The sequence below is a fragment of the Ambystoma mexicanum genome, chromosome 5p (genome assembly GCF_040938575.1).
Source record: "Ambystoma mexicanum isolate Mex_15411 chromosome 5p, UKY_AmexF1_1, whole genome shotgun sequence".
Lineage (NCBI taxonomy): Eukaryota > Metazoa > Chordata > Amphibia > Caudata > Ambystomatidae > Ambystoma > Ambystoma mexicanum.
Window position 1 is genome coordinate 266,141,028 of NC_090930.1, and position 288,358 is coordinate 266,429,385.

The window sequence follows — 288,358 nt, forward strand, 5'->3', positions numbered from 1 at the left end:
GAAGGGAGGGAGAGACACACACGGGCCTGAGTGGGGGGTGGGCGGGAGGGATAGAGACACATGGGGCATGATCGGGGGGTGGGTGATAGTGATAGAGACACACGGGGCATGAGCGGGGGGTGGGTGGGATAGAGACAAACGGGGCATGAGCGGGGGGTGGGTGGGAGGGCTAGGGGCATGAGCGGGGGTGGGTGGGAGGGCTAGAGACACACGGGGCATGAGTAGGGGGTGAGGAGAGAGACACACGGGGCATGAGCGTGGGTCGGGGGAGGGATAGAGACACACGGGGCATGAGCGGGGGTGGGCGGGAGGGATAGAGACACATGGGGCATGAGCGGGGGTGGGCGTCAGGGATAGAGACACATGGGGCATGAGCGGGGGGTGGGCGAGAGGGATAGAGACACACGGGGGCATGAGCGGGGGGTGGGCGGGAGGGATAGAGACACACAGGGCATGAGCGGGGGTGGGCGGGAGGGATAGAGACACACGGGGCATGAGCGGGGGTAGGGGGGAGGGATAGAGACACACGGGGCATGAACGGGGGGTAGGGAGGAGGGATAGAGACACACAGGGCATGAGCGGGGGGTGGGTGGGAGGGATAGAGACACACCGGGCATGAGCGGGTGGTGGGTGGCAAGGGATAGAGACACACGGGGCATGAGCGGGGGGTGGGTGGGAGGGAAAGAGACACATGGGGCATGAGTGGGGGGTGGGTGGGAGGGATAGAGACACACGGGGCATGAGTGGGGGTGGGTGGGAGGGCTAGAGACACACGGGGCATGAGCGGGGGGTGGGTGGGAGGGATAGGGGCATGAGCGGGGAGTGGGTGGGAGGGCTAGAGACACACGGGGCATGAGTGGGGGGTGAGGGGAGAGACACACGGGGCATGAGCGGGGGGTGGGTGGGAGGGATAGAGACACACGGCGCATGAGCGGTGGGTGGGAGGAATTCATAGAGACACACGGGGCATGAGTGGGGGGTGGGTGGGAGGGATAGAGACACACGGGGCATGAGCGGGGGGTGGGTTGGAGGGCTAGGGGCATGAGCGGGGGTGGGTGGGAGGGCTAGAGACACACGGGGCATGAGCGGGGGTTGTGGGGAGAGAGACACACGGGGCATGAGCGGGGGTGGGGGAAGGGAGAGAGACACACGGGGCATGAGCGGGCGTGGTGGGAGGGAGAGAGACACACGGGGCATGAGCGGGGGGTGGGTGGGAGGGATCGAGACACACGGGGCATGAGTGGGGGTGGGTGGTCGGGCTAGAGACACACGGGGCATGAGCGCGGGGTGGGTGGGAGCGCTAGAGACACACGGGGCATGAGCGCGGGATGGGTGGGAGGGCTAGAGACACACGGGGCATGAGCGGGGGGTGGGAAGGCTAGAGACACACGGGGCATGAGCGGGGGGTGGGTGGGAGGGCTAGAGACACACGAGGCAGGAGCGCGGGGTGGGTGGGAGGGCTAGAGACACACGGGGCATGAGCCGGGGGTAGGCGGGAGGGATAGGGGCATGAGCGGGGGGTGGGCGGGAGATATAGAGACACACGGGGCATGAGCGGGGGGTGGGTGGGTTAGAGAAACACGGGGCATGAGCGGGGGGGTGGGAGGGGAGAGACACACGGGGCATGACCGGGGGTGGGTGGGAGTTGAGAGACACATGGGGCATGAGTGGGGGTGGGTGCGAGGCTAGAGACAAATAGGGCGTCAGCGGGGGTGGGTGGGAGGGGAGAGACACACGGGGCATGAGCGGGGGGTGGGGGGAGGGGAGAGACACACGGGGGGTGGGGAGAGACACACGGGGCATGAGTGGGGGGTGGGGGGAGGGGAGAGACACGGGGCATGAGCGGGGGGTGGGAGGGAGTGGAGAGACACACTGGGCATGAGCAGGGGGTGGGTGGGAGGGCTAGAGACACGGGGCATGAGCGGGGGGTGGGGGAGAGGGATAGAGACACACGGGGCATGAGCGGGGGGTGGGTGGGAGGGATAGAGACACACAGGGCATGAGCGGGGGGTGGGAGGGATAGAGACACAGGGGGCATGAGCGGGGGGCGGGTGGGAATGATAGAGACACACGGGGCATGAGCGGGGGGTGGGTGGGAGGGGAGAGACACAAGGGGCATGAGCGGGGGGTGGGTGGGAGGGATAGAGACACACGGGGCATGAGCGGGGGTGGGTGGGAGGGGTAGAGACACACGGGGCATGAGCGGGGATGGGTGGGAGGGATAGAGACACACGGGGATGAGCAGGGGGTGGGGCGAGGGAAGAGACACACGGGGCATGAGCGGGGGGTGGGTGGGAGGGATAGAGACACACTGGGCATGAGCGGGGGGTGGGTGGGAGGGATAGAGACACATGGGGCATGAGCGGGGGTTGGTGGGAGGGATAGAGACAAATGGCGCATGAGCGGGGGGTGGGTGTGAGGGATAGAGACACACAGCACATGAGCGGGGGTGGGTGGGAGGGATAGGGGCATGAGCGGGGGGTGGGCGGGAGGGATAGGGGCATGAGCGGGGGGTGGGCGGGAGGGATAGAGACACATGGGGCATGAGCGGGGAGTTGGGAGGAGGGGAGAGACACGGGGCATGAGCAGGGGGTGGGTGGGAGGGATAGAGACACACAGGGCATGAGCGGGGGGTGGGTGGTCGGGATAGAGACACACAGGGCATGAGCGAGGGGGTGGGAGTGATAGAGACACAGGGGGCATGAGCAGGGGGCGGGTGGGAATGATAGAGACACACGGGGCATGAGCGGGGGGTGGGTGGGAGGGATAGAGACACACGGGGCATGAGCGGGGGTGGGTGGGAGGGATAGAGACACGGGGATGAGCAGGGGGTGGGGCGAGGGAAGAGACACACGGGGCATGAGCGGGGGGTTGGTGGGAGGGATAGAGACACACTGGGCATGAGCGGGGGGTGGGTGGGAGGGATAGAGACACATGGGGCATGAGCGGGGGTTGGTGGGAGGGATAGAGACACGGGGCATGAGCGGGGGGTGGGTGGGAGGGATAGAGACACACGGCACATGAGCGGGGGTGGGAGGGATAGGGCATGAGCAGGGGGTGGGCGGGAGGAATAGGGGCATGAGCGGGGGGTGGGCGGGAGGGATAGGGTCATGAACGGGGTGTGGGCGGGAGGGATAGAGACACATGGGGCATGAGCGGGGAGTTGGGAGGAGGGGAGAGACACGGGGCATGAGCGGGGGGGTGGGTGGGAGGGATAGAGACACACGGGGCATGAGCGGGGGGTGGGTGGGAGGGCTAGAGACACACGGGGCATGAGCGGGGAGTGGGTGGGAGGACTAGAGACACACGGGGCATGAGCGGGGGGTGGGAGGGCTACAGACACACGGGGCATGAGCAGGGGGTGAGCGGGAAGGAGAGAGACACACGGGGCATGAGCGGGGGTGGGGGGAGGGAGAGACACACACGGGGCATGAGCGGGTGTGGGGGGAGTTAGAGAGACACACGTGGCATGAGCGGGGGTGAGCGGGAGGGATAGAGACACACGGGGCATGAGCGGGGGGTGAGCGGGAGGGATAGAGACACACAGGGCATGAGCGGGGGGTGGGCGGGAGGGATAGAGACACACGGGGCATGAGCGGGGCATGGGCGGGAGGGATAGAGACACACAGGGCATGAGCGGGGTTGGGGGGGATGGAGAGAGACACACGGGGCATGAGCGGGGGGTGGGTGGGAGGGATAGAGACATGAGCGGGGGTGGGTGGGAGGGATAGAGGCACACGGGGCATGAGTGGGGGGTGGGTGGGAGGGATAGAGGCATGAGCGGGGGGTGGGTCGGAGGGCTAGAGGCACACGGGGCATGAGTAGGGGGTGAGGGGAGAGACACACGGGGCATGAGCAGGGGGTGGGGGGAGGGAGAGACACGGGGCATGAACGGGGGTGGGTGGGAGGGATGGAGACACACGGGGCATGAGCGGGGGGTGGGTGGGAGGGAACGAGACACACGGGGCATGAGCGGGGGGTGGGTGGGAGGGATAGAGACACACGGGGCATGAGCCTGGGGTGGGAGGGATTTATAGAGACACATGGGGCATGTGAGCGGGGGGGGTGGGTGGGAGGGATAGAGACACAGGGGGAATGAGCGGGGGGTGGGTGGGAGGGCCTGGGGCATGAGCGGAGGGTGGGTGGGAGCTCTAGAGACACACGGGGCATGGGTAGGGGGTGAGCGGAGAGACACACAGGGCATGAGCAAGGGGTGAAGGGGAGGGAGAGACACACACGGGCCTGAGTGGGGGGTGGGCGGGAGGGATAGAGACACATGGGGCATGATCGGGGGGTGGGTGATAGTGATAGAGACACACGGGGCTTGAGCGGGGGGTGGGTGGGAGGGATAGAGACAAACGGGGCATGAGCGGGGGGTGGGTGGGAGGGCTAGGGGCATGAGCGGGGGGTGGGTGGGAGGGCTAGGGGCATGAGCGGGGGTGGGTGGGAGGGCTAGAGACACACGGGGCATGAGTAGGGGGTGAGGGGAGAGACACACGGGGCATGAGCGTGGGTCGGGGGAGGGATAGAGACACACGGGGCATGAGCGGGGGTGGGCGGGAGGGATAGAGACACATGGGGCATGAGCGGGGGGTGGGCGTCAGGGATAGAGACACATGGGGCATGAGCGGAATGTGGGCGAGAGGGATAGAGACACACGGGGCATGAGCGGGGGGTGGGCGGGAGGGATAGAGACACACAGGGCATGAGCGGGGGGTGGGCGGGAGGGATAGAGACACACGGGGCATGAGCGAGGGGTAGGGGGGAGGGATAGAGACACACTGGGCATGAGCGGGGGGTGGGTGGGAGGGATAGAGACACATGGGGCATGAGCGGGGGTTGGTGGGAGGGATAGAGACACACGGGGCATGAGCGGGGGGTGGGTGGGAGGGATAGAGACACACGGCACATGAGCGGGGGTGGGAGGGATAGGGCATGAGCAGGGGGTGGGCGGGAGGAATAGGGGCATGAGCGGGGGGTGGGCGGTAGGGATAGGGTCATGAACGGGGTGTGGGCGGGAGGGATAGAGACACATGGGGCATGAGCGGGGAGTTGGGAGGAGGGGAGAGACACGGGGCATGAGCGGGGGGGTGGGTGGGAGGGATAGAGACACGGGGCATGAGCGGGTGGGAGGGGAGAGACACACGGGGCATGAGCGGGGGGTGGGTGGGAGGGGAGAGACACACGGGGCATGAGCGGGGGGTGGGTGGGAGGGGAGAGACACACGGGGCATGAGCGGGGGTGGGTGGGAGGGGAGAGACAAAGGGGGCATGAGTGGGGGGTGGGTGGTAGGGGAGAGACAAACGGGCATGAGCGGGGGGTGGGTGGGAGGGGAGAGACAAACGGGGCATGAGCGGGGGGTGGCTGGGAGGGGTGAAACACACGGGTCATGAGCAGGGGGTGGGTGGGAGGGGAGAGACACACGGGGCATGAGCGGGGGGTGGGGGGAGGGGAGAGACACACGGGGCATGAGTGGGGGGTGGGGGGAGGGGAGAGACACACGGGGCATGAGCGGGGGGTGGGAGGGAGGGGAGAGACATGGGGCATGAGCAGGGGTTGGGTGGGAGGCCATAGGGGCATGAGCAGGGGGTGGGTCGGAGGGCTAGAGACACACGAGGCATGAGCGGGGGGTGGGTGGGAGGGGAGAGACAAACGGGGCATGAGCGGGGGGTGGCTGGGAGGGGTGAAACACACGGGTCATGAGCAGCAGGTGGGTGGGAGGGGAGAGACACACGGGGCATGAGCGAGGGGTGGGGGGAGGGGAGAGACAAACGGGGCATGAGTGGGGGGTGGGGGGAGGGGAGAGACACACGGGGCATGAGCGGGGGGTGGGAGGGAGGGGAGAGACACATGGGGCATGAGCAGGGGGTGGGTCGGAGGGCTAGAGACACACGGGGCATGAGCGGGGGGTGGGGGGAGGGGAGAGACACACGGGGCATGAGCAGGGGTGGGTGGGAGGGGAGAGACACACGGGGCATGAGCAGGGGGCGGGGGAGAGACACACGGGGCATGAGCGGGGGGCAGGTGGGAGGGCTAGGGGCATGAGCAGGGGGTGGGTCGGAGGGCTAGAGACACACGAGGCATGAGCGGGGGTGAGGGGGAGGGAGAGACACACGGGGCATGAGCGGGGGGCAGGTGGGAGGGCTAGGGGAATGAGCAGGGTGTGGGTCGGAGGGCTAGAGACACACGAGGCATGAGCGGGGGAGAGAGGGAGGGAGAGACACAAACGGAGCATGAGCGGGGGTGGGTTGAACGGGCTAGAGACACACGGGGCATGAGCGGGGGGTGGGTGGGAAGGCTAGAGATTCACGGGGCATGAGCGGGGGATGGGTGCGAGGGCTAGAGACACACGGGGCATGAGCGGGCGGTGGGTGGGATTACTAGAGACACATGGGGCATGAGCGGGGGTGGGTGGGAGGGATAGAGACACACTGGGCATGAGCGGGGGGTGGGTGGGAGGGATAGAGACACACGGGGCATGAGCCGGGGGTAGGCGGGAGGGATAGGGGCATGAGCGGGGGGTGGGCGGGAGATATAGAGACACACGGGCATGAGCGGGGGGTGGGGAGAGACACACGGGGCATGAGCGGGGGGTGGGTGGGAGGGATAGAGACACACGGGGCAAAAGCGGGGGGTGGGTGGGAGGGATAGAGACACACGGGACATGAGCGGGGGGTGGGTGGAAGGGTTAGAGAAACACGGGACATGAGCGGGGGGTGGGTGGGAGGGATAGAGACACACGGGGCGAAAGCGGGGGGTGGGTGGGAGGGATACAGACACACGGGGCATGAGCGGGGGGTGGGTGGCTTAGAGAAACACGGGGCATGAGCGGGGGGGTGGGAGGGGAGAGAAACACGGTGCATGAGCGGGGGGGTGGGAGGGGAGAGACACACGGGGCATGACCGGGGGTGGGTGGGAGTTGAGAGACACACGGGGCATGAGCGGGGGTGGGTGCGAGGCTAGAGACAAATAGGGCATGAGCGTGGGTGGGTGGGAGGGGAGAGACACACGGGGCATGAGCGGGGGGTGGGGGGAGGGGAGAGACACACGGGGCATGAGCGGGGGGTGGGGGGAGGGAGGAGAGAGACACACGGGGCATGAGCGGGGGGTGGGAGGGAGTGGAGAGACACACTGGGCATGAGCAGCGGGTGGGAGGGCTAGAGACACGGGGCATGAGCAAGGGGTGGGGGGAGGACTAGAGACACACGGGGCATGAGTGGGGGGTGGGTGGGAGGGCTAGCTAGAGACACACGGGGCATGAGCGGGGAGTGGGGGAGAGACACACGGGGCATGAGCGGGGGTAGGGGGGCAGGGAGAGACACACACGGGGCATGAGCGGGGGGTGGGTGGGAGGGATGAGACACACACGGGGCATGAGCGGCGGGTGGGAGGAATTAGAGACACACGGGGCATGAGCGGGGGTGGGAGGGCTAGAGACACACGGGGCATGAGCGGGGGGTGGGTGGGAGGGCTAGAGACACACGGGGCATGAGCGGGGAGTGGGTGGGAGGACTAGAGACACACGGGGCATGAGCGGGGGGTGGGAGGGCTAGAGACACACGGGGCATGAGCAGGGGGTGAGCGGGAAGGAGAGAGACACACGGGGCATGAGCGGGGGTGGGGGGGAGGGAGAGACACACACGGGGCATGAGCGGGTGTGGGGGGAGTTAGAGAGACACGTGGCATGAGCGGGGGTGAGCGGGAGGGATAGAGACACACGGGGCATGAGCGGGGGGTCAGTGGGAGGGATAGAGACACACAGGGCATGAGCGGGGGGTGGGCGGGAGGGATAGAGACACACGGGGCATGAGCGGGGCATGGGCGGGAGGGATAGAGACACACAGGGCATGAGCGGGGTTGGGGGGGATGGAGAGAGACACACGGGGCATGAGCGGGGGGTGGGTGGGAGGGATAGAGACATGAGCGGGGGGTGGGTGGGAGGGATAGAGACACACGGGGCATGAGTGGGGGGTGGGTGGGAGGGATAGAGGCATGAGCGGGGGGTGGGTCGGAGGGCTAGAGGCACACGGGGCATGAGTAGGGGGTGAGGGGAGAGACACACGGGGCATGAGCAGGGGGTGGGGGGAGGGAGAGACACGGGGCATGAACGGGGGTGGGTGGGAGGGATGGAGACACACGGGGCATGAGCGGGGGGTGGGTGGGAGGGATAGAGACACACGGGGCATGAGCGGGGGGTGGGTGGGAGGGATAGAGACACACGGGGCATGAGCCTGGGGTGGGAGGGATTTATAGAGACACATGGGGCATGTGAGCGGGGGGGGTGGGTGGGAGGGATAGAGACACAGGGGGAATGAGCGGGGGGTGGGTGGGAGGGCCTGGGGCATGAGCGGAGGGTGGGTGGGAGCTCTAGAGACACACGGGGCATGGGTAGGGGGTGAGCGGAGAGACACACAGGGCATGAGCAAGGGGTGAAGGGGAGGGAGAGACACACACGGGCCTGAGTGGGGGGTGGGCGGGAGGGATAGAGACACATGGGGCATGATCGGGGGGTGGGTGATAGTGATAGAGACACACGGGGCATGAGCGGGGGGTGGGTGGGATAGAGACAAACGGGGCATGAGCGGGGGGTGGGTGGGAGGGCTAGGGGCATGAGCGGGGGGTGGGTGGGAGGGCTAGAGACACACGGGGCATGAGTAGGGGGTGAGGGGAGAGACACACGGGGCATGAGCGTGGGTCGGGGGAGGGATAGAGACACACGGGGCATGAGCGGGGGTGGGCGGGAGGGATAGAGACACACGGGGCATGAGCGGGGGGTGGGCGTCAGGGATAGAGACACATGGGGCATGAGCGGGGGGTGGGCGAGAGGGATAGAGACACACAGGGCATGAGCGGGGGGTGGGCGGGAGGGATAGAGACACACAGGGCATGAGCGGGGCTGGGCGGGAGGGATAGAGACACACGGGGCATGAGCGGGGGGTAGGGGGGAGGGATAGAGACACACGGGGCATGAACGGGGGGTAGGGGGGAGGGATAGAGACACACGGGGCATGAGCGGGGGGTGGGTGGGAGGGATAGAGACACACCGGGCATGAGCGGGTGGTGGGTGGCAAGGGATAGAGACACACGGGGCATGAGCGGGGGGTGGGTGGGAGGGAAAGAGACACATGGGGCATGAGTGGGGGGTGGGTGGGAGGGATAGAGACACACGGGGCATGAGTGGGGGGTGGGTGGGAGGGCTAGAGACACACGGGGCATGAGCGGGGGGTGGGTGGGAGGGATAGGGGCATGAGCGGGGAGTGGGTGGGAGGGCTAGAGACACACGGGGCATGAGTGGGGGGTGAGGGGAGAGACACACGGGGCATGAGCGGGGGGTGGGTGGGAGGGATAGAAACACACGGCGCATGAGCGGTGGGTGGGAGGGATTCATAGAGACACACGGGGCATGAGTGGGGGGTGGGTGGGAGGGATAGAGACACACGGGGCATGAGCGGGGGGTGGGTGGGAGGGCTAGGGGCATGAGCGGGGGTGGGTGGGAGGGCTAGAGACACACGGGGCATGAGCGGGGGTTGTGGGGAGAGAGACACACGGGGCATGAGCGGGGGTGGGGGAAGGGAGAGAGACACACGGGGCATGAGCGGGCGTGGTGGGAGGGAGAGAGACACACGGGGCATGAGCGGGGGGTGGATGGGAGGGATCGAGACACACGGGGCATGAGTGGGGGTGGGTGGTCGGGCTAGAGACACACGGGGCATGAGCGCGGTGTGGGTGGGAGCGCTAGAGACACACGGGGCATGAGCGCGGGATGGGTGGGAGGGCTAGAGACACACGGGGCATGAGCGGGGGGTGGGAAGGCTAGAGACACACGGGGCATGAGCGGGGGGTGGGTGGGAGGGCTAGAGACACACGAGGCAGGAGCGCGGGGTGGGTGGGAGGGCTAGAGACACACGGGGCATGAGCCGGGGGTAGGCGGGAGGGATAGGGGCATGAGCGGGGGGTGGGCGGGAGATATAGAGACACACGGGGCATGAGCGGGGGGTGGGTGGGTTAGAGAAACACGGGGCATGAGGGGGGGGGGGTGGGAGGGGAGAGACACACGGGGCATGACCGGGGGTGGGTGGGAGTTGAGAGACACACGGGGCATGAGTGGGGGTGGGTGCGAGGCTAGAGACAAATAGGGCGTCAGCGGGGGTGGGTGGGAGGGGAGAGACACACGGGGCATGAGCGGGGGGTGGGGGGAGGGGAGAGACACACGGGGCATGAGCGGGGGGTGGGGGGAGGGGAGAGACACACGGGGCATGAGTGGGGGGTGGGGGGAGGGGAGAGACACGGGGCATGAGCGGGGGGTGGGAGGGAGTGGAGAGACACACTGGGCATGAGCAGGGGGTGGGTGGGAGGGCTAGAGACACGGGGCATGAGCAAGGGGTGGGGGGAGGACTAGAGACACACGGGGGGTGGGTGGGAGGGCTAGCTAGAGACACACGGGGCATGAGCGGGGAGTGGGGGAGAGACACACGGGGCATGAGCGGGGGTAGGGGGGCAGGGAGAGACACACACGGGGCATGAGCGGGGGGTGGGTGGGAGGGATGAGACACACACGGGGCATGAGCGGCGGGTGGGTGGGAGGAATTAGAGACACACGGGGCATGAGCGGGGGTGGGAGGGCTAGAGACACACGGGGCATGAGCGGGGGGTGGGTGGGAGGGCTAGAGACACACGGGGCATGAGCGGGGAGTGGGTGGGAGGACTAGAGACACACGGGGCATGAGCGGGGGTGGGAGGGCTAGAGACACACGGGGCATGAGCAGGGGGTGAGCGGGAAGGAGAGAGACACACGGGGCATGAGCGGGGGTGGGGGGGAGGGAGAGACACACACGGGGCATGAGCGGGTGTGGGGGGAGGGAGAGAGACACATGGGGCATGAGCGGGGGTGGGGGGAGGGAGAGAGACACACGGGGCATGAGCGGGGGGTGAGCGGGAGGGATAGAGACACACGGGGCATGAGCGGGGCTTGGGGGGGAGGGAGAGAGACACACGGGGCATGAGCGGGGTTCGGGGGGAGGCAGAGAGACACACGGGGCATGAGCGGGGGATGGGTGGGAGGGGGGGATAGAGACACACGGGGCATGAGTAGGGGGTGAGGGGAGAGACACACGGGGCATGAGCAGGGGGTGGGGGGAGGGAGAGACACGGGGCATGAACGGGGGTGGGTGGGAGGGATGGAGACACATGGGGCATGAGCGGGGGGTGGGTGGGAGGGATAGAGACACACGGGGCATGAGCAGGGGGTGGGTGGGAGGGATAGAGACACACGGGGCATGAGCCTGGGGTGGGAGGGATTTATAGAGACACATGGGGCATGTGAGCGGGGGGGTGGGTGGGAGGGATAGAGACACAGGGGGAATGAGCGGGGGATGGGTGGGAGGGCCTGGGGCATGAGCGGAGGGTGGGTGGGAGCTCTAGAGACAGACGGGGCATGAGTAGGGAGTGAGGAGAGAGACACACAGGGCATGAGCAAGGGGTGAAGGGGAGGGAGAGACACACACGGGCCTGAGTGGGGGGTGGGCGGGAGGGATAGAGACACACGAGGCAGGAGCGCGGGGTGGGTGGGAGGGCTAGAGACACACGGGGCATGAGCCGGGGGTAGGCGGGAGGGATAGGGGCATGAGCGGGGGGTGGGCGGGAGATATAGAGACACACGGGGCATGAGCGGGGGGTGGGTGGGTTAGAGAAACACGGGGCATGAGCGGGGGGGGGTGGGAGGGGAGAGACACACGGGGCATGACCGGGGGTGGGTGGGAGTTGAGAGACACACGGGGCATGAGTGGGGGTGGGTGCGAGGCTAGAGACAAATAGGGCGTCAGCGGGGGTGGGTGGGAGGGGAGAGACACACGGGGCATGAGCGGGGGGTGGGGGGAGGGGAGAGACACACGGGGCATGAGCGGGGGGTGGGGGGAGGGGAGAGACACACGGGGCATGAGTGGGGTGTGGGGGGAGGGGAGAGACACGGGGCATGAGCGGGGGGTGGGAGGGAGTGGAGAGACACACTGGGCATGAGCAGGGGGTGGGTGGGAGGGCTAGAGACACGGGGCATGAGCAAGGGGTGGGGGGAGGACTAGAGACACACGGGGCATGAGCGGGGGGTGGGTGGGAGGGCTAGCTAGAGACACACGGGGCATGAGCGGGGAGTGGGGGAGAGACACACGGGGCATGAGCGGGGGTAGGGGGGCAGGGAGAGACACACACGGGGCATGAGCGGGGGGTGGGTGGGAGGGATGAGACACACACGGGGCATGAGCGGCGGGTGGGTGGGAGGAATTAGAGACACACGGGGCATGAGCGGGGGTGGGAGGGCTAGAGACACACGGGGCATGAGCGGGGGGTGGGAGGGAGGGCTAGAGACACACGGGGCATGAGCGGGGAGTGGGTGGGAGGACTAGAGACACACGGGGCATGAGCGGGGGTGGGAGGGCTAGAGACACACGGGGCATGAGCAGGGGGTGAGCGGGAAGGAGAGAGACACACGGGGCATGAGCGGGGGTGGGGGGGAGGGAGAGACACACACGGGGCATGAGCGGGTGTGGGGGGAGGGAGAGAGACACACGGGGCATGAGCGGGGGTGGGGGGAGGGAGAGAGACACACGGGCATGAGCGGGGGGTGAGCGGGAGGGATAGAGACACACGGGGCATGAGCGGGGGGTGGGCGGGAGGGATAGAGACACACGGGGCATGAGCGGGGCTTGGGGGGGAGGGAGAGAGACACACGGGGCATGAGCGGGGTTCGGGGGGAGGGAGAGAGACACACGGGGCATGAGCGGGGGATGGGTGGGAGGGGGGGATAGAGACACACGGGGCATGAGTAGGGGGTGAGGGGAGAGACACACGGGGCATGAGCAGGGGGTGGGGGGAGGGAGAGACACGGGGCATGAACGGGGGTGGGTGGGAGGGATGGAGACACATGGGGCATGAGCGGGGGGTGGGTGGGAGGGATAGAGACACACGGGGCATGAGCGGGGGGTGGGTGGGAGGGATAGAGACACACGGGGCATGAGCCTGGGGTGGGAGGGATTTATAGAGACACATGGGGCATGTGAGCGGGGGGGTGGGTGGGAGGGATAGAGACACAGGGGGAATGAGCGGGGGGTGGGTGGGAGGGCCTGGGGCATGAGCGGAGGGTGGGTGGGAGCTCTAGAGACACACGGGGCATGAGTAGGGGGTGAGGAGCGAGACACACAGGGCATGAGCAAGGGGTGAAGGGGAGGGAGAGACACACACGGGCCTGAGTGGGGGGTGGGCGGGAGGGATAGAGACACATGGGGCATGATCGGGGGGTGGATGGGAGTGATAGAGACACATGGGGCATGAGCGGGGGGTGGGTGGGAGGGATAGAGACAAACGGGGCATGAGCGGGGGGTGGGTGGGACAGCTAGGGTCATGAGCGGGGGTGGGTGGGAGGTCTAGAGACACACGGGGCATGAGTAGGGGGTGAGGGGAGAGACACACGGGGCATGAGCATGGGTCGGGGGAGTTAGAGACACACACGGGGCGTGAGCGGGGGTGGGGGGAGGGATAGAGACACACGGGGCATGAGCGGGGGTGGGCGGGAGGGATAGAGACACATGGGGCATGAGCGGGGGGTGGGCGTCAGGGATAGAGACACATGGGGCATGAGCGGGGGGTGGGCGAGAGGGATAGAGACACACGGGGCATGAGCGTGGGGTGGGCGGGAGGGATAGAGACACACGGGGCATGAGCGGGGGGTGGGCGGGTGGGATAGAGACACACGGGGCATGAGCGGGGGGTGGGCGGGAGGGATAAAGACACACGGGGCATGAGCGGGGGGTAGGGGGAAGGGATAGAGACACACGGGGCATGAACGGGGGGTGGGCGGGAGGGATAGAGACACACGGGGCATGAGCTCGGGGTGGGTGGGAGGGATAGAGACACACAGGGCATGAGCGGGTGGTGGGTGGCAAGGGATAGAGACACACGGGGCATGAGCGGGGGGTGGGTGGGAGGGAAAGAGACACATGGGGCATGAGTGGGGGGTGGGTGGGAGGGATAGAGACACACGGGGCATGAGTTGGGGGTGGGTGGGAGGGCTAGAGACACACGGGGCATGAGCGGGGGGTGGGTGGGAGGGATAGGGGCATGAGCGGGGAGTGGGTGGGAGGGCTAGAGACACACGGGGCATGAGTAGGGGGTGAGGGGAGAGAGACACACGGGGCATGAGCGGGGTGGGGGAAGGGAGAGAGACACACGGGGCATGAGCGGGCGTGGGGGGGAGGGAGAGAGACACACGGGGCATGAGCGGGGGGTGGGTGGGAGGGATTGAGACACATGGGGCATGAGTGGGGGTGGGAGGGCTAGAGACACACGGGGCATGAGCGGGGGGTGGGTGGGAGAGCTAGAGACACACGGGGCATGAGCGGGAGGTGGGTGGGAGAGCTAGAGACACACGGGGCATGAGCGCGGGGTGGGTGGGAGGGCTAGAGACACACGGGGCATGAGCGGGGGATGGGAAGGCTAGAGACACACGGGGCATGAGCGGGAGGTGGGTGGGAGGGCTAGAGACACACGAGGCAGGAGCGCGGGGTGGGTGGGAGGGCTAGAGACACACGGGGCATGAGCGGGGGGTGGGAAGGTTAGAGACACACGGGGCATGAGCGGGGGGGTGGGTGGGAGGGCTAGAGACACACGGGGCATAAGCGTGGGTGGGGGGAGGGAGAGAGACACACGGGGCGTGAGCGGGGGGATGGATAGAGACACACGGGGCATGAGCGGGGTTGGGGGGAGGGAGAGAGACACACAGGGCATGAGCGGGGGTGGGGGGAGGGAGAGAGACACACAGGGCATGAGCGGGGGTGGGGGGGAGGGAGAGAGACACACGGGGCATGAGCGGGGTTGGGGTCGGGAGAGAGACACAGGGGGCATGAGCGGGGGGTGTGCGGGAGGGATAGACACACGGGGCATGAGCAGGGGGTGGGCAGGAGGGATAGAGACACACGGGGCATGAGCGGGGGTGGGGGGGAGGGAGAGACACACACGGGGCTTGAGCGGAGTGTGGGCAGGAGGATAGAGACACACACGGGGCGTGAGCGGGGGGTGGGCGGGAGGGCTAGAGACACACGGGGCATGAGCCGGGGGTGGGCAGGAGGGATAGAGACACACGGGGCATGAGCGGGGGAGGGGTGGACAAACAAAAACACGGACATGCCGCACGGACATGAGTTTGTGCGGCAGATCCCGCTCCTCGGCCCTCCACTGGCCACCGACACGGGGCATGAGCGGGGGTGGGGGGAGGGATAGAGACACACGGGGCATGAGCGGGGGGTGGGCAGGAGGGATAGAGACACACGTGGGCATGAGCGGGGGTGGGAGGGAGGGAGAGACACACACGGGGCATGAGCGGGGGTTGGGCGGGAGGGATAGACACACACAGGGCATGAGCGGGGGTTTGGGGGGACAAACAAAAACACGGACATGCCGCACGGACATGAGTTCGTGTGGCAGATCCCGCTCCTCGGCCCTCCGCTGGCCACCGTGTGCGATGGCGTGAGTGGGGGGCTGGAGGAACAGGGGACACACGGAGCATGAGTGGAGGTGGGGAGACAGGAAGGACACACGGGGCATGAGCGGGGGGTGGGCAGGAGCGATAGAGACACACGTGGGCATGAGCGGGGGTGGGAGGGAGGGAGAGACACACACGGGGCATGAGCGGGGGTTGGGCGGGAGGGATAGACACACACAGGGCATGAGCGGGGGTTTGGGGGGACAAACAAAAACACGGACATGCCGCACGGACATGAGTTCGTGTGGCAGATCCCGCTCCTCGGCCCTCCGCTGGCCACCGTGTGCGATGGCGTGAGTGGGGGGCTGGAGGAACAGGGGACACACGGAGCATGAGTGGAGGTGGGGAGACAGGAAGGACACACGGGGCATGAGCGGGGGTGGGGCAGACACGGGCATGAGCGGGGTGGAATGAACAAGAGACAGACACGCTCCTGCTGACCTGACAAAGCCTCTCTTGCGGCTAAGAAAGATGGTGGGCGTCTCTGAAGCCAGACGCACTGCACGCTTTCACTGCATCCAATGAGAGAGCACGTCAGATGTCCGTGGACATCACGCAAGGTGCTGGCCCAATCACCGTCCTGTCCGTGGAGCGAACAGGGAAGTCCGTCCGCGGAGCGAACACAGATAACACTCATTTTTTTTACCTACTTTTTGGTCATTTTAAAAAAAAACTACTGGACGGATTTTCACCAAATTTGCAAAAGCACGCTTTCGGGACCATCCCGCTGCTCCTGGTCCAAATTTGGTGAAAATCCATCCAGCGGTTTGGGCTGTAGACGCGAGCAAAAAAAAATTCCCATTCAGTCTATGGGAAAAAAAAAAGTTTTGGGACCCCCCTATAACTTTGCCCCCCCCTGGACGAATCCTCACCAAACTTTGCAAAACAATTCAGTGTGACCCAAATACTTTTTTTGCAAAGTTTGGTGAGGATTCCTCCAGGGAGAGCCAAGTTATAAGCCGCCCAAAAAGTGCTCTTCCTATGGAAACAGCAACTTAACCATAACTACATGGCCACTACCGTGGCCATGGAATATATATATATATATATATATATATATATATATATATATATATATATATATATATATATATATATAGAGAGAGAGAGAGAGAAAGAGAGAGAGAGAGAGAGAAAGAGAAAGAAAGAGAGAAAGAGAGAGAAAGAGAGAGAAAGAGAGAGAGAGAGAGAGAGAGAGAGAGAGAGAAAGAGAGAGAGAGAGAGAGAGAGAGAGAGAGAGAGAATACACACTACGATTGGCGGGCTGGGCAGCTCAGTGATTTGAAATGATGTATTGTTTTATTCAGTTCATGTGTAATGTGCCTCCTGCCACCAGACGCGAGCTTCATATTACAAAGGGGAAACATGCAAAGAGGAAAAATAACAGCTACATGAATCCCTAGAAAAATAGATGTTCCAACGTGGATGAACAGTCTTTGATAAGACACGCCATAGAGAATAGGAAAGGTTTGATTAAAGGCTTTTCTACACTTCCGGTGTTCAGGCAGCAGGTGGCAATGGGATGGAAGGAAGTAATGATTGTGTCCCCGGAGTGCACTGACTTCTCTGGCCGGTTTGCTGCTCTCACTGTGTGTAGCTGTGGTCTGTGGTACAATCTGCCGCCTGCGCTCCAATATGTGTTGCTGCACAGGGTGCCGGTGATAGTAGAGGGGTGCCAGTAACCAGGGGCGTTGCTAGGGGGGGGCTAAGGGGGCTATAGCCCCTGATCTTTTGGTTGTAGCCCCGGATAGAATCTCAGGAGCTACAGCCAAAAGACTAGCTAGCCCCCAGTCCCAACAGTTCCGACATCAGCTTAGCCCCGGGTCTTTTCCAGACCTAGCAACTTCCCTGCCAGTAACAGGGGCTGGTGATGAAGCTGCTTTACACACGTGCGTTATCAATGTGGTGTGGCCCCAGCCTTGTTGAGTTCACACTAAAGCGATTGGGAGCGGACCTCTGATTCGAACTGGTGGTGAAGAGTCATGCAGCGCTCAGACCCCAGGAAAACAGTGCAGCAGCAGTATTTAGGGTGACTGTAAGTACACACTCCGCTCCATCCAGGACCGGCTTTCCGATCAGTTTAAAGGTGGTGCCTCGAAACACCATTTTGTTGTATAGGCGCCTAACAAATGCTCAATAAATAAATAAATGGTGAGGTGGAGCACTGATGCCTGCATACTGAAGTAGGGTTGTGGCCGCAGAGTGAAGCTTTATTTAAAATGTCCTCATACTTGCATTATTATGCTGCTCAGTGGGTGCGCCCTGCACTGCTATACTCATGTGACCTTTCTCCAGTTGTTCTTGTTACCTCACATTTATTTTCATATTACTGCCTCAACAGATGTGATCTTCTAGTGGCGATCCCTCTAATTTAATTTTCGGTGTTGGCGAATCTGTGTGGTGCAAGCCACACATTTGCCAAAACCATTGTTACAAAAGAGAGAGGGAGGGAAATGGGGTTCTCAACTGAGAATATCTGGTTGGCATAGCAACCACTAATGCCACGGAATGAAATGGCCATCTCAATAAAAAGTCTTTTTGCAAACTCTGCTGTACTACAAAATGATGATCTCCCTAACAAGATTTGTTCAAATCAGCAGCTTTGTAAGAAACAAGTTGGCCGGGCTTTCCATTTCCATTTCCCAGTTGCGTAGTTGCCTCTTGGGCTACTTTGGGCTATTTTGAGTACAATTGGGCTATTTTGTCTACTTTCAGCAACACTCTTGTTTGGGTTCTAAGTTCTTTTAAGCACCATTGCCAAAACATAGGGTGAGTTTTTAGGTTTGTGATGCTGATACTTCTGGCTTACCATTCAGCAGGGGGAAAGAAAAAATGATTCCATGTCATTTCATCGTGAATGTTTTTTCAGTTTTTTACTGCATATTTTTTTATGAAAAAACATCGAATGTTCCCACCTCAAAACCCCCATCCCCTTTAATTTTTATTCCCGAACACCCACACCCCAAATATATATTTTTCTAAACCCCCTAAAAATGTAAATGAGTTTTTTTCATTAAAAAATGTGTGGTAAAAAATCCAGGGAAAAAACAAAGAACGTTGAACCGAAAAAACTACAGTCATATGCTTTTTGCTTAACATGTTTCTATAACGACGCCCACTTCACTCTCCGACCGATGAGGAGTCAATCACTTTGAGGAATAACAGAAGACGTGGATTTGTGAGGCACGCAGCCACTTTCCTGCTACCCTCTCTGCAAAACAACAGAGTCTACTGAAATAATGATCGCTTTGCTCTGCTTGGTTTGCAATGGCACAGCTGTCACATTTGGAAAACATGACACTATCTGGAGTTAAGGCCGCCTCCGAAGCGGGGAGTATATTGTGTTTTTGGAGTGGCATTGGTTGGCTTTTTTCATTTGTGTGTGTTATTTGTTAGCTTTTGTGAGCCCTGTGGTAGAATTAAGAGATCTGTAAGAGAAGGGGCGAGGAGGAGCCGTTCCACTCTTCTCATAATCTTGTAAAACAGCTCAGTGGGTTAGTGCATCAGCTTCAGATATGTATACAGACTGCACGTCCAAATCCCTGCAAGGTAGGGGATAGGTGGGGTCGCGAGCAAAATAAGTTCATCCTTACGAGGTTGTTAACTAATGCATCATCATATGCTAGTTATATCAGTACAAAAACACAGAACCACACCCACCCACCCTACCCCCAATCGATCTACAATCACCGACCATACCTGCCTACATTTGAAAATAAAAAACCCTGAGATGTATGCCCCACCCACAAAAGATGCCGCCCATTTACACACGGCCCCGCCCACCTGTCAAAAAAGTAAACTTGGTTGTTGTAGCCATCATTAGGAACACGTGTGCAGTTTGTACTTTACATTGCAATGCAATAAATGTGAATGTCCAAGGACATGAATAACCACCCAAATTGCATAGGACAAATGGCATTTCGCCTTCCGTAAAAGCAACTCACACACAAAACCAAGAGAGGATATTTTCTTCAAATAGTGTTTTTGAAAACGTTAACATGTGTACATGTTGGTTTTTCCTGGGATTTGTAGTACCGAAATGGGATATTTCACCTTAGTTGTTTGTTATTTTTCATGAGGTCATATAGTGCGGTGGTGAGCTGTTCAGACTTCAAACCTGATGGCTGTGGTTGAATCCCTAAGGTCGGCTAATTCATCAATTCAAAGAAGACCTTCAATGTTTCTCATTTTATCTGGGGGGTCCGAGTGCACCCTCTGCAGAAGACCGCTGCTGGTGGCCAATCGGATGGAGGACTGGACGGGACCCGAAAACCCACAGACTCCAGGGTCTTCACCAGAGACCCGGAGAAATGGCTAAAAACCCTGAGCCTCCGGGGAACACCCAGAGGTTAGGCAGGTATGCCACCGACCTTACCCCACTCTCTCTACTCACATCCACCCACCCTACCCCCACTCTCTCTAAATCACCCCATTAACCCTATCTCTCTACTAAACCCACCCACCCCACCTCCCCTCTACCTGCCCAACCACTCTATCCCCTCACTTTCTACCCCCACCTGCCCTACCCCTATCAACTCAACCCTCACTCTCTCTTCATACACCCAACCACCCTACCGCCACTCTCTCTAACCCCCACTCACCCCGAAACCCATCCTACCCCCACTCTCTCTACTTCCCACCCACCCAACTCCCACACCCTCCCACTCCCTCTACCCAACCCACCCTACTTCCACTCCCTCTACACCCGCCCATCCTACCCCCACACTCTCCCACCCTACCCCCTCACTTTCTACCCCATCTGCCGTACCCCACACACCCAACCCCCACTCTCTCCATACACCCACCCACCCTACTCCCACTCCCTCTATCCCCACCCACCCCACTGCTTCTACCCCACCCCACCCACTCCTTATAACCCACTGACCATACACCCAACCACTCTCTCTTCCACCACTCTCTACACCATCCAACTTACCCCCACCCACCTAACCTACCCACACTCACCCACCATATCTTCACTCTCTGTACCAAAACCCACCCATCATACTCCAACTCTGTGCCCCCACTCTCTCTAACCCCACCCCACCCACCCTAGCCCACTCTCTCTACACCCACTCTGTCTAGTCCCACAAACCTCCACTCTCTCTACTCTGACCCACCCTAGCCCCTCTCTCTCTACCACCAAACACCCACCCTGCCCAACTCTCTCTAGCCCACCTGCTCACACTATCCCCCTCTCTCTATCCCCACCCACCCTGCCCCAACTCTCTACACCCACCAGCCCACCCTACCCACTGAAAACTTGGTTATTCAATAAATATTAATCGCTTGAGTCCCAGAGCTATACAGCTAGTGGTCACCCTCAGAACTGCAAGTAGTGCTGAAACAAATTGAGAGTGGCTACCTGCCTAAATGTAACTCTATATAAATAATTTGTCTATTTGCTTGTGTAACCTTAGCTTAAAAATGTTTGATATGACTGTACTACAACATTGTATAAATTGTGACAACTCACCTGTATTTTCGCAGTGATACCCTCGGGTCTGGGCGAGTAACCAATGTAATAAATAAATACCCAAAACACCCTACCCATTCTCCCTGACTCCCTATCTCGCTACCTCCATCCACCCAGCCTACCACCTCTCTCTCTATCCCCCACCCTACCCCTACTCTCTTCCACCATCCATCCTACCCCTTTTCTCTACTCAACCATACCCCCTCTCTCCTTTCTCTCTTTAGAGACACCATGGGCCCTACCCCCCTCTCTGTAGCCCCATTAAACCCTATGCCCTTTATTCCCCCACCCACCCTATCCCATCCACAAAAGAACCCAACTCTCTACCATCACCCACCTACCCTAAACTCACTCTCTCAACCCCCACACACCCACCCTTCCACCTCTCTCTCTATCATCCACCCTACCCCCACTCTCTACCACCACCCATCCTACCCCCTTTTATATATTCAACCATACCCCCTCTCTCTTTACCCCCACCATGGGCCCTGCCCCCCTCTCTCTAGCCCCATTAAACCCTACACCCTGTATTCCCCCACCAACCCTAACCCATCCACAAAAACCCAAACTCTCTATAGCAACACCCACCACAACCCACTCTCTCTACCCCATCCACCCACCCTACTCCCACTCTCTCTACCTAAAGCCATCCACCCAACCCCGCTCTCTCTACCCTCACCTGCCCTACCCCACCAACCCAACCTACTCCCACTCTCTCTACCCCACCCTCCCTACGTCCACTCTCTCTACATACTGCCACCCATCCTACCCCCACTCTCTCTACCACCACCCATCCTACACCCTCTTTCTTTACTCAACCCTACCATTCTCTTTACCCCCTGCTATGAACTCACCCTCTCTCTCTCTCTCTAGCGCCACCCACCCTACACCCTTTTCCCCCACCCACCCTACCACCTCTCCCTATCCCCTCTCATCTTTCTTCTCACACTCTCACTTCATGAAAAATGCAAAGAACAGCAGCAAATGCCAAAACTATTGCCAATGCTTGTTTAGTTAGCTTTTAGATCCGCTCAGTGAATCATGTGAAAACACGACATGTCAGAGGCTCAGGTTACATTTGACAAGGGTGCCCACCCCAAAGCCAGTGACGTAATTTCACCAAAATGCCAGGGGCAGCGGAACTGACATCACACAACCCTTGATCTAGCACTTACTCTTAAGTTATTTACATAAAACAAATACACATACAATATCACCCAACCTGTGCACTATTCTTTCTTATTTAGGGTCACTGCTCAGAGGTTTTTTAGGGGTAGCAATGGAGACCACAGGGGTAGCAAGGGAGACCTCAGGGTCACAGGAGCGACCCTTGGTGACCCCCAAATTTTCTCAGAGATTGACTGGCCTTTCATCAAAAAGAAAGACATGCTATTTATCAATCCGAAAACACTATGCCCACTTATCTTGTCTTTTTTTATTGCAACATTTAGTTTATGACAAACCTTTTATATACGACACACATTTAGCTTCAAATCCTATATACTATCCGTTACTTCTTTTTTAAATTTCACCAACTCCCCCCTGGTCCAACATCAATGTCACAGACTCCATATTATCTTATTTACACAGTGATCAATATCGCGTCCATAAAGTCAATTACAGCACAGGTTAGCTTGTTGTTTCTGCCCACTAACATCAAAAACCACCACTCCTCCATGTTACCACTTATGGGTGCAAATTTACTTAGGTGCATGGATCGTTTTGAGTTTAACTCCAGACATTCGGTAATTAAGTGCTTAGATGATTCAACTGAGACATAGCAAAATCTACATATATTATTGATATTGAGAGTTTCTTTGTCATGTTTCAGAAACAACATTTCCTTGGTTTTGTATAACTTCAGTCTTAATCTCAAGAACTGGTCCCTGTGGTAGCGTGATGGAAATTTAGTTAAATAATGCAGTAACTGGGTAATTCTGCATGCTGCAATTCCAAGGTCGATTGATGATGCTAATTTGCTGCGTTATTTTGAATCCAATTCCACCTTTTAAACTTTTTTCTTTGCGGCTTGAGGATTAAAAAGGAATATGGGGGTCATTCCGACTCTGGCGGTAAGGGTTTAATGCCGCCGGTAAAGGTGTCGGAGCTATCAACCCCTTACCACCTCATTACGAGTTCTGCTCGCGGGGCACGCTAAGGACGCCTGGTTTTACCAGGCGGCCTTAGCGGGTCCCGCGAGCAGCCCAGCATGCTAACAACGGGCCCGTTGCTCCCCATTCCCATTGAGCCCCATGGGGGCTCGAATGGAAATGGGGATGTACCGGGTCCAGGTTCCTTGAATGAGGAATTACCGGGCCCTCCAAGGTCAGAGTGGCCCGGTAATTCCTCATTCAAGGAACCCGGACCCGGTACCCGGTAAGGGGGAAGCCATGCTGCTAATAGCGGCATGGTTACCTCCTACCTCGTAATGACCTCCTATGTCTATGTCAACATACGCATGTTTCAAGATCTTATCAATTTTATCAGCCCAGGTTTTTAGTAGCCCAGAATGAGGTAACTAATTAGATGAGGCCAAGATATGATAAGGAGAGGCTGTGTTGGTTGAGTGCATTTTCCTCAATGCAGCAACCGTTCTCCACAGCACAGTCCCTTAAAGCGGTTCCAAACACAGCTCATGTCGAATGGGTGTCATAGAGACATTGGCAGGCAGTTTAAGAATTTTTCGCCAGAAAAGGCCTTCTAAATAGGTCCAAAAGTCTTGACTTATATTCCAGCCTCCTTCACTTCCAAAGGTAATTGATGGAACAACCTTTTGCAGGTAAAACAACAGCACAGGTTTCAAAGTGAATTTCCCATATGCCGCATGAAGCTTCGCTCCTTGTAGTGACAAGTTTCTCATGCGGAGTGTCAACTCTTGGGTCCAATCCCATTCATGGATCGACTTATTGAACAGAACTCCCAAGCAGCATATACAATGTGTAGACTCAAGAATTTCACCAGCAACTTTCCATTTAAAGGTCTTGTCTCTTTTTCTGGGTATTGAGCCGAAGTCCACGAATTTTGATTTTTGTACATTTATTACAAGGTCATTTCGATGGAGATAGACTTGGAGATCAGCTAAAAGTCTTTGCAGCCCAATCTGAGTGGGGCCCATCAACACCAGATCATCGGCATAAATGGCCCAACTAATTTGCTGGCCATTTATTCGAGGTGGAAAGGATTTCGTTTCACTAAAGGTGGTCAATGAATAATTAAAAATGTAAAGCCACTAATGGGCATCCCTGTTTTATTCCCTTTTTTGTATGTATTTCGTCCATAAGGTTTCCCTTTGCATTGACACACTCTAATCAAGGTATTTGAATGCAAGGCCATCAATGGATGAAGGAGGTCGACAGGGCACGACCAGGACTGTAACTTCCACCAAAGCAAGGCTCTATTTATGCTATGAAAAGCTTGCTTCAGATCTATGAATGCAAGGAATAGTTTTTTCGCCCCTTTTAGCGCTTCCAGTTTTAGTATATTTAATAAGATTTAATTTAATTCAGTGCCGACTCCCCTTGTGAATCCGGTTTGGCGGGGAACAAAAATTCCGGCACCAGTTGCCCATGTTGACCATTTTCTCTGAAGGAATGTTGCAAAAATCTTCCCAATGGTATAAAGAGAGGCAATCGGGCGATAGTTGGAAGGGTCGTCCCGATTGGCCTTTTTGAAAATTGGTACAACCACCGCAGAGGACCAAGACACAGCATGTTTCTTTGTTATTGCAATGCTTTGAAAGAGCGTTTCTATAAATAGTGACCAATGAATCTTGTTAGATTTTATCCTAATGTTTGTGAGGCCGTCTGGCCCCAGCAGTGCTTGAGTTTTTCAATTTTTCAATTGCCAAGATGATATTGGCAGATGACACAGACGTCCCATTATGTAGGACTCTCAATGTCACTTGATATAACCATTATGGTTAGATTTTGAAATACCTGTGTAAAGTGAGACACCCATTGATTTGCGTTTACTCCGTTTGCCATCATAGCATTTTGATTCAGCAATCCCTTATTTAATATTGCGCATATGTGTCTGGTGTTATGTTTAGCAATTAGACTCAGAATTACTTCAGCTCTTTCTTGATCGCGGATTTGAGAAAATGATTTTAACCAATTCCGGTATTTCTGTCGCCTTTTCCTCATATCTTCACGTGTATTGGCTGAAGCCAGTTTTTTAAAGAGTTTTATATCATGATGCAGGGCCTTTTTTGCATCGCTGACCTTCACACTGAAAGTGTATTTGTTAATTTGTGAACTGATTTTACATCCACATTTCCCAGTTTTAAATTGTGCAAGAAGTGGTGCATAATTTACTTGAGTATACAAGGGTGCCGCCTTTGAGAAGATGTCCGCAGTTAAAGTGGCAATTTGATGTTTATTGATCCATATTCTATTTCCCCCTTGGTTGATTGCTAAATCACCAGCATATATTTTAGAGGAATGTCCCACAGTCATATGCCATGTTAACTTAAGGGCATCATGATCACTGTTAATTGATTTTAGAGTGGTCAGCTGACTTATTCTGGGTAAACATTTTTTTGAATACCAGATGTAATCTAAAGTCTTGTGAGACTGATTCCGATGCCACGTATAAGCTTGGGGAATGTCACCCCTAGTTTGACCATTTAACATTGAGCAGTTCCTCATTTTAAGTTCAGAAAACCAAAGCTGCCCCCTGTTTGACTTCGTATTGGGTGGTTTCCATCGCAAGTTATTGGTTTCCTGTTATTATCGTGCCAAGAAAAGTTCATATCACCACACATGATAATAGTGGGATTGTCGTAGTGAATCATACAGTCGGCTATAATGGTAGTCACAGATTTGATATACTTTCCAGATTAAATCATCGCCGGGTTCCAGTATGTGTTTAGCATAAGTATTTATTTACACACATTGGAATCTGGTGTTGTGTATTGCAGTGTGTGGCTTGTACAAATAAATTTGGATTGTCCGCTTTAACCACTTTCCAACCATTGATAATCCGTATCATTGTTAGAAGGCCAGAGTAAGGGCGTCATGTACGGTTTTTCCTGGCTCCATTTGACAAAATTAAATATCCATCTCGAATAGGAGCTTCTCGAAGACAAGTTTCCTGGAGGCAGGTCACAAAATTACCTTTGATGTCATGGCAAGGTTCATGAAATAAATGTTTAAACCTGTGTGTATTCCAGGAAATCAATGAATATAGGTCGTCTTGTTGTTGGCATTTTAGCTAATGTCTAGTAATTTGTCGATTGGAGGCAATGGTCAATTTGTTTTGGCATGGAAAAGCACTGGTCTGTTGAGTTGCTGTCTGGGTGCTTAGATTTCATAAGATTCCGCAAGGTATTCTGCCTTTGTTCATTTGGTGGATGAATGTCAACAACTTGCCTGGAATTCAAACAATGGGTTTCTTTTCCCTCAGTTACAGAAGAAAGCTCAAAACCAAAGAACAGCAATTCGTCTTTTGCCTCTCTTAGTGTTTTTATAATAAATTGGGATTTAATGTGAAAGAACACCCAATCAGAGTGGGTTTCGGTAGCATATTCCACACTTGCGATGTCTTCTGAGGTTATTATTCGCAACGAAGGAACACAATGTATCAATTTCATTGTATTGTGTCTATTCCGATTAACTTCGTTTTTGTCTTGGAGAATAAACAGTCTTCGAATGTGACAATTGTGGAACAGATCAAGCCTCTTGTTTTTGAAGTTGTCCTGTGGTCAGTTTTGGATTTAAATTCAAAATCAAAGTTTTATTGTAGATTTAAGTGAATCAGACCGCTCTTTGTCAAGCAGGCGGTTGCAGGAAAAGATCTCTGTTTGATGACTTCTTCTTGAGTCAACTTCGCCTTTTGGAGTGTCAACCAGGATCCTCGTCAAGGATTTCTGTTGTGTGGCAGTTTTAGGTGGTGAGTTGTTGTCAATGCTTGAGTCAACGTCCGCTGTAGTATCCGCAGCAGATTCGTCTTCTTCATCAACTGAATAAGTGGACAAGTCACATAAGTCAACAGAGGATTCGAGAGTCTCAGGTCAATGAATCCTCAAAATCAACTCTCAGTCTTTTGTATCAGCTAAGGGTTGGTCCACTAGGCTGATGATTTTGATGGAGCTTTTTGTTTTGCCCTGTTGGCTTTTGCGGGCATACGATTAACCCAAGTTGGGGAGGAGTGCATACGTTTCTAATACATTTTTTGGAGTTGTTTGATCGAGCCTTTGGTCCAACATGCTTCTTGTCCTCTCTTGGTTTTAATAGTCTTTTAGATTTGTGTTGGGTTGCCACACTTGTTATATTTGCCAAGGTTTTCGACGTACCTGAGAAAATTCCAAATGATGGAATTTGAGTCGCATTAGGTAAGGATGAGGATTCTTGGTTATTGGAATTGCATTCAGAAGTTAGAATCTCATCAACTAAATTAAGATCCCCGACAACTTCAGAGTTTCGGATTATTTCATTTACTGTGCTCAAAGCTGTAGATGGCAATGCCGAAAAGATTGGGGCTGTAGGTGTATACTCTTTGCAGTTTTTGGGAGGTATTTTGACTGAGCCACTTTCCTCAGTGATTACCAAAACCACATCTGCAGCATCAGAACTTATGACCTGCAGAGACTGCCATGGACTTCGCGTCTACAATTGGAGCTGCAATCAATGTCACCGCCTTGGAGCTGGCCCTTACAGGCACACAATTTTGATGTTGGTTATTTGTGCCGAATGGGAATGACACCTCTGAGGAGCTCTTAAAGTTATGTCTCATCCATTTTGTACAGTCCAGTACAGCTTCTATCAAGTCAGATTTTTCGGCTAGTTCACTCCGCGCAAGATCACTTAAGCAACTTTGCCATTTTGCTGACTGTTCCGCTTCTCCATCAAGTCGCTGTTGCAACTTTAAAGTGAAGTTTTCCAACAAGGAACATTTTGAGTTGAGAGTGGCTAGCAGCGACCCTTGATCTTTCATCGCCTCATGGAGCGATTCATATAATTTCATGAATGGGGTTAGCGCTATAGAAGCGGCCGCTAATACATTATTATGTATTTGGATGCCGGCGGCTATTGGCAAGTTGCTTTTATCGCTTACTCTGCTGTTGTTATACAATTGAAGCGCCGTTGTAGGCTAGCAGTTTACATTAGACTCCAAAGTCACGTACTTTGTTGCAAAATTCCGGGTCGTGAGACAACAGTAGCTTTACTCTTTGAGGTGGCTGACATTTTTTGTAACAAACTATTTTCCTTGGCGGGCATCACAGTAAAAACCGACTTTATTTGCGGCGTACTTGTCATCGCTTTACGTGTGCAAGTTGACACAGGGGCATGTTTTGGCACCACCACATGATTATAAGATAACGCTTCTTTAGTTCTCCCAGGCGTATAGCCTTTTGTTGTAAAGCTACTTTCATTTAACCAATCTCGTAGCATTAAAAACAAATCTGATTTTAAACGCTCTGTTACGCGAGCTTCTCGCGCTGCAGGATCAAATGTGGTTACATTTGGTTAATTGTATGTCTGCGTAGCTGGTGTCGTCGAGCGCATCATTGCAGGCAAGGAAAGTGCCGGGACATGTAGTGCATTTTCAACAATGTTATTTTCTTCAGGTGTTTTGGTTTCAGCGTGTTCCCTGTAGCTCTAAGCATGGATGGGAACACGCTGATCAAACCGGGCACTCATTGCCTCAGTGATTTTCTTACTGTGTACTCCTACAGGAATGGAGGTACCGGGAGTTGGTTGCGTTGCGAGAGTGGATTGCTCTATCTCACGAGTCACGGAATATTGGTTGAAGGAAAGTTGAAAGCAGTTGGACGAATCGGCGTGCGCGAGTCAGTTTGATTTATATTTCCTGCATGATTTGTCAGCAATTTATGACCATTGTGTCCAATAGCCTCCTCACTTTGAAATACAATAGGCATATGAACTTCCAATCGTTCCGTTTCAGTGATGTCAAACGAAGATTGGAACAAATCAGTATTTATATCTACTGACTGCAGGCGCACCTTTCCCTTTACAGCATTCATTACAGGTGAAATGTCTACAATGGTAGGAGACTTTGAAAGTTCAGTTAAAAGTAAATCTTGGCACGCATTCAAGTCTGCCAGCTCAGCTAGTTGAGCTGCTGCTAGCACCGATAGGGACGATACCGGTAAGCAAGTAGCAACCATTTTCTCAACAGTTCGATCTTTTGAATTGCTTACCTCCGTTGCAAAAACTTGAGAGTTATTGTTTCCCATTTGCCGCCGATGCAGAAAAAGCTTCTTATGGGTCAGCAGGTGCGGGGCATCCGCCATCGCAGGAAGTAACTCAAGGGTCTCTGAAGCAGACTGGACTCTGCTCGGGACTCCGCGCTGTGCTCTGCGCTTGGTGTCAACTTTTAAAGGTGGAGTTACAAATTAAAGGAACAGCACCACAGTGTTCCAAATAAAGGACAATGTAGCTGCAGCTCCTCTCGGCTCAAACTCGCTGTAAGGACTGAAGCAGACTGGACTCTACTCGGGACTCCGTGCCCACTTATCGACATTAAAAGGCTATAAGGCAGTATCTCATGGTGTGCATAGATACTGGAAGATCCAACCTTATTTGCTATTATGCCCGGCTCCTGAAGTAAGGCAAAACATTTTAAGGTTGCATATGAATCAACTTCGGGTACTTGCAGTTACTAGCCCCGGTTTGAGGGTGGCATCAGAACATAGGTATCTGTTGTATTTGTGGCAGAGTAGCATCTTTACAGCCAGCCAGACATCTCCTCACTCATTGCGTTAAACTGGGACCGGTGTACATGTGTATGCTTGGCAAATTGGTACACAGGTATGGGGGTATCATTAGTGATTCCTTTTGGGATTTCAGTCTTAAATCCGATACCATCTCATTACAGCGTGCTCTATTTAGGGTCTGGACACAAGTTAAGACCTACCTTACTGACAAATGGACATCAGGAACCCCATTTTTATAGTACCCGTTGGTCTGTTTGTTTGTGACATCTTGGCAAGCTTTAGGCCTCACTGCAATATTGGGGTTTCATTGTGTCCCTTTTTGCATATATAACTGAATGTGTTCAAACGAATTATGGGTTGTGTGGTTGATGAACCTGGATCTGGATAGAAGTTATGCACACATCTTAGAGATTGTACTTTGAATTGAATTTTGCGTTACCAACATTGCTAAGTTTTATGATTACTGTGTTTTACTGTGTTACAATGTGTTTTATGTTTGTGTAAAGTCCCAATTTTGGACTACATCACAATAAATGTATTATTATTATATAGCACTTACTCTTAAGTGATTTATATAGAACAAATATACATACACTATCACCCAACCTGGGTACTATTCTTTCTTATTTAGGGTCACTGCTCAGAGGGTTCCACTTGTGGAACCCCTGTTTTATAAGAGGCCTGAAGAAGAAAGCCAGCCACTACAGAAACAAAGAGCCACATGGTACTGGCCACAGCCCAGGAACTTCCATTTAGGGAAAAAGTATTTTTTCTTTTTTAGGGGTAGCAATGGAGACCACAGGGATTGCAAGGAAGACCTCAGGGGTTGCAGGAGCGACCCTTTGTGACCCCCAATTGACGTCCCTGCCCAAAGCAAGTGATAACCAGATAGTACCACTCTGGCAGTCTTCATCCAATCCCTCATCTACTTGAGCTGCTACAGTAGAAATCAGGGGCATGTTTTCCAGAATTAAAGTTGGATGTGAAGGTCTGATTCCAAATTAGAATACTTAACGAGTTAAATAGATTTACTGCTAGTTAGGGTGACTAAACAAAGCTCCCATTTGTCAGAGGCTGGGAAGAGAATTTTCAACCGAGGGTAAGCAAACTTCTCCTGAGTCAGTGCTGAAGAAACATGAGTCCACAGTTAAAATACTTAAATCACTTCTGCCCAAGAATGAGGATATGGAGTGAGGTTGAGAAGAGCTAATATATGCATAGTGGGGCTGCCTTAATTGTCTCTTCTGAGCCAGCGATGAAGAAACATGAGTCCACCATTAAAATAATTAAAATATTTCTGACCAAAAATGAGGATGTGGTTGGGGGTTGAGAGTGGGCCTGCCGGAGTTGGGTGGGACAAAGAACACTGAAATGTTTTTGGGATACCATGATCCTGGAACTACTCAGCAAGCAGCAGAGTTCCTACTTTTTCGTAGTGGAATGTGCTCACAGGTTGTTAGGCCCTATACTTGTTCCTGGAGTTCCTCCATTCCCTATCATTGCAGAAATGCTCAATTACAAGGACCACAACTTAATTCTTTGCCTTTCTCCAGGAAAGGACAGCCTATAGTAGCAAGGAGCATATATGTTACTAAATTCCCAGATTTCACCGTTGCCGTGCAGGCTTCCTGCAAGTTACTTAGCGTTTTGAAGATGATTCTTAGGGACAGGAATCTTCAGTATTCCAAGCTTTATCTAGATAGACTTCATGTTACTTTTTAGAGCAAGCTTAATTTAGTTTCAGTCTCCAGAAGAAGCAGCTGACTTTTAGGAAAGGCACCACACGCAAAAGAAATGTGTCATCCCTCAAGCCATCTGGATGGTCCAGAGTTACCTTTGCCTACTACTTTGCATATGACCAGAGGGTGAAGGTTTGCATCTGGCATGGCGATGTGGAATTTGTACCTTTTGGCCTAAGCTACAACTTTGGAGCTCAGGCTTCTTTGGGCTGAACAATATATGTTTCCATGCTGCACTGGCCCACAGATGAACTTGTTGCTCGTTATTTTTCATGCATGTAGTAGGACCGGGTCTAGGAATGGCAGCTTGTTTGAGTCTTTCAGGTGATAGCCACTCATTGTTGTGAGGGTTTTGTTTGAGGTTTGGGGATAGGCTTGCATTTACTAGAATGGTTTTTCGCAAGTGGGGGTGGGTTAGAGTGGGTGGCTTGTGCTTTTTTGTTGTTGTTCTGAGATCCAAGCTATGGGATGGATAATCATCTAATTTTATTTTGAGTAGCTAGTACTTCTTTCATCATGGGCAGCCCAGGTGAACTGGGACTTAAGTCACTATCATTGACTGTCTGGGGCCTTGCACATCCAATAACGATCAGGAAGATGATGGCTTAACTCTCAAGACATGCCAACAGTACAATTGGCAGTTCGGACAGTTCAGACTGGAGTGCCTTGCACAGTGGTAGGTGGTCCCCACCAATTTCTTTCCAGATTTACAGTTAGACCTGGGTTTCGAGGGACCCAGTTTAATACACTTCTTGTTCAATTATACATTCTCTAAAATAGTCTCTGTCTGTTATGGGACCGTCTTGCTGGTGGAGGGGAGCACTTGGGAAAGTCAATGTGATATTGTTCATTATTGATGGTCGTAATTTCGATGACCCTGTGCTTTTTGGTAGTCTTTTTGGGCATATGCATGATCTACCGACGGAGATTGAGCTTAAAGTCAAATTCAACTGATTGTTGTTTTCTGGTCGACATTTCCAACTTATAAAGATGTCATGTTCATAGCAACCTCTACACTGGCTTACCTGCCATAACTGCATTGTATTCACTGCATATTGTATTAACAAATTATACCAAGGCCTCCCATTCTTATTAGTCGGTTTATATATAACGTGGACTCAAGAGAAACAAACATATGTGATTTTTTTTTAACTATTATTCCGTTATTTGTAATTTTTCTGTTTGGATATTTACCCTCAATCTGTTTGTATCTTTATGGATTATGTTGGCATTTGTTATCGTGCTGTAGCCACAGAACCAAGATTACCTTTTAATTTGATGTATTTATAATGCAAGATTGAAGGCCGCTTTGTCAATTTATTCCACATGTCGACCATGATGGCCATCCTTAATCACAGTTTATTGTTTTTGGCTAATGTCAAGCAGTTTGTGTGATCACTTTATATCGAACATTTGGATTTTCAGCCTTTAACTGGGGATCAACAGACATGCAACCGAATTTGCAGATACACAAATTACACGATGGGGCGGGGGGGGGAGTTCAACCTGTCCCTCATCCCCACTATGAAAAGATCTGCCAGGTTGGTCAGGCAAGTCTCTCAATCTTTGGGCCTGAGGGATGCATGTTGGGATACTCACCCTCAGGAACTTGTGCTTTCCTTCTATTGTTCAGCCGATGATAGATTTTCTAAGATATTGGCTCGGTGGGTGGGTGATTCTAGGTCTCTTCCTCCCACTCTCTCAAACCACTCATCAGTTCTGGCTGACATTATCCTTTTGGATGCATTCTCTAACAGACGTTGGAGGTTTAAGGGGGACAGTGTCAACGAGTCCATCTTTTACAATGCCTGAACAAATAAATCAGATTGCTGTTTTATAAGAATCTGTGGAAGTTCTATAGGGTTCAGTGGAATCCCATAGGACTTTCTGAAGGACATTTAGGGTGTATGCACAAGGGTCTGCATTGCTAGAGGTACATTGGATGGCTTTGCGTGGAAGGCCCTAGGATGGGAGGATGTGTATGAGGCTTTGCAGGGTGGTAGATTCCTTGAAAAAGTTGGGATTAGCTGCTGACACGGATATGTGGCTCCATGATAGGGAGGCTTCGTCCAGGAGGTGTCTGGAAGGGCATTGGTCAGGTTATTGAGCATCTTGGATACTCTAATGCAAGCAGGGGTTTCCAGATAGTCAAAGAATCAGGAATGAGAATGGGGTACACCCAGGAGGAGGGGTTACATGAGGAATTTGCCTCATTTGAGAAACATTTGTAGCATAGCTAGACTTCTACTAGGATCAGATGCTTGCTTTCTTTTATAGGGCTGTGATTAATAGGTTGCAGGTGCATCCCTTTATATGGGGGCTAGTAATCATACGAGAGAGGAGGGGATCTCCCTGTCATCTCAGGTCCCCCCCTTCTGTGGCCATCAAAAGATCTCTGTTCCCTCATGCATAGTTTCAGGGTCCCAAAGTATCGACCACTCCATCCATGGCAGGCATTCTGTGCCACCTTCAGAAGGATAATAGTTCTGAAGCATGTTTCCTATTCGGAACATTTGTCTGACAGAGAGCACATTTTCCTTGATTCGCAGGGGGCGCACCCGCACAAAACAAGGGATGTCCTATTTTATAATACTAATTTGGCAGCTGATATTCTGTTTTCCGAGCAGTGAGGCTTGATGCTGTAAGGTTCTGGCTTCGCTCCGTGAGAGGAGGACGGGCACAGTGGAGCTATGCAGTAGCGGCAGAGCTCTGCCAAAACATTGCAGAGCTGAGTAACCACAGCGGACAACTTTGTACCGTGTCTTAAGGACACTGTTGAACTGCTGTGCTGAGGTGATGCTCTGCCACAGAGGAACTCCTGCTGCCATGATGGAATGGCTTAATGTAGGTCACTCTCAGCTTTTTCTTTTTGACACCACAGGTTTGTGGCCTCCTTTGCTTTTTGAACTGTCTGTATTCTGTAGTTAGTCTTCGAGCAGCTTTGTAACCCCCACCCCATTAGTATGCATTAGGAGCGTTTAGTGCTTAAGCAGACTGCTGGCTGAATGCCACAGAGTACCGCTTTGTAGTTTTGCAGTGGTAGCACTTTAATTGTTCTACTGAGGAGTGACTTCAGAACACGTACTATTGCTGAGTTTTCACTTTTCTTCTTCATTGGTTTAAGTGAGTGAAGCCATGAGGGCTGTAGGCTGAGACATTCTACGAAGCAGGCCTGTGTCCCACAAGTACACGCTGGGAGCGTTTAGTGTTCGCGCCGAGTGTTGGCTGATTGTCACAAAGCACTGCTTTATAGTTGCAACAGTGGTAGCACGTTAATTTTGGGTTCTGCTGAGCAGTGTGTCCAGAACACATACTATTGCCGAGTTTTCACTTTAAAAGAAAATTGGTATAAGTGTGCAAAATGCAAAGCGCCGCAAGGAGTGCAACATAGAGTACTGTCTCCTGAAGTCGATGGGTGCGAATTGCTAATAACTCCCTTTGACAATGAGTAAGTGTGGTGCTTTCAGCTTCTGCCTTTCTGGAAAAAAAGAGAAAAAGGGGAAAAAAATGTTTTCTCCCTGCTCTGCTCCTCTGTTCTTGTTATTGAATGTATGCTCTTCAGAGTGAAATAACTTCACTCCAAGCAACACTTGTGGATCCACCTTTGTCAGCATCTGACTCAGGAAGCATGTCAGTGGAAAAGTCCACGACGTCCCCTAAAATGCCAGGTGTTGCAAAAATGACCCAAGGGAAAATTACAAATGTCCTAACGAACCTGGGAGACAACTCAATCTTATTGGCGGCGGAAGTTTGTTATCAACTATTATCAGCACCTCAGACCTGTGTGGCTGAAATGGCTAGTGAAGCATTTTTTGTGCTTGATTCACAATTGTCGTGGCAAATGATGACCACTCAGGACTGTGGTGGATTGATTAACCCTTTATTAGTAAAGCAGTGAGCAAACAAATGACCAACGGCAACATGAGACTTCGGTGCAAGTGAACCCCCCCTTCCTGTGTCCAGATCTCATGAGTTCAACGGAAGGGGGTGTCTCCGTCTAGCAAGGTCACACCTTGCAACTTTATTGCTGACTGATTCAAGCCCTCATTACACGGTCTTTCGATGCCAGCTGCGCCCAGCATTGCTTGTTAGTGTTATCCGTCAAGGCTGCATAGGGAAATACAGTTCTGCAAGGTGAATATACTCCCTAAAGCTTCAGAATCACTCTGAGGCAGGCAAGAGTCCTTGTAATATGATGACATCTGCCAGCTAAAGCCTCCTTTCATTAAAGGGTGAGAGCAAAGAACACGCTTAGCTATGCCAAAACCGACATATGTCAGAAGCGTGAACAGTGAAGGCAAGCGTTCTCTAATGGCGGGCGAAGCCCTGTTCTAAGGGTGACATGCACAGTGCAATGAATGTATCATCTTGCTTCATGCAGGTTGGAGACAGTGGTTTAAACATTACGAATGGCAAACAGAATATAATGGTGCTCTTTTAACAGGGGGTACATAAATGTGTATACCTTATTGTTTCTTTTTTTCCTCCACAGTCCCCTCCTATGAGACCTTCACTCCAGTCTCATTACACCCATTTTTAATGGAACAGACTTCACATCCGGGCACGTCATAGCAAATGGTGCCTTCAGTAACCTGCAAAACATTAATTTAACAGTTTGAGAAACATCAGAGCAAGAGGTGATTGTACATTGACAGAGGCCTTTACAAACCATTGACGGGCAGGACAACCCTAAGAGCACGTCCACAGGCTCTAGCCAATGGATGCGCCTAGAGGTCCTAATAATCCTACAATCCAGGACCCCAAGGACTAGGTGGACTCATCACTGCTGTATAGGAGGCTAAGTGTATGTCGAATGTGAGTGCTGATGTCAGTGATATTGCCCACAGGCTCTAGCCAATAGATGCGCCTAGAGGTCCTAATAATCCTACAATCCAGGACCCCAAGGACTAGGTGGACTCATCACTGCTGTATAGGAGGCTAAGTGTATGTCGAATGTGAGTGCTGATGTCAGTGATATTGCTAGCGCAATTTGGTATAATAGTGCAGCACTCGCTTTTAGATGCCCCCCTGCGAGGCTAGCATACTATCATGAGACATACGGTTCTGGAGTATCATAGTTCAGATGGCCAGCTGTTCACGAGACAGCAGGGACAATGCTGCAGTATTGCATTGGCAATGTCCTCAAACAGCCGGGACTACTGAGTCGATGATTCCTGTTTATTTTTACCCAAAGTGCTGGTATCAGGTACCCAACTTCCGTGACAAAAGACTCCCAAGCAGTGTTTCTCTTTGAGCAGGGTGGAGCTCGGGCGGTGGGGGTGTAGCACACTGCAGGCAAGATATATCCCATGTAACAGCTCCTTCCCCAGTTGATGGGCAACCATAGATAAGCCTCATCCCTGCAGATGAAGTAAGCTGGGTAATAAATTGACTTCACGGATTTAGTGAATGAGAATCCAGCGTCAAAGGAAAAAGTGACATTGTTGATTACTACATTAGAGTGGGTGGACATGTAATACTGACATTTTCTTGGTACCATATATAGGGATCCTTGATTGATATAGCAGAGGAGATCAGTTGCAGCAGAGGACAGGTGGAGCATGGCTGGTTTGACCTGTACCCCGACTGGGGTGGGGATCTTTAGGGGCCCAGTGAACCCTATGTGCGACCGGGCATCCCTTCATGGCACTGGGCCTATGGACTGGGTTGTTAACTTAAGATCCAGAGACAGAGTTCTCCCCTCTGGAAGGGAATGGGTGTGATTGGGAACTGGGATGATAGATCATGGGGCATTTGAGTACACACCCAGCAATCGGTCAGGTTGAAAAAGCAGGCATACTGCCAAGAGAGGTGCACATAGGTATTTGCGCTGAGTCCAGGGGTGCGCAGCGGGACCCTCATTCATGGCAGGTGGTGCAAAATGAATCAGACACAATTACAGAGGAGAACATTATTAAACTTACTATCACTATAATGACAGATAGGTATCCAGACATGGTGGCCTCAGTGAGGCTTCCCATGAGCTCTTCTGACTTTGAGGTTCTTTAGGTTTTCCCAAGAGGACAGTTCAAGGTATCTGGACACTGTTCACCTCAGTCAGTCATGGCCAATGAGATGCAGGAGGAGAAGCTTTGGTATGGCTGGTCCTTTCAATCAGGGTAATGGAGGTAGTTGCTGAGAGTGAAGCAAAGTTCAAAAGTTCCAGAGTTCACACGTTCTTAAATTTCCAGGTTCCTGTCACTACAACATTCACAAGTACCAGAGCCAAATGAATATGAGGGTCATGGTCACAAACAGAAAGACCAACAAATGATAGCAGCAGAGACAGAAACACATAGATGCCGATCAACAGATTCATTATCTCTGGTGAGCTAGATCTAGTGGTGAGTAACTAGACCAGTCATCACTTTGTTCAAAGCCTTGATACCTCTGGTATACTTCCTTGGGATCGCAGAGTGTACCTCAGGCTGGTTGCGTTGTGAGTTTCCGGGGTGTCAGACTCCGTAGATGTTGGGTAAGCAGGGGAACTTGGTGGTTCCCTCTGGTGCTGTGAAGAAGCTTTAGCAGTAGCAGGGCCCTCACACTGGTGACAAGACTTAGCAGCAGCAGGTTTTGTCTTAGCACATGATTGTATTGGCTGAATGAGGGTTGGGTCCTTTCCTTCTGGTATAGTTCGGTCTGATCTAGAAACACAGGATTATTGTGGCACTGACACAGGGATGGAGGTGTCACAGACGGTGGTGTTAGTGGCCTCAGCAGCTCCGGAGCATGTCTGAGGAAGATCTGTGGGTCTGATGATTATGTAATCAAATGGAGCGGACACCTTGTGGCAATGCGATGCATGAATCCAGGCTCGGATCCTGTCACACTTCACATCAGAGTCTGTAGTGAGCAGTACTTGAAATGGGCTGCACCACCTCGGCTGAAGCAATATCTTTCGTTGATGGACCTTCACCAGGAACCAGTGCCCTGGCTGCAGAGGGTAGCATGTCCCAAGGCTGGTTTGGGCAAGGCCTCATGGACCTCTGCATGGAGAGATCGAACAGTTTTAATCAACAGCGACAATACTGGATCAATGTGTTATCCTCAAGCATGAAACTTTGGGCTATGGGAACTGTGGGTGGAGCAGTTCCCATTCTCATTGGGCGTTCTGTCAGGATTTCAAGAGCGGACAATCTATGTTTGCCCTGCAGATTGTCTTCCATGGCTAAAAATACTAGCAGGAAGGCCTGGGGTCACTTCAGCCTGGTTTCTTTGCACACTTTAGACAATCGTACCTTAAGGTCGCTGTTGCAGCATCCTACGTGCGCTTGAGCGCAGGTGGTAAGCACAATTAAACTGTTTGACTATTCTTAGTGCCTTGCAGATTTCCCTGACAACCCAACAAGTGAAGTGGGTACCTCAGTCACCGTCTATACAGAGGGGCAGTCCAAAGTGAGGTATAATTTAGCAACCAGTGTCTAGCCTATGGTGACTGCATCTGCCTTTCTACACGGGTAAGCCTCCACCCACCCTGAAAACACATCTACTTCCACCAGTCAGTAAAGATAGGTCAGACAAATAGGGAGCTGTATGAACTCTATCTGCAGCTACAAAAACAGACCTTCCGGTCTGGAATGTGCATATAGCTTTGTAGGCACTGCTCTTCTGATATTGTACAACAAACTTTATGCAAGGGAGAATATAGACAGATTAGTGCCACAGATGAAGAAGATCTTTCATAAACTTTGCAAATTCTCTATCAAACCTTTGCTTAAATTCTATGTTGCAAAAATAGTGCCAGTGATCCTGTATGGCCTGGAGGCCAAACCAGCACTTTGGGAAATGGACTGGCAAAAGATGGAAGGATTGATCTGGAAGGGGTCCCTTGGATTGCCAACAAGCCTCCCTATGTCAGGCTTCAGGTTTGAATTAGACACTGGCAGCTGGAGGCTACTTTCCTTGTATAGGTTAATTGTAGTGCCTCAAAAAGACTCCCTCTATGAAGACATCAATCTACCTCTGTTAACTCACAAATCAAAGATATTAACACATCTGGAACAAAAGGTTTCAAGAGTTCTGAAGGAGGCAGACATCACCATTGAAGCTCTGATTACCAACCGATTGAAAGCTAAAAAAGACATTGAAATTAGGGATTGAATCAGAACTGTTGGGAAATTGTGACAAATTAAACCCTGGAACAGCTTCTTAGTAGTGGACAAGAAATTAGGTCAACTACCAAATTACCTGACGAAATGTCCAGACTGGGAAACAAGAAATACATTTTTAAGAGTGCACCTCAATATTACCCATACAGAGGAAATACTGAATACTAGAGATCAAAGACAAAACGCAATTAAACTGTGCATCATTTGTGAAAATCCAGCCAAACAAAACCTGAGCCATCTGCTTAGGATCTGCGAGGGCACATGGGACATAAGAGTAAAATATTTCTCCAAATTTGTGGAGAGAGAAGAATGGTTGCTCTCAGAAAACCTTTGGAACATGCTGATCTCGGGGCACAATACAGCTATAACAATAGCAGTTGTTCGGGTTCTTCTAAGGGCTGGAATTATCTATGACTATCAATTACAGAGCCCAGACAATGACCTAGAAGCAAGCCAAAGAGGAAAAGCAGTAGATACTAACTCTTATAGTTAAATGAACATTGAGCTGAAGAAAGGTGACTGGAAAGTATGAAAAAAATCTGGCTGCAAGAGGATGACAGCCAACAATAAGGATTTGATGGCTCATATTACTATTGACCAATTCTTCTGTTTTATCCATCACTTCTTCTTTCTTCTGCTATTTGTTAACCATCAATTATCGCCCCTGAATATATTGTAAAATTTTATGATTTGAATATTGTAATCAAAAGTATTTTATTTATTTTAACGTCATCATTTTGTAAAGGTCGTGCAAGACCATAAACAAATTTAAATAAATAAATAAATAAAAAATATTGTACAACAAACAAGTTATACAGTTCTCACAGTAGTGCTGGCCAGGGAAACTAAACCAGGGGTTATCTAGTCTCTCTGCAGTAATGTGGTCATGGCATTTTTACCTGAATGGACCAAAACATTAGCTTCAGGGACCAAGTAAGGGAGAAGCACATTGGGCACCACCAGATAGCAGTCTGGCGAATGCCATAGGGAGTTTACTCCCAGGCAATAACTGCGCTGAGTCCAGGTCACCTTCACAGTCTCTGGAGCTTGATCTTAGGGGATCACCAGATTGGCAAGAGATGGGATTGGTGACTGTGGAACTGCAACACAAACAAGAAATTCATTAGGAGCCAGGGGCCCATTCAGGGCGGCTGAGCAAGCTGCACCATAAGATAAAGCATTTTCTAGGGTAGTAAAGGATGTAAGGGGTCATGCCGTTGGCACTTCACTATAGCTATGGCTGCAGGGAGTAGCAACATGCCTAATGGATTTGCCACTTATTTCCCATTTTGGATTGGGGTACCAGTGAAGGTTAAGTATTGACGCTTGCTCCATAGGACGGCAAAGTTGTGGACCACCCCATGGCCATACCTGGAGTCGATGTAGATTGTTACTGATCTACCTCGAGCTAGAGCACACGCATGTGGGCGTGCCATGAGCTCAGCTATCTGGGCCAACGTCACTGTGGGCAATCTGTAGCTTCTAGTACTGAGTGAGGTATACACACGGCATACCCAGAAACCAGTTCTCCCTTCTCCAGGGCCCAGATGCAAGAGACATCTGTGAAGATAATGAGCTTTGGATTCAACAGGGGCGCATCAACCAAATCAACATGAGGAGACAGAAGCGTTTCTACAACCATCTGACAGTCAGGTGGCTTCACATCTTCAGGCATTGGTAACAATGATGCAGGGTTAAGGACAGGACAGCAATTTAGGGTCACATTGGCAGCAGAAATGTGCAGTTTCTCATGCCTTGTAGGGCGGGAATTCGGTGCATGCTGGGTTTTAACTTTCAACAATAATAACAGAATGCCATGGGGCACAGCAATAGTGATGAGATGCCCTTGGACCAGGGAGTCAGTTTTTTCAATCAATAGGGCAGCAGCAGCGACAGCCCACAGACAAGCTGGGAGCCCTGATGCCCCTGGGTCCAGAGCTACGCTATGGTAGGATACAGGTCGAAGCTTATCACTGTGTAACTGAGTCAACACACCTTGAGCAAACCCGCTGCACTCACTGGAAAATAAGACAAAGGGCTTGCTATAATCCGGCATACCTAAAGAAGGAGCCATTCCAAGCGGCTCCTTAATGGTGACAAAGGCATCTTCTGCTTCCTGGGACAATGGCAGGAGTGTGGGGGTCGAATCATGTGTGAAGTTCTAAAGGTGTTTCATGATAGCTACAAACCTTGGGACCCATTGCCCACAGTAACTAACCATCCTGATTAAACCTCTCATCTGCTTCTTGGTCTGGGGTTTAGGGACTTTCTGGATCATGAAAATTCAATCCTGGGACACGTGTCTTTCCCCAGAGGAAATCTCATGGCCCAAGTATCTCACACGGGGCAGACATAACTGTAACTTGTCTGTAGATGCCTTGTGACCCTTTTCGGCAAGCACTTTCAGCCGAACCAGTGTGTCTTCCTTGCATGCTTCCAAGGAGGGGGAGGCTATGAGCAGATCATCTAATTGTACTGAATCCAGATCTCCTTTCAAAATTTGGAAGAACAGTGTAGGACTCCCTATGTACCCCATTGGGAGATGACTGAAACGTATACTGAGTCATTTTATGGGTGAACATGAAGAGATACTGGCTCTACGGGTGTATGGGTATAGAGAAGAATACTCAACACAAGTCCATGATAGTGAAGTATTTGGCAGTATAGGGAATACGGTATTACCCAAGTTGACCTTTTACAATTGACCTTTTGCACAATTGACCTAATTATTGTGGTCTTAATTGACCTTCTGCACAATTGACCTTTATATTATTTGAGTTATTTTATGTATGTATTGGGCTGGTTTTGGATTTTAAATAATATAAAGGGATTGGGTGGTGGGTTGCGGAGGAGTTTTGGACTGGGTGGAGGGTTGCAGGGGTATCCCCCCCGCATAAATGTCCTAATTGACCTTCTAAATTAGGTCAGTTCTCCCGAGGTCAATTCTCCCAAAGTCAATTGTGAAAAGGTCAATTAGTATAGAACCGAGGAATACACAATAAAATAGTAGCTGGGTTGGGTACCACAGGAAAGGATGGCAATGCAGCGGCATTCACCGAGCGCAGGTACTGAATACATTGATGCACCTCTTTACAGATGGGAGCATTACAGGGGCTGCAGGTAGTTACAATGATACCTTGTTGGAGCAGGGACTCTATCACAGGGCAAATTACTTCTTATGCTGGTCAGAAAATAGGGTGCTGGAGTACATAGGGCAGGGGTTTGGCAGGATTCACTGTGATCTTAATTGGTTCAGCACTTAAAATGTACCCAGTATCATTTGGATGGTATGACCTTAAACATCTAAGGACCTGGTCCAACAGCCAACTGCTGCAGACACAGTGAGTCGGCCTGGTCTTCAGGGTTTAAGTAGGCTACTTCTTGTAACACAGCTAGCACCTCATGCTCTCTATGAGCGGGGACATTCAAATACACACCATCAGGGTAGCAGCGAATGGAGGAACTTAGTTTACACAACAAATCTAGTCCAAACAAATTCACAGACCAGGGGCTTAACAAAAATGCATGCTGTTCGGAAACAGGACCGATTGTGACCATCATAGGGGTGGACGCTGGGTGAGGTATCATGTTCCTTCTAGGCTTCAGTTGTTTTCTTTTACCTTTCAAACTTTTCATGAAAATGTTGTGCTGACAGCAAACCTCGACCAACCCCTTTCCTTCCCATCCTATCATCACAGTTTTAATCCCTTCTGTTACCTTGGGTTGTAACACCATAACAAACTGTGCCACTGCCGACTGTAGTGTGGTAGGCATGGCATCCACAATCCCTGAATGTTGTTCTAAACATCGTTTTAGACGTTCAAGGTACTTCCTTGGCCTGTTTGAACAAATTTATTTTGGCCCAATCAGTTTTTCGAGGACAAATTGCAAGAATAGATTGTACCAGTTTATCAGTAAAGGTTTTTAAAACTCTGGTCACAGCTGGTTCTTCGGTCAGTGAATATGCATGTTTCCTTAAGTAAAGCAAATTTGTCCGGGGCAAACACTGCTTGCAGTAACTCATTTAAATCAATACAAGTGGGGTGAGAGCTGTCTATAATTACTTGGAACTCCTCCTGAAATTTGCCTGGATCTTCTCTTGGGGAATCTCTGGACCATGTTAAATAAGTCAGTGGCGCTCCATGGGGCATGTTCTGTGACTACGGTGTCACCACCCCCCCCCTACCAGGAGTTGCCTGAGTGGGACTACGCCAGTCGAGTTCAGGAAACCGTTAAACATGCTTGAGGACAGTAAACACAATTTCAAAATCTGAGCTTGCATTTTTGGAGTGAACTGCCTTCCCTTTGTTTTTTGGGTGTAGATTGGCAGTAGGTAGGTGGTTGTGAGGAATCAGGGCTATCGGCTCGCTGGTTGGGCAGGTTATTCAAGATGGCTGGGTTATATGTGTCTGAGATATCTTCGGGCCTTCTTTCAATGGGGGTTCCCCTTGGAGGACAGGATATAATCATTTGTGCCTAGTTTTGTGGGTCGGTGCCTGCAGGATTGTGCACTCATTTTTCATGGATTTTACTTGCTACTGGAGCTTTATTTGAGAGTCTTTTAGTGTCTGGGTCTTAGATTGGGTCACTCTCTCAGTGGCTTTGTTAGAACCAGTCGAGGTAGCTGTCCCACTAGCATTGGTGTACATTTGAGCCCTTTTTCTCTAAAGTCATTCATAAATTCGTTATTTTGTCTAGATCTAATGTGCCTTCCTGAAGAAATTATCTAGGTGAGATCGGTCTGTGTAAATTTGTGCCTTTGTTCCAGATACTTATATGTTTTTGGTGAGTAGTGAGTAAACATGAAGTGTGCTGACTCACCTCAGGAGGAAGCAGCACTTGTCTAGATTGCCCTGAACCCATTCTCTCGGGGGCGGTGGGCAGTGGTGAAAACAAGGTATGGCTTATTTTGGATGTAGGTCCGTTGCTAACCCTGTCTGCATCAGAACTCCATTAAGTCCCGTAGCTGGTGGTGTGGGTAAAGCTCATGAACTTAACTTCTATGCCATGTCTATTTGGCAGCTCAAGTATCACCTGGGACCCGTTCCTCCACAGGTGTTTGTCAGATTCAGATGACTGCTGTTTCACTGTATGTATCCCCCATTATTCTACCCACAATGCGGAGCAGTATACATTTGTGCAAAGGCAGGGCTAGGCAAGAGTCAAAGACAGGACACATAAATAAAAAAGAAATACAGCCTGTTACAGCTCACTGAACTAGAATAGAGGAAAGTGTTAAAGCAGGGTTGCAACTTGTGTTGCACATTGAAGGTATCAAGTAACAAGGTCTGGGTTGAGACAAGACAATCACAGGGTTCTCATCCAAAATGTTTTCACTGCACACATGCAGAACACATTCTTCCTCGTCCCTATTCCTACACTACTCTGACCGACATCACAGTCTCGTGTCTTCTTAAGTGAGGAGGGAACATGGATGAGCTCTTTTTAAACTGCAGTGGCCAACCCCTCTACTCTTTCTTACTTCAGATAGCCAGTTGTGTTAGGCAGGGTACCTTCCCTCCTATTACTCCATTCAGATTCTATACTTGAAATCAAAACACAGATATGTTGACCAGTTTCAGACAACACGACTCATGACACCAGAGTACATTGATGCTGTTACCTGTGTTCATCAACTCAAGATTATTTCGATCACCTCTTGCTTCCTCATCTGCTCTGTCTGCCTCCCTCGGGTCTCTGGGTGCTCCACCTCCAACAAAATCGTCCTTTTTGGGCTCAATCATATCACCCATGTCTAGCCACAGAACAGCAGGTTCTGACATCTCAGGCACCAGATTGGCATGGCAAATAATTACCACTCAGGAATCTGGTGGCTTGATGAACACTTTATTAGTACAGCAGTGAGCAGGCAAATAACCAACAGCAACACTAGAGTTGGGCAAATGTGAACCCCCCACCCCTCTGCCACCTCTGACTAGGTCTCCCATACCCACAGGAATAACTGTGTTTCAATGGAAGGGGCTGGTCTCAGCCTGACAAGGTCACACCTTGCTACTTTATTTCTGACGGAGAAAAACCCCCATTATATGGTCTTTCAGCAGTGCTTGTTAGTGTTAAAAGTAAAGGCTACATAGTATAATACAGTTCTTCAAGGTGAATATACTCCCTAAAGACTCACACTCGTTTTGAGGCAGGAGAGAATCCCTGGATTACATCCACCACCTAAAGTAAAAAGTGAGAGCAGAGAACATGCTTAGCTATGCCAAAACGAATATATGTCAGAAGCATAAACAGTGAAGACAATCGTTATTTAGTAGTGTGCAAAGCGATGTTCTTAGGGTGACATGCACAGTACAGTGTACCATCTTGCTTTATGCAGGCTTGGACAGTGGTTTAAACATGGAGAGTGGCAAACAGAATGTAATGGTTCATGGTGCTCTTAAAGCAGGGGGGACATAAATGTGTATACCTTATTGTTTATTTTTTTCCTCCACACAACCAATGCCTAATTCTTTGGATTCCCAATGAGTTATGGACGCACTTTCATCAATGTCACCACAGCTTATAGAATCCCAAAGTAATGTGTCTGATCAAGACTCCTCGATAGAAAGTTCTCCTCTCTTAACTAGCAGAGATTCGTCAAAAGGTTGTGAGCCATCAAGATTTTCCTAGTATCCTTCCCTTATGCCGCTAAACACACCAGCCCTGTTTGCAGATTCTACTCAGCCTAAATCTATGGACCATTCCACCATTTTTGCTCTGAATTTTTGTTTTAAATTCTTTAGTGAAACTCTATGGGAACATTCACTCTGATTTTTATTGAACAAAAAGATACTCTCAACCTGACGAACTTGGAGTTGATATTTCTGGAAGGCTATATCTTTGCCAATACAAAGGGGCCAGATGCTGATTCTCTGAATACATTATCGCCCCTATCAAACTCAAGTTGGGTTAATCAACCCTATTGATCCCTTAATCTCTCCCTCTCTAAGGGGCCAGTTACTTTACCTGTAATTAATTTATCAATTGATATCATTGATATCTTCAATGGCTGTTGCAGTCACATTATTAATACCTGTGCAACTGTGTGACTAGTTCTGCAGTTCCCCTGTCTACAGTCACCAAAAAACAATCCAGAAATTAAAAATAATCTAACAATATGAAAAACATAACTAAGAATACAGGGTGGAGAACTTTTCTAATAAAATTCTGGAACTGCATGAATCGCCTGCAGAACGTATGAAGACATCTACGTTGGCACCTAAGAAAGAACAAGAATAATTAAATCTTTCTAACCTATGTGTTGAATCACCTCATCTGCCTCTGCCCTCAGTGATCCTGGAAATTCCTAGCTCAACCTCGAGGGGCACAATTATGCATTTTTTTAACCTCCTGCCCCTCTTTCTCAGTCATCAAAAACCTAAATAATCTAGATAATCTGCCAACCTATAGCGATGATTCCCCTCCAAACTTGCCATTGTTTGATGAGGGAAAGGGTTACTAACCTGAAGTCATAAACACGGTTTTGGAATCTAAGATCGCTTTTATGACTCTTGAGGAAAAGTGAAAAATAATATTTAAACCTTCCTCAAAGACTGCAAGCTCTAATGTTTATGGTCATAAACCTGTTAATACTTCTAAATGATTTTCATCATCACACAGTGTTTTCCTGGAATGTTTGTTTAACTCTGGTGATAACATTCCTTTAAACAGATAGAATGTGTTTCATCTATTTCAAGATATTCGACGATTGTGAATGATTGACTCAGTAGACATTGACCAGATACAATTTGTAGATGATCATTGAAGGGACCGTGTTCTTAAACACTTAAACTCAAGATTGACTGCTGAAACTCTTATGGAAGAAGCCTGATCACTCCTTTATTTAGGGTTTGATATTTGTAAAAGCAGGCCCGCCTTTTCTGATGAGAGGCCATTGCAGTCTAATGTTATGAGATCAGTGAGAGCCTCTCCTGCCGAAGAATAGACACTTACTGTCACCGTGACGGAGGATCTAGCTTGCGCTAGAAAAGTAGTATGCCGGAAGTCATTTGTCAGCAAAATAACAGCCTTCGGAACATGACTGGTCTAGTCTGCAGCTTTACATAGCTAAAATGTGAGACCTAGACAACCATGTTGAATCTCAGAGTCACATCAATTATCACTACTCTCTTGGAACACAAGAGGGCATGCCCACCATTTTAATTTAAACTCATGTATATTTAATGTTCTACACAGTAACATATTTTACTTCCCAGAAACCTGACTAATGAGCAAACTAATTTTGGATGGCTATATTTTATTTCATAATGCCGCACAAGGGGGTTTAATGGGACGCCCATTTGGAGGTCTTTTTAATTGGTACAAAATCTACCCTAAAAGTGCTATTTGTACAGTGGTTAGAAGACCTAAATTACTGTTTCCTGGAAATCCAGTGCTATGGGCAACGATTCTTTGAGATCCATATTGGAGAGTCATCAGAACATGATGACCTCAAACCCACCCTCCTTGAAGTCCTCAATTCTCATGTTTCAGGTTACAACCACTCAGTGCACAACCAACCTGAATAATACCACAACTGCCATCTTCAAACCATTGACACCCATGCCCAACTCAAACCAAGGTCCCCAAACCTCAAAAAACGAATAACACCTGGTTTGTAAAGGATCTGGTTGTACTACATAGAGAAAAGAGAGCCTTCAAACATATCTGTAAAAATAACTCTTCTCCTGAAATATGCCTGGCCCTCGCAACCCTGGCCCAAAAATATAAAAAGCTACCCCCACCAACAAATCCAATAGCTGCAACGACAGGACGTCCAATGTCAGCTCCAACAGTAAAAAACGTTTTGCCATTCTCAGAGAACTAGAAACACCCGTCCCCCTTGCAGTAACCTCACGAGTCGATAAAGACTGGTGCAATATCATACAAAAGGCCCTCTCCAAAAAGATTGAGACCCTAGAATCCAGAATCAATGCCAAAAAAATCCTGCTTGCAGGCAAATCGCACAAGACAGACATCTACGCCCCACAGTTGAATGCCCACGTCCCCATTAGCCCCATGTTCACGTTCAGCCCAGTCTATCCAGAACTAGTCATTGCTACCCTCAGTACCCTCAAGCCATCTAAATGTAAGGGAGACTCCGGTCCCACACATATTTTGAAACTCTGTGCCCCCATCCTTGCCCCCATAATCTCTGACTTTGCCAATGCATCCTTTGCAACCAGCACGGTCCTCACCTTGATCAAATCAGCATGAGTCAACCCCTCCTAAAAAATACCTCCCTTGACCCCGCTACACCCACCAACTATTGCCCCATCAGAACTGTCCCTTTCCTCCTAAAAATCCTGGATCGCCTAGCCTACCTGCGAATCCAACAAGTCCTTGAAAGTAACTACCTCCTTGGTAAAAGACAATCAGGCTTCCGTCTGAGGCACAGTACTGAAACGGCCCTCCTCGACCTAAAAATACAAATGGACTCTATCTGTGACTCAGGCAACCTAGTAATCCTCCTTCTCTTTCATCTCTCCACGGCTTTTGACTTGGTCGACCACAGCATACTCTGCCAACAACTCCAACAATATTTTCACTTCTCCCTGGAAGCTACTACCTGGATTAAATCCTTCCTAACAGTCGCACCACTCGAGTGTTCATAGGAGACTCGGCGGCAGACGCCATCCCAGCCCCTCTTGGTGCACCACAAAGCTCCTGCCTGTCGCTTACCCTCTATAACATGTACACCAAGCCTCTCTTTGATCACATGGATGCTAATGGCATCACTTACACTAACTTTGCTGATGACACTCAGCTCCTCATCCCGCTCTCTGGTGACCATGTTAGCGATTCTATTAGAATTAATGAAGTCTATAGCACCATTCAAGACTGGATGGCTACTCACAACCTATGACTGAATGATGAGAAAACAGAGCTCTTCATCATCGGCTCCCACATACGCTCCGAAATCTTGACCCTGCATTCTCCTCCTTCCTCATTGACGGTACTCCCATTCCAGTATCTAAGCAAATAAAAACTGTAGGGGTTTACCTAGAAGCCGACCTTAGTATGAACAGACAGGTTGATGCCCTTGCATCCTCCACCCCCTACACAGCTAGACTAATATCTCTGTGCAGACAGTTCCTTTCACCAAGCAACTGCATTACTCTGGCACAATCCTTAATTCTCTCCAAACTTGATTATTGCAATGTCTTACTCACGAACACCTCCAAAACCAATCTGCAAAAATTACAACTGCTCCAGAATAAAGCCTTGAGGGCTGCCCTTGGTCTCAAATGATCTGACCATATTTCCATAGTAAGACGTGAAGCCCAGTGGTTAACCATCAAAGCCCAGCTAGAATTCAAAACCCTTGCTATCAAACATCACTATATTCACAATAAAGTGCCCCAGTACCTAACCAATTGCACCACTGTAAAGGCACCCACCTTTAACTCCAGTACTTACTGTTCACCCCACGCTTTAAGAAAAGTAAAGCTGGTGGAGTCAGCATTAGGGTCACCGTTCCCGCCTCATGGAACACACTTCAATGCCATATCCAAGCCATATCCGGAATGAGCCATCCTTCTTTACCTTAAGAAAATTACCCAAAACATGGCTGTTCAACAAATATGATTAGTATTGTCACTGTACATAATCCTTTTTCTTGTACTTTGTACTACGGCTGTGATTCCCCCGGGTCTGGGTGTTGTCAAAAATGTAAAAATAAAATAAAATAAAATAAAATAAAATAAATCACCTCCCTATTCATAGAAACAGTCACACATAGTGCCCTTATATTAGAAAGGGCTGCGATCTGAACCATCTAACTTTCCGACGATAGCCTTACTTGACGCTTCAAGTAAGATCTTCACTGCCCTTGTTCTCAGGTAGGGCAATAGTTGGGCCCTGCAGAGTGGAGTTTGGGATCAATGACAAACGGGTTTTAAAAACCGTATTTGTATTGCATCGAATGGCTTTATACTATAATTGCTGCATTCCCAAGCTAACCTTCAACAGTACACCATATTTATGATATGTGTTGATCTTTTAATGGCTTTTGTTAGTGTAAATCGGGAGAACCTGTGAAGAACATTGCAAAACTGGAATTGTTCAACTAGCCTGCTAAGCATTCTGACCTATCTACATACAGATAAGCAAATTAAATTCAAATTCGTCTTGATAAGCATGGACATTTTACAGACCCGATTTTTACCCACCCTGGGCAGCACCAAGGATGTGCCTTGGTGCCAACCCTTGTTTAATCTTTATATCGCAAGGCATTTGTTAAAACCAGCAGCTTTCCACAACATCTGGGTCCTATTTGGTTCAATATATCTTATGTGCAGATGATATAATCATTTTAGCTCGGATTGGTCTTCAGCGTTCCATTAATCCCTTGTTTATTACCTGAGAAGTCGTGATCTTGAGATTAACACGTCTAAAACCAAGGTCCTGATCTTCAATTTTGTCAAGGCAAGGAAAAAAGACATTTCAATGGTATTTAGATTCTACCAAACACAACGTGGTTGAAAAGTGGAAGTATTTAGGCTCTTATTCCAACAAAGCAGAAATTGCTGGGATGAATATTTGAAACTAGGTTTGACTTTAACATCTTATTCAGCACAACTTTAAAAAAAATATTGTAACTTTGGGCTCTTTTAAATCCTGCAATTTATTAAATATTACAAAGCCAAAATTATTCCATGCTTATTGTATGGACTGGAATTTAATAATTTAAGGGTTGATTGGTGCAGAATTGAAGGTAAACTGTTGCAGCATTGTTTACACGTCCAAAATTGTGTCCCCTTAAATATAATAAGATATGAATTGGGGCTCAATTAATAACAATCTTTAGTTGAATGGTAAAATCTTTCCTTACTTGAGAAAATCTTTAATCCTCCTCATTCCTTATTTGTAATGCAGTAAGATTTAATTTTCACTAATTCATGTATGGTTTTAGCTGAATGGGTCAATTCCAATATAGATCTTTTGCCACTGATAGATCTTGACCCTATGGTTCTCACCACCAATCCTAATTATGTGGACAAAAGTGTGCATATTGCATTAGTATAGATGATGCCATGCAGCACTATAAACTGTTCACTTATTCCATCAAGACGTCTAGACCCCTAACTTGTATTGAGAAATATTTGCTCAAATGTGCTCATCATCGAGAGTGGCAATTCTTCATAAAACTACGTTTTAATTTATTGCCTTCTCGAGAATTTTTGGGTGCTAAATCTAACATCCCAAGAGACCAGGGACAGTGTAGATATTGTTGACAACATGGCACAGTTGAGTCATTAGAACATCTCTTCATTAGATGCCAAAGGATCCAACCCCAGCATGAACACTATCTGGGCCATTTTGTTCATGACGCTTTTATATTAGCCAATATATCCTTTTGGGACCAAATTCTTTGTGGTAATTACGCACCTTAAAGTGCCATTAGCTTTAGCTGCCATTAATGTGTTTTAGGTCGAGTTCTGTCTTTGTAGCCCCCTACCCCAAGCAAAATGATTCCAGGAACTGCCTTGATTTGTCAAAATGAAATTCAGAATTTTTAGGCATGAAGTTTTATTTTATATTTTTGGAAAGTACCTTATTTATATGGTGTTGTAACGTCATTGTGCTGTGATTCTATTACGATAGTTTCGTTTTTTCTATATATGTATAACGCTTTTGATAAACCATAAATACAATCATAAATGAAAAATATATATATTTTGGTTCTGTATGTACCATACAAAGATTCTTCCAATTTCTAAGCGCTGTAATAATCAGTCTCCCTTGATATCCACTCATGGTACTTATATAGTCTTCAATTTACTGGCCTTGGGAGAATGACGGGCTTAGTTCACTCAACCGTAGAATGTAACCCATGCCACTTGGACTTGTCCGGTTCTCAAGGCAAACACAATGCGCTTGAGCTATCCACCCTGCCAATGTACTGCTTCACTGCCCGCACACATTCAAAAATAAGGCTCTAGATCTTCATACCTAGATAGCTTCTATTGCATCCTGGGCAATTCGGTCCAATGCAAAATTGAAGCCCATTCATATCCGGCTTGCACCTGCAGCCCATCTAAAACATGTTTTGACTAGACCCTAAAGCTCTAGACCAGTCTTGCCTCCAGTGTTTGTTTTAACAATATTAACTGCTAAAATGGTGGAAATGCGTATATAAAATTAAGCATTGTGGGTATCAATCTGGGTAAGACACCTGCTACAAATGTACAACACTGAATTAAGATGACATGAGACTCATGATTGTGTCCAAAAATGTACAGGTACAAACCAATCCACTGTTTCCTAACAAAATGGCCTATCTCTGCAGTCACATCCGGAAATGCTTTGAAATGCTTTCAGGTACAACGCAAATGGCATGTATTACAAATAATAACGCTATGGGAGTTTAATTGTAACTGCTGTTTCATTTCTCAGTGCGTCCCACAGTGACTAAATTAGCAATATATGTCACGAACAGCATAGGGAAACTCTGCAACATCTGTGAATTCACCTTTTTCGGATGTAAGTCCTTTGGTCATATCTAGCTCAGAAAGACGGAGCAGAATCCGAGAGAGAATACAACCTCGTAGACCAGCCCCCCTAAAAAAAAACACCAACTCCCCACCAATATTGCACTTTTACAGTACTGTTGTCACATCTACTCAGAGGCGTTGCTAGGGGGGAGCTAAGGGGGCCATAGCCCCTGGTCTTTTGGTTGTAGCCCCGGATAGAATCTCAGGAGCTACAGCCAAAAGACTAGCTAGCCCCCAGTCCCAACAGTACCGACATCAGCTTAGTCCCGGGTCTTTTCCAGACCTAGCAACACCCCTGCATCTACTGCAACAAAGTGCCTCCTTGGCTCAGGTTCATGCATGTCAGGCTGCAACAGTGGTTAGTCTTTCTTAAAGGCTCGTACGATGCAGTGTAAATACAACAAGGAAAGTGCAATGGGCCTCAATTCCCGCGTGGTCGCTGCATCAAAGTTACAGCCATCCTTCTGTCCAATGGGAATCCTTTCCCAGGTCATGTGCCCCAGCAGTGCTAGCGAGGTGAGTCTAGAGTCCAAGTTTTCAACTCCATGCTTTATAGCTCTTGACAGGGATTACTGTTTCTATCCTGAAGAAAGTAAACTCTCGAGCAGCTTTAGTGGATTTCCTTTAAGAGTACTTTGGGGGTCATTTGAGGGCATTTTATGGTTCTTGACAAGAACTGTGTTCCCTGTGTAAATGTCATGTTTCTGGACATCGACAATAGTTTCTCGACCTTATATTTCATATTGAAAGTCTCAGTGTTATGGTCAATAGTAGTTTGTGCTTAAATATGCATGACTATATATATTAGCTATATCGCCCAGTGCGTTTGGGTGCTATTGCTACTATGACCAGCTGCTGTGCCTCTCTCGAAGAAGGATTGCCCACTGTGGCGTATTTTGCAGGACTTTCCCATTTTCATTGGGTTTGTCCCGTAATCCGCACAAAGCCTGTGCAGGGGGGTGAACGCCCAGCATTGTTCCTCTGAAGCAGTGTTAGCTGTTGAATGTTTTCGCAGCTCAACAAGGCAGGTATTCGACAGGGAAGCACTGTGCGGCTGGCCCTGCCCAGCTTTGTGTCAACAAACCATTACAATAAGAGAGATGAGGGGGTTAATGGCCCAGCACAGGGGCGTCTGCTGAAGGACTATCTTCCTTTAAGAGGTGCGAATGGTGGCTGATAAATGGGAGGGAAGCACAATGCCTGAAGCAGGTTCCCTCAAACTGCTCTGCATGTTATCTTCATAGCAAACCGTTTTAAAACACTAACGATAATGAAGAGCACAGTTTGAAACCCATTTCAGAAGTGTTTAGGCTTACATACCTTGGAGGCTGTTATTGTGTATCTTGCATTGAGGATGCGAAAAATAAAGCTGCACGCATTTGCTAGACATGTTTCGATAACAATATATACAGTCAGTTTAGTTTCTTATGAGATTTCGTTCACTTTTCAAGGCATTGCTATACAACTATTATTTCATCTCTTGAATCCCAAACCCGAACAAATTCTTATAATCATAATAACTGTGAACTGTGGTCAAGTACAAATTGCCGACTGGGCCCTATTCCTAGTTTCAGCACTTAAGCAATGTGTGTGATCCTGGGCAAATAATGTAATCCCTCATTGCCTGATCTGCCGCAATTGGGAGTCCCTATAAGTAATTTGGTTGGATATTGAAAAAATCCTTTGTCATGTAAGTATGGTCACAAATGCATACCATGAGCTTATTTTTATCTTGGCTAATACACGGTCTATCAACGTCATTACTAATCAAGTTGGGGCTCGGTCTGAAAAGGTTTACCACTGCTCTAGAATGTCAAAGATTGACGCTCCTGCAATATTATTTTCCATTGTCACTGATGTTACAACAGATCCCGATTAGTGGCCCTGCTTGTCTTTTGTTGCACAGGTCCGTGGACATTTCCAAAACAGGCCTTGAAGAGAAATCTAATCGGTCAGTCCCTTCATTCATAAGAGTCCTATAGTATTTTTATTTTTTGTGCTATGCTTATATCAAAAAGGCTTTTGCAATTAAAGTTACCATTAAAGTGGAGGGGGATGGAGGATATGCAGGGGGCGCAAATGATTACGGCACCAACTACTTCTGATAACCCGGGCATCTGTCCATTACTATGCCAACATACATTACTCTTGCTCATTCCTCTTGGCCCCTTCCTTTTCCCAACCAGTAAGGTGCATTAAAAAGGCAGCAGATTTATTTTCACACACATAATAAAAAACACATCAAACAATTGTGAATATAGTTCCGAATGTGCGGCGACTGCTCTGTGTCCAAAACTTGCTTCCCCCTTTTCCCAACAAAGTCCATAGTAGGCACAACTCCCCCAACCCTTCGTGTCTGAGACCCGCCTGCCCCTGCAGGTGTTCCTGGGCTGATAGAGCGCCGTTTGTTCGGGGGAAGCTGAGCCCTCCTTGCTACCACCAGACGCCCCTGCTGCTTAGGCTCCCAAGAGGAGGCGGTCCGAGAAGAGCGAAGACCCTTCCGGCTTTCCCATGGCTCATTCGAAGTCTGTCTCTTGTCACTGGTCGCCAAAACACTGCCTCGCCGTCCCGCAACGTCAACGGCCAGGCCTTGCCGTGGCTGTCCCTTATGCAGGGTGGGTGGGTCTAAAACGAAAATCCTTTTCTGCTGCGGCGGGCATCCTTCTGCTGGGGGCTGGATGTTTCCTGCAGCCAGACGCCTGCCGCTTATATGGGGCTTGAACCGCCCCCTTCCTTTGTTGCTCTTCGATGGCTTTCCAAGCGCTTTGGCGCGCTTCGCATTATCCCTCCCCCTTACCCAGGGAGGAGGGAGGAGGAGAACCCTGCCCGAGTTATCGGGGTGCCTCCGACCATTTTGTATTTTCTTCTGTCGTCTCCTTCATAACCCGGGCATTTGTCCATTACTTTGCCAACATACATTACTCTTGCTCATTCTTCTTGGCCCCTTCCTTTTCACATCCAGTAAGGTGCAGAAGGAGACATGTCTTCCTTTTGGCATAAAAAGGCCGCAGATTTATTTTCACACACATAATAAAAAACACAGCAAACAATTGTGAAAATCGTTCTGAAGGTGCAGCGACTGCTCCGTGTCCAAATCTTGCTTCTCCCCTTTCCCAACAAAGTCCATAGTAGACACAACTCCCTCAACCCTTCGTGTTTGAGACCCGCCTGCCCCTGCAGGTGTTCCTAGGCTGAGAGAGCGCCGTTTGTTCGGGGGAAGCTGAGCCCTCATTTTTACCACCGGATGCCCCCGCCGCTTAGTCTCCCAAGAGGCGCTGGTCCGAGAAGAGCAAAGACACTTCCGGCTTTCTCCTGGCTCATTCAGAGTCTGTCTCTTGTCACTGGTCGCCAAAACACTGCCACACCGAAAGTGGGTTACCGCCCACCGCGGCTCCTTCCTTTCCTATTTCATATTTCCAGGAGCTTTGTGCACACATTCCAATAAAACAGCTTCATCTCAGATGCCGACAAATGCGTTCCATCTTTCAAGTAATACTGTGGTGATTTCAAATTGATCAAGCCGTGCCTGATCTGGGGAAAACCTCTGACCCTGCAGAATTTTGTCATTGCGCAATTCAATTTCCATCGCAACTTCTCCACCGCTGAGTGACTCTCAGCGCCCCTCCATTCCTTCCTCGGAATGATTTCTGACCACAAAATCTCAGTCTCCCCCAGCTGCGATGACAACTCCTGTAGGGAAAACATCATCTCCCTCATCAGGTTCCCCCTCCACAAGCTCCTCAGAATGTTGCCCCCAAGGTGTATGATCAAGACATCCAGCTTCTGCTGCTTACCCAACAGTTTGCGAATGTGCTACTGCAGCGGTGCCCATCTCATCCCGGGCACTCCGTGCCACCATATCCGGTACTCGCCAGCCGTCAGCTGCTCCTGCTCGGCTGTCCAGCTTGCCCCGGCCCTTGACACAAAGGAATGCCCTACCACCCAGACGGACCGCCTCCTCCTCTGTACTGCTGCTACTAAGAAGAAGATGAGAAGGAAGCTGTTAACTTTACAATTTTTCAGGCCTGATGTATCTCCTGAAACACCCCGACTTTCATCCTCCTATTTGCTTGATTGCCTCTGCACCCAGGCCCATTTCTCCTGCTGATGTGGCTGCCCCTATCCTAAAGGAATGAGTCCCAAACACCCCCTCCATCACCCCAATCTTCTGTAGTGCCATGTCCATGACCCTCTTGAATTGGAAACAGCTCAAGCCCGACCCATCACTGTGCAGGAGAAGGGGGCACCCTGTAAGCAGTCATTGCTGGATATAAGCAGCCACACTCACTACTGGGCATACCGTGCTCCCGAATGCTGAGGAGTGTAACTGTCCTCCCTTTCCTCTTCCGATCGGTCTTGGATCTTCTCAGAAAAATGCTTAACCAACCCTCTGCCAGGTGAAAGTCTCCCAGCCTCAAAAACCCAGAGCCCCTGCCGTTCCTACTCTCTGGCACCAGCTCACTTACTCTGAATGCCCCAAAGAAAGCTAATGTGAAGGCTGCTGTGAACAAAACCCTTTCAGACTCATTGTGGTAAACCCCCCTAAGCATCCAATCAGACTGTGCAATTTCACAACATCAATAGGCCACCTTGAATCTGGCTTCCTTTCAGCCTTCTTGGCCCAACCTCTCATTGCCATCACAATGTAATGCTCTTTGGTGGGGTCTGCTTTGCCCCCAGTTTGCAATAATGGGCTATTGCTGCCAAGTGATAAGCCATCCAGGATATGGTTTTCCCAGACCTCCAACAACATCCGACAAAGGCCCGTACTTGCAAACCCCTCTGCTCTTCTGTTAAAACCTTGTTCTGGAAGGCCAAGAACCGCTCCCAGCACACCTTGTATCTTCTCGCTGTGCCAGGTACTAGCGCGGTATGGATTAAGGAACTTAGATCCGCCAAATCATGCCCCACCACTGAGCCTTGACTGGGGTCATCATCTTGCTTGCTTCCGGACAGTTCCCCCAAAACTTCTCCCACTGTAAACGAGAGAGAGTGTCAGCAGCCATGTTTTTCACTCCTGGGATATGCCGAGCCCTAACCTTGGTGTTCAATGTTAGCAAGCTTTTAGTGAGCTCTCTAAGCAGATTCAAAACACTGGGATTGCTGCACACCCCCTGATTGATGATCTATACCACTGCCAAGTTGTCATACCAGAGCAACACCTCCTTGTTCCTCAACCGCTTGCCTACAATTTAAATGCCACCGCAATGGGGAATAGCTCTAGCGAGAGTGATGTCTCTCGTAATCCCCTCATGATGCCAAGCTGCTGGCCACACCTGACCACACCAATTGCTCCCAAATATGGCCTGAAACCGTGTGAACCTGAGGAGTCAGTGAATAGTTTGAGCCTCTTGCTGCTGGCCCACTCCTCTCTCCACAGCAACACCCCATTAAAGTCATCCGAAAAACCGTCCCACATTCTGAGATCCTCTTTTACCTCTGACCTCAGCCCGACATGTTGTGGTGCGTGCTGTAAACTCACAGTTTTGAGCTCAATGCTCCTAGTGAACACCCTACCAGCCGGGATGACCTTACCAGAGAAATTGAGGTTTCCCGACAATGATTGAAGCTCCCTCAAAGTAGCCTTTCTCCTGCCCCTTAAACTTTGATTGGTTCCTTCAATTTCAGCACTTTGTCACAAGGTAGCCTGCACTCCCCTGCTACTGAATCAATCTCGATCACCAGGAATGTTAGCGTCGTGACCGTGCCAACTGTCTTCCCCCTGGCTAGCGGGACCCCCATTTCCTCCATCAATCCTTTAAATGAGCTCACGAGCGACCTGCACTCCCCCGTCCCCACTTTTCCGATAAACAAGAAGTCATCGAGGTAGTGCAGGATCCCACCCCCTTGAACCCTCTGCTTCAATGCAAATTCCAAAAAGGTGCTGAATTTTTCAAAGTATGCACAAGAAATAGCACAACCCATTGGCAAACATTTGTCATAAAAGTACTCCTCTTGCACCTTGAAGCCCAGCAAATGGTAACTCTCCTTGTGGATAGGTAATAACTCTATGTCAGCATTCCCCATAAGAGCGCCCCTCCCGGCAGCCTTCACCCTCTCCACCGCATCATCAAATGATGAATAGTGCACCCTGCACAGCTCTTTGGATATGCTATCATTTATAGATTCCCCCCCCAGGGAAGGAAAGGTGCTGCATTAAATGGTACTGCCCCTCCTCCTTCTATGGGACCAGCCCCAATGGTGATACAACAACATTTTCCAGTGGTGGGGAGGTGAAAGGGCACGCCACCCTCCAGAGTTTGATTTCCTTTTCTACTTTCTGTGTCACCACTTCCTGCATCCCCAATGCTGACTTCAAGTTGTTGGCTTCCCCGCCAACCTTAGTCCCAGAGAAAGGAATCCTGAACCCCCACCTGAAACCTTCCCAGAGAATCTTTGCATCCATACTATTGTGGTACACATTTAGAAAAGGAACCAGTGCATGCAGTTGAACTGGTGTGGGTAAATGGGTTTTAATCACTGTTTGTCTATCCTTCAGGTTAGTATGCCGATGAACCATTATGGGTAACTGTGTTTCAATCCCGCTCCTTGGGTTTGGCATTGCTTCTCTGCTTCCCTTCTCCTGACAAGGAGCTGCGCTCCCCTGAGCTTTTGCCCTTGAGTGCTTGAATGTACAAGCTTTGCCGAAGGCACAGTTCCCCTCTGCAAATTTCCAGCAATCAGCCTGCTCCCCCTGGTAGCTGGAAAGACTGACTGTTCCAGGAGGAGTTCCTGTGAAAGGACCCCCTACCTCGGTGTGAGTAAGACGCCTGCTTTTCCAGTACTGAGGCTTCTCCCCTTATGCCCTGTCACCAGATTCTCTGGCAGGTACCATCTTTTCTATCTACCACCGCCATCCTAAAGGCCGTCAGCCAATTGTGGATAGTCGCCTCCAACTTAGGTCTCTCCCTGTCCTTCTTTTCCCTCTCTTTTTCAGATAACTCCCTTAACCCTTCACCCTCAGGTTCTATTCCCACCAAATCTAGGATTTTCAGAAACTCTTTTTGCCATACCCTCTCTTTATAGGCCCTTGGTATGTACCAAACTAATGAGTTCCCTGCCACCCTTGCTGGGGCAAAAACTGGCATCGGCCTCCCGTACTGTGTGACATTGCACAATACTCCACCCTGCACCTGGCTGCCTGTTGAAGTCGGCACTGGTTGAGCCCCCTGGCTGTCCCCACCAACAGGGGTGACCCCGGGAACTGCCGCCCCTTGCCCCCGCCATGCTGGCCCTTGGCCCTGAGAGCATGCTGGTGATGAATTGACCTGTGGTAAGTGCCCAACCGCTACTACCGGGCCAGCGCTAGGCAAGACAAAGGCTTGATTTACCACAGAAGCCAAGCCCATTGACCTCAGGTTCTCCACTTGATGGTGAACCACCTCAGCATTTCTCCCCAATTGATTAAATGCATTAACATTCCCACATAACATTTGACCATTGCCACCATTCCCCCATGCTTGCATACACTGCATGACAATATCTTTTACCACCTCCAAGGATGTGTGTCCCCCCGCTGCTACCACCGAGTTGGCTACAGGAACGCTGGGTGCACTAACACGATTCCTCGGAGCCTCACAGGCACTGTCGAGGCTACAGGCTCCTGCGCCCGCCACCTTCCTTTTGTGCCAGTCGATCTGTGCTTATTGGCAGCTTCTGCTTGCTGCTTGCTGGCCTTGGCCCTCTCGGTCATGTTCCTCTTCCTCTTAGATGCCGGCTCCTCTTCCTCTCTGTGTCCATCTTCTTCCTCCTCTCCTTCCTCCATTTCCTGGATCTCCCGCAAGGCCTCATTGCTGGACGTGTTTGTAAACATTATAGGAGAATCTGCCCTCTGGCTGGGGCCAGCTGCATCGCCCCCCATTTGTGAGGCTACCAGATTCATCCAGCCTGGCCCATGCCTGGCGGCTGCCAACCGGGCCGTAGACAAGAAGGCCTCCAGGTCCTTCTGGGGCAAGAAAACCCTGTAGCACCCTGGCCTTGTGTGGCCATCCTAGCTGTCACCCAGGCAGCCTGGAAATTATTCAACAAAGTCCACTTGCCCTGCTTGCCCACCGTATCTCACAGTAAATATGCCTTCAAAGCAAAGACAATCAGCCCGCTCGTCTCCCCGGATGCAGATTTCTGTTTTCTCCAAGTGTTCTTTTCTTTCTCTGGACGGCTGTTCGCTTACTTCGTGTTTCACTATGGAAACAATAGAGGAACGTCCCTAGCTACGCGGCCGGCGAGATGACGTGTCCGGAAGGATTGCACGGGAATTCAAAGAAGCAGTCAATTTCCGATGGTTGTCCTGTGAGGTGTGGCGTTGCCCCGTGAGGGAGACGCGCACGCGGCGACGTGACGTTGCACGTCGCCGCGTGCGTCTTAAATAAACGGGGCGTTCCCGGCCGCGGCAGAGCGACCGGGGAGCCCGAAACACACAGACGTGCCTGGTCTGAGTCTGTGGGTGGATGGGCTCACGGGCACGTGTGGGGGCACCCAGAGACCCCCAACAGTGGCGACGAAGGTGGGATGCCCGGGCCCGGCGGTGAGAGCGATCCCGGATAATTTTTCTCCGACGACGGAACATCCGCGGATGTTTCGTCTCACGCTGTGGCCGCGGACCATACACGCGGCTGGCGGCCATCTTGCGCACGTGGCTGAGGAACTTCCGAAAGCTCCGGTTTGGAGTCGGAAGGCCATCCAAGCCCAATTTTTGGATTTGCTGACTGCGGGCAGCCTGACCCGCAGGCCCATGCCTGAATTTTGATGTTTTGGCCAATTTTCAGTCTGTAATGTCGTGTGGTAGCTGGAAGATGGACTGAGGTGGCTGGGCCTTCTCAGCCCACTCCATTTTTGGAAGCTCAATTTTTGGAACACTTGGTTCAAGGACCCTCTTCAACCCCTTCATCATCACGTGGGTGATGGCATGCCCGCTCCTGAGATCCACGTTGGAGCGAGACGCCTCAAGGTAGCTTCTTTAACCCTTTCATCATCACGAGGGTGGTGGCAGTGTGGGGAGAGGTGCAAGTTGCGGCCCTCAGGACTAGAACGAGGGTGCCTGTGCGCTTGGGCCCATGAGTGATTTCGGCGCCCTGGAGGGTGCGACTGCCACGGCCTCGGAGGATTCGCAGGACGAAGACCTGGCAGATTTGTTTCCACAGAATCCCCCACAGCCAACCCCACATCCTGCGACGTCTGGGCTGCCTACACCTACGGTTGGTGCCGCTTTTCCCCCGAACCAACCACCACCCCTGGCCATGGCCCAAGCCAGGGCGCAAGCGGCCTTGCATCCCATTCCGGAGTTTGACGCTACGGGTCCTCCGTCCAGCCTGGGCCCCCGATGGAGAAGATGGATTGGACGGCTGGACATGTACTTTCGGGCCGCCCAGGTCACGGACAATGACAGCAAGGTGGCTACGATGCTGTATTCGGCCGGAGCAGCTGTACAGGAGATATTTGAGTCGTTAACTCCGGTGGACAACTCCTATGACCAAGCCAAAGCCGCCCTCCTCGCGCATTTCATTCCCCTTGCCAACGTGGACTATGAGAGGTTCGTCATGCTGTCGGCCAGACAAAAGGAGGATGAAACGCTCGACACCTTCTATGGCCGCCTGCGCCGCCTGTCCCAAGGGTGTGCGTGGGGGGATGCGGAGGATATGATGAGGACCATGCTAATCCAGGCATGTTCATCTGGCAAGCTGAGGCGACAGGTCCTGAGAGAGCCCGGACTCACCCTGCCCAGAATCCTGGAGCTCGGGCGGTGCCATGAGGTGGCGGAGGCCCGTGCCAACAAGATGGAGGCCGGATACCGTGCAGCGAGGCCGGAAGAGGTGTGCGCTGTCTGGCGAGGCGGCAGAGGGGTGCGAAGGCCCGGTGGGGCTCCCAGAGACAGAGCGGGCAAGCCAGTGGAGTCATGCCAGAAGTGCGGATATGACCTCCCCCACTCGTCTGAGTGCATGGCAATAGGAAAGATCTGCGGACGCTGTGGGGTGCCCGACCACTTCTCGAGGGTGTGCAGGGCGACCCTGCCTGTACTGATTCCGAGGGGACAACCCCGTCTGTGGACCCCTCGCCAAAACCGCCCGCCCAATGTAGCTCAGGTGGAACAGGCGGGAGAGGAGACGCCGGCGGAAGAAGCGGAGGAAGAGGATGAGGAGAATATCTTCTTCGTCTCCAGCATGGAAATCCTCAAGGGGAGGAGCAGGAGACAGCCGAGATGCGTCATGGAAGAAGCGGAGGAAGAGGATGAGGAGAATATCTTCTTCGTCTCCAGCATGGAAATCCTCAAGGGGAGGAGCAGGAGACAGCCGAGATGCGTCATGGAGGTGAACTGCTCGCCGGTCCCGGTGCTGGTCGACACGGGGGCCTCAGTCAACGTAATGGCGAGAGGACATTATGCCGCGCTCAACCCACCCCCGAGGCTGGCGACGCAGAGAGCCCGCATTTTTGCGTTTGGTGGGCGGGAGCCCCTGCCACTGGACGGTGCGTTTGTCGCCAAGGTGGAGCATGACGGGTCGAAGATCAAGGCCCGCTTCTACGTGACTCCGGTGAGCAGCAACACCCTGTTGAGTTGTGCGGCAGCGGAGGCTCTTGGCATAGTGAGTTTCGCGTACTCAGTCTACTTAGAGGACATCAACGATCTGCTGGACAAATATGCTGACATCTTTAAAGGGATTGGGAGAATGAAGGGTGACCCCGTGAGGCTCCACATTGATGAGTCAGTGCAGCCCGTGGCTCTGAAGCACAGGCGGATCCCGTTTCATCTAAGGGACCAGGTGGACAGGGAACTAGACAACCTGGTGAACCTGGACATAATCGAAAAGGTGGAGGGCCCCACACCATGGGTATCCCCTATCGTAGTGGCGAGGAAACCAAAACAGCCGGACTCCGTCCGGATCTGTGTGGACATGAGGCTGCCCAACAAGGCCATCAGGAGAGAACGACACCTGACCCCGACAATCGATGACATCATTGCTGAAGTGCAGGGGGCCCGGTTCTTCTCTAAGTTGGACTTACGAGCTGGATACCACCAAGTTGTCCTCCACCCAGAGTCCCGATATATTACAACCTTCACTACCCACAGGGGGCTCTACCGATACAAGCGGCTGAGTTTCGGAGTGTCGTCAGCAGCCGAGGTATTTCAGAACTTGATCCGAGGCGCTCTCGCAGACCTGGAGGGCGTCCTAAACATTAGTGACGACATTCTGGTCTTTGCCAGGACGGAACTTGAACATCTGAAACGTCTGGCCAAGGCCCTCGAGAGGCTGCAGTCGCTGGGGCTCACTCTCCACAAGGACAAGTGCGAGTTCCTCCGCCCGACCATTGAGTTCTTTGGTTTCATCTTCAAGGAGGGCGGTGTATCTCCGGACCCCAGGAAGGTCCAGGACATCAGGACCGCGCGCCCCCCTGAGTCGGCGTCAGATGTGCGGAGCTTCCTGGGAATGGTAACATACTGTGGGCGCTTCATCAGGAATCTCCCCTCGAGGTCGGAGCCTCTGAGGGCCCTGACGAAAAAGGACACCACCTGGCAGTGGGGCCCGTTGGAACAGTCGGCGTTCGAGGACATCAAAGGCGCCCTGACAGCAGATGATACCGTGGCTTTTTTTGACCCCGCCCTGGAGTCCGAGATTGTGGTGGACGCCAGCCGTTTGGCCTCGGTGCTGTGCTCACCCAAGTGGGCAGAGATGGGGGGATAAGGCCAGTGGCATATGCCAGCAAAGCCCTCTCCGAGACCGAACAGAGATACTCGCAGATTGAACGCGAGGCCCTGGCTGTCTTGTGGGGCTGTCGGCATTTTCGGCTCTATGTGCTGGGGAGACCCGTGACAGTGGTAACGGACCACAAGCCGCTGCTTCCGATCATGGCCGGATCATCTTCGAAACCACCAGCCAGAATCGAGAGGTGGATGTTGGCCCTTCTGGAGTATAGCGTCACCCTGATCTACCGGCCGGGTGCCAACAATGCGGCTGACTACCTGTCCAGGCACCCGGTGGGCGGTGGAGGACCCGCACAAGACTCGTGTGCTGAGGAAGCCGATGACCACGTCAGGATGGTGGTAGAGGGTGCCACCCCCAACGCAATGCCGCTACCCGAACTGGAGAGTGCTGCGGCCAATGACGAGTGTTTCCGCATCTTGAGGAGCTCGATGCGGTTGGGGTCCTGGAAGTCCGTGCTGGAATTGGTGGCAGGGCGCACTCAAGAAGCTAAAGTGACCCTCGAGCAACTCTGGAAGGTAAAGGACGAACTGTCCTTCACGGAGTCGGGCCTGCTGCTGCGGGGCGATCGCCTGGTGGTGCCGGGCTCCAAGATCCATGAAGTCATCAACCTGGCACACCAGGGACACCAAGGGGCCGCCAAGACGAAGGCGAGGCTGAGGCTGAAGGTGTGGTTTCCCGAGCTAGAAAAAAAAGTGGACGACTTCGTAGCGGCCTGTGTGTGGTGCCAGGCGGCCTCCCCAGTCCAGCGGGAGCCTGAAATCGAAGTAATGCCACGAGGGACCCGGCCGTGGGAGGTCGTACATGCGGACTTCAGATCCACGGCCGTAGGCACTCACTTCCTGGCCATTGTGGATGAATACTCCCGATACCCTGAGGTGGAATTCGTCGAGTCGGTGGCATTTGAGCACGTGGTGGGCGCTGTGGAGAAAATCTTTGCCACCCATGGGTTTCCCGTGACTCTGTGCTCGGACATTGGGTCCCCATTCCAGAGCGCTAGGTTCTCGGAATTTCTGGAGAGCTGTGGAGTGGCGCACCGGAAGGTGTCCCCGCTGTGGCCCCGTGCGAACGGGGATGCGGAGAGGCTGATGAGGACATTGAACAAAACATTCCGGATAGCCCAGGGACAGGGCCAGCCCCTCCAGCGGGCGCTATACCAGTTCTTGAGAGTGTACCGCACCACCCCACACGCCTCAACGGGGGTGGCCCCGGCTGAAGTCCTGTTCCGAAGGTGCCCCCGAGGTCTCCTCCCGGAGGTACATGAAAAGGAACCCGGCGTAATAGATGACCAACGGGTGGAAGCGGAGCGACAGGCAAGGACACATCAAGAGAACATACGGCGGGGTCTTCGTCCGCAGCGGCTGGAACCGGGCGACGAAGTGCTGATCAGGAATCGGCATCCCCACGGAAAACTCTCGCTCCCATATGAACCGGAGCCGCTGGACGTGGTGGCAGTAAAGGGATCGATGGTAACGGCCTCGGACGGGAAGTCGGCTGTCACTCGGAATGTGAGCTTTTTTAAGAAACTGGGGGACTCTCGAGCTGAGCTCCCGCCTGACCCGGATGAGACTGTCCTCCCGGATGAAGATACCCCCCGGGGGGAACTCGTGGGGTCGCCAGAACGAGGCACTGGAGCAGCTGGGACTCCTGCGGCTGAGGTAGGCGGGAGGTACCCCCAGAGGGCTGGGCGAGGGAGACCGGCCTACCTCGGAGACTATGTGCTGGGCCCGATTGACTGTGTTCCGGAGTAAGGGGAAGCGGGAGGCTGACATTAAAGGGGCATGGGCTCTGAGTTTGTAATTGTTATGTTGTGTGCAGTGCAATTTTTGGAAGTGTCTGTTGTTGTTGTTCCTCCCGGAAAAAGGAGGAGTGTGGCGTTGCCCCGTGAGGGAGACGCGCACGCGGCGACGTGACGTTGCACGTCGCCGCGTGCGTCTTAAATAAACGGGGCGTTCCCGGCCGCGGCAGAGCGACCGGGGAGCCCGAAGCACACAGACGTGCCTGGTCTGAGTCTGTGGGTGGATGGGCTCACGGGCACGCGTGGGGGCACCCAGAGACCCCCAACATGAGGATAAGTAATAACTGCAATACTGAGCAGTGCGTTATTGTGGATTGTGCTGGTGTTTTTATACTTTCGTTTGAAGTACTGTTTGCTTTTTCTCCACGAATCTTCACGCACCATTAGACGTGTTGTTTTCCTCTTCATTAAGGATTCGGTGCAGCTTTAAAAATAATGCTTTCTAATGTAATCAAGGTGCTGTCACATGTGTGCTATACAATGATTTTTCGTTGTTTTGTTTGCGATTATAGCATGGTTTTTGTTTGCTACCAAAAGAATGATGCCACATGAACATGTCACGGAACGTTGGAGAAACCTGCAGTGTTTCCCGCTCTATTCTGAAATGAATGGCAAAGGTATTGTTTCTGCTCCTTTCTGTTAACCAGAGTATTACTACGGCAATTCATGGACTTCAGTGTTTGTATACATGGTGATCTGTATTTCTTAATAGAATGCTGATGTTCCAGTGCTGGTTATTTTTATTGATGAATTTGAATATATGTATATATTGTTCTGCTCTTATTGTGGATTGATAAATCCTGTATTTTTGGAAGACTATTGTTACTGCATGCACTATTTCTGCAATGCACATTATGGTGATGGTTTAGACTGTTACATATTTATTTGAAATATTACATACATTGGATCTATATTGTTCTTGCTTCTGCAGTATGGTTTCTCCAGTGATATTAATATATTGTTTGCTACATTTTTTGATGTGAGTGGATGTTGTGCATGTTTGGTGTACCTGGCTGATAAGGTGCACGGTGCATATGATGTTTGAATGAGGGTGCATAGTGTATGCAAAGCATCTTATTCATTAAACAACACTAATAAACAACGCAAAAGAACAAATATAAATCATTTTTAAATCAAATGGATATTTTTTTAGTGTAGTGTTTAACTATTTTTGCAGGATTTTTAGGATGGTCAATCGGACTGTATTTATGGGCTGCATTGATGGACATTTTAGTCACAGCATTTATGGTTATGTTTAGCCATGTACATCTGTATGATTATTATTCTGCTCTGCTCGTTATGATAATTTTAAAGAGCGATGATGATATTTATGACAATGATACTTCTTGATATTTTGAGGGCATATTCATAAGTTAATTTTATTGACTCTGCATTACCAGCTGTCATGTATTATATATACAGTCTGTGTTAAGCAGATGTAGTTGGGTATGAGTAGTGACATCACAGGTATCTTGCGTAGTGCCATGAAGTTTCTGGGCTCTGATGCTTATATTATATGCAATTTATGTAGCTCTAGATATGAGAATGCCTAATGTGATATGTGAGAAGGCATGGGCGTATGAGTGATATATTCATAGTTAAACGGTATGTACTTAGCCATGTTTGTTTTGAAGTCTAAATGTTTTCAGAAGTTTGCATTCATGGTTTTGTAAGATCTTGTACACTTGGACTGAAGGTCTGATCAGCTTTCTGTTGTGGTGTTTTTTTACGCACTGTTCTCCTTTCCATTTGCGTTGTTTATATGTGATCTTCGTTTTGTTTGTACCTTTTCTATATTTTCCCACTTTTCTATGTTTTTCTTTGGGACAGTGGGTGTGTATGCTGATGGTACAAATGGAGGGTGCAATTGACGGGTGTTTCTGTGGTGAGAATGGTGGTGTGATTGGTCTTGATTGTGATGATGATGTGATTGATGGTTATGTGGATGTTAGTTTGTATTTCTTGACAGATGTGCGTGTACATGCAAACGTTTGGCGGGCTTGGCAGGCCTGAGTCCTCTCGTGGCAGGTGCGGAGGAAGGTGATACGATGTGTTGGGTAGAATGTGGCAGTGATTGTTTATTACTTACAGGTGGCAGCTGCGAAAGCCCGGTGGTGGCAGAGTCGGGCAGATGGTTAATTATGTGTTTTTGTTGGCATGGATGTTAGATACGTGAATGTGGCATAGGCTGTGACAGTTGTGGATGTAGTGGTCGGTTGATGGTAAATGTATGATTTTGTGGTGGCACCAGAGTGCCTGTTTTTAGGTTGTTGTTTGTTGGTTCCTTTCCGAAGAAGGGGAGATGTGTAATATCTAGATTGGTTGTCTGCACTGGGTGCACACTGTGCACATGGTGGAATGTCATTAGGTCATCTAGAATCTTATGTGTCATCAAGGTTCTGAATCCTACAGTTCGGATCTTCAGGATGGGAGAGTTTACTGACTGGATGTATATAATCTAGCTCCTGTCTCATATAAATAAGCTTACCCTGTAACTAATAATAAAGCTCATCTACTTTTATACTAATCAGTCTCCAGCATCTTACCTGATCTCCAGTAATATGGATACTACACCACCCTGTCTAGAAGCGCTATATTTACACCTAAATAAGTGCACATTCTTTGCACACCTACAAACAGATATTCTTATTCAAAACACTGAGTTTGTATTCAGGTTATCTACAAACCATCTGCTCCCCAATAAATTAGCATTATTTGAATGTTTTCACTGCAGTACGATTAATGGCAAACTGAGTCTCATTATGAGGGTAGTGTTTTGTAAAACAAGCAGTATTTTGAATTCCATGTGGTTTTCCTGACCATACCCATTTTGAATCTTGAGGTATTTTTTCATTAAGTATTTTAAAAATACTACACAATTAGCGGGTGAAATAGCCCTATAAATCCGATATTATTGTACGAAGAATATAGGTTCCTGAGCTTTGAGAGGGCCTGCTCTGGGACATGTGCAGCGCGGGATTCTTGCTGTATGCAAAATGTCAGCAAGTAGCAGAAGCGTGTGGCAAGGATTTTCAAACATACCTCAAATGTGCCCTGTCAATCATGTCACTGATAGAAGGGGGGAAATGTATCATAAGGTATGTGGGAAGAGAGGGGAAACACGTTCAAAGCGTTTGATGGAAACGGGAGACCGATACAGGGCAGGAGCTTGAAGACGTTAGTGGATGGAGAAGGGTGTGTCTCAACACCAAAGCTGTATCATGAAACATGAAACTTAAATTCATACACTTTAAATACTGACATTGTGCATACATAACACCTATTATGCTGCAAAAGATGTATGGTCAAGCAAATGTAGAATGTCCCAAATGTAAGTGCGCACAGGCCACGTTTATACAGATGTGGTGGGAGTGTCAGGTTGTGCAAAGATGTTTGGTGCAAAATAGTGGAGGTTCTCTCAAATCTTGCAGGTTGGTCTCTACCATCTTTATATATAAAGCTGAATGCATGTATGTGTGTTTGTTTGTCCAGCTATACAAATCCACACCGTTGAACCCACTTCTACCAGATTTTGCATAGATCCACTTTTGTTTGGGGCAAGATCGTAGTCTATGCTTCAATGCAAAAAATGTACTCTGTAGACACCCTCATTTACTGATGCTCACCCTGATTCACTACAGTAGGTACTAGATGGAGGACAAATTTGGAAATGTGTGTGAAGCAAAATGTTTGATATGTTGGTTATTCCTTTGAAATGTATTACCACTGTATACAGTTCGAAAGTGCTCATTAAAGCATTTTGAAAGGGAATACATTTTATTTTCATCACGCCACTTCAAATATGCGAAATGGCAAGGTTACAGTTTACTTAAGTTCCTTCACGAGAAGATAGCACAACCAATCAATCTTTTTAGGACATTTTCTCAAATGTGCTGAAGCCATAAAGTGACTGAAACATGCGCACAAAAAACGAACATCACGTGGAAAAGCTCCATCTGATGCAAAGAGAAAATCAATATCAATAGCTTCTGCAACACAACAACAAACAGCAGCACGACTTGCCGACCACAGGAAAAGAGTAACTTTCTCCAGGGCAAATGAGATGCCAGAGCAAACTGAAGCAAGACTTGCTGACATGAGGACAAGAGTAACATCCTCCAGGGCACATGAGACACCAAAGCAAACTGAAGCAAGACTTGCTGACAAGAGGACAAGAGCAACATCCTCCAGGGCACATAAGACACCACTCAATCAGGACACGGGTAACGTCGGGTACCCCAGCTAGTTGTCAATAAAAGGGTGCTTACTGTGTATCCTCCCTAGGAATAAAAACAGTGGAATACGATTGAAGTATGCGCTGTTGGGAAACACTCTTGCGAAGAGACCGATAGCAATGCGGGGAAGCAGTCAACTGCCCTATCGCTTGAGAGTTGGGTATCTGACATGATCAAACGGGTCACAGCCAAAAGGTAGATCTGGTTTAAGTGGACAGTGTCCACATAACGAGTGGGCATATACTCTGTTTGGGATGAGTTCTTAGATGCAATGTTGGAGTCACCTGATCTGATGCCACTATGAAGGGGGTACGCAGGGGTATCCAGATAAATATAGTGGATTTAGATGGTGCAGACATGAGTTGCCATGTAAAGGCTGCTGCTGTGTACTCAGGAAGCTGAGCTGCGGCTGACTTGCAGCTGGATATCCGAGAACGTCATAGGCATGTATGTGCAAGACAAAATATTAACATGCCAGTTGGAACTGCTTAATATGCAAATTCAGCAACAGATTATGCCCATTAGAAAACTGGGCACCCAATAGAAACAATGGCTGCATGGTAGATGGATTTATATGTTTCTGCTATGTCATTGAAACTGTGCCTTATACGGTGTGGCTTTTCCACACTGAAGAAATGTCAGGAGATGTATAACTGAATGCACACCATTGTTCCTGTGTTTGCTAATCAGATGCAATCGAGTTTGCTAGATCATAGAAAACTATCAAGATTAGCTGTGGGATTGCAGTCACCACATACCAGGACAGTAAATAAGCAATGTTTAAGTGTACCTGCTGGTCAGTTTCAATATCGCAATGACAATTTTTATATGGCCAGTCCATTTTCATTCTCCCCCTATTCATCACATATTATCTACCCCAAGACATTTGTAACTGTGTTGCCCCAGTAAAACACGGGGCTCTTCACGAGGCTGTTGTGGTAATAATTTGCCGGTATTAACGTATACCGCCACGTTAATGCACAGGCCAAATACGATTTTGCCGATGAGGTGGCGGAATGCCCTCCAGCTCAGAGCTGGGCAACAATTGCTGGTATTATAGGCACTGGTAATACTAGTGCCTGTAATACCATCGGAATCCATGAAATGGGGATTTACACCATCTACCACCACTCGTACTCGGGTGGATATTCCACCGGACTGACTGGCGGTAAAGGTCATACTGTTTGCCAGTATTCTGGCAGATTTACCACCAGAATACCAGCAAACTTATAATGAGCCCTTATAGTCAATCTGGCCTCTGTGTTGCCCTCTTGAATTGTGATGCCAGTCTAAAATAATGCTATTACAGTGTTGCCACAGTAATCCACACTATAATGCTGGCATCTACATTGGCGTACAAAATTGTTAGGACAGTCTCATTGTTGTTGCAGCAAAGGACTTTATCGCACCAGCATCATAATTTGTTTAACTGAACATTAGCATGTCATTTTATTAAACCCACTATTCCATGCCATTGTTCGGCATTAAAACACATATCATTCTGGCATCTAAATTGCCTTTAGATATTTGGATACCAATCTCAAAGATGCCATACCAGTGTTAATCTGTGAAGCACATTGTTCTATTTCTTTCTACCTTTCACCCATAGAATTACTCCTACTACCCCCAGTAAATGTCCACGTCCCTTTGGCTCGATTTAAGAACATTGTCCATCGAAATATTTAATGTGTGGTTTCACATTTCCCCTGCTCTGCCTTCAGAACATGCAAGTTAGTGCTATCAACCCTTAGCTGTCTCCAGCCCCGCAAACACACTACATGGCATGTAGTGCAGGGGTAAAAAAAAGACAGGTACAGCTTAACCTATCCCACATCTTAAGAACTGCAAGGATGAACGCACAGTCTTACAAGCACACACCATGTTAGTTTAGTCATATAACCTCATACTCAGTCTCAGACAGATGACACGCTTTCACAGGCAGGCTAGAGGGTCATTTATGATGTGATATTACACCCACTGCCTAGATCCCCCTCATCCGTGACCATTATGCCTCATTCCAATCTTTCCATATTAAAATGGTTTAATTCGTTGCACCCTTCAAGGGATAAGAAAGGGTGATGATGTCTTCCCTTCCTAAGATCTGAGTGATGACAACCCGTCGTCCATTACCCTGTAGCCTCCTTTGCTTGTGCCAGGCCTAGAGGTGAGCTACACATTTCAGTGACCGCACAAGATATACACATAGGTATGATAGCTCTAAGGTGATCCCCATTTTTAGGATCAAGCCCTCAATTTATGTTGGCATTATCAGTAAATTACATAAGCCCCACTGTTTCCATCCCCAATATTTCAATAAGAAGTGCCCATCAGAACATGCAAAACTCAAACGAGGGAAAACAAATGAAGATTTAAAATCTTCAGCAGAGACAATCATGACACCCTTGAAAGGAAATTCACGTTGAATTCTTAGGCATAACAAAACCCGGCTTAATTAATGTCAGCAATGGACTGTATAGATATGGAAGGGAGTTGCTCTCATCTCTCCAGATTACATCTCTGCTACCAGGATCCCCACAATGTTCCTCCTTTGATAGCCGAGCTTGCAAATGTGTGTTTAAACCTTTCTCACTGTTGTTACGATTTGTAGACCTCAGCGTGAACATCATTGGCAAAAAAACCGGGAGCAGGAAAACAAACAGAACTAGTTAAGACACTTCAGAGGTTACAGTGTACCTTAAGTCATAAAACAGCCTTCCCCCATGACCGAATTGTCCAAGCTTCCTATACATCTGCTGAAGCATTTTGGATTAGCAAAGATCTGAGGACCCTTGCTGAGAATACTGATATTCCCATTGCATCAAAAGAACTCTCTGACAAGTTCTCCACCTTCTCATGGTCAATACTATACAACCCAAAATTGTGAGGAACCAAAGATCCTTCTCGCATACACTGGAATCCAGACCCAAAACCATGTTCTCCATCTTTAAACTGGTTGAACCTACGGAAATCACCTAGGTGGTTTCCAAAAGAAAGGCTTTGTCAGATTCCCATGTTCAGCCACTGATATTAAACATAATGTTCTCTGTTTGGCTTCTTAATTGGCTGGTCCAGTGAGTAGTTCCTTTAATGTACACTGTTTCCCTTACTACTGAAAAAAAGACTCTAAAAAAGACCTGTAAAACCTGATAATGTTCAGGACATTCTTTCCAACTGCACCCTATCACAAGGATTACAGTGAGACACCGACCCTGCTATGTGATCAGCAGTCTGCGTTCCAGCCTGCCAGAAGGACTGAATCAGCGCTCCTGTTCATGAGCAATGAACGCCTGCAGTCACGCAATGAAAATGCAGCTGCCTTCCCTGTGCTTCTAGATCTGTCAGCTGCATTTTATACTGTGACTCACCCTACCTTGTGAAACCATCTAAATGGCTCTTTGGGCATTAATGGCTATGATGTAAAGTAGATAACCTCCTTTTCTCTTGATAGATAACTGCAAGTATATTCTGGACCTTTCCTCTCCAAGTCTAGTGTTTGGAACCATGGCGTCTCCAAAGGTCAGTTCTCTCTAACTGGCTCTTGATGATTATCTGAAGCCCCTCACTTACCTCATTGATCCTTTCCTTCTTCTCCATCCAAATCTACGCCTATGACACAGTGTGCCTTAAGTTGGGCACGGGCAGAGAAGTACCTCCACAACACAACAACCTGCTTTTTGCAATTCCAAGACTGGATGAGAGATAACAGTGTATGCCTAAATGCTTATAAAGCAGTGATAATCCACTTGAATTCATTTGTCCGTCCTTCTCCCCCTTCATCATGGCCTATTATGTTAAGGATTTCAATCATGCAACGCACACCTTAGTCTCGGCATAGTATGCAGCGCGCAATTAAAATGCTTATGTTTTTATGTTAGATTCAATATTGAGATGGTACATCACTCATATCACACACCCTTTTCAAATACCTTGGGTCACAATGGATCATGAACCAGGCTGGTTGATAAAATGTAATATTTATTTATTTATTTTAAAATTCAAAAGAAATCATACCATTTTTAATATGGGGCAGCAATCACCAATGGGGTGATAACAAACGGAATGTAAGCAGTGCACTTAGTTTAACCTTCTATTGACACATCTACAAAACAGCAGGGAATGGGAGCACTTTTTGATTTTAGGTAAGATAGCGCTTAAGTTAGAATTTCCCCCTGCAAGGTTCTCTCATCCCACAAATAATCAATTCTGAGTGGATGAACAGAAGTAGCAGGTAATCAGGAATGACGAATGCAAAACAGAATTGAAATAGGACCTTCCCTCCCCAAACAAGAGAGAAAAACGGATTTCAAACCTTGGCAATGCTAAAAATGACACTCGGAAATGGATGAATACAATAATGAATGTGTGCAAAAACCTTGAAACAAATACAATTCTTCACTAAAGCAACAATGTTAAGGTGCAAACAAATTGATTATTTTGGACTCCGTCACATGGGTAGTTTGGGCATAATTCTGTGTTGGAGTTTGGGAATCTGAAGGAAAAACTTTGCACTCGGAGATTCGAGGAGTTTTGGGCTCCTCCTTTTCTGATTCTGGGCCCCCCCCTTTCTGGAGACAGTCACCAGAATTGTTTTGGAAAGCTTGGGAATCCTCTTTCAATATTATGTCTTCTTGATGTCTTCTTGATGCTCATCCTGGGGTTCTATGATGGGCGATTCAGAATCAGTCACTACACACATCCAGTCTTTATCTATATTTCTTGGGACCCAATTTTCTTTGGGAGGAGTCCCCCTGTCCCTGAAGGAGAAGATTTTTTTCTCAGGATCCTCTAAAGATTCCTCTCCTTCAAATTGGAGGACACTAACCTCCTCCACAAAATGGGTCTTTTTGAGTTCTTTATTTCACCTAAACCCCCTCTGTTCATTGGCAGGTTTTCGTGGGCAGGAGATTTTGGTTCCGGTTCCGGGGTGTCCAGGGGATTTTCACAAGTGAGGAAGGAAGCTTCCTCTAGGGCTTTACACCCCCTTCCCCTTGTGCCTCCACCTCTGGAACCAGTGAGGTGTCCGGGTTCTCGCCCCGTCATTGTTCTGGGGTGCCAGATCCTTGGTTTGTGGGGTTCTGAGCTGCCATGGTTGTCTGAGGGTTCTGTTGAGCCCTCAACATGCAACCCAGATCCTGGGTTAGGTTCTGGACCTGGCGCTCCAGTTGGGACACCCGTTCCCGCTGGTACGGGGGTCTCTGGTCAACCCAAGGTGGATCACGGGCAGGATAACTATCCCTACTCCCATAGTACCCTGGATATGGCAAATTTTTGTAACCCTCCACCCTTGGCCTCCAGTCTCCCGGATTGGGTTGTCTGGGTTCCTGAAAGTGGGGAATGAAAGGAGTGTTGTCCTGCAGGATGGGGTTTTGTGGGTATCGGGGAAGTTAGGAGGGAAGTTTCCCGGGGCAGCACTTAAAGTGGCCAGGGTTCGTTTTTCCCCTGAAACCATTGGATTCGATGTAGTCCTTGCTTAGACACTGCACTGGCATCTCATTGATAAAATAATCTAGTTTGTCCACAAAGGACTGGACAACACATGGCCGGCTAACCTAGTGCCCACTTGAACAGATGCCTGTCCAGCATGTAAGAGGATTCAATTCAACACTACAGCTAAGTCAACGCCTAGTCTATAATACTGAATGAAAACCCTTATTTATATATCTTTATGTCCAGTTCATGCGTTCTGGATGACTACCCCTATATAACACTCCTCTCTTGGAATCCTCCCGACCCCACTGAGCCAAGAAGTAGTTCTGTTTTGCAAGTTTAAAGGTTTATTTGATAATTTAAACAATATATATTATATCACGCTTTATAATAAATTAATAATTGGATATCACACTTAATCTGAGATGATCAAGATTAACAACGGAGAATCTGGCACTAGCACACTTCTTGATAATCACTAAGGAGTTGACATGAAATGGATAAGATAGCAACAATACTTTTATGGTTTCAAATGGATGCAATGTGGAATGAAATGCAGTAAAGAAAATCACTTGATAGGATTTCAGCAAAAGACAATGTAATCACTTTCTTGGACAATTCACCCCCCCCTTTTATGCAATGCAGGGAATGGAAGGAAGGCACACAGTTCTCAGAAATGCAATCAAATGTGATTCAGTTCACCCAGCAACTTAGACTACAGAAGTTGAAAACACAGGCCCAAATGCTTTTAAATGTGCTGGAAATGAAGAAAAAAATATGCTAAAATGCTTTTAATTCCCTCTAGAGGTTCAGGATGAGTGAAATCAAGTTAATATTAGTCCAGGCTCACTTTAGCAAGGATCTAGGGTGTAACTAGCAGGTTAAACGAATTTTTGGCAACTGAAAGCAAGAATCTTCTGTTTTCACACGTGGAGAAATTTGCAAATTGCGGCAAAATTCGCGAATGCGCCGGGCGCTATTACAGAAGAACTACAAGGGCTATCAATATCGTTTCGGTCCTATGAAAGCCTAGGATCTCAGCTTCCAGATGAAAGTTACTGCAAGTCTCTAGCACAAACGGTCACGGAGATATGAGCGATTAAATAAAAGTCGTTTTTCAGATTTGAAATTTTAAAGTTCAAAAGACAAGTGCAGCTTGCAACTAGAAAATGACAGGTGACAGCTTTGCAAATGACAGGTGACAGTTAGGAGACAGTTCTACTTAGATTAAACTAGATTGAATTATATTATTTTAACTAGGAGATTGGTTCTGCACAGTTTTCTAGGTACTCACACTATATTCTTGAGTGAAATGGGCCTCGCCATGGATCTGGTCAGGTTTTAGACGGGACTCTGGTCTCTGCACTTCACAGTGATCTGGGTCTGCTCTCTCTCTGGGTTCTGAAGATTGAGGGATTTAAAGTCTGGATCTTTCTGCACAGCTTTCTCTGGAGCTTGATGGAGGTAAAGTATGGATTTTCCCGGCAGAGCTTCCAGCTGCAAATGGATTTGAAAGTCTCTATCTGTCCTGTCTCTCTGCTTTTATGTGTTTTTAAAATGGGTGTGTGTGAGCAGCATCGCTAGCCAGCCCCTCTCCACTTATCATTGGCCAAGCTTTCATTTCTCCCCTGATTGGGGAAGCTAAGTTGTGTCAGAGTGATGTCATTTTACAGCCTGCAGAAAGTCCACTCCTCCTGTCAACTTACACACAAATCTAGATTTGAACCAAATACATATTTGCAGAGGTACATATTGTTTTAAAATCATATGCACCCCTCACATATCACAGGAGGTATCTCCTGTTCAAACTCTGCTCTTCCTGGGAGCTTGCATTCAGAAATGGCAATATTTTGCACTTTTTAACTGGTTTGCAATTCCGGACATTACCCCAAATTTACACACATGTGCGCAAGGAGTATGGACATTAATTGATGAAGTGTCAGATTTTTCACATGCACACATTTTGAGTAATATCCTCTTTTCCGCTAAAACCCCCCTGAACATGCCACCGGTTCGAAAAACCTCTTAAAATGTGGGCAGAAAAATCACAAGAATTATGGTATCATTTATAAAATTTTCACATGTCCGCTCTATGAGTTATTCATCTTTTTAGAGTTATGTTCTGGCCCCAAAGGGGTGTGGTTTTCCTCCAGCACAAGGTTGAATTTCTGGTTTTTCCAGTTCTGCCAAGCTCAGAGACCCTGCCACTCCCAGCTTCTGCCAAGAGGAAGCTGTTTTACGACATCTGCAATAAAACATTTGCCTGAGTCAGGACAGGGCTTTGTTCAGAGCTCCTGTATTCTGTGGGGCTCCCCTTAATTCAATTATCAGAGAGATGGCATATCCTTAGTGTGGCCAGCAAAAGGCAGATAGGCCAGGGAACACAGCTGTGACTCAAGTTTCACTCCTGATGGGGGTGGCTGGTGGGCAGAATCCAGTTCCTTAAGCCAAGTTTCAGATAAAATGTCACTTTTTGTTCCCCAGTTTCTGCATTCAAATAAAACTAAACATTTTTACATATGCAGCTAGAATGCTGATTCTAAGTTTAAAACTATGACATTTAAATAATTTCAACCTATGTGACACTCAAAAGTAGGTCACTCAGTCAATTTGAACATTTAGATTTGTAGTGTCTTTCAGTCCAAATTTACTTAAACTGCTGAAATCCACAGCTTAGCCAGTCTTGTTATAAACCTTCAAGTCACTTCAGAATATAACTTTACATTGGATCCACCTCTCAGTAAGTCTTTCTTTGGCTTGCTTTGGGTTCATTTATTCAGTTTTCTACAAAATCTGGTGGTTTTAAAACGCCGGCTTTTGGATAGTGGTGAGTACTGGTACTGCACCCCTTTTTGGGATTTAAGAAAATGAATTCCCAACAGTTATGGGTTTGCTTTTGGCAATCAGCATTGCCATTCCCAATGGTTTCAGACTACTGTGTGGGTAGTCCAATGGTGGTTTTTAGGCAGTGTCCTTCTGTGCCCATAACATCGGCAAAAATGGGTGGCAGCCTATTCTTCATGCATTTCCCTGTGCATTTTCTGGGAAGCTCTGGCCATCATGATGTTTTCCATGTCAGTACTGCACATTTTTGAGGTAGGGCTCTGATGCATGGGTAAATACATCCCACAAGCAGCGCACTCACAATAGCCACACTCAATCAAACGGCCACACCACAATTCAAGAGGAATCGCCATCATTGAGCAGCACTTGCAATTGTAGAGTCTAATGGCCTGATTCACAGAGCGTTGTCCAATGGGATTGAGCCATAATAAAACGCTTTCTTGAATCAAGGCCTGAATACTGCAATGTGCCTTTGGACATGAGATCAGAATAAGCATTCAGAAAGTACCAAAGTAAATTGAAAGCCGTGCTGTTCTGTCAGGTTTTCCAAGAAAACCCCCTGTAATTGGGAGTTGGGATTTAAATTCCACATGTATCTGGCAGAAATTCATACTCTGACCTTTAAAACCTTTCTCTTAGTAGATCCAGACTTGGTCCTACGTCATGTGAGCAAGGTATCTGTAAGCACAATAATTCTAAGGTGGCGGCCCCTACTACGTTCTAGAGCCCCCTTGTTTTACTTTCTAGAAATGCAATAATTTGTGCTCAGTGTTTCTTACCGTAATGTTATCTAGGAATTGGCGTGAGCATTATGATTAGCTTAGAGGTGTGTGCCCTTGTCTTTGTGTACCACTCCCATGCTTCAAAGAGGATTTACTGAACTGTGGTGCTTTGCAACACTGAAATAGATGAACAAATGCAACGAGGTCACCCATTGAACAAGCGTTTGCAAATCTGAGGGCCCTAAATACTGAGATCAATGAGACATTGTTACAATTGTGTAACCTGGCTGAGATTACAGATATTAACACCATACATGTCAAGATGCCCCATACAACTTGGGAGATGCTCACTCAGTACTGTTTTTTTCTTCTCTTTGCATTCTGGGACTTGAAGTTTTGCTTTTCCTATAATAGCATTCCTGGATAAGTAATGAAAGAAGCAGAACTACGAATCCCAGAAGGCAGAGAGACCAAGAGGGCTGAACAAGCTTCTCGGGAGAGGACCAGAACACGTGGGCATGTATGCCAATGCTTGTTTGTTTTCCATTTCTTGCTGTTCGCTGTTATGAGCTGCTTTCTTCTAATGTGTCTTGTTTATGCAGACTGGCTGTGATTAAAATATATTGGACATAAATCAGCCACAGTTACATCCTCAAATAGAAGGAAAACACATTTCTAGAAATGGGGAAGGCAGTAGACAAGGGCAGTACTGATGCTTCTTGGTTTAAAGCCACAACCTGTAGGGGTCTGGTAAATCACTTTTGAATTTCTCATCAGACCAGGGTCAGTGTCCAACTATGGAAGGAAATACGCATAGACTAGTGGGGAGGATACACTTAAACGATGCGTGACTCGACATCAGATACCAAGAGGGAAAAGTGCGCCATACTGCCCTCCATCTCACCTCCCAGATGCCTGCCTTACCCCGGACGCCACTCAATAACCTGCAGAGAAATTATGGCAAGGACCAGCAATGAGACTGTGGGCCTGATTTACTAAGTGTTTTCCAATGGGATTGTGAAATTATAATACGCTTTGGGAAATCAGCCCCTTGGCCTCCTGGCATACGTGTCAACACGTGCCATGTAATTTAGGAGATGGTAATACCGTCGTGGATATTTTCCTGGCATTCTGGGATTTGTCGTTTTGCCTTTCCCGTTATAAATCCATATCTACAATCAGTGGCTGCAGGTGATTTTTTCACTGAAGGGACATACACATTTATGAATGGGCATGAGAAACTGAGAGTAGCGAGGGAGTCCCCACAAACCTCAGAGATTTTGGGCGGGAAGGCTCTCCCGGAGGACATTTTTTTAAAAAATGGGTCATATTGGTGCATTTGGCAGCACAGCTTTTGTGAGTAATTGTGTAAAATGCCGTCAATTGTTGTACGGTAACATGAAAAAATCCAAAAGATGCCAAGTCAACAGGACACAGGATCCATTTTCCAATGTATTTTCATGATGCAGATGCCCACGATATGTATTACATACTATCATACGGCTCTTATTTTTGTTTCTAATAATACCACTATACCATTGCAAGAAGAAAATGTTGTGCTGCCTGTTCCGATAAATGCAAGTGTCTCTGTGTCGCAAACACACTCATGTTGGCTTTGCTCATAATGCCATTCATGCAACTGTAAGAAGGCTGAGGCAAGGCATCCCAGTATTCGTATATACATGCAAGTATCCTCATGCAGGAATGGTCATTTTGCTTTGCCCATATTACAAAATAAACATGCCACTGTAAGACAAGACAGCATCCACACACATGAATACTCATGATGCTTCCCCTTAGTTCCGCGGGCCCTTCAGTCCCCTCCTTTTGAGCCCTGGGGGCAGGAGGGGGGGGGGGACATCTCAAATTCTTTACCCTTAAAAGGGTCTTCCTAGTAGCTATCTCTTCTGCGCGTCAGGTGGGTGAGATTGGCACCCTCGCCTGCGAGGCAACATACCTGGTTGTGTCCCCTGATGCCTTGTCCCTTAAGTGTCACCCTTCGTTCCTTCCCAAAGTGGCTTCCAAGTTTCACGTCTTGCAGGTGATTGTCCTTCCTTACTTTGTCCCCCTCCCCAACCTCCCCAGAGGAAGTCCGCTGGTCTACTATGGATTGCAGGAAGGCTGTACTAGTTTATTTGGAACGCAGTAAGGTCTTGTGTTCCTCATCCAGCCTGTTTGTCACATTTAGTGGCGCTGCCCCTGGGGGAAAGCGTCAGTGGCCATGATCAGTCGATGGCTACGAGATGCCATCTCATTGGCTTATTCTTCTGTGGGTACTCCCCTCCTGCATGGGGTGCAGGGTAGGTCTTCGCAGGGGATGGCTACCTCTTGGGCAGAGGCTTGAGAAAGCTGGGGATTTCGGAACTGGGGTTTTGAGGGTGGCGCTTTTGTGATTGTTTGTTGTTGCTGCTGTCTTGGATTGTGTGCTTCAATAAAATGGTGTTGGTCAGGTTGCATATCCCAGTCTCGTCTGTGGTGTTTTGTGCTCGACCCATTCTCTCTGGAGTTGGCATGCCTCATGACTAAGTAATGGGACAAGGAAGAGGGATGTGGAGGTAATGCATGGATTACTTATCAGTAATCTTCATTACTCTTAGTCCTACTGTTCCTCGTCCCAGTACGAGTTTCCCGTCACACCCTCCCCGTTGCTGAATGGGCCTTTCGGGCAGTGCTAATTACTGTTGTGGCTCGGGGGAGGCAGGCTAGTATGCCCGGAGGTGGGGGGAAGGGCTGTGTATAAAGAAAATAAAAATAGAAAAGGGGTTCCTGTGGGAGGTGGGTCACCTCATGACTAAGTACTGGGACGAGGAAGAGTATGACTAAGAGTAACGTAGATTACCGGTAAATAATCCAGGCATTTTTGCTTGAGGCAATTTCTTGCTGCATCTAACGCAATATTCGGAACATGATATATAATAAGGTTCCTGCTGTACTGATATTTGGAATTAGAACATAACGTATGTTCTACCACACTTCATGAAGAAAATATTACATGCAGCATTTGCGTTGAATAGCACAGGTGTTTACTGTCACCTTCCAATTGTGATGACCGCCTTTGAGTACTGCAAACCATCCTTTGTTTCACACCTCATAGACCATGACGTCAGCAAATGTACACAAAGGCACACAAAAACAAAGGACATATATTAGAGGTGAGCAACGAAGGTTGATGACATCAGAAGCCTAAGAGCAAGTGCATAATAGAAGAAGAGGGGTCACGCGGGGCGTCACGCCGTGCACAATAGAAGAAGAGGGGTCACGCGGGGCGTCACGCCGTGCACAATAGAAGAAGAGGGGTCACGCGGGGCGTCTCGCCGTGCACAATAGAAGAAGAGGGGTCACGCGGGGCGTCTCGCCGTGCACAATAGAAGAAGACGGGTCACGCGGGGCGTCACACCGTTCAGGGCAGTGAGGGTGTGCTGTTCATGAATACAGCGTTTTGTTCTATTTCCTGATAACAATGATTCCAATACGGTCAAGGTTCAGTAGAAATTAGTCATTTCAACTGTAAACTATCACGACATTCTGACGCATCGTGAGTTGAACACGGTTCTGTAAACACAATACTGTCCACGGAAATATATCCAAGTCAACAAAACACTTCACAAACACATTACATCCAGCTGCGCAACGCTTTTTCTTAAACAAAAATGACTCAAATATCCTGAAACATGCATTGAAATGTCTTTCTGAACAATCCCTTCCCAGCAGCACAGAGATTTTACAGCAACATTTAAACTAATATATTTGTATATCATTCTTGAATTGTGCCTGCCCTCTAGTGGCACAAAATATTCACTTATAGAATTCTTTTGAGAGAAGACTGCGTGTAATCGTTGGTAAAATAAAACCCAAAATGGCTGCTTCATCAGGCTCTCGAAAAAGATGCTAATTCCGAGTTAGTTCTGCTATCACAATGGGAATTATAATGAAAATGCAGATTTAAAAGGGGTGTAAACGGTGACCTTGCATGTCACTATTAACATGCAAAGGAATGTATGCCGGTGAATCAGATTTGATGGAAAGTGAACTTACAATGGGGTGAGTTTGAGGGTTGTTCTAGCCAGGTTATGGAGCAGAGTAAATGGTACTGTCACAGGTGACAATACATCTCCAACTCCTCTCTTTCCTTCCTTCCTTACATCCAGGACCTTGCCAAGAAGGCCCACTTCCAGCTCCAACTCCTCAAAGGAATCCTTCCTTTCCTCACTTTTCCCCAGAAGCTCAATGTCTCTAAAGCTCTGGTACTCTGTTGGCTGGACCTCTACAACCGCCTCTTCCTTAATCTACCCTCTTCCTCTCTACGTTCCCTCCAGCTTATCCAGAATAGTGCTGCAAGACTTATCCTTGGCCTCAAGCCCAGGGACTGCATCTCTCCAGCCCTAAAATCTCTCCACTGGCTCCCGGTTCCTGCAAGGATCAAATTCAAATCCCTCTGTATCATCCATAAGGCTATCTGACGCCGGGGACCACGCTATCTACGACTGGCTCTCACCAAATACTCACCTTCCAGATCTTAACGCTACTCCGGCACCAACTTTCTGCGTGTCAAGCGCTTCTCTAAACAGAGAGCTGGTGTTGCCGATCTCTTTCCTCGGGTGGCTCCCGTCCCTGGAACAGCCACCCCCTTCTTCTCCGTCTTGAGACGGATGTCCTCAAATTCCGGCAGCTCCTCAAGACTTTCCTTTTCGCCTCATCTTTCCCCCTCTCCCTCCCTTGCTAAACTCCACAGTCGCTGAGATTGGTGACCAGGGCCCTTATGTGTCCTTCTGGGCCCTGGCCTTCCCCACCAATAACCTTCAGCCTCTGCCCACTCCCACCACTTGCCTTTGGGCACCCTTCACCTTGGTCTATGGTGTCTCACAGGCCTACACTTATTGTATTGGCAGTTGACCACTCTTACCAAGTGACCTCTGCCACGTCTTTCTGTGGAACTCCTAGCACTTACCCCCCTCCCTTGTCCCTTCTCTCTCTCTCTCTGCACTTGCACGTTCTGAATGCTCACAAGGCCAAGCAGGACCGCCTCTTTCTCTCTCCTCATTGATATTATATTTTTCTTTCATTCCCATGTTCCCTCCCGTTGCCCTGTGGGTGCTTTGAAACACAATTTACTTGATGTATAAGGGCCTTACAAATGCACAATAAAATAAAATAAAATAAGTGGACATACATAAAACAAGGACAACAATCATTAGACATTGTTGATGTGCAGATAGGCGGTATGGCCAGCTGTGCTCAGGATGTGACGATGATAGGTGAAGTGCTAGAGTGGAGGCAGAGGAAGTGAGGAACAGAGGCAGGTTAGATCTGAGGGAAAAATGTTAGCTAGTGTTGTGAAGTGGGCTGTCACCCATGTCATGTGACGACCCACATGTGTAAAAGAATAAAAGGGAGGCCCCACCTAGGCACTGGCATGGAAAATCAGAGACCAGGACACTGCTTAGTGTGCCCTCATTGGGTCTCCCGGGCAACAGGCCTGGAGAAACTAACAACTGGTGACAAGGTGGGCCAGGGCTCACAAGCCCACCCAACGCGTCCTCGCCGGCAGCGCGGAGACTGCAGGCGCCAACCGGTGGAGTGTCGGAGCTCGCCATGGCTGAAGTCGGTGCCTTTCACGTGGCGCAGCCAGGAGGAGGCCACGTGGAGTGCACACACCCTGTGGCACGGATAGTGAATCCTGCAGTGCCGTGTTTGGTATACCGGAGGGGGCATCCGCAGCGCACACAATGGAGATCCGCTTACGGTGAGTGAAAAAAAAAGAAGTTATTGGAAAGAAGGACACAGCATCCTCAGAAATAACAAAGAGTGAACAGCCACAGCTACTTCACAGGTTGGATGAAATCCCTGGCCCTTTTCAGCTGCCCCTCCTTTTGAGACCTAGCATTGGGACTGATACTACTGGAAAACACAATGGGGGACAGGGTGACCCCAAAGCTTGCGGCCCTCTCTTGGTGCTCGTTCGGTTTACTGCAGGGGTGGGCACAGAAGAAGTGCGCCCAGAACAGGGTGGCATTAGTTAAACCACCCTAACATGGAGACCGATTGGGAGAATAATGGAGTGTCTACATCCCACCCCCCTCCATTAGCGAGTACACACACGGATGCTACTGGGCATGGAGGGAGGATGGGAGGAACACCAATGGGCTTTACAGGCGCCCCTGACCCAAAATTTGATGTCATGGGTGCACCAGCAATTCTGAGACCCAGATGGGACATGTGGTTCGAGAGACTGGTGATGTTCTTCACCACCTCTGGGGAGGATGATGACCAGAAAATGAATGCAATGCTGCTCTTCTACACAGGGGCTGAGGTACAGCAGGTCTTCAAGTTGCTACAACCTCGTGATGACTCATATTGAGAGGCAAAGACTGCTCCAAGCCTACTTCCGGCCCATGGTCAACCGGGACTATGAGAGATTCTGGCTGCGACAGGTGCGCTAGGACCCAATCGAGTTGCTTGATGCGTACCATGTGTGACTTTCGCACCTAGCGATGTCCTGCCATCTCAATGACAAGGCCGATGTGATTCATGCACATTTGTGATGTCATCTTTGATGTCCTGGGTGTTAGTCTTAGCAGTGCACGGTGGTGTCGCAAGTTATGGTTGCTTAGCTTACCATAAGTGGCGAATTTCAGGGGGTTTTCGGTTTTACTTGGAACCATAACGTCCCTTTAACAAAGTTTTTTTACTGAATTTCATAGGTTTTTAGTAGCACAACTTAACCATAACGTCCCTTTAACAAAGTTCTTTTACTAAATTTCATAGCTTTTTAGTAGCGCAACTTAACCATAACGTCCTTTTAACAAAGTTTTTCTACTGAATATACATATTCATAGTGTGAATTAGATAGATGTTTAACTAGGAATCAGTTACTTTATATACATCTAACATAGAACATACTGAACCCCCTGCTAATGATTCTGATGTCCGCAGACTGTGCGTATGTCCACGGACGGACGCAGACAACTTCAACACTACCCAAAAACTCAGGGGGTATCTTAAATTGTTCAATTATGCCATATAAACACTGAACAAGTTCAAAAAGCAGCACATAAACACATTATATGTAATAATACATAAGAAGTGGAACCTATATATGAAACACATTAACCATCCATTTAAATACCATATGGAGTAAAATGGAATATACCAAGACAAAAAAGATATGCCTCCAACATAATTACCTCACAGAAACTGCACAGCTAGGAGCAACAGTAGACCTACACAACAGTAAGAGTACAACTTACCACAAACTAGTAAGTAAACTTCATTTTCTTATACATTTCTAAACTTTTTGTATTAGATACACTAAAATGAATATATTTATGTTTTTTACACAGAAATGTGCAGTACTTTGGAATGGCTTGAGGAAAACTTTCCACGTGAGGAAATGTCTGAAGACAGTGATACTAATGGTAGACACTTCTCTATATAATTAAATTAATAATCATTACTTTATGTGTACTTAACATATAAATATATATATATATTTTTAACAGACCATACACAAATTGAAAATAATACACCAAAAGACACATTGGAAAATACTCTGCAGCACATGGAACAAAAAATGGACATGCTCATGTAAAATTGCAATCTTTTGAAACATTTTGTGGAGGACCACATAAAAGAAAAAATGAAATACCATTGTCCGACATGTACCTGTTCCCCCTCTCCATGTCCCAGTCAACTATCCCCAAACCCCCAACACCTAGAAAAATGTTTTGATGAGGCTTCCATCCCTTCATCCCCTCCCATCCAGCCTCTCCGAACCCCTCATTCCCCTGTATTTGTATCAGTTTCTGCTTCCCCCTCTCTTTCATAAATTGTATATCAGTATTTAATAAAAAAATATATTATGTGTCTTTTAATAAAATCCTTTGTGTCTTATTCTTTTTTAAAATCAGTTAAAGTGTCCGCGGACAGCGTGCCTGTCCGGGATGTCCGTAATTAACAAAATGGGGATGTCCTAAGGACACAATACCTGTCTGTACCCTTCGCAAGCAAGATGGAACTGTTCTTAGAACACACCCGGTGTCCGGGGTGTCTGTAAGTGAACAAAATGGAGGTATCGTAAGGACACTCTACCTGTCCGTACTGCCCGCAGCCAAGTTGAAACTGTCCTAAGAACACGCGCGGTGTCCGGGATGTCCGTAGTCAAACAAAATGGAGGTGCCTTAAGGACACTATACCTGTCCGTACAGTCTGCAGAACATCTACGCACATGCCCACCACACCCGTAAATCCTGCGAACATTGCGCCTCTCTGTAACTGTCCGTCTCACTTGTGTCGCACTTTTAATTTGTTTGCGGGCCCAAACACTGTCCGTAGAAAACCCACGCGCATGCGGACACCCGTTCCCTTTGCAAACGTGTTCCCGATTTCATCATTTGACTGCACCCTCGCTGAGCGTGTGTCCTAATTTGCAGACACTGTCCGGTTCCCCAACATTTTAAAATAACTTTTTCAGACAATCCAAAAAAATTCACCATTGAACATGTGCCAGACAATGACCCTGGCTTTACTCATACTTTTTGGAACTTTTTTGAACCTTTTTGGGTGTTCGATTTGTCTGCAAAGTGCACCCCTCCACCCCTATAATAAACACACACATATACTCTGTGACACAGTATTCGAGGCACCAATTGCCTCAAGTGAACTCGCATACTCGCGGGAGGGAATTCGTCTGACTCCCGGCGCTGCTGAGGAGAGCTGTACTGCTCCAGGTAGTGGCGGTGAATGTGCTGCCAGTGCAAGCGCCGAGCTCAGTGATTCCTCAGCAGCGCCATGCTTCGACAATGCAGCTGTGACTGGAAACAAGTGTCCTGATTACAACGTCAATATTCCCACTCCTATAACAGTAGTCGCTAACACTCACCTGCTCAATGGTCCCGTGGACGCCGTCTCAGAAGGGCCAGGGTACGGTGGGAGGAAGAGCTCGCTTCAGCGCGACCAGAGTGCCGCCGGGCGTGAAGTTGAAACTGGCTGCTGTGGGGAGGGAGAGGCTCCCCCTGGTGGAGACAGTCTAGAAGGAAAGGAAACTGAGTTGTCGAAAGATTGCAACCCATCAGAATTACTGAAAGCAGCTTCGGGTTTGAATGACCTCTCATTCTCTAGCCTGGGCTGCGAGGACTCTATGCACATCATAAAGGAGGCAGAAGCATAGTTCACTGCGAGTTCTCCAGTGTGTGCCAGGGGAAAATTGGACACTGGGTCCTCTCATGAAGATAACGTTAATGATTCTAGTCAGCAGCAAATTAATTTCAATCCAGAGGGGCAACGTTGAGAACAGAGTTCGAATCTTGGCAGCCTGATTGAGTCGGATGCGAGCCAAAAAAGTGCTGCAAGAAGAGACTCGCTGGGGGTTGTGAATAACATCGTACAGAATCTAGTGCTCTTGAACAAAGCATGTTCAAATAAGCAACCTAAAGAACACAGGACTCCTGTAGACTCTAAGGCTAAAACAGCCCTAAAACGAAATAATAGTCAGTTGTTGGGGGCAACGGGCGACATTTGGTCGGAGGTTTGCTACAAACGGCTGAAGACATATGACCACATGCCCAATGGGGAGTCACGGCATGAGATATCTGACATTCACTTGACTGCCCAAAAAAGACATTCCATTTTAAATAGGAATGCAAATGAGGCTATTGAGGAAATGAATTGCAATGAGCACTCTTCACACAACGACTCTATGGATTCATCTTTGATGGAACGTCTGTTCCCTAAAATTCGCCGTGACAAGGAGCACCACTCCGGTAGGATGCCGAAGCTCCATGCACAAACCACAAGAGCAGAAATACCGTCTGTGTTGCCCCCGACTGAATTGCAAGCCCTTCTATTGGCATCCTCATCGATTTCATTGGCTCCTTTTATGAAACTCTATTAGAATATACATGATGCAATTAAAGACTTAACGACTGTTGTGGCAATGATGAATTCCAAACTGATTCAACTGGAAAAACCTGTGATCGCTCATATGTAGAACAACACGAGGGCATCAAAAGACTGGATGTAGCCTTCAACCTATTAGGTGAGAGCAGAAAAAGCGATTCAACCGATAAAAGGCTATTCGCTGAAGTTGCCCGGGAGACACTTGCCCTATTTAAATACGACACAAATCATTCACTCCGGCAAAGGTCTTCTGAGTGCTCCAACATTGATGGAGGGCAAATTAGTGCAAAGCCCAGAACCCAAGCTGAGCAAGAGCATAACAGGTTGTTACAACACCATCACCTTCAAGCTGATGCTTTGATTTTGCAAGAACAGCAAAGTCTCAGCCTTCAATCCCAATGCAGCTCACTCCGGTGGGTGAGGAGCCCGCAGTAGAAGTCATGAAGGGCGTTACAGTTCCAGTAGATGCAGGAAATAAGGCCTCAGTTTCTTCGGTGAAGACTGGTCCTTGCTCATCGGTAATCTCTTTTACACCAAACGTCGCTGACTTGTCATTCCATACAGCATTTGAGCAGGCTAGATGTGCCACTAACAAAACCTGCCAGGACACTCAACTGGCATCGACCTCAGGAGTCAGCATTCAAACGGAACCGTCTTCAAAAGATCGTTTAACTCCTTCCACAGTGGGGCAGCCTAATGTTTATTCAATCTTTACTGGAGGGCCCCAGGCCTTGGGAAAGTCTGAGAAATTGCCACCAAAATCTAAACTTGCTGTTAAAATAACCAGTAAGAAATCAAAAAATCAAAAGGCAAGGAAAAATAATACTTTAAATGGAGCTCGGAAGTTCTTGCTGAACATCAAAATGGTCCAGGCAGTGTCTACTGACTTGGAAAATCAATCTCAAACTCAAGGTAAAAGTGTAAACTTAATACCTGCTAAACAGATACAAACGAAGAGTACCACACAAACCATGGATATCGCGGTGGAGCTACTGGACCTGTCAACGTACGATGAGCCGGAATACGTGGATCTGGAAAATGCATCATCAATAGGCAAAGATTTGCCGCACAACATAGGAGCTCAACCAAGTGCGGCGCCTATTCAATGTAAGGATAATCCTGTACAGCCGACAGCCAAAATAATCTTGGACAAGCCTGTGACAATTCAATCACCCATCGTCAAGAACAACTGCAGAAATCCCGCTATAAAATGCGGGTTACATAAATGGTCTTGTGAAATCATTGAAGCACGAGATAGCAACAACTCACTGCCTCCTCCTTTACTCAGTCCGGTGTTCCTCACAATGGATGAGAAGAGAAAACAGTGTCTTGCTAATTTTCAAGCTGATAGACCGGGGAGGTTACGGTCGAACACAGGACGGAGCGACACATCAGCTAATGAAAATGATTCCCATGGGCCCTCAACCAGACGCACTGACGTCGAGTCTCCGAAAAACAATCGAAGAAAGGTGAAAGGGCTTGTGGCTGAGAGACGTCCGCAAACATCAAAGGAAAGTCTTTTAAAGTCAGTCCCAAATAAGAGCATCACTCACAAGGTGAAAATTGAGAGCTTGGAATAAATTGATAACTTGATCTTGAATTGAGGAACTGTACTTAAGTTACTTCATCTATTTCCAAGACTACGTGCCATAACTTCAAATGAGCTAAAAATCGTGGAGTTTCCAGTTGAAGGCACGAACGACAAGGTGGTGCTCCACCTAACCTCAGACCTACTTGTTACATCTATATTGGAGGAAAACGTTGCGTTGTTTTCACTGGGCTTTCGACGTTTACAAATTTATTGAGCCCAAGGCGTCTCGACCAACCTCCAATGGAGGCTCGGAAGTTCAAAGGGAAGCGTCCTCGAGCCCATCCATAGCACAGGCTCCAACAAGAGACACGGCGAAGAAGGATTCACAAGGGCATTCGAGTTTGTCGCAAGCTAGGGATCAGAAATGTATGCAATCACTGTTTCCGTTAAGGATAACTCAAACATCAACGAGTGATGGAGGAGTGGCATCTGATGGTCAAAATGCGCAAATAAGAATCACAATTAAAAGAAAAGGACTTTCCGAGGATAACATCAAAGAGGGTCCTCAAACTACAACCCCCACCCCTGTAAATCATGAATGGCATTGGTTAGCAGTGGCCTTAAACATAAAAAATAACCAATAATGCCAGGAGCTTGAACCCCCCATGGAGTGCTGTTTAGCTTCCTGGAACACACAAGGGTTTATACATCTGTTTAATACATGCTGGCTAGACAATCTCCATATCGTGTGTTTACAGTAGACATGGTTAAGTGAGCTGCCAGTAACCTCAGAGTTTGAGATTGCAATAAATCCGGCTATCAAATCAAAACATGGGCGCCCTATGTCAGGGTTGCTAACGATGGTGAGAAGAGCATCGGGATGGCGTATTATAAATTCTGTCAACCACTTTCCTTATATTCAGGAGACGTTCATTGAAAGAGCAGGTGCACATGAGCATACTCAAGACAGGATTTTAATACTGAACTTGTATTGGAACCATCTACGAGCAGGAAAGACGGATTTCATTGACCAGATAATGGGATTAATTGATCTTCAGGTGGAATCCTCAGGTTGGTCGAAGATAATTCTTTGTGGAGATCTAAACATCAACCTACTTAAGCAAGTATATTCAGACCTAGGCATACTTGCACAAGCATGGTTAATCGAAATGGGTCTACGAAATTTCCAGATGTTGAATGGAAACACTTGTGGTGACATACCACCCATTCCCACATGGCACAGTGCGGATTCATCATCTATTATAGACTACATGTTCGTGTCTGAAGCTCTGCACCCTAGAATACATTCGCTGAAGATTTGTGAAAAAGCAAACAGTGATCATGATATGTTACTCATGAAATTTGTGACATCTGAATCTGCTCAAAGGCCAAAGTGGGCACACAAACTCCAGGTCGAATCAAACAGAGTTCGTTTAAGATTGGAGGAGAGTGAAGTCAACGCTGTGATGATCCAGTATTGTCAATTGAGTACAGATCTTGAATATGATCAATTACTGACACAATTCAAAACAATAAAGATAGGCCTAAAAAACCCTAACATGGTTCGGGCTCATCACTTTGATCTCGACATCCTTATTCAAAAACGAAGGATGCGTGCTGCATTTAGGAGAGCTCAGTCCCTAGATGCTGCCGCTCAAAAACTGGAAAAAAAGGCGGTGAAACAAAAATATAAGAACTGGTTGAAGATGCATAAACATGCCTTAGTGCAAAACGATGCGGAGCAGATGCTAGCTACATTGAAGAATAAAAACTCGAGGGACTTTTGGAGTCTCATTAACAACTTTCAAGCTCCTCAAATTGCATTGCATTCTTACATGGTCTCGGAATCCTCTTGGATAGCCCATTTTGAAGCCCTTTACAAAACAAAGGCTCAAGGATTTGTCCCACTGGAAACATCTTCGAAACCGTGGGCCCTGACTTTTCCGAGAGGAGACATTGTGTCAATAATCAAGAATGCAAAAAACTCCCGAGCACCAGGCCCTGATGGCCTTACCAACTTTACTATTAAACAGCATCCTGAGCTATGGGCATCTATATGCGAAGCCCTATTTAACAGAATAAGTAAGTGCCGTAGGACCCCAAAATCCTGGAAATCTGCTGTCATTGTCCCTATATTTAAGATGGGAGACAGAACATGCCCAAAAAATGATCGCCCAGTTGCACTATTGGACATTCTGGGGAAAATGTATGCCACAATGTTGCAGCAAAAACTGGTGGCATGGGCAGCCGAGTCTAATCATGTAGGCAAAAGGCAATCTGGATTTGTAAAACAAGTAGGCTGCTCACTAAATCTGCTACTCTTGAACCTGATGAAAATGGAGGCGATAAAGTCAAACACGAAGGTCTATTTGGCCTTCATTGACTTTTCATGTGCATTTGATACCATCGACAGGCCACTTTTGTGGTTAAAACTGCAATGTTGGGGATGTCCGGTTGATTTAGCAGCAGCAATCCGGGAGCTCCACTCTGAAACTTCAATAAAAATACGTTTGGATCGTTCAGGAAATCTAACAGCACCAATCAAAAGCTATAAAGGGGTAAAACAAGGCTGCCCCCTAGCTGCCGCTATATTCAGTTTATTTATATCGGACATAGGTTTATCGATCGATTCAGTAAATTCTTTTCCACCAAAAGTTGCTAAATCACATCTAAGCTGGCTGTTATATGCCGATGTATTGGTCCTGATGGACCTAACACCTGTCGGCCTCCAGAGGAAACTGAATGCGGTTGACCAATATGTTGCAACTAACCATTTGGTGACAAACACAAAAAAATGTGAAATCCTGGTGTTAAAGAACCTGAACAGCCAAGGAGGGAAAAAATTGAAACAATTGAGATGGTTCCTAGGTCAAGATTCCATTCAGAAAGCCCAGAGTGTAAAATACCTCGGCATGTTAATAAATTCATCAGTCAACGATGGGCCATCGATTACTGAAACCAAAAGGAAATGCAAGCAATTGGCAAGTCAAGCTGTCATCATGCAAAAGAAATTTGGGAAATTCTCAATAAAACCAGTGCTAGCTTTTTACCAGCAAAAAGTAATCCCAGTCTTATTATATGGTGCTGCAAATGCTTTGGGTTGTACCCATGAAACATGCACATCGCTGGAGAATTGTTTCTGGTCTAAGGTATTGGCTCTCCCAAGGGGAATTTTGACAGCATGTGTGAGATATGAACTGTCGCTCATATCGCTCCATGCTAGGGTATGCTGGACCCTGGTGAGCTTGTTTCGCAAAACTCGCTATTGCGAGCAAATACCGCAATTCGACATCTTTCACGATCTAACACCAACAAACAACAGCATGGTGTTACTGTGGTCTAAGAGATGCGAAGAGATTCCAAGTGAATATGGAATCAGTTGGGACATGCTTCATAATGACCCGAACGCCGCCAAACTAAAAATGTGGCGTGCGGATTGGGATCAAACTTGTACACAACGAGCTGCAGCAAAAATGATGAGTGAGGCGCCGCTCGAAACTCGGGCATTTAATTCTCCACAACGCTACATTGAGTTGTTTCCAGATCCTCAGGCACGAAGAGTGTTCATGTTGCTGCATCTAAACATATTTAAAACCAAAGAACGGTTGGCCTCATGGAAATGTAATAAAATCACAAATCCATTGTGTAGACTATGCACTAAAGACAAGGAAACCCTTAAGCATTTGGTGCTATTTTGCACGACACTTCGATCAGAAAGGACAATCCATCTAAGCCCTTTGGGCCTAAATTACCCCTCCCTTTGTGCCGACAATTGGTGGGCCAATATGTTTCAAGGATCGGACATGAAATTGATACTACCATTGACTCGTTTTCTAATGATAATTGAAAATCGTTTGAATTTACCGTTGGTTGATGAGTAATGAGGATAGTGATTAGACCGCACGTAAGAGCAAATGGGAGGGGTATTTCTAAAGGACTGTGATTCTTCGATGTGTTGTGTTTTGTGTTTTGTTTGTAAATATTTTAAAGGTTTGTGATAAACCGATAAAATTTAAAAAAAAAAAAAGAAAAAAAAAGAAAACAAGGATAAAGAGGATGAAGAGGATGAGGTAGAAGAACCCCCTACTACCAGCACTCGCCGGGAGTCTTGGGTGTGGCGGTTGGTTACCATTCATGGTAACGTACCAAAAGCATGTGCGAACAAGGTCACCTACAAACAGTTCAAAATGGTGCTGAGTCATGGGAGACGTGGTTCGTACAGCTTTGGTACGACATCCATGAAGCGACACCTAACGTCGTTCCACAGTGGGGCCATTTGCAAGGTTGTACCTTGTGATCAACGTAGTAGGTTGAGTTCCTCTATCACATCCTCGGTTTCTGCTCCTCTCACCACAAGAGACACTCCTGTGGGAGAGCGCATCCCTCCAGCTGCCTCACAGGCCATTCACGATGCTGTAGACCCTTACCTTTCGAGGGTCACAATATTGTGTATGTAATGCAATGCAGTACTCTGCAGGGGGGAGAGTCTTCGAAGTGCTTTCGAGACTACGGTCACGGAGCACCAGAAGACCTGCTACCTACCTAAGTAAGGCCCATCCTACATCTTCCTCTCTCCACCTGCCCTTTCTTATCCCCGTGGTTGGTGTCCCTTCATTACCCTCCTTTCCCCTCCTCTCCTAGTGTGTTGTGTGGAAAAAACAAAAAATATATAAAAGAACAAAACAAAAAAAGGCTCTTTTCAGAGCCGCCTTTTACAGTTTAAAAATAGAAGTGGCAAATAAACAGTGCATGACCCTGTGCATTTTTTGGGAGTCAGCGGACAGTCCTAGAACATATAAAGTTTTAGGGTGCTGCCCTAGCAAAACCAATGTACTTTTCACTGGGAGGAAGTGGTGGCTCTGAAAAGAGCCTTTTGGTGGTATTTTTGTGCGTTTGAAAAACTTGAAATCGCCAACATCTACTGCAAAACAGATGGCTGTAATTCCAAAAAAGGTTGCAATGCATTTTGTACATTTCTCAGAAAAATCTGATTGCCAGCATAAGTAAGATGGACTCCATCTCTGCGAAAAATGTATGAGCTACAAAAGATAAAATTTTCATTGTGAAAAGAGGACATGCCAACATCTCTTAGAAAGGCACAAACAGCCTTATCGACATTGCGCCTCGCTTTCTCCATTTGTGGACCAAATGAAGAAGAACGCAGCCACATTTGTCTTTGCGCAATACGTGAAAAAATTACTTGGGAATTTGGAAACATGTGCATGACCTTCGCAAGTCCTTTCAAATTGCAAAGAAATCCAGACACATGTCCTAAACTGTTCACTCCACAATGAAATATAATTATGTCTGGATGATGCTCTGTCTCTAAAGTAGCACAGAGAGGTACCAAGTCCAGCCACTTCATTCCACGCACTCCATGCCAGTGCACTTCCACATGAGGGAATCCAAGATCTGCAGCTACTCCACAGCGTTCTGCATGCACCTCCAACTAATGTATCCATGAGTCTCCCAAAATCCAGATAATCTGTTTTCGGAAACACACAGTCATAGCTATCTGTTCTTCTCTCAGGAAAAAGACGTTCTGACTGACAGGCCGATTCATGGAATCAATGTGCGCCGTGTGCGAAAACGTGCAATTCGCAGTGAAGGAGCGAAAATTGCAGTGCAAGTGAGAATATCGCAGGGAAACCATCGCACATCTATTCATGGAAGTCCGTGCGCGAGTAAAATCAGGGATGTGCGCTGAAAAGGTGCGCGGCGCACGCCAGCGCACAGGTCATCTAACGGCGTGCACCAAGGCCACAGTGAAAGCGCACATAGCGCGGCGCACATAACAAAAGTAGGCGGAACACGGAGCGGAACACTTGGAATGGGGAACAACTCGTGAAAATGTGGGCGTCATGGGGGAAGTACAGGAGGCAAGTGTGCGGTACGCCCTCACGCTCGCCTACAACACTTATTCATGGAATCGAATAGGGAAAACCAGCGCACGGGCAAAGACGCGCACTGACCCAAACCTGTCCGCCACAGGAAGGCAGGCGGTAGCGTCCCTGTGCTGGAAAAAAATGTGTGCCAAAATGTGCGCTAACAAAAAGCAGGAATAAACAGCTCGATGAATGTCCCATACTGTGACCCTCTAGGACAAATGACGTGCAAAGGGGTACGCAACAAACACGGACACCCGCTGTTTCAAAAATAGCCTGTATTTCGGGAAGTTTCACACGCGATTGGGCCTGGGCGAGTGGGGTACGTGTACTTCAGGGGCTCGCGGGAAGTTTCACACGCGATTGGGCCTGGGCGAGCGGGGTACGTGTACTTCAGGGGCTCGCGGGAAGTTTCACACGCGATTGGGCCTGGCCGAGCGGGGTCCGTGTACTTCTGGGGCCCGCAGGAAGTTTCACACGCGAGTGGGCCTGGGCGAGCGGGGTACATGTATCACTGTGGTGGGCGTGGAAGTACAGGAGGCAAATGCGCGGAACGCCCACACGCACACGCAAAAAAAGTCACGCTAATCCGGAAAGACGTACGCAAGCAGGAAGCAGGCATACGTCGACCCACGCAGCATAAAAGTGCGTGCAAACAACAAACAAGTTCAGACGCCAGGATGAATATACTGTTCCTAGCAGCAGTGGCCGTGGGATACCGCAGGAGGAGGAGGAGGATAGCCAGGGCCAGAATTTTTACACCCAGAACCAGCCTTTTTGGGATGCCTGATGCCCACTTGTATGGGAGGTATAGGTTTCCACCTCACATGATACTCGACCTGGTCAGTGAGTGGGAGGATGACCTCACATCACCCACCCTCTGCTCCCAAGCACTCAGCCCCCTGGTGAAGGTCCTTAATGTACTGCACTTCTTGGCCACTGGATCATTTCAGCGGACAAGTGCCATAGTGGGGGGGTGTCACAGGCCAAGCAGTCACGCTGCCTACACCAGGTCTTGGCCATCATGACTGCACGCCCATCAGTACGCAGGCACATATACCTGCCCAGAACACCTGCAGAAAGGCAGGCTGTCGTCCAGGATTTTTACGGGGTGGCACAATTCCCCAAAGTGCTAGGTGCCATTGACTGCACACATGTGGCTCTACGTCCCCCCAGGGCATCTGAGCACATCTATAGAAACCGCAAGCACTGACATTCCATCAACGTCCAGGTAGTATGTGATGCCAAGGGAATAATCACCTCAGTATATGCCAACTATCCAGGGTCCACCCACGACAGTTTCATTTACAGAATGTCAACCCTAAACCGGGACCTAGAAGCTGGTCGGCATGGCGATACATGGCTGGTTGGTGAGTATAAATGCCACAGCACATGCATGCATGTCAGATACTGAGTAATGTCACAACCCCACTAATGATACCCATCACCACCTCCCCAGGGGACAGTGCCTACCCTCTGAGCACCCACATGATGATGCCAATTCTGACGTAAGATACAACACAGCCCATATTGCAACCCGGGGCATAGTGGAGCGCACATTCGGAGTGCTCAAGTCACGCTTTTGCTCCCTTGACCGTTCTGGTGGGCAGCTGTTATATGCTCCCCCATTAGTGTGCAGGATCATAGTGGCAGCATGTGTCCTGCACAATGTTGCAACATGCAGGGGCCTGCCGGTGGACATGGTGGTGCCCCCACATCCCCAACCACATGCACGCCCGCTGCGCATGGGAGGGGAAAGGACACGGGGTGAGGCAGCCCGTACGCAGCTGGTGGCTAATTACTTCACCTAAAATAACACCCCTGTGGAGTGCACACAGCCCTGGCACATAGCAGCTGACTATCAATGATGATGAGTCAACAGACAGTCAACTGTCACAACCGTACCAGCCTGAGATTGTTCACCTGGTAGTGTTCCATTGTGTGCATCCCTACCTACACAAACACCACCAAAGCTGTGTCATCAAATGACACGCATCTATGCTGCTAAAATCATTACCCCCTTGCAAGATACAACATGACAACAGTGCCATGTCACCCAACACCTCCCCAGCACCACCCCCCAACACACCATGGCATGTCATGCTATGTGAGAGCAAACAAAGGAATCCCCAAAACATGACACAAGTGTCACAAAGTACAGTGTCCCGATGGGAAAATGGCCACACACAATGTGCTCCCATCAATGTAGACTGACAACACACATGACCAAAGACTCACCACAATACAATGCAGCTAGCCACCCCAAACATAGCATTCACATGACAGTACTAAGTTAAAGGATACGTAGACTTATAACCTGGTGATGCTAGCACATCGACCACCCCCAACTGCACAGTGTTGGTGCCACGCAAATCTGGAAGTGCACTGCTTACAACATGAACTCCATTTCCAAAGTAGACGGCCTTGTGAAGACATGTGGAATGAACCTGCAAATTAGGAGGGAGACATGGATGCACAAGCCCACATCAATACACCATGCAGTGTACAATACTACAACAATATGCACTAGGAATGTATACACAGTATTGACTACAGACTGCCCACACATGTCATGTGAGTCCAACGTCACTGTGTAAATTACTGTCACTTGGGCACACCCTTTGTAAGCCCATGGTAATGGGAAGCAGGAGGGGTGTGTGTCTCATGAACCCAAGCATCTAACCCAAACTCAGGACAAGCCTGCATGTGCCCAGCCACAATACAGTGGATGCCCACGGGAGCCACACAAGGCAACACACTGTAACAAAAAATAAAAAATAAAAAATAAAAAACCAAAATCCAAAAATCAAAAATCAAAAATGGCCATATGGAGGCCAGGGGGATGGGGGAGGCCACCCAGGAGGTTCGAGTACAAGGTGCACACCAACGGCCACCTGTGTGGATGTTGCGAAAAAAAAACACCTCCATGGGCTCATGGCCTGCACGGCTACGCTATTGTGGGAGATTCTGAATCGCTGTGGTCGCTCTCATCACCCTGTGCTGCTGCCGCCACAGGAGGTGGTGGTGCTATGGGAGGCAGCCCACGCAAAGCCCTAGTCTGGTCCTCCATGGCAGCAAGCATGCGGGTGTGGAAGGTCTCGTTCTGGAGGATTATGGTGCGGAGATCCCCATGCACCACCTGACGTGATGCCCGGACCTCCTCCCGAGTTGCTTGCATCTCTGCTGAGAGCGTACGTGTGACACGCTCCAGGAGCTGTTCTGTCCTTGTGACAGTGGAAGCCTCAAGCTCCACAAGAGTCTGCCTGAGGTGACGGACATCTACCCTCAGGGCTTCCCTCTGGCCCTGGGACTCTAAAGAAATGGCTTCCCGCAGAGTGTCCAGGGCCGCCCGTCTGCCCCTGTTGGATGCCAACATGACCTCCCTGAGTGATTGGCAAATGGAGTCTGTTGCCTGCTGTAGTTGCTCCATCTGCCTCTCCGTGGGGACAATGGAAGTGGCCACCCTCTCCATAGCTTGAGCCATCATCTCAGATGCTGCTGCCTGTTGGTTTGCCATACCGTATAAGGATCTCTCCCATGCGGTATTGCCTGGTGGCGTACGGCCACCGCGTTGGCGGGCACCACACCTGTCTGGGGCAAGGAGCCTTGCTGTGTCGGCACTGCCTGAGGCTGCAGGACTGCATTTCCCCTCTGATCTGCTGGCCCAGGAACAGGATCAGATGTTGCGGAGTGTGGCCCTGCATCCGTAACCACCAAAGGCGGACCTAACAACACTGACATCCCCATAGTGGGCTGTACCCCTGGTGCAGGTGGGTCGGACAGAACAGAATCCCTCCAGAAACACCTACCTGCGAAGCCACATAGGTCTCATCATCCGAATCAAGACCCGAAAAGAGGTCTGGTGAGGTGCCAGTGTGCCTGACCTTGAGCAGGTGTGGTCTTGCACCCTGCAGTTATCAACATTTCGCTGTCGTGTGCGGACACATACTGCACAAGTGCATCACGTTCGGCTTCATTGAAGCTAGGCTTCCTTTGCGTGCCGGACTGCGTAGCTGTGTCTGGGGTATCAGCCTGTAGTGGACGAGCACTCTTCCTCTTTTTCTTGGAAGGTGGTGGGGATCCTGAGTGGCCTACACCACTCTGGCCACCAGGGGCAGGAGCACCGGTGGACTGGGTAGTTGGAGTGTGAGAATGCACACTGAGCATGGGACTTGGTGCAGGCATTGGCTGAAGTGTTACGTAGTCAGGGGGAACGTTAGTAAAATGGACTGGGACCAAAACTGCCCTGGTTGGGAGAGTCAGATCTGGGGTGGATGGAGCTGCAGCTGCCCCTGCAGCCTCCCCACCCTGCCTACTCGGGGAAGCAGATGACATAGCTGCCCCTGATCCACGTGGCCTGGTGACACCAACTTGCACCGCCACACGCGGCCTAGACTTGGCAACCTGGAAGTCGGCCTGGGAGTCACCCTCTGCCAGGTCAGGTGCCACAATGGGCCGGTCCAACAAGGGCTGATCAGAGATGGTGTCAGCCACGTTTCCCTCAACTATGGGGGGGGGCATGGGTGTCCCTGACTGGTCCTCCACACATGTGGGGCTAGGGGTACCCTGCAAATCCCGGCCACGTCCCCTACCGCGCCCACCACGGCCACCTCTTGAGGCTTGGCCACCTTTGCCACCCTTACCGCTTGGTCGCCTCCCAACCAAGGCACTGATGTTGTTGTGCGTATGGGAGTTGCAGTAAACTATTGTTCTGGGCAATTGGGTGTCAAAGGGATAGGGTACTAGATGGAATTCGTACCCTAGTGCTCTAGCAAGGCTGGGGAAAGATGACGGGTCACGCAACGCACAGGCACCCCAAAAACAGAAAATTACATGCACGCGACCCCTCGTAGACCACGTGCGTGGAAAAATGATCCTGCACTACGCTCTGGCACCCAGAAACACAAAAATGAACGTACATGTGTTACACGCAGCCTACAATGACCTCTGAAGGGGTGCGCAACACACGGGGCAAGCACAGTTGGTAAATACATGCGCGACTCACCGTCTGCCTGGAAAATGAGCGTGAAAAATACGCGCGTGTGCGCATTGGCAACACCCCCGCCAAAAGAAGAATTGTACACTGTCTGAGGAGACCGGACAAAAGAAGAAGTGAACGCTGTTTGAGGAAACAGGCCCAACAGAAAATCAGGAAAAAGCTGTCAGAGGTAACAGGGAATACGAACTAGAAACGCTGTGAAGTAAATCGCGTGTGAACCGACAAGAAGTACATAATTGACCCACTTGCTCTACACGAAAAGCATGTACAAGGAAATGACGTCCTACACGTGCCTTTTGAACCGGCCCACACGTCCCACGTCACTTCCACGTATACAGGCTAAGGCCGTATCCTCCAATTACACGAGCTGACACTCGGACGTGCAGTTCTAGGACGTGTAACATGCACCCGTGTACAGGGAAATGCCTGCGCACGCACGTCACAGACATGCTTACGCGCTAAGGGCCTTTGGTCCAATGAAATCGTGTACGCATGCTGACGCGCTTACGCGCTAAGGGCCTTTCCTCAAATTACACGCTGACGTGCAAGATTTTCACGTGCCAAATCACTCCATATCAAGTTAGCCACGCGTAAGCACACGGAAGACCATGCTCCTTCCCAGAAGGCTGAATTACTGCCCCCCAGAGCCCCGAGCACGCTCCCACCTGCCATCTGCTGCTGCCTGCCTGCCTGCTGCCCACGTGCCCTGCTATTTGCTGCCTGCACATCCACCAGGGGTGCAGTTGCTGTGACCACCCCTGCTGGAACCGAAGACTCACGACTGGAGTACCCTCTCGCTCCACAGCCCAGCCCAAGGACCCAGTTGCCCACCCACTCCTGCCTCTGGGGTTGCCATGTCGGGCACTACACCATCTGGCACCACTGGCAACCCCCAGCCAGAGAGGCAGAGGGCCACCAGCTTCACTGCCACCGAAGTTGGTGTCCTGGTGGAGCTTGTCCTGGGGCATTATGATGCCCTCTATGGAAGTTCTCGCGCCGACAAGGAAGGACGGACCCGGATCTGGGACGACTTTGTGGTTGCCATCAATGTGGAGGGGGTGGCAACCCGCAACATCAAGCAAGTGAGGAAGCGCTGGGAGGACTTGAGGTCCAGGACCCTCATGAAGGCCCGGCTCTCGTGGAGGGGGGCCGTGGCACCATGAGTACCATCCAGCTGAGGATCCTGGAACGCGTATGCCCAGCGCTCCACGCCCAGATCCTTGAGAGGCAGACCAGTCTGGAGTTGAGCAGTAAGTGGCCAAGCATTGCCGTATGAGACAGGGCATGTTGTAGTGTGCTGGTTGTCTGGTACTTGCCTGTATGTGTGACATAGGCCATGTACGTATGTGTGTGTGCAAGGACATCATGGTCATGCATGTGGGACCAGTAATGTGTGAACCACATGGTTGGTGCATGTGTTGAAATGCAACATGGGGAGCTCTATGCGGAATGGACACATGAAAGAATGCCAGTCTCTGTTCCTGGACATGGGTGAGGGTGAGGGATGGGTGCTGATGCCATGTACATGTATGGTGTCCATGTCTGTGTGTCTGACCTGCATATCTGTGACTTGTAAATGCCATGGATGCATGACACATGTCATGTTTGGATTCACTGATGAAGCCTAGTCATCCTTGTATCCACTGTGTCTGGGGTGTACGAGTCCAGATGGATGAAACTACGTTGAGGTATGTGCATGTGATAGGCATGACCCATGATGCATGTGAGTTTCAAACCAACATTGTATGTTTCAAGAGTCCCTTGGACATGTATGCTAATGTCCATGGCATGCGCCATGCCTGTTACTGCATGTGTTTTACCTGCACTGACCCATGTGTTGTGGAGGGACATGATGTAAGTAATGTTTGACAGTGCCACTCATCTGCTATTGCTTCCTGTCTAGGGGACCATTGTACAGTACCCTGATGCTTGTGTTCTATGTCTCCCTCTACACAGCGCCAAGTGAAGAAGAGGGCGGAGATGGCGCTGTGGAGCAAAGCGGCGGGGATGCCCCCACGGCTGCAGCCGAAGGGGAGGGTGAGCCCCCACAGCGGATTGCAACGGTAGAAGACGGTGTGGAGCCATCCAGGTTGGTGGTTTCCACAGAGGAGGAGGAGGCCGCTACTGAGCCGCACATGGGGTCTGGTGGGGGCATCCCTGCTGGTGCAAGTGGAGCAGTCCAGGGGCAGGGGCAGGAGGCAGCACAGGTCGCCATGGAGGGGCCTGTGCATGTCACTGTCCCTGACACTGTGACTGCACCACCATGCACCAGCAGGGATGCCCCATTCCAGGCCCGTCTGCAGGTAGGGGGGATGTCCATGTCATCTGACACTCCTCTACCTGCGGACGAGGGGACCCCTGGCCTTATGGAGAAGGTCCTGATTGGTGTCTCGTTGCGCACGGGTGTCATTCGTGATGAGGTGCGTGCTTTTTGGGGGGAGCACGCACGTCATCACGAAGAGCACCGTGCCAACGTGGGCCAGTTGGAAGCGACCATGGTCAGGGGTTTCCTACATGTGTCGGGCACTCTGGTGACCCTCTCCTCCTCTGTGGAGGCTATGCGCCAGTTGTTCTCCATGCCGTCTTCCGGCCCAGATGCCACCAAGGCCCCCTGTGGACCTGCCCCGGCCAACGCAGCCAGCTCGGTGGGGTTCCCATCCCTGCCACAGTCGGGAGTCAGAGGTCCAGCAGGGGTGGACACACCAGCAACTGGAACCCCAGCAGATGGAGGATGTGACGGCATCATCGGGCAGGGCACGTGCATGACGGCGTCGGTGGATTCCATCAGCCTGGATGCCATTGTGCTGGCAGAGGCAGTTGCATCAGAAGCAGCGGCAGGCTCGACGTGGGAGGCATCATGGCTCGGGGCCATCAACATCAGAGGGGCAGGCATCAGCCGGAGGGCAGGAGAACCCTGGAATGGGAGTGTCTTCCGTGTGGGAGCGGTTGGGCCAGCAGATAGGTACGGAGCGGCGGCGGGCGGAGGAGGAACGGCTCACAATGGTCAGGGCGGAGAACTCCATGTGGAGGGCGCTGAGACGGGCTGAGTGCCTCGAGGGTATTCGCAGGGAGTTGGAGCTGGACACTGCATTATCCCTGCGAGACCTCGGGGACAGTGAACATGCCCGCCTCCAAGCCATTGAACAGGAGTTCGATGATGCCCTGGCCCATGACATCTACCAGTGAGCCGTTGGAGTGGCCCGCCGCCTTTCAATATAGTTATTTAGGTTTAGGTTTCATTTCTTTATTATTATGATTTGGAGTCCACGGACTTTGCTCCACTTTTTGCATATAGTTGTATTTTAGATGTTTTTTATGCTTTTCATCTTTGGATTTCGTTCTATGGACTTTGGGGATGCACCACTTACATTTTTTAATGTATTGGATTTCTTTTCTTGCTTGGATTTGACTTTCATTTTCCTATTTCAAAAATTATTTCTTCTTTTGCATGTGTGCTTTTCATTTTGACATTTGTTGTAGTTTTTAATACATTTATTTATTCTACATTATTGGTGTGGTGTACAGTGATGGTTTGGTGCATGTCTCTATGAGCATTGGCACAGTCATGTGTTGCAACTGTGTGGCTCTGTAGGATATTTGCTGATGGGCATGCTGGTTCATTTCAGACTAGCATGGAATGGGTGATTTACTAGGGAGTGGGTGCAGTGGATCGTTGGGTGTTTGCACTGGGGGGTGGAGGGTTGGGATTTGGGTTGGCATTAGGGCCATAGCTCTGTATAGTCATGGCGTGGTGTTTGGGGGACATGTGTGGAGGCCTGCTGGCAGGTGCCCCTGACTGGTGGGGGGGTGCAGGGGGACATGACTGGGACATGAGTGGGGGCCTGCTGGCAGGTGCCCCTCACTGCTGGGGGGTGGGGGTGCAGGGGGACAGGAGTGGGACATGAGTGGGGGCCTGCTGGCAGGTGCCCCTGACTGCTGGGGGTGGGGGTGCAGGGGGACATGAGTGGGACAGTTGTGGGGGCCTGCTGGCAGGTGCCCCTGACTGCTGGGGGTGGGGGTGCAGGGGGACATGAGTGGGTGCCTGCTGGCAGTGGGTGCCTGCTGGCAGGTGCCCCTGACTGCTGGGGGTGGGCGTGCAGGGGGACATGAGTGGGGGCCTGCTGGCAGGTGCCCCGCACTGCTGGGGGGTGGGGGTGCAGGGGGACATGAGTGGGACATGAGTGGGGGCCTGCTGGCAGGTACCCCTGACTGCTGGGGGGAGGGGGGTGCAGGGGGACATGAGTGGGGGCCTGCTGGCAGTTGCCCCTCACTGCTGGGGGGTGGGGGTGCAGGGGGACATGATTTGGGGGCCAGTAGTACAAGGTGACATGTGGCTTTGCTGGGGGGCATGGCCATGGTGGATGGGCTGCCTGCGGGACATGACCAGGGGTGCAGGGTAGTCCCCTGTGTTGTGGGCTGCCTGCAGGGGCCATGGAGGGTGTAGAGGGAACACCTGGGAGGACCCACACTGCCAATTCACGTGTAGGACTCCCCGGCACCCCCGTAATACACATACCCAGCCCATTCGCGTGTGAAACTTCCCGCACACCCCTGAAATACATGTACCCAGCCCATTTGCATGTGAGACTTCCCGCGCACCCCTGAAATACACGTACCCAGGCCAATCGCGTGTGAGACATCCCGCGCACCCCTGAAATACACGTACCCAGCCCATTCGCGTGTGAGACTTCCCGCGCACCCCTGAAATACACGTACCCAGGCCAATCGCGTGTGAGACATCCCGCGCACCCCTGAAATACACGTACCCAGCCCATTCGCGTGTGAGACTTCCCGCGCACCCCTGAAATACACGTACCCAGCCCATTCGCGTGTGAAACTTCACACGAACCCCAGGAATACATGTACACCACTCGCACAGGGCCTATCACGTGTGAAACTTCCCGCGCACCCCTGCAATACACGTACCCAGCCCATTTGCGTGTGAAACTTCCCACGCACCCCTGAAATACACGTACCCAGGCCAATCGCGTGTGAGACATCCCGCGCACCCCTGAAATACACGTACCCAGCCCATTCGCGTGTGAGACTTCCCGCGCACCCCTGAAATACACATACCCAGGCCAATCCCATGTGAAACTTCCCGCGAACCCCAGTTATACACGTACCCCACTCGCACAGGCCCTTTCGCGTGTGGAAGTTACCGCGAAACCCGTAATACACGTTCCCCGCTTGGCGTTTGCTGTTTGGCAGTCGGGTAAACTGGTTTTGGGTTGGCGCAGACCTTTGTGCTGGATTGGGGATTTTGATGCCTTTTCCTTGCGCGAGGGCGTTCTTGGGGGCGTAACTGGTGCTGCTGCAGGGTCGCTGCGCCACTCTGTGCCACGGCTGGTTTTGGAGGCTAAAATCCATGAATACGCTGTGCGCTGAAATGGATTTTATCGCACGCGGCTGGCACAGTCTATCGCACGGGAACACTGTGCGCCAGCCGCCTGTGTCACTTTTGTGCGAATTTCCATGGATTACCCTGAAAATCTCTCCTTACACAACACACCCTGTAAACTTTACTGACCAATCCCTAGCTCCGCTCATTCTCATTTGCATGCCTCTCCACCCCAGAATCCCTGTATGTAATATGCGCTGTCCGCGGACTACCGCCATGTCTGTGGACATATCGAAAATCTGAGCGTGGTGAATGTAAATTTAAATATTGTGCTCCATTTCCACTTTGATTTTGCTTCTGAAAAGAACCGTTTTTTTTTGGTTTGTTTGCAGATGCTTGACAGACACTTCTTATTTTGTATTTTCTGGGGGGGTTTCTTCTTACTTTACTACTAAAAACTTCACATAACCTTCTCCAAAGCAACCCTTACATTCCATAACAGCATGGCATTTCCCAAAAAAGATAAGTACAATCTTCTTCAAAATAAACAGCATTACTGGAATCAATATTCTCAGTATTACAGAAAAACATACCAGCTCTAAGCATGAAAGCACACATGCCTCGGTTGATTGCACACCTAGCAATGTTTTGCTGAGGACAAAAAACAGAACTATTGTCCCATATTGCCCTAGGTAGTAATCCAGAAAAAAATACTTTCGCATTTGGAAGGATGTTCATTACTGCTTGAACCAACTGTTCCAAATCTGCCAACAAAGTAGGGGCACTGATGTAGCCAAAATGGAAAGCACCATAGTGCAAAACTACCAGATGGGGACTGTTCATCCTGCCCATATCTTCACAAACTTGTACAATTCGCTGTACATTGCAATCAGGCACAGCGCTCCACACCACCTCCACTCCTTTAATATCGAAATTGTTTGCTCTGTTTAGGCTGAATTTCCTAACCTAGTGAGTCCCCCAGCAGCTTTGCTGGATTTCTGGAGTTTGTTTTTTTCTCCTGCCAAGAGTGAGACTTTTTTTTCCCACTCTTGGACATGATTTATGGTGTTCCTTTGAATGTTAATGTGTTTCATGGGCTATGGGGTCTTTTACTCCATAGGGTCTCATATGTTTTTGTATGTGTGTTACACAGCACCCTCCGTACAGTAACACTGGGGTGTCATAGTGACCCCCCATCATAGACTCCATACCGTGGGATGGACTACTGTCTCCCAGGGCATGTAAAGTCACCATTGGCTTTACTAGTCCCAAATTACTAACAGAACCAGTAAAACCATCATATTGTGGACGTATTGGTAGGGGAAATTCGATTGCCCCTGGGTCTGTTATTCGAGGGGGCACTGTCCCGTCCCCCCTCGTCGAGTTTTGGCTAGTGGCAGAGGATACTACTTTTTATATTCAACCGCAAATATATCTCTATGGGATTTTCCCATTGTTCAAGGCTAATTCTTTTTAACATAGCCTCTAACATACCGCTTGTTTATTTATTTAATATTAATTAACCGGTTGGTATTTTCTGCCAGAACTCGGTTTTAAAATGGCGTTTGTGTTCGCCTCTGTAACTCCAAACCAAAGGTCGAGCCCTTTGTTCCACTTTTTGGCGGCCTTCTCCACAGAAGCCTCCAAAAGTGGTGCCACTCTGTCTGGGTACCACAGGGGGTGGGGGAGGGGCTTTAGGCACCCTGGACTGAGTTACCTTGGTAACTCAAGTCGCACTCTTGTGTGATTGGCCAAAGTGGTGAGCCGGCCGGATCACCACTTAGCATGTTTGATTGACAGGTAGGCTGAGTGAATGGGGGTGTGCTGCATAAAAGCAGGGCTTTTTGGACTGGAACTTCAGAGGTCGCCACAGGACCTGAAAATCTGACGAGGGAGAAGCTGAGCCGACCTGCTACGACGACACCACTGGTGGAGCCCTGCTGAACCGACTCACCACTTCCCAACGACAGAGGAGATCTCCCTGCTAGAGAGTCTTCTTCCCCTGACTGGTGGGCACAACCAGTTTACCTTCTTTGCTCGCATCCCAGGGCGTCTAGTGGTCGAATTGCCCGTGCCAAGCACCCCGGCAACCGGATAGCCACTTACCACTGGACCGCGAATAAAAGGACTGCTCCTTTTAATTGAGAACTCAGCGGCTGGTTTCTTCCCTGGCAGTGCAACAAACTCCTGCTTTCCTCCCCGACGAGATCCGCTCTTCCTCTGGACGAAGCACCGACTTGCACCCGCTACCAGGAACAACTGCCCCCGCTGGAGCGTTCTCACCATTTAAAGGTACCGTGTCCGCCAGGCCTCCCTTTCTAAAGATTGCTACAAGGTACCAATAAACCTTCTGGACTGGGCTGGCCGCCTTGACCATCTAACTGGTCCCTTTCTTTTTGGTCCAACTCTATCTGAACTTATTGCGAGACTTTTGGGCACTTTGAACCGTGTGATCTTGGACACATTTCGACCGGAGCCTCTTAAAGTGGGGCCGGCCTTGTTAACTTTGACTTTACGGTTTTAACCTGCCTTCTTCTACTACTGTGTTCTTCCGAAAGTGTTGGGATCTGTTTCTATCTTTGCTCTGCCTTTCTCTCCCTTTTAAACTGATTGATTAGAGTGCCATCTTCGTTAAGCGCTCACCGCTGTCTGAAAATAAGTGTTGCTTTACTTAAGACTTGTCTAACTAATCGTTGAAGGGAGTGTATATCTTTTAGTGACCGTGTTTTTGAACTGCTTGATATTATTGCCAGTGTGTTTTACTAGATGTGTTTTTAAATAAATAATTATATATCTTTACACCAAGCTCTGGTCAGTGTTTGCTTGTTCTACTGTGTTCTTTTGACCTATTGTGAATACTCTGTATACTGCCTAACTCTTCTTGAGAGAAGTCTGACTGCTCAGCCACAGCTACCAGGTAAATCTGGGTGGTACAGACTGCTACCAATTGGGTTTACTGCCAACCACCTGTAGTCTTAAATCTTTTACAGTGGTCCCAGAGGGAACTGCACAGGTTTCTGCCTAACATTTGCCACATGCCTGCATTGAGCATACCGCTGTAAAGCATGCACAAACATTTCTCCCAGCACCAACACCCTGATTTTCTCCACCTCTGCCATCTTCTCTACACACAGTCTCTTTCAACACAAATCCGCAACCTCAACATCTGATTGGCTGATCCCTACAGTCCCCTTTCCATGCTGGATTTGCTGGAAAACCCTGGATGTGGCACGCCCTATCCGCGGACAGCCGCAGTGTCTGCGAGGCACGTAACTCTTATCCAGCCCTTCTACCCTTTCCACATCACTCTCTGTGCCATTCCCTCATTGGATACAGCTAAGCAGTCACACAATCATCCACCAATCACATCCAAGACCTCTACATCTAACTCCATCATCAGAGTTCCAAACTTCAAATATACTTTTGATCACTCTGAGTACAAGTCTCATATCATTGGAAAGCACCGACTACAAAAACCACTCAAAATGTCTCCAAGATTTCTACTTACAGCTGCATGCATACAAACTACAGGTATGCATATTTTATTCACAGTACATGTACAACTCTTATGAATCCATATAAATGGAGTAATGCCACTAAACATGCATAACCTATACATACATGCCAACCCTCCCGATTAAGGTGGGAGACTCCCGATTTTTCATTGAAAAATCATTCAATTTTTTACTGTCTCCCGCCTAAATTAATGCTAACCCAATGCAATCCTATGGGAAAAATAAATGTTCCCGATTGCAGTGGTGAAATCTCCCTCTCAGGGGCTCCCGATTGTTGGCATGTCTGCCCATAAAATTAACTTATTGACATTTTTCCCATCTACTATAATCAACTGTCACTACCAAACCTGTCTGCTATCTTCAACACAGCTTTAAAAAACCAAGTGAATTTCATACACTTAAAATTCTACTAATTTGCAAAGCATGTTGAACTAACATATTGTAAATAAAATATAAAGGCTGCACATAGTCAAATGAAATGCATGCATACACTATGTTCAGATATCAAACAAGAATACTACTACAAAAACATAAAAATCAACGTCTAAATTAACATCAGTGCTATAAACACATAAAATTACTAACTTCTTTCTTTTACAATTGCAGTGACGACCACTCTCCTGAAAATCAGCAGCATCTGAACTACAAACAACATATCCGAAGAAACCTGCTCATTCCACAAAAAAAGAGTAAGTACAATACTACCTTACTATTCTTACTGTTCCTCAAACACACTGTGTGGTTCATTCATGTAATTTGCGCACCAAAATAACAGAGATTTCTGAACCATTCTGCCCACAAATCCCCATTTATTAAACAGGGATTAGCAGACAGAATGGCACACAAATCCCTGTTTTTTTTGGAACACAAATAACATACTCAACCCCTAGAATGTTAGTATTACAAAACAAAGAACTGTTTTAATTTTATACCATTAGGTTTACTATTAATGCTTCTCCTCACCACTAGCTAACTTTCTACTCTCATCTGAACCGCAGTATAGTAACACACAAATAGAAGAATAGCGTTCCCAACTAATTGTAGCTGCCCAATGCACAATCACACACCACCACGTATATCTTTCACATCATACTCAGATACTCAGGCACACAGCACACATTGCAGAACGGCCCAACCCATACCTTCTTTTTTTTTTCAACAGACCCCAAAGAATGCCTTCCAAAAAGCAAATCCGTAGAAAGCAACGCAGAAATAGAGCAAATGAAAATAAAAGTGTCCAAAATAAGCATCCATCTCTACCAGAGTTTGTACAGAAAGTTCAAACAAAACAGCTAATACAGTCATTTACCGAAACAAAACAAGCTTCCAGTACAGAAACTTTGCCTCCTCTATCAAAATGTAAAATGAAACAGAAAATGATTAACAAGAATTCGGCTACCACTACTGCTAGAACTTCTCCTATAAATCTTGATATACTAGCAAGTAACCATACCAAAAGAAGTATTTTAGCAAAAATGTTCCTTCAAAATCTTATAAAAACAGGAGACAAATCATGCACAACCCTTCAAACCTACCGTAAAAATTAATCTTAGAAGCTTTGATAGACAGTGCAATCTTTCTCAAAAGAAAGTTATTCATTTTACTGTTAAACAGAATGAAAGCACTAACAAAACTAACTACTAAATTACAAAAAAAACTTTTCAATAAACGGAATGTCAACAAAAATAACTTCTTAAATATCTGTGGAGGTGAATGGAGTCACCTCACAAACACAGAACCATATTTTAATGAAGAAGCATACAAAAAAAACAAACACAATTTCCATACATAACAAGGTTATGAAAAACGTAATAATAGCATAATGCAACAAGAAATACTGCTTACAAAAATATCCCCAGAAAACTAAGAATTACCTCTCCATTTGACTGAACCAGTATACAAATGGCCATGCACGTCAATGTGTAACATTCCCAAAAAATCTTTCAAATCTTTATGCCAGTTCCTCATTCAGTATGTGAAAAGCAAAATCAAAATGAAACTGCTGCAAAATATGGATACCTGTCCAGTACGCAAATACACAGGACTACAAGGGCATTCATTAGCCTGCATTTTAGGACCTAGTTGCAAAAGCACCTTCCATCATATCAAAATGATATCAACACATCATTCAACTATAAGAAATGTAGTCTATAAACTGTACTATGGTAAAAGTCCTGCTTTAGCACCAGCCAGTTTAAATAACAATTTTCTACATGGTACAGCCAAAGACCTACTCGAAGAAATCAACCATATCCAGAAAAAATATTTTGGAAGTGAAAGCCACTTACAAAATGCAATAGCTTTACAACAGACTAGCAACAATTCTGCACATGGCAACCTTCTACCACACACATACAAAAAAGAATTACTAAAATTTAAACGTATATCCGCTGAAGTACCAAACCATGTGTGTGTGTGTTGCCGCAGAACTTTTTATAAAAGTAACACAAAAACTGTAGACGTAGCATACAAAATAGAAGACAATGAAGATTCCAAATGGTTTGAATTAGCTCTCTACCTTATAGCAGAAAACAAATACGAAATAACTCACCCCTTAATACTTTGCAGTTACTGCACTACAAAACTTGACACCAACCAAACTCCTTCATGTGCTATCACAAATAACCTGCAATTATTCCCTGTACAAAAACCCCTGCAACAACTCAATGTATATGAGAGCATGATAATTTAAACAGTGCACCCATTTCAAGCAATAATACACCTTCAACCAAAAACAACAAAATTACCGCCCTCTGAATTGGTGAAAGGCATTCGTGGGAAAGTAGTTTATGTACCATTAGATCTGAAAGAAAATGTGCACACTCTGGGAGTGCAACATCCAATAGAGCAATCTTTAATTGTCTTAGTAAGTGGTGTACCTACAAAAGAACAAACAAAATTTGGCAACAACTTGTAGACTTACAAAAAGTTAGACAAGCCTTGCAATATCTAAAAGACAATAATGAATACTACAAAGAAATACATATTGAAGAAAACTTAAGAGAAACAACTGAAATAATTCAAGAGTCACCAGAAACTGGTCAATTTGAACTTCTAGAGCCTGCTACAGTATCCAATTTTTTAGACCATTATACAATTCATCCATTACACTCTAATGACACCATAGATGATGCATTAGAAACGTACCAAATGCAACAAACCAAAGGATCACTAATCAGCATATGGGAAAAAAGTATAGAAGCACATGCTTTTCCTCTACTCTTTCCTACTGGCAAAGGAGGAAAGTACGATGATAGACCCACTCAGATAACAGCATCAGAATACCGCTTGTTACAAATGTATTCTGAAGATCCCAGTTTTAGACAAAATGTGGGATACATATTCCACCTACCCTTTGTAAGTGAACTAGCAACTCTATGTTATGGAGTTGCACACACATTAAAATCGGGAACCCACTTTCAAAATATGTCAGCTACGCAATAAATACAAAAAGTGCAAGAAGAAGATGAGGTTTTACAATCAAGCATAACAAATCTGTTAGCAAACATGCATGTTATGAAAGAGTACTGGTTCCGACGTCACAGAGATGTACGTTGTATGATAAGAAACCTTGGCACACTCACTTGCTACATTAAGTTATGCAGAATATGCATGGGAAGATTTACATGATTTCCTACGCATATCAAACAAGAACAAAACAAACATAGATATACTAACACCGGGAGAACTTTGCGCTCTAGATCCTGTTAATGTTTCAAGATATTTCCATCATCGTTTCATTGCTATGCTACACTTTATTTGCAATAAAACTGTTCCTCCCTCTCGCAGAAGTGCAAAACTTCTTTTGGAGAAAAGAATACCATGCCAGAGGAGCAACACATATCCACATGCATTTATGGATTAAAGATGCTCATAAATTTGGTCAAGACAGTGATGGCACTGTTTTATAGTTTATCAAAAAATATGTCACTTGTGAAATTCCATCGGAAGCAACAAATAGTGAACTTCATACACAAATTGTACAATTTCAAAGACACAAATGTGGCAAATATTGTCATCGCAAATGCAAAAACAAAGGGAAATTCTACACCAAATGCTGCTTTGCCTTCCCTAGACCAGTAACAGAAACAGGTAAAGTGAACAACTGCATGTCTTCAGTTAGATATAGTGTTAAAAGTAAATAACCTAAGAACACATATTACATAAAAAGAACAGAAGAAGCAAAATATATCAATGATTACAATGCAATCATTGCCCTCTTATGGAATGCAAACATAGATGTGCAGTACATTGTAGACAATTCCACTGCAGTTGTACGATATGTTACAGCCTACTTAACAAACGCAGAAAAAACAGAGCTTCAAGACCTCTGGAATGACCTATCATCGGACAAAACACTATCTCAGAAATTGTACAGCTTAGGCATAAAAATGCTCTCTCATAGAGAATGTGGCTCCTATGAACCTGCAGATCGTTTAACCGGTACTGCTTTGTATGGAAATTCTGAAAAAAATATAGTATGGCTAAGTCTTGGTCCTGCTAAATCTAGAAAAAGAGTTCTCAAATCATACAACGACATAGAAACAATAGCCAAAAATGATCCCAACAGCAAAGATATTTTGAAAAACAATTTACTAGACACATACTACCCAAACAGGAATACCACTTTGGAAAACATGTGTCTATACCACATAGCCCAAAACATCACATACAAAAATAATATAAAACCCGATGAAAAAAAAGGTAGATATAGAGTGACAGATTGTGAAGGCAGCTTAGTGAAACATACCAAACAAAGCTTAATTAATCATATCAAATTTTCATTCAAAAACTCCTCAACATAAAGAACTATATTACATGTCCCTGCCACAACTTCTTTAAACCACGGAGAATAGAAGAAGAGATACCAGAAGACTATGACTCCTATGAAGACGCTTTCAAAGCAAATGAAAGCACTATCACTGATATAAACTTTACGCAGTACAAAACAATGTTGCACAATGAACAGCAACACGAAGAAGAACTCAGGGCCCAACTAGATAAGGACACTCCCGACAGTAGTCAACCTTCTGTAACAGGAAGCCAAGAACCACTGGGACAGCCACTAATAGCAAATGAGGCAGAATTAGCTATGACAGAGGTAGAGAACACCATGTCTCACTATGAAGAAGATACAGAAGACTTAACTGTACTGCAATCAAAACTGAACAAATATCAGCATACCATTTTTCATGAAGTAACAAAAGAAATTGCACATGGTGTACAACATGAAAATAAAGAATGTACCTGCCAAAATTACAAACCTCTACTACTATATGTCAGCGGTGAAGCTGGTTCAGGCAAAACATTCTTAATCAAAATCATCAGCAAGTTCCTTCAACAATTGACAAACAACAAACTGTCAGCTGTTGTAACTGCCCCCACAGGTTTAGCTGCCTACCACATAGGCGGTGTCACTTTACACCAATTACTACACCTTCCAGTAGAACACCAAAACAAATTAGAATATTACAAACTTTCTACAGAAGCTGCAATGGAACTACACAGAGTGTTAAAACAAATGAAAATGCTACTAATAGATGAAGTGAGCATGGTCTCCAACCTATAATGTTGGCTTTGATTCACCTCAGATTGCATGAAGTACTTAAAACAAACTACGAAGAGCTCTTTGGAGGAAAACACATTATTTTTTTCGGAGATTATCTTCAATTGACACCAGTGAAAGGTGAACCTATTTATAAAACCTTAGGACACAAACTCTGCCGTAAAACTGTTGGCAGCATAGGAAATGTCAACCTTTGGCAACATTTCCAATGCAGAGAATTAACAGAAAACATGCGCCAATCTGCAGACCTCACTTACGCCAACATTTGAAAAAGTATTAGAGTTGGTGTACTATCTCAAGAAGCACAAGCAATATTGAAAACCCGGCACATCCAAGCACTTTATGGCCATAACTCATGTGCTACTGATGTTATGGACACACAAAAATGCCAATTGTATGTCCTTAATGACAACTCTTGCAAGCTGTTTCAAGTTCAATGAAACAATGTTGAAAAAAGAAATGCGACCAATAATTGAAATTTTTTCCACAGACAAACTGGACGTACATGGTTTGACATAACGAATTAATACAGAGCGTTCTCATATATATTATTTGTAGATCCTGCTTTCAGACTACTAAGGGTCTTTGAACTTTTGGCTGCGAATCTCATTTCACCTTGTAACTAGTTATTTGTGGAGACGGACGGGCAACCTAGATTGGTGAATGTTTGCCCTTACACCTGATATCAGACCTCATTCCACTTTTGACGACCGAAAATTAATTGCTGCATTCATTATTTATCTTATTTAGTCCATTGGACTTCCCTGTTTACATTGGATGACCCCGATTGAACATCATCCATTTATATCTTTCAACATATACTGAACGATTTGTTTCACGCATCAGAACACAGGACTCCTTTAGTCTTGGCGAGTGCTTTCAATCTTGCTGAAATAGACTATCCCATTTATTTTCAATTTTATATTGCTTCCAATGTCCCTCTGTCTAGCCATCCTACGTTTAGGCTGGTAGTGGCTCTGGATACTATTGAACTATAATGTTGGTCATGTGGACTGCTTTGAATTGTTTTTCTTTGTCATCACATCATTGTGGTATACCCTGTGGAATTGACTTCTCTGGCAACAATGTGTACATCCATTATCAGCATTTTTTTGACGATATAGGTAACTGGAGAGCTTAATAGCCTGACCACACATCTGTTTATTTTTATTTTCAGTGATTGGTTCACTTTCTTTTGGGCTCTTGATGAAGAGAACAGATTTCTCGAAACGCGTCAGCCACCATCAAATGAATTGAACCTACCTTGACCATTGCGTTTGGAATAAAATAATCTTCTTTTTGGATGTCATTATTGAATTATTCAAAACTATATTATATACTGAGATTTGTTTGAATGTATAATTACCTAACTTTTTCAGTAAAATGAATATTAGGGCGCCATATTGACGCATTGATAAGGTGTGCAGGGGACGGGAGGGTTCCATTTTGGATCCTCTTTTCTTTCACTTTGTATACTTAGGTGACGCTGTGCCAGGGCCACTTTTCCTCCCCCGCACCCTAAAGATTTTGTTACTTTTGCCTATGTTTCTATCATAATTCAATGCTACAAACCTATGTGTGTGCACCTTCCATCCTTTTCCTCATGGTTTTACACTACCCATGTATCAACAAGCCACAACAAGACCAAATACCTTACAAAATGTTATCTCCAACACAGCTGGTTTGGAGAAAATATTAAAATTATCCCGAAACTGTAGAATAATGCTTAAACATAAACTTGACGTGGAGCAAGGACTAGTTAATGGAGCACTGGGTACAGTTGTTGGCTTTCAAACATACCCACGTGACAACAACATTCAGTTTGTCAATATTCTCTTTGACAAACTTTCAGAAGTAAAAAGGATAGGGCGCTCAACAGCTCGATTCCTTCTCTTTAAAGACATGTATGTACGCAGAGAACAATTTTCTCTAACTCTAGCATATGCAGTCACCATTCACAAATCACAAGGTCTTACCCTAGACAAAGCATTGATAGATATTGGGAACACAGTCTTTAAAGAAGGCATGAGCTACGTAGCACTATCAGGCTTACGTACACTTGACGGTCTATTTCTAATCAACTTTGATGCAAGTAAAGTAAACGATGATATTCCTTGCATTTCAGAATACAATAGACTACGTTCACTATACACCCCCATCTAAAAACATATCCTGTTCCACAAAAAGGAAAACGTTGTAAAAGAAAACTAATTCAAACAGAAATGTAAAAGGATCTCACTACAAATCCTCCAAAGAGAGTTAAGAAGCTAATACTTCATCAATTACCACAACCAAAGAAGAACCTATTACTCAAAGTAACTCAGGTACTTCAACACCCACTCCATTCAAATTTTCAAATATAACTGGTGTAAGTTGCTACGCAAATGTAGCAATGAATATTCTATTTCAATTGCCACCAATTGTTGACAACATTTACTTACACAGTACAGACCAATTATGTTTGTAAATGTTAGTCCTTCATAGAAACGTAACAAACAATCCTGACAACACATATAGTGTTCATGGAATAAGACAAGAATTGGACTACTGTGCTGGAATGGTGAAATTCACTATAAACTCACAAGAAGATCCACAAGAATGTCTAATGTACTTACTACAAGTACTGGAAAACAAAAACATACCTATAAATGAAATCTTCCAGATTTCATACATGTGGAAACATACATGCACTCTCTGCAACAATGTGGCACAGGAACAAATCCCTAATGAGCGCTTTGTGTATGTATCCATACCTAATTGTGAATCCATTCCATTTCAGCAACTTGTACAAAATGCAAACCATGGTAGATTATGTGCTACCTGCAATTCAGATAATCGCTCCACCTTACTAATACAAACACATAGTAAATACGTAATACTAATGCTTCTACGTTACGATGCAGATGGTACCAAAAACAACTGCAAGATGACTGGATTCACACATGGTCAAGTATCACTTGGTAAGAAAACCTTCACAACAATAGGTATAATCTACCACGCAGGAGCCACAACCAATGCAGGTCACTACACTTCACATATATATAAAAGAAATCTGGGTGATTCAAATGTAATGCTAGTACTATTACTCTAAAGCAGAGAATACCAGCAAATCTTACAAACACTTATTTAATCTTCTTAAAACCAAAATTTAATAACTAATCTGTACTTAAACATTAACAAAACTTCAATTAAAAAACTATAAACTGTTAGAATACGCCAACATGTATCTAACTGCCTCAAGATTCTATAACAACCAAACAGATAAATGAATGCCACTAAATTATAACAAGACATAAACAGTTAGAATATGCCAACAGGTATCTAACTGCCCCAGGATTTTGCAACAACCAAACAGATAAATCAATACCACTAAATTATAACAAAAAATAGACAGTTAGAATACACCAACAGGTATCTAACTGCTCCAAATAACTGCAACAAGCCAACAGATAGAACATTAGCCAGAAACAACAAGTGAACACTGAAAACAAACAAATAGACTGTAGCATAACAAAAAAAGTTTTTTTTTTATTCTGACATGGATTTGTTTTCCCACAGACCCAATGATTTGAAAAACAAACACAGAAACTGAGCAAATTGCACAGTACACTGGTTTGTAAACTACTAAATATGAGAGTAGAAAAAAAGCTGAAATGCCTATTTTGCAATGTAATAAGTCTTTATAAAAGACCTACACTAACATGATCTTTTCTTTTATCACAGAAATTGAAAAAGAATTTGTAATCGAGTAACCTAAATCATGAAAAAAATATGTCCAATCTCAAAAAATCAAACAGTAAGTATATTCTAATAGAACGCATAAATACTGCTGCATAACAGAACCATTGAAGCAAACATCTAACCATAAACCACAATACAAAATGTTTACTTCCATGGATATGTTATACTGCAGTGCTTGTTACCAAACTCTACAATCTTAATGACATGACATAGCCAAAACTTCACATACAAACTATACAAATCAAGCAGTAAATAAACTGTAGATTTACAAATATTTGATAGATATTTGATTCTATGGGTGTGATCTATGGGTGTGATATGCTGCAGTGGTTGTGGCCAGCGCCTAGAGTCTTGGGTGTATGGCCTACTGCCTACGGCCTTCGGCCATGCACCCAAGACTCTAGGCCCTGGCCACAACCACTGCAGCATATCACACCCATAGAATCAAACATTTTAACTGTGCCATATGGGCAATTTTTATGTCCGTGGACACCGCGCGTGTCCTTAGAACAGTTTCAACTCGCCTTTGGACAGCACGGACAGGAATACTGTCCTTAGGGCACCCCTCATTTTGACTAATTACGGACATCCCGGACAGCGCGGGTATGGCGAATACATCAGGGGCACCTGCCACCTAAACAAATACAGTATTTGACCCATCTCTAACTCCCAAACCTCCCCAAGCACTCTTGCACACCAAAGCACTCCCCAAAACTGCATTTCGCCTCTGTTCACCACCGCACTGCGGCGGATCCAAGATGGCGGGTGTATCGGAACAATCTGACACACTTCACCATCCAATCAGTGAACACGCCACATGTCCGCAGACATGACGCGAGCCGATTAGCCAATCGGTGCCCTGTCCGAGGAGTGAACAGGGAAGTGTGTCCGCGGAGCGGACATAGATATCACTAATTTTTTATGACCTACTTTTTGATCATTTAAAAAAAACTACTGGATGGATTTTCACCAAATGTACAAAAGCATGCTTTCGGACCAAGCCGCTGCTCCTCCCGTAAATCTGGTGAAAATCCGTCCAGCGGTTTGGGCTGTAGGCGTGCGCAAAGTCTTTTTCCCCATTCAGTCTATGGGAAAAAAAGAAATTTTGGGTCCCCCCCTATAACTTTGCCCCTCCTGGTACAAACCTCACCAAACCATACTTTTTTTGCAAAGTTTGGTGAGGATTCATCCAGGGAGAGCGAAGTTATAAGCCACCCAAAAAGTGCTCTTCCTATGGGATTAGCAACTTAACCATAACTACACAGCCACTACTGTGGCTGTGTAATACATACTTTGCCTTCTGGTGGGTGTTTTCTGACCCCCACCCAGTGATCTCTCTGGTTCTTCTTTCTCGCTGAGGCCTTGGCTTGGTGACACCATTTCAATGCATTTCAAGTTCGATGCTTTGTGTATTTTCCTCCGCCTGGACAATGTTACTCAAGACCCCCAAACAAATTGTCCCAATAATTCAAAAATGAACTTCTGCATAGAGGTGGCTGGTGCTCGCTTGCCTGCTTTCTTGCTTGATTGACACTCACAGTTGGACTGTTTCAGTCTGGTAGAATGGGAAATAGCTTGCCTCGAGCTACCAGACTATTCAGGCCACTGGGTTCCTGGTCTTCTTGCTGGCCTCTCAGGTCTTAGGATTTCTTCAGTTTGTGTCACACGCCTGTGGAGTATTTTCACTCTTGGCCCCTTATGGGATTCTGGTTCTAGTTTTAACCCTTCTTGGGATATCCTTAATGTCCTCCCCTCACAGGTTAAACTCAGTTTCAGCCTCTTGCAGGCTATATTTAGTGTTAGCCCATTGCAAGCTTCTTTGGTATGTGTTTCCACCATCCTACTGCTACCTCATTCCAACCGCATACCCATATTCCTTCATTGGTGTGTGTTGGGGGAGACAGCTGCCTCAGTGGCTGCAGAACCATGTCTCAAACCTCCTCACTGTTGGGTTTTCACATTCATTCCTCATGTCTGGCGGTTACAGGACATCAGCATTGGGTTTGGTGTATACCGGAAAACGCTCCGACGGAAGTTAGTTCCTCCTTCACTCAGGTGGCTCAATGCTCTCTGCATCCTCCCTGGGCTAAGCAGCATTCTGCAGGCACTCTGGCCTCTCTCCTCCAACATGGTCCAGCTTTCAGGTGACTAAGAGGGATCTGGTCCCTCCTCTGCGCTCTGACACAGGTTGCTGAAGTTCAGCTATGGATTGGCTCTCCCGCTTCGTGCATGGGGCAGAGCCTTTTCATTTCTTTCCTGGAATGAGAGAGAAGACACCATTGGTCCTGGGTTTCAGGTAGGGGCTTCATCAGGGTAGGGTCAGAAACTAAGCCAGTCCCCGTTAACAGGCCCTGCATATTATGGCATGTTTCACGCGCCATAGATCCTACAAACATTTATGCTACAGTAAATAGGGAGATTTGGATCTCACTTCTCCTGGCCCTTATGGGGGATATAGTGTAGAAGGCTCACCTTGCTAGACCCAAAGGGGGAGACTCCCTCCTTTGGGGGAGAAGGGATGAATTCACTGGATTTGTCACCGGTCACAAATACACTCAAACACGTCACTGCATTCACACAAACTGAACGTAAAACACACACACTCCACCTTCCTTGAAAACACAAATACAGGATACCACGAAGACAGAACACAGCAGCAAGACTAATCCTCAGACTCACTAAGCGAGAACACAAACCTCAAGCACTGAGAACCCTACACTGGTAAGCAGACAAAAATAATGCTTTCCTCAAAGAAAAACACTCTGCATAACCCACAGAGCAATCCACGGCCAAGGAGCGGAATTCATGCAGGAAGAAATCTCCATCTACATATTGAACCCAATCCTGAGATCCAGCAATTACATATGCCCCAAACCAAAGCAGAATTCGAAACTGAACTATGGTGGATCCACCTTCACATACATCTCAGCCAAACAAAGGAAGTCACTCCCCAAGGAAATGCGAACAGCAGACAGACAACTAAAATTCAGAAACCTCTTAAAACATGTCTCTTTAACTTGCAATCAATACAGGATGCAGTATGGAAGAGAAACGCCCAACATCTTTACCAGGAGAGACACCACAAACTAAACTACTACCAAAACAGACTCAAGCAAATCGGGCAGGCCAGACAAAAAAGAAACTTAATATCGTGTGTAGGTAGCATAAAGAAGGACACAGACAACAGACTTAAAATTCAAACAAAAGATATTTATTAACTTAAATGTCAGGGTGGTTAAGGCCTATCTTGCCCTATGCTATGGTGGGATTTCCCTACCTGAATGAAACTAAGGAAAGTTTGAGTCAAAGATTTTAACTTTGTAGTCCATATGTGTCCAAAACCTATCCTTGCCCTCACAACTATAACCAATAAATGTGTAGGGATATCAAAGTCAAAAGAAACACTGTTTAACGCAAAGTTCTGAGAACCTTCCAGCTTACAGCTTTCTTTCAGCTGCCCTTCCCAAAGCATATGAAAGTTCTCAACAAGCATATGAAAGTTCTATTAACAGAAACGTCTCAAAGTTTACCTTCTCCAGTTCAATGTGATATAGTTCAAATCCAATCCTTGGGGTTCCCTTCCCCAAACTTTAAGTTGCACAAACCAAACAAAAAGGGTCTCAGGACTTTGCTCCCAAGAGAACAAGCCTAATGCCTCAAGCCTCAGGATATCCTTCCCCAAGACTTCACTTGCTTCAGTCTTTTCAAAAGTGTTGCAGTGGTTTTATTGGGCTTGCTTCGTGGTGTCCTTCAGTTGTCATCATTCAGGGCTCTCTGGTCTAGGCGCAGATATCAGACCGCACAGTCCAACCATCACAGGTCGCGCAGCCATGATCCCTGGTCTACTTAGCCCACATGCAGGGTTTTGGCAATGGCTTCTGCGCACCAAGTCACTTTCACTTGACTCCCCTTATTGGCCTCTTGACTTTAGGGTCTACTCTTATACTCCTCTGGCTTCTCCTTGGTTGCCTCATGGCCACTGGCGTAACAGGGGCCCCCGCCGCCCCCGCGGTGCGGGGGGCCCCGCTAGCACATGCCTGAGAGGGGGGCCCGCTTGGAGAAAAAAAATGAAAAAATATATATCTTTCAAAATATTTTTTTTAATTTCTTTTTGAAATCACTTTGCCTTCATAAAGACATCATTTCTCTGACAGAAATAATGTCTTTATGAAGACAGAGTGACTACAAAAAGAAACTTTATTTTTGAAGTCCGAGGGTCCTCCTACCCCATGACATAGAAGACCCCAGGCTGTCATGGGTTGGGGGAGCCCTATGACTTAAAAACGAAATAGTTTATATTTGAAGTCACTCTGCCTTCATAAAGAAATGATTTCCGTTATGGTTCGGTCCTTAACAGAAATAATTTATTTATGAAGTCAGAGTGATTTCAAAAAGAGAAAATCAGCCTAATTACAAGTTTGGTGGTAGCCTTGCCGGTAAAACCGGCAGGCTGCCGTCTAACGTGCGCTTTTTTCCAACATCTGCAAATCGGCAATTACTGGTAATTGCCCATTTGCTGGGGCCGGAAAAAAATGCTCCCCATTCCCATTTGATCCCCATATGGGAATGGGGAGCTCGGATACACCGGCACCATTCGGTGCATCCGACATGCTCTGCTCGCGGGTGCCGGTACGCCTGCCAGGTCAGACCTGGCGGGCGGGAAGGCACCCGGGAGCAGAACTCATAGTTTGCCGGTCTGGTAACAACGGTACCGGTACCGTTGTTACCAGACCAGCAAACTTATACTGACCCAATGACGTGTGTGAGTGTATTGTGAAAGGGTGTACACAAATGTATGGGTGACTGGGTGTGTGTGTGTGCGTGTACGGTGAAAGGGTGCACACTTAAATGTATGAATGGCTGCCTGGTTGTAACTGTATGGTGAAAGAGTGCACACTTAAATGTAAGGATGTATATGGTGAATGGTGTGTGAGCTTGTGTTCAGGGACACAACAAAACCTATATTTCGGGGGGCTGATCCTTCAAATGCTGGAAGAGGCGCTAACTTCACAGGTGGTGGGGGAGGCAAACCTATTTGTCTGGGGGCATCTAACTTCTTTACGCATTTTAATGAGACTATTCTAGTGCAGCTTCAATGTTCCAAGCAGTTAACTCTCTCCTTTAAGTGTAAAAGGATCCACTTATGAACTGTTGTGAGAATAAACAGTCTCCTGTTCCCTTTCTACCCTTCCAATCACTTCCCTGGCATGAAAGTTCTAGACCCACATTACAATTTCAATTGCCTAAAAAATGTGGCATTTGGATGCAGGTACTAACAGTGAAATGCTTTACGTTAGTAACGGCCGGGCCCTTGTTAACAGCGAAATTCAGCTGCCGTTTAACATCTGCGTCCTGTTCTGTCCGGTAACTGCTCTGAAGGTCAGCCAGGTTGAGTCAACATAGCCCAACATTTCTGGGGGTGAGTGCTGCAGCCCAGTCAACTGAATATTGTTAAGCCCCTACTTGTGTTTAATGCCTTAATTACTTATTGGTAGTCGTCATTAGTCCTAGCCCTATTCTTCCTTGTCCCTGTACTTGTGTATGAGGCAGTACTTGTGTATGAGGCACCATGCCTCATACACAAGCACTGGCATGAGGTAGAGGTACATGGAGATAATGCCTGATTTAGCTACCTGTATATTCATTACTCCTAATCTCACTCTTCCTCATGCCAGTACTTACCTATGAGTCAAGGAGCCTCAAACGTAAGCTCTGGGACAAGGAAAAGGGATGTGAATGTAATTCTGATAGAGAGAGGGGATGTGTGGGTGGTGGGATTGTGCGATAAATCATAATGGTTGTCCATGTACAGGCTAAGCAGGCATGATATGTGGTATTAGTGGCTAAAGAGGCATTTTGGTGCACCCACTCTAGTTAATCCTCAGTTTAGGATGACTTTTTAACTGCACATTTCTGATAAAGCAGTCCTGCTAAGTGTAATTACCTGGCTAGATTGCCATTTGGGTGCTGGCCATTTCTTACTTCAGCATTGTATATTTTTTTGAGCATCTGTGATAAATGATATGATATAACCCTGTTGCTTTCTCTCATCAGATCCTCTGCTCTGCATTCGCTGGTTTCTTTTTCAACCGGCTTCGCCAACCCATCTTGTTTGTCTTCTATTCTGGCCAGACCCACATCTGAGTAAGTACCCTTTCTCTAGGATTCCCTTTGAGATTGGCCAGGCTCTCATCTCCTATTATCCTTCCAGGCTTCCCCGAAGCTGTCCTTTGCAGTCAGATTCCAGACCCGAACTTTCCATTAGTCCTATTCGGGTGAGAGAGATCTCTTTGAAGCTCTTTTCTTTTCCATTCTACAGACCCTCCTCTAACCTGATTCCTATCTCTTCACCTCTCATTCTTGCAGACAAAGTGTCTGGTGTGATTCCCGGGGGTTCCTGCCGTAGACGTCCATCTTTCATCGTATCCTGATCTGCACGAGCTGGGATTCGTCCAGGGTTTTCTTCCCATTGAGGGTTTCCCTGGGAGTCCTGCCCGCTCTCCTGGGTTACTTTACCCTGGGTTGAGTGGCCAGGGCTGTCTCTGGGAAATTTTCACAGCTGCTTTATCTTTCCAGTTGGAGTCATCGATTGCCAAGGTGAGCTGTTGTAAAGCTTTCACTTTATTTAGTTCTGCAGCTTACTCATATTTACACGAGTTCCCTAACAGAAATAACAGTAAGCGACGCCCGAAAAAGGAATATTGGCAATCGGGATTTCAAGTGGAACAACAAATGCAGCAGCTAATGACGGCCATGCAGGCCATGTCATTAGAGGTACAATCCTTGAAACAGGACAATGCTCAGTTACGACATCACGTGGCCAGAGCTTTTTCAGACACTCCCCCGTCGTCCTTACATTCCATTATGTATGACGGTGATCCCTATAGACTAAAAGAATTCCTTGACAGTTGTACCGTTCAATTCACATTTAAACCTCGCTTCTTCCCTACAGATAAGGATAAGGTAGGCTATGTCATTTCCCACCTCTCTGGTCCTGCGTTAGCCTGGGCGACTCCTTTAGTGACCTCCAACAATGTTATACTCGATTCTTACTCCGCTTTCACTAATAGTCTCAAATCCATGTTTGGAAGAAAGGAGATTTCGATTGCTACTCAAGAGAGACTTCTCGATTTAAAGCAAGGAAACAAGGAATTACTTTGGTATATCACTCAATTTAAACAACTGTCCTCTGAACTAGGCTGGCCAGATGAAGGTCTTCTTACTCTTTTTCGGAGAGGTCTCACAGATGAATTAAAGGACGAGGTCTCTAAAGTCCTTCGTCCCGCTAATCTAGCAGATATGATCACATTAACCATGCAGATTGATTACCGAATGCATGAAAGGACATGCGAAAGGAAAAAAGGAAAAGGTACACGTCCGCAGTGGGATTTTTCCACAACCCCTCAGAAATCTCCGTCTCCTACCGAAGAACCCATGCAAGTTGGGACCATTCGAGGACCAATCTCAGCCACTGAAAGAGATAGGAGAAGATCTTTGAAATTATGTATGTACTGTGGATCCTCCAATCATGTTTTGAAAGACTGTCACTTAGTTCCTCCTCGTCGCTCTCTTATTCCCAAGTCGGGAAACTTCAAAGCCTTACCGTTGAGGGAAGACCGGTAAGTGCCCAGTATCATTCTTCCCCGTATCAGACCAGTATGTCTCTTGACAACTCTCTAAACAACCAGGCCATGGTGGTAGTTTCTCTTTCCATCCTACTACCAGAAAATGTCATCCCTGGTATTCCGGCCTTAATAGACTGCGGTGCAGCTGGGAATTTTGTGGATGTGGAGTGGGCAAAATCACACGGTATCTCTCAGGTACCAAAGACGTTGGTTACTCCTATTCAAGGAGTAGATGGTACCCCTCTGAGTTCAGGCCCCATTAAGGACCAAACCATTCCGCTCACTTGTAAAATATCTAGCCATAAAGAAACCCTGGTTTTTGATGTAATCAGAACTGCCCATTATCCAATTATCCTGGGGCTCCCTTGGCTGAGATTGCATAACCCCTTCATAAACTGGACCGCGGGAACTCTTTTTCTAGGGTCAGAATATTGCGTCCGTCATTGTCTTTCTCAAGAATCTGTGGGGATTCGCATACCTGCAGATGAAACTCTCAAACCGACGGTATCTTCCATCAGCCAACTGGAGATTCCTGACTGTCATAAGCATTACCGATCAGTGTTTGAAAACCCGAATTTCCTAATCTCCCTCCTCATCGAAGAGATGACTGTCACATAAACCTGCTTCCCGACCAGCCCATTCCCTTTGGCCGCATGTACGTCCTGTCGCAAAAGGAAAAGGCGGCATTAAAAGAATACCTTCAAACTCATTTACGGAATGGTCTAATTTCTGAGTCAGTGTCACCTGCAGGAGCTTCATTATTCTTTATTCCCAAAAAAGACTCTGATGAGCTCCGTCCCTGTATAGATTATCGAGGACTCAACAAGATAACCACAACTGACAAATATCCCATGCCTCTCATCACGGATATTGTGGAAGCTGTTCGAGGGGCTTCTTGGTATACCAAGTTGGACCTTCGTGGTGCTTACCATCTTATTCGTATTTCTCCAGGAGACGAATGGAAGACCGCTTTTCGGACTCCTTTTGGACATTATGAATATCATGTGATGCCATTTGGTTTAGTTAATGCGCCTGCAATATTTCAGAGGTTCATGGATCATCTATTTGCCGACATATTGTTCCGATTTGCCATCATCTATCTCGACGATATCCTGGTTTACTCCAACAACCAAGAGGAACATATCCATCATGTTAACATTGTATTAGAACGCCTGCAGTCCAACCATCTCTATTGCAAAGCATCCAAGTGTGAATTCCATCAGAAACAAGTTACCTACCTAGGATTTGTCCTATCTTCCCTGGGCATCTCCATGGACCCCAAAAAGATTTCCGCAGTTGTGGATTGGCCTGTTCCTACGGGAATAAAAGACATACAGAGGTTTTTGGGGTTCGCCAATTTCTATCGTAAATGTATTCCTTCCTTCTCAGGAATCATACTCCCCTTGACTCGACTTCTCAAGAAAGGGGTGTCATTTGTCTGGAATGATTCAGCTCAAAAGGCCTTTGACAGTTTGAAGAAAATGTTTACCTCCTCCACAGTTTTGATCAACCCTGACCAATCCAAACAATTCATTGTTGAGACAGACGCTTCTCAGAATGCGTTGGGAGCTGTGTTGTTACAGGCATCAGAACAAGGTGAAGAAAGACCGGTGGCATACTTATCCAAGACATTTAATCCTGCTGAGATAAATTATTCAGTACTCGAGAAGGAACTGATGGCTATCAAACAAGCCTTTGAGGAATGGACACATTTGCTGTTGGGCTCACCCTTTCCTGTCTTGGTGCGTACTGATCATCAAAATCTCAAGGTTCTCCAAAATGCTTATACCACCAATAGCAGACAAGCACGTTGGGCTTATTTCTTCTTACCCTTTCGGATAGAATTTGTTTACTGGCCTGGCAGACAGAATCTAAGAGCAGATGCTTTATCCCGTAAAGATTCTCCAACTTCATCGTTTAGCCCAGAAAAGATGTTTCCCAATGCTCGATTTATTGCTGTACTCACTGACTTCCTACAAGAGGTACAAACAGCCACCACTCTTAATAAAACTCTTTGTGAAGACCTGGCATCTACTTATCTTCTCGCCAAGGAAAAGGAATACTACTTTCATGGTACTCAAGTGTTGATTCCCGTTCCTTCTTTACAACTGGAGGTGTTAAAGATTTGCCATGACTCACGAGCTGCAGGACATAGGGGCGTACTTCCCACATTGGAACTTATTCAACAGCATTTCTGGTGGCCTTCCATGAGATCGGATGTCCGGGATTATGTAGCCGCCTGTAACATCTGTGCTCTTGCTAAGTCCACTCGTTCACCACCATTAGGGTTATTAGCTAGAATGCCCATACCAGACCGACCTTGGCAAATCATTTCCACTGATTTCATTTCTGACTTACCACCATCATCGAATATGACTACTATCATGGTAACTATCGATTATTTCACCAAGTTAGCACACTTTCCCCTCTGCGAAGATTACCAAATGCTCCTTCCATGGCCAACATTTTTCTCTCTGAAGTATTTTCTCGCCATGGTCTACCGGATACCATAGTGTCGGACAGAGGTCCTCAGTACACCTCCCTCTTTTGGCAGCAGATCTGTCGCATTCTGGGGATCAAACGTTCCCTCTCTTCTGGATATCATCCGCAGACGAACGGGCAAACTGAGCATTTGAACCAAACCCTCGAGGGATACCTACGGTGCTTTATTTCTGCAGCTCAAGATAATTGGGTGGAACTGCTTCCTTTAGCAGAATTTGCATACAACAATTCTTTGCATTCTGCTCTCCAATCCACTCCTTTCTTCTGTACTTATGGTTATCACCCTTCCTTTGCTCCGAGTGTTTCTCCCTCCGATTCCAACTGTCCGGGGGTGGATTCTCTGATTGCAGATATCCATGAGGGGCAGAGACTGGCCAAGCAGTCGTTACAGAAAGCTCAGGATCGAGCAAAGAAGTATGCTGATCGTCATCGTAGAGAATTTAAGGAATTGACCATCGGGGATTCGGTCTGGCTTGCTTCCAGATTTCTTCCTCGTCATTTGGTCCCATCTAAGCTATCTCCCAGATATTTCGGTCCTTTTCTGGTTCTCTCCAAAATTGGAGCGGCTGCTGTCCGGCTTGCCTTACCTGCTTCCTGGTCTCGGATTCACCCGGTTTTCCATCTGTCTCAGATTAAGCCAGTGGTGCGGGATCGTTTTCATCGCAATCATGATTCCCTACCTCCTCCGATTCTCACTGACAGTGGTCCTGAATTTGAAGTAGCTGCAATTTGTGACTCACGATACCATCGTGGTCGATTGCAGTTTCTAATTGACTGGAAAGGTTATTCTCCTGCAGAAAGAACGTGGGAGCCAGCTTCTGGTGTTCATGCACAACGACTTGTGCAACGTTTTTTCCTGCTTCATCCGGGCAAACCAGGGGCGCCCTCCCGGAGGAGAGGGCATACTGTTACACATCGCGGCAAGTGGTCGTTATGGGCACGGACCCGCTTGTGCGGTGCCCTGATTCCAAGCATCTCCAAGATGGAAGCTAGAGTATCTTTCCGACCCGCTGGCAGCGGTCTAGTAGTTGCACGCTCTCTTGACGTGCGGCCGACCGGTCATGTGATCCTTTATCCGGAACCGAAGCGACCAGTGCTTCGCGTCGCTTCTGTCTTTGACGCTCCGTGAGTTCGTTGCTGTATCCTTCCTCTTCATTCACACATTTCTCTCTACCATTAGCGGTTCCTACTTACCCTGTTGCTTTCTCTCATCAGATCCTCTGCTCTGCATTCGCTGGTTTCTTTTTCAACCGGCTTCGCCAACCCATCTTGTTTGTCTTCTATTCTGGCCAGACCCACATCTGAGTAAGTACCCTTTCTCTAGGATTCCCTTTGAGATTGGCCAGGCTCTCATCTCCTATTATCCTTCCAGGCTTCCCCGAAGCTGTCCTTTGCAGTCAGATTCCAGACCCGAACTTTCCATTAGTCCTATTCGGGTGAGAGAGATCTCTTTGAAGCTCTTTTCTTTTCCATTCTACAGACCCTCCTCTAACCTGATTCCTATCTCTTCACCTCTCATTCTTGCAGACAAAGTGTCTGGTGTGATTCCCGGGGGTTCCTGCCGTAGAAGTCCATCTTTCATCGTATCCTGATCTGCACGAGCTGGGATTCGTCCAGGGTTTTCTTCCCATTGAGGGTTTCCCTGGGAGTCCTGCCCGCTCTCCTGGGTTACTTTACCCTGGGTTGAGTGGCCAGGGCTGTCTCTGGGAAATTTTCACAGCTGCTTTATCTTTCCAGTTGGAGTCATCGATTGCCAAGGTGAGCTGTTGTAAAGCTTTCACTTTATTTAGTTCTGCAGCTTACTCATATTTACACGAGTTCCCTAACAGAAATAACAATTATAACATGCCTGTGCACAAGTGTATCTTGGTGCGATAAGCAATGGAGTGAAGATAGAGGGTGGACAAGACAAATTATCTTACTAGGCCTTGTGTCATTCAAATCGTGCAAGTGCGGGAATGAGAAATGCAAGGGGAAAGGGAAGTGGGAAGTGCAAGGAAGAAGGGAGGGGTAAACAGGGCTGTAATGCTCTGAGTAAGTGCAGCCAGGACAGTGCGGCTCTTGGTAGTGCAAGAACAAGGGACTGTAGGGTTACAGTTACAGTCCCTAAGTGTGTGGTAGGCTGGAGGCAGTGCAAGGGTGACTGATCAAGAAAGAGCCTGAACTCAGTGAGACTCTGAGGGTAGCCAAGCAACCAGTCGGTACAGCAGACAGCAGGGGAGGTCAGGTAGGACAGCAGGGGAGGGAGTGAGCGAAAGCAAAGGAGAAGAGGAAAGTTTTGAGCTACTTTCGCAACATCAGGTGGTCTGCTAAAGTTTGAGAGGGGCAGGGAGGCATCTGCAGAGGAATGAGTTCTACCCCCGGCTCTCAGCCTGAAGAAGCGTCTAGCCCTTAGAGAGTTGGAGATAGCTGGGGAAAGAGCTTGAGAAAAAAGGTATTTTGGAAGAGAGCGTTGGATGTAGTGTGGGCCCGACCCCAGAAAGCCTTGTGGACAATGCAAAGGGTCTTGAACTTGATTCTTGCAACCACCGGGAGCCAGTGCAAAGATTTCAGGGCTGTAGAGATATGATCCCTGGGCTTGTGGCCAAGGATACGTCTCGCTGTCCTGTTCTGGATTAGTTGCAGAGGGCAGAGAGAGGAAGGCGGCTTGAGAAAGAGGCTCTTGCAGTAGTGAACATGTACATTTAATCTGCCTTCTGGTCAAATCTATTAACATTGGTAATGCATTTGCAGCAATTAACAAGACAACCACAGTTTCCACAATAAAGCAATAAAGTACCATTCATCAAGTGCAAGCAAGAAAATCATCAAAAAAACGTGTTTGGACAGTCAAGCATGAGTGAAAAATTACATATATGTTACCAATAATATGTCATAGGATAGATAATTGGTTGGATCATCATCGAGAGGTTCATCGATTAAGGTAAAACAGAAAAAAAGAAAGAGAAAACTCAAGATATGATGAAGAATGAAAGAAATTGAAAAATAAATTAGCATATATTCAAATACGGGAGTGTTAATTGCTAACAATACTGAACTACAGAGTGCGGTCAGGAAAATGACCTGCTGTTCGCGTGTGTGAAGCTCAATGAAAAGCCTTGTGGAGCGAAGACAATCGTCCGTGCCGATCGTGTGATCGTAGTCATAAATCTGTAAGATGAATAGTGCCTTGTCATGTGTTGCTCTCATAGAAGACTATGGAAAATGCGATCGTGTAGGCAAAGTCTCTTACCTATGTAAATATCGAACTATGAAGCGGCAGGCCGCTGCAGAAACTTGCAAGCAGAACGCTGTGGAAACTCGCGTGCAGGCTCGAGCTTACTAAGTTAGTGTGGTTTGCCTAGGGAACCGAGATGTCTACGTGGCCAGGCGTACGCTGTGATACATGTATGCGAAACAAGGCGGGCATCTTGAGATGTTGTAGATAACATTTGGGAATAATTCTAGAAGCGGAAGATCGCTTAATGTAGTAATGCCAATCTAGATACATAATGTTTTTAAAAGGGATCTTTATGAAAAAAGGGGGTGGAAAGCCATATTTGAAAAATAAGGAGATAGAAAAAAGGTGGAGTAAAGGCAAAAAAGGAGAAAAATAGCTGTGAGTGAAACTATGTAATCTGTAATATGAAAATATCACTAGGTTAATAGACCTAAATATTGATTATTAGCATGTTGGAAGAAACTTTTGGTGAAATGGACAATAATAAAAAAATTGAGACTGTAAATAAAGCTTGCAATTCTAGTGAACAAAGAAAATAAAAAACAAAAAATTGGAATATGGTAAAAAGGTTCAATCAAAAAAATAGAAATTTGAAAAAATGAAGTTTTTATAAGAAACAACTTAAATCAAATTCTTCATTCATCCCTTCAGGTGCTAGGGAGCCGATTGTCTCAATCCATAATGCTTCTTTTTGAGCTCTCAATTTTTTCATGTTCATGCTCTGTCCCTTGGTGGAAATCACTTTGAGTACTGCAAATCGTAGTTGTGCCACTGTGTGACCATTTTGATGACAATGTCTTGCCACTGCTGACGTTTGGTTATTCATTCTAATGCAGGATTTATGTTCATTAATACGCATGCGTATTTTGTGTGTGGTCTCCCCAACGTAATTCTTAGCACATGGGCATTTAATTGTGTAAATGACGTTTTCTGACAAACAGGTTGCGTGTTGTTTTAGTTGAATTTCCTCTCCTGTCCTTGGGTGCGATATGTATGGTCCTTTAATGATGTTGTTGCAGTTGCCGCAACTCATGCATGGGTATGTCCCCGGATATTTGTCAACTGCTTTCTGTTTCGATTTTCTGTTGTGTGTGTCGACCAATAGATTTCGTAGATTATTGCTCTTTTGATACGCAAACACTGGGGGGTGTGCAAAAAGTTCCTTAATCCTCTGATCGTTCTGTAATATATTCCATATTTTGAGAACACTCTGATTTGTCGACTCTGAATCGAGTATTTGGTAACAAAAACCAATTCTGGGTTTACATGTTCTTGTTTTTTTGTCAGCAATTGAGTACGGCCTTGTGTGTCTGTTTCAGTCCTGGCTGCTATAAAATCATCCTCTGGGTATCCTCTTTCTTTAAGTTTCATATGTAGTTTGTTCAGTTCAAGATCGCATTCCACTAGATGGCTTACAATTCTTCTAATTCGCAGCATCTGACCAAAATGGTAGGTTACGTAAGATGTTTGGTGGGTGGAAGCTCATTCTATGGAGAAGGTTGTTTCTGTCAGTAGGTTTAGAATAAAGTTTTGTCAAAATTCTCAAGCCTTCAATTGCTGTTTGAACATCTAGATAATGAATATTTGGATTACCTATTTCCATAGTGAATTGTAATCTGTTGTCGATATTGTTCAGGTACAGAAGGAAATTGTTCAATTCGTCTCAGCTGCCTGATCAGATTCCAGATATGTCATCGATGTATCGATTCCATTTTTTCAGATGTATACTCCATTGTGGGTGATTGATGATATGTCTAGTTTCCAAAACAAACATAAATGTGTTTGCATAGGATGGTGCCAGGGTGGATCCAATGGCAGTTCCAGTTAGTTGCAGAGAGAAAGGTACCAAGTTGGACCTGGGAGGGGAAGGAGGTCAGCCACTCCAGGGCCTGATCCGTGATGCCCAGGTTCTCACGTAGTTGATTTATCAGGATGGCATGGTTGACTGTGTCAAAAGTAGAGGAAAGATCAAGGAGGATTAGGACAGAAGGAATGCTGGAATGAAGGTTAGAGAGAAGATCTTCATGGGTGTTCAGGAGAGAAGTTTTGGTGCCTCTGGCAGCTCTGAAGCCAGACTGATGGTCATGGAGTCAACCAACAGATTCAATGTGGAGCGTAAGCTGGGAGATGGCCAGCTTTTTTCCAAGAGTTTGCCCAGGAATAGGGTGATGGAGATTGGGCGATAGTTTGTCGGACAGGTAGGATCGGCAGACGGCGTGTTGAGGAGGGGATGCGCAAGGGAGTGATTAAGAGGAGAGGGAATGTTCCAGTGATGAATGGGTGATTACAAAAATTGGCCAAGGTGCAGAGAGGGTGTCAATATGGTCCTTGATGGTTCTGGGGGAGCAGGGGAGCACCTGTTTGGACATCACTTTCATGGATCAGACTTGTCTAGAAACCTTGTCAGGTGTTGTCAGAGAGAAAGAGGAGAAAGGAGGAGGAGAGGTAGAGATGGCCAAAGGGGGTCCGAGAGAGGAAGAAGGAGAGGAAGAGGAGATAGTGGACAGGATGAAACAACTTAAATCAAATTCTTCATTCATCCCTTCAGAGAAGTGAGAGGCCAGAGCCATACAGACGGTCTGGGAGGGAACAGGAGAGGCGGAGACTGCAACAGGATTGACCAGTTCTATGCAGATTTTAAAGAGTTTGGCCGTGTTGTTAGAGGCAGCAGAGACCAAGGCTTCAATGTGTGCTCTCTTCTTGATGAGTGTTATTGCTTCGACTGGCATTTTTGCACAACCAGTCTAGGTATGTCTTAATGTGGCCTGGCATGCTTTACTGTAATGTTATAATGTGTCTACACTGGGCTACATTGTGGAAACAGTGGGACATGTTTTCAATGTGGCATGGCATTTTTAATAGCAACGCGTGATTTGCATGTATTGGATTGGTTTTACCCTACAAAACAATGGCAAACACTCTGGCTTTTTAGCCAATTTTTTCTCAGAAAGTGTGCTGTATATTGCATTAAAACACATATTTATATCTTTCTCCTAGTACAGTGTGCGGTATACCTCTTCAGAAGCACGTTCATGCGTATTGTGCAAGAGTGATAATCTAGGCCGGCCCAGAGTGTGGCACGACCCGTGATTTGTTGTCGAGCTGGGGGGGGAGCCCTCAGAATGGCTCGCAGGGGGGCCACCACATTTTGTGTTACGCCACTGCTCGTGGCTCTGCCACAATGCATCACACACCCCTTATCAAGGTGTAGCTTTGCCACACTGCACTCAGTCATTACAGGTCATTATTTAGGCCTCCTTCTGCCTTTTTAATATATTCAACTTTCAGGTTAAATGTAACTCACTACGCAACATGGATTCATTATGGTTACATTTCAGATCAGAGTTCAAAAGTTCTTTTATATTGTATGATTATATTCAGTTTGAACCAGCGGTGGCTAGTGACTTTTTTCACTGAAGGGGCATAAATATTTCCCATTAATTATGGTGTGCTCCCTACATTAGCAATGTAGCCGGAATCCTTGCAGATGGGGTGAAACATTGGGTAGAAGGCCAAACAATTTCCAATTGGCTCTGTAGGGAAAAACATGAACAATTCAGATGTCACCCAGTCACCCACAGTAGCCAGCTGTTATTCTGTAGCACATTTTAATGCTGGCTATGATTCATGCTTCACCATTTCTTACCCATGTATCTGTAGTTCATGAGCCACATTCTGGTTCTGAGTGCTCAGTCGGCACCGAGTCGGCTCTCATTGCCTCCAAAATTATAGCTTGCCCCCAAAATTATACCTTTGCACCCCTTTACCTGAAAAGGATCACTTCCTCATTATTGCTTTCCTTGTCAGTTTTGAGGCAAACAAGGAGCCTGCATACGTCAAAGAAATGATGATCTAGACTGACTGTAGTTGGGCAACTACTTAATTGTTAAGCACAATAATGCAAAGTTTGGTATGCCATAAAACACTATAGTTATTTACCTGTAGATCAATTCATATTTTTTTTGATTGATTAGTCAGGTTTTTGCTGCATTACAACGGGGTCTTCATTAATTGGAAATATGTGCGCTTGAGTTAACAAGCAGAATTAAAATGTAACACAAAGTTGGGATAATCTAATTTCTGAAAGCACCGCTGGCACATTCGCTGGGAAGGTATTGGAAGTATCTTATTAACCAGTTAAAGCTAACCAATATTCCAAGCCAGTCAGATAGTACAGCGAGTAGAACGCTCGCTTTGACATCCATGCAGAGATTGCCGAGGCCAAACTCAGCCTTTCATCCTTCCGAGGTCGATAACTGAGTACCACACACTGTGGGTAATAATAAGCAGCGCTCAGATGCCTGAGGGTTTGTGGCGCAATATAAGTCCAAATTATTGTTATTATAACATCCTTACAAAACATATTCCCATCTCTGTATCCTCCATTTTAAGTAGCTTTTATTTGTGTTGGACTGAAACTCCTCAGGAAATCACTATTCACCTGATCAAGCAGCTCTACCACCCAGAATGCAACACAGAATACCCCGAATCTCCCACTCTTCTGGTTTATGGAAAGCATGGTTCAAGTGCAAAGTAACCAGCAGTACTTTCCAATAACCTATGTAATAGCAATTGTGGAGCACCCAAGCCAGACATTGAATCTGTTTACCAACAGCCCTTATGTTTTTTTTATTTTTTTTATTTTATTGTTGAATATTTAATCAAAGAATTTGATTTTTACAACATCTTTGCTCTTTGTTTCGTTAGTCATGTTTAGTCTCTTTGATTTAAATCTTAAATTTCTGGCTATTGCGAGTGGTATTGAGGAGAAGAAGTTCGTCCCAGTAGGTAAGAAAGTCTTAATTTTCATGTCATTTCAAGGCAAGTTTTTCGATTAGGGTGTGAAGGATCTTGAATGTCGCTAGTTGCCGAGATGTGCGATCACCACTAATCATCCTTTTCCACCATGTTTCTTCGTCAGTTACTGCTGAATGTTGGCAGATGTGTTTCATGTAGGGATGTTGAGTGTCTGTCAAACTTGGGCAAGACAGTGTATTCTCATCGTGCAAACTACAGTTATCCAGGAGGCTATACAAAAAGAAGTGTATGTTTTATACACAGTCACCTCACCTAGCCAATACAAACATTTCATAGTCACAGAAAGAACATTACTCCGTCAGCGTAGTTTGTAGTTTCATAAGAGGTGTAACGAGTAAACTGCCAGCACACCACTGTAGCTTTGCTTCCGAGTGACCGTTAAATGCACAATCGGACACTGATCATTATAAAAGCATTCAATGTCCGAGGCAATAGCTGTCTGCACGGACCAGTTTCTTTGGGTTCAAAACGCGCATCGTTTCCACACAAAACTCAGCCCCACTGTTTTTCCAACCTTGGGATTCATTCCGAGCATGGAGGTAAGGTAAAAACCATGCCGGTAATGATTTACCGGCATGGTTTTCCGCTCCATGCTATTCTGACCCCTCAGACCGTTAATTACGGCACCGTAAACTATAATGCCATAATTATCGGTCTTGGGTCGAGCGCGCGCCCCACCATGGCGAAATTAACGGGATGGCGTAAACCGGAGCTGATCACAAGTAAGGAGCACACGTAAATTACGGCCTCCTCAAGCCCATAAAGTACCTTACCGGCATGGAGTACATACAGGCATCTCAGAGCTCGAGTAAAGAACCCTGAGCAGTGGGTCCCAGAGCCACAGGTGCACACATGCAACACAGATGGAGGCCAGGAGTCTGCCACAGCAGAAAAGGAACACACCCACACACCACCCCCTTCCCACACCAAGATGACACCAATAGAACAAGCAAGGCCACAAAAACACAAACCCCTGCAACAACACCACACCCCCCCACTGAGGAGACACAGGGGTAGAAGGAGGGGGAGACAGGCCCTGCATGCAGCACCAGTGCAGCCTCCGTTACCACCCCAGCAGCCCCCACGCACACGCAGCATGTCCGGCCACTCAAGGAGAAGTCCTACCAGATAGACACCCCTGACCACCTAGACTGTGACACCGTCACCACCATATTGCGCCACAGACACAAGAAAAGCGAGCACCATACAAATGTACAGTGCCAACCTGGCACAAGTGACGGTGTTGCCTGTGTCCCACACACATGCCACAGGCACCTACCAGCACACAGTGGCATGTCACAACCGTCCATTAGGCGGCCACATATACAAGTGCCATTACACCTCCCCAAGCACACAAGGGCCTAACAATCCCCAACATGGACCACCCATGAGATAAACAACAGTAAAGCTGGACCTAATGCAAATGGAGGCATGCCAAATGACAATGGTGCCCCTGACAGCACCCACAGGTCGTATGTGGACCAGCATGACATGCATGTGGCGGACAGCAACTGCAAACAATACCACACCCCCTACGTGCAGATGGAATCCAACGCTACCAAGAACCGCACACATGGGTGGGCCCGACACCAAACAACTACACATGACTCAAAGGGCCAGCAGTTCACCACGCTACCGCGCCACATGGTCCAACATGCAGGATGACCTGCCTGGCTGGCGGTTGAGTCGTCTGACTGTGTCATGCAAGTGCACTGGTGCCATGGGGTGGGTGCCTGCATGAACCAACTGGATTGAAACGATGAAGCCACCGTACGGTGTTCACCCCGACAACAAACCTGCCACAGAACCAGTGCAACGGCACAAACAAACAGATTCCCACTTTGCTAGAATAAGGCACTCACAACACACTACATCTCCACCAACTGACAAGGGCTAATCACACTACACCAGCACCACTCATTGGCGGACACCACAACCGTAAGCGCATATCAGACGACACACTGCACATGCACAATGTGGCATCCCCCAGCTTGGCACCACATTGGAGACCCATCCCTGGGAGTGAAATTAACGGAGGGCAGCAGGGGTACGACATCACATCACCGGCATGACACACCCATAGGAGTGTTGGGAATCACCATAGAATGGATCAGAGCAGGATGATAACCATGATCCACAGACTACAGCCATCACACCCAAATACGATTCTACACAGTACACAGTACCACATTGATCCGACATCAGGACAGCAGCATGCAACTAAGGAACATGTACCCCAAGATGTCCACACCAGCGTTCAGGACCATCATGTAGACGCAACCCCCCACTGCATTCCATTGCATCGGACACATATTTGTGTCCATGATCGTGCGCAATACATCCATGGGCATGTGCAGATGCCATCATTGAAACCCTGCCATGACAGCCAAGTACTGTTCTCCACCATGACAGTCCACACACTCACCTCATTTGGCTACACATTCAGCTGTTGTTGGCTGTCCCTTGACAGCAAGCCACATGACCCCTGTCATTAACCCCCTGAAAAGGCAACCAGACAATGGCCATACCCGTGCATGCGTGTAGATGAACCAGTCACCTGGCTTGCGTGAAGCACATATGTGCCGGTGACGCAGGACTGGTGGTTGACCCATCCACTGATATCTGGTGTCGATTGAGCCCATGTCATATGTGCAGATGGACAAAAAGTGCATCCCTACATGAGCGGCTATCACCCCTGACATGGTACTGCTACAACCACAGGACGATGCGGTGAAGGCGGAGGGTGAAGTGGCAACAAAGGTTCATTGAGGCAGTGCACTTGAGGGACATGTAATGCTCTGTACTTACAGTGGACAAGATCTCCAGGACACAAGTCAGTAGAGGGTGTCATGACATAGGCACACAGGGCACTGGACTCGTGTATACTTGTACACCATGCATGATAGTAGTCAATGAACAAATGTGCAATGATGAATGTCCACAACGGTTGAAGTTTGCGACACAAATAGTGTATTGTGAGAAAAACAAAAAAGTGCATACATCAGCAGCAGCCCCTCCCCCTCCCTCTCCCCCCCCAACTCCAGAACAAACCATCACCCCCCTCCCCCCAACTCCAGAGCAGTCGTCCCATGTAGGATGTGAAGCCTACATGTGGCAGGAATGCCTAATGTTTCTTGCTCCCCTTGTCTGGGGGAGGCATGTCCCACTGACGCATGGAACGCCGAGTGTGTCTCTCCTGGCTGCCTTGCGTGGCCTCACTGGTTGCAGCGTGTCCTCCTGCTGTGGCTCGGAATTCGAATGGCCTGCCTCAACGGCATTCGCTATGCGGCCAAGGACATGACATAGCCGGGTCGTGCTGTCTGTCAAAGAGTCAAACAATTGGTGGTGCAGTCGGTGAGGGACTGCCGCATTTGACTGAGTTCTTCATGCAATTCTGCCCTGGCCTGGCGGTTGTCCTCAATGTAGTTTTGTATGAGGTCCATCAACTGATGCACTCGCTGCCCGCCAAAAGATGGGAAACCATCGGAAGATCCACTTGGTCCAGCATGCTCTGCAGGGGGCGGTATGGGTGGACTGGGGAGATCGGCGTCATACCCCTGCGGGTCGAGTTCCGGACTGTGCACAGGTGAATGGGCACCCCCAGAGTCACTGCATGAGGCCAGTCTTACGTTGCATGGCTCCGGGCTGTGCACTGTGCCTTGGCGGTCCTCCAACAAGGCCCCCTAGATGGGTGACGGGCTGTGCTCACACTCATCAGGTGCGGTAGCAGCAGCCTCCCCTGAGACGCTCGACTCTGCCGAGCTAGTTGTTGGCATAGTTGCTGCCGCCGATGCTGTGTGGGATGGTGGTCCGGCAGCTTCCAGTGGCCTTTCTGTAGGCAGGGGGGCGGTTGTTTTTGGTGCTGGCTTTGGCCTGACCCTGCCACTACCCGTGGAGGTGCTTGGCCGGCTTGATTGGGGCTCTGTGCTGTCATGGTCAGTGCCTGTGTGGGTAGAAGCGAGGGACAACATTAGTGAATGTGCAATGTCCTATTTGCATACATGGCTGCATGGACATTTCGGTCATTTTAGGTTTGTTCTGTTTTGGGGGTAGCTATGGCAGTGGTACATGTGCATGGTAATGACATATACGCATGTTTGGGAGTGACTCATTGTGCCCTGGTTATGTACATTTTGGCTAGTACAATGCCTAACACGCTGGACAGTGAGCATGATGGGCTGTGCAAGTCAATGCACTATGGTTGAGGTGCGTTATGTACTCGCACTTGGACCATCGTTAGCCGGCACTTGCCTCAGCATTTGTTGGATGGGGGGATGTGTTGGATGGGGGGAGGGCAACACGAGAGGGTGCCTTCGATGGCCCCAGGGTCAGTTTTCATCATGCAATGGACATTGCCAGTGTACACTGTGGACACTCACCTCCTTCTGCAGAAGTCGTTCCCCTGCACTACATGGTCCCCACGCCCTCAATGGATTCAGTGCCAATGAGAGCCGCACAGATCTCCTCCCACGGCTCAAGTTGGACTGCGGTACTTGCTCCACCTCCCGTCTGCAGGGCCTGGCTGCGGTTGCTGGAGAGGAGTCCCCGCACCTGCAGGTCATCCCACCGCTTGCGGCAGTCCCTGGGGGTGTGGGGGTGTTGCCTACAGCGCTCACCCTCTGTGCAAGTTCCTCCCAGATGTTCTTCTTGCGGAGGGTGGACTCCATCCGCATGTCGCTGGTGAAGACAACATCGGCATGCTCTGCCAGGAAGTTGACCACGGTCTGGAGTTCCTCGGGGGAGAATCTCTGCTTGCGAATGTGATCCGCCGCCCTTTTGGGTGCTTTGGGCATGTTGTGAGGTGCCTGGTCCTGTTCCCGACTTTAGTTACCTCACAAGGGTGCTGGCGGCTGAGGAGGCAATGGATTCTGTTTTTAAAGATGGCCACCGCTCTCCTTCCCGTTCCTGTGCGATGTCGTAATTTCCGGTTCCTTTTTTTTATTGCGGTGACCGTAATTTACGGTCTCCATAAATTACGGTCACCGTTATGCACTGACGCTACAGCTTACAGGGCGGTGTTGTTGTTTACGTGTCGCAGCATGCCGGTAGGGGTTTTTCGGGGCGTTTTTGCGGCAGGCCGCTCGGTCCTTTTCCGGCATGGCGAAAAAGCGCGTGTCCGCGAGCTCGGAATGGACCGTAATTTGCCGTCTTGCACCAGCCCGGTGTCGTACTTAATGCCATGCCGGAAAGTACCGATACTTACCAGCATGGCTCGGAATGAGGCCCCTTGTCTTTTACAAGGCAGAACATTTATTTTACAGGTGTTTTGGATAACCTATTTTGTTTGACATTGGAGCTCTACAGGGAATCGAGCAACAGAAATCGCTCTGCTCATGTATCCAAAACTGAGCACATCTCTTGGTGTGCCTGTGGTGTGCCTCAGTAAAAAAATCTGTGGACCCTGACGCCGTGTTATTACCATCCAAGTTAACGAATACGATACAAATAGCTTTTTATTGAACACTTGCAGCCTTTTAGTGTCCAATACAAAGCAGTTGGAATCGTATTATTTGTTAACTTTAATGGTAATAAAAAAATGGTTGAGTTATTCTTTGTTGCTAGTATGTTGGCAATAGCAGAGAGGGTTTCAGCTGGAAGAACAGTTCAGAGCGGCAGGGCCAGACATAACACACGGTATGACTCAGAGTAAGGGCCATAGTTTGCAGTGACAGAGGGCACGAGTAGACCAGAGTAAGGGCCATGGAGGAGGACAACGAGAAAGATAGTTCTAGAGAGAGACTGGACTGGAAAGCGAGGTGCAGGAGATTGAGTGGAACAAAGAGAGCCACTGTCTTACTGGTACTAAAGGACTCGAGTCATCGTGTTGTTTGAGTTAAGTGAGGAGAATTTACCTTGAAGCTGGAGGGTAACAGCCACTTGGGTGACACAGCTACTTCTTGGCTCAACTCCTTCGTGCCTGGTGAGTAGTGTCCCGCCAACGCATAAAATATGCCAAATTTCGCCAATGAAATTTAACAAGGACAGTGAAGCCTGTGACTGACAGTCAGTGTCAAAACAAACTGCGTTAAAAAAAAATGTAAAAAAAAAAAACTGCGTTGTTCACGCAGGAAATTATTCTGGCAGGGGCATACCTTTGGTTCTCTGCCAAAAATCTACGCAGATTGCGAAGGATCTGTGCAGATAACACAAAGACAAATTGTGTTTTACTGGATGCACCCCTGAGCCTGTGTGCCATGCACACTACCATGCAGTTGCTGGCACAGGCCATTAAGAATTATTTATTTCTATGGTTTTGTCATGCCATAATAATTGTTTTCAAAGCATGCTGAGTGCTGGCAGTCTGGTCCCACAATACACTGCAATACACTGTGCACACTGCCTCAGGCTGCCTGGGGAGGCAGTGTCCCCCCACCCGACGCTACCAGCCGCCTCTTGTTTGAACCATATACTTTTTTACTTCAAAGCCAAGCTATTATTGGGTTCGATATTCAATGTACTTGTTTGCCTCAATGTTAAGTTTTCACGTAGTTCGGCATTCAATATATATATTTGTTTTTCAATGATTCATTTTCATATAGTTCCGTATTCAATATGTGCTCAACTGTTAAAGTTCACTGACCGTTACTCACTGGAGGTCCTTTAGCAGCTTCCCAGCGCTGGAGCGTCTTTCCAACACTCACCCACCCCCTTTATGTTTGCCCGATAGTTGCTGTGGCTTCCCTTCAGCTCCATAAGCTGGCTGGGAAACCCACTGGTGTGAGCTTCACTCGGTCCCCACACAGTTTCTCCTTGGAACCAGCACCTCCAACACTTGTTTTCAGACGTGGACCGCGTCCTCAGGGTTCCACCCTCTCCAGCAGCTCCTGCTGCATTTGCTGAGCTTTGTTGGCTCCCATGCTCAGGGAAATTACAAAGCCCATTCCCCTCAGGTCCCACAAAGCCCTCAGGGTCTTTTTCCGGCCTTCTAGTTCTTCCTCCTGAATGATCATGGCTGCCTTGTCACATGGGTCTCCTGCTGCGCCTCCACACTCAGGTATCCCTGTTTCTACTTCTTCCTTGGCTGCTGGTTAGTCTCCCTTTATACACCTGCAGCCCCTTGACAGGCAGCAGGCAACCTGATTGGCCCTGCCTGACCATGATTAGAGGGACATGCCTGACCCTCACAGTTCCTGCAGCTTCTTTTTCCCCGTAGCAAAGGGGTGAAAAGAGGTAATCCTCATCACTCTCAGTTGCCTCTTCTTGTTCGCAGTACTGTCAGGTGTTGTGTGTTCAAAAATGGGGGAAACTGTCTTGTAATAGCTGCTACAGCTGTACTTTTGTTTAAAAAACGAACGTGCGTTCGCATTGCTAATTCCTCACCTGCACAGCACTGCGAGTCAGGAGACTCTTGCTGTTCTACGCCCGTTCCCTGGAGGGGGCGGAGACTGCTGCTGGTCACGTGGTCATCACGTGACTCTGAACCACCTCAAAGGCCAGACACAGTCACCCTCGCGGCGTTAAGCCCGGTGGTGACAAGGCCGCTTGCTGTGCTGTTTTGCTGCTGTTCGGCTCTGGGAGGCTTGCTCCTGGAACCAGTGAGCGGAAGTCACTGAGTCGAGCTCATCGACATTTTAATTCTGCAACAGGATCCACAAGTAAGTGCTCTATTGTGCTAATTTGCAACCTACTGAGAGCAAAGGTACAGGAACATCTAGATAAAAATCAGTGGTTGGTAGTACGAACACATTAACAATATCCGCACATACAACTCTAATTTCCAAAAACTTACGTGTAGAGAAACTGCTTTGTAGGTTGTGAGATCACAAGGATGACGACAAAACAAGGTCCACAGACAAGGACAAAAACTATACAACAGCGACGACAAACAAATCCTTGGTCGCTGGCAAAGGCAGGCGCAGAAATCCAAAAAGCCATCACTCATGTAGTCGGGGAAATGGCTGTAGACCTCGAAACAGACTCCATGGTGATTGGCAATGACAACATAGGATGTGGTGAGCAACTCCCTTCACCCTTTCAAATAGACTCTGCTCCGTCGGATGACGAGAGAAATATTGAAGCCATTCCACCAAATGGCCACTTACAACAGAGCGAAACGCATGAAAAAGACAGCGATACGAATCAGCAAAAAATGCTTGAAACAATTCCACACTCGGAGAGTGCCATTGACCTAATTACATCAAAAGATTTACCTAAGGAAAGCGGGAACAAATTTAAGGCACCATTGTCCTTGTCTGACCTAGTGCCGATCCCGCATGACATCAGCGAGGCTGACAAAACTCAAAGTGTTGAATGCATAGAAGACTTTGTCACCCCCTTTGAAATCCCTGACGTAGACTTATTAGAAATATTACACCCTGAGTCAATAACGGAGATCTCTCAAAACACACAAACTATGAACATACAGCAAATAACTCAATCATTTGAGACTCAATCTCAAAACTCTAAGGAGCACAATAATCAAATGGAACTTGGAAAAACTTTTAATTATGTGAATAGTAAACTAGTGTCAAATGTTAACACCATCTCCACACAAGAAAAAACTAATTTGAAAAGTGCCTTGATAAATGGATCTGAACAGGGATCCGTAATGCTGGACGAAGCAACAGTGGACGCTATTTCACAACTTGCTGTACGCCTAGGGAAAACAAACTCTCAAAGGCTGACCCCTCTGGGATCAAAAAACATAACAAACAAGGAACCTTCTAAATCAAATGGAACATCAAACAAAACTCATCAATCCCTAAACACCAATGAAAATAGCGATAAACAAGGAAACAAAGTAAGCACACCAAGATGGCACGCAAGGACACCCGTCCTGGAAAAATCGAAACAACGACAACCCATGGAATTGAACACTCTCTTGACTCACACGAATGTAGATTCATTGAATCTACAAACAACGCCGAGGAGGGATTCTAGCGAGGCAGCCACGAAATCAAGCCTTTCAGCAGCGGCTGCCATGCAAATACATAACAATGTACTAGCAGCATCATCTTTAGCTATGATCCCCTTCGTAAAATTATATGAATCTCTAAATGAAACCATTAAAGACCAAGGCGCAATGCTAACTAACCTAATGGAAAAGATAGAAAAATTGTCTGGTTTTACATCTTTTATCCAGAGCCAAATGGAGAAAGAGGCAGACGTATCTGCTAATTGGCAAATGCGCCTTGGCGACCTAGCAGCTAGATATCACTGTGACAATGACAACTTGTCCATAGGACTGCTAGAAGCGGTGAAATGGATGAGACATGAACGACATCAGTCTACTTCAGTAACTCCACCAGAAGTACAGGGAAAGTTTCAGGAAACAAGAGTCAAAAATGATAAGTCACAACTAAACGTACGTGCACCTAGTTGCGACCAACCGACCTTAGAATTATTACAGAACAGGACAAATAGCCGGCAAATGAAAAAACAACAAGAGCTGATGACAGAAACATTTCCAGATCTCCCTCAGATCACTCTTGGAGAAGTTGCCAAACAATCAGCCTTTAAAATCTTCACTGGCGTACATGATGAAACAACAAAAGCCTCAAAAAACCAATCCAAAGATAGTACAACAAACGATGTTCCCAAGATCCCACTTTTTTCCGCAACTACCCTAGTCAGGAACAAGTGGAAAAGATCTGCAAATACAAAAAAATTTATAAGGAATATGCCATTACCAACTCGACCAGCAATATTCGCACGAGCGGAGAAGGCAATTCGAAAACTAACAACGTCAGAAAATCAAGCCATCTCCAAAAACTTCGAAAAGAGGAGTCCATGTAGGAAACGTATGCGGGGAGATACTTCAGGAACAAGCACAGCACAAATCATCTCCACCTCGTCAATAGAGCTTTGCAACCTGTCAACATATTCGCATAATAGCGACAGAAATGATGACGCAGCCGTGTTTGAAAACGTATGGCAAGACGAGGCTCAACAAAAACAAAATTTCCCAAAAAGTGTTCCAATTCGAAGATCCAATGAAAACAATACAAAGCTTCAAATGATCGGAAAATCAAATTTAGAGAAAGAAGGAATATTAGCACAAGCTGCAAACAAATTAAATCCAAAATTAACAATAAATCAAAGGAAACAAACTGTGCATTATATATCAAAAACACAACAGTATCAGAAAAAGAAAAATGGCAATCAAATCATGAAGCTTCGACTTCAAAACATTCATACAGACGAACATGAGATGAATTTAAATCGGACAAATGTGCTGAAACTATTCCAATGCATACCCTCCTTACGGACCATTCATACGGATGACATCAAAATAGTGCAATATGCTTCTGAAAACTCCACCGATCAGGTGCTACTGCACATTATCTCAAACGCAGTGCGATCCACAATTCTACATGCCTCAGACGAACTTTTGGCATTTGGCTTTGACTTGATGGTAGAACCTCCAGAAAGCTCTGAGCAGGAAAGAAGCCAATACGACAAGCAGGACACCCTTACCATGAAATTCAAAATCAACGCACTACGTCATTCACTGGCCAACATTCAAACAAAGCAAGGAATACAAAGACAGCCAAATTAGCAATGATTGAAAAGACAAGAGGGACAAGGAAACCTCTTATCGTGGAATACACGTGGCTTTACACATTTGTTTGAAGAATTTCCTGTCTCGTCCGAAAAAACAATATTCATTTGCTTGCAGGAAACTTGGCTACGTAATAAACCATCAAAAGATGGCTTTAGCATATTCCTTAATCCTGCTGGAAAAAACAGAACCGGTCGCCCCTTTTCGGGACTCTTGACGATGATTCGAATTAACGAAAGATGGACACCAGTACAATCCCATAACCCAAACCCCTTTGTCCAAGGTACACTAATAAAATACCATCTGCCAACCAAAGAGCAATGTGAATACATGCTAATAATTAACTGTTACTGGAATCCAGCTAAAATTGCAACTGACAAATTCATAAAGTCAGTGCTGGAGCTCATAGACAATGTCATTCTAAATCATAGGAAAGTATGGATCATCTGTTGTGGAGACTTGAATTGTGCATGGTTTAAATGGGACCAAATTTCAGAAACTAATCTAAGAATTCCAAAAAACCAATTATGTAAAAGAGCAAATGCATGGCAAAATATGATGTCAAATCGAGATCTGGGAATGATTAATGGAAACATCAAAGGAGACATTCCGGCAAAATGCACTTGGAGAGGTATCTTCAAAGGTGCAGCCAAATCCCTAGATTATATCTGGACGTCAGCAGAGATGTACGGAAAACTAATTGACATAGAAGTGATCACAACAAGAAAGAGTGATCACGAGATGATACGTCTAAATTGGCGGGTTTTTTGGAACATGAGCGAGCCAAAAATAGCCCAGTTAACAGTAAACTCGACTGGCAACAGACTGAGAATAACTGGCCCGCAGATACAACAAGTAACTGAAACATTCTGTAGAAAAGAGGACCAAGGTACATGTGAATATGCTCCATTATTATCAAACCTTGTAAAAAACCATTTAAGCACGACTGGCAAAACACACAAACATAATTTCAGCAAAGTGATTCAAGACGCTAAAAAAGTATTAAGAAGTGACGTGAGAAATCTGAAAAAAAATCACAAAACGGGTGATGCTCGAGCAAGTATAAAAGTTCGGCGCAAACAATATAGGAATTGGGTTAGATCACAGAAAGCAATCATTGACCAAGATCGTGCGGAAAATATAATGAAACTTATGATAAAGAAAAACTCCAGAGACATATGGTCAATATTAAATGCTGGATCCCTGAAATTCCAACCAACAATTGTAAATGGTCTAGCAGGAAACATTTGGGTTGACCATTTTACAAAGGTATATAAAAGATCTTATTGGGAACCAGCAATAGAACTTAACACTAGAACGAAGGACTGGGACTTAAAAATAGTCACACACGAGATTGCACACGCAATAACCAAATTAAAAAATTCCCGAGCGCCAGGTCCAGACCTGATCACAAACATAATGTTAAAACAAAACGTTGTGGAATGGTCAGTCTTCATCGAAATTCTTTTTACTCGACTCGCTACAACCAAACAAATACCCGAGTCTTGGTCAAAAGCCATAGTGGTGCCAATCCATAAAAAGGGCGACCGGGACAATCCAAATAATTATCGTCCAATCGCTCTTTTAGACACCATAGGTAAGGTTTTTGGATCATTCTTGAGAAAGAAACTTGCAAAATGGGCAAATGATGAAATGATTGTAGACCCAAGACAAACGGGATTCACTGCTGGCGTCGGAGTGGACGCAAATCTCTGCATCTTAAGCATTTTAAAAATGGAAACCATCAAAGCAGGTCAACGGATGTTTCTAGCCTTTATCGATATGAAACAGGCCTTCGACGGAATAAATCGCAGAAGGCTATGGAAAAAACTTATCTTATGGGGATTTCCGGCCAACCTACTTGAACCTATCATAGCACTCCATACTAATACATCAATACGTGTGCGATTAAGCAACAATGGAGAAATGTCAGAAACTATCGAAACTGAGAAGGGGGTAAAACAAGGGTGTCCTCTGGCATCAGAGCTATTTAAATTGTTTATAGCAGACCTACCAATTCACTTGAGAGACGTCAACTCATTTCCTCCAAAACTGAATAATACACCAATTTCCTGCATAACATATGCCGATGACTTAGTACTACTGGATCGTACACAAGTCGGACTGCAACGATTGTTAAGCAAATTGTATGATTACCTGACAATGAATGACCTCGAAATAAACACGGCCAAAACCAAGATTCTAGAAATTGGCTCTAAAGGTAACAGAAAAGACCGAGATTTTTCATGGTCCTTAAACGGGGAAAAAATAGAAAGAGTAACTTCCATAAAATATCTAGGAATACGCTTCAATAATTCCATCAGTGAAGGACCATGGATTGAAGATCTAAAAAACCGCATGAAAAGGCTGGCGCTGCAAGGAGCAAAACTAGAGAGAGAATACGGTAAATTCTCGTTGGCTCCTGTTATATTGTTCTATGTACAAAAAGTGGTACCAACAATAACCTTCGGAGCGGAAGCTGGGTGGAACATCTCAGAAACAACATGGCACCTGCTGGAAAGCATATTTTGGCGTAGAGTGTTGAATCTACCCAAAAATGTCCACGCTGCCGCAGTAAGGTACGAATTATCACTGAATTCGTTACACTCGAAGGTTATATGGAAATCGCTTACAACATGGAGGAAAATGAATCTGAACCCCCCAACTCCAGCATATGAGATCTTCAAAATGGAAACTGGAACTCAAATAAATCTGACAACTAAATGGAACTCCAAACTAATGGAAATCCTAATCGCAGCTGATATTAAAGAAACAGAACTGTTGAATACACCTCAAATTGCAAAAAAAAAGTTTGAACGATGGTCCTGGATAATTAACAAAGAAACGCGAGATTCACTCAAATCAATGGCAAGTCTAGGGCCAATCGAAAATAAACTAAACATGCCAGCTCGATTCCTGACAAGATGCCCTTCAAAGTATCACCGTATGCAGTTTCTAAGACTGAAACTAAACATATTAAGAACAAAAGAAACACTAAAGAGGCAAAAAAACACAAAAATAAAGGACAGTTCCTGGAGATTCTGCAAAGATGGGACTGAAACCACCAAACACCTTATAACAGAGTGCACAGGAACAATCCCTCAGCGTAAAATACACCTGGAAAAGTTCACTCCGTTGAGGAATGACATTGACAGATGGTGGAAAAATCTGTTATCAGGCGAAAATATACAGCTAGTCTGTGCAGTAATAAATTACATGGACATGCTGTTGCCAAATCAGGAATTCTGGGACATAGACCAGAGAGTCGCCAAACCATAATCAAAGGCAAGCAGTAGTAACAAGGAATAAGGATGAAGCGTGGAAGAATGTAACAAAAGCCTTATCATAAAACATGTATTAGGCTGTAGTTTTACAATAAAAAAAAAAATAAATAAAGGTTGGGGCAGGGTTAGGTTGACTGTCACAAGGGAAAGGGGGATAGTATGTCTCACCCAAGGGTACCCCACTCCCAATCCTCACGGATCCTCCACCCAGGTGATCCTCCCTCGCTTTTCCAACCCCAGGGTCAGGATCCAAGAGCAATGGCCTTTCCCTGGCCACCTCTGCAGGGGATCCAAGGAGAATAGGAGTGAGAATACCCTCAGGTTTCTCACAATCACCAATGACCATATAATGGAATTTTAGCCTAAACTGATCAATGTCACTAACAAGGACACACAGACCTTTTCTCCACCAAACCCTGCTAAAACATAACATTTTCCTACAAATACAGTGATCAACATCAAATACAAAACAAACATCTTCACCACAGCCTCAACTGGAAAACACACACCAAACTTGACATGCCCTCCAACATCCCACTCAATCATAACACACTAAACCCCCAACTCTACCCCACAGACTCAGAAACAATCCCATGCAGACTCACACACCATAACAACACCAAACTCATACAATCTAGAAGCAAACCCCACACAAAGTGAACATTTTATTCAAACTGATGCTATCCACAGCACGTCGATTCCATACTAGAACCATTGTCCAGGTTCGTGGATGCATTCCTCCAACTGTTGGTCCGCAAAATGGACACCTACGTACAAGATACCATGAAGATCATTAAAGAAGTGGAATCTGCCCCGTTCGATCCAGATTTGGAGATCCTTGTAGCCCTGGACATGGTGGCACTCTACACAAGCATACCCCTGAGAGCCTCCATAGAGATGCTGGAAGAAAAACCCCACACAGATCACAGAGTAGGTAAAACCCCCATTTAATTTATACTATGGTGTGCCGAAATGCGTATACAAGAAAGCTACTTCCACTTCAATGGTGACTTCTATCGACAAATTCAAGGTACTGCAATGGGTGCCACTCTGGCACCCACATCACAAATCTCTACATGGAGCTTTTTGAGCAGACAAAGATCTTACATACCAACAACCCCTTTGTGAAAAATATAAGACAATGGTGAAGGTACATTGACGATATCTTTGTTATTTGGCATGGCTCAAGAATTGAGCTTGTTGAATTCCGACTCTGGATTAACACCCAAAACAGGTTCCTTAAATTTACTTCTAACTATAGTTGTGACAATCTGAACTTCTTAGACATCACAATTACGATAGATACATCCTCAAAAGTCTTGTTCGTTAAACCTTAAAACAAACCCACTGACAGAAACTCTACGTTGCATTATGAAAGCTTCCACCCCAAACATGTAAGGGATATTCTCCCTCTGGGCCAATTTTTAAGTCTCAAATGGAATAACTCATTAAAAACTGACGTCTTGGATGTGTGGGATGTATTGACCCACTCCGCTATGCTATGCGGCATCACACTGCCAGTTATGGGGAAAGAAACAGCAACAATGGCAGCAAAACCCTTGCGCGTGCCAAAAACCTACAGAAACCTACAAAAACCATGTGCTTCAGCACACAAAAAGAGTGATGCACAACCTGCCACCCATAGTGCATGTGCAGTGGGATAGAGCACACCCTGCAAAAATGTGCCAGTGGGCTCCATGACCAGCAAACAGAGTGCAGAAAGAGAAGCAGCACTTTGCAAGTGAAACCCAAAAATGTGCCTACAAAGGACATCGGCTTTGTTGCTAAAAACTCCCAAATGCCTATACACAACATTTCTCAACATTCAAAATCTGGTGCTATAATTAATGTATCTAATGAAACATTGTGAACATACAAAGTCCCAATGTGAAGAGCAAAACTGTCACAGCTGCGGCTTCCAGGCCCAGGAGTGGCGCGAACCAACCACCCCCTCCAAGGTCTCAGCGCCTGCAAGGCAAAGCTTACACAAGCCTCTGAGACCCTAGCGGGGAAAGAGGGTTAGGATCTCGACGGTTGAATAGGTAGAATCATGCAGGATCACCGGAAAGAGGGTTGGGAGAAGGGGGAGTGGTTAGGGAAGGGAAAACACAGGGAAACACAATGCAGTACAATTACGTTTTCATTCACAACTTTAGGCAACCAGAAGAGACTTATCTCTGGGGTGAGCGCTGGCCTCCTGCCTGCGCACTCTCAGGTCCGGAATCCGGAGCAGAATCAGTGCTGCAAAAAGAGTGACAGTTACTGACTAGTGTGTCACCTCACATACCACACACACATTATTAGTTGGCACAGAGTACAAGGTTATGCTCTTGCTTTGGCTGCTGCTGCGGCCCACTACAGGGTTAAATATCTGGGCTACAGCCCGTTCAATGCGGATCTACGCCACGCGTGGCTCCGCGGTGAAATGCGTGCGTCTGCCCACTATGGGGTTAATAGGTTGTCTGATATGGGCTACTGCCCATTCCATGCGGATTTAAGCCGCGCGTGGCTCTGCGATGACATGCGTGCGGTTCCTGGCCAGTGCAGCCCCCAACTCGATCCGTTAGTTGAGGCGAGTGTTTTTAGTGTGCCGGGAGCAAGCTGCGATATGGTCAAGAACGGCAGGCGTCTCAAAAGCGTCTACGCTGGTAGCCGCTGCACGTGGCTAATTTAACATGCAAATCGTATGCTCTGCTCGCGTTATGGATGCGGGCTGAAATCGAGTAGCAACCCGAAGCGCTATAGCCTATGGAGCCTAGGACTTAGCTTGCTGGAGCGGGGGGAGCAGGAACCCTGGGCGATCCCCCCCTGTGCGTTCCCCTCACTGCCAACTCAACTCTCCCTCTCTTTCTACGGTGCGGCGCTGGGCTGGCTTCCCCCGTGTGACCTTGACTCCCCGAGCCCACGGTACTTAGCTTTTGCAGGCGAGGGGCCTGGAGTGAAGTCAGGTGGGTCATGACCCCTCGTGTTGATCCCCGTGCATGGAGCTACCAGGAACACGTCTTCCTCGGTGAGACTTTGTAGCACAAGCCCCGTACCTTTTGCTGCGTGCGCATGCGTGCGCGTGTCACGCCCAACGTGGGCCTTGGAAAGTTGTTCCTGGCCCAGGGCTTCCTGGGTAATGTAGTCTGTCGGCGATTTTGTCTGAAATAGGGAAAGAAAAGCCCTTTATACAGCTGGATTCTTTTGCCTTTGACTTGATTTTGCACACAGTGTTCAAACAGAAATCTGTGGGCCCTGATAGGGTCCTGCACACAGAGTCCTAGACTCTGTTTCATGAATGTACTCCCCCCCACACAGAAGGATCTGGGTTTAGGTTTGTCTGGGTAGTTACGATGAAATGTTTTTATCAAACGTGGAGCATGTATATTACGAATTGGCTCCCAATATCGCTCCTCGGGCCCATAACCCACCCAATCCACCAGATCGTAGAACCCATCCTTACGTTGTTCGGAATTCAAAATTGCTTTCACTTCATACTCGGGAATCCCTGCACTAAAACAGGTGGTTTATTTTAGTGCGTATGGTGGGTGGGGCTGGTTTCAGTAAGGAAACATGAAATGTAGGGTGGATCTTTATTTGACTGGGTAGATTCAATCTCACTGCCACTGGATTGACTATAGCGGATATAGCAAATGGGCCAAGGAACCTGGGTTGTAATTTATGAGGTCCTGGCAACTTAACGTTGCGTGTGGATAACCAAACCCGATCTCCTACCTTGTACAATGGGCCTTCTCGTCTTTTTGTATCTGCATAGGTTTTATAGGTTTGTTTTGCTTCCTGGAGATTTTTTTGTATCTGAGACCAAACATATTGGGCATGAGTGTGGTGTCCTAACAAGGTGGGCAACTGTATCAATTGGGGGCCAGCGGCGGTGGGTAAAACCCTTGGGTGAAGGCCATATACTCCAAAGAACGTAGTATGTTTTGTGGAACTGTGCACGGTATTGTTATAAGCCAGTTCAGCTAACCACACATATTGCACCCACAAAGTTTCTGCACTGGTGGTATAACAGCGTAAGTATTGCTCTAAACCCTGATTTACCTTTTCGGTCTGGCCGTCAGTTTCAGGATGGTACCCTGAGGACAGACTTAGTTGCATGCCGATCAACTGGCAGAAAGCCCGCCAGAAGCGGGAGGTAAATTGAGGACCCCGATCAGTGATTATTCGATTGGGTAAACCATGTAAGCGTACCATGTTTTGCAGAAACAGTTCTGCGAGTTCGCCAGCCGTGGGAACCCCTTTACACGGGATGAAGTGACTCATTTTTGTAAGAGAGTCAACCACAACTAGAATCGAGGTGTGACCCTGAACCGATGGTAAATCTACAATCAGGTCCATGGTTACTGTATGCCATGGTGTTGGTGGGGTCGGTAAAGGCTGCAGTAGACCCGCCGGTTTCTGATGACTAGCTTTTTGTCTTCCATGAATGTCACAACCTGATACATATATTCTAATGTCCCTGTTCATAGTGGGCCACCAAAAGTGCCGAGCCACGTTACATTGAGTTTTTGATATTCCCGGATGACCCGCTGTTGGGGCATCGTGACACCATTGCATAACTTCTTGTTGAAGTGCTGTCGTAGGTAGGTAAAGTGCCTTGGCATAATAGGGGAGCCCATTCTGCAATGAGTGCTGCGCCCCTCTGGAACACCAATTGTGCAAGTCCTGTATTGACATAGCCAATAACATCCTCGAAGATATTAGGCCTACCCACGACTCCTATGATACTCGAATCTGCGATAATTGATCAAGGTTTTATCTCTTCCTTAGCATCCCCTTCGGGATATCGTGACAACATATCGGCTTTTTTGTTATCTGTGCCAGGACGATATGTGACAATGAAGTCAAAGTCAGCAAAAAATAACGCCCAACGTAATTGACGCGGACTGAGAGTCTTTGCTGTCTTTACAAATTGTAAGTTGCGGTGATCAGTTATAACCATCACTGTATGTCGAGACCCTAAGAGATAATGTCACCATTCTTCGAATGCCGTTTTCACAGCCAACAACTCTCTGTCTGTGATGGTATAGTTGATCTCCGCCGGGAGTAGTTTTCGGGAATAAAACGCCACTGGATGCAATAACCCTGTCTGTGGATCCCGTTGTGACAATACTGCTCCTAGGGCATGGCTGGAGGTGTCCGTCTCTACTATAAAAGGCAAAGCAAGGTCTGGGTGTCTTAACACCGGAGCTGAGGTAAAAGCCTGTTTTAACCGGCGAAACCCTTGCTCTGCAGACTCGTTCCATTGATATGTTTTTCCTTTTTTCAACAATGCCGTAATTGGGGTACAAGTTCAGAGAAGTTCTTTATAAACCGCCTGTAGAAATTTGCAAATCCTAAAAAGGCTTGCACTTCTTTGACCTTTGTGGGAGCTGGCCAATCCAAGACTGCCTGAACTTTTCGCTGGTCCATCTGTACCCCAGCAGGTGTTAGGAAGTACCCCAAGAATTCTACAGTGGTCCGATGAAATTCACATTTTTCTATTTTGGCATACAGATGGTGTGCTCTCAACCTCTGCCTGGGGGGGCAGTGTCCCCCCACCCGACGCTACCAGCCGCCTCTTGTTTGAACCATAAACTTTTTTACTTCAAAGCCAAGCTATTAGTGAGTTCGATATTCAATGTGCTTGTTTGCCTCAATGTTAAGTTTTCACATAGTTCGGCATTCAATATATATATTTGTTTTTCAATGATACATTTTCATGCTCAACTGTTAAAGTTCACTGACCGTTACTCACTGGAGGTCCTTTAGCAGCTTTCCACCGCTGGAGCGTCTTTCCAACTCTCACCCACCCCCTTTATGTTTGTCCGATAGTTCCTGTGGCTTCCCTTCAGCTCCATAAGCTGGGAAACCCACTGGTGTGAGCTTCACTCGGTCCCCGCACAGTTTCTCCTTGGAACCAGCACCTCCAACACTTGTTTTCAGACGTGGACCGCGTCCTCAGGGTTCCACCCTCTCCAGCAGTTCCTGCTGCATTTGCTGAGCTTTGTTGGCTCCCATGCTCAGGGAAATTACAAAGCCCATTCCCCTCAGGTCCCACAAAGCCCTCAGGGTCTTTTTCCGGCCTTCTAGTTCTTCCTCCTGAATCATCATGGCTGCCTCGTCACATGGGTCTCCTGCTGCGCCTCCACACTCAGGTATCCCTGTTTCTACTTCTTCCTTGGCTGCTGGGTTAGTCTCCCTTTATACACCTGCAGCCCCTTGGCAGGCTGCAGGTGTGAAAACCTGATTGGCCCTACCTGACCATGATTAGAGGGACATGCCTGATCCTCACAGTTGCTGCAGCTTCTTTTTCCCCGTAGCAAAGGGGTGAAAAGAGGTAATCCTCATCACTTCATCACTGTCAGTTGCCTCTTCTTGTTCGCAGTACTGTCAGGTGTTGTGTGTTCAAAAATGGGGGAAACTGTCTTGCAATAGCCCATAAAGGTTGGGGCAGGGTTAGGCTGACTGTCACAAGGGAAAGGGGGATAGCATGTCTCACCCAAGGGTACCCCACTCCCAATCCTCAAGGATCCTCCACCCAGGTGATCCTCCCTCGCTTTTCCAACCCCAGGGTCAGGATCCAAGAGCAATGGCCTTTCCCTGGCCACCTCTGCAGGGGATCCATGGAGAATAGGAGTGAGAATACCCTCAGGTTTCTCACAATCACCAATGACCATATAATGGAATTTTAGCCTAAACTGAGCAATGTCACTAGCAAGGACACACAGACCTTTTCTCCACTAAACTCTGCTAAAACATAACATTTTCCTACAAATACAGTGATCAACATCAAATACAAAACAAACATCTCGACCACAGCCTCAACCGGAAAACACACACCAAACTTGACATGCCCTCCAACATCCCACTCAATCATAACACACTAAACCCCCAACTCTACCCCACAGACTCAGAAACAATCCCATGCAGACTCACACACCAAAACAACACCAAACTCATACAATCTAGAAGCAAACCCCACACAAAGTGAACATTTTATTCAAACTGATGCTATCCACAGCACGTCGATTCCATACTAGAACCATTGTCCAGGTTCGTGGATGCATTCTTCCAACTGTTGGTCCGCAAAATGGACACCTACGTACAAGATACCATGAAGATCATTAAAGAAGTGGAATCTGCCCCGTTCGATCCAGATTTGGAGATCCTTGTAGGCCTGGACATGGTGGCACTCTACACAAGCATCCCCCTGAGAGCCTCCATAGAGATGCTGGAAGACAAACCCCTCACAGATCACAGAGTAGGTAAAACCCCCATTTAATTGATACTATGCTGTGCCGAAATGAGTATATAAGAAAGCTACTTCCACTTCAATGGTGACTTCTATCGACAAATTCAAGGTACTGCAATGGGTGCCACTCTGGCACCCACATCACAAATCTCTACATGGAGCTTTTTGAGCAGACAAAGATCTTACATACCAACAACCCCTTTGTCAAAAATATAAGACAATGGTGAAGGTACATTGACGATATCTTTGTTATTTGGCATGGCTCAAGAATTGAGCTTGTTGAATTCCGACTCTGGATTAACACCCAAAACAGGTTCCTTAAATTTACTTCTAACTATAGTTGTGACAATCCGAACTTCTTAGACATCACAATTACGATAGATACATCCTCAAAAGTCTTGTTCGTTAAACCTTACAACAAACCCACTGACAGAAACTCTACGTTGCATTATGAAAGCTTCCACCCCAAACATGTAAGGGATATTCTCCCTCTGGGCCAATTTTTAAGTCTCAAATGGAATAACTCATTAAAAACTGACGTCTTGGATGTGTGGGATGTATTGGCCCACTCCGCTATGCTATGCGGCATCGCACTGCCAGTTATGGGGAAAGAAACAGCAACAATGGCAGCAAAACCCTTGCGCATGCCAAAACCTACAGAAACCTACAAAAACCATGTGCTTCAGCACACAAAAAGAGGGATGCACAACCTGCCACCCATGGTGCATGTGCAGTGGGATAGAGCACACCCTGCAAAAATGTGCCAGAGGGCTCCATGACCAGCAAACAGAGTGCAGAAAGAGAAGCAGCACTTTGCAAGTGAAACCCAAAAATGTGCCTACAAATGACATCGGCTTTGTTGCTAAAAACTCCCAAATGCCTATACACAACATTTACACAACATTTCTCGACATTCAAAATCTGGTACTATAATTCATGTATCTAATGAAACATTGTGAACATACAAAGTCCCAATGTGAAGAGCAAAACTGTCACAGCTGCGGCTTCCAGGCCCGGGAGTAGCGCGAATCAACCACCCCCTCCAAGGTCTCAGCGCCTACAAGGTAAAGCTTACACAAGCCTCTGAGACCCTAGCGGGGAAAGAGGGTTAGGATCTCGTCGGCTGGATAGGTAGAATCATGCAGGATCACCGGAAAGAGGGTTGGGAAAAGGGGGAGTGGTTAGGGAAGGGAAAACACAGGGAAACACAATGCAGTACAATTATACTACGTTTTCATTCACAACTTTAGGCAACCAGAAGAGACTTATCTCTGGGGTGAGTGCTGGCCTCCTGCCTGCGCACTCTCAGGTCTGGAATCCGGAGCAGAATCAGTGCTGCAAAAAGAGCAACAGTTACTGACTAGTGTGTCACCTCACATACCACACACACATTATTGGTTGGCACAGAGTACAAGGTTATGCTCTTGCTTTGGCTGCTGCTGCCGCCCACTACAGGGTTAAATATCTGGGCTATAGCCCGTTCAATGCGGATCTACGCCGCGCGTGGCTCCGCGGTGAAATGCGTGCGTCTGCCCACTATGGGGTTAATAAGTTGTCTGATATGGGCTACTGCCCATTCCATGCGGATTTAAGCCGCGCGTGGCTCCGCGATGACATGTGTGCGGTTCCTGGCCAGTGCAGCTCCCAACTCGATCCGTTAGTTGAGGCGAGTGTTTTTAGTGTGCCGGGAGCAAGCTACGATATGGTCAAGAACCGCAGGCATCTCAAACGCGTCTGCGCTGGTAGCCGCTGCACGTGGCTAATTTAACATGCAAATCGTATGCTCTGCTCGCGTTATGGATGCGGGCTGAAATCGGGTAGTAACCCGAAGCGCTATAGCCTATGGAGCCTAGGACTTACCTTGCTGGAGCAGGGGGAGCGGGAACCCTGGGCGATGCCCCCCTGTGCGTGCCCCTCACTGCCAACTCAGCTCTCCCTCTCTCTCTACGGTGCGGCGCTGGGCTGGCTTCCCCCGTGTGACCTTGACTCCCCGAGCCCACGGTACTTAGCTTTTGCAGGCGAGGGGCCTGGAGTGAAGTCAGGTGGGGCGCGGCCCCTCATGTTGATCCCCGTGCTCGGAGCTCCCAGGAACACGTCTTCCTCGGTGAGACTTCGTAGCACAAGCCCCATGCCTTTTGCTGCGTGCGCATGCGTGCGCGTGTCATGCCCAACGTGGGCCTTGGAAAGTAGTTCCTGGCCCAGGGCTTCCTGGGTAATGTAGTCTGTAGGTGATTTTGTCTGAAATAAGGACAGAAAAGCCCTTTATCCGGCTGGATTCTTTTGCCTTTGACTTGAATTTGCACACAGTGTTCAAACAGAAGTCTGTGGGCCCTGATAGAGTCCCAGACTCTGTTTAATGAAAAAAACATTCTTCAGACAAACTGGATTGTCTGAAAACTGACAGCAAAGGCTAAAATCTGGGTGCAGTACCCTGGGCTACCGGAATGACAGCTGTCAGAAGAGTACTGAGGAAACTTTAAAAAGGACCTAAAACTAAAAGGTCTGCTGGATTAGCAAACATAAAATGGATTGTTGCCAAAAAGGAATACAGATTTTAGTTGTGTTTTTCCAACAGATTTTAGGGCCAAGAAAGAATGTATTTATGTTTGATGTAACACATTTGGTTTTTGCTGGGTTTAAGAAGTTAATTAGCCTGACTGAAGCTGCAAGAACTGGAAAAGCAGGTTTTTCTCCCAGAAGGAGGGCCTTCCTCTCAGCAGAAACTCACTGGGAGGTGTTAATTGCGGGTTAGAACAGAATCTTGTCTACAGAAAGCGAAGGAACAATGACAAAGCTGCAGCCCAGGAAACTGGAAGTGTGAATGGGGTCGTAAATGGCCTCTGGATGGAACAAGCAAGGAGGGGGATGCCCTGGACTGCAGAGAGACAAAAAGGGGTGGGCCATCTGTTGCTAAACATGAACCAAGAATACTTTTTAAAAGACTCATAACTTGCTATTCAAAATGGTGAAAAATATAAAAAGGACAGAGTTGTTAATTTAATTTCTGGCTGCACGTGTGAAGAGGCGGTAGAATTGTGTGACATGTTCTGGACAGGGATGGCAATATATGTGGTTTTATGCAAAATGTATTACTATTAGAACTGTGAACATTTACATGCATATCCCTATGATAAACACGCACATTTGTGGAAATTTGCATACAATTTGGAAATTGTGTTCATAGCGAAAAGGGCAAAATTCTGTAGAAAGTTGAGACAAGATCCCACCGCTGCAGGGTTTTGAGGAATAGCTGCTACGTAAAATATGGCATCTTTATGTGTGATTTGTATAAAGGTGACCAATGTAGAAATGTACATTTAGTATCAAATCTGATTTTGAAACCAGTGGCTAAAGGGAGGTCTCTGTGGGTTGTAAAGCAAATCATAAAATGTGACATCATCCGGCCTTGATCCAATCACTCAAATTGCAAGGCAGAGATGAAGTGTGGCCCTATCCCAGCTTACAGGGGCAAGCTTAGCTAAGCTGGCAGACCCACCCCCTTTGTGATGTCATCCTATACCATAAATAGAGACAGCTGACAACACATAGGGACTCACTGATCCAGTCACTTTCCTGAATCCGGCGAAGCACTCTGAACCAGCATTCTACATCCAGCTTTAATATTCTTCCAGATGCCAAAACTCTTGCCAGCAATAGAGAGCCATTGATTTCCAGCAACGACCAAATCCTCAAATGTATTCTCTCCATTCAGTAAAGCACTGTGTGGTGTGAGAAGGCCTTTTGAACCAGTATCCTGAAATCCTCTGGCTTGCCACCACTAGGCTTGACTGAGGAACTCGCCATCCAGCTGATTCAAATACCCACAGACTAGGAGGGCAGATCCTGTGCAAATCCGGTGACCGGCCTAGCTGTTCCAGTACCGTGCCTGATGTGCTGTCGTTCATAGACCAGACGCAATCCTATGACCAGAGCTGACAGTCCCATTTAGAAACTTATCCTGTGAGTATTAATAGGAAGAACTGTGGCACATAGTATATTTACTTTGTTTTATCCCTATTTCCAACCCATCCTATCTTTCATTCAGAACAAATATTGTTAGGAGTATCTTTGCATTATCTTATCCCTTTCTCAAACCCATCCTATCTTTCCTTCAGAACCAGTATTGTTAGAACCATGTTTGCGCTGACCCTTTCCTCATCTGAAGAAGTCAAGTTTCCTCAGCAGGCGGGTCACCCTGATCAAGTGACTGTGAGATCCCTGTGTGGTATTTGCTTTTTCATAGTCATCCTCTAGTGTAAGCAAACCCATTTGTCATTTTCAAAAGTGCATTTCTGTTTTCCATTCTCGCGCCTATTTTACAAACACAACCTTTACTAAAACCTCTTTAACTCCCTCAGTTTTTGTGATAGAAACGGAATTTCAACTTCTACTTGTACCTGACATCTGTAGCTATCCATAGAACCCAAAACAGTGCAAGTCTCCCATATTCGCGAACCTCGCGCAATGAAAAGCTTGCCGTGATTTTAAAAATCTGAAAGGTTTACATGTGTGAAATAGCTCTAAACCGCTTCCAACTTGGACCTTAAGATTGCAAATGTTTTCTGCTGACTAAATCATTGCTTGCGATTTTTTGCAACTGTTCAAAGTGGCTCCCATAAGAATTTATAACAAATTAAGTATTTTGGACCACATTTGGTGTTTTTGCCGAATCAATTCTAAAGACAATTGTAAAAGCCTTCTGACAGCTGAAAAGTCAATTCGGTTTTTCTCTTGTGTTTTATGGGGGGAAGGTGGGACTGATATTCTGTTTGATTTGTGCTATTCCTGAATACCTGTTCTCTCCTCCTATCTCTTTACATTGCCTATTGGGGTTGAGGGGTGTTGCAGGGGGAACCTCTAACCATAGTGCTATCTAATCTGAACCAACACAAAAGTATTCTTTTCTGTGCTGCATATGTTTTTGCTGCTCGTTACTTGATTCATAGTTTATTAAAGACATTCTTCAGTGTTCTGTCACCCCATTGGTGATTGTTGTTTATCTATTAAAACAGATTGTGATTAAATTTTAAATACATAAATAAATATTTACCTTTGCAAACTAGCATGATTCCTGGTTCAGTGTGACCGGGGAGTTCCAGCGGAAGGGTGTGATATGAGTGGTATATTGTTTAGAATCGTGAACTTATAGACAAAAATAAATAAGGGTTTCAGTTGTGCACTACATGCTGGGCTATGACTTGGGTGTGTGCCGGATTGAAATCACTTACAATGCCGCTAACAAAATGCAAAGAAGACCGCAAGTAAGAGGCTATCCAAAAGATGTAACCAGGAAAGCACTCAAAAGGGCAAGGAATAACCACAGTGAGGCCATTTTAGAGTACAAAGAGCAAAGCTCTACGAAAGAGCAAAAAGATAAATTGGTGTTTGTCAACACATATAGCAATATGTCGAACAACATCAAAAAAATCATTTTCAAAAACTGGAGAATTCTGGATAAGAGTGAGATACCAGTACCAAGACCAATGGTGGCTTTCAAACGGAGCAAGAGCATTAAGGATCTTCTAACTCGTAATGACATCTCTTTGAAAATACACAGACAGGCAACACTGCCAGAAACATGTAAACTGCCACCTGTAACAGGCCATTTCCCTTGCAGACACTGCATTTATTGTTAATTCACCAGCAAAGGTACGGAGGTTAATCTACGATTACGCTCCCCTTGGAAACAAAAGATGCATACTAACTGTAATTCCGCAATGGTGATCTATGCCATCTGGTGCCCATGCTCCAAACTTTACATAGGAAAAACGGACAGAAAAGACAAATTAAGAATTGGGGAACACAAAAGCTGCTTGAAAAACCAAAACACCAATGCCCCGATGGTTGGTCATTGGATAGAGCACATGCATGTGCCTGACAATTTCAAATGGACAGTAGTGTACAAACTGACGCCGAGCATGGACACAAACAGAGTTAAGAACACACTATTCCGCAAAGAACAGCAAATCATTTTCCTGACCAAAAGTGCAGTGTCTGGCCTCAATGAAAAAATTGATTGGCTACAAGTATAAACACACAGACATAAACCTTTTGTTCGGTAACATGAGTGATTATATAGGCCACCCGTCATTGTGGTTCTCCAGCTATACTGTGCTTTGATCAAACATCTGACTCACCAGGAACCCAGTTGTCAAGCTTGCTTTTGTTGACCATGGCTACATCGGAAAGTACCCTGCACACATCAATCGTCTTGCACTTTACCACCGACTGACATCAGGGTAACCTGGCGGCTCCACACGGTTATTCATTGACACTTTGCCACAGGCGGGTCTTTTCAACATCACAAGCCCACAATAGATTATTCATAACTATTTTATTGGTTGCAGTGATCCTCACCAGATAGCATTAGTGATCACCGAACCTTTGTTATTTTAAGGGTTGGTGTAGCCGACATTCTCTCAGGTGTAGAGCACGCCCACGTAGCTCACATCGAGATTACCCAACCAATAGTGTGTAACGCTATGACATAGTATTTCTAACGGTACGTGGAACATATGACCAAACACTTCCGGGCCCAGACGCATCGGGAGCCGAACCACGTACTGCACAGAACGAACTGCGGGTACGTTTTTGCCCGTCTCCCTGCGTGCCCTCTATCCATACCAGAATCATTGATTCAGGGAAACAGACATAGGAAAGCATTAAGCTCCAGTGGGACTACTTTGATTCTGTCTATCCTTCATTGTAGAAATGCCCGCATAGACCTTCAATTGCATGTCTCACTCTGTGACAGCACCCACATGGTGCTTCTCATTTTTGCCAACTCGCAGCGACGCCGCTGTTGAGGAGCGCACCAGGCAGCCTCCCATAGAAGCTACCTTCGGATGCAGGACTCATTATCCAATCTCAAAGACTCGTCTCAGTACAAATGATGGAATCATAAAACTAAATCTGATGAACTTGAACAGAATTGATGTAACTAAGCCGGAGAGAGGGATCAATGGACTGTGGGTCACACTATGCTACAAAGAGGGGAAACAACCAGTTACTCAAGGAGCATTAAGAGTAACATAACAGAGAAATAATATTATGAAGTGAAGGGCAGAGAAGCCTCAGGAATAAGTGATAACCAAGACAGACTATGCCAAGAAAGGTTGAAGCCTAATTGCAAACAACACATAGGAAAATACACTTTCCATGAATATCCAGAACATATTAGCATGAATTAAATGATTCAACAAATGCCAAAGAAAGTTACCCTTAAAGAGGAGACAAATGCCAAAATTCTGCAAGAAGAACTACAGGAACTGACATAGAAAGTAACAAGAGAATATTTGAATATTGAATCTTATGTTTATGTTTATGTTTATTGAGTTTATATACCGCTTTACACCAAAGCGCTTTACAGAATAACAACATGTACAGTAATGAATGAAGCATAATTTAGAAACATGAAACAAACCAGTGATACAGTATTTAGAACAATTTACACAGAGGAGGGGGGTAAGGGTGGAGGGAAGGGGGACCCCGGGTGACCTCCAACGCACTAAAGTGGTTACAGTATCCAAATTGGGGTTATCGGGGGAAGGGGTTGAGGAAGGGAAGGGGGGGCAGACGTGTGAGGGGGGAGAGAGGTAGGGAAGGAGAGCTGGGGGGGAGTGGAGAAGAAGGGCTTTGAAGGAGGAGCGAAAAGATGGGTAGATAGGGGTGGAGTGGATAGAGAGAAGTAGGGAGTTCCAGTGGAGGGGGGCCAAGAGTTGGAAGGAGCGGAACGCGAGGAGGCACAAGGGGCAAGGGGTACAGCGAGATGGTAGAGATCAGCTGAGCAGAGAGAGCGGGAGGGAGAGTAAAATGAGAGGATGGAGGCAAGATGAGGGGGGCGAAGTCGTCGAGAGATTTGTAGACAAAGCAGAGGAATTGGAATTTCAATTGTGAGAGCAAGGGGAGCCAGCCGAGTTCAGAGAGTGAGGTAGAGATAGAGTCTCGAGGGCCAAGAAGACAGTGAGTGCGAATAGAGGAGTGGTAGATGGATTTTAGGAGAGTCAGGTGAGAGACAGGGAGTCCAAAGAGAAGAGAGGAGCAGTAGAAGAGACGGGAGAAAATAATGGAGGAGATTAGGATTTTAGAAACGTGAAAGGTGAGGGAGGAGTGGATCTTACGGATGTTGAAGAGGTGGTGCCAACATGCACGAGAGGTTAGGGAGATGTGCTTAGAGAAGGAGATAGAGGAGTCAATATGAGGCCATGGTTGCGGGCATGGGTCGAGATGGGGAGATTGGAAGGGGGAAAGTGGATAAAGGGGGGAAGGTGAGAGAGTGTTGGGAGGGAAGAAAATCACTTCAGTCTTGTCAGTGAGCATCCAATTTTTTATGGCCGTAAGGCAGGAAGAGAGAGTGTTGTGGAAGTCAGAGGTGAAGGAAGAGAAAGAGTTGGGTATCGTCTGCATAGAAGTGGTGGGAGATGCCCAAAGAAGAGATGACGGGGCGAGAAGGGAGGTATAGAGAGAGAAAAGGAAAGGTCCAAGTACGAAGCCCTGGGGCACGCCATAGCTCAAGTTGGAGGAGGTGCGGCCGCCCCAGGAGACAGTAAAGGATCAGTTGGAGAGGTAAGAGGAGAGCCAGGAGAGGACAGAGCCTTTGAAGCCAAAGGAGGACAGAGTGCTAAGAAGTAAGGGGTGATCTACGGTGTCAAAGGCTACCGAGAGGTCAAGGAGAATGAGAATTGAGGATTGCTTAGCATAGCGAGCGATGAGGAGAGAATTAAGCACATAATTGATAGCAGTCTCAGTGGAGTGTTTAGGGCGGAAACCAGATTGAGAGGTGGGGAGGAGGGAGTGAGAGGAGACGAAAGCTGAGAGTTGAGAGTAGGCTAGGCGCTCAAGGAGCTTTTTGATGAAGAGGAGAAGGGAGATTGGTCTGAAGTTGGAGGCAAGAAGAGGGCTAGCAGAAGGTTTTTTTCAGGATAGGGATGATGTTAGCATGTTTGAAGGCAGATGGGAAGGTAGCAGAGGAGAGACAGATGTTAAAGAAGGTGGTTAGGTAGGGGATGAGGAGAGGGTAGACTTTGGGGATGAGAGAGGTGGGGTAAGGATCAGAGGGGGCAGCGGTAGGGTGAGTTTTGGACAGGAGATGGGAGACACAGTCTGGGGTGATAGGAGGGAAGTTGGACATGTTAGCAGGGGTGGAAGAGGAGGAGGGGGAAGGAGGGACGAAGGACGGAGAGGAGAGGATGTTTTGGCAGAGAGAGAGAATTTTGGAGGAGAAGAAGTTGGCAAAGTCAGAGGGAGAGAGGGGAGAATTCATGGAAGGGTCAAGTGTAGGAGGGAAAAGAAGGCAAGAGAGGGTCTGGAAGATACAGCAGGGGTGAGAAGCTTGTGAGTGGAGGAGGTTAGAGAAGTAGGAGCGCTTGGCAGATGTGAGGCAAGAGTCATAGAGAGAGTGATAAGAGAAGTAAGAGGATTAGTTGGTCGAGGAAGGGGTTTTGAGCCAGCGTCGTTCGAGGCGACAGAGGAAGTGACGTATGGATAGAAGGTGAGAGGAGAGCCAGGGCTGGGAGGGTTTGTGAGATGGTGAGAAGGAAGTAAGAGGGTAGAGTTGGTCCAGACAGGAGGATATAGAGGAGGACAGTGAGGAGAGGGCATCATTGGCAGAGAGGGATGAGAAGTCAGGGAGAGGGGGAAGGGAGGAGGAACAGGAGTCAAGGAAGAGAGAAGGGTTGAAGTTGCAGAGATCACGATGAGAGAAGGAGGGGAGGAAGGAGAGGGTGAGGACAATGAGGAGGAGTAAGGTAGAAGGAGAGTAAAGCGTGGTCGGAGAGATAGTTGGGAAGTGACGATACGGGGGAGGAAGAGTGAGATGAGAGGAAGATGAGATCGAGAGTGGAGCCAGAGTAGTGGGTGGGTGGGGTTGGCAGGGGAGAGAGGAGGTCGGAGTCTAGTAAGGAGAGAAGAGGGGAAGACAAAGATTAAAGAAGCAAAGTGTGGGGAGCATCCATCAGGAGAAGGGAGTCATTCTCCTGACCTTAGAATAGTGTTAGGATAGGTTAGCATTAGTTTTGGACAGCAGACTTATTCCTTTGGACATTTACTGACGGGCAACTTAGTAAAATAGGTAGGGAATACCCCATAGCTATGGGGAAACTTAGACCTTATTCTTATACTTTAATAAGCACATTTTTGGAATGCCCTTTGAGTGTCTGCATCCTTCTTCTGACCCGCCACATGTGGTGTTAGCTGTGGGATAGCAACTTTAAAAAGTTCGGTACCCGTACTGTTCACTAAGTTGAGTCCCAAGGCCAAAGCCCCTATGGTAGACACAGCTGAGTCCATATGGACCTACAAAGCATTGAAGAAATTGTGATACTATCTGGTGAGAGATGCCTGATTCCGACTGGACTGATATTAGCCCCTCCCCAAGGAACCTATTTTAGACTAGCTTCAAAATCCAGTTTGGCTTGGAAATATGGGTTGGCTGTTATGGCATGTGTCATCGATCTCGACTACGGAGGAGATATTAAGATTCTCCTACATAATCACAGAAATAGTCTGTATAAATTAAATGAGGGGGAGAAGGTGGTTCAAGGGATACTTGAAAAAAACATTGATCCCGGTACCCCAAGAGGTAACAGTAAAAAAAGAAACTGATAGAGCATGAAAGGATTTGGAGAAGCCAATCTTCCCAAGAGAGAGAACCCCCGCGAAGAATCAGAAGAGATAACCCCCTTACCTGATCTAGCATACGCCCAGAGCAATGACCCTTTAGTAGGGTAACTGCAGAAGAAGCAGGACATAGTCAGGAGAGTCCTTTATTTTTCTTGAAAAAAGGGTTAATATATAGGGGGATGTGACTTCAGAGGGAGTATGTCAAACACAACTAGTAGTCCCCGAAGATATATGCAAATCGTCCAAGCGTTAGCACACTCCCATCTGACAGCAGCTCATCAAGGAGTAGGGAAAGACCCAAAGTCAGATCCCCCCCAGGTTCTATTGGCTGGGAGTATTTGCTGATATCAAGAATGTATGATGACTTGTGAGATCTGTCAGAAAATGGCAACCACTCCAGTTCTGGCTGCCCCTTTGCAACCATTACCCATCATTGATATCCCGTTTTCAAGGAATGCAAAGACCATCCCCAGACTAATGGGTTAGTAGAGCGTTACATTCAAAGTTAAAAAGAATTCTGCATAAGCTGGTGGAATGCAATATAAAGCATTTGTATGTGACAATACTCAGGGCATTATTCGCAATCAGGAAGACTCCCCAAGCTTCCCTAGGATATTCTGCATTTAACTTCTCTATGGGAGGGAACCCGGACGTATTAGATATTCTAAAAGAAACTTGGGATGAAATAGAGGAAACACTTTTACCAATATCTCAAACCACACAGAAACTAAGATCCCATATGGTAGCGTTAAGAGAAATTGTAAAAAAAATACACCTGGGACTGGCACAAGAACAACAACAAACTGCCTATAATAGGTGGACAGTACCCCGTACCATTGCAGTTGGACAGTCAGTCTTGCTTCTCCTACCCAGGTTGGAAAACAATAGGTTTTCCAAGTGGTATGGTCCCTATAAAATCTGGAGAAAGAAATTCCTCTGAACCATCTCATATCCCAACTTGATAGATGACAGAAGACGCAAGTCTATCATGTCAACTTGCTCATGGAGTGGAGAATAGATCATAGTGAGAATACCACAGTTATTATGGCCGCTCTCTTTACTGACTATGATAGGGAAAATACATTAGTATGCCCTGATCTGTCACCCTCCCAACAGACCGACATGAACAACATACTGACCTAATTTCCCAATGTGTTTGCAGAACAACCAGGCAGGGTTGCTATTATTTCCCATTATATTATAATCCCTGGAAGGGAAAACCATCAGTTTAAAGCCCTATCGAATCCCTCAAGCCAGGAAGAAAATAATTGAAAAGAAGATAGTGGAGCTGCTCAAGAAATATATAACCGAGCACTCTGAGAGTCCTTGGTCCTCTACTATTGTTTTAGTTGCAAAACCAGGTCAGTCCTGGTGTTTCTGCATTGACTTGAATAAGCAAAATTCAATCTCAGGATTTGAATACCCAATGCTGAGAATTGATATTTCTTTTTATTGTTATTTTATAAGGCGCTTAATACCGGAGACCAGTTTTTAAGCACGGGAGCGGGATTCAAACCTGTGTTACTATCTTTTGTCTTGTTTACAAGACAAACACATTGCCCCTGAGCAATCCTCCCGGGAGAGGTTGGTGTCGGCTATGTATATATCAATGCTAGATCTAACCAAGTGTAGTTGGCAGGTCCCCTAGAATCCATCTGACCAAGAAAGAACAGCCTTTTCAACACTGCAAGGTCTTAACGTTTGGTCTTCATGGAGCACCAGCCACTTTCAAGTGTCTAATAAACAAAATGCTAAAACCATACTCAGTGTTTTGTGGAACTAAAAACCTAGATGATATTGTGGTTCATAGTGATAGTTGGCCCCTAACACCTTCACCAGCAGTATGAAATAACCCATGCTCTGAGAAAACTCGGCCTAACGGCCAAACCACAAAAATGTCATCTTGCACAATACCTAGAGAAGTACCTTGGATTTTCTGTCGGTACAAACTTAAAAGGTGAAAGCCATCCAAAATCTCCTCCCGCCCCCGACCAAGAGAGATCTTCATGCCTTCCTGGGGGTAACCAGCTATTATAGAAGGTTTAAACCTAATTATTCCATCATAGCCGCTAACCTAATAGACAAATTAAAGACTGCACAATCCCATAAACCCCTATGGGGAAAAGAAGATCAAGCGAGTTTTGATGGATTGAAAAACCTACTGTGTAACGAACCCGTCCTGAAGGTGCTGGAGAGAGTTTCTGTTACAAACAGATGCGTTTAAAATGGGATTAGGCGCTGTGTTCTCCCAAGACCACGACAGTGTTGAACATCCGTTATTATATAGCAGCAGCAAACGTTTTCCCAGGAAACAATCATATGCTACTGTGGAACTGTGGAAATTGAGGCCTTGCCTATAAAATGCACTTAAGATATTATCTGACCGGCAGAAAGTTCAGATTGATTATGGGCCACTCTCCCTTGACTCTGACTTCCTAAGCAGCTTTCCTATCAGTGAAGAAGGGGAAGCCATGACCATAAGGGGAAGTGTATGTGATGAATCAAGGGAATGTGTCCCTTCTCCCCAAGGGGGAGCCCCCCGCTGTGAGCCTAGGGAGGTAAGCCTGCTCTGAAATACCCTCCTGAGGGCTAGAGGCAAGTGGGACCTGTAAGGGTACAGAAGGAGGAGACTGACACACATGTGGCATGGATGTTGACATACACATGTATTATTACAGAAATAAAGAGAAAACCTACCTCTTCCTAACTTTAGCTGTCTAGCTCTCAGTGATTTCTCCACACACAGCCAGGAGGAATGACTCCCTTCAGTGTCACACTGAGCCATAAATTTGCCTGTGGGGCCAACGAAAAGGTGGCCCACAGTTGCAAATGTCCATTCATTCCTTTTTGTGACTCTGTTTGAATAGTACTCAAGGGGAGTTTTATTTATTTATTTATTTATTTATTTAAATATGTGCATAGCCATCACTGGCTTTACATATTGCAAACATATACATCATACAAAGTTTTCTTACATCAATGTCTAAAAACAGTTAAAGATATCAATTATGAAACTAAAATACCAGTAGACAATTTTTTTAAAATGTTTAAAATCAACTCAGAAAATGTCATCATATGGAAGACAAGATTAATATCATTACCTTCTAACAGACACTGCCATGTCACTTCTGTATTATCTAACACACTGGAATTATTATATCTTTTCAAGTACTTATATTGCAGCTTATTAAGGCTTTCACAGTTGCACATAAGGTGTTTCGCAGTTTCAATGTTTACAGTACCATATAAGCTGCATAATCCCTCATTTCTGGCGATACCAAATTTAGCACCTAAAATTTACATCGTGTCACATTTATAAAATTTAAAAAGCAAATAAGACCTGACAATGGTTTGGTGGGGAACACATATTGGTATTTAGGTTTTTTAGTATCTACTGACCAACGTTCTAAAAATTGTCCACTAGTAGCCTTAGTGGCTAGATAGATCATGTCTCGTTCTTTAGCATAGCTGTAAAAAGACAGTTTGAGTAAGCGTTTCACCATAGCATGGGAGTCATACAACCATGTAAAGACATTCTCTTTAGCCCATCTCAATATCATGAGTAAATCAAATTTAGATTACGGGGGTTATCTCCCTTATTAAATATTTTCATACAATTCCACCACAAATGTATTATAAGAGAGGGTGTATAGTTTCACAAATAGCATGGCGGATTTACATTCTAAAATGTCCCTGGCATATCTAAAATCACATTCTAATAAAATATATTCACAAGATACGACAGTTGGCAATCTAAAAAGCCATCTTAAAATGTTTCCTTCAAACTTGCTGATTTCATTACTAAACGTTTTTCCCCATATCTCTGAGGCATAGAGAAGACAAAATACTATTTTGGTGGAATATATTAATAAAATAGTATTAACCGAAAAACCAACCTGTCTACCAATACAATGACTCTGGGCACCTGTAGTTTTTGTGCATTTCAGTTTGTTTTCAAGCCAGTGTTGTTTCCATGTTAATTTGTAGTTAATAATAACACCTAGGTATTTATAGCATTCAACAAGCTCGATTTGTTTATTCTTAACATACCACTTATAGTTGTTGGATAGAGAGTGCTTAACTTTGCCTAAAAGTGCCATCACGTTGGTTTTACCAATATTTATTTCCAGGCCATTTATTTCAGCAAATTGTACCAAGCCATTTAACCTATTTTGCAAACCATTGGGCGTATAATCAAGCAATAGCAAATTGTCAAGCATATCCTAACCAGCATAGCTGTAGGTTGGTGATCTTAATAGCAGCAACAGATAAGACACCTATCTCATTAAAACAATCTGCCAGATAGAGATTAAACAGTGTTTCTGCCAAAGTGCATCCCTGTTTAACTCTGTGCAGGGTAGAAATGACTTCAGATAATTTGCCTTCCCTGTCAAGGCGAATTCTGACAGAAGTGTCCAAATATAACAGTTGAATTATATAAAGTAAACCCGGCGGGATCCCCCATTTTCTTAACTTGATCCACAGCTTTTCTCTCACAATAGTGTCAAATGCTGCTGTGAAGTCTATAAATACAACATATACGGGGCGTTTCTGAACTAACCACGAATACTCCACTGCAGACACTAAATTTATGATGTTGTGAATAGTGGACGATTGGGCTCTAAACCCTGATTGATTGATTGATTGATTGATTGATTGATTGAGAGGATGTGATTATCAGTTATCCACTCGTTAAGTTCAGTGAGCAGAACTTTTGCGAAGATTTTAGCAGGTATGTCCAGCATGGCGAGCATTCTATAATTTCTAGATTCTTTCCACTCACCTTTCTTATATATTGGGAGAATAATGTTTTTACTGCATGACTCAGGGATAATACCAAATGTACCTATCCAGCGAAACAGGATAAACAATGCGTTTGCCCATTCCCCTGGGGCCATCCGCAAAAGTGCATTACATGTCGCATCAGGGCCATTTGCCCTAGAGGTATGTAGCTGTTCTATCAATATTATTAGACTGGCCACTGTATAGCTACCTTACCATTCAGATTTCACTACAGCACTTACATCACCTCTTACCACCTGCAAACCCAGAGTCGTTTTTACATGGGTGATCCATACACTTTCTGCAACACCATTGATGTGTAGATATCTCTTCTTAGCACAATTTATTACAGCCCACATACCCTGATGATTGTTTGTCTGAGCACATGTAGCGATGGAACGCCATGTTTCTTCTGCCTTATATGTTTGATGATGATGCAACCAACTTACATATTGTTTTTTATCCCGTTTTATCAGGATTGTGGCATCACTCTTTTGTGTATTTATTATATCTTTGATTAATTGCCTAAGTTGCTATTTTTGTTAGACGCTCCTCTGCACATCAGAACACTGCTAGCACCCCCAAAATACCTTCCCCGGGTTCCCACACTACTCCCCCAGGTTTCGAGACTCACGTGATTTGGTTGCCCCACAGGACCGAAAGCTCAGTACCGGGTACAATGTACATGCCCGGTTGCAGCCCTTCCTGCATTGGCAGTTACCATGGAGAGCACACATCAGAAGGGGCGGCAGAACGCTTCCACATCGAACAGTCGTCCGCTCACGTGACTCAGGGTGGTGTTTCCCACGTGACGATGGAGGGCGTCACGTGACCCGGAAGCGCCCAGCACATAACGCTTGATGCACGGCGCACTCACCGCTTCTCAGCTGTCTTTCGACTCTGTTTGGCGTTACGTCTGGACTTTGTTTTGCTGGTTTACCTTGACTCTGGATCACTCACTTGGACTCCTTCGGATTATCCTTTGTAACTTTGCTTGGAACTGTTGACTCATCGCTGAAACTCGGCCCGTCCCTCACTTGCTTTCGGATCATCCCTTTGAACTTTGTTTGTCTTCACTACGCCCTTGCCCTTTGAGGGCTCACGCTACGATTCCAGCCCTTGGTTCAGGTGGGCTGTCCTGTACCCATGTGTGACTCCGGTCCCTGTTGCTCTGGCGACTACCTCTCATCTGAGTCTCGAACCTCCTTCACTAGGTCTCCCGGGTTTTCTAACCACCGGATAGGTAAGATTATTCAGACCCTGTGATTCTTGTATTCTATTGTATTCACCTGGTACTTAACCCCGTTCTTTCTGCAGCAGCATTGGTGTTCCTGAGGTTCCGTGGATCCGGGAAGCAACATCTCCCACCTGTGGCTCCAAGAGTCGCACAGCGGGGTTCTTTTAGGTTCCCCTGTGCGTCACTTGGGGACTGAGGTATCAACGGTCTACACGACACTCAAGTCAGAACAGACTGAGAAGCCGTATAGTCATGTTGAACAATGCAGGGGTCCACGGAAGAACCCATAGCTGCTTTAGTACAGGCAATTACAATATTAAGGGCGGATATGGCCGCCGCAAACACCGTGATTCACCAAAGGTTAGATTCCATACAGAGTGTCCAGCATTCCCTCCCTGCAGATTCTGAATTCGGGGATGCTGCCGCTCCAGCCACGCCTCCTCCGGTGGCAAGTACCCCAGCCCCAACCCCGGTGGTCCTTCCAGCACCTTCTCCCCTGGCTGCTCCTGAACGTTACCAGGGCGACCCCAAGAAGTTCAGGACCTTCATCAATCAGTGCAAGTTGCACTTCCTGTGCAGACCTCTGGCCTTCCCCGACTCCACTGCTAAAGCGGCCTTTACCCTGTCTCACCTAGCCGGAACGGCTGCCGCTTGGGCTAACCCTTTACTGGAGAACAACAGTCCAGTTCTCTATGATTTTGACCTGCTAGTTACCGAGATGTCCCGAGTCTTCGACACCCGGCACAAGGCACAATGCAGGGATCTGGAGCTGTTAGAACTAACCTAGGGTAGAGGGACCTTGATAGACTACATCACCCGCTTCAACCAATTGGTCGCCGAGACATCATCGCCAGAAAGCAAGCGGGCGGTCGTTTTCTGTAGAGGGTTGAGAAATCCAATGAAGGATGCCTTATCAGTGGTCCCCTCCGTGCCCACTCACTATCAAGAACTAGTAGATCTTGCCCTGCAGGTAGATGCATGTCGCTCAGAGCGCAGGGCTGAGTTGGGCTTCTCCCACCCTGCAGCGGTCAATCCTCCCACCTCCAGCACAGAGGAACCCATGCAAGTGGGAGGGTTACGTAGTCCCATCACGACATCCGAGAGAGAACGTAGGAGGGTGGATAATGCATGCTTTTATTGTGGCATCACGGGACACTATGTTAAGGAATGCCCCCGACGTCCCAAGAAGCCCCAGATTTTTCAGACAGCTCGACCCTAGACCCGGAGACCAGGTCGAGCTTCCAGTCCTCATCTCCAGGTGCCTCTCCTGCTTTTGCTCGTGCCCAGCCCATCTTTGTACAGGCCACTCTTTATCCCTTTGCGGGTATCTCTTACGCAGTCACGATCATCATCGACTCTGGTGCCACGGGGAACTATGTAGACATTGCCTTAGCCCATTCTCTCAATCTGCCTTTAGTGGTGAAAACCCGACCCGAACCGGTCCAGGCTGTAGACGGCACTGCCCTAGTCTCTGGTCCCGTTAGGCATCAAACTGCCCCCCTCTTATTGACTATACAAGACATTCACACAGAGACGCTAAGTTTTGACCTGATTACCACACCCCAGTTCGGTACCATATTAGGGATACCCTGGTTGTGTGAGCACAATCCTCTCATTAATTGGCAAACAGGCACGGTCCTCTTTGAGTCAGATATCTGCCAGAACTATTGTCTCCCAGCCCATCAGGAAGCAGATACTCCATCACAGGCCCTGGGAGCTCTCGCTCATCTCACATTGAATGGTGGTGGACCAATGGTTGTGGATTCCCATACTGTTGGAGGGGTGGTTAGCGGAATTCCCCCTGAATACAGGGCATTCGAATCAGTGTTCGATCGCGGTTCTTCCGAGGTGCTTCCCCCACACCGGCCATATGACTGCCCGATTGAACTAATCCCGGGTTCTGCCATTCCTTCGGGCAGGATCTATTCTCTGTCCCCCTCGGAAGAACAGGCTCTGAAGCAGTATGTCCAGAACGCCCTACGAATAGGCCACATCCGCCCCTCTACTTCACCAGCCGCAAGCCCTATTTTCTTCGTTCCCAAGAAAGAGGGGGATCTACGCCCTTGCGTGGATTACCGGCGCCTCAATGCCATCACTAAAAAGGACAGGTATCCAATTCCTTTGATCACCCCTCTCCTGGACCGCTTATCCCATGCCTCCCTTTTTACCAAGCTGGACCTCCGGGCGCGTACAACCTAGTGCGCGTCCGCGAGGGCGATGAGTGGAAGACTGCCTTTTGCACCCGTTACGGGTTGTACGAATATCTAGTCATGCCCTTCGGCTTATGAATGCCCCGGCCACATTCCAGCGTTTTATGAATGACATATTCAGGGACATTCTTGACGTGTACATGGTTGTTTATCTGGACGACATCCTGATCTTTTCGCGAGATCTAGATGACCACGTGCAGGGACGTCTTATCCCGTTTAAGGAAACATTTGCTGTTTGCCAAACCCGAGAAATGTCAGTTCCATAAAACGTCTGTTGAGTTTCTGGGCTTCCACATCACCCCTGGGGCCCTGTCCATGAATGAATCCAAGGTGAAGGCGGTCCTAGAATGGCTGATACCTCAGACGCTCAAGGCCTTGCAGGCCTTTTTGGGTTTCGCCAACTTCTACAGGCTCTTTATTTCGTCCTTTTCCACCATTGTGGCCCCACTCACGGCTCTGATTAGCCTTCAGGTACCCTATCAGTGGCGGAAGGAACATCAGGAATCCTTCGAGGCTCTGAAGACCGCTTTCAACACCGCACCGATCCTTCAGCACCCCAATCCCGAACTCCCATTCATAGTTGAGGCGGATGCCTCTTCCTTCGCCCTCGGTGCAGTGTTGTCTCAGACCTGTCCGACCAAGGGCAAGTTGTACCCGGTGGCATACCACTCCCACAAGTTTTCCAGTACAGAGGCCCATTATACTGTGACGGAGAAAGGTACTTCTGGCTGTCATGGACGCCTTTCGTGTCTGGCACCATCATCTCCTGGGGGCTAGGCATACAATCACTGTCTACTCCGATCATCAGAACTTGCAGGACTTGATCTCCCTGAAGTGCATCAACAGCAGACAGGTCCGGTGGCATCTCTTCTTTTCCGCCTTTGACTTTCACATCTCTCATCGTCCTGGGGTCACTCATGGGAAAGCGGATGCCTTGTCACGCTCTCCGGGTGGGGTCTCGTTGCCAACCTTCCCTGATACTCTTCTAGGCAAGAGTCACGTGATCTGTCTCTGTAATCCCTCTCTCTCATTGTTGGATTCTGTGCGAGCATGGACGAGCAGTCACTCTGACCAACTGTGGGATTGGGATCCGGTGTATTTTGACGGCTTGCCTTTCGTGCATGATCGTTAGTTTCTTCCCACGCCCGACACCCATAACCTGGCCCTTGAATGGTCTCATGATGCCCCCTTTAACGCCCATCCTGGCCAGGAGCGTACCATGGATCTCCTAAAGCGCTGGTGCTGGTGGCCCTCTATGAAGCGCGACGTGGAATGTTAAGTCAACTCCTGCTCTGTTTGCGCTCAAGCCAAACACCGAAGGGGCCACCCAATTGGCCTGCTTCTTCCGTACCCCCGAGGCCTTGGCACACACTGACTATGGATTTCGTGACCGATCTCCCCAGGGTGCTGGGTTTTGATACCATCTGGGTGGTGGTGAATACATTCACCAAAATGGCTCGCTTTGTCCCCTGTAGGGGGATCCCTTCGGCCCCGGTCCTGGCTGACTTGTTTTTCGAATCAGTTTTCTCGTTGTTTGGGCTCCCTTCTGTCCTTATCTCTGACCGAGGGTCGCAATTCACGTCTCGTTTTTGGTGAGCTTTGACTAAGCTGCTTGTTATCGATACCAGTTACTCCTCGGCATATCACCCCGAGACTGATGGGCAGACCGAAAGGACGAACCAATCTATGGAGCAGTATCTCTGATGCCTTATATTACAGCAGCAGTCCTCCTGGTTGAGTGTTTTACGGCTTGCCGAGTTCGCCTACAACAACGCGGCTCACTCTGCTACGGGTCTCTCTCCTTTCTACGCCCTCTATGGCCAACACCCCAAGGTGTTGCCCGTCCCTGACGCTTCTGTCTCTTTGAATCCTGCTGCCACAGCTTGCCTTAGGGATCTGTCTGCTGTTCACGCTCGTACTCTTGTCCACCTTACTGAACCAAAGGCCTCCATGAAGTCCTGTGTTGATGGCTGCTCCTCCCCTTACGGTGGGTTCTCGGGTGTGGTTGTCTTCCCGTCACCTTCGCCTGGTTGGTTGTTGGAAACTTCTGCCTCGCTTTGTTGGGCCGTATGTGATCTCCCAGGTTGTGAATCCAGTGGCTTTTCACCTGGTTCTCCCGAGCTCTTGGCGCATCCATTCCGTTTTTCATGTCTCCCTTCTCAAGCCTTGCCCTGATTCCTCCCGTCTCTGTGCCCCGGTGGCCCCGGTGTCCCTGGCCTCCCCTGATGTCTTTGAGGTGTCGGCTATCCTGGGTTCCCGTTGGTTTGGGGTAGGCTCCAGTATTTGGTGGACTGGGCGGGTTATGGCCCGGAGGAACGCTCTTGGGTTTCCGCCTTGGACGTTAACGCTCCTCGGTTGGTGTCCCGGTTCCATCGGGATCACCCGTCCTGCCCACAGGGTCGTGGGCCGTTGGGGGGGGCTATGTTAGATGCTCCTCTGCACATCAGAACACTGCTAGCACCCCCGGGTTCCCACACTACTCCCCCAGGTTTCGAGACTCACGTGATTTGGTTGCCCCACAGGACCGAAAGCTCCGTACCAGGTACAATGTACGTGCCCGGTTGCAGTCCTTCCTGCATTGGCAGTTACCATGGAGAGCACACATCAGAAGGGGCAGCAGAACGCTTCCGCATCGAACAGTCGTCCGCTCACGTGACTCAGGGCGGCATTTCCCACGTGACGATGGAGGGTGTCACGTGACCCGGAGGCGCCCAGTACATAACGCTTGATGCACGGAGCACTCACCGCTTCTCAGCTGTCTTTCGACTCTGTTTGGTGCTACGTCTGGGCTTTGTTTTGCTGGTTTACCTTGACTCTGGATCACTCACTTGGACTCCCTCAGATTATCCTTTGTACCTTTGCTTGGAACTGTTGACTCATCGCTGAAACTCGGCCCGTCCCTCACTTGCCTTCAGATCATCCCTTTGAACTTTGTTTGTCTTCACTACGCCCTTGACCTTTGAGGGCTCACGCTACGTTTCCAGCCCTTGGTTCAGGTGGGCTGTCCTGTACCCACGTGTGACTCCGGTCCCTGTTGCTCTGGGGACTACCTCTCATCTGAGTCTCGAACCTCCTTCAGTAGGTCTCCCGGGTTTTCTAACCACCGGATAGGTAAGATTATTCAGAACCTGTGATTCTTGTATTCTATTGTATTCGCCTGGTACTTAACCCTGTTCTTTCTGCAGCAGCATCAGTGTTCCTGAGGTTCCGTGGATCCGGGAAGCAACATCTCCCACCTGTGGCTCCAAGGGTTGCACAGCAGGGTTCTTTTAGGTTCCCCTGTGCAGATACGGATACCTCTGTCACTTGGGGACGGAGGTATCAACGGTCTACACGACACTCAAGTCAGAACAATTTTGCCTTGTATATGCCCCAATCAAAAGGCTTATGTTTCCATGTGAAAGATTCCATCTTTCACTATTGCTGACATACTTCCGTTTATGAGTAGAGACTTCTTTAATCTTATTGACCCAATGTTCAAATTTAGTTATAATACCATTCGTGCTTTCTTCTGCTATATTTATCAATTGGTCTATGAAGCCTTTCAGTTCATGTTGGGCAATCTCTTTCACTTTTACGAGTTTTGTGGGATTCCATATAATCCGATTTGCAGCATTATTAATTTCTATATCACCATTGAGATGGTATAATGTCTCTACTTTGGCATATTTCATCAGCAAATAAAGTGGAAGATGGTCACTTTCTTCCCTGCAACCTATTGCCATGTCAATCACCAAGGTGTTAGCTCTTTCATTCACCACCATGTAGTCCATTGTGGAAAGACTGGAACCTCCTACACGAGTAGCGCTTCGATCGACATCACCACTAGAATTGCTGTTAAGCATTATCAAATGGTGTTTTAGAAACAAACTAGCCCAGGGTCTACCATATCTATTAGAAAATCCATAATCAATAGGCCCAGAGGCCATCTCGTCTGTTACTGAGTTGTCAGGTAGCACATCTTAGCATTAAAATCTCTGACTAAGATGATAGGCATATTAAGGTCAACGTCTTCTAAAATTCTATATAACCTAGTGAGATTAGTTTTATTACAAACTCCATTGGGAGGATTGTATAATTTGACTAATAACAAAGAAGAGGATTCAGGTAGGTTGGTTTTAACAACCACTGCAAGCACCATCTCGGTCGACCAACTAGTATTGTACCCAATCCACAGATGTTTGATAGCCGTTAACAGGCCGCCTTTAGGGCGTCCTCTTTTCCCTTTTACTGCCAGAATTTGTATGGTGCACCATCCATCAAGATCACAAGGTTTATAAAGCCAAGTTTCTTGTAGTGCAAACACACAATAATAATGCAGATTAGCTAGCAGCCCTTCTTCCCCAGTATAGTTCAAATTACCCTGAGTATTCCAGGATAGAATCACATCAATCTCATCAGGGACATTGTTCAAAATGGGATTTAAAGGCCGTAGGTAGCCATTGCCAATAGCCATCTGCTATTAGACCTCCTCTTGGTTCTAGTGGAAGGTTATTATTAGATATATTTAAAGTTCTGGGTCTAGTCATAGCTGACTGATTATCAATTTCCACATAACCATCATTTTTAGTCGATTGCTGGGCATTGGCGACTGGCAAAGTATCTATTATAGCAGGTCTACTATTATTCTTAAAATTGGTAGTAATTGGCAGCATCTGATTCTTCACCTTATGCATCAATGTTTCTTTACACGTATAGCCCAGTTTATCAAATAAATCACAATGGCTAAGAATGAACTCCAGGGCAACAATATCCGCACACCACACATTTGTGGTCACCAACATAGGGGTAACCAATTGATCCACTATCTTGAGATCCTTGGATGTCAGCATCCGCAAAGGGACAGTGGCTGCACAAAGATCCAAGATGCAGCGTCTATTAAGAACCTCAACTGAGCCGGTCAGCTTAATAACCTGGAATTGTAATGCTCTAATAAAGTTCATTGGATCTTTCTTAGAAGAAGGGTCATTATCATCCATTGCCAACATATCTTCAAATCACACAGATTTGTTTGTCAGTTTATCTTTTTTTATTATTTATTATTGCCACTTCAGGACAGCTATTAGAAACCAAATTATCAATCTTCTCTATAGTAGGTTCTTTAAGTTTTTGAATATCTTTCAGGACTGTATTAGATATACCACCTTCCTTGTCTATTTTTGTTTTAGTTACCTTTTTCTTTTTTGTGGTTGCCAGACACTTATCTAATGTCGGTGGACTGATTGTTGGTGAAGAATTGACAATTGAAACTTTAAGTCTAGTTTTCGCTGTTTTCCTTACCTTATTTTTTATGTTCGATTTCTCAGCTGGAGCATGGATTGCCACCGTATGTACCCCCCCAAAGTTGGGTTCTTTAGTTAAATGGATGGGTTTAGGCTGGCTATGTATTGAGAGGATGGCCGGCAATAAAGTTGACATGAAGTCATTAGCAATACTAACATTGTCCGCTTCTTCAACAATACAGCCATTCTTACCTTTTCAATCGATTCTGCCACTATACATAACAGCTTGGGATACTTCTTTATTACTCTGTTTCCTAATTTTTTCTTTTTCGAGTTTTTGTATCTAATGTCATTTTGATTTATCGTCTCAGAGATTGTATAGCCGACTACATAATTGCAAAGTAGCCTATCCATGGCCTGCTGAGCTAGGTCATCTACCATTGGCAAGGGGCAACTCATAGGCTGCATCACATCAATGTTGACATCTACCTCTCTGAGTGTCCTTCGTCCTCTAATAATGCTTTTATGAAGGAGGACTGAGTGGACATCTAGCTTCCGTTCAATATTTTTGCATTTATCTACCACATCAGTAAGTGCCTTCACTAGCGCCTCAAATAATTACACAGTATTCATAGCTACAAAGCTTGCATTATTTGAGGCAGGAGTACTATTAGCAAGGGTACTATTGATTTGCATCAACAGGGTTTGCGAACAATCTAACGATTCTTCAATCAATGTGGGTTCATCTGTACATTTTATTAATCCTGTTACTGGGTCCACAGCAAATCTATCCACTTTACTCTGTATGGATGTATCATAGCCCAATTTATCAGAAAAGACTGAGTACTCTTTGTCACATAAGTCATTTGCCAGACTGGACAAGAGTACACCGCTTTGTTAGTCTCTAAATGTGATGTTCAACAACACTGGTAAAAAAACTACTAGCCGCATAGGTAGCTCATTAAACTGGCTCACAATGGCCAAAAAAGAGGCCTACTTTGACCCCAGAAAAATGGCCCACACCAACATAACATTTTTTGGTTTGCCCATAGGCCTATTTCCCTATAGGCCAGTCCAAGCCTGACTCCCTTCCCCTTGACTCTCTCTTCACTTGGTTTCACGATTTCAAAATGTCAGGGGAATGACTCGCTTACCCTGTCCTTCCTTGTTTTGTTCTCACACTCTTGGCTTATTATCACAGTTCACAACACCAGCGAGAATGTCTCCCTTCCCCTGGCCTTTTTCAAGCTCCTTATCACAGTTCACAACACCAGGGGGAATGGCTTCGTTCCCCTGGCCTTCTCTTATTCTTGGTTTTACAGCAATACAATTCATGCATTGGCAGGGTCCTCGACTCAGGTTCAGCCCACTGTGGTTCGCTTGGTTCTCTATCCTGCCAAGTACTACCACGAGGAAGATGACTTGTATTTCTCTTCTCTTTGTAACTGCTGGGGTCCTTGACCCTTGCCCAGTGGCCAGTGTGCTTATGTCGGCCAATGTAATGAGGGACTCTCACACTCAGGTTCTCAACTCTATGATGGGGGTCCTCGCCCTATTACTGTAATGACGAGGAGTATTGTGGAGTTGATATCCTCTTGTGACACCCTTCTCTTTAGTGAAAGGGGCGCTGGGGTTTTTGCTTAACGTTGGCTCCTCCAGCTTCCCTGCATCCCCCCGGATGTTGCTTGTCACACCTTACCTTTCTGGGTATGCCGACAGGTCCCCGGTTTGTCCTGGGACAGAGGGCAGTTCGCTCGAGGTCTGCAGTGACTCTGTTCTTCCATGATGGGTGAACAGCCTTCCCTGTTGCTTCTGGTCTCAGCATGCCTACTGGTTACTTTTCCACACGGGACGGCTCCAGCTGTCCTTTCTCCTGCTAAGCACGGCCCGCTGCCAGCGTCTTCTGCCTCCTGATCAACTATGTGCATTTGAAACTCGAGCCCTCGGTGAAGTGTGCATTTGCAGTCTGTCTCTTGCCGGACATGTGATTTATCTCTTTCATTTGGTACTTCCTTGATGTTTATAGGAAACGGTTGGCAGTGGATGGCAAAAGGGGTTCCAGTCCCTCTTCGATGTCCTTGGTCCCTCGCTCTTCATTCTTGCGCAAAGCCAACTCGTCCCAGTACGTTGTTCTGCAATTTTCTTATGAGTATTCCTCGTCTCATTAGAAGTCAAGCCTACGGGTGTGCATAGACACATGGGTTGATTAGGTATATGACGGGTTTACAAAGTGGGGAGGTGTATAGGGTGTTGGGTGAGGGTTATTATACTGATGCCTCCCTTGGATGTTCATCCCAGTACCTCGAGGGGAAGTCTCTCCCCATGAGATCCTCCTGCTGAGAACCACCCCCAGGGGGACTATCAGGCAGCGGCTTCACCTCTCAGGCCTCATGGGAAGGGGCTCCTCCTCATGGAGAAATGACGATGTCCAAGGATTCATCACGTATCCTGCCCTTAATGGTGCTGGCTTCCTCAAGGAAGAGGGAACAGGAAATCCACGTTTCCTTGCTCCTTTCCTCTTCTGTGTTCCATGCTAAAACAGAAGGGTTGAAGATTAAGGAACCAGTGCATTACCCTTGGGTTGGTGTCCTTTCTAAGACTGAGCCACGTAAGGGATGAATGGTCCATAATCAATTTAAATGTTCTACCTGTGAGTTAATATTTGACGTATCCTACAGCCATTTTATCACTAAAGCTTCTAATTGAGTGGTAGCATAATTGTTCTCTCTCAGGAGTAGTTTTTGGCTCATGTAAAGCACTGGATGTTCCACTCGATCATATTCTTGTAATACAACTGCCCCTATCCCTACTATGGAGGTATTGGTTTGGAGCAAAAATTCATTATTAAAGTTAGAGACTTTTAAAACAGGCTGCTATTGAGAATGGACTTAAAAAGGTCTAATCTTCTTTTTGCCATTTTAGTTTCTGAGTTTCAGCATTCTTTAACTTATCAGTTAGGCAGGAGGTGATGGCCGAGTAATTTGGGATGTAAATCCTTTGGTGGACGGTAAGTCCTAAGAAAGCCCTCAGATCCCTTTTAGTTTTGGGAATCAGTGTTTCTTAAACCGCACTGACCTTTTCAAACTGTGGCTGAGCCAGTCCGTTTCCCACAAAGAAACACAAATACTTAACCGCTGATTATGCTAAGTGGCATTTCTTGGGGTTAACAGTTAGGCCAGCTCATCTTAGGGCTATAGTAATTTCATACAGATGCTGCATATGTTCTTCCCGGGTTTTGTTATGGATGACAATGTCGTCCATGTAAGCCCTGCAAAAACTGGAATAGGGTTGCAAAATTTGGTCCATTAACCTCTGGAAAGTGGTGGGAGTGTCATGTGACCTAAATGGAAGGTCTTTAAAGTGTAATAGTCCGCTATGGGTGGAGAATGCTGTTTTCTCCTTGTCCTCTGGGTTTAATGGGACCTGCCAATAGCCTGTGATAAGAGCAGCCATCAAGAAGTAAATGGCCCTGCCCAGTCGATCAATAAGATCATCAATCTGAGGCACTGGGTAATTGTCGAACTAGGATGCAGCATTGAGTTTTCTAAACTCTATGCAAAACCTCCATGATTGATTGGGTTTTGCCACTGGGACTATTGGTGAAGACCACAGAGTTTGCGATGGCTCAATAATATCTGCCTGCAGCATTTTCTCCACCTTTCGGATCCGGTAGGGTTAGAGATTAATGACTTTCTGAGGAAGAGTGCATACATGAATGGTAAATCCCTTCCACTCTCCCAGGCTCACAGGTAAAGACATCGGGGAATTGATCCAAAAGATCTTGGATGTCTTGTTTTTGGGACGGTGGAAGGTCTTCTGGTATTAAGTTAGAACCCTCTGTCTCTTCCGACAAGAGACTGGCCATTGCCATGGAGGAGGATTCCACTGGGTCCTCTTTCCATTCTTTTAAGAGGTTCACGTGGTATATTTTAGTCTTAAGTCTTCTATTGTGTTGGGAGATGCGATAGTTAAAAGGGCCATTGTGTTCCAATATTTCATAAGGTCTGTGCCAGCGAGATAACATTTTATGCTCAGAGGTAGGCAGAAGTACTAGGACCTTCTGTCCAACAGAAAAATATTGAGTGTCATATTGGGTCTTCTGGTGTTCTTGGGCTTTGAATAAGTGAGTGTGGATATGTCCCTTACCACAGTCACATGTTTTCTAATCCACTGTGAGGTTTGGGATAACAGAAAGATGGTCTCCTCCCTCTCTTCCCAGGTCTCCCTTAACATATCTAGGGCATCTATGGGGTAACGCCCATGAATGCGTTCAAAGGATGAAAATTCGAGGGAAGCTTGGGGAGCCTTCCTGATGGCAAATAGTGCCCAAGGAACCATCATATCCCAATTTTGTCCATCAGCTTCTACTAGTTTCCTAACAACGCCCTTCAGAGTTTTATTAAAGTGCTCAAACAGGCCATCTGTCTGAGGAGGGTACACAGAAGTCCTCAAAGTTTTAATTTGAAGAATTTGTTTGACCTCTGCCATGATTTTACTCATGAAGGTTGAACCCTGATCCATCAGTATCTCCTTTGGGAAAACTACTCATGACAAAAAGGGAACAAGATGTTTGAAAATTTGTTGTAAGGTGCTATATTGCATCAGAAAGGCCTCAGGGTAATGGCTAATTGGTATTTTAATATGACTAGGGTATACCTTTTCCTGAGCTTTGATGGTGTTAAAGGTCCCACAATATCCATTCCTATTCGAGAGAAGGGGACATCTATGATGGGTACTAGTTGTAACGGGGCTGGAGGAGGGTTATGTGGAGCCATCTGTTGACACAGAGAACACATTGTGACAATGTTTTTTATGTCTGCGTTTATCCCTGGCTCACTACCTGTCCCTGGGTTTTTCTGGTCCCTAAATATCCAGAGGTGAGGAATATCTCTGGGTGATTTTTAACAACCCTGCTGTGGCTTCTGGGGACTACTATTTGTGATCGAGGGGTTCCCTTTGTTAGTGGTCTCTCCTCTATATAGTAAGCCCTGTGTTAAAAAACAAATGGACCATCTTTTTTCCTGCCCTCCTCCTCAGAGATGACATGAAGGAAGGCTTCAGCTAACATGGGTCATTGTGTTGGGCGAATGCCAAATATGGGATTATTTCAGCTTCCCCCTCCTCAATACTAGGTTTGGGTACTCCCAGATTTGGGTCTGGATCTTGAGCAGCTTCCCCAAAGCCTTTAGCCCCTCTCTCAGTGGAGTCTAACTCTGACACTTCTAGGAGCTTGGGGAATAGTGCATTCTCGAGATTTTCCTGAGCAATCTTCTCCTTGGTTTTTACATGATAAGCATGTTTGCCTTTCTTCTGGAGTAAAATCTAAATGTCTCTTCTTTACTCTGTGTCTACAACCCCAGCCATTACATCCAGTCCATGCTTCCAAGTGTGTCCGGACTTGGATGCCAACCAAGAGAGAGCAAATAACTGCAAGGAGAAGACGCTGGTGGAAGAGAGCTGACAGAAGCAGAGAGAAGAAAAAGGTCCCGCACCAGTACAGGTCCCAGAGATGTTGCCCTGGCAGAGCAAAGGCAATGGGAAGAATTGGAAGACCGGCTGGTCTAGCAGGACTTGTTATACAAGTGTGACAATTATAATTATTACTTTGTTTAGTTGGTACTCACAATGACAGTTTTCGTTCTTGTGTAGACGCTAACCCGTAGCTGTCGTGCCAAAGAGGTTGTATATGGAAATCCTTCCCCAAAGTGTTCAGAAGCCAGTGAAAAGGACTCTGTGCACCTTGGGGACAGCACCCTCGGGAAACCCTCCTGGGGTAGAAAACCCAATGCAGTCCAGGTAGATGAGATGTAGGATGCGGTATTCGAAGCAATATGCACAAGTAGCAGAATAGGATGGTTTTTTGTATTAACCTTTTGCAGTATCTGTTGGAGACCGGGAGAAATCTGCTGCCGAGGGAGCGGTGCGCAAGGAAAGGCAGTGCACCGCAGGACTGCACACCAAAGGATGAATCCAGGAACAGGTATTCGGTGAAGCAGAGAAAGAAAAAGGAAAAGAGCCAACCGAGAAGGGATGATCCGGGAAACCCTCCTGGGGTAGAAAACCCAATGCAGTCCAGGTAGATGAGATGTAGGATGCGGTATTCGAAGCAATATCCACAAGTAGCAGAATAGGATGGTTTCTTGTATTAACCTTTTGCAGTATCTGTTGGAGACCGGGAGAAATCTGCTGCCGAAGGAGCGGTGCGCAAGGAAAGGCAGTGCACCGCAGGACTGCACACCAACGGATGAATCCAGGAACAGGTATTCGGTGAAGCAGAGAAAGAAAAAGGAAAAGAGCCAACCGAGAAGGGATGACCCGAAGCGGAGAAAGGCTGAATAGAACGAACTGCGGAGGAGAGCAGCTTGCTAAAGAGAGAAAGAGCGAGAAACCAGAACAGCAGAATGCCGGTAACATAAGTAAGCAGAAAGTAGCAAAGAGCAAAGTTACAGAAGAGTGACAGAACAAGACGAAAGAAACAGAAAGTGCAAAGCTATTAGAATCGCAAGCGAAAGCAAGAGATGTGCAAATTCGAAGGCTAAGCACATGGAGCAAACAGAAGCGATGCACCTACCCGTTGGAAGTGAAGCAAGATATGGAACGGGGTTGGTGCGTAGTGCCATCTGTTCGAGTGCTGCAAGAAAATGGCATTAAGAAGACGCCATCTTGGATTCCTTCGTAGGTAACGTGAATTATGTTTCTTCCACTGCATCCATAAAGTTCTAGGGTGAACTCCAACAATATGCCCTCCCTGTGGGGTCGTTTGTCCAGGTTTACAGGGATGATAACGATGAAATCTTTTCACCAAATTGGGGGCGTGAACTGACAGTGCTGATTCCCATGTACGATCCGAAGCACCATAACCTTCCAGTCTATGAAATACTGTAAGGATCCCCGGTGATATCTAGAGTCACAAATGGCTGACACCTCATATTCTGGGCCTTCTGGGGTGTCGACTGGTGGGGGAAGATGGATGAGTCTTCTTTTGAATTTGTCTATAATATGACGCTTGAGTTGTGAGACATAAAATACATTGTGTATTCGGTTCCAAGAAGAAGGGAGTTGTATGCGGTAAGCCACTTCCCCTATTGCCTTAAGTACTACAAAAGGAACAAAAAACTTAGGGGAGAGTTTGGAAGGTATCAGATGCTTAGGAAGATATTTTGAGGAGAGCCATTCTTTGTCTCCCTGTTTGAACGTGGGTTCCTGCAGGTGTTTCTTGTCTGCTTGCACTTTACTTTTATGTCTTGCATCAATGAGTGCTGAAAGGGCCGTCGTATGTCCAGCTTGTATTTCAGCCACAACAGCATCTACTGAAGGTACCTTTGTAGGAGTAGGCGTTACTGTTGGGAACACAGAAGGATGGAAGCCATAAGTGCAAATAAAAGGTGACATTTGAATAGTAGAATGTATGGAGTTGTTGTAAGCAAACTCTGCGTATGGTAACAATGAGCTCCAGTTGTCTTGGGAGGCGGATATGAAACAACGAAGGTATTGTTCCAATGATTGGTTGAATCTTTCTGTTTGGCCATTGGACTGGGGATGGTATCCTGAAGTTAAATTACGTTGGATTCCCCTAATGAACTGCACAGATGCTTCCAAAAGACGGAGATGTATTGTGACCCTTTGTCCGATAGTATGCTTTTGGGCAATCCGTGTGGGCGAAAAATGGTCTGCAGGAACCAAGAAGCCATTTGAGAAGCGGACGGTAGTTTGGTCATGGGTATAAAGTGTGCCAGTTTGTGAGGCCTGGGACAAAATTTGGGCAAGACTTCACAGGAGCACCCAGTGCGTCACTAATAAGGAAGGAGGATATAAAGTATGCTTTAGGTACTATATTACACCATCCCAACTGTGCAAAGCGGGTGTGCGGCCCTCATCGAACTGCTGGAGGGGATGTGAACAAGAGGGGTCGCTTTTCCATCTCCTATGGGACTGCCCAAAAGCAGCGCATTATTGGAAGGGAGTTCTGACACGTATCCGAGCAATAATAGGCCTCAATATCCCATGGGACCCTGGAATCATTTTACTGGGAGACTCGGGGGAGGGGTCCTGCCAATGTCAGGAAACGCAGCCCGCCTCTGCACCCATCTACTACTGGCGGCCAAGATCGCCCTCGCCCATCTTTGGAAGCACCAAGAGGGCCCCTCCATCCCACTCTGGTGGGCTTAGTGCTGGGACATTATTGTTGCTGAGAGAATCACTGCATACCACCTGGGCAACCTCAACCCTTCCTCAACACTTGGGCCGCATTTATAGACTATGCGGACCGATACCCTGGCCTCACACTGAAGCCGCCCAACGTCCGCTGGTTGAACTGAACTCCGCATAGCTTAAGCCCGGCCTAGCCTAGAAATATCCCCCTCCACTACCGCCTCCCTATCTGAATATTGCCATGAATGAGCTGCATACTAAATTTCACCCTTTAATATCCATTCTTCCACCATAATGAACTGTATCTTCACAATCTTGTGGGAATTCCGTTGTCTACTGTTTGATTTGCTTTCTTCCTTTTCTGTTTTTGCCACTGTTATTGTTTAATATTGAATAAAATATATATTTTGAAAAAAAAAGTGTGCCAGTTTGGTCATGGAATCCACTGTTATCATGATTGTGGTGTGGTGGGATGAAGGTGGTAACCCTACAATAAAGTCAGTGGATATTTTTTCCCATGGACGAGTGGGTAGCGATGGTTGTACAAGTTTAGCTGATGAGGTGTTTTGGACTGTAGACAAGTCAGGCAAGAAGAAACATATTCCTTGACGTCTTCTTTTATCTTGGGCCACCAGAAGTATCAGGTGATCATTTCTAAGGTGGTAGCCATTCCCCTATGTCCTGCAGTCTTATGGTCGTGACACATATGAAGGATTTGTTGTCTTGGTACTCCCAAAGGTAAGTACAGCTGGTCTGAGTGAAAGTACAAGTCCCCATCTTGTCTTAGGAGGGGTTTGTTCACTTCTTCTACAGATACATTTTTGCCTTGTTTTTGTATTTCTTGCAAGAAGGAAGATATCACATAGACAAAAGTAGCATCTGGCATCCGTTTTTCAGAGGAAATTGGTGATGGATTATAGGTGCTTCAAGAAAGGGCATCGGCAATTTGGTTATTGGTTCCAGGTATATAGGTGAGAACGAAGTTGTAGGAGGAAATAAAATAAGCCCATCGTGCTTGACGGCTATTTTGGCATTCCAAATTGTGTAGTACTCTTAGATTCCTGTGGTCTGTTCAGATTTTAGCAGGGTGTTGTGCTCCCAACAGCAAATGTCTCCACTCTTGGCAAGCTCGTTTTATGGCCAACAATTATTTTTCAAGAACAGTGTAGTTGCGTTCAGAAGATGATAGAGTCTTGGACATGTATACTATAGGATGTTCGCTCCCCTTTTTGGAGGCATGCTTTAAGACTCCTCATATAGCAGAATCAGATACATCAGTTTCTAAAATGAAGGGCTTGGACTGATCAGGTAATCTCAGTATAGGAGCCGTGGTGAAGGCATCTTTTAATTTCTCAAAGGCCTGTTGAGCTGTTTGATTCCAACAAAAAGTTCTTCCCTTTTGTAGGAGGGTGGTAAAAGGTTTGATGGCCTGTGAAACGTTCGGTATGAATTTCCGATAGAAATTGATGAATCCTAAAAACCTTTGGATTTCCTTGATGTTTTGGGGTGGTTTCCATTGCAGTATAGCCTCGACCTTTTTTGGATCCATAGCCGCTCCTTTACCAGAAAGAATGAAACCTAAATAAGGTATGCTAGATTGATGAAAAGAACATTTCTCGATTTTGGCATAAAGATGATGGCTTTGTAATCACCATAACACTTTGGATACATGTTGGACATGTTCTTGTAGGTTGTGGGAAAAGATGAGAATATTGTCTAAATAGATGATGAGCGAATGTAGTAACAAATCTGAAAATATATGGTCAATAAAACACTGAATTACCGAGGGAGAGTTGGCTAGCCCAAAGGACATTACTCGGTATTCATAATGCCAAAAGGCGTGCGGAAGGCTGTTTTCCACTCATCTTCATTCTTGATATGAATCAGGTGGTACGCTCCTCTAAGGTCAAGTTTTACAAATACAGAAGCCCCTCTTACTGCCTCAAGGATGTCTTGGATAAGTGGTAATGGATATCGATCCTTGAGGCTTACCTTGTTAAGGCCTCTATAATCGATGCAAGGTCTTAGTTCCTTGCAGTCTTTTTTAGGTATATAGAAAGGAGATGCTCCTGCAGAACTCTTAGACTAGGTGACGAGGCCATGGTGCAGGTTGGTTTGCAAGTATTATTTCAATGCTTCTTTTTCAGGGTTGTATAGTATATACATCCTGCCAAACGGTACTTGAACGTTAGGTATGAGGTCAATGGAACAGTCATCTTTTCAATGAGGTGGAAGTTCTTTGAATTCTTTGTTTGAAAAGACTTTTAGGAAATCCTGATAACACTCTGGTAATAGCGTGATGTGTGAAATGGCTAGAGGTTTAAGAATGTCTTTTCTTGATATAGAGCAGAAAACATCCCCACTTCTCTTTCAGGAAGTCAAGAAGTAATACACCTTTCTGATCCCAAAAACAAGGTTCCAGCGGACCAGTTGATAAAGGGATTGTGTTTCACCAGCCATGGTAGTCCTAATATTAAGGGATAGTGTGCTGCCTTGATAAGATCAAAAGGAATGTTCTCTTTGTGGGATGAAATCCTCATCATAAGGTTTACAGTGTTTTTTTTTATGTGTCCAGAAGCAAGAGGGGTACCATCAACTCCTTCCACTGGCAAGGCCATGGTTTTAGTGATACAAGGTATGTTGATCGTTGTGGCCCATTCCGGATCCATGAACGGTCCGGCCGCTCCACAGTCCACTAGAGCCGGAACCTGCTGGATAGTGATCTCCTTAAACAGTAATGTGACGGGTATTACTACCATGTTTTGGTGTGATGAAAGACACTCCTGGGATCTCTGAACCAATGACCCACTCATGGTTCCCTTTATGGGTGGGTGGAGGCGTTTCCCGGACTGCGGGGAGGTGTCAGAGGACAATCTTTCAATGCATGTTTATCCGACCCACAATAGATACATAATCCCAGAGTTCTTCTCCGCTGTCTCTCTTCAGGAGATAATGGCCCTCTGGCTGTTCTCAGTTGCATAGGTTCTCCTCCTTAACATATGGTAGTCTTGTTTCCATCTGGTCTAGGAAAGGGTAATGGTAAGTGTGGTCTTCCTTTCTTCTTTCCCTGATTCCTTTCTTGTATGCGGTAATCCATTTCTAATACCAAAGTGATCATTTCTGCCAGATTTTGAGGGCGTGGAACTTAGGAAACTTCATCATTGAGCACTTCATTTAAGTTCCTTCTGAAGATAGTCAAAAGAGCATCGTCAGCCAATCCAATCTCATTTGCTAGCTGTTTGAATTGTTTAATAAAGGTTAGAATGTCCATGCTCCCTTGTTTTAGATCAGGTAAGTTTTACAGGGCTGAAACCACCAGTTCCCGTCTGCCAAACATTGCTTGTAGACTGTTGATAAATCCGGCTAGAGAATCCATGAGCTGATTATTTGTGATAACCAGCAGAGTGGCCCAAGCCAGAGCGCTTCCTGACAGATTGGAAATCAAAAAATGGACTTTGGCACGATCAGTAGCGAAAAACAACGGCTTCAGGGTAAAATGCACCGTACAAGAGTCTATGAATTCAATAGTTTTTCAGGATTTCCATCGAACTTTCCCATGGGTATTGGTCCAGGGGGTAATTCAGTGCAAGAAGTAACCATTTGTCTGAGTACAGTGTTCTCATTTCTTAGTGACTGTACCTCCGTTTTGAGGTTCTGAACGGCTGCTACCAACTGCTGTATTTGTTGATCCATGGGTGTCGCTTACTGTGACAATTATAAGTATTACTTTGTTTAGTTGGTACTCACAATGACAGTTTTCGTTCTTGTGTAGACGCTGACCCATAGCTGTCGTGCCAAAGAGGTAGTATGTGGAAATGCTTCCCCCAAAGTGTTCAGAGGCCATTGAAAAGGACTCTGTGCACCTCAGGGGCAGCACCCTCGGGAAACCCTCCTGGGGTAGAAAACCTGATGAAGTCCAGGTAGATGAGATGTAGGATGCAGTATTCGAAGCAATATCCACAAGTAGCAGAATAGGATGGCTCCTTGTATTAACCTTTTGCAGTATCTGTTGGAGTCCAGGAGAAATCTGCTGCCGAGGGAGCGATGAGCAAGGAAAGGCAGTGCACTGCAGGACTGCACACCAACAATTGAATCCAGGAACAGGTATCTGCTGAAGCAGAGAAAGAAAAAGGAAAAGAGCCAACCGAGAAGGGATGACCCGAAGCGGAGAAAGGCTGAATAGAATGAACTGCGGAGGAGAGCAGCTTGCTAAAGAGAGAAAGAGCGAGAAACCAGAACAGCAGAATGCCAGTAAGGTAAGTAAGCAGAAAGTAGCAAAGAGGAAAGTTACAGAAGAGCGACAGAACAGGACAAAAGAAACAGAAAGAGCAAGGCTATTAGAATTGCAAGCGAAAGCAAGAGATGTGCAAAGTCGAAGGCTAAGCACACAGAGCAAACAGAAGCAACGCAACTACCCGTTGGAAGTGAAGAAAGATATGGAACGGGGATGGTGTGTGGAGCCATCTTGGAAAGGACTAGACCTGATTGAGTGCTGCAAGAAAATGGCATTAAGAAGACCCCATCTTGGATTCCTTTGTAGGTAACGTGGATGATGTTTCTTCCACCGCAATAAGGTTCTAGGGGGAACTCTAACAGTATGCCCTCCCCGTGGGGTCGTTTGTCCAGGTTTCCAGGGATGATAACGATGAAATCTTTTCACCAAATTGGGGGCGTGAACTGACAGTGCTGATTCCCATGTACGATCCGAATCACCATAACCTTTCCAGTCTATGACATACTGTAAGGATCCCCGGTGATATCTAGAGTCACAAATGGCTGACACCTCATATTCTGGGCCTTCTGGGTTGTCGACTGGTGGAGGAAGATGGATATGTCTTCTTTTGAATTTCTCTATAATATGAGGCTTGAGTTGTGAGACATGAAATACCCTGTGTATTCGGTTCCAAGAAGAAGAGAGTTGTATGCAGTAAGCCACTTCCCCTATTGCCTTGAGTACTACAAAAGGACCAAAAAACTTAGGGGAGAGTTTGGAAGGTATCAGACGCTTAGGAAGGTATTTTGAGGAGAGCCATACTTTGTCTCCCTGTTTGTACGTGGGTTCCTGCAGGCATTTCTTGTCTGTTTGCACTTTACTTTTGTGTCTTGCATCAATGAGTGTTGAAATGGCCGTCGTATGTCCAGCTTGTATTTCAGCCACAAGAGTGTCTACTGAAGGTACCTTCGTAGGAGTAGGAGTTACTGTTGGGAAAGCAGAAGAATGGAAGCTCAGAGACCTATCTCAGTACAAATGACAAAATTGTGAAATTAAATCAGATGAACTTGAACAGTGTTAATGTAAGAGGAAGGATCATAAATAAATCCTGAGAGAAGGATCAATGGACCGTGGGTCACACTATACTATGACAATACAGCACAATTATATACTTTATATTAAGTGAACACCTAGCTACAATAAGGGAACATTTGATGCGCTTAATTACAGGTACCAAGACCACCATCATATCTGATGCACATTGATGTATTTGGTTTACTGGAGGACAGCTTGCAATTGCCATTGATAATAATATTTTAATCAATTAAGGAGACTGAAGTATAATAATATACCACCCATTTTTACTTAGGAACTTCAAGGAGAATACAGTGCAGCAGATAATTTCGTAACAAGTACACTTATTTCATTACACCTTCTGCTCACAAGATTACCAAAAAGCAATGCATCAACTGTATCCTAAATGTTTTCTATGTAATCACGATAACCCAATGATGATGCATTTAACGTAACCAATGTCTGTAACCTATGCAAGTAACCTTGGTTACCTAAGACCTATGCAAGCAACACATGTAACCATCCTTCTTAAGCATAAAGCACCTAGATGCCTCAGGGTTAGGTGCGCTATACAAATGTCAAAATAAATAATAGATCAATAAAATGGTCTTCGTTTTCTCTGGTGTCAATCTCATTTTCCAATTCCCCTATATTTTGATCATCATCTCTCGCTGATTTGTTTATGAAAACGTTCATCTCAGATGCATGGGTCCTTATTGCAATATAACCTTAAACAGTCCTTTTCAATGCATGCTATTATGATTTGATTTATGTTGATTTATGTTTTGCTGAACTAACTTTTCTGGATTTGTATATACATGCACTTTTTGTTTGATGCATTTATGTGTTTAACACGTTAACCTATATGCAAATGATTTAATGTATCTGTCAATTTCTTATGCGAATACAGAACATTAAGATTGATGGGGTGTATATGCATGACCATGTAAGAATTTGAAATTACCCCATGAATGTTTGTACATTTGAGCCCAGAGGAAGAGCAAGAGATAGAAACATGTGTCAGCTCCAAAAGCACCATTCATTTGGCACAATGTTTTAATAAGAATAAATTGCAACACTATACAACTATACAGACCTGTAATAGGGTACGTTATTCATATATTTATCTGAAGAGACCACAAAGCTGTAACTACTCTACCTACGTTTGGTTCAATTTGAACCTAAGAGACATGATTTCTAAATGTTAGATCTTAAACATACTTAGAACTCTGACATCTAATACCTTCTACATTACTGCTCTGTTACATTCGAAAAACGTATACCAGACTTCACACCATAATAAATGGTTTAGATCAGAAACCAACTTGCAAAGTCATAAAATGAGAAATCTGGTAGAAAAATTAAGGACACATTATGACGCCATTGTTAAAATTGCTTTCAAACTACAATTGTGTAGTACAAGAAATCCATGTATAAAGGCAGACGGCTTTTATTCAGACAGACATTAATAATACAACAAGAGCCAAATAATCCAAGGGCTCTCACTTCCAATGCATCACATGGGCTAGCAGACAACGTCTCAGACTTCTTCATGGAAAAGGTCTTGACAATTAGATCCACTTTAACGATGGCACAAAGTACTAACTAAAAACAGGACGTTTGCTAAGGATTGACAGGAGGGATTGATTGACCTCATCAAGACCTTGGGCCTCATTACGAGGTTGGAGGCAGCCATGGCGCTGTTAGCGCCATGGCTGCCTCCAAACATGTTCCAAGGTTGGCGGGACCGGAAATTTCCCATTCACCAGGGCCATTCCCCATGCCCATTCGAGCCCCCATAGGGCACAATGGGAATGGGGAAGGCGCTAATAACGGTACCGCAAATTGCGGTACCGTTATTAGCTCTAGAGTCCCTTTGCGGGTCCCCTCCTTAACGCCTGAAAAAAACAGGCATTAAGGAAGGACCCGCAAAGGGAACTCGTAGTAGGCCGGTAAGGGATTACCAGCACCGGTGCTGGTAATCCCTTATTGCCCACCTCGTAATGAGGCCCCTTGTCTTAGGAAAGGTTGGCAAACTTAATTTCCACTGTGAAATGTTTAGGTTCGCCTCTGGATATTTTACATTCAAGAATGGCCAAAGAAATATATCCAATCTTGAACAAGTAATTAATGCATTAGTTGAATACTTTGTTATTCGCTGGCTGTGTACCAAGTCACTGGAAGACTTCTGCAGAACGTCCATTATTAAAACACCCTTCTCTGAATACAGAAGACTTGGGTAACTCAGGGCTTTAAGTGGGCCGGGGCCTGCCGGGGCCGGGCCCCGGCAGTCTCCAAAAAGTGGGACTGGGCCGGGGCCCTGCCGGGGCCCCCGTCCCACCACACGCAACATTGGCGGGATGCATTATCCCGTCGCGGCAGCAGCCGCGACGGGATATGCGCCTGCCATGAAGTCAGGCGATCTGACAGAAGTGGCAGCCAGCCACAGCAATGCTGTGCCTGGCTGCCACTTCTGTAAATCATAGTAACTGCCTCTGGTGACCTCTCGCGCGAGGGGTCACCAGAGGCAGTTACTGTCCCTTTGTTTCCCCAGGTCGCCGAGGCGTCTTTAACCCTCGGCGGACCTGGGGATTCCTTGATATTTTTCGAGGTTTATGAAAGATGGCTTGAATTGTGTACTTTCAAAGCCATCTTTTATAAAACCGAAATTTTTTTTAAAAAAATGGCCTGAAAAGTAGGCAAACCGTAAGGTATGCACACACACATATATATGCATGTTATATACCTGTGTGCGTACCTTACTATGGTTTGTGTTCTTTGCAAGCCATCTTTTCTAAACATAGAAATACATATTTCTATGTTTAGAAAAGATGGCTTGCAAAGTACACAAACCATAGTAAGGTACGCACACAGATATATAACATGCATATATATGTGTGTGTGCATACCTTACGATTTGCGTACGTTTTAGGCCACGCCCCCCACAAGCCACGCCCCCAAATGAGGGCCCCCCCTCGATTTCTTACCCCACTTAAAGCCCTGGGGTAACTATTGCCCCATTTCTCAAATGCCCTTTCTTTCAACGCATCTGGAAAGAGTAGTAAAGAAGCCGACTCCTGCTTTTGTAGAACACTCCAAATTCCTAGATCCATCACAACTCGGTGTCCAGTCTGGAGCGCCTTACCACAGAAATCGTGGTCCATTTAACAGAGGAGGCCGATGCTGGTGGTACCGGCTCACTGATTATGTTAGATCGATCAGTGACCTTTGGTGCTGTAGATCAAGCTACCCTTTCGGACAGACTGAAATCTGGCGATATCAGATATCATGAGCTGTGCTGGTTTACATGCATTCTCCACAATAGAAAACAGAGTGTTGCTCTGGACCGATATATGTCCTGTGCTCTGCTATTTCTCCATTACTATTTGATCTCTACATTCAACCCCTGGCTTCCTTGGTACATCAAAGTGGGATTTACCTTTGATGATGCTCAAATATTTCAACTGGGGAAAGGAATGCTACGATGCAAACATTTCGAATATGCTTGTCAGAGTTATGGATAGACAATAATTATCTGAAAATAAATCCTAATAAAGCAGAAGATTTAATTCTTGGAGATTGTAAAAAGCTTGGTTTAATCAGTTCTGTGGGATATGACACTGATGCACAATTGCCCTTCCTTCCCAGGACAATATTTTAAAACCTGTCATCAGACTATAAGTCTTTAAAAATCGGCACAGCGCCTGTTTATTACCACGTATACTGTGACAGCACCTCCCCCCCCCACCATGCATACATTAGTGCCCAGAGCAAGTACGGCTGTGCATGCACCCAGGTGGATGCTTTGAGTGCATTGCATAACGATGGGACCTTAAAGGGCCTGTAGTTGTGAAATGGGTAAAAACATTTCTATTTCTGTTTGAGGGATGATAATCTAAATTGAGCAGCAGTAGTGCATGCGTGCCTGCTGCTCCACACTTAAAATGCATGAATGGGTAAGGACGCTGTTATGCATTGAACTTCCCATGGGCCTGTTCCATAAAGGCACAGGAAAATGTGTTTACTTTCTGCACATTGTATTGTGAATTCCATTTCTGAATCAGTATGAACATGAAAATGAGCATAAATGCACCTTAAATGTGCAAATGTGCAAATGGGTTGAAAACGGGAATCTGAATGCATGCATCTACAAAGAACTGATTTAAATGAACTTTGTGAATGGGGCACATCATTTCTGGGGCAAGTGATGATATGCAATAGTGCATCTCATCACGTGTGCTAACAAAAGGTTTGATACTGGGCCTCTGCAGATATACGTTTTGTGTTTTTTCCAGGTGCAAAGCTCATGCATAACATTGCAGTTCTACCTGAATAATTGATAGTCCTTTAAGGAACGTCAGAGTCAATATCATAAATGCTTGACATTTGAGTGACTCGGCCTCAGCCCTACTAGCCTTTCTGAGCTCATTGGCCTGCAGCCATATTATTAAATCAATATCCTCAGTAGTCCCAATTGAAGCAAACTCAGAGGATGAACGTTCACGCACCCCTAATGAATGACTAAATCGTCCCCAGCCCTAAAGGCTCTTCATGGGTCCGTGTCTGTAATGAATCCATATATTTTAATTTTATAAACCTCAATAATACTCAGTGGGCCTCATTACAGGGTTGCTGGTAGCCTGCCGGTAATACCGGCAGGATACCGGTAAACAGTAATACCGTTACCAGCACTTGTCTGCCGGTAATAGATTACAAGTGCCGGTATTCACGCAAAGTCCCCATTTCCATGGATTGCTGTAATTACTGGCAACGGTATTACTGTGCCGGTAATAGAGGCGTTTTTTTGCTGGTATGGGTTACATTTACCTCCAGCTATTACCTGGAGACAAATCTGTCACCCAACCGGCAAAGTTGTAGTTGGCCAGTCTGGTAAAGTGCCAGTAAATGTTTATTACCTACACTTTTACAGTGTAACGGCCAACTCATAATGAGGCCCATTGTGTGTCAATCGTGTCATTCTCTGAATGATGAAATGCAAACATGTGAATTGCTCTGCTGGTCTGACATTCACTCTTACAATTCATCACATACACTTTACTAATTTGATCAACCTCAGAAGACTAAAAGGCTGAGCTCTTCTTAGCCAGATTAAAACCTCGAACCTGCAAGCAACACATAGAACTATCTATGCAGGTGCATTACCATACTGAGATATCCTACTGCAGAGTTTAATGTAGTTCTTGCATAACGTTACCAGATGCAGAGGACTCTATTTCCTCTTGCTTCCCCTCCCACCCAGCGTCAGCCAAACTTTCCCCTAACTTGCTCTCCATTTCTGAAGCCTCTAAAACGTTGTTGTGTATATTTACTCCCAAGAATCAGCCCAAACCTGCTCAGCTTCTCTCAAACTTCCCTGAAGATGTATTGCTCTTAAAGAACATTTGGTGGAGATTCGGTACGGAAGAAATGTGAGCATGAGCTGACTTGAATCACTTTAGGTGATTTGGAGGAGCCCACAAATCACTTTTGAGAAAGTTCGCTAAGGCTCATTCTTAACCAATTGCCCAGCTGAATAAAGTGGTTAGCTGTTTCATAGAGTTATGCACAGTAGGCTGCAGTTATGGTTGTTAGCACCATAAAGATAGAAAGAGTAGTCAATATAATGCTTCTATGTAAAAAATGTATCCAACTCAAGAGATATTACAGAAGGTCCATCAGTGTACATATGTTTTAGTTGATGTCAGGGATGAACAGTACTTTAGTTAAATACTTTTCACAATGTTAAAATGTGTTTTACAGATATGTGGCAATTTTTTGGTTTTGTACGATCGGACCGAAAAAAAAAAGGTCCGACCGTACAAAACGACTGAAAAATGCTACCACAAAAGGTTCGAACACCAAAAGTTCGAACCTTTGGTGTTAGCATTGCAGGTAAGTAAAACATTTTTTTTAAAAGACTGCAGGGGCTGGGGGGGGGGTGTCCCCCGCTATACCCTGCTCACTATACTGTGTGGCATAGTGAGTGGGGTGTTGCGGGGGACACCCCCGCAGCACCCCTGCAAACAAAAAAATAAATAAGTAAATCAGGGGCTGCAGGGGTGTCCCCGCAACATCCCGCTCGCTATACTCTATAGTATAGTGAGCAGGGGTTGCGGGGGAAACCCCTGCAGCCCCCGTAGTATGTTAGTGTGTTCGAATGAGAAAGGTGCAAACTTTTGGTAGTTTGCACCTTTCTCATGCAAACTTTCCAGCCGCGGCAAAATCAGTTGCGGCCGGATCCCTTAGAATAATTTATTTCACCTAATTATTTAAAGGTTTGCCTTTTCACTTCGATTGGACATTATTTAGACTTCTACTTCAGTCTCTTTTGGGACATTGCAAACGATCCTGATGGGGCTTTATTCAGATTGCCCTTAAATGAGCCAGAGAGACATAATTTGCTATGAACAAAATGGATTGTATGATCAAATAGATGAGGATATTAAAAACCAGTGATTTTATGGCTGGTGCTTACTCTATTTACTATTCCTAGGGTTTAAATGAAAGGTACAAGGTGGCATTCCTATTATGCATCATGGTCAAAAGGGAACTGACCCAATCCTGCCCTATTTCCAATGACTGAAGCACTTGGTCAGCCAGCCTGAAATCAATTTGATTAGTTCTGGGCCAAAACCAAATCTTCTAATGGTAACCAGCTTGCATGGTCACTGTATTACAGGAGTAGGCAAACTCTTGCTTTCCGGGTTGGCCTATGACTCCCATTATCCTGCACCTTTAACTATAGTTGCTATGGTTGATAGGAGTTGAAGGCCTAAGCATCTACAGAGCAACACGTTGCCTAACCTTGCTCTGTCTATCAACATCTTTCAGAACACCATCTCCAATTATAGCTGGCTCTGCTGAGTAAAATACCTGAGATCAATGCCTTCTGTGGTCAGCTCAATTGTTGAATGTTTCAAAACCTGCCCAAAACAGATATGACACTATCTTGTCAAATTTACTCTCCGGCACTTAGGTAAGCAGCTTAGTGTCTCCATCCAAAACTGGGTAGGCTTATTGGTTGATCAGCGACTTGGTTCTATTCTTAAATCGACTAGGAATGGAATGTATGTTTTCTAGGGTAATAACATAGCCATTCATAACTTATGACATTTGACTATCCCAGGGCTGATGATCATGGCATACCTCATGGTTGATGGCACTGTGGTATGTTACATTGAAAACAAGGGTGCCCAATGATAGGACCAGCGGGAATTTCACCATTTTTCTTCTGGTGGGGGCCTGATTTACCTCAAGCTCTTAGCTGGAGCTAAATCAGCAACACCCACCAGCAAACTTGTAGTTTCCCATTGTGGGAATAGTGCCAGTGCCGGTAGAACTGGCACTTTTACCAGCATTTTTCCTGCAACGGGAAACTTATAATAACCCCGAAAAACAACTCTGCAGTATTCCAATTAAGTGTCAATTTAAAGAAATTAGAATAAAAGTATTGTTGTGTGGCAAATGATTCAAGAAATGCATTTAAATAAATTCGGATGTTTTTCAAATTTACAAGCATTTTAAAATGTTCCTTAAAAAAGTTTCTAAAATGAGAAATACGTGTTTAAAGAACATTTTAAAATGCTTGTAACTTTGAAAAACAACCTAATTAGAGTAGTACCAAGCAACAGAAAAAAAGGAAGAAGAGAATTGATTTATTCATTCACATTCATATCACTTGTATCCGATACAAAAACACAAAGTAAAGACACTGAGAAATGACAATCTATGTAACGAAGATAATCATCCTAAAAAGATAACAATACATCTATTTGTTATTGTAGTCAAAAAACAGCAAATGTGGAACTTTGTGGGGGCGAAATCGTCCAGCAAATCAAGAAATATATATGTTTCGACCATGTAATGTTCTTAATCAATGTGTGCATGTGGTCCTCCTCAGGCACTACATTCATGTGTGGTCTACAAATTCGTATCTTAATTAAAGAAAGTAAAGAAATACACTCAAAGAACCAAAAGGTACTAATATTAAAAAAGACCTATCTTTGAAAGTTTCAATAACTTGTTGTACCAAACAAGAAAATGCTAGTTATTCCAAAAGAAGTTTAAGTATATTTTGACCCTAATGGAACCGAAATATAAAAGTATGGACCAAACTTAAAAGATCAAGTAGTCATGCCTGTGTGAATAAAGTGTTTGTGTTTGCACAGGTGGAATTCATGAGGACAGTTGCTGTGTCCACAATTGAAGGTAAGTCAGTCTTCTTATCTGTATAAAATAACATAGAATGCAATAAAAAAAAATGTGTACGCAAGAGGCAAACTCGCTTGTGTAGTAATTGTGATTTACCTGTTGAGGGTCCATTAATAAATACTTTGCAAGTGCTCCGGGTGGAGCGTACCTTGATTTCTAGTAGGGCCAGTCAAATGAAATCCGTTAAGTGTCCTGAAACAAAGTAGTGCCATTTTTGTTGTTAATTGTAGGTAACTACTCGTTTAAAAAGAGAAAAAATGTTAGAAGTGAAACCGCTATGTAAAGACTGACACTTCCTGCTAAGATAAATTTTTCCCTGTGCAATGGTATCTGCATGCAAAATAATTTCATTTCATTTCAGGTTTTCACTTTTTTCAGCAACGATCATGTCATATGGTCCTGACGTAGTGTATACCTGCGTTGGATGCTGAGCGCCATCATGAAAAAGTGTAACATAAGTCTCCCTCTATAGTCAATGGGCCTCATTACGAGGTTGCCGGTCCAAAAACAATGGTACCGGTAAGCTTGCCTTTACCGTTGTTACAGGACCTGCAAACTCTGAGTTGTGCTTGTGGGTGCCTTTCATTCCCCCAGGTCTGCCCTGGTGGAATCGAAGGCACCCGCGAGCACAGCAAGCCTTTAGCACCGGCACCATCATGAACGGTGCCCGTGCTACAGACATCCCCATCCCCATTGAGCCCTATGGGGCTGAATGGGAATGGGAATATACCGGCACCCGCGAAAGGGCAGTTACCAGGCCCGGCGGGGCCGAAATTCCCCAGTAATTGCCCATTTGCGGGTGCCGGATATTCATGCCGGTATGGAGGTAGCCTTGCTGGTAAAACGGGCAAGGCTACCTCCAACCTCGTAATGAGGCCCAATGTATGTACCTATGGAGTTAGTGTACGTGAATGTTATGTTATGTTATGTTCAGGCTTCTTGTAAAGCACATGGTCGCCTAGAGGCATCATAGCGCTGGAGAGAAAAGGAGAACCCTGAAACACAGCCATCAACTAGCATCCACCATAATTAAAAAATATGTGTTTTTAAAGACTTCCTAAAGGGCAAATGGTTATTGATCCTTTTCAATTCGACTAGCAGGTTGTTCCACAGCTGTGCTGCTGCAACAGAAAAAGCACGGCCACCTAATCGGGAACGGTGAAATGATGGTACACAGAGCCGACCAGCCAACTCGGATCTCAAAGAACGCTTGGGCAAGTACTGAGAAAATGTGATACTCAAATATTCTGCTCCCTGTCCATGTAGCGCGCGATGCACAATACCAAGTGCCTTAAATACAATACGTTTGGCCACCGGTAACCAATGGAGACGGTGTAGGACCGGGGAAATATGAACACCATACGGTGATCCAGTCACTACCCGAGCTGCAATGTTCTGGAAGCGCTGCAGTCAAAGGATCAGCCCCTTAGGCTGTGCAAGATAAAGAGAATTGCCATAGTCCAGACGACTGGATACCATTGCAGCCACCACCATTGGCCGCAGGGAAGGTGGTATGAGATGGAGGACTTGTCTTAGGATTTTCAAGTGGAAAAACCCAGTCTGACAGACAGATGATATCTGGGCTTCCATTGATAGAGTGGTTGTCATAATAACTCCCAGATTCTTTACCTTTGCTGCAGGCACGGGAAGAGAACCCAGAGAGGAAGGCCAGAATTAATTACCACACAGCAGTACTTGTTATTCTAGTTGCTTACTGTGGTATTTTATATCCAGTCGTTCTGGGGCATTCAACAGTACTTGGCTATTTAACAGATATTGACACTTTTACATTCCATGGCTGATGGAAATAGCTGAAAAGGAATGCTTGCGGCATGTGTGTCAATCTAAGCTGCTGATAATTGTCGTGTATGGAAAATGTTATAGAGAGATTTGGGAAATATTTGTGCCTGTTTACTAGCATTTAAAAGATACCCCGTAGGGCTCAATGGGAATAGGGAGGTTGGATGCTGTGCTCGCGGGTGCCTTTCATTCTGCCTAGTCAGAGCACAACTCGGAGTTTGCCGGTAGCATTGTATCTGGACCGGCAAGCTCGTAATGAGGCCCATTGGCTTTTTAAAATGTAGCATTTTGGATTATTTTAATATTGAACTTCAGTGCGTCTAACTTATATGAGGAGGTGTCTTCATGATAAAGATAAAAATATTTTTGTACATCTTTTTTATTATTATTATTATGTACATTTTGCAACACAATTTGCACAGAACAAGATGAATAGGATGATTGCATACATTTATATGTTTTAATTGATAAGAAAAACTACACAATATTAAGAAAATGTGAATAATTCTTTCGAGCGAGTAACCAAGTAGGGAGAATTCCAAGGTACAGAAATGGGAGGGTGCATAAGATACAGGGTTCCACTGGAAAAGGATTTGTGTGGATTAGTTGACAGCGCGGGCGGATGTTTTTATTATTATTATTATTATTATTATTATTATTATTATTATTATTATTATTATTATATTTATTGAGTGTGGACCTAGCTCCGAGAAACAACAGAGCGCTTCACAGAGGCAGTCAAAAATACTGATCCATACAGAAGTATACAACAGTACAGATGCATAACGGAGCACTTTTCAGAGGTAACAGCAGAACAGATATACATCAGGGGGTAGCATACAGAACGGCACAAAGGAGGGGTACAGCTGTACCGAGTGGCAGGGAAGAGAGGGGCAGGTGGCGCCCACTGAGTCAGGTAGCACGAGGGGCGACATGATGGCCTAGGTGTTCAGGAGGAAAGATACCTTGAAGAGGTGGGTCTTGAGTTCTTTTCTGAAATCGGGGCGAGTCTGATGCTGACAGGGTAGAGGTTCCATAGGCTTGGCGTGTAGGCAGAGAAGGCTTGTTTTCTGGTCCTTTCCTTTTTGCAGCAGCAAGTCAAGTCTGCATGTGTCCTTGCTTCTGGTGGTACGCTGTCCATCATCGATGCTGAGTTTCTACATGAGATAGCTGGGTGACTTGAGGGCGACCACCTTTAGATGATGCAGCAAGACATGAAGGTGATTTGTGCATACAGTGGAAGCCAGTGAAGGTCTATGAGGGCCGGGGTGATGTGGTCATATCTGCATAGACCCTTGATGCGGCATTCGGCCGCGTGTAAACACACCTCTCAGTCACGCAAGGGAGGACGGCAGGCCTTCAAGGAGCGCATTTCTCCCATACATTGACGATAAATAAAGAGTAGATACATGAAAACACTGAAAACTGAAAAGATTTAAAGAGGAGACACAGGGCCTCATTATGAGCATGGCGGTCCGGGAACTACGGTACCGGTAAGCATGCCAGTACCGTAGTTCCGGACTGCCACACTGCGTGCTCTGCTCGGGGGTGGCGTTTCACCCGCCAGGTTTTTCCTGGTGGGTGTAACGGCACCCATGAGCAGAGCACGTCGGATGCACGGCACAACTCTGCATGTGCCAGTGCATCCGACGTCCCCTTCCCCATTCAGCCCTATGGGGCAGAATGGGGATCGGGAGGCCCTTCGTTCCGGCACCCACAAATGGGCAATTACCGGGTCCACCGAGCTCGGCATGACCTGGTTCTTGGCCATTCGCGGGTGCCGGAACAAATGCAACTCCGGCGGCAGCCGTGCCGTTTTTAACAGCACAGCTACTGCCAGAGTTGCAATGAGGCCCACAGACACTTAAATTTGCAATTGCAAAATATCACTAGTCATTCCAAAGAGGTGGCAGCAGTTAAACTGTTTGAGAAGCAAATGGTAGTCCTAACAATAAATTGCCTGCAGTGTTTATGGACTTTAATGAAGGTGTGCAGAGGTACACAGAATAATAAATTGAAGTGAGGGGTGCATTAGGCCCTTGCAGAAATCCGCTCCAAACAAACACCGCCTGAAAATATTGCGGAAAAATGACTGCGCTTTTCTTTCCATGGCGCATATGTGTGGTGAGCACTGAATACAAGAATACCACCAAAAGAAGTGCCCTGCATGATTTTACCTCCCTTTTGATTTAAATGACCTACATACAGAACGGCGCCACATTTGCTGTTCTGTTTTCTGAATACTGAATCTGCACACATGACATCCGAGACGGCTTTGCAATTTGCTCATGATTTCATTTTTTAAAACATCACAAAGTTGTGCTTTTCATGAAAACCCACCTTGGAATGATTTACTTCTGCTGAGTACAAAGAAGTGAGGCCATACATTTCCAGACAGCTGATGTACTGGGTGGGAAATGACTTTAAAGGCAAAGAATTCAGATTGCCACTTAAAACACGGCTTGTGTTTTCTTTTGCTAGAAACCATTACGCACAAACTGCAGTAAATGAAAGAAATAACGGAGTGTTTCTTTCTCATGTCAATTTCAAAGAGATGATTGGCAGTATATCTTCATGTGTACAGAAACGGACCGCATCTGTAAAAGTTCTCCAGAAGGCAAATTGAAGTGAAACTATGTGCGGCAGAAGCCGCATTTCTGAAAGTGACATGAAAGAAAGAATAACCCATGTGTAAAACTGAGTTTTTGCAAAGCAGGAAAATGCCTTTTGAAAGTGAAATGTTAAATGATGCCCAGTGCTTGCACAGACATGTGATTGAATATGGGGGTTTGCTCTAAAATGTACATGATATTTATTCCCAAAAGGACTTGGTTTCTGTTGAAAGAAAGAAAAAAAAACTTGGAAAACCAACAGAACAGGCTTGCCTCGGACACTTACTTCAAAGGTGCCCGGCCTCCCATGGGGACAGAATTACTTCCCAAGTGGACCAGCCCCCATGGGCACATGGAAGGGGCCAATGTGTGGAAGTTCACAGGCCGTCAGACTGACCGGCATCCCTACAGAATGGAACAAAAGAACCAAGGGGAATCAGCATTTCACTAGGAAGTGTGATTTCATTTGACATCCCTCTCCATCCCCAACTGCCTGGGTTCAAAGGGCATCATGGAACCCCTTTGTTCAAACTGACAATTTGGCTGTGAGGATTTGAAGGACCGCCCCCACACCTGTGACAAATCCACCCCTTTTGATTTTAAAGAACTTGTCATATTAAGACATTTCTCCCAATGCCATGAATAAGCAGTAATGTTATATTATGCCAGCATTTTATATGAGTTATGGACAAACCCAAAGAAACTAAGCACTTGTTCCTATCACCTCGGGAACTGGAATGGCAGGAAAAATGTATTTCTGGGTGAAGTATAAATGATACAGACATAACACTTGGTGAAAATATGTGGAATATGAGGGGGCATATGTGTAGTCCTTTGCAGAATTTTAGATATTATGGTTTTCCTAAAAATTGCAAAATTGTGCCCAAAAGCAAGGCTACCTTGCACAGAGTTGGTGATCGGATTGTCTGATTCCCTGTGAAATACGGAATATGCGTATCTGTTTCTCATGGTGGTGATTAGTATAGATGTGAAGTTGTGCTCTGTAACTTATTTTTGGTAAAACGTAACTGTGGTGAGACAAAGGAAGTCATCAATGTACACCCATTAAATTATGTCATTTCCCCTGAACCAATCAGCCAGAAGGGAGAAAGCGACACCCGTAGCCTGGCCTATCCCATTTGAAGGGTAAGTCCAGAGTACTTCTGCCCAGATTGTAAAATTCTCTGATGTCACATTGCCTATATAAGGGGGAGACAGGGAAACACTAGGGACAAGCAACTGAAAACCAGACCCCAAGATCCAGGAAAGCAGAGATACATCCTACTATCCAGATCCAGGCAGAACTACCTATCCAGATCCAGGCAGAACCACCTATTCAGATCCAGGCATACCCATAATCCATGGAGAAAGGAGGAAAGGCAGCTGATCCCCTTTAGGAGAATCCAGTGACAAGACCCTTTGCCCAGCTGCCCCATCCCGCTGTCCAGAGTGACCAGACCTTGCCCAGCTGTTCCTATCCAGGAGAGCCCGCTGTCCAGAGACCTTTCTGGCTGTCCAAATTACCAAACTCAAGTGTACCTTGTAAGTATCACATCGCCCAGTACCAAAGGAAACTGCCTATACCACTGTGTTACCGTGCATCCTGTTCAAACCCTATTCAAACCCTATCAAAATCCCATACCAAATCCCAAATTGCCAGTATCCTCTCTTTATTCTTTCCTTAGAAGAATCTGTGTTAGTCCATATCTGTTAGCATGTTTATTTTATAAACTATTTCAGTTGTCTGTGTAATTCCTTAGTACCATTTGAAATACGCAAATTAATTCCCCTATAAGAAATTCACAGTGAGTTGGTTGCAATTTGAACCCAACCACTTCATGACAAGTGTCTTTCTTTAACAATTATAGTCCTTAAAATATAGTCTCATTAGAATTAATCATTGTTGTAACAAAACCGATTTTGCCCGTGTATTTTGCTTTTCTTTAAAAATCCAACTTGCATTTCCCATAAAAACCCATACTATCATCCTATAAATAGTCAAACCTTCCCCTCAGTATCCTATTGGTTCTGTACCTTTGTTTCCCATCCAAGAAAACGATGTCCGATTTTGCCTGCTAAGCCCATTTTCTTAGCTGTTTGCCAGTTTAAAGCCTGTCTGAAATAAGAAATTGCAATTTTGCTGTGTGTGATTTCTGTTGCATTGTTTTCCTCCCACAATCGATTTTGTCACCTGTGTTCACATTGCTTAGTGCCCTGCTCAGTAGCCTGTAATCTTCCTTGTCTCTTTAGTGCAGCTACACGAATGTCTGTCCTAGCTATCCTACCGCAAGTGTAAACTGATCTATAAGTAACCAGGAAAATCCTAGTACGCCATTTTGAAGGTTTTAATTTTTCGTTTCTGACCTCCCATTCTGGGGTGGTGGTTTGGATTTTCAATTTGATTTTTCCCTCTTCTTTCTGACTCCTTGACACTGCTTTCCATCCACACAGAATTTCATCAGAAGGAGTTTGGGGGAAGTGTTGCAGGAGGAGTGCATAACCTATGTGTCATCTGTGATTGTGATTTTGTGTCCATTTCTATTAAAGGTGTAGGTATCTCATGTTGAAAGTTGAATTGACTGTACTATTAGACTTTGCATTTGTACTGCCAAAACAGCAATGGCTGCTGCCCTAATTTTGATTTGCTTGATTTTATGTGAATTCTAAAAATTAAATAAATACTTGATTGTTTCACACCGACCTGGTTCATAGTCCATTACAACATGGGTTATTTGTTAAGGTGAGTGTGAGATGGGTCGGGTGCCTTCTCAAAGTAGAATCCGAAATCAATAAAGATAAAAAAGCATTTTTATTGTGCGCCACATTCCTTGCCAGTGGAAAGAGTCCTTGTCTGGAGTATGCTGTGTCGTAAATCCGTCACAGAAGGAGAAGGTGAGTCTGGGAAATGCGTAGTTTATCAGTTGTGTAGATGAAAATGGAACTCATGTAGGCATCAGAAAGTTGGAAACAACACTTGTGGGATATGGAAAGATAGATGTAGGTGGGTCTTAGATACCACCAAGATTACAAGCGTGGGGCAATGGGCAGAAAAACAAGGTGAAGGAAATAGATAGGGGACTGTAGTGAAATTGGAAGAGAGATGCACGTGAGGGAAGCAGAGAAGGATACATTAAATGTAGTGAGTGGACACTGAGAGCTGAATAGCAGATGGTCAGCTGGTAAGAAACCAAGAAGGGGTGTCGGCAACATTCCCTGTTAGGTGCGCGGCTGTGCGGCCGTGCACCTTTGATTCTGAAGCCGCGCATATTCTTTCAATCACCGCGCGCACACACGAATTGTGCCCTCCCTTCATCAGTATTTTGTATTTTGTTAAGCCAATCAGGAGCTGTGCACAGTGAACAGATACCATGCTTTTAATACGATTGGTTGCAGCAGCGCTTGGCAGCACGTGCCGCGCTGCTACAGCCAATCAAATACGGATCCCTTCAACCACCAGCCCTCGTGCGTAAGGCGTGGCACCTTGAAGAGTTCCAGTGTGGTGGGAATGCAGATTGCTCGTTTCCCAGGCCCCCAGCATTTATATTCAGGCCCACATGCACTGTAAGCATTGCAAACTTGTGGGGGAATATTTCCGTGCGTGTACTTGTTGAATCCCAGTAGCAGGACCCTCTCTTCAGCTTCACACTGGAATCTGATTGTATGCACCAGCGACTCCGAACAAAGAAATATGGGATCAGTTGGCTTGGGCACTCGGAGCGGCACTCCTTTCCTTTTTTTCTTTTTAAAAAAACACAATTTTTTCGGCAACGGCACACTTTATAAGCTGTGTGTCTGACTCTGAGCAGGCCTTGGCCTGCAAGGACCTTGGTGGCGCGCTGTGGTTATAGCGCTCCCGGGCCCCATCGTATTTCACAGTAATCATGAGTGACGTTTGCTGCCCAACAGGGGAGTTGCTAGGTCTGGAAAGGACCCGGGGCTAAGCTGATGTTGGGACTGTTGGGACTGGGGGCTAGCTAGTGTTTTGGCTGTAGCTCCTGAGATTCTATCCGGGGCTACAACCAAAAGATCAGGGGCTATAGCCCCCTTAGCCCCCCCCTAGCAACGCCCCTGCTGCCCAACCCGGGCCAGCCACCCACCACCACCTCTCTGTGGCTGCTGCCTGAATGCTGCGCCGTGGCGCACGCACACCGAAGGAGCCAGCTCCGGCAATGAAATGCTGCAGGGCAGGTAGCATGCGTGCTGCATGCAGGTAGCCGTGTGGTGTTCATCGTGGCGTGGGGACACTGCCAGCCTGGCCTGGGTCAGCTGGTGCCATGGTGCATACCTGCCCTGCCTGCTTACAACATACATTGGTCATGAGTGGACCAGGTGGTCAGGTAGGTCACCCTGTTTTTTAAACGTGTGCTGTGTGTCTGTGCATGCCACGCAGGGGGTCGGGGGGGTGCAGACTCAGTGAGTCTCTCAGCCACACCCTGCTGGTGCGCACGGGTGGGGGCAGGCATACAGCCGGGAAAGTGTACAGCGGAGGCAGCTGTGCGCAGCAGCTCCGTCTGACTACAGTGAGTAGGATGAGGCGTTAGGCCGCTGGCTGGCGCTGATCTACCATCCCTTATTATCATTGAATGCTTGATGAGTATACAGTGTGAGGGATGGATTGTCAGACCCTTTATGGCTTCTGGGTTCACCAGCCTCCTCCTCACTCTTTCTCAATCTAGCCCATTTGACTAATTTGCCCCCCCCCCTCTCCTGTGCATGTCTCATGAAACTACCATGTTGGTTTGGTGTCCGAGTTTAAACCATCTGGGATCTGTTGATTTGGTGGCACTGTTTCTCTCAAACTGATGTTGGCTAAATCATTGGATGTTGACTTGACTGCACTGCTTTCCTGCACAGTTCCTCTTACCCTCACTTTGGCTTTTCATTACATGGCGCATTTCTCTCCACCCTCACTGCTGTTAGAGGTTTTCACTCCCTGCAACTTAGCATTTCACTGATCGCTACAGCCTGGCACCAGTAGAATATGGTGTTTGGGCAGTGATTGCTCCACTCTGGCGGAGTACTCAGTGACTAAGGCTACCCAGCTTCTGGCCACCATTTGCCTCAGAAAGCCTTAACCCCCTTGATCTCTATTTTTGTTTTAACGGTCCGTGGCTCTGCAGACTGCAAGCCCAGTCCGAAAGTCACAGGCATCGAAGAAAGCCTCCTCGCTCCCTATTTTGGATGGTGTAACGGCAGTGCTGCACCACAGCACTGTGTGTTATTAACTAGCACAGGCCATCTCTAGCACCGCATTCAAAACCTGTGTTATGATATCTCCTAGCTCATCATTTAAAAATAGTGTAATTTCTACTGGTATATGATTGACGCTTTCCCATTGCAGCAGTGGCTTAGTATATCAGGTACTGCGTTAGTGATCGGGCACACACTAGTTGCACCATCGGGAGAAATGCTTCCAGGCACTGTTGCTGTTTATCATTTAGAGGGAGTGGGCCGGACCCTTATTCTACCAGCCGCCGGGGGTTCGGATTCACAAGAGGTGCACATTTCATAAGATGCTCATGCTTCTCCGGGAAGAGCGGGTCTGAAGTGGGCAATCGCCAATCACCAGAGACAGCACAGAGCTCTAAACCAGCTCTGCGGTGCAGCAGAGGCTGGGACTCGGGGTCTACAGCTTTTATCATTATGGAGTGAATCCAAATAAAGCATTATTGAATTAGATACGAGCGTCACATCCTTGAAGTGGTGCTCTGAGATGCACTGATCCGACTGATATTGTTCAGCTGGACAACGTAATTGTGTGATCCATTCACCTTGTGGAGAAATGACCACACGCTGCATACAAAAATGGCCCACCAATCCCAGCGACATAGCTCATTACACTCAGTCTCGGATTTCACTTGATTATTTGTTTAGGAAAACAAGGGAAGGTCCCTCCACCACGGTACCTAGTGCCAGGTGCACCCAGGCCCTAACTGTCATGCGTTCACCTCTAAAAACAAAAACAGGCCTGTCCGACCACACTGTGACCAAAACATGAAACGCGGGAGAGAAATCTGCTGCTTAACCTCCAATAGTTGTCTTTTTCTGTAGAGTTCAGTTCACAGGAAGCCGGGTTCTGGGGGAGGCATGTGCGCAGGAATTGAACATGTCCAACCATGCTCAGGTTGTGCCAGATGCCTGAATACAATTCCAAATATGTTAAAATAATGGCATTTTGCTGTTTCCTTCCCCTAGACTTTCGTCTGAAAAGTTTAGTAATGCGAAAGATTGTTAACGCAGTGGGTTCATTGCCTGCTGCATTGCATAGATATGTGTGCAACCTGCAGGTTGCAAGCTCAGCTTCCACACAGGGTGGCTCATTGAATCATTGGGTTGAACGATGGTTTAATGATTCTGCTGCTGATGTATTTATGTAACTTGCAGGTCACAATTCCAATAAGAAAGCAAAATGGATTGTTGGTCATGCTGCTCTTTGTGTAACTTGAATATCCCATAGTGCAGATCCAGTAAAGAAGCTCAGTTGGCTTGTGCACCTGCTGATTCACGGTATGCCCTGCTCTTGTAATTATAATTGGTTATTTATAACGCACTTAATAGAGGTTTCTAGATGCGCTCCCGGTGAGCGAACCTGTGTTGCTCTGCGTCGTCTTGCTTGCAAGGCGAGCAAGTTGCCCTGAGCTATCCTCCCTTGCTTCTTGTGCGACACCTTCTTAGTGTGCTGTTTTCTTGTTTCCCTGGATCATACTCGCAATTTGCTACACTTGATGGCCAGCCGGGTCCGTCCTCAGTGTGTGTCCATTAACTTCTCCTTCTGGCTGGTTAGGGAAGAGACATCTTCAGTTGGTTATGCCAGCATCTCTTAAACACCATGTGGTTGTCCATTCATGTCTTATTAATCACTTCTTTTTGCTGTATTCCGTATGTGCGTTCTTCCATCTTTTCCCTGTGCTGTTAAAGTGGGAGGATGTGTAATATCTGTCTGTCCTGCATGCTTGAGATGGATGGTATCATTCCCAATCCTGACTGAGTGAGTGATGCATTTGTGATGTAATAGTGTCCGGACCAGGACAATCTGACATTACACGATTCAATGCTTTTTATTTAACTGTCCAGTGTCCATCCATACCCCCCTTCTATTAAGTCGTCTTTGTCATTAATCATGTTCATGTATTGTTTATTTCATTAAACCAATAGAAAGCATTTCCTTTATATTCCATACATTTAGTGAACTGAGAATGCAGGAGGCGCTACTGCTGTGCTACTAATATTAATTTGTGAGGCAGAATCTGTGTTCCACTAGAAGAACCCCTCTGTTGTAGTACCAACCCATCATAAAACAAAAGATCTTGCTAATGTTTAGAGATGTAAAAGGGACACAATTTGAGATGAGCTAAAGTCTTAGGATGAACAGAACACCCAAATGTCCCTTGTAGTAGAGCTTGTTGTGCCGCAAATTCGCACTCCTCGCTTGCACACTGTGGAATCGGATCACTAAGCAAGCACTTGCTCACTGGTGGGCGCTGTGTCAGCGCCACCGAGTCACCGACCACCACCAGTCTGGCGGCGCATCACTGAGTTGCGCACATGACTGAAAAACAGCCCACACACAACTATACCTTGGCGCACACAGCCCAAAAAAATTAGAGGGAACATTGGGTGTCGGGTTAAAAAATGAAAGAAGAGAACGACTTGTGAGAACAGATGGGAGTGGAAGCCAAAGGCAGGTGGAGTAAATGGCCTGCAGTGTATGAAGTGGGCCTAGAACAGAGCAGGGAGTGGGAGGCAGAGCCAGACAACTGTAATCAGTAAGTTAGCTAATGGAGGTTGGAAGTTCCTCCTAGTGGACAGTTCACACCATAGCAAATGAAGAAAGAACGTTTTATGTGATCAACAGTGTGAAGTGTGGAGGAAAAATAATGTGGCTTAAGTATAGAGTCAATCACGTAGAGAGTTGAACATTTCTCTTATCGTTTTCCCTAAATCAGCATTTCCACTAAGAGTGTGTTAAATAATGCCTCTGCCGGCTATCAGACATACTAAACAAGGGTGGCTCTTTCTTTTTGTATGGTAGTGGTGGGGCAAGCGAAAGATGTGGTCCCTGTACCTTAATGAAAACCGGATAACAATGTACCAATACAAAGTGGAATGCTAAGGGGATTGGGGGACCACTGACCGCACGCTGTACAGCCGATAGGAGAGTCCAAATAGAAGCAATCATCAACGGACCACTTCCACTTTGCTTATGGCCACGCGGGGATAATTAAACACTTTGTGACAGCACGATTATGCCTAAACTTATTAGCCAGCCCTTGAGTAAAAAAGAAAAGGTGACTGGCCATCGAGGTTTGTTGTGAACTGTGACATGGAACAAAGCATGTGCATGTCCAGGGTCCTATGCTCCAGATGTAGGGTGAAAGCAGGGATACGTGCTTGCACCCCAGCTTTTTATTTTGTGTGGGGTGGACTTAGATGCAGCGTGGAAGACTGCGCAAAATCATTTGCCTCGTTTCGATAATCAGGTAATCACTCGTCTTACTTATGCAGCCGATACTGTCATACTAGACAGGGCCGCCCTATGCCTCCAGGGCACTATAATGCACTTTATAATTATTCGGAAATGAATGGTCTGACAATATGGCCAAAACGGACATGATGACCGTTGGAAAGAAGGCCTATGGAAGCGCTTCTTTTAGCTGGCATTTGAACAATACACAGTTACAAGTATTTAGGTGTCCTCCTTAAGTCCTCCCTTACTCTTCCTTTTTCGGCGGACATCATTCCTACGAAAATTTGCAAAAAATGGCTGGCGATTAGAAATGTAAATAATTGTGATAGTCGCTCAATTGAAGCAAAGCTTATTGCCTATATAGTATCCATAATCCCGGCGATTATGTACGCCTTAATAGGTTTTCCAGAAAGAGCTTTCTCCTGGTTTCCCAAATTATAGGCAAACCTTTTTTCGATCGTTATTGAGACTTCCGGTATGCGTACCCGTGGAGGCAGTGTCAATGATTCACCCTTGTATTGTAGGGTAGCTCATCCTGGCAGCATTTGGTTTAAGGACTTGGAGTCCTCTCTACTGGTTCATTGTCAGGCTAGTCATTTCTTCTGCTTGACGGAACAAGAGGTAGCCTTGTTTTTGTGCAGATTGAGATCAAAAACATGTGATTATGACCGAGTTTTTTTGGAGAGGTTGGCCGAATTGCGCAAGTATGCTCTTTATGCACAACAAGAGATGTTTAGCGATAGTCCCCGCTTGCCTGCTTTGATTCCATGTATTCTTTACTTGCGTTTTGACATACTCCCGGTATTTGCAAACACTGGGGGAGGACGGGCATCTCTTTGAATGGGCGCACCTGCCCTCTCTGTAACCACAAAGTGGAAACAGACGACAATTTCTGACGCAGTGTATAGCCGTGAGTGCACTTCACGATAAGGATATGCTAAATTTGAGACATACCGTACAGAGCAGTTCTGGAGCATGATATATGGTGCTGAGTCGCTTGTTATCACATTATCTGTTTATTAAACATGGCCCAGGGTTAAAGAAACGTTAGAAAATCTACACAGCTAAAGAATCGAGTGACTGTGAGTAGAGATGTTCATAGTTGATTTACATCTTAGATTTTACAATCCGTTGCTAAATGTGTATTCAATTTGTATTAGCAGTTATTAATTAGAAGTGACATTGGGGGTCATTACGAGGTTAGAGGTAGCCATGGCGCTATTAGCGCCATGACTGCCTCCAAAATCGTTCCGACTCCGGTCTGGTGGATGGAGCAATTACCGGTCTATTCCGAGGTCAGCGGGACCGGTAATTCCCCATTCACCAGAGCCATTCCCCATTCCCATTTGAGCCCCCATAGGGCTCAATGGGAAGGAGAAAGGCGACAATAACGGTACCGCAAATTACGGTACCGTTATTGACCCCGGTATCCTTTTGCAGGTCCCGTCCTTAACGCCTGGTAAAACCAGGCGTTAAGGAAAGACCCGCAAAGTGAAGTCGTACTAGGGCGGTAAGGGATTTCCAGCACCGGTGCCCTTACCAGTGTCGGTAATCCCTTACTGCCCACCTCGTAATGAGGCCCATTATCTTTTTTTTTCCTTTTTAATTGATAGGTTTTCCACATATGTTTAATAGAAGCAGATGTTTAGGCGAAACCAATGTATTTCTTTGAAGCTTATGCTATTTTAGTGTATGAAGTGTTGTGGCTGTTTTTATTTTGATGAATTGTATTCGAATGGTATTATGTAATGTAATGAACTGTGTGTTTTATCTTCAGAATGAAAGGGTGTTTAGTCTACAACCAAATGCACGTAATAAATAAAATATATATATATATATATATATATATATACCCTGTTGCTTTATGCATCTTTAGTATATGCCTGTGCCGGTCTGCTAAAAGATGCAAGCAGTTTCTCCAAGGTAAGTGGATGCCGAATCATGTATTTATGTTCACTGACAGCAGAATTGCTTGGATAAGAGTGGGCTAGGAAGCGGGACGAACATGTATGTATGCCCTGAGCACTTAAAGGGTTTAACAAAAGCGTGATGAGTGCTGACCTTTCAGGACACAAGTTGTTTACCTTTTTCCACAGCAGTTTGCTCCAGTCCTGTTTGCAGACCTTTAGAGTATGTTATTAACGACATGGATTTGTCGCTTGAATAATGAAAGTACATAACTTATGCAAGGCTGGAAGTGTGATGGGGGCACTTAGTGTGCACTTTATAGCACGCCATGCCAGTGGCTGACATTTTCAGAATGCAAAGTTGGCGTCTGAAGGGTTTGAAATACTCTCTGACTGTAGATTACTGTTCAAGTTTGGAAGGCGCCCAAAGGAGAAAAGAATAAATTGAGACAGATGAATTTATTTTCTTCCAGAACTGCTTTGAGGTTCTGATCATTGTGGAAGAACTAAGTCATAAATCTCAAGAGGTGGATGCTGGTATAGCTGCCCCACCCCCATTCCAGACAGTGAATGTGCGCAGCCAGCTGCCTGTGCACATAACCTGGGGGACTGACATGGAGTGATGGAGCACTGCTCATCTGCGGTGGATTGCAGACGGCCCCCATATAAGAATACTTGGGATCCAACTTCACAACTGCTCACTGGAAGACAATGGGAACTCTTGATGCAGTATTATTTTTTTTAAGTACTCATTACTAGAAAATGCCTCTTTCTTTACACGTGACACTGAAATAACTGCATCAAAAGGCGAATGGATGTACAGTTCCTAATTTTTAAATTTCATTACATCATTGCTTAATTCATCATCCATCAATGACCCTATAGTGCATTGTTAACAAAAATAAGTTAGTAGAGATGCTTGATAGTATTATGTGTATGTAAGGTTCCGGTGTCCTATTCATAGACAGATGGCATTGCATACTTTCTTGGTTGTGTGAAGGAATGACTGCTACTCTGCAGGGACGAGGAGTCGCTAAACGGCCTACTCGGCCTTAAACTAGTAATTAATCAGCATTGATCCTAATCATAAAAGTAAAACAGGAGACCGCAAGGGGGCACGGAGGAAGATGACCGCATGAACGGCTATCTCCTGGCTCTGTGTTGTACACGAAGCTCTGTCACCGGCTCTGATGTAATAACTAACCCACATGAGTACTCTGTTGACTGCTTGGGCCTCTTTCGTACACCGGAGAGCATGGCTGTCCATGCGCAAACCCAGATGGAAGTATCGGATGTATGCCCATGTGACTGCGGTGAGGTGGAGAGGCGACAGAGTACATCTGGATACCCTGTGCGGGTAGGGCCGGTTGTGATGGTCCCATGTGGCTAGGTGCTGCACCGGAGATGAAGGGATGGCTCCCCTTGAGAAACAGAGGCCATAGTCCTCTGGGTCCCTGGAGGTGAGAATGTTTGTGGTGCAACTTGGATGTGAAGGCCCAGCAGAGGTGGCCTCCATGGAATGGCAGAGACATGAGAAGAAGTCCCGGCGCAGTGTACCCTGCATACATGGGTGGGGGAGCTTGATGATGCAGACCTGGGGAAGGTAGAGTTAATATGGCATAGTGGACCGAATAACCATGGGAATTTGAGGGAATGGCTCTGAGCTGCGGACACTGGAGGAGCAGACTTGTGAAGTGGGAGATCCCCCCCTGCCCAAGTGGAGGATGGCTGAAGTTGGGCCTACAGCAGAGGGGCGCGGACTGCAGATTGGTGGAGATGCGAATCAAGTGTCTACAGAGGAGTGAACTTCCATCCCTGCTTTCAGACTGTGGTGAGATCGAGGACCCCTGGGGTTATTCCATCTTGATGGGAGCCACTCCCGAGAGAAGTACGCGCTGTCGACTGTAGGTGTACTTAGGTTAGGGAGCCTGGCTACGCCTGGGTGCACATGACTTCCTTGGGGAGTGCTCACTGGCGGACATCTGCTCTCTGTATGGCGGGCACGCAGCATAATGGAGGATTAGAGGCCTTGCAGTTCCGACAGCCGCATTGACCTGGCAAAATTTAAAGCCTTTAGGGTGCAATTGAGGTCTTCCATGCTAGTGATTCAGGAGAGAGTAAAGAAGGTGAAAGATAGGTTGAGCCCTGGAAAATGATCAGATCTCAGCAGAGATCCTTGAGGCGAAGTTGGAGCCCTGGTTTAAAGAGTTGGAATCCCTGGAACGGGATGTAAGGAACAAGGTCGATAAAATATAAAATAGAGAACGTAGGAACAAGATATGGCTCTGGGACTTTCCCAGATGGATGGGGAGACTTCCAGAGACCTTGAGAACCATGTGGGCGATATGCTCAAAGCAATCCTGGGGCAGACTACTCATGGATATTTGTGTTCTACCAAATCCACAGGGAAGCAGGATCAGGCTTGAGCCCCAGGTTGGTGGTGGTTAAGTTCCATTATTTTAGGGACAATTAAGGAGGGCATTCTGAGGAAGGCAAAAGACATGGTGACTTTTGAATGGGGAAGGGCTTCCGTCAGGCTTTTCCAAGATCTTTCATGCACACGTCGGACCAAACATGGGTATGTAGACCATTGACATCCTGGTTGCAATCTGAAGGCATTAGGAACCACAGGAGATATCCTTTAGCACTGTTTTTTTAGGTCTATGGCGGAAAGTACAAAATAAAGAAGGGAGACATGGCTGAACAACTCTTACAGGAACTACAGGGGACACTCAGAATTTTTTTCCCATTCAGACCTATCCCGATAAAAAAAGAATATATACAACATGTCCGTCCCTGGTGGCCATGCCCATTTTAACCCCAATGTCGGTCCCTCATGGTCATAGCCAGTAGCTAGACTGTCCCGTTCATGGCCACAGGCTATACCTCAGTCATCAAGGGTATATCAATATTTTTGTACCTATATTATGACACTTTTCAAAAAATAAAACACGGCCACATTTGCAAAAACCATGCTTTCAGGTCCTTGCCAATGCTGCTTTTACAAGTTTGCTGCAATCCGTCCATGTTTTTTGTTGTTGTTGAAAAGTGTCAACATGTACGTACAAGAAATAGTCATATAACTAAACCTCCAATACCTAGAAACTTCTGTGGATTGATACTCGAATCCGTGCGCTATTCACCAACCTATTAGGTGAATTAGCAGAATTAGCACAAGTTCAACATCAGCAGCGGGAGTCTCGCAATCTGAGAACCCTCCACATGGGTTCACACTGCAGTGAAAATAAATCGGATATTGCAATGGTTTCTTACTATTACCAATACAACAATGCCGACTATATATTTTCTACCGAAAATACATAAGTCATACAAATTGCTGCCAGAAGTGAGACCCATCATGAGTGGCATAGGATGGGCCACAGAGGGCCTATCACAATATTTAGATGAGGCTTTGAAAACTTTTGTGACAGAAATCAAGTCTTATATTAGAGATAGCACACATGTGTTGCAGTTTCTAGACTCTGTGGAATGGCAATCACAATATTTACTTGCAACTTTAGATGTGACGGCACTATACACCAGTATTGGACATGATCGGGCATTAAATGCGTTAGAATTTACTTTTAGGAATTGTTCAGCTTCTTATTGGAAGCATGTTGATATGTTGAAAGAATTCCTGTTAATCACGCTGAAGAATAATGTATGTTTATTTAATGATCAGTACTTTGTGCAGGAGAGAGGGGTAGCAATGGGCGCAAAATTTACGCCTCCATTGGCAAATCTCTTCATGGCGCAGTATGAAGAACAACATATATATATAGACAGAATGACTCTACAAACAGCATTATTGGATGGAAGAGATTCATAGACGACATCCTAGTGTGTGGGATGGTATACTAAATTCTTTTGAAGATTTTGTGAGATATGCTAATAACAATGAATTTGGAATTCAATTTATGGGACATGCCAATCCATCACAGATTGATTTTCTAGATCTGCACATATTCATTTTTGATAATCGAATACATACCGCTACTTATCGTAAACCCACTGAGGTGAATTCAGTTTTGCACTCAGACAGCTGCCATCAACGAGGCACCATAAATAACATTCCCGGAGGTGAATTTTACAGAGCTCGTAGAAACTGTAGCAGAGAATGTGATTTTGAGCAAGAATGTGTTTTACTTAATTATTTAATTTAATTTAATTTAATTCATTGATATCGTTGAAAAAAAATCAACTTTTCAATACAAAACATTACACATTATTATTCTTATTCTTACATACACATTCAGAAAGAATTTCATTATGATTAAGAACAATGAAGTTAATATATATGTTCATATTGTACAGCTTACATTGACACACCAAAAGAAAAGACAGAAAGTTATTCAATTCACATGAAACACATAAAATCCATATGACCAAGAGGCAGTGAAAATCGGGAAACCCAACGTATTGTTCATACATACTTGAGAGTGAAGTCAACCGAAAAGGTAACCAACAGTTGCTTAACAGATTAAGATCACTCCATAAAGGAAGTTGACAATTGCAATTTGAAGGGAAACCTTAGCCGTGCACAATAATGTAGACCATATTTCTAAAGATTCTAAGTTTCCCAAATAGTTACAATGCCAAGCAAAATATTTTAAGCGTTTTTGGGCTAATGCAGGGCACAGCGAGAGTATATGCTCTAAAGTTTCTGTGACTTCGATGTCACAACAAAATCTACAGAAGGTGACCACCCCCTCACTGCCCTTCCGTTTAGCCAAGAGTTCACGAGTATGCCATAAATTCAGACGCATTCTAAGGATGCCTGTGCGTATTCTCTTACAAGGAAACTTTAAGAGATAAGGTTCAATACAACCCATCCTCTTATGTCTGAATTTTTCAGGGATTGCAGACTTATATTGAAGACATTTGCTTCGAGTATTGATCCAATCATTATGATAAATTAGTTGCTTTACTTTATTTGGATTGGTCAGAAGCAAATCAAGTGAAGCATCTGCTTCTACTAGAATACGATAAGTGGTCCGCAACCACTGTTTGACAAAAGGGTGCAAAGTACTGAAGATATAATTTGACAGAAACTGTAGAATATTATGTTTGTGATGGGGTAATAGGGTTTTCCGCAGCAAAGCACACATTCTCCACTGATATTGGGCATTAAGAGAAGTGAGGCCTAATTCATATCGTATCCAAACTATAGGGATACATTGTGGTAACTGGAGAATGGTTTTCCAAAATTTACCTTCAAACCTGTCAAAGGTTTTTGTTTGCCATGGCGATTGAGACTCCAAACCATATAAAATGCATGGGGTGGCTTTTTGCTTCCAAAAGAGGACTGCTAGTTGTATCAAAAAAGCACCATAACGATGCATTATAATTTTTGTTTGGGAGATGGCCGAATTAAGCTTACACTTGATAGCGTCGAGATGAGTGTTCGTGGAGGCATTACCATCAAAGACCATACCAAGATATACATAGCTTGACACTGTTGCTAATTTTATATGGTTAATAGACCAAGATGGAATAGATGTCAAAGCGTTACGTGGTCTATAGATGACGACCTGAGTTTTGGTTGTATTCACCTGTAAATCGTTGGCCATGATATAGCTATTAAAGCCATCAAGGAGTTTTTGTAACCCAACCGGAGTTTTTGAAACCAATACCAAATCGTCTGCATACATTAAAGTTTGGATTTTACAATTGTTTATCTTGGGGGAGTCCGATGCTATTGCCTCAAAAACATCCCGTACATCAAACAAAAAGTAATTGAAGATCGCAGATGCAAGAAGACAGCCTTGCTTAAGACCACGGGGAGTTGGAATGGCTCTAGATAGCAGACCTTCTAAGTTCAGTCTAATACGCACTGAACTTTCCCCATGCAACAGTTGAATGATTTTTAATAATGTGGATGGACACTTATCTCTAGCAAGTTTTGCAAAAAGCATCGGGCGAGAGATGGCATCAAAAGCCGTGTGGAGATCCACAAAGGCAAAGTAGAGAGCTTGTTTGGTGTATTGCGCTTGAGCTTTAAGGGCGTTAAGACAGAACAGATTAATATTAGTGCCTAGGCCAGCAAGAAAACCAGTTTGAAACGGGTCTCTTACGTGAGCTACTTTGGTCCAAGTGTTGAAGTCCCTCAAGAGAAGTTTGGAAAAGAGCTTGCCAGGGGCATCAAGAAGGGTGATAGGTCTATAATTGCACGGTTGAGTACGGTCGCCCTTCTTGTGAATAGGAACAATAATTGATGTTTTCCATGAATTAGGGATCTGGCGAGTCCTGATGATACATTGGAAGAGATTATTCAATATTCCAGCCCATTTTGGAGGATTCAATTTGAACATATGGTTTCTGAGGCCATCAGGACCTTTAGCTCGAGAAGCGCTAATATGCCTAATGTATCCTTCAAGTATAAATGGGGAACAAGCAAGAGACCAGTGCTCAGAGTCATTAGGGAGCTTTGCCAGAGGCACAAAGGTCGAGACAGCATACAAGCTGGAATAATGTTCGATCCATTGAGTCTCAGTAACGCTAAGGGCTTGCACACTACTTTGAGATTTATTCGCACATTGATTAAAAATTGTCCAAGTTTCGGCCGTGTTTTTATTTATTATTAGTTTGAGCATATGCTCACCATCCACTTGTAAAATATGTGCACGATGTTGCTTCATTCAATTGTGGAATCTAGATTTGACCACTCTCAACTGCTGGGTGAAATTAGGTAGATTTGTTTTAACAATCATCCTTTTTTCACGATGATATTCAGTTTTTTTAGCTTTGATTAATGAATTAAAGGCATGTTTATGTGTATGGCTCTCAATTTTCTGATTTGGTTTCTTAGGACATTCAAATGTGAAAAGAAGATTGGTATATTGTTTTGGACAGGTTGAGTTGCTGTTGCAAATGACTAAGCGAGCTAGAGATGATAGATTATTGTCTGACCAACGAAAGCGCGTTTTGGCATTATTAACTATTAGGTCATTTGCATAGTAGGACCTTTGAATGGCTGCGTAGTTCCACTTGATTGTAAGCACTAGGAGATGGTGATCGCTATGCACTTGAGGAAATACTTGAAAGGTGCTTATTTGGCCAGTTAAGTTAGTGTGTGTATACATGTAATCTATTGTGGTAGATACAGAACCCCTATGCCATGTGGGCTGAGCCGGGATATCGCCTTGAATTATGCCATTGGTCATGTGAAAATTGCGGTTCAACATAAAGGAGGTCCATCTCTGTACCTTATCTATTGAGGTTTTTCCTTTAGGATTGATACAATCCAGGTTGAGATCACCTACAAAAAGGGTAGCCGTGATGTCTGGGGAGAGAAAGACCAAACCTAAAAGTCTGGTCAAACCAGCATAGAAAGCCGCATCAGTCAGCCCTAGAGGATTGCGGTAGATGTTAACCAACGCAATAATGTGCGCTGGAGATGTAATTTTAACAAGCTGAATAAAGGCGGATACAGAATCCCAAGCTTCGATGGCAAAACCCCTGGACATGTTCACTCCTGTCAAAAGACCCGATGAAGGTCGACCTTTTTTCCCTGCAATTGCTGGTAATAGAACAATCTTGTAATTGTTCCATGCGGGCATTTGTAACAGCCAATTTTCTTGTAATGCTATTATATCCATTACAGTTGGGAAACTAGCAATTGAGGTTTGCAGATGTGTGTGACCTCTAGTATTCCAACTGGCAACATTAATTAAGTGGTCTTTAGGTGTTTCTAGTTGTTATGACATGTAAGGTTGAACACGATCAGCATTATTTACCAGAGGAAAACTTGCGCAAGGTTGGCTAGATAATTGCTTTATGTTAGGGTGCCCATTCATAGATGCTGGATCCTGTGTTAGAAGAAACCCCATTGTGAATAATTGCATTTTGGATTTCCAAATGGTGTTCAAAACGATACCCGAAGGTATCCACAAACGGACTACTGAGCAAGTGTTTTCAGAAATAAATTCAATCTGCTCAATGTCGCTCGAGCTTATGTCCTCTAGCTCTACCACTTCGGAGAAGATATTTAGCACACTATGACGATTCAGATCGTAGGTGCCAAAATTTCCTCCTCGACATTTCAAAATCAAGGAATGGCATTTACGCGGTACCAAAGACTGAAGACCGGTTGTCTAAGCAGGGTTTAGACGAATCCGTGGATTGAAGTGAAATTACGTGATGCCGATTGTCAGCATGCAAAGAAGGCTGTGAGGTTATTGACGGTGTTAATATGGAACTTGGTAAGAGCCATTGACTCAGAGACGAAGTAGGTCCACTTAGCTTTTGAGGGGGTTTAGGAGGAATCGGGAAAGAACAAGAAGCTAGGTATGCATCTACTGCCTCACAAATCTGTGCAGTTGGAATGATGGTAGCAGAATTAATACTCTGTTTAGGGGCATATGGGGTGATTTGGATGCAAGCGGTTGTATGTATTTGTCTGTGGCGTTCATTTGGCTGACCACAAGTAGAGGCCAAATCAAGTTCACGGATCGGGGCATCTAGAGGGGGATAACTAGAGACTTTGGTAGTACTGGGCACTGGAACATCGGAATAGTAGGACTAGGCTCTAGAAGATTCGGCCTCAAAGATGGAACAGATGGAACAGATGACGTTAATTTTGAGGACACCACCATGTCAGTGACCGGAGGAAGACTTGTAAGTCCAACCATGGAACTAGAATAATGGGAATCAGTAGTGGGAGACACTGAAAGAGCAGCTATTGGTATAGGTTGTCTAGAGTCCAAGCTGGTCACCGACTTGGCCACCAAAGGAGCAATTGGTTCTTTGGTTGGAGGGCAGGAAGTTGCACTACTAGGTGCGAAAGACGGGACAGGGGTTAATATGGAAGGCGGCTGTTGGGGCACTTGTAATGGCACGGCACCTTGAAAAATTTGCGAGGCCACTGTACTATCAGGCACCGGGATCAAGGTTTGAAAAAAAGGTTTTCATAGTTTGCTTCTGTAATGTTAGAGTAAAGAGATTAGAGTTTTTTTTTTAACTTTTTTTTGTGCATTGCGAGATGTTTTTACATCCTTTTTCCGACTTCCCCTTATTGGTAAAGACGGGGTTTGATCTCCTTCCTCAACAGAAATCACAGAAGTTATAGCGGCAGGGGGAGATGGTGGTTCAGGGCTAGATGGATCAACTGTGAGAAGGATATGTGTATCATTCGTAGGGCCGTGAGCAACAGAAGGATTCATTTGTCCTTCAGAAGTAATAATATCTACAAATGCTGGAACGACTTTTGGAACAGGAAGGAGAAGGGGCAAGGAACTTGTTGAACCAATGGTCAAGATCGAAATTTCGTCATCATGAGGATTATCAGTCGGAGGAGAGTCATATGGATTGGGTAAAAGAGTATCTGCCAACTTCTTTAATAACATTAAAGTTTCATGTGACTCTACTGAATGCGCAGTAACCTTTGTATCTAGATATTCAAACAGCTTAAACAAACTTTGTAAGGTTAACTGCATAGCAGCCAAAGTGGTGTCTAGAGCTGATGGAACAACCATGGCTCCTATTGGTGAAATGGCTGGGAGAGAATGTGAAGAAGCTGTAGGTGCATTTTGCATTAAAGATGTCATTGCAATAGGGGGGGAATGCATAGGCGGTACATCCAACTTCTCCACTAGATTACATGATGGAACATTGGGTAGGTTATGGAAGGTGCACTTTCTCACAGGACTTCGAAAAGAGATTTCCTGCAGAACTTGCATTTGAGCTCGCCGTGGAGTGGGATAGACAAAAGAGATAGAAGGAGAGCTTGGTGAACACTCTGAGTCTGAACTGCAAGAAACAAGGTCGATTACACTCTTGGAATTTTGGGGTTTAATATTTTCCGATCCAGAATGACTAGCATGTAGTGACAAATCAGGGTCAAAACATGGAGAGGAGGTTAGTGGTCTAACTACAGATCTTACACATTTTCTTTTAATAGTTAAACGTGGCAGAGGTGTGCGCAACATAGTATCGTCTGAAAGGGGGAGCGCCGCTCTTGTCGCATCGACTTTAGGTCGTTCTTTCACCAAAGACTCCTGAAGGGGAGAGCCATTACAGGGTTGTTGGTATGTTTGAGCAGCAAGGGTTGGATAGCATGGTCACAGAGGGGTGGGGGATAACTTTGCGTGAAAGACATGGTAATCGTGCAGTAGGTATCGTCAAACCCTTTTGACATAAATTTTGGGGCATCCCCGAAGTTAATAAATAAGCCATGTGCATAAGATGCGCAAAGTTTCAGGATAAAAAGACAAAAAGCAACACTTAAACTTTCACAGTAATGCAACAACAGTATGAACACAGTAGCGGCAGAGATGTCTTCAAAAAGCAAAAAAGGTTTTAAGATCAAGGTGCAAAAGTCAACTAAATGAGCTTAAAGTTTGTGTATCATTCAGTCACAGGGTAAGGAACGCCCGACAGCTCGAGGAGCTGCCAAAGTCCGACTCTCCCCCCTTACCCTCGTGACGTGTTGGAATTGAAACTGCTGTAAGTGCAAAGTACCCCCAATCTGGGGGAGAGCTTACCGGACAGGAACAGGACACAGCCTAACAGCACAACAGCAGCTCCAGCCCTTACTGTCTCCAGGGCTTAACGCCGCAAGGGTGGCTGTACAGTGAATTTAAAGTAGATTCCTGTCACGTGATGCGTCGCATGGTTGGACGAAGCTCCGCCCCCTCCAGAGAGCGAACTGCAGCAAGAGCAAAGGCTCGCAGTGCTGCTTGGGCGGTAAACACACGTTTCACACAGGAACAAGTCCAAGAAGTAAAAGCACTTTTGGATTAGCAGCAGGTACTCACTTTTACTTAAGAGAAGGTTCCTTGAAAGGGGATATAGTCAAACATGCCTTAATCAAGCAGCTAATAAATACATGCACACCAAACAAAGAGATTTGGTTTACAACAAGAGGAAAGATAATTTGCAAACACAGCCCATTGCCATTATCACACAATTCACTGGAGACAGCAGTGCATTGTATCGTCTGGCAAGTAAGCATTGGGACATTCTCAAACTTGATAAAGACTTGCTACCTTTTCTTACAGACAGGCCTAAATTTACTTTTACCAAGGCATCCACCATCGGGAAGAAATTGTGTCTATCCTTTTTGGATGTTACTCCTAAACCAGAAGGTTCAAGATGGCTTAAGAGTGATGGTGGCTTTCACAAGTGTGGGCATTGTAATCAATGTAAATATGCATCGGACAAATGCAAAATTTTTAAGGATCAGTTTGGCAATACAATTAATATAGATGTCCACATCAATTGCAAAACATGCTATGTTGTTTATTTAATCAAATGTGTTTGTGGTAAATATTATGTGGGGAGCACTATCAGGCAGCTAAGGATAGGCATCAGAGAACACTTGTTAAGTTTAAAGAACATAGAACCAAAAACACCTTTGGCCATACATTGGCAAACAGAACACCAAATGGATAATGTACAGGATGTAAGATTTTTGGGGCTGATGAAAGTCAAAAAGGGAAAGAGGGGTGGGTACACCCAATTGGCACTGAGCAGAATGGAAGCCAAAACAATTTGTCTTTTGAGGTCCACGGGACATGGTTTAAATTCAGACCACGAGATGTATGTTTTCTTGTCAATTCATTAAGAATTTTTGTTTTGTCTAGGTATATATAATTAGCTCAATGGCCTGTGACATGCCATGTTGATCACCTGTTAAGTACATGAGGTATAATATGTCAAGGGTTTTGACCCATGTTAAATCAATAGACTGGGTAGATGTGGGGATGAGCTGTCGCCGCCCATTATTCTATCACAGAACAAACTAAATCAATCGACTGGGTAGATTTGGGGATGAGCTGTCGCCGCCCACATTCACGCCAGAATCCAGGAAAACTGCGCAGTTTGCGCACACCAAAATGGTCACCTAATCTGCCACCCACCAGTGCAAAGAAAGATGGTTCTGTTCAAAATCCAATTTTTTAATGTCAAAAAGTTGCTAAAATCATGGGCACAAGACCACTCTAAAGATACAACCTTCTTGTGGGGGGGTTCCACATTACCACTCTACTGTAAGGATGCCATCAAAACAATGTTAAGCAAGGGTCCTATACTATTAAGCAAAATACCACTCTATTGAAATGCATTAATTCAAGACAGATCCCAAAAATGGGTGCAGTACCAGCTTTGTCCACAAACCGGCGCTAGCAGTCTAAACTCTGACAGTAGGACTGTATCTCAGGAGTGCAAGAGGATCCAGCCTAACTGGGACTTCAAAGCCTGTTAGTTAATTAAAAATCTTAGCCACCTGCTGTTCCCAGAGGCCAAGAGGCTGGGAAACCTTAACACCCCAGAGGCCCACACCAGGAGGCAGGATATCACATGGCCCTTCTGAGTGAGAGGGAGGGGGTTTTCCCTTCAGCCTAGAGGAGAGAAACAATAGCCCCTTGCGGTTGAATGGGGTATGTTAATTTTGAGTGTGGACTGTAAACAGAGAGCTGCATGTGAGCAGAGACATGTGATCCCTGACCCACCCAGCTTCAAGGGGCGGGCCAGACTTGAGTGTGGATTCCTATTTCAGCAAAAATATATTTTATAGAAACATTGATAACTTATTGTAACCAAATGACAGGAATGTACAACTTTGAGATTCTTAGTATGAAAAATGCCCTCACGATTTGAGTCCAAACTCCAATTTCTACGGTGTTCTAGGACCGAATCCCGCTATTCATCAATATTCCAGACACTGTGTTTATGCTAGAGACATGGAAATTTACTGGGATATGTGTAGAAGGGGGATGTACATTTGTGTAACTTTTGATGAAAATCCAATATTGCAAAACTAATCAAAAAGCGCAAAATGTTGTCATTTTTTAATGCAAGCCCCCGGGAACATCAGAGTTGAAACAGAGACTACCTTATGTGACATATAATGTGTACATGTAATTTCAACAAATTGTGTATCTGGGAAATATGTATTTGGATCAGAAATAGATTTGTGTGCACATTGACAAGGGGAGTGTGTTTCTGTAAGCCATAAAGATGACACACAACCCAGCTCCCCAATCAAGGGAGAGGGGAGAACTGGGCCAATGACAAGTTGAAAGGGGCTGGCTCAGTTATGCTACGCCCACACCCACTTTCTAAACACATAAAAGGAGACAGTGCAGGACGGGTAGGAACATTCAATTCCATTTCCTTGCTGAGCACGCTGACCGACGACTTCACATCCAGAGATCCAGCACTTAGACTTCCAAGCAAGACAGAGACCAGAACTTAGAACTTTGGTTTTAGAACTTAAAGCAAAGGCCTAAACCACAAGCTGAGTTCTCTTCAGCAGGCCTCAAAACCAAACAAACTATTCAACAGCCGGGCGAGCTGTTTGAATTCTTTGCCAAGAACTTTTGCCAGAACCAGAGATCCAGACCGCTGTGCAGTGCCGCTAGCAGACCCAGACCAGATCGCTGTGAAGTGCTGTGCGCAGAAGCAGTCCAAGTGGCGAGAGGACCGCAGCCAATCCTGACCTGATTCTTGACGAAGTCGCATTCCTGTCCAAAATATAGTGTGAGTACCCAGGTAGGACTGTGCCAGAACTAATCTCTTAGTTTAAAATAATCAAATTCAAACTATTTTGACTTATTTAGAGCTGACTTCTAGAAATCGTGTCATTCTGTCATTCTAAAGCTTCCAAAACTGTCATCTGTCATTCTGAGCTTGACTTTTTCTATTGAGAATCTACCTTCACGAAATCATCCGTATCTCTTGAACCGTTTGTGATAGAAGTGAGAGATTAAGCGAGATTCTAGGCTTTACAACAAACCTAGAACCGACTTCCTACTCCTTACACTTTTTCCGCAATCGCGATTTACGCACTCATAAAAATTACCGCGATTTGCAATTTGGCCTGATTTCTTCACCTGTAAAAAGATAGCCGCTTTTGCTTGAACTGCTAAAATTTGTATGCATCCTAATAACCATCCCTGAATCATTGTTAGGGCTGACCTGAACTGATTTAAAGTGTCTACCACTCACCCTGAACCTCCTACAGGGAATTAAAATCAATTTTAGCATCATTTCACTTCATTGCCACCACATTCAAAGCATTTTGGGCCTGTGTTTTAAAATCATACCTGTTTTTATCTAAGCTTGCTAGCGGGGAATTGCATTTCGTATTGCATTTTGTTGGGATTCTTGAAGACTGTGTGCTCTCCTTCCATTTCTTACATTGCATAGGGGGGGGGGTGAATTGCCAGAGAAAAAGTGATTATATTATCTTTTGCTAAAATCATATCAAGTTATTTCTGTACTGCATTTCATTCCTCATTGCTTTTCCCTTGAAACCATACAAGTATTTTCGCTGCCTTATCCATCCTATACCAACTCCTCATTGATTGTAAAGAAGTGTGCTAGTGTCAGATTACCCATTGTTGATCAACATTATATTCATAAGTGTGATATCAATTATTAATTTATTATAAAAGTGTGATATATATACTGTTTAATTTTTCAAATAAAACTTTTTAATTTGCAAAACAAACCTACTTCTTGGCTCAGTGGGGTCAGGGGGATTCTAAGAGAGGGGTGTGATATAAGGGTTGGCATCCAGAGTATGTGAACTGGACATAAAAATATATCAATAAGGGTTTCCATCAGCATCCCAGACTAGGCATTGACTTAGCTGTAGTGTTGAATTGAATCCGCTTACAAAGTGGGGGCTCTTAGCCGTGGATTCTGGATTAGAGCTACCACTTGTGCAGATTAATACAGTGTGCCAGCTGACAGGATACACATATCCGGTTAGATCACCACGCTGTGTTACGCTGTAAAGCACTCCTCAAAGGAACGCTCTAAGGAAAAGGTCTGTTTTGCAAAATAAAATACAAACTTCTATAAGTCAGGAAGGAACTCAATTTCCAGAATGACGACACTGGTAGATATCAAAATAGCCAGAGAGCACTTCTTACATAAGCTATTTGTGAGAGGTGAATGGACTGAGCAGGGCCAGGATGCGTGGTTGCAGGCAATCACAAAACAGGTCACTGCAACTGGGTTAGATATCTGGAGAGATCAGGGCCCCTTACATGTGGCTCTGTGCGAACTATACATGGCTCCTAAAGCTAAAGATGAACACGACAAGATGGTTAGGATCGTGCATATTTGTATCTATATATGGGAGCCATGCAGGACAAATGTGCTGAAGGACAAGATCTGGCAAGTAGGCAACTGTTGGCATTAGAGAAGGCCCAATCTGACCTGGTCTCTTCTGAGCAGAGGCTGCAGAGGAGCCAGGAGTCAGAAAATGATAGTAGGCAGTATATCATTAAAATAAAAGAGGACATGGATATACTGCAACAGGAAACGACAGACCAGGATACCAGAATTCTGGCTTTGCAGAAGAAGCACCAAGACAGTTTGGACTCCTTACTGAAGAGCCAGAAAAAGCTGGAGCAACAGATCAATTTCAACAGGGCATGCACAGAACAGGTAGCCATCCTGCAAATCCAACTAGACAGAGAGAATGAGGAAAGCAATACATTGATTTTGAAAGACCTGGATACCCAGGCAGAGTTTGATGAAGAACGCCAGAAAGCTGGTGCCTTTCAAAGGCAGAGGGACGACCTGGCATCACAAATGCAGGCTCTTGGTCAGGAAAGGGATACCTTAGGCCAGGAAGTCTGCCATTTAAAAAGAATAATTGAAGAAAATCACTTGGCCCTCCAGGGGCTGGGTGACCTCCAAAAAGAGCATCAGGGCTTGCTAGATCACGCCAGGAGGGTGGAGGAGGCTCTGGCAAGAAAGGAGCAGGCCAGTAGGGATGGGACTCAGGAGGTAACCCTCCTGCAGCAGAGACTGGCCCAGTACTCCAGGACCAATGGGGAGGCACAGAGAGAAAATGAGGCTCTCTGCCAGCACAATTATAGGCTCCAGCAACAGGTAGCCATGCAGGAGAGACTGATAGAGTCTAGTAAGGTCTTAACTGAGGAACTGAAAGCGCAGGCTCTTGCATTGCAACAGGGAGCAGGGGCTGATAGAGATGAGGTTCGCTGGGAAAGGGAAACGCATGAGCATAACCTCAGGAGCCCTGGTACCAGAGGCCCTCATCCCTCCCAGTCCCTGGACTCTGCCACCTCCATGTCCCATGGTGCACATGAGCACAGGGCCATAGGGATGGCAGATTACCATCCAGCCAAAAGGATGGGGCTCATAGGCCAGTACCACCCAGGAATGGATGGGCGGGCATCCGGGTATGGGCACCTAAGTACAGTGCAATTTAGTGGGGAACCCCAGGAGAGTAGGCCCACTAAGGGCATCCTGAAAACCTCTGCCCAGTTAGGTCAGTGGGGGGGGGTACCCATCAAATCCGGGTAGAAAGGAGGGATCTGAAGACTCCTCTGAGCATCACAGGACACAGGAGACCAGATCCCCACATTCTGCCAGCTATTCCCAGGCTCGCAGAATCCGGGAAAACCTGGAAGATCAGACGGGCATCTCTGAGAGCAGTGCTTCTGAATCAGAGGTTGAATGGACCAGGGTTACCCGAACCAAAAAGGCCAATAAGGTGAAAAGGGCCTTGCTTAAGAACCCCTTAAAACAGATTAAGGCCATCAGGAGTGTCATCATGCCTTATCATAAGAACGCCAAGTATTCTGTTTGGGAACTCTTGGAGCTCTATGAGCAAATGATGGAGACTTTCCATTTGAAGGACAGCAGTAGCTGCATGCAGTACGTCAAATGGACATTCTCCCCTGAATACTCCAGTTTCTTTGCGGGGCTAGAGGACCAAAACCATTCAAGATGGTCCACATATAGGGCGGTCATCTTGAAACATTTTTCTGTACATAGAAATCCCAAAGAGGCTCGCAAGGCAGCCTACAATTTGCAATGTGGGGAGGATCAGGCCCCACAAGAATTTGTTCAAGAATTGAAGCATGCTGGGTCATTGAGCAAGCCACCCGGATCTATGAGGTGCAGAAGCCCATAGAAAATAAAAGTAATGCGCACAAAAACCCCAAAACCAACAGCACCCCTGCTGCTGTCAAGGTAGCAGACGTAAAGTGGGGGGGCCCAAAAACCAGTCTGCACCAAATAATTCATAGCCCAGAAGGCCCTCGGGCCAGTCACAGACAGGGAGTCGAGGAGGTAGTCCCAAAAATGGGGTCCCCCACTCCCCTGACTATGTAAGTCCCCGCTACAAGGGAAACCGACCAATCTTGGGTTATGTGTGGACTCCTCCAGCCCAATGGGGGGGATCCAGCCAAGCACCTGACCGAGGGAACTTCCCTCCCAACTTCCCACAGGAGGGAGGAAATTCCCCAAACACTGGGCAGAACTTTTTTCCCAGGTATCCACCCAATTTCAAACCCCAAAACCATCCATCCTTCTTTCCCCAATTCCCTGAGCCCAGACAACCTAATCCGGGAGAGGGGAGGCCAAGGGTGGAGGGGTACCCAAATCTTCCCAACCCAGGGTATTACCAGAGAAGGGATAGCTACCCTTCCCGGGATCAGCCCAGGGGAGAAAATAGGACCCCGTATCAGCCTGAGCGGGTTTCACAGTTAGAGCGCCAGGTCCAAAATATGGCACGGGATCTGGGTCACATACTGAGGGCTCAACAGAACCCTCCGATGAGCATGCCACTGCAGAATGCCCCAAACTCTGGACCCGGTGCTCCAGAACAATGACGGGGCAGCACCCCAATAACCCACTGGTTCCCAGGGAGGAGGCACAAGGGGAAGGGGGGTGTAAAGCCTTGGAGGAAGCTTCCTTCCCAACTTGTGAACAGCCCCTGGAAAACCAGGAACCAGAAACAAAATCTCCTGCCCCTGAAAGCCTGCCTCCCAAGGAGCAGAGGGGGGGTAGGAGAAACAAAGGACTCAAACAGACCCACTTTGTGGAGGAGGTACAGGTCTTCCAATTTGAGGGAGAGGGATCCTCAGAGGATCCTGGGAAAAGGATCTTCTCCTTCAGAGATGGGGGAATTCCTCCCAAGGAAAAATGGATCCCAAGAGATTCCAATCCAGACTGGGTGGATGTGGGGATTGAGCTGTCGCCGCCCATCATCCTATCCCAGAACCAACAAAACCAAACTTCCCTGGTTCAAACCCATCCTGGTGACTGCCTCCAAAAAGGCAGGGGCGGCCCAGAACCGGAACCAGGGGAACCTAAAACCGAATCAACAGACTGAATAGATGTGGGGATTGAGCTGTCGCCGCCCATCATTCTATCCCAGAACCAACAATACCAAAATCCCATGGGTCAAACCCATCCTGATGACTGCCTCCAAAAAGGGGGGGCGGCCCAGAACCCGAAACCATTTCCAGCTGTCAACTTTTTCTTTCAGATTCCCCAGGCTCTTCACAGAATTCTGCCCAAATCTCTTCTCTCTCAATGTCCAAAACCAGAAAGTTAGCCCACCAGTTGTCCAAAAATGTGCATAATCTGTCCCCCCTTGAGGAGAAGGAGGGAAGATACTATGCCCCGGTACAAGTACAGGGGCAGGGTACAATTTTGGCACTGGTGAACACTGCATCCCAGGCTACCCTTCTGTCCAAAAGGGCCTTTGATGAACTAAATGCAGGAAGGGGGGAGAATTACCGTATTCCTCTCACCTCTCTTCCTGGACAACTCCTGAACTTTGACGGGAAGGAAATTCCTGTCGAGGGGACTGCAGATTTGGACATCAGAATTGGCCGACACAAGGTGAAACACCCGGTCATAGTAGTGACTCCAGAGGGCACCCCTTGTTTACTAGGGAATGACCTCCTGAGAAACAGAGTGTCAACCATGTTAGTTTAAATGGCACCTGCCACATGGTTGAACAAAATTCTGACCAAGTAGACTTTCACTTCCAGAACAACCAAATTCCAGACGTGACAGTAATAGCAGTAGGACAACAGACTGGTGATGGGGGATCCTCTCTATTTCTGAAAATCAACCTTCCTTCCAGTTTAAGGTGGTATTCCACACTGGAAGGAAATACCCTGAAATTCGTTACCAATCCACAATCAGCCACTGCCACTCCTATAGTCCAGAAAGATGTGAAATCAGCTCAGAGCCTGGCTGATATTCAGCAAATTGGAGAGCAGTTGTTCATCCCTGTTCAGTTAAATGATGGGAAGGACTCTGTTCTCGCTGTGTGTGAACAACGGTAAGAGCTTCATCAGCGAAGCCATGTTCCGCCAACTCCCAAAAGATCCAGCCATTCCCACATTCAAACTGAAAGACAAATGGGAAATGGACCTGGAAGCACCCAATTCCAAACATCTCCTGCCAAGCAGGTGTATGCTCAAAATCTCCATTGGCAACAAGAGCATAGTCCATAATTGTTGGGTCGTGCGAGACGTCACTGCTGCCTTTTACTTAGGCAGTGACATTCTCAATCGCTTTGCCATTGATTTGGACCTAATAAACTTCAAAGCTTGGTCCCGATTAGCGGAGAATCCCATGGGCTTTGATGATTCAGAAAAAGCATTTAGGTCAGCTCAATTGCTACCTTATGCAGTTGAAATTCAGATTAAAGAGGAAGTCACCATCCCAGAAAGGACCCGACAATTATCCCTGGAAGTGAAAGTTAAAAGAAGAAAAAAATTGAAAAACCCTGATGCTTATATTCATCTAAATGCTTCTCCCCAACAGCAAGGGTTAGGGGTAAACCCAACACCATTAGTCAACATAGAACATGACACCATTCCAATAGAGGTGGATAACAGCGACTTACAGAGTATTACTCTAGCCGCAGGCACCATTATTGGAATGGCGGTTGATGACCGACATTTCTCCATTGATTTAGGAAATTAACTGTTAGGACCAATCCCCAAGGACTGTTTTGACTGTGACAGTGATGACAATACAACACCATACAGGATTTTCACCCGGCATGGGGGGAACTTCCTGGTGTACACTTCCTGCCCTTATGGTAAGGTAGATGTCACTTGTGACTTCAGGAGGGATGAGGTGATTTTCCAGGTCCATGAGGGCTGCCTTTCCCACCTGAAGCCTCCGGTCCAAATCAGCACTCTGACCAGGGACTTCTCCACCCAGTTGGAGTAGGCCGCTGAGATAGCAAAACCAGAGGTCTTTCCAGGCTTCAGGCAGATGGTGGAAGAGAGAGTCAACCTAGCTGATGCCTGCGTGACTCTGGAATAGAAGCAAAAGTTGAAACCAGTTTTCTTGGATTTCCAAGATCTCTTTACGGTAGACTCATATGACTGTGGTCGCACCGACATCCACACCACAACAATTCCCACGGACCCTGGAATGACTCCAGTGTTTGTGAAGCAATATCGTTTGCCTCTCGCATCCATGTAGTCCCTTACTGAAATAATTAAGAACCTTGAGTCCCGGGGAATAATCCGTCCAGTCCACAGCACCTTCAATAACCCAGTGCTGGGAATATTGAAGCCAAACGGCCAGTGGAGACTCTGCGCCGACCTTAGGGAGCTCAACAAATGGGTTCATACTTCCCGATGGCCTCTGCCCTACATTGACCAAGGGCTGGCCCAGATCCAGGGGTCACAGGTATTCACAGCAATAGACCTGACCAATGGATACTGGACCGTGCCTGTCAGTAGGGAGGACCAATACAAACTGGCTTTTACCTTTGGGGGCCAGCAGTACACATGGACCCGGACTCCCTTCGGATACCTCAACTCCGGCAATGAATTCAACATTTTCCTACATAAGGTCATGCCCGACCTAGGTGCGAGGGGTAACCTGGCTTATGTAGATGATGTCCTCATCAAAAGTTCATCTGTGGAGGAACACATAGTGGGGATACGTTATGTTCTGACACAGTTGAGGGCCGCCGGAGCAAAACTTTCCTTTCAGAAAGCACAGTTGTGTAGAACCCGTGTTAATTTCTTGGGGCATGAGATTACTCCTCAGGGTCTCTGTCCCCAAGAAAAGAAAGTGTAAGCACTTCAGAAACTGAAGGATCCCACAACTCTGCGGGAACTAAGGAGCCTCCTTGGACTGACTAATTACAGCAGAAAGTTCATTGAGGGCTACGCAGAGATCACCAGACCCCTGATTCATCTCTTGAAGGGGGGGGTCAAGTGGGAATGGGGTCCAGAACAATCCGAGGCAGTAAGACAACTCAAGAGAAGCCTCTCACAAAACGCCTTACCTAGCTTACCCTGTCATAAACAAGGAGTTCTTCCTGGAGACAGGGTTTTCTAATACGTGTTTGACGGCAGTATTATACCAAAAGCATGACAAGGTCAATAAAGTAATCTCCTATGCGAGCAAAACTTTATCCTCTGTGGAGGAAAAATTCAACGATTGTGAGAAGGCACTCCTGGCAACGGTGTGGGCATTGAAGAATTACCGCCCGTTTATCCAGGGGGAACACATCATAGTGGAGACTCCACACCAGCCTCTGCAATATCTCCAAAGTGACAGAATCCGGGCCGGAAATGTGAGTAATTCCCAAATTACTTCCTGGATTCTGTCAATGCAAGGCTTTCCTGTGGAGGTCAGATATGGCCAAAACAATAAGAGTCCCCTCGCGCAAGGTCTGGCTGACTTGCATGATTGTGCCAGAGAAAACTGTCTCGAGGACGAAAGTCTAAAAATCAAGGACAACCTGGAGGCATACCTTAATTCCCCACACAGAGTCTTTGAAGAAGACAAGTGTGAGGGAATGCCCACTGTCTATGTGGATGGATGCTCTTACCATGTTGACAACAACGGGGAGAAAGAACTGGTGGCCGGCGTAGGGAATGCATGGGTGAATGAGTCCCCAGAACCCTCCGCTGGATACAAAATTGGTCCCCGAAGTAGTCAGGTGGCAGAATTGATGGCTGTGCATCAGGCCATCCTCACTGCTGTCCAGCATCAACTCCACAAACTGGTCATAATCACAGATTCGGATTATTTACGGAACGGGCTCGTGGAGCACCTGGATAATTGAAAAACCAGAGGCATGTTATGTGCTAATAACAAACCCTTGAAACATGGGAAGTTAATCCAAAACATTGATGATCTGGTCACCTCGAATGGGATGACCATCTACTGGAAAAAGATCAAGGGTCATTCCAAAGTAGAGGGACCAGACAAAACTGGAAATGACTTAGCTGATCAGCTGGCCAAAACCGGGGCCATCCAAGGGGATCTACTAGAAATAGAGTTCCCTATTGGGGGAAATCCAGGTCACTGCTATCACTAGGTCCCAGACAAATGCTCACAATGATCTTTCAACTGCACAATGGAGTAAGGAGGCCCCTGATGCTGATTTGATTACAGCTCAGAAGGGGGATCCAATAATTGGTAAGTTTTACCAACACATTGAGGACCCTGAGAACTTTCCCCTGACGGATACCGATTACATTGGGAAGGAGGACCTAAGAGTGTTGAGGAAATGTCCAAAAAGGTTCCGAATCCAAGACGGTTTGTTGGTAAGGAAATCCCAAGCTGGCCATGATCAGTGGGTGGTCCCCACCTCATTCCGAAGCCTGATGTTAAGTCACGCCCATGATGCGGCCACCGCCGGTCATAGGGGGTTTCACACAACACTGGAAATCTTAAGAGAGGTTGCATACTGGCCACACATGGGGCAGGACCTCAACCAATACTTGAAGGGGTGTCTTGTGTGTGCACAATTTCAGCCATCATCCCTCACACACCGTGCGCCTCTCCAAAAGAGGGGGATGACACTGCCATGGTCAGATTTGCAAATCGACTTTGTAGGCCCTGTAATTAGCTCGTCTAGAGGAAACAAGTACATGTTGACCGTTACATGCTTGTTTACCAAGTGGGTGGAATGTCTCCCGGCCCCAAACTGCAAGGAAAAAACAGCAGCTGCCCTGATGATTAACCACATCTTTTCCCATTTTGGTCTACCTCAAAGGATTGAGTCAGACAGGGGTAGCCACTTCACCAGTGAAGTAATGACAAAGATGTGGGAGATACTGGGGGTCAAAAGGAAGCTACATATTGCTTACAGGCCAGCTTCTTCTGGAGCAGTAGAGACATACAACCGAACCATTGTGAGCATCTTAAAAAAGTTTGTGGCAGATTCTGGGCCAAGTTGGGATATCCGACTACCTCTGGTCCTAATGGCCATCAGATCTACCCCTTCATCTGCAACTAAAATGTCACCATTTGAGTCGATGACCGGATGCAAGATGGTGCTTCCCCAGCATTTGCTCTACAGGACCCAAGAGCAGACGCTGATAGATGTCTCCACAACTCATGAGTATGTGGAGAATTTAAGGAAACACCTTCAACATGCTTTTGCCTATGCTCAGCGGAATCTAGAAAGATCAGCTGATAGCATGGAAACCCACTACGACCTGAAAACCACCAGGAAAGTATACGAGGTGGGGGACCGGGTCTATCTATACAATTTCCAAAGAAACCAGGCCAAACAGCGAACATTTTTGCCTACGTGGTTGGGACCGTTTGAAATTATAGACAAAATCTCCCCCGTAGCCTATAAGATCTGCATCCCCAAAGGTAGTCTGGCGGAAGGGGAAGACAAGTGGGTACATATTAATCTGCTAAAGTGTTGCCATCCCAGGCACACTCTGCAGCAACAGGAGGAGTCCTCTGCAATACCAGAGGGGACCGCTCCAGATTAATTCAGTTCCCATCCTAAAATATCCTACATATAGTCTCTAAAATATTATGATTGGAAAAAAAAAAATGTTTCATGTTATATCTTGTTTTAAAATAAGACTGAAAAATGTATCCTGATGTATAAAATGTTTATGCCGCCCCACTATATCAATAGTGGTGGAAAAATATCTATGAATAGGTATTGCCGCTTTTGCTTTATCATCCTAGGAGAGATGAAACCATGGAGACTGACCACGGAAGGCAACCTGGGGACCGGGAGCAGAGATCCGAGGGGCCCAGGGTACCGCCCAATATTCCCATCAGGACCGGCGAGGAGAACCGGTCGATCCAACTGGATGAAGGAAAAGATGCTGAACTATGCCATCTATAGAATTGGAAGAAGATGATGCGGACATACCAGCGCGTGGATCAAAACATCCTTTGCACCCGACTCCCCTCGACTCGAAATCAAAGCGCAGTCGGGCGGGGGGGCTTGTCAAGGGTTTTGACCCATGTTGAATCAATAGACTGGGTAGATGTGGGGATGAGCTGTCGCCGCCCATTATTCTATCCCAGAACAAACTAAATCAATAGACTGGGTAGAAGTGGGGATGAGCTGTCGCCACCCACATTCACGCCAGAATCCAGGAAAACTGCGCAGTTTGCGCACACCAAAATGGTCACCTAATCTGCCACCCACCAGTGCAAAGAAAGGTGGTTCTGTTAAAAATCTGTTTTTTTAATGTCAAAAAGTTGCTAAAATCATGGGCACAAGACCCCTCTAAAGATACAACCTTCGTGTGGGGGGTTCCACATCACCACTCTACTGTAAGGACGCCATCAAAACAATGTTAAGCAAGGGTCCTATACTATCAAGCAAAAGATCACTCTAGTGAAATGCATTAATTCAAGACAGATCCCAAAAATGGGTGCAGTAGTACCAGCTTTGTCCACAAACCGGCGCTATCAGTCTAAACTCGGACAGTAGGACTGTATCTCAGGAGTGCAAGAGGATCCAGCCTAACTGGGACTTCAAAGCCTGTTGGTTAATTAAAAATCTTAGCCACCTGCTGTTCCCAGAGGCCAAGAGGCTGGGAAACCTTAACACCCTAGAGGCCCACACCAGGAGGCAGGATATCACATGGCCCTTCTGAGTGAGAGGGAGGGGGTTTCCCCTTCAGCTTGGAGGAGAGAGACAATAGCCCCTTGCGGTTGAATGGGGTATGTTAATTTTGAGTGTGGACTGTAAACAGAGAGCTGCCTGTGAAAAGAAACATGTGATCCCTGACCCACCCAGCTTCAAGGGGCGGGCCAGACTTGAGTGTGGATTCCTATTGCAGAAAAAATATATTTTATAGAAACATTGATAACTTATTGTAACCAAATGACAGGAATGTACAACTTTGAGATTCTTAGTATGAAAAATGCCCTCACGATTTGAGTCCAAACTCCAATTTCTACGGTGTTCTAGGACCGAACCCCGTTATTTATCAATATTCCAGACACTGTGTTTATGCTAGAGACATGGACATTTACTGGGATATGTGTAGAAGGGGGTGTACATTTGTGTAATTTTTGATGAAAATCCAATATTGCAAAACCAGTCAAAAAGTTCAAAATGTTGTCATTTTTTAATGCAAGCCCCCAGGAATATCAGAGTTGGAACAGAGACTACCTTATGTGACATATAATGTGTACATGTAATTTCAACAAGTTGTGCATCTGGGAAATATGTATTTGGATCAGAAATAGATTTGTGTGCACATTGACAAGGGGAGTTTCTTTCTGTAAGCCATAAAGATGACACACAACCCAGCTCCCCAATCTAGGGAGAGGTGAGAACTGGGCCAATGACAAGTTGAGAGGGGCAGGCTCAGTTATGCTACGCACACACCCACTTTCTAAACACATGAAAGGAGACAGTGCAGGACGGGTGGGAACATTCAATTCCATTTCCTTGCGGAGCACGTTGACCGACGACTTCACATCCAGAGATCCAGCACTTAGACTTGCAAGCAAGACAGAGACCAGAACTTAGAACTCTGGTTTCAGAACTTAAAGCAAAGGCCTAAACCACAAGCTGATTTCTCTTCAGCAGGCATCAAAACCAACCAAACTATTCAACAGCCGGGCGAGCTGTTGGAATTCTTTGCCAAGAACTTTTGCCAGAACCAGAGATCCAGACCGCTGTGCAGTGCCGCTAGCAGACCCAGACCAGATTGCTGTGAAGTGCTGTGTGCAGAACCAGTCCAAGTGGCGAGAGGACCGCAGTCAATCCTGACCCGATCCGTGACGAAGTCGCATTCCTGTCCAAAATATAGTGTTAGTACCCAGCTAGGACTGTGCCAGAACTAATCTCTTAGTTTGAAATAATCAAATTCAAACTATTTTGACCTAATTAAAAGTGCCTCCTAGAAATTGTGTCATTCTGTCATTCTAAAGCTTCCAAAACTGTCATCTATCATTCTGAGCTTGACTTTTTCTTTTGAGAATCTACCTTCACGAAATCATCCGTATCTCTTGAACCGTTTGTGATAGAAGCGAAATTTAACTTCCATCTTAAAGCTGAGATTCTAGGCATTCCAACAAACCTAGAACCGAATTCCTATTTCTTATACTCTTTCCGCAATCGCGATGTACGCATTTGTAAAAATTACCGCGATTTGCAATTTGGCCTGATTTCTTCACCTGTAAAAAGATAGCCGCTTTTGCTTGAACTGCTAAAATTCGTTTGCAACCTAATAACCATCCCTGAATCATTGTTAGGGCTGACCTGAACTGATTTAAAGTGTCTACCACTCATCCTGAACCTCCTACAGGGAATTAAAATCAATTTTAGCATCATTTCACTTCATTGCCACCACATTCAAAGCATTTTGGGCCTGTGTTTTAAAATCATACCTGTTTTTCTCTAAGCTTGCTAGGGGGGAACTGCATTTCGTATTGCATTTTGTTGGGATTCTTGAAGACTGTGTGCTCTTCTTCCATTTCTTACATTGCATGGGGGGGGGGGGTGAATTGCCAGTGAAAAAGTGATTATATTATCTTTTGCTAAAATCATATCAAGTTATTTCTGTACTGCATTTCATTCCTCATTGCTTTTCCCTTGAAACCATAAAAGTATTTTCGCTGCCTTATCCATCCTATACCAACTCCTCATTGATTGTAAAGAAGTGTGCTAGTGTCAGATTACCCATTGTTGATCAACATTATATTCATAAGTGTGATATCAATTATTAATTTATTATAAAAGTGTGATATATATATACTGTTTAATTTTTCAAATAAAACCTTTTAATTTGCGAAACAAACCTACTTCTTGGCTCAGTGGGGTCAGGGGGATTCTAAGAGAGGGGTGTGATATAAGGGTTGTCATCCAGAGTACGTGAACAGGACATAAAAATATATCAATAAGGGTTTCCATCAGCATCCCAGACTAGGCATTGACTTAGCTGTAGTGTTGAATTGAATCCGCTTACAAATAGTTCAAAATTCTCTTCAGTATACCAGGATGCATTCATATAATGGGTTAACAGCATAGTGGTATGGAACACACTGGATTAGTATATGCTTATAGCTTAGAATTAATTCAATGAAGTCTTCATTTAAATTTATAATTCCAACAATGGCAAAACATGCAATATAATTTTGGTGTGCAGTCATAATGTTGAAAATAAAAAGTCGAATGACAAAAATGTCGAAAAAAAATGTCGAATATATTATTTTTTTATTTATATGTATATTTTGGGTTTGGTAAGTATAAAAAATGGGTAAAATAAAAAAAGGGGGGGTTGGGGAGGGACGCCCCCCATTTCGAAAAAAAACGTATTGAAAAAAAAATTCGAATTGTTTTTTTCAACATTATGACTTTCGACATTTTTGTTTTCGACCAAATGACTATAAACCATAATTTTATCTGCATTCTCTTTTGACATGGGGATATTGGTGTATATTGGTTTAGGGAGGTATTCCCTGAGATTTTTTAAGAGTCCTAGCCTGGACCCAACATGGCGGCCCGTTCGCGTGGCCCTGTGTTTGGGGTGTAGTGACGTCACGCGTTATTATGCGCGTGATGTCATCACGCCGAACGGACGTCGCAGCCACGGAATTGCCGCAAAATGTAGCATAACATTGCGTCTTGGGCGAGCGGACGCAATCAAGAGGTAGAGGAACGAGGGATTGAACCCAGGAAAAGGTAAGATCAAACAATATAATTCCCATAATATGTACAAGCATAATTTAATAGCTTTACTTAAAAGTGTCCTGTCAAACTTCTTAGGTTACAGGGAACTATCCCAGAGGCTCAGAAGAAGATATTACGAATTTTGTTTTGTTTTCCTGGCAGTACTACAAGGTGGGCATTTATCCATATACTGTACATGCACATTGGGCAGCCAAATGGTCTATTTAACCATTGCACATTATGATCACATTTATTTATATAGATGTCAAGAAAGTAATACGCGATAAGGGTAAGCCTATTCAATACTTTTAGACACCTGACCATGGGAGCACAATTGGGTGGAATAGTAGCAGGACTTTTCACATGGGTGAATGTTTGGACAATTTGAGGAAGGAGAGTAACTGGTGGTCAACTGGCGTGGTCACATGGCATTGTAAACAGATCACTAATGCACTTTGCTCTTAATTCACCATATTATCCATTAGGCATGATAATGAAGGAATGAAATGACAATTCAAATTGAATTAGATTGTAAATGGAGTATTTGGTTCTTTCCTTTATTTTACATCTCCATGGATGCTTGCATCTCTCGAAACCTACTTCAACCTGTGTGGTATGTTTTTATTTAAAACATTTTTTTACTTGTTAACATGAAATATAATGTTTTGTTTATTTTCATTGCAAATCATGTGCATACAAATTCTGTTTAAAACGGTAATGTCAATGCGTTTATGTGCATTTGAATGTGGCGAATTGGACCAATATAGCCTTGAGAACGACCACAACGGTCGAAACATGTGTCGGCTATTGGTGATTAAGTTCACGAACCATATAATTTCAACATAAAGACAATATCAGATCGGACACACAGTGTGGACTATAATTATTTGTGCTGACTGCATATTGATTTGTACAGTGTGAACAAGTAGCTTGTGAATATTAGTATCAAGCGCGGAGAAAGCATTGTAATATCCGATTTATTAACTAAACCTCCACTTGACAAAATTCATTCAGACTTTGCACAAACATTGAAGGTTGGGTCTATAATCTTTCTGAACAATTTTGTGCAGATTTGTCAAACAGCAAAGTTATAAGCCATCTAAAAATGTTGAGACCCCCTCTCTAATTTTACTGCCTCATGACAAAATCTCACCGATCTTTGCAAAAACATTCACATTTTGGTCTAAAATCTTTTGGCAAACTTTTGTGCAGGTTCGTACAACAGCACCAAATTTATAAGCCTTTCAAATATTTTGGGATCCCCCTCTAGTGTTGCTCCCTCTAGGCGAAACAGCATCAACCTTTGCAAATCCAATCAGGGTCAGGTCTAAAATGATATTGCAGAATTACAAAGTTATAAACCATCCAAAAACTGCTTTTAACCAACCCAGTAATACAGAAATATGCATGATGCCCCGAACATGGTTTTTATGGCCATATCCTATCCCATCCCTTCACCTCCACAGAGATTGTTTAATTAGTTTAACAAGTGCAATGTTGTGTTTTTAAAATGTTTTTACTGCAATGTTCGTGGATCCAACAAGGCGTCCGTTTCTAATGTTTTGACGCACGTCACATTTTGAAATGGCCAATTAGCAGGTGCGTACGATGTATGTGAATGTCACACAGCTCTCTGATTGGTCGAGAGGCGTCCACGGACTCCGAATCAGGAAATGAGTCAGCAGACCGGACCCAGATATCAAAATTATTGTTTTACCTACTTTGTGGCCATTTTGGTGGCAAAGATATAAGGCGCTGAAAAAGTGCTCTGTCTATGAGTTGAGAAACTTAACCATAGCTACAGGGCCACTACCGCAGGTCCTGTAATATATATGTATAGTTAAGGTGAGTCAGACTCCCGTAGGAACCCCTCAAAATTCTGTCATTAATAACCTTTGATTCGAGTAACAGATTTGACCTAAATTCCAAAAGTAATTAAAGACTTGCGTGCCCCACCAGACTTTAAAGTTTCATACAGATTTGTTTAAAAATATAAAAGTTATTAAAAGTGCAGCCTACTTCCCATTCATTTTCCCTTAGATAAACAGGGTCCATTTTTGTCAAAGTACACAGCCCAAACCACTGGACAAATTTGGACTAGGTCCAAAACAACTTGGGCACGAAGCGTTACCTCGAGTTCCATACGTGGTTTGGGGTAATTCCGTGCAGTAGTTTTTTACATTTTTGACTGAGAAGGGGGCCCCCGTCTCAAAAATAGATAACCAAAACCTGGTGTTTTTAAAAATGAAACAGCCGCCATCTTGTTTTTCACTGGATGTGAGAGATAATCGTGGCTATAGCCGAGGACATGGGAAAAGTAAACGCAGGAAAAAAGCTATTTGCAGGTGAAAACACATTCAAATTCCATCAGGCTAGAGGTGGGGGCTCCAGGTGAAATTTGGGAGTTGGAAGGGGTCTAGGAACTGAGTTTGCATAGCAGACATCACAAAGCAAACTGTGTACAGAAACATATATATTGTGGGGGGAAAGGGAGAGGGTAGGGTATGTGAGGAAGCCATCTGGGGAGTGGGAGGAGCTGGAACAGATGAGGACAGGAGTCAGGGGTGAATAATCACTGGCGATGACCAGTGATACGATTGCTATCCTGGTCTCCCACCCATGCAGTAACCAGGACAGACGCTGCTTAGCTCCAAAGGGAGGAAGGAGCCAGCCTCTTCAGGCCATGCTGCCCGATCAATAAACCAACGTTACAAGACCCCTAAGAGAAACAGGCCGACCCTTGTCTTACTTTGAAGCTAAGCAGGGTCAGTCCCGTTTACTGCATGGATGGGCGACCGAATGGGCATCCAAATAATGCACTATTTTAAAAAACGTGCTACTGTCAGTCCTTGAAAGTTTGGCACTCAAATACCATTTCTGCCTCTTGCTAAATTGCATTCTGGTATTTGTAGTCTCCCAGTCAATAATACAAAATAAAATTGGATATTGGATAAGGCCACATTGCCTAATAAATAAGCTCACCTTACAAGATCACTCAGAGAAACATGGCTTATGGGGGCTTGATCCTTCCTTCCTTTGAAACTAAGAAGGGTCTGTCCCCATTACTGCATGGATGGCAGACAGTCCACAGTCCTGAATGCCATGAGTTTTCTTAGTTTAAATATCTCATAACACACGGCATCCGCATTATATTTTTAAAAACCATGCTACTGTCAGTCTTTGAAAGTTTTTCACTCAGAGACAATTTTTTCCATTTTGCTGATTTGCATTCTGGTATTTGTAGTCTCCCAGTCAAGAAGGGGGGAATAATGCCACAACTGTACAGTTTTTACCTAACATAGTTCAATATGGATTTACATATTTGAGTGACACTATGGGATGTGTAATTTTCAAGTTATCTTTATAAAGCAGAGTATTGTTGAAAGCCAGACATGGGGATGAGAAGGAGAAATGATGAGAGGGCAAGTAAGTCATGAGTGTTTACCCACGATGTGGCAAGAGAATTTGCAATCCTGGACACTGGTGCAGTTATTTTCCCCTAATTGTGACTGATTTTCAGGGCACAAGAAAAGGACACATGTGGATGGACAGCCCCTTGGGTTTTTTTTGAGGTAGGCAAGCTTGCTCAAGTATTTGGCTACCAGGATTTTACTCAGGTTGCCATGTTCCCAGTGCAGACGCTTACTCACAAGACCACACGCACTTGTTTTGTATTGGGATTTAGTTTTCCAGGGAATATTTCATGGCAGATTGCTGGGTTTAAAAGGTGAGCACCTTCTATACTTTACCAGCATACTTATTGCCACATTTCCTCTCACATGTTATTTTTCTGGTGTTCATTACTTTTTTTAAAGTCCAATGTTATTTTGTCTTGAGCACTTTTATCTAAGGAATAGGTGAATTGAACTACATTTATATGTTTTGGTATTTGTGCACTTATTGTGCATATATTCATGGGTGCCAGCCTTTGATATTTGCTATGGGGGCAAATGTGCATGGGCATATGTTATTCTTGCATCTGGCCATTTTTTTCCCTTTTACGTGCTGCTTAAATGTGATTAGCATACATCGATAGTGCTAATGAATTATAACACATGAGTCTACAGGTGAATGAATGTATTCATTGGACAGGAATACATATTTCTCATGGGTGTGTGTGAGCAGCCAACCTTTGTGAGGGCTTCCAAAACCAAGCAATGGGAGATCGGAGGGATAACACCAACCCCCATTAGATTTTATTTTTTTAAATAAAAGATTACAATTGTGCATTTTATGGCAGAGCTTTTTTGAAACAATGTGTAAATACTGTAAAACATACAATTGGTTGTGTGGGGTATCACATGAATACAATATAGAAATTGAATGCTAGGTTACGAACAGTACACAAGAGTATTGTTCAGTGCATTTCCGGATCCTTCTGCACACAATACATCCCGGTATTCTGCTAGGGTCAAAAGACATTTTCACACTCCATGTTTCAATATATGCCAGTATTCCAAAAAATAGAACACACTCATGTCGGTATTGCCCATAATGCCAGTAATGCAACTGTAAGAAGAAAAGTTCACACTGGCCAGACTCATATATGGCAGTATTCCTAGATTAATTAGCACTCCTATGTACGAATACTTATGATGGATTAGCCCATAATGTTGTTGTCACATCTTAGTTGTGCTAATTAAGGGCAATATCCTCATCTAATAAAACTCAAATTGCCTTTTCACATAATACCTCAATACTGCCATGCAACTAGATAAAAAGAAGAGTCAATGTTGGCTGTGGCAATAGTGGCCAGTATCTCCATGGAAGAACCCTCATGATGCCAGTCATACTGCCATGTCATTGTAAACCTGTCCATGCAGGTGTCACAGTGCTTGCCCCCAGACATCAGGAGCAGACCAGCCTGCCCCAGGTCCTAGCACCCATGGGGACCTTTAAGGCCCCAAAAGGTTGCCTCAAGACTTCCTGGACTCTGTCCTGGCGCCGTTGGCCCAGGTCGATTGGAAGGAAGGGCTGCAGCAGGCTCCGGTTACACAGCAGGCTCTCCGGTCGCTGTAAATCATTCCCGCCACTTTTCCTTTGTCATCGACCTGGGGTCTCCGAAAATGACGACCCGAACACAGAGCCTGGTGAGAACCACTAGACCCAAGAAGACCTGCATTTTGCGCCATGCCACAGGTTGCTGCGACCTTGCATTCTTGCAATACCCCAATACCCTCGAACCTCCAGCCACTGTGCGGTGCATGGTCTTCCAAATTCTGAATCTCGCTGAAACTTCGTCGGCATCCTGGTGTGTCTCCGGAGACACGAATCAAGTCCAAAAAGTCCCCTCACAAGAGTGCTGGACCTTTTAAATGAAGAGAATTGAACCGCGATTTTCTGTCTTCTTCTGTGCACCTTGAGAAGTCGTCAAACCCGCGGAACCGCATTCAGCCGCGACAGAAATCTTGCCTAGAGCCTTCTTCATCGATCCCTGCTGCAAAGTCCCATCTGAGGTCTTGTGTTCAGTCTCCAGGACAAGGAATCCACTGACCGGGTATTTGGCTGCAGTCCCTAAAGTTCTCCTGCTGCAATCTCTTCTTCATTGCTGAGGTACTGGGTTGGCTTGGGTATATACTTACCTTAACCCTGTTGGGATTTCTATGTAGTCCTGGGGTGTTTTCTGTGATTGGGAGGTCCCTCATCCAGTGCACCCAGTCCCACTGCTAGAATCCTGCTGGGGTGTCTGCTGTGAAGCCCCTGGACCCTCTTCTAACCCTAAAAGTAAAGTACTCACCTGTTTGCCAGTTTTCATAAGGAAACTCTGAATTTTGCTACTAAAGAACTTATTATAACACTGCCTGTTAGTCACTAGTCCTAGTGACCCCCCCTTCTGCCACTGAGAACACTCATGCTCCAAGAATAAGGGAAAGACTTTGAAGGGATTGGGACTTCTGCCTAGAAAAGAAATCAAGTGTTTTACTTACTTGTAAAGAGTTGGTGGGTAACTGTAATTCTCAGAGTGAACAGTTACAAAAGTTCTTACTGATCTTGAATGTGTGATGCACTATTCTTAAAAGTATGGTTAACATCCTTTCTTTCTTAGCCACTGTTTTGGCCAGTCTAAAAGAAAGTAGATGTAAAGGTGTTTTATTCTACTGTGATTAGGTTGTGCCTCTTCACAAAAGTAATGTGTTGGTTTCACCAGATTATTCCTGTAGGGTAATTGTATGAGTGTCCTCCAACTGTTGGTATCACCAGGTTAGTCCTGTTAGGATAACTGTATGAGTGTCCCCCAACTGGGTCTTGCTTCCCCTGACTTGCTGACTAGCCTGTCCCTGATAAGTCTACATTAGGTTGTTGCCTACCTAGAATAACTATTCAGTAAAGTGTGACATTAGGTTTTACTTTCCCCTTCATGGTGAAGTTAAAGTAAGTGGGTTTTACTTAACTTGTGTTAGATGTGTGCCATCCAAAGTTATCAGAGTTATTGCTTACCTCAATCTGGTGTTCCCTGATTTCCAAAGCATCTGTAATTGTATATTACATCCTTAGGTTTTACTCACCTGGTATAACTATTTGTTATGAAAAAAGTGGTTATAGGTTTCTACTGCACCTAGAATAAGTGTTTCACTATTCACCAAAAAATATATTGTCCAGTTGACTGTTTATGTGATTTGTTCCAAGAGTCACTGTACAATTGGAAGGGCCTACTGCCCTTGTATTACCAAAAGTAATCTGAAAGTAACCATTGGTCTTTTACTCCCAAAGAATAGGCCTGACCTATACTAAATGTGTATAACATGGTTTTGACTTCCCTAGAACTACTGTTAGGTGTTCCAAATAAGGTATATACTTGGGTCTGTGTACTTTCAAATATAGTGTTGTGTTTTATGTTGTGATTTCATATAATGTGTTAGTACTTACTTAACCCCTAGATTTATCTGGGCCTACCTGTATTTAAATAAATCCTTTATTTTTACAATACATAGTATTTCAGTGTTTCTTTGGATCATTTGTATTACAATTTCACTTGTAATGTATCTACTGCCCTCTCTCCCTCCTAAGATTAGCCTGGCTGCTCTGTCTATGCTACCACGAACTCAGGTGGTACAGCCTTATACCAAGAGTGGAGTATTGTACTGCCTCAGTAGAATGGTTTTACTAAGCCCTTGGTTGGACTACAGAAAAACTGTCCTAACACTGTTGGCATGCTCTGGGATAAAGGTGGATTGCATTACATTGACTATTGATATACTTTGTGTCCAAAGGAAACCATCCAGTAGGTTTGGGTTAGCCAAGGTAAAGTGTACTTATTGTATTTAACACAAGAACCAACACCATGGCCTGCTTTAGGCCTGAGGACTACTCTTATGCTGCAATGGAAAATGTGGTCACAATGTGTATAGAGAAGGGCCTCAATTGTGAAGGAAGTAAGCTTGAATTATTACAAAGGTTGTGGGACCATATGCATGGTTTCACTGAAACTATGTCCACTTCTAACAATATTGCTGGGAGTGAGGGTGATGAGGGTTAAGACAGCTGTCCAAACTCCTCAGAGGAGGAATATGAGGGCTCTGATGAGGAGGATGTTAGTTCACCCCGTCCCCTTCTCTTGCCTCTACCTTACTGCCTACCATGTGCTCTGAGATATCTAAGGAACTGGATACAAGAAAATTCCTGTGGAAAAACAATTTGGAAATGTGGGAATATAGGAAAAAGTATAACAGGTCTATAGAAGACAGTTTTCTGCACCCCTCTTCTTTTTCCAGGTCTTCCGTGTCTATAGCTTCCAGGTTCCCAGAATTGGTGAGTCAATATGATATGAAGTGTGACATTGTTGTATGGCTGAAAACCTTTGACCTCACTTGTTAAAGGTTTGGTCTGTGTGAGAGTGATAGAATACCCTGGGTTCTTTTTAGACTTCCCAAGAGAGACTACCAAGTGCTCTTGGATTTACATGAAGTAGAAGGAGGTTACTGGGATAGGGTAAAAACAGCTCTCATAGATAGATATAAGAAGAAAGCTTCTCCATATCTAAACCCCTTAAGGGACTCTGAGAATAGAGGTAGATCAAAAAGTGCTGTCTCCTCATCCCTTAAGAAATCTGTCAATACTGAGTATAGCAGTAAAGCTATACTCTTAGACTCAGCTGAGCCCCCTTGTAAAAAGGCTGAGGCTCTTAACCTTCAAGTAAGAGAGGTTCCCTTAGGAGACCCCTCCTTAGAGATAAAAGGCATTAAGTGCCACTCTGAAGGGCACTTGGGTGTAGCACCCATAACTTCAAATAGGGACAAAGCCCCTAGGCCCACAAAGCTATAGGTCACTCCTGTGACCCCACCTTTAGCTGCTGCTAAGGTGATAGAGCCCCTTGAAAAACCACATGTAGTGGAAGTGGTTCAACTAGTTCCCAGAAACTTAAAAAGATCTGTCCTAGTACCAATATGGTGTAATACCAGTAACCAGGAAACTGTTGTGACCCCACCTTCAGTTAACACTGAGTTGAAAGAACCTCTTGAAAACCCACCTAGAATGGAAGTGGTTCACCCTGTGGATAGAAACCTATATATTCCTGTCCAATCTATAACACTGTGTAAAACTTTGTTGAACCTGACAAGAACCTTAGTGTTCATGTCACACACCCTGTGTGGTGTATGTCCTTTAGAATAAAGTCCCCTTCAGTTAAACCTGTAGTGGCTGAACCAGTTGAAAACCCACTTACAGTGTAAGTGGTTCCTAAAACTCTAAACATGGATACACCTGAAAACCCACTTACAGTGGAGGTGATCCAGATGGATGTACAAAGCTTAGGTGTTTTAACAACCCTAAGAGGGCAAGGAGTTTCCTTGACCCCAAGGTAGGAATTGAGTTTTCTACTTCAGTTCAGAGTGAACAGAATGTAACTTCTAGGCCTGAAAAACTGAAAACCAAAAAGAGTTATAAGAAACCTAAGAATAGCTTTCTTACTAGGCCTTCTAATAAAAAGCCTGTGACTCCAACTACTCCTACACGAGAGATGGATAGGTGTTCTGACAAGGCTAGGATCTCTGTTTCAAGAGACCACTCTAAACCTGTGGGATCATCTATAGCGAATCCTACTGAAAGTCCTAACGTTAGAAGGGAAACCTCTAACAAAGGCAAATCAAAATCTAGAATATTAGGGAAATGGGTGCCCAAACCATGCTCTACTATTTCAGTTCCAATTCTATTGTCTTTGAGACACACTGCTTCTGAGGAAGGGGTAGATAGACAAGTTGGAAACCTAACTAGGCCTTTGAGGACTGGTAAACCTCAAAGCTGGTGGAAATCCAGAAAAGATATGTCTAAGGCTAAACCCCTTGACATTGTGGAAAGTTGTGGGGCTTATTTGCAAAGTTGCTCACGCAGGCGACTCCTTACAATCCCTGTTGTTTACCACGTGTTAATATAGTAGATTCACTGATTCCTATTTACTTGTCGCTGGTCACCGGATTCAGACGGGTATTAAGCCCATACCGTCCAAACACATCAGAAAAACCACAAAAGATTCCAGGACTCAGCGCCAATAGTAAGGGTTGTTTATTAGCATAAGCCCTCTACTTGATAACGCATTTCGGCTCCCACGAGCCTTTGTCAAATCAGGGCCAACGTAATTCTGAAAAGATCCGTAGGACTGTTGTCCGATATACAGTAATAGGGACAAATCCCTGTTGTTAGTGCAACCAAAAAAAAATGATTTTGGTTGCACTAACAACAGGTCTTCTTGGATGAGTTTCTGTCTTTGGGATTTGTCCCTATTAGTGTATATCGGACAACAGTCCTACGGATCTTTTCAGAATTACGTTGGCCCTGATTTGACAAAGGCTCGTGGGAGCCGAAACGCGTTTCTTTGGGATTTGTCCCTATTACTGTATATCGGACAACAGTCCTACGGATCTTTTCAGAATTACGTTGGCCCTGATTTGACAAAGGCTCATGGGAGCCGAAGCGTTATCAAGTAGAGGGCTTATGCTAATAAACAACCCTTACTATTGGCGCTGAGTCCTGGAATCTTTTGTGGTTTTCCCTTGACATTGTGGGCTCTTCTGCTGAAGACCCCCTTGTAAATCCTAGTGTTAGAAGGGAATACCCTAACAAAGGTAAAAACGTATCTAAGAGGAAATGGAAAAATGTACACTGCTTTAGCACAACCCCTCCAAATAGGATACCTGAGACCCAACCTGCTCATGTGAGAGAGGTGGTGATGAATCATGGAGACCCCTCTAGGTCTATGGGATTTCTTTATAAGAACCCTTTTAAAAAGCCTATTTTTGGTTCAGAGGTTGTCACAACTTCTGAGGGACTGTTTAATCAGATCCCCTATACCTTACACAAGAGTAAATCGCCCAACACTACGTGTAGATCATATAGTTTGCAAATGATAACTAATATAAGAAAACGTATCACAGCAACGGTTACAAAAAGATTGCTAGTTGACTCAGCAAACAGTTTAACCGACTTGAAACAAGATATCCAACCAGGTGAGAATTAGCTTCTCCTGTTCCTTAGTCTGGGGGGACGAGTGTTAGGTAAGATTTCCACAGAGTTGGTAAATCTTACTTTCCTGGTTCTAACCTTGAGTGAACTACAGTTCCCAAGGGTAGAAAGGATCTTTGGATCCCTTTTACATTTTATTCTGTAAAACCAGCACACCCCACCTTATGTGGAGTGCTCTGGGGAGATACAATGTATCCCCTTTCACATTAAAACTGTAACAATTCTGTTACAGTGACAAGCTTACCTTTAATGGCTGGTGGCAGGGATACCTTTTACTAATTTGGTGTACCTTTACCGTGGGCTGTAATCACAGGTGCAGTAAAGGCACCTAAGGGTGCTCATTTTACCAAAATGGCCCCTGTCTTCTTTTTTCTGCCATTTTAGTGTTTCTTGTCATTTCTTGTTCCTTCCCCTGACATCCGGGGTGGGAAATTCCTTTGTTTGAGTTTTGTCTTTGGCGGGAGTCCCCTGGACACCCCGCCCAGGCTCCAATCAGTCTGTAAGCACAGGAAGTGGGGGAGGAGTCCAAAACTCCCTCATCCTTTGTCTTACGCCTTCCTTCAACTGAGGCAAATCCCAGTGGGGGGCTGGCTGTCCTGATTGGACAGCCAGGCGCCCCTTTCTTGTAAAATGTGGGGAGAGAATGCAGAGGTTGTGCTGTAGTTCCTGATAAATACTGGAAACCTAGAAGCTGAAGACATTGCCACTGGAACTAAGAAGCCGAAGAGGAGAGAAGCCAAAGACATCTGCAATGACTGAACCACCGGTGAAGCCCTGCTGCAGCGTTTTACCACTTTTCTCCACACAACGAGAGAAGATCTTCATCTGTAAGAGCCTTCTTCCCTTGAGCTGGTGGGGCCAACCAGTTTGCAAATCGCCTTCCTGGACCTGCCCTGGTCGAATCGCCAGTACCCTGTACTCGGAGACCAGATAACCAGGCACCCGTCCACCCAGACCGCGATTTAAAGAAGCGTACCTTTTATTCATCGGGCCGCACCGCAGCTTTTTTCATCCCTGGGTAGTGCAGTAACTCGAACCTTCCTCCATGACAGGAGCCTCTCTTCCTCTGCTGGATCCCCCGAACTGCAGGAACTACCAGGAACACCGCCACCGCAGGAGCCACTTCTTCATTTTAAAGGTACATTGTTGCGCCAGGCCGCCCTTTCTGCGTGGTAGAGCTAAAGGTGTTTTAAATCCTTTACTTACCTGTTGGGTTGGCCGCCCCACTCTCTTAACATTGTCTTTCTCCTTCTGCATCAACCTTTTCAAAATTGTTAACCAAAGACTTGACTGCAGCTACAAGAACATTTTGCTCCTGGCCCCTTGCCCTGTACCACTGATTCTGGCACAGGCCTACTGACTCTCAACTAGAACTGTGTTGGTGCACCTACTTCTTATAACCACCCCTTCCTTCCCACTTTTAAACCTTGTGAAATGCTATTTTGCTCAGTTTTCATTTAACTATTTGCTATACTGATGTACTGCCTTGCCTAAACTGGTTCACAAACTCATGGAAAGTGTTGCTGGGGCCTATAAGAAGATATTTCTATATGCCTTGTGTTTTCCCTCCCTTGTAAGAAATTGCTAGAGTGCCATTTGTGTTTGGTTTTCACTGTGCCGTTTTGCTCAGTTTTCACTCTTGTTCAAACTTGTCAACAATTTAACTAGGGAGTTGTGTATACTTTCTTTGACTGAATTTAACTTGCTTAAGAACTGTGATAAATGTGTTTTACTAGAAGTGTATAAAATAAATATATATATTCCTTTTTAATACAAAGCTTTGGTCAGTGTTTCCTTGTTCCAAAGTACTGAAGGCCTATTGTGTAAACCCTGAATACTGCTCATCTCCCTCTTGAGATAAGTATGACTGCTCAGCCACAGCTACCAACTAAATCTTTGAGGTACAGACTGATACCAAAGGGGATTTATTGCTCTCACCTGTAGTCCTAATCTTCTGTAGTGCTCCCTAAGGGAACTGCACAGGATTCTGCCTAACATTGGTCAATCCACCAAGAGACTGTGCGGAATACATTGACTTGGTGGTACAGCTGGACCACAGACTACAGAACCGGAAAGCTGACTGAGCTAGATTGGTGTATTGGGTGTTTGTGCATCCGAGAGACAACACTTCCAAAACCACCGACATGTCCGAACCCATGCAAATTGGAGGAGTACGGGGACCGCTATCCAAGGCAGAAAGAGACAAAAGAAGGCAATAACAGTTGTGCTTATATTGTGGGACAGCCGGTCATTTCCTTCAAGACTGTCCAGTGAAACCGACCAAGAAGGCAGTCGGGGCCACTGACACGGTCAGCGCTGGACCAGAGCCGGAAAACAACCCCGCCCGACAAGCGTAGTGGTCTGCTTGTCAAGCGAGAATAAGGACACGCAGACCTCGCACCTAGCCTTACCAATGGTCCTCATTAGTCACCAGCAACCGTCTCGTATGCATGCGGTCAGAGTTTACATCAATAGCGGAGCCATGGGTAACTACATGGATTGAGAATTGGCTTCAAGGATGAGTCTTCCTCTTTGCGAAAAGGCAACAACTGATTTGGTCACCACTGTCGACGGAACAGAGATCTCTTCTGGCCCTGTAACACACTCGACGACAGAGATGACACTATTGTGCCAAGACGGGCATCGAGAAACCAATGTGTTCAACTTAATCAAGGCTCCACAATTCCAAATAATTCTGGGAATGCCATGGTTAGAAACACACAATGCATAGACTGGCGTGGTAAAAGGTTGACCTTCCCAGAATGTGCTCATACTTGTTATCGAGCAGAAGAACCCCCGACCAAAAAAATTGCAACAGTCATGAGTCCAACAAATCTTCTACCTCAGGAATGCCTGGATTTCCAGGATGTTTTCCAGAAGGACCAAGTCAATACTTTGCCACCTCATAGACCATACGACTGCCAGATCGATCTTACACCTGGTGCTCAGATTCCATACAGTTGGATCTACGCCCTCACGGAACCCGAGAATCTTCATCTAAAACAATATTTAGATCAATACCTGGCTAACGGCTTCATTCGCCCGTCCAAGTCTCCGGTGGCCTTGTCCTTATTCTTCATCCCTAAAAAGGAAGAAGATCTAAGGACTTGTATCGACTACAGCGCATTAAACCAAGTGACTGTAAAAAAACGGTACCCCTTGCCTCTATTCCCAGATCTGCTGGACCAAGTGAAGGACGCTCGAATTTACACTAAATTGGATCTCAGCTAGACGTACCATCTCGTACAAGTCAAAAATGGGGACAAATGGAAGACCGCCTTCCGCACCAAGTATGGGCTATTTGAATATCAGGTGATGCCCTTTGGGCTCTGTAACGACCCGGCGGCGTTTCAATATTTTCTGAACGACATCCTTCGAGAGCTAATTGATGTGTGTGTCGTTGTATATATTGACGACATCCTGGTGTACTCCTCTTCCGAGCAGGACCGTGGGAAACACGTCTGTGCGGTACTTGAAAAAGTCTGGCAACTTGAGCTATATGCTAAATTAGAAAATTGCTTCTTCCATGTTTATGAAGTTGACTTTCTTGGGTTTGTTCTGACCCCTCGTGGTGTTCATATGGATTCACGGAAAATAGACACCATCCTCAAGTGGCCCTCTCCAACTTCAATCAAGGGAGTCCAGAGCATGCTTGGAATTTGCAAACTTCTATCGCCGATTCATTCCAGGTTTTTCGCAATTGGTGCATCCCATCAAATCCTTATTATGAGAGAATAAGCACTTTCAGTGGTCGGAAGAAGCGGAAAGGCCTTCGAAGACCTGAAAAAGAAATTCACCTGAGCCCCAGTCCTAAAACATCCTCACCCAGATCTCCCGTACGTGGTAGAAACAGATGCTTCCAGTCTGGCACTGGGGGCAGTCCTTTCTCAAAAAGATCCCGAGACAGGTCAACTTCACCCAGTGGCCTTTTGGTCACGAAAGTTCACAGCACCTGAACTGAATTACGTCGTAACAGAGAAGGAACATCTAACCATCAAGGCTTGGCTGCATTTTCTCCTAGGAGCCAGACACACCAATACAGTGATCACAGATCATCGTAACCTACAATACCTAAAGACGCCCAAGGCCCAGTCCTCTCGCCAACTCTGATGGGCGTTGTTTTTTGCTGAATACGATTTTGTGATTACATACCGACCTGGTTGCCGAAACCGAAAAGCAGATGCTCTGTCCCGCATAGGGATGGAAGAAGCATACTCAAGTCCAGACCCAGTGGCCATAATCCCTGGGGGAAGGATCCTGGGAATTACTACATTGCTGACCCTGGATGACATCATAAAGGAAATTGCGCATCTCCTCAACGCCAAGGCTTTACAAGAGTGGTTGATTAAAAGCAAATACCATTCAGTCACAGATCATTTGCCTTATTTTCAAGGCCGCCTTTATTTACCTAGTAAGGTACTTCAGGAAAAAGTCATCTCAAATTACCACGAATCGTTGGTAGAAGGTCACCCTGGAATTGCAAAAACCGAAGCCAAGGTCAAGAGACATTTCTGGTGGCCAACATGGAATAAAGACATCAAACAATTTTTGCTATAATGCTGCATTTGTTCACAAAACAAAGCCCAGAAAAAGAAACCATCGGGTCTACTACAACCTGGACGTTCCACCTACACCCTGGCATACACTGTCTCTTGATTTTATCACTGATCTTCCCCCTTGTAATGGATTTAACACCATTTTAGTGGTGGTAGACTTGTTTTCCAAAATGGGCCACTTCATTCCACTAAAAGGTTTACCCTCAGCTTCGATTCTGGTGAAGGAGTTCCTAGAACCAGTGCCTTAAGTGGAACTACAAATCGAACCGGGGCCCATCGAGGGGGCGTGGCCTAACAACGGGGGTCTTGATGGGCCGTTAGGCCACGCCCCCTTGACGAGCCCCGGCTCAATGGGCTACTGGCCCCCCTGCCAGGCAGCCTTTTGTAGAGATTAGCACCCTCTCCCCTTTAGGGGAGAGGGTGCTGATCTCTGCATTTCTATTCTATAGGCTTGCCTGGCAGGGGACAGCCCCTCTCCTATTCAGCCTTAATGGTGGCGCTGCCCCTCGCCAGCTGGATGGGGCAGCGTCACCATTAAGGCTGAAAGGCTGAGGCCACTGGAAGCAGAGGCCTTTTTCCTAAAGACTGAAACTCCCGAGAATCCACGGGAGCTTCAGTATTTAGAAAGCAAGGCCTCTGCTTCCAGCGGCCACACGTTTTCTCCATAATGGTGGCGCCGGCCCACGTGCATCCCTTGATTAAAGGGATGCCTCGCAGGTGCGGCGCCACCATTATGGCTGAAAGGCATTTTTTTCTGAAGCCCGAAGCTCTCGCATACGAGCGAGAGCTTCAGGCTGTAGAAAAAAATGCTTTTTCCTGTAGTGGCCGGGGCTGACAGGGGAGATTAGTGGGCCCCGGCAGGGCCCCGCCTCAAAACGAAATTTCGGAAACTGCCGGGGCCCAGCCCCGGCAGGCCCCGGCCCACTTAAAGCCCTGCCTAGAACAGATTGTCCGGATACATGGATTCCCCTCTGTTCTAGTTTCAGATCGGGGCAGTCAGTTTATCTCACAGTTTTGGAGAAAATGTTGCAAGTTAGCCCAAATCGATGTAAGACTTTCCACCAGTCACCATCCTCAAACGTATGGTCAAACCGAGAGAACCAACCAAACACTGGAACAGTACCTGAGATGCATTTTACACCAAATAGAAAGCAGCTGGAAGGACATTTTATGGATAACCGAGTATGCCTATAACAACTCTTTACACTCCAGCACTGAGCAGAGTCCGTTCTATACATATATGGGATGCATCCACGAACCTCTGAGCTCAATCCACCTCAACATTTAGAAATGCCAGCCATAAGTAGTTTGCACACTACCATTACACAAGCCTTCAAGAGAGCGACAGAACATTTAAGGCAAGCTAAGGAAAAATACAAGAGATCCGCAGATCAACATAGGAGTGAAGCACCAAAGTACCAGGTTGGGGATGAGGTCTGGCTAGCCTCGAAACACATAGCAATAAAAGGAACCCACACATTTAATCCCAGATATTTGGGACCATACACCATTAAAGCCATCATTAATCCAGTGGCGGTAAAATTGGAGTTACCTCCGAATATGCGAGTCCATCCCGTGTTTCACGTCTCTCTTTTGAAACCAGTGCAACTTGGAACTCGGGTAACGAAACCACCAAAACCAATCTTGGTAGACGGTGAACCAGAATCCGAGGTTAAAGATATTCTGGACTCCAAACTTGTCAAATCGAAACTATTTCATCTAATTGACTGGAAAGGCTATGGACCACAAGAAAGAACATGGGATCCAAGTGATCACATTCATACGCCACGTTTAGTAAAACGGTTCCATCGAAACCATCCAACCAAGCCTGGACCAGTGGGGCAAACCACCTTAGGAGGGGCCTTGGGGGGGGAGTGCTGTCACCGTGCTTGCCCCCAGACATCAGGAGCAGACCAGCCTGCCCCAGGTACTAGCACCTATGGGGACCTTTACGGCCCCAAAAGATTGCCACAAGACTTCCTGGACTGTGTCCTGGCGCCATTGGCGCCATTCTCATAATATTCTTTCAAGTAAGGCAGGTTGCAGGTGCAGAGGAATCACATTCAGCCCAGTTGGAGGCATGCTGGAGGGACTACTTTACCTGGGACTACTTGTGCAGGGTGTGGTTGGAGGGACTACTTCACTTGGGACTACTTGTATGAGGCTATATAAACCACACCCTAAGAACAGAACACGCTTTGTGTTATTCAGCACTCCTGCAGCGTAACGCTCACTGTGTCTGCCAGCTTCAGTCAACCCGGTCTTCAGCCACGCCCGTCCTCAGATTCATGAACCATCGCCTCTGAAGAAAGAAAGTGGGAGAGAGAGAAAACAAGAACAAAGACAACAGTTAAGTTCTTATCTGCCACTCCATCTTCAGTCACCCCGGATCCGCCGCACCTGCAGAACAGTAAAGAAACATCAAGATAGCCGTGCAGAGGAAATAGGCCACATTAAAGACATTTCAACATTACGCCAACTCCTTCACTCACCCAAAGGCTGCACTCTTGCGATCCCTCGAGACACCTTCACGCGATCGCCACTCCGGAGTCACCGCACCTGCCGAACAGTAAAGAAACATCAGGTTACCCGCGCAGAGGAAAAGGCCACATTAAAGACATTTCAACATTACACCAGCATTAATACTCACCCGAAGGCTGCACACTCTTGCAATCCATCGAGACACCTTCACGCGATCGCCACTCTGGAGTCACCGCACCTGCAGAACAGAAAAGGAACAGCAGGTTAGTCGTGCAGAGGGACAAGTACCGTATTTTAGACATTGTCACTTTGCGTTAGCATTGAAACTCACCTCTGGAATTCTGCTCATCATTGTAGAGAGGAGGCACTCTTCATCGGTCACATCGAAACCGCATCTACAAAGAAACAAGCACAGTAGTGAGGATTTTGGCAACTTGAATTCTAAGCAAACTATACCAAGAAACTATTGGTATAAGACTTACCTACACAGTCACAGTTGTTCAAGACTCTACAGCAGCCCGCAGGATCAGTGATGTAACTAGATCCTATGAACAGCAACGCATCCCTGCATACAGTCACAGGAGGGAGAGTCTGCCATTCATAACTCTAAGGCAAACCTTCATTCGTGACGGAAGGGTAAAACAGAGAGGGCAAGTGCAGCCATTCACCACTCCGCTTCGTGTGACGCAGGTGGAGACAGTCACTGCCCAGCTTTGTTCGGTGCCACTGTGGAGACCAGGTGAGCGTAACAGCAGGTTATGCCACTATAGGCCATTGTCCCTCCTAAGAACACTCACATTGTCTTATCCAAAAATGACAGTATTATTGACATGACACATGAAGAAAATATGCCCATGCTGCCACTGTAAACATGTCCATGCAGGTTGTGTAGCATTTACCCATATAAGAACACTAATTTTGGCTTTGCCCATAATGCCAGTAACATTGCAATGACACAGCATAAAAACATGCCCATGCAGAGATAAGTACCTACATGTAAGCAAACTCATGTTGGCTTGGCCCATAATGTCAGCCACATTGCCAGGCTTTTGTATACAAATATGTTCATGCAAGCGATGCCAACATAGACAATAACACCCTTAAACAGTCATGCTGCCATTTCCCATAATGTCAATAATATTGCCATGTCACATTAAAAAAAAAGATCAATGCTTCTCCACGTTTACCAATCACCATCCTCTCGCAAAGTGCCCATGCACCAGCTCCTTCCATCACAGCCCGCAACCCCCTATCCCTTTTCATCACATCACAAATATAACATCCCCATGCGCACTAAATCTCACTTGAGAATTCCTAACCACACAAGCTCACACACAAATACCCTAATACAAACTCACACTTGAGCACACACATATGCTCATATCCAGTGCCGGTCTGGCCTATATGGCAATAGACCCATGGCCAAACCAACAATACAAAATGCTGGTGTGAGCCAGTGGTTGGTCAAAATGGGCCTCTTTTTTGGCCTATTTGGGTCAGTAGATGATTTTATTCACTCTGCTAGTCGTTTTGAGCAATGTTGCTGAATAAATATTCTTTAAAATGCACAATTTCCTTCACACGTTATTAAAAAAGTTCTCCTTGGTTAATATTCAAACCGTGTCACAAAATGAATGAATAGCAATTTGCAGCTGTGGGCCACTTTTTCATTGGTGCCCGAGACAATTGTATGGCCCAGTTCGACCCTGTTCACATCAGCACATTCATACACCATTATAGCACTTGCACATGAACAGTATCACTTTCTCTCTCACAGAGACAGGCACACACACATTTGCCTTTGTACTTACTTTCAGGCTGCATCAAAGGGCTTTGAGTATGCATGAACAGTACACACAGGTGAGAGATCATGTGCCTCCCTTTAGTCCTCCATCTTATTACTCTGAAGCAGACTGAGCAGGCGGAGGTCAGCAGGGGAAGGGAGAGGGGTGGATGAAGACATTTGTTTCCAGCCATGGACAGGATTTCCAGTGGCAATTCTGAGAAATATGTGTTGTGTGAGCAGAAGTACTTTTAGCCTGCAGACAATCTGCAGAACTTGTACTTTTGTAAGCTGATGGCTGCAGCCTGCAGACATATTTTTACATGCTGCATGATGCAAGTGCAGAGATACAGTGCACTGCACTGTGCACACAACACTTACCTATTCTGGGGGATAAATGCCATTATATCCCCCCACTTAGAATTGTGAGGGGGATTTGTCCCCCCTGTCCTACGCCCCGCTGTCCGACGTCCATGAACATGGCCTGAGGGAACTGGCTGCAGTAAAAACTAAGTACAGCAAAATACGCAGTGAGCATAGGATGAACATCTCAACCAATATGAGTGGCACTCTAGAGTCACTTTGAGCACGAAACCAAGAATGATTGCACAGAAGTAGGAACATCTAAATTCGATTTTTCTAGACAGGGCACTCTAAGCACAAAAACGAAAATGATTGCACAGAACCAGGAATATCTAAATTCGATTTTTTTCCTGGACAAGGTATTTTGTCAGGGCACTATAAGGCATGCATAGCATTGTAGTGTTAATGGGAGTTGTTGATAGGTAGCTATCGATGGGCAGAGAGGAAGAGGTATGCAACAGTAGTGGATACTGGGATAGTGTACAAGCAAGAATGAGGGATCGCTGTGCCTTATGTCAGCTTACCGCGGGGAGTAAAATTCCCATGAAACAAAAGGTTGTACAAGTTCGGAAGAAGATTGTAAGGAGAGGTGCTCCTTCAGGCTCTGACAGGCTTCCTTGTATGCCGGCTTCGGGTTGGTCCAGGAAAAGGAACAACAGGCCAATGAGGAGCATTGCGATACCATAGTCATGGTTACCTGCCAAGGCACTCCGGTGCCGAGGAAGAGGACGGCTATGCTGGCATGGTGGAGTAGCCAACAGAGCTGGAGCTGTGTGCTCCTAGAGCCAGGCAAATACAAGACTGATGCAGATGAAATTGGTGTCGGTGACAAAGGGCACTGCTGCTGCCTGGGAGGATACTTGCGAGTGGTGAGCAGCACCACGAGGCAGTGTGCGCCCGATGGGCTTACCTGCATGCATTATTGCAGGCTGAGTAAACTGCCATCAGTGCAAGGTCAGGTTGTAGGGGGGAAGTCAAGAGATCCTCTTGCTTCGGTGAACCTCGGGGAAGGAGGCCTGATGGAGGAAGGTACCTTGTGTGGGCCTTACTGCTGTGGCCGGCTTCCTCGCCTGCCGGCTTCGGGTTGGTGCAGGAAAAGGAACAACGGGCCAATGAGGAGCATTGCGATACCGTTGTCATGGTTACCCTCTGAGGTACTCCGGTGCAGAGGAAGAAGGCGGCCATGCGGGCGTGGTAGTGTAGCCAACAAAGTTGGAGCTGCGTGCTCCTAGGGCCAGGCAGAGACAAGACTGATGCCAGTGAAATCGGGTGCTGGTGACAAAGGGCACTGCTGCTGCCTAGGATGATATTTGTAAGTGGTGAGCAGAACCACGAGGCAGTGTGCGCCCGATGGGCTTACCTGCATGCATTAGTGCAGGCCGAGTAAACTGCCATCAGTGCAAGGTCAGGTTGTAGCAGGAGGAGCCAGGAGATCCGCCCGCTTCGGCAAGAATCGTGGAAGGAGGCATGATGAGGAAGGGGCCTTGTGTGGGCAATAGTGCTGTGGCCGGCTTCCTCACCTGCCGGCTTTGGGTAGGTCCAGCAAAAGGAACAACGGGCCAATGAGGAGTATTGCGATACCATTGTCATGGTTACCCTCCAAGGCACTGTGGTGCTGAGGAAGAGGGCGGCCATGCTAGCATGGTAGTAGCCAACAGAGCTGGAGCTGCATGCTTTTAGGGCCAGGCAAAGACAAGACTGATGCGGGTGAAATCGGTTGCCGGTGACAAAGGGCAATGCTGCTGCCTGGGATGATATTTGCGAGTGGTGAGCAGTGCCACGAAGTTTACCTGCATGCATTATTGCAGGTCAAGTAAACTGCCATCAGTGCAAGGTAGGGTTGTAGGAGGGGGAGCCAGGAGATCCTCTCGCTTCAGCGAGCATCGTGGAAGGAGGCCTGATGGAGGTTGTGGAGCCTGATGGAGGCCCGTGGAAGGTGTAAAAGCCTTGAGCCAATGAGGAGCATTATAATACCGTTGTCATGGTTACCCTCTGAGGCACTCGGTTGTGGATGCTTTTCAGGGCACAACTAAAGGACAAATATGGGTGAAGAGCGTAGCTTTAAGAGGGAGGTTGGCAAGCTTGCTCAAGTATTTGGCTTCCAGGATTTTACTCACGTTGTCATGTTCTCAGTGCAGATGCTTACCCACAAGACCACAAGCACTTGTTTTGTATTGTGATTTTGTTTCCCAAGGAATATTCCACTAAATATTGCTGTGTTTAAAAGGTGAGCACCTTTTATACTTTGCCAGCATATGTATTAGACCATTTCCTCTCTCAGGCTATTGTTCTGGTGTTCATTACTTTTTTAAACAGTCCAATGCTATTTTGTCTTGCACACTTTCTTCTAAGGGGAAGGTCAAATAAACAACATTTGTATATTTTACTTTAAGATATATCTTAACTAACTGTGTGTATATTCATGGGTGACAGCTTTTGATTTTTGCAATGGGTGCAGAAAGTACCTCAGCATATGTTATTCTTGCAGCTGGTCATTTTTTTTTTTTTTTTAATTTGGTTGAATCAATAAGATTTTTACAAAAGACGGTAAATCATTTCAAGCTGTACTGTTGCGAAGAAAAGAAACGAAGAAAAGCACAAGACTAGGAGGATGAAGAAGCCAGAAGAAAGAACTATGATGAAACAGTCGGTGGAAAAGGAGACAAAGGGTAGTCAAGGAGCTTTGATGCTCATTCGGCAGCCGGTTGCGCTGGGGTCGACCGACCAAGAAGTTTAGTGTTCACATAGTTCAACATTTTGTAGGTGGCCAGTAGCCACGAGGGACGGTCACCAGCCATCAGTCGGGACCAACACACGTCCTGGTCGCTCAGTGTGTGGTCCGAGAACATCTTTGTCAGGTAGACTGTTCTGATCCTGGCTGTACTGGGAAATGTCAAGAGCAAGTGCCTGATCGATTCAGTTACTTCGGGCACTTTGCAGAATCAACACTCGTTCGATGCGGAAAGTCCTCTGATTGCCAGGATCTCATTTGTTAGTAGGAGATTCAGTCGAGCTCGCATTATCAGATCACGAGCGTGTCTTGATGGAAACTTTTTGATATAAGGTTGTACTTCATTGAATCTTCTGATGTAATTCATCATTTTGTTCCCGTTTCTGTGCTGCTTAAATGTGGTTAGTTGGGGTTGTGCAATGTATCTCAACAGTCACCAAGAGACCGGCTAAAAAACAGAGGGCTTGGAGCACGCTGCTTAACCGAACTGTGTGGTCCATGAAAAATAATCTAATCTCACTGAGCATTGCCTAAACACATTGCGAGTTCTCATAGCTTGCAATTTCTTTCTACATAACAATACCACTGTCAAAACAGGACAAAATCAGTTTGTGATTGATGAACGTCTTTGAGCGATGAGTTGCAATTGTTTTAAAATATAGAATGGCCGTGAACACCGGCCATGGCCCAAAACCAAGGCTAGTGGTTTGGTAGTATTCGGACGTGCCCACCAGCCATGGCCACCCTAAGTTACTAGGGTAATCCAGACGTGGACCACTGGCTCGCTGATCTTAGAGAGGCACAGAGCCACCCGACTGATGACATCCAACCATACCGAAACATGTGTCTGGGGTTGCTGTTGGCACTCTTGTTCAGATGAGATTTGCCAGGGCAGGACACAGACTGGTATGTTGCAGATATGTGCCCTCCGCGATAGAGATAATAAGCTAAGGAATTTGGCTAAGAAACTCGAAACTGCGACTAATGGCCTGTAGAGAGACTCCCAGGGCCTCCCTTGTTTTTGCATAATTAAAGTAACTTTGGGTCTCACCCTAAATTTCTAGGGTAATCCAGACGTGGACCACTGGCTCGCTGATCTTAGAGAGGCACAGAGCCACCCGACTGATGACATCCGACCATACCGAAACATGTGTCTGGGTTGCTGTTGGCACTCTTGTTCAGAGGAGATTTGCCTGGGCAGGACACAGACTGGTATGTTACAGATATTTCCCCTCTGCGATAGAGATAATCAGCTAAAGAATTTGGCTAAGAAACTCAAAACTGCGACTAATGGCCAGTAGAGAGACTCCCAGGACCTCCCTTGTTTTTGCATAATTAAAGTAATTTTGAGTCTCACCCTAAATTACTAGGGTAATCCAGACATGGACCCCTGGCTCACTGTTCTTAGAGAAGCACATCTCCACCTTACTAATGAAGTCCAAACAGCCCAAAACACGTGTCTGGGGTTCCTGTCGGCACTCTTGTTCAGAGGAGATTTGCCTGGTATTTCGGTGCTGGACTGCCCCAGGGCAGGACAAAGACTGACATGTTACAGATATTTCCCATCTGTGAAAGAGATACTGAGCTAACGAATCTGACTAAGACTCTTGAAACTGGGACTAATGGCTGGTAGAGGGACTCTCAGGACCCCCCTTGTTTATGTACATTCACAAATGTGACAGTCTCTTAGGCTTATTTTGCTTGGCCTTTTAACAAGATACGTATTTACTCACTCTTCCTCATGTATTCCCTTTCGGACTATTCAGTTTTGACAACATTGCCTATACACCTCGGGGTACCTGCTTCCCTCTGGTGCACTCACTGGTTCTTCTTGACATTAGGTAGTTCTTCTGCTGCTAGCCTGCGGTGCTCCAACACGCTCCGCTCCCTCTCGCTGGTTCTGCTTTTCATTATTATCTGTGTCTCGCGGCTACCACTTGCTTATTCTGAGTCTCCTCAGGCGTACGTGAAGTGGAGGTCGCTTCCCTGTATTGACGAACACACAGAAGCATTGCATCTGCTTCTGGTGTCCTTTCCTCATACTCTCTGCAATCTGCTCCCTGCTTCTGTGTCAGTGAGCTGACTAGCTCCATGGACTCTGTACTAGCCCCACTGTATCTCAGACTGCACAGAGAAAAGCAGCATTCTATGACCAGCATCTGCTTCTCAACTGCTTCTCTGGCTTAATTTCACGGTTTCTGGTTTGTTTCTTCAAACACTAGAGTGCAGTGTGTGCTCTTGACGTCCAGTGATCCACATTACTCGGTTAATCTTTCTCGTCCCAGTATTCTCAGACTTGTGGTAATGGTAGTCTGTTTGAAAACCAAAACAGCTTATTGCTAAGCAGTAAGCCCGGATGCACTCCTAAGGAACCGTAGTTCAATTCTTTGGGTCCTGCCTAATAGGCAGAGATAAGTCCAATGTAGTCTTATTCATGCATTCATAAAGAATATAAATACACTATATTTAAACCTAGAAGTCTATACTGAAGATTAACCTCCAAATAAGACAGCATTCACAATGATTCCTAGAAAAATGGGACATTTTAATTGTCCATTCTCTGTTAAACACAATTAAAGTTTCAAAACAAAATTTCAAAGAAAAATCATACATTACATAATAACAAGGTGAAAGTAAATCACTGCACAGTATGTGTTCACAAAGTAAATCACTGTACAGTATGTATTCACAACAATATACACTTAATTCAGTATTACATTGGTAATGGCAAATTGAGTTTTCCTTAATTATAAAGGACAATCTCCAATCTGAAACCCTCTTTTTCTTGCAGATATTAGCAATTAACCGACGCGTTTCGGATCAAGGGATCCATCTTCAGGGTAGGGGCTTCACTCTTAGGGTAAATCTTGTGAAATATAACGTGAAAACTTATTAATCAAGGTGCTTGTCCTATAAAAAATTAGAGAGGGGCATTATTGTTGGTGATATGCAAAAAGGAGCTGAGAAGTAATGGCTAAAGCGCTGGGCGAGGCAAATGTTACTAACCTCAAGCAGAGGGAAGCAGTGTCACAACTCTGACCTATTCAAAAACAGAAGGTGTGGGAATGTCAATATCTCACATACATAAAAATATTCAGAGCAAAAATGACAAAATGACAGTGGATGCCAGAACCAATCACTCACCCAGTCCAGGACCGGAAAGTACTTTAGACTGGGACGCGGCAAGGAGCGGCTGGGGAGACCCTAGAAAAGGATACGAGTGTCAAGATCATTCGAATTGAAAGCGTAACTCATATTAACGTTGAAACCCAAAAGGGAGATATCTATCAGACCTATAGTCACAGTTAGAAATCCTTACCCATAGGACGGGGAATCTTGGACAGCGACCGCCTCCAGCAACAAGCCAAGCTCAACTGCGAGTGGCGTTCCTTGTTGTCAAGGGAGCCCCACACATGCGCGTGTGGGCCGAGGAATGGTCGGCCATCTTAGTGTGGGCATTATGTGCGTCACCGCATTATCATGGTAACGGCAGACGCTACTGGGCGTCAAAGCTTAAGTAAACCTATACGGAGAGAATCTAAAGTAAAATTACCGGTAAAAATTTACCCTGTCACAATGCCCTGGGCCGTGACAGAAGAGTTAAAGGTGTAAATGATGCATGTGGAAGCCCACAGCGACCAGAGGTGGAGCGCAAAGCGCCCCAATCTCACATCCAATTCGAGAGACAATTTGAGGGGAAGTTCACTGATTGCTAACTCGTGACCTCAATCGAGGTAATTAAAGTGCATAGAATGCAAGTGAGGGCTCCAGGCGAAATTCCCCAAAAGGGGAGGTACGCTGGGCGCCCCCATCTTGCATACAACTTAAAGATTATAATTAGGATGTTTAAAAAGGGAGGGCCCAAGAAGAAATGCGCCATTGCTGATGAAAAACGTGATTGTTCTGGCAAAAGGGTAAAAGGGCAGAATGCCTCAGTCGAGGTAAACAATCCATTGGGATAGAGGTAAAAGTGAAGTCTGTCACAGTTTTAAAATTCATCTTTCAAGAACAGTGTGTCGACAATTGACAACATCCGTATTTTACATACACCCTACTGGGAGGGTTCATGTTTACAGGGTCTGAATCACATGCTGATACACCAAATCAAAGAGGTCCAATATCCTATCATAGAATATTGATTGCATGGACAATCCACAGTAAATACATTAATCGAACCGTTGTGTGTTAACTACTAGCCAGCAATTTAACAGGTTTTTGAATGGTGATTTATAGTCAGTCCATATAAGTGCCTCTTGCAAGTAGCCTGGCTAGCCTTACAAAAAGCGATGTACAGAAAGCAATATACAAAAGACAATATATAAAGAAACATCCCAAAGCACTGTACATAGATATATAGATACAAATTGAACATTCAATAATTACAGTGTACATTCTGTACAGTTTCTCTAAGACCTATGGTATTTAAGAAGAGGCCTCTATACGGGAGAAAGAGTCTCTATGTGGGTACCGTCTAGTGGTAAAGTTACAGATAACACATTAGGTCAAATTCCAAATTCATACCACGAGGGTGTAAAGAGTCCAAAAGTTCTATCCACAAAATTTCACGTTGCGCTAGCTTACGTTGCAGATCACCTCCTCTCCTCCCTGGTGCTACTTGTTCAAGAATTACACACTTTAGTTGTGCCACTGTATGTCTTGCCTCTGCAAAGTGAACTGAGACCGGTGATTTCAGACTTTTGGTACGTATGTTAGACTTATGCTCAGTCCATCTTGTTTTGGCTTTTCTAGTGGTCATACCTATATAATAGAGACCACGGGGCATTTAAGTGCATAGATTACATTTTGCGCGTCACAGGTACAAGAGTGTCTTAACTGTATTTGTTTGCCTGAGTGCGGATGCGTAATATAATTGCCTTTTATGATGTGCCCGCAATGTTGGCAGTTGTAACAAGGTATTGTCCCCTTATATTGCGATGTGGTATTTGGCACGGAAATTTCAGCCTTCACTAAACTCTTGCGTAGCGACTTGCTGTTTCTATAGGCAAACGTGGGAAGTTCAGGAAAAAGATGTTCTAGCTGGGGGTCCAACTGCATCATTGGCCAGTTTTTTTTAATAATTTTCTTGATTTTATTGCTCTGTACTGAGTAGGTGGTAACATATACAAGAGGTTCCCCAGACTTTGCTGGTTTGGGCACCAATAAAGTTTCCCGATTGGTATTCCTGACTTTCCTTGCTATGTTTGAAATAAGCGCTGGATCGTACCCTCTTGCTGTAAATTTTGTTTCCCTCTCGCTGTAATGTTTTGTATTCGCTTGTCGTTCATATTCCACCGTGTCCGAGATATTCCTTCTATACCTTAAGAATTGACTCAGAGGGACACTGTCAATGGTACGTTTTGGATGGAAGCTAGTCGCGAGAAAGAGACTGTTCCTATCTGTTTGTTTAGTATATATCCTGGTTTCCAATTTGGCTTCAGAGACATAGATTTCTACATCCAGAAAATGGATGACAGTAGTACTAGTTGAGGTAGTGAATTTAATCCGAGGGTTCATGCCATTCATCATTGTGAAGAAATCGTCTCGTTCATCACGGGGTCCAGTCCATATTCCAAAGACATCGTCTATGTATCTGACAAAAAGTGATAAATGTCTCACCCATCTTGGCGACGAAAGGACATGCTCATGCTCTAAGTAATGCATAAAGGCGTTGGCATAGCATGGTGCCATAGCCGCCCCCATGCTAGTTCCCGATGTTTGAATAAAATATCGGTCCTGGAACCTGAAAAAATTGTTGTTAAGGACTAGTTTCAAGAGTGTAAGGACAAACAGTCGATCTCCTTGGCATTTGTCCGATCTTAGAATGAGCCATTCTATTGCTTCTAGTCCGGCTTCATGAGCAATGTTTGTGTACAGGGATGTCACGTCCATCGTGAACATTATATCTCTTCCATCGACATACTCTACATTTTTTAATTGTTGTAGGAAGTGCATTGTGTCCTTCCCGTACGTAGATGTTTCTTGGACTAATGGTTGCAGTATTTTGTCCAGATATTGTCCCAAAGGTTCAAGGATACTGTTCGTTGCTGCTATAATTGGACATCCCGGCGGTTTCAACAGTCTTTTATGTATCTTAGGTAAAATGTAGATTACTGGCATAATCGGGTGTTCATTTTCGAGAAAACGTCTTGTTTTATCTGAAATAACTTCATTTTCCTCTGCTTCATCCAAAACTGGTAGTCTGTTTCTCATAACTTATACCGAAAGTCTGGGACAGTGTTCCCAGTGGTATCAAAAGGCAAGTCAGCTCTTGATGAATATGCAGTGTCTGATGACTTATATACCGAATTTGGGAAGGTGTTTTCATTATCCTACCATAGTGGGAGAGGTGAGGTTTGACAATATACCATCACACTGGGGGTATCCTCAAAAGAAAAAGGGGGATACCATGTCTCATCCACTGTGACTCTCCCTCATATTGCTGCCCACCCATTCAGGATCAAGTAGCGGCTGCCGTCCCCTGGCCACATGGGGAGAGGTCACCGCCAGAAAAGGAGTGATGAGACCATCAGATTCATCACATATGTCTGATTGATATTAATTGGTTTTGACTACAACTAATGCACCCCTCAGTCAGTAAGCTATTTAATGTAGGGGATATCAAAGACATTTCTTGATCGTTTAGTATATTCTTGGCTCTGCCAGGTGCAAGATCCGCCACTGGGCAGATGATGGTCCCTGACATGATCCCCAATTACTTAATCTACAGACATCATTGATGGAGCACTAGACCCCATCCTTTTGACATTGTGTAACTGGTACGCAAATGGCCATGGTAATAAAGGATATGTGTTAACCTCAGTTCAATCCTTAATGTGCTGACATTTCTGTTTATATTGTCCACCAGGCTGAACAATCATTACATATCTGGTCTTTCACTGGACACTCCACCTCTAATTGCCATGATTGGATCTCCTCTGAGGCACTTTTTACAGAGCTATCCCTAATTTCATTTGGACATTCTGGTGCATCTACATGATATTTAAATTGATTTTGTAATACATCTTGCAACTGATGATCTAGCCATGCAATTGCCTTTGTGTAAATTGGATAGACCGAGATATGTACTTCCCCCTTCTTGGCTAGAATTTCTTGGCATTAATACTGATTCACAGTCGTAAAACTTGTTTGTGGTTTTGGTGCATTCAGGCTTTTTAGGGAAGGTAGTTTTGTTTGGACAGTTTTAGTCTTGGCCGCTGACTTAGCCACTTTGGATGTCTTCGGTGAAACTGGTTGAATAATAGCACTATTTTGTTTTGCTCTAGGTTCTTGATTTCTTCAATCAACTAGTAAGGTCTACGTTTCATTTATGAGAGAATGTGCCTCATTTAGTGGTGCCAATAATCAAGCTGGTTTTTTTGGGCCATGTTCAGGGGAGGCAGTACTCATCGCTTTGGTTTTTGACATTATTTTCCCTTGTCAAGTCATATCAATGCTTGTTGGAGTTACAGGAATCTAGAGCACAATAAAACCGACACCACTTTTTAACAGCAGATAATATATCAATCATATGTTAAGAACCTTGTGAAACACAATAACAATCATATTGAATATAGTAATAAAAAATGTTTTACAGCATAGATGGTTAGAAAGTTAAAAGATTTCCTGTATTCAATCTTATCTGTGCGTCATTCATGTGATGGAGATTATATTTAACCTGTCTATCCCACATACATTGGACTTTATCAAAATCATCCAATACAACTGTGGGGGAACATCTGACTGCCTCAGGGGGCTGCCTTAGTCCACCTTCCAATTCCTGCAGTAGAAATTCTTTTCAGGACTCTCTAAATGTATGCCCAAATCATGTAGAGAACTCCCGGGATAGAACAATGTCATTGAAGGGGTACGCCTGATTGGCATAGTGGGCTACCTTAGTCCGACTTCCCCCCTGCAAGTGTAGTAGTTTATCGGTAATCTCCAGATCTGTGCTCAAATCAAATTAAATGAGGTACTCCTGTGCAAGACAGTAGACCCTGTATTCTTCATCCATGCCGCACAACAGTTAAAAGGGTCATCCGCATGGTTTACCTACCAGGGAAAATCCCCAAATCCTCCAACTTCACCAGGTTAGCCTCTGTTTGCAAAGCTCCACAAATTGCAAACAGCCCCCCTGACTTCACATTGCATCTTCAGCAGTGACACCTGTTTCCTCATGGGAGCGTGGCCAGACAGCGTCCGAGAAACAAATGGCGTGGTGCCCCAAACGTGGCACGCTTTGCTGTTGCGAGCTTCACTGTGAGGGTGGCCCACCCCCGGTTATGTATCCACTGGTCTTCTCCTGGGGGTGTGGCCAGACAGCGCCCGTTGTCGTCACAGGCATCAACATGGAGGTGGCCGTTCTCTAGTTGTGTATCCACTGATCTCAGCCTGGGAGTGTGGCCAGACAGCGTTCTAAAAACAGATGGCTTGGTGCCCCACAGCTTCAACCTTCACAGTCACGGGCTTCACTACAATGGTGGGCTACCTCTGGTTCTGGAACCACCAGTTTCATCTTGGGGAGTGGCCAGGCAGTGTCCTAGAAACAAATGGCATAGTTCCACAACAGTGTTGATGATGGCCGTCTGCCTATGATCCACCAGTCTCCTCCTGGCAGTGTGACCAGAGAGCATCCTAAAACAAAAGGCTTGGTTCCCCAACAGTGGCAACCTTTGCAGCCATGGGCTTCACTAGGGTCCATCCACGGTTCTATATCCACCTATGGGCATGGCCAGTGTAAGGAAAGCACAGTATCGAAATAAAGACAGACGCAAGTGATCACATTTCAAGGGTGTTTATTAAACTGTACAATGGGTGAGATAAACACCTAATCTAAACCTAAATCTAAGATGGGAGAAAGCTACGACCATCAAAAAATAATAATACAGTCCTAGAGGAGTCTAGTCAAATAAAAGGGCCTATACTAAAAAAGCCTATTGCCACTCCTTACCGCTATGCTACAAAAAGATTTGCGATAATGTTCACAAGAAAAGAAAGAAATGTTCCCAAAATTATAAATCAGGATGCTATAGCCAGGGTCTCCCTTCCCCATGTTTTCTAGCATGGGACAAGGCATGGCTTAAGCACATCACATTTCTGGGTTTCTCCAGGCAGGACAAGCTTAGTTCCTTCCAATGATATCAGGGTCTTCTGCGGCCAAGTCTCTTTTATGCAAAGCCTCTTGCCTCAGAGGCCCTGATGGACCATAAAAAACAAATAAAAAGTTCCTTTGGTTACTTTTCCTGTTGGGTGATTACTCTTCACACCTTGGATCCCCCTCAGCCAGGTTCTGGTCCTTCTTTCAATAATAGCCTCCCTCAGTTGGGTTCAAAATGGCCTTTCATTCACAATTTCATCAGCTGTAAAATTCGAGAGTCTCAATGTCTTTTTACACAATCATTCACTGTGGACCTCCCTCGGTTAGGTTCACTCTTGTCGACACAATGTTGAAGGGTGTATTATGGTTCACCCCAATTCACAGGCATCCCTCAGCCGGGTTCACATTTTGCCCAATACACAGTTTACTTTGTTGTAACATCTTGCAGGGTTCACTTTCCTTAGCTTTTCCCTTGGCACCCCTTCCATCGCGTTCACCATCCTAACACAGTTCATTATTCTAACATCTCATCAGGAAAGCAGGGTCTCCCTTCCCCTAGCTTTCTTTCGGCATCCCTCAGTTGTGTTCACACTTGCATTAGTTCGCAATTTCACAGTTCACAAGAAAGTCAGTCTAGACCCCTTAGGTTCTCTTCTTACCTAAGTCCAGGTCTCAGCCCCCAGTCAGGCTTTTCACAATTCTATTCATACAATGTTTTCGGGGGTGGTAATGGTGACCCTTATTTGTAGGCATCCCTAAATTGGGTTCAAACTTGCCCCAGTAGCTCAGTTCACTTTGTTTCCTTAAAGTGTTAAAGACTTTTGACTGTACAAGGGGTTCTGCTTGACCCTTGTGTGACCACTTTGACACCTCACGTCGGCCTTGCTTAAGGCCTCTTGGTACTTGTAGTTTCAACAAAGGGCACCAACCAGAGTCCTTCGAATGAGCGCCCATGTGTCGCCGGATCCCTCTGCAGCTGGTCCTTCACTGGGTTTTCTTAGAATTTTAAACACACACAAGTTCTTTGTTCATATACTGTTGCCGTTTGCAACCTTGGGCTCAACACAGTCCAGTTTATTATCAGCTCTCTCCGACTTCCCTATTGAGACCCCCAGCAACTTTGCTGGATTTCTAGGATTTTTTTTTTTTTACCTGGGAAGAGTGTGAGCCTTTTTTCCCACTCTTCCATGTATTTTGTGTGTGTTTTACATATGCGTTCTTTGGTTATGGAGTTTTAAAACAATTCCAGTGGCATCATCTTTTTCTGTGTGTCACACAGCACCTTCAGTGCAGTGGCAGATGGATGTCTTTTAGACTTCCCAAGGTTTAAATACCTTCTCTGGGACTGACTACTGTCTCCCAGAGCATGTAAAGTTAAATTGACCTTACTAGTCTCTTTAAATTTACTGACCCAGCACACCCTATTTTACTATAGAGAGCTGGAGGGGTTGCTTAACTTCCCCTGAGTCAAACCACTCATGTAACAGTAAAATTTTACCTTTTCCTACTTTAAATGGCTGGTGGCAGAGGTTCAGATCAACTACCGTGAGTTTTCCCAACCGCTAACAACGGTAGCTAAAAATCGGGCCAGCCATGTTTTTCAATATGGCGACAGAGACCTATCTGTAAAAACAGACTGTGTTCATCTTTTTTCACCATTTATTTTAGGAAAAGTCCTTCTTGTGTTTGTCTCCGTGCACCAAACCAGGTTTGGTCCCTTTATTCATTGGCTTTTGGCAGTCTTCAGTGCTGAAGCCCTCCTCTGGCGCCTGAGTGTCTGGGGTGGACAGGATGTGCAGGCGGTGCCCGAAAATCCCTGTGCTTATTCTCCTAGGAGCCCTGAATGCACTGTGGCGTGATTGGCCAGCTGACTGTCCAGCAAGGACAGCCACTCTGCTGTGTGAGTGATAGCCAAGCTGGAATGAATGAGGGAAAACTGTTTAAAAGCAGGTCTCTGGGACTTGGAAAGCAGAGTCGACCACTGGAACGAAAGAACCGAAGACGAGCTGAAGGAAGAGGACTGATGCAACTCCTGGACAGCTGGTGTGGCCCTGCTGCAGGTCCGAATTGCCTGAAACTCCATCGACAGAGAAGCCCTTCAAGGTTAACTTCTTCCCTTGAGTTTGGTGGGAACAACAAACTCGCAAGCCACCTGGATACGTCCCCATCTGGACGAATTTTCATCAGAGTTCTTTTGAAAGCCGGATAGCCAGAGGGAAGGAAACCAGCTTGTGGACTTTAAGGCACTCACACCTTAAACCGACGTCTTGCTACAGCTTTTGACCTCACCTCTGGGTGGTGCAGGAACCTCAGGACTTCCTCCTTCTTGTCCCCACGACTGAAGCTCAGGAACAAAGAGATCTGCTTGAACTGCCAGGAACAACTGCCTCAGCTACAGCTTTCTACATTAACAAGGTACTGTGCAAACGCGGTCCAGAAATCTTTTCAGCCATCGAGAAAGTGCATGAAACTTTCCTCAACTACGAAGGCTTGTCCTTCCCTAAACATTCGTCAAACTTTTCACCTAGCCAAATTCTTCTAAACTCTGTGGCAAAGACTTAACCATTATCTACCAGAACTGTGCTATCCTATACAAAGACTCTGAACCATTTACTTTGGCCCAGGCCTAATGAGAAGTATTGCTGATTGTAGATAAGTGAAACCCTTTGCCCTGCCTATGAATGTATTTGGATGTCTATTCTTATAACCTTGTCTTTTTACCCTTTAATAAGTATCTGAAGTGCCATTTTGCTCCCACTTCAGGGGGCTAAATGTGTTCATTTACTTACCGGTTGTATTTTCGTTGTTTATTGGCGTGTGATAATGAGCTGCTTATGCTCGTGTAATGTTTTCTAACTGACTGAGTAAATAAATGTATATTCTTTTACCAAGAAACCTTGAACAAGTGTATATTTGAATCACTGTATTGGTTGGTCCTTTTTGTAACTTGTTCTACTGCTCACTTAAATTCTTGAGATAAGTCTGGCTGCTCAGCCATCGCTACCACTTTACTGTGTAGTACAGGCGTGTACGAAAGGTGAAATTGTGCTTAAACATGTAGTCTTAATTGCATGTAGTTTTCCGAAAGGGTGCTGCAGGTGATTCTCCCTAACAACTGGCTGTGCTGAAATCATTGGCGTTTCTTGTCCCTGGAGTCAAGGACGGTACCAGGTTAGAAAGCGCTTCTCCCCACCTTGGCTGTCAGTTCGGAAGGGCCCCATGATCCGTTAAAATCTGTCACACCAACAGGCCAGCTGTAGTTCCCGGTTTTATGATTCATTTCACAGAGGCTTCGCAGGTCTGGATTGAAAAGGGCAAAGGCACTTTCCTCATTGTCGTCCTTTCAAGTCTTGCCGCCTTTCTCCTCCATTTGAACTGCCATCTTGGAATAGCTACTTCCTCTTGTGTTTGGCCTTGCTCAAAGTGTGCTCTTGTGCTCTGCCTTTTATTCCTGTGGGGAAGGGAAAGGGCCGTCACGTGTTTTTAGTTATCTGTAATTGCTACTCTCTGCCTGGCCCTGGTGTTGGGACATGTCAAATAAATGGCTCTGGTGTTAGTCCGTTTTCACTCATACAATGGGGAAGTGTTTATGTCGGGAAGGCGGAGTCGAGTTTCTAAATATCCTGCGAGCATGATTGGGAAAAGTGTCATAAGGAAGGTGATACCGCGTCTCATCCTTCGGTGTCCCACTTCCACTCCCCGAAGACTCCTCATCCAGGTGATTCTCCCCCACTGGTCCATCCCCAGAAACTGGATCCAATAGCGATGGACATGTCCTGGCCACCTGGATGACATATCCACGGGGACCAGCGAATGAGACACATTCAGGTTTCTCACATACCTTTCCCCAATACAAGGTGGATATGCCTGTTCTTCAACCAGGTTCCAAGTTGTCAAGATCTTGAAGAGAACTGGGAAGAGAGATATCCAAGAACTCTTGCATACACCATTGGTTGGTATTGGTAGAGGTCTAGGGGCCTTACAGGTCTCTCTACAGTAGCCTATGAAGTGAGTTTTAAGGGCTGTTTCAGGTTTCATAGGCTCAGAATGTTCCCAGTCCCATATTGAAGACTTTTGGGAGTAGTAGTCTGCTTGCCAGCAACTCTGAAGTAGACAATCCCCAAATGGAGGTGGAGTTTCCTATAAGAGATTAGAGAAGGTAGGGAAATCCCACACCAGGATCACTTCTTCGGGAGCCCAGGAATGATGGCTGATGATATTTCACAAGATTCATCCCGGATATTAATGTATACAGGTATTTTGGGGTACACTTCGTTGTCCCTATGCACACAGATGACTCTAACTAGTGCCACATTTTCTAGGCCCTTTGATGTTACTAAATTTGCTCAGATAGCAGTCTTCTTAATACCCGAGTCAATTAAGGCCCTTCCTTGCTTCCCGTTTACCCAAGCCTTTACATATGTAAAGTCTGTAGACAATTGACATAAACAGAGACTAATGGTCTCTAGCTCTTCCTCAGGTTCGTCCCTTAGATTCTTTGGACAGTGTCGAGCCACATGTCCTGTTCCTCTACAGTATTAACAGACAGGAGGAGGTGGGCTGCTTCTTTTTATTTCCTCCCTTTTGCTTTCATCTTTGGTTTTGGGATCAGTTCCTTTGATTTGCACTCTTTCTCGCTGCATCTGTTCTTTACCTCTATACGATCCTCCTTGTTTCTCTATTCCCTGAGTTTGAGGTTGGTGGATTGGCTTATGATCCTTCCATTCCTCCCAAGGATGGGCCGAGTGGAATTGTTTAGTTGCATCTGATTGGTTTTGTGCAGTGTCAATGGTCGAAGCTAGGGTAGGTCGATTTAACTGTAGAACGGCTTTCTGCAGAAACGGGGCTAAGGAGTTAGGGAAATGTTCAACGGTGATCATTTTCATTAGCTCTTCTAAAGTTTTACCATTGATCCACAAGGCCACAGTGTTTTTAACACATTCAGCCATTTCTAAGGGGGTTTCTACCGTGTTTAATTTAATGGTCCTTAACTTCTGCTGATAAAAATTGGAGGTTTTCTCCACTCTTTTTAACAGCCCCTCTTTGATGGATAGAAAGGTGGCCCCCTGTTCAAGATTAAATAGTAGATAGGAGGTGTGTTGTTCGCCTTTCAATAAAGGGCCCAAATAACATCTTTTAAGGTTCTCTTCCGACCCTAGTTGCTCAGCTAGACATTCGAAGTTTAAGAAAATATTTCCTAAATCTTCAACCTCAAGATATGGTTGAAGTACCCACTGTGGTAGTAAGGTCTCGCTTGCAATTCAATGCGATTTTGCTACATTTTCTTGGAGTCTATTTTTAGCTTGTATCTGATGGAACACTAACTGGGCAATGACGTTGGTTAGGTCGACCATTTCTTCCGGGGGTGTAAGGATCCCTTCTGGGGATAGTTTCGAATCAGAAAAGAAACAACTCTCGACCCCTTTGGATAATATCTCAAAATCCTGAGATTCTTCTGATTCTGAGTCTGCCAAAGGAATGGACTTCGGTAATTTAATCTCTAACTCTGATGGCCCCCTGACAGATGACAAATGGGTACGAAAAAAAAAGGTCAAAGGGGGGATTTAGAGCACTAGGTCTAATAAAAGTAAAGACGGGTCAAACTTTCAGTATTATTCGATCCCACTGTTGTATATTATAATGTGAGAGAGGAAGGGTGCCTAGTAATACTTGAGGTTTAAAGAACAGATCCTGCTGACTAGTCGGGATACACAGTTGTGAGAATAACACCTCTTTTAGTGTGGATATATGGTCAAAATCGAGGAGTTCAACGATTTTGTTTTCCCCTTCTGGTGGTACAACAATAATCAGCATGAGTTTCAATTTTTATCAGCTGAATCACATCCCAATGTTGACACCATACACGAGGAAGGCATGGTATTGAAGTAAAGACAGACACAAGTGATCACAGTTCAAGGATGTTTATTAAACTGTATAATCATTGAGATAAACACCTAATCTAAACCTAAATCTAAGATGGGAGAAAGCTATGACCATCAAACAATAATGATACACTCCTAGTGTAGTCTAGTCAAATAAAAAGGTCTGTTTTCGCTCATGCAGTGAGAAAGTGTTTATGTCGGGAAGGGGATTCTGAGTCTGCCAAAGGAATGGACTTCGGTAATTTAATCTCTAACCCTGATGGCCCCCTGACAGATGGCAAATGGGTACGAAAAAAAAAAGTTCAAAGGGGGGATTCAGAGCACTAGGTCTAATAAAAGTAAAGACGGGTCAAACGTTCAATATTGTTCTATCCCACTGTTGTATATTATAATGTGAGAGAGGAAGGGTGCCTAGTAATACTTGAGGTTTAAAGAACAGATCCTGCTGACTAGTCGGGATACACAGTTGTGAGAATAACACCTCTTTTAGTGTGGATATATGGTCAAAATCGAGGAGTTCAATGATTTTGTTTTCCCCTTCTGGTGGTACAACAATAATCAGCATGAGTTTCAATTTTTATCAGTTGAATCACATCCCAATGTTGACACCATATACAAGGAAGGCATGGTATTGAAGTAAAGACAGACACAAGTGATCACAGTTCAAGGATGTTTATTAAACTGTATAATCATTGAGATAAACACCTAATCTAAACCTAAATTTAAGATGGGAGAAAGCTATGACCATCAAACAATAATAATACATCCTAGTGTAGTCTGGTCAAATAAAAAGGTCTGTTTTCGCTCATGCAGTGAGAAAGTGTTTATGTCGGGAAGGGGGGTGGGGTAGAGTTTCTAAATAACCTGTGGGGCAGGATGGGGGAAGGTGTCATAAGGAAGGGGATACCTTGTCTCACTCTTCTGTGTCCCACTTCCACTCACCAAAGAATCCTCATCCAGGTGATCCTCCCCCACTGGTCCACCCCCAGTAACTGGATCCAAAGGTGATGGATGTGTCCTAGCCACCTGGATGACAAATACCCGGGCACCAGCGAGTGAGACACCTTCAGGTTTCACACACCAGACAGTGTTCTAGAAATAAACAGCATGGCACCCCAGCAGCGGCTGCCTTTGCAATAGCAGGCTTTTTCAGGAGGTTGGCCTGCTTCCAGTTATGTATAAACCAGTCTCTTCCTGGGGCATAACAAACAGAGCGGTGCCCTAAAAGCAGTGGCATCCTTTGCCATCATAGGCTTCACCGCAAAGGTATCCCACCACCTGTTATATGTCCACCGGTCCCCCGTGTGGGCATTTTACCAGAGAAATTGCATGGTGCCCCAACAACTTTGCTGGCTGTCACAGGCTTCACCATGGGGGTAGCCCCCCTCTCATCATGTATCCACCAGTCTCGTCCTGGGAGTGTGGCCAGACAGCGTCCTAAAAAAATTGCTTAGTGCCCCAACAGCTGCACCCTTTGCAGTTGCACTCTTCACCACAATGATGGTTGGCCTCTGGTTCTATATCTACTGGTCTCCCCATGGGCGTGTGGCCAAACAGGGTCCTAGAAAAAAACAGAGTTGCTCCCCAAGTGTGGTGCCCTTTTCCATTGTGGGGTTTGCCGTTAGGGTGGCCTGCCTCTGCCTATGTATCTACCATTCTCCTCCTTGGGGCGTGGCCTGACAATTTCCTAGAAAGATACGGTGCAGTGCCCCAACAGTGGCAGCACCCTTTGCCATCACAGGCATCACTGCAAGGTGTGGCCAAACAGCATCCTAGAAAAGAACGCTGTGGTGCACCCTTTGTAGTTGCAGGAGTTGCGGCAGTGGTAGCCCGCCTACGATTATGTATCCACTGCTCTCCTCCAGACAGCATCCTGGAGACAAAATGAACACATTCCTCAGTCAAATCTAAGGGAGTAGTGTTGCTCTCATGCTCAAGAATCAAGCCTCTTTGCAAAAAAATCAAGACAAACATTTCAACAACCTTTAAGAGCAATGTATTGTAAGGGTGCAGAAGAAGGGGGCTAACACAAAAGTGGCATAATTGGGGCTAAAGACTTTTATAACCAAGAAAGCAAGGGAACACCTGTCTATCCCTATTACTAAGAGGGACCTCCCTACCTCAAATAAAAGTAAGGTCTCTGTCAGGATGTCTGTCAACTCAAAAGTGTTCACCGTCCTGGGTCAAGAAAACTTTACTTCTGTCCCTAACACTAGAAACTAAAGAATAAGGCAGTACAGTTCCGCTCCCAGGAGAATGACTCCCTTCTCCTAGATTATGGTTCATGGTTTGTTGAAACAGTTCACAAATTTTAGAACAGTCTTGTTTCTCACACGTTTCTCACACTCTATCAGGGTGAATGGCTCCCTTCCCCTGATAGTAAAGTGCCAAACAATACTTTCTCACATGTTTTCAGGGAGAATGGCTTCCTTCCCCTGATAGTAAAGTGCCAAACAATACTTTCTCACATGTTTTCAGGGAGAATGGCTTCCTTCCCCTGATAGTAAAGTTCCAAACAATACTTTATTGGTGGACCAGGAGAATGTCTCCCTTCCCCTGACATCCAGTCTCAGGGTGCCTCTGGGAATGAATCCCTTCCCCAGACCATTTTGAACCTTACTGCCGGTCCAGATTACCACGAGAATGAGTCCCTTCTCCTGGTATCTTGTTATCAGTTCCTTGCAATCAGGGGGAATGACTCCCTTCTCGTGGGATTCTTTTCATTAGGCTTCACACCTACAACACCCAATTATGAGTGTTAGGGTTGTCTGCATCCCTGGCTTCTCTTCTTCTTTGACCTTGCCCACTTGGTTCACTTCCCGGCCAAATACTGCCACAAGGAAGATGACTCTTATTACTTTCTTGCTTTGGGTCCCAGGCCCTGGTTTCTCTCCTTCTTTGAACTGGCCCGCTTAGTGCACTCCCAAGCCAAGAACTTCCATGAGGAAAATGACATGTATCTTGTTTAGGGTCCCTGACCCTCCTTTGTCTGTGAGTTTATCCCCACCACTGTTGTGAGGGACTCTCCCTCTCATGTTATTTAATGACCCGTCGCTGGTGGTCAACTGGCTTCATTCCACCACTGCAATGAGGAGGAGAAGGTTTGTAGGATTTATGATCCTGCCATGTCACCCAAGCATTTTGGTTCCAAAGGATCCTAGGGACAACTGCATGCACCCTCTTGGTAAGTTGCCCTGTGTCCTCTCCAGGTCTCCCGTGCCACCTTTTACTTTGTTGGCGTTTTTGGCACGTTGCTTAGGCTTCGTTGGGTGGCATGTGTTCGGCTTCTCTGGAGTCTTGCTTTCCCTGCAGCTGTGCGATGGGGTTCCCAGCTGCCATCCATGTTCTGGCCTCCTGTCGACATTGCTGGGCACCCGTCTGCTCCTGCAGACCTTCCATCATCAGACACAGCAGACTGTCAGCGTCCTCTGAGCTCTCTCCCTCCG